The sequence below is a fragment of the Bos mutus genome, chromosome 8, assembly GCF_027580195.1.
Source record: "Bos mutus isolate GX-2022 chromosome 8, NWIPB_WYAK_1.1, whole genome shotgun sequence".
Lineage (NCBI taxonomy): Eukaryota > Metazoa > Chordata > Mammalia > Artiodactyla > Bovidae > Bos > Bos mutus.
This window is the reverse complement of record NC_091624.1, coordinates 33676111-33964468: the sequence shown is the minus strand read 5'-3', so window position 1 is coordinate 33964468 and position 288358 is coordinate 33676111. Positions and strand designations below refer to the sequence as shown.

Sequence of the window (288358 nt, the reverse complement as noted above, 5' to 3'; positions counted from 1 at the left end):
TGTGGGGGAGGCGAGCTCCTCTGAAAAGTGCTCACTTCCTCAGAACCTCCTCACCCCACCCACCCTGCTCAAAAGACAAAGGCAGTTAATTTTCCTGATACGCTGAAACATGTCTTGGGTTGGGCTCCCTCAAAGCACACTCTGAGACAAGGGTTCAAGTGCAAGAAGTAAGGTGATCCCAGGAGGCACAGTAGGGAAGTGGAGAAATGAAGGAAGCCAGGAGAGGACCTGTTAACCAGCAGAGCACCACGACAGACAACAAGAGGTCACCTTTGCTAGGATCTCTGGGGATGCTGTAGAAGCACCTCAGAGTTGGCCCATCCACAGGGTGGAAGCTAGGATGTTGACTTTCCAGCCTCAGATATCCTAGCTGACGACTGCTCTCAGGGTGCCAACTCCCATGAATACTGCACCTGCCCATGCATGGACCTAGCAGCCAGAGATGGCCTCAGGCAGAGCCATGGATGCTCATGCAGGAAGCTGCCAGCACGTGCAGGGAAAGAATAGGAAGTGTTGGAGGGACAAGGATGAGGTACCAATAATGTCTGCCATCAACACAAACCCAGGAACCCACATAAGACCTCACATCATGACCATTTTTACAATTACATCACTGATATATTTTTGACAAAAATAAATCAAATTTTGAATGCTGTGCCTTCAGCAAAACAAAATACAATGAAATAAGTTCAAACAGTACAGAAAAGTATGCAATAAAAACTACAAGCTACTCGCATGTCCATCTCCATATTCCATTCCATGAGGTATCTACTCTCTTTACTGTTTCTGTTTTAAATGGTTGCTTATAATCATCCCTCTAAATCATATCGTTATCCAAGGACAACTGGCACCAGGAAAAAAAAGCCACTTAAAGTGAAGCCATTTAAAACGGAGATCAAAATTTCACAGTAAATGGTGATTAGGAGATTATCTTGGAAACTGAAACTAAAATGATAAAAATAAATGTATTTTATTTAATTAAACTTTTACTATAATGGCAAGTGTGCACTAGTTCTTAGAAAGAATAAAGAATAAATCAAGCATTTAAAGGGTTGGGGAGTAATTTTGCAGAGAAAATTGTACAATAACAGGATAGGACATCGTATTTGATTTTCATGGTTCAATCAGAGAAGAATGGTCATTTTTGCAAGAGCATTTGAAGACTTCATAAATTCCAAGCACTCCTCTCTATTGTGTGATACTCAAATTCGTTTCCTCTGAATGACTGCACCGTTGTCATCCTGCTCAGCCTTCCTCCTCCCAGCTCTTGACATGCTTCACTCCACCAGACCCTCGTCTGTCGTCGGCTTTAAGTGTAATTCGTACAGCTGTTCTATGTCAGTTTCAAGTTTACATAAACTTCTATATCTTATTTAAGGTTTGCAATTGACTGAATTAATTACCGTAATAGGTGCAGATAACTGTAAGTGTCAAGAAGGGAAGATGTCTTAGTAGGAACTAATTTTACCAATGTTTATACAATTTGGGGGCTTCCCTGGTGGCTCAGACAGTAAAGGATCTGCCTGCAATGCTGGAGACCCAGATTCAATCCCTGGCTTGTGAAGATCCCCTGGAGAAGGGCATGACAAGCCACTCCAGTGTTCTTGCCTGGAGAATGCCATGGACAGAGGAGCCTGGTGGGCTACAGTCCATGGGGTCACAAAGAGTCCGACACGACTGAGTGGTTAACACTTCACTTGACACAATTTTTGAATAGATGTATACTTTGACAACTTTTGATTCCCTCTACTGCCTCATAACTACAGAGACCAGCATAATGAATATTCAGATAGCAGGGACCACCATATCTCCATTTCTTAATTTTCCAACTTTGGACAATGTCCACCTACATTCCCACTGTGAAAAATGGGAAATTACTCCCCACAAGAGTTGGGTAATCCCCTCCAAGGCAACTGAAATTGAACTTGATTCAGACCATGTCTCTAGATCTGTTCTGTGATCAGTTTCATGGGGAAACTGAAGTGACCAACTCTGCCAAAAACATATATCCATGCAGCAGAGAAAAACATCTTTTATATAACAACCTATTATAAAAATAGGAGCTAACATCAATGGTAATTTTCAAACCAAAGTATCTATCCTGTAAAGTGAGATCTAAGTCTAAAATCTAAAAGAAGAGTAACCTCAGGGTAAAGAAGAGTAACCTCAGCAGTTTCCAAACCTGGTAACACATCCCAAGCACCTGAGAGCCTGACTCCCCAGCCTCACTAGTGGCCTCTAGGAGCAGAGCTAGGGAACTGGGCTTTTCATCACGGACCCCAGGTTTGTAATCCTTCTGGAGTCACTGCAGCCCAGGGCCTCACAAGGGCACTTCAGCACGACTTCTCTAGAGGCGGCCAGTTACCCTGACTAAGCCAGAGGCACACAAGTGGGAGGAGGAGTGGTGAGAGAGGGGAAAGCCAGTCCTCACCCTGCTACTGCCGGGCAGCTCTCCACATGCTCTCCACATGCACTGTCCTCTTGCATCCTCACAACACTGCCACCAAGCATGAATATTCCCATTTCACAGATAAAAAAGCTGAAGCTCAAAGAGGTCAGGCAAATTATTCAGGTCATTTAGCTTAAAAATGAGAAAGCCAAGATTCAAACCCACATAACTTGATTTTGTAAGACCATTTCTGGAGACAGGGTGGAGAAGAGGGTGTGATGGCATTGAACGGGGTTCCCTCAAATTTCACATAGTAAAGTCCTAACCCTCAGCACCTCAGTTTGTGACTGTCCTTAGAAATAAGAAATTTCAAAAGCTATACCTAAGGTTAAGTGAGGTCATATGGGTGGGCCCCCATCCAGTAGGATCGGTGTCTTCATAAGAAGAGAGGGACACCAGATATGCAGCAGTACAGAGGGAAGAGCTGTGATGGGCACAGGGAGAAGATGGCATCTTCAGGTCAAGAAGAGAGGGCTCAGGAGAAACCAAACCCACAGCACCTTGACCTTGGACTTGCAACTTCCAGCTAAAGGTCTGTTGTTTAAGCCAGCAGGTATGTGGGACTGTGTTATGGTAGAGAAGGAAATGACAACCCACTCCAGTATTCTTGCCTGGAGAATTCCATGGACAGAAGAGTCTGCGAGGCTACAGTCCATGGGGTCACAAAAGTCAGACACGACTGAGTGACTAACAACAACAATCGTGTTATGCTGGTCCTGGCAAACTAACACAGTAAAGCGGAAAATGGAAGGAGGAAGAAGATAAGGGAAGGGAAAATAAAAGGAGAGAACAAGTAAGAAGAAAGCGTTGTTTCCGGGGGCACTTGGGGTTTGAGGGAGGGGCTTGCCTATCATAAATCTGTGGAAGAGCAGCGAACAAAACCTGGAGGAAACCTCTTAACCACTGACAGCAAGGTCCCTAGAATGAGCTCTCTACATATGTCCCCGTCGCTCCTGAGCATCAGCTGGTGCCCAACAAGGGATGCCCTCTGCTGCCCTGCCTCCTGAATTCCACATGACAGGATGCCCCAGACAAAGGCATCAAGAGGAAGTGGTGCTGAATTCTGACTAAACAGTTGGATTCTGTTTTTCAAATGGGTTTTCAAATTCATCATGGAGGGATGATTCAGATCTGTGTGTTTTTCCTAACTTTGCAGCCCTGTGTTTTCCCCACCCTGACTGCTGCTAGTTCTGACTTCAAAGGTCCAGAGAGGTTTAAAGAAGCGAATTGAAGACAAGCAGCTTTGTCTCCATCAAAAGTGGACTCCGCAAAGCAGCCGCAGCCCTCCATAGAGAGCGTGTTGATTGCTGCGTGTTCACAGTTAACAGCATGTCAGCAGGGGAGGCGTCCACCCTGGGGGCGCTGAGGCACCTGCCGAGGTGTGTTCACAGCAGATGTTTCGATCTTGCTTTAATGTCATCTAATCATTAGAGGAAGTAGAGCTTGAAAGAGATTCTGTCCAAGAATGCAAAGGGCTGAGTACCTCACACTAGTAGCTGAGAAAGCAGGGTCTTCAAAGACGTGATAAATTCATGACCACAGGGAAGTGTTGTTAGTGCTAGAAGGGAGGGAGGGTTTGGGGGGTTTTTTGCTGTGCATTAGAGAGTCCAGGAAAATAGAACAGTTTGTTTGTTTTGTCTTATAAAAAATAGGAATTTATTTCTCACAGTTCGAAAACTGGAAGTCCAAGATCAGGGAGTCAGTATGGCCAAATGTGGCAAGATCTACAAAACCTCTTTGGATTTGTAGAAGGCCAACTTCTCACTGTGTCCTCACATGGCGGAAGGAGCCAGGGGGCTCTCTGAGGTCTCTTTTATAAGAGCACTAGAAGAGGGCTCCATCCTCATAACTTAATCACCTCCCAAAGGGCAACCAATTCAATGAGGGGTTAGAATTTCAATATATGAATTGGGGGTGAAGGGGACACAGTCAGATCATAGCACAAGGTGAGCAGGGAAGACTCCTGGGAGATGTTTGAGCTGAGATCTTCAATGAAGTGGGACTTCTGTGGTTGCTGGTTGTAGATACCTAACTCAGAGTCACAGGCACACAGACTCCAAAAGAATTTATTGACTTGTCTTATTTCAGAAAGTCGCAGGTAGCTGGGTTCAGGCCACGGCTGAACTTGAGACAAAGTCCTTAATTGTGTTAGTTTGTGTTTGGCTCTCATTATATTTTCCGCTCTGAGAACCAGGAAAGCAGCCGTGCCCTCCTCATTCCTTGATTTCAGAGAGGGTTGTGTTATCAGGAAAACAGCATGAGTTGCCTGTACCCCACTCACCTTTGGTTTCCCTTAACCATGGCATCTGTGGGAGGCTGTCTGCCTGTGGGGGCCTCTAAAATACACCCCAAGACAAGGACATCAGTGCGCATAGCTGTTTAGGAGGTGAAGCCGCCTGATGCGAAGAGCTGACTCATTTGAAAAGACCCTGATGCTGGGAAAGATTGAGGGCAGGAGGAGAAGGGGATGACAGAGGATGAGATGGTTGGATGGGATCACCAACTCAATGGACATGAGTTTGGGTGAACTCTGGGAATTGGTGATGGACAGGGAGGCCTGGCATACTGCAGTTCATGGGGTCGCAAAGAGTTGGATACAACTGAGCAACTGAACTGAACTGAACTGAACTGTCAGGAGGAAGTGAAGGAGGGGAGGAAATGGGCAGGTTAGCAATGTGGGTGACAGGAGGTCACGCCTGCCAAGAAGATCTGGGAGATGGTGTGGGATGCCTCTGAGATATCCCAGTGGAGAGGAATGTTTATCCAGAAGTCCTACCCATCCCTGGTTGAGGGCTGCTCTTGGGAATAACAGCAGCCCAGGACTTCATCCTGCCCTGTGAGCTGGCCACAGGGCCCCAGAAGCCAGAGGAAGGCAGAGGCCACATGCGCTTGCAGTTGGAAGAGGGTTTCCTATGGGCTTGAGAATCATGAAGGCTGGAGGGACTTAGATGGGACACCACAGTCTCTGCCACAGGTGTTATTTTAAGTGAAGAGAGAGAGGTGTAGCTTTTAAGGAAAACAGGAAAGAAGAGAATTCCTAGGAGAAGCGGTCACAAAGACTGGCAACTTTCACACGTAGGTTGGTCAGGACCTAAGGTTATGGGTCCCAAGGGGTGAAAGGACTGGAAAGGCCATCCTGCATTTTTCTTCCACACTTGAATCCTAGGAATTGCTCCTACCACTGGGGTTTAGCCTCCTAGGGTGTACTTCACAACTGCCGATCAGAAGAAATGCCCAACAAGTCTTCAAGGACACTTAACCAATCAGAATAGATATCCAACAAGTTAGAACTGACTTTCAACCAGTCAGAACCAGCAATGGTCATTAACAACGGGTTGATTCAGGAGAATATTTCTAGACCTAAACACAGGCTTGAGGTCAGTGAGGTCTGAGTGTCAATTCCCTGTCTTCTCCGTCTGCATCCTTTCTCTCCTTTCCATTCTCTCTCTTTCAGCAACCCAATAGCTTCATGTGGCCCAGTGTTCTCAGCTTCAGAATTATCATTCAGGAAATAATCACTTATCAGTCATTTACACTATAGTCTGAATTTAAGACACTAGTGCATGTGAACAGTGTGCTTCATCTTAACCATGGAAAAAAAGCTAGAATCTACATGAAAGACACAGCCACAACAGAGGGATTGCCCCAGAAACGGCCGCATGGTGACAGCCCACAAGGGTAGGCTAAAATCAGGCCAATCTCACTTTAGTGTTTTTAGGCAGATGGTGGCTGGTCTTCCCAGACTTGTCACAGGTATTGGGTCTTGTATCCCTCAAATATCAAAGTCTGATGACCACCTAGGTTACTAACTCAGCTCTTCCTACTGCCCTACCCACACATAGCAGTCCCACTAGAAACCAGCTCTGTGTCTTATTACTCCAATACGTGGTGAGAAGCCTCAGGCCTGTTTTAAAAAGAAAGTCTTGTGCCAAGGACAAGATGATGCCAGCCAGGCTCCAAAGAACACCATGTGCGTGCTCTTGGTTATCTAGGATTACGGCTGGCTGCAGAAAGATAAGGAATAGCTCCTGTCTATTCTTCCACAGCAGCATTGGGCCCCTCCTGACTGTCCTCAGAGCCACAGCTCACCTGAGATTGGGCATCTCGACCATTCCGCAAAGCTAGGCAAGCTTCTCCACCCTGCCTTCCAGCCACTTCTCAACACTCTGTCCTGGATTTTGCTACAGTTTTTTTTCTGAAAGCACAGCTGGAAGAGATCCATTCCCTCCAGCTGACCTGCCCGTGGGTTCCTGCTGCTTATTCAGAAGTTCAAGATTGAATCTGGCTTCAAGGTCATAAAACAACCAGTGTTGTGCATCTTTCCTACAATCTTCTCCCAGGTTCAGAGTTCAGAGAACAAAGCACCCCAACCTCAGTGGGTAAAATAACAACTCTTTAACATGCCCATTGATTCTGTGGATCCGGAAGCAGACAGACACAGAGGGATGTTTTTCCTCTGCTCCACCATGGCCTGGGGCCTCACCTGGGACTTGCAGAGGCCAGCGTGACCCAGCATCAGGAGGCTGGAGTCATTGGAACACCCAGGACTGAGCTGGGAGGACAGGATTGCTCGCCAGTCCACCCCCATGTGGCCACTCTGTGTATGGCAGCTTTTTCCCCTGCCCTGGGAGGCTCAGCTTCATACACAGGTGCTCAGACACCACTGGTGAGTGCTCAGATCCACAGGGCAGGCACTGCAGCTCCTTCTATGGCCTCAGAGCTCCTGTGATGTCACTTACATTGCATTTTGGTGACCACATACAGGGACTGGCCACATGATTCAAAGGGAAGCGACTCAACTATACCACTTGATGGGGAGAAAAGCATGGAGCATGAGAGATGTTATTGGGATTACCTTTGGAAAATACGATCAGCCCCATACTCCAAAGCCATATGACACACTGGCTACTGATCAAGCATGTCCACACTCTCCTACCCCTTGTCCCTTGTCGTCACCTGTCTAAATCTGACCCATCCCCCAAGGCCCACCACAAAGGCTGCCTCCTCCGTGAAGCCAGCACCCCTGCCAAAAGTAAACACTCCCTCCTCTCCACTGCCACCATGGTAACTGTTCTTCTCCGGTGCCTACCCTCTCCTACACTGCATCCTCAGTTCCTGGACCTGCCCTGATTCATACCTCCACCTCCCGCTAGCCCTTTTATGTCAGGGAATTGGGCTGGCCCACTGCAGATTCAAACTCCATACATTTTCCAAGAGTGCACCGTGAGGGGCCAGCATAATGGGAACGACGTGTGCTGGGCGTGTGTCTGTGGACTAAATATGTCTCTGCAAAGTTCAGCAGCCTTTGAACATAGCCCAGAGCGGGCTCAGCCCCCAGCTGGCAAGCTCTGGTGAACAAGCTGGACAAGCTGGACATTGTCACTTATATTATCCAGGCCCACATTCCCGCCCATAATTCCTTTAACAAGATTCTCTGAAATGAGGTTCCCTAACACTAGACAGACATTGCCTCTGGAGCTGCATGGGGCAGGCTGGCACACATAGCTGTTGGCTGTACAAAGTCTCAGGACCTGTTGATCCTCAGGTCAATCTGAGACATCTCATCCATCTGGTCAATGGCATTCATGTGAAAAACTGTGGCTGCTTCATCCTCTTTTCCCCCAGCTTTATTGATGTATAATTGACAAATAAATTGCAAAATATTTAAAGGGTACATCATGATGATTTGATATGCATGGTGAAATGATTCCTCCCATGCAGTTAATTTGCTCCATCTTCTCGATCAATTCCTGCAATTTACACCTATGGGCTAAATCCAGCCCCTTGTCTGCATTAGTAAGTAAAGTCTTGTTGGAACATGGCCATCCCATTCATTGCATTTGTCCATTGCATTTGTCCACTCTTTCCCACCACAGAGACAGAGTGGAATGCTGTGACACAGATCACACGGTCCACAAAGCCAAAAATATTTCCTATCTGGCCCTTTACAGAAAAATTTGCCCAGCCCTGCTCTAGAGGTTCCTGGACGCCCTCACCACCCCCCAGCTGGCATGTCCCACTTTCCACTCCACTCAACCTAAACTACAGCCAGGACTTCAAAGAGCAAGGGGAAGACTCCAGAAAGCCCACAAGAGACAGTCCCACATAATAGATCAAAGGCATAACAGGAAAGAGACTCCTGGGACTATCAGGCGCCCCCCGCCCCCAGCTTCTGCTTTTCCTGCCTCCCTCGTAGAGGTGGGCAAGCTACCTTCCCCCGCTTTAGTAAGCACTGTACTAAAGGAAAACCCAGAAAAACAGCACAAAAGAGGGTTGGAGTACATCAAGAGCTCCGAGTGAACCTGTCTACACCCGGAGGGCCGTGCTGCTGATGAAAGGAAAGTCCAGCTCCAAGTGACAGCTGCCCCCACACTCAGAGCCCACAGTGCCCCTCTGCTGGACAGGGGCACTGTAGCTGACTGTTGGTAAAAGCTAGAGCTTCACAAAAGATTCATGTCCAGCATAGAAGATTCTGGTTCTCTTGGGTCCTTTCTCATCTCAAATCACAATTATCACCATTGTCCCAGGACCCCTCCCCATTCTTCCTCACCACATTGACCCACCCACCAGGTGAGTCTCCACAGAGGGACACTCTATTCTCACCTACCTGCAGAAGACAGATGGAGACCCTCCCCTAAGCCCAGGGAACAGAGGCTCTCCTTCTCAGGAACCAACATAGAGCCTTTTCCTTGAGGAAGGAAGATTCCTGAATTCCAGTCCCTAAGGCTTTCAAAATAATGAGTTCCAAGAGTGAATCTATCCCTTTCCAGCTTTGTAACCTCAAGCAAAGAACGGAAATCTCCTGAGCCTCATCTTTCTTTACTGGATAAGGGATGGTTCAATGATACATATGAGGCTCTTGGTGCACAGGATGAATGAGGACTCTGAACAAGCAGTGGCACGTTTGTAACGGGGGAACTTTTCTTCCCGCACAGCACCTGTTGGGAATATCCCTGTTTTCTCCATTTCATCCCATTTCACCCAATTTGTCCTTATTTTTCCTCCATAGAAATGAGGGGAAATTTTCTTTCTCTTTTTATTCCATTCTCAGTGTGATAAAGAATAGGGGATATACACTTGTAAATTAAATTTCAATGTGGTTAATTATATTGTGTTAAAATTACTATACTATATTGAAATCACACTATATTAAAACTTGGTAGGACAATCCTATACCCTTGCTTCTTTTCTTTCTTACTCCAGACCAAAATTAGTTCCCATATTTGGAGCCAAATTTATTTATGAATAGACATATGTGTACTTGCTTTGCATAACTATTACAATATTAGGATTGAATGTCCAAGACCGGGATTCAAGTCTTTATTTTACCACAAGCATTTTGTATAACCTTCAGAGATTCATTTGACCTCTATGTGCCTCAGTTTACCCATCGGCAACATAAAAGAGTTGGACTAGAGTCTCTTACTTTCTTGTTGTATTATAGGATACAAATGTGAGAAAGGGGTTTGAACAAAAGGATCAGAAGACCCTTCTGATTTGGAGCCAATAAGTCACTGCTGAGTCAAAGCTGACAACCTCCCAGAAATTAGAAACCAGTTTTTTTGGCCAATGATAGAATTTTGTTAATTTTTATTGAAGTATAGCTGATTTACAATGCTGTGTTAGTTTCAGGTATACAGCAAATGGATTTAGTTATACACACATATATACCTATTTTTTCAGATTCTTTTCCCTTTTAGGTGATTACAAAATATTAAGTATAGTTTCCTGTTCTATACAACAGATCCTTGTTAGTTATTTATTTTATATATAGTAGTGTGTATTTCAGGGAAGGTGATGGCACCCCACTCCAATACTCTTGCCTGGAAAATCCCACGGACGGAGGAGCCTGGTGGGCTGCAGTCCATGGGGTCGCTAAGAGTGGGACACGACTGAGTGACTTCACTTTCACTTTTCCCTTTCATGTATTGGAGAAGGAAATGGCAACCCACTCCAGTGTTCTTGCCTGGAGAATCCCAGGGACGGCGGAGCCTGGTGGGCTGCCATCTCTGGGGTCGCACAGAGTCAGACACGACTGAAGCAACTTAGCAGCAGCAGCAGCAGCAGCCCTTGGTTTTCATAAGGAAGTAGCAAAATAAGGGATTATTCTAAATGCATTCTCAAAGTCATCTTAAACCACTGGACAGGATAGGGTTAGTTCTCAGTCCTAGTTAGTAGTTCTAGGCCAAGAATCTAGTCTTTGGTCTGGGACTCTAAGGGCCCTGCTCACTCTTCAGAGAATTGTCATCTCTTGGGAGCATGTGAGGAAGCCATGGGGGAGCTTAGTGGCAGTGGTAAGTGGCCTCAGTAGCCAGGCCAGGAATTCTGCTGCTTTCCCCACTGCATCAGCTCACCCCTCGGCTGTGGATGACAGCCCAGCACCCACTATACCTATGGCTCTACTCACTGCCCTCACCTTTGCCACAGGCTCCCAGCCAGGGAAGCCAAGCCTAACCCCAAGTAAGGCCCTTCTCTCGGGCCTCTCTGGAGCCCTCCTCTCCTCCCATCTGTTTTCCACATTCCTCATCAGTGATATCTGGATTTCATAAATGATCTGGCCACCCTGTGTTTAAAAACATTTCCTAGGAGCTTGAAATTCACTCTATGGTACTATGACATTCAAAGACTCAGCCTACTCTTGCCAGTATTATTTTTATGTCATAGATGCCTTCCTCACATGCACACAACATACACACACACACACACAAAGTCAGAAACATACACACACAAACCCACATTCATATACACACACAAATACATTCTACACACATGCACACACACACACACACACACACACAAACACACATTCTCACACACACGCACTTCGACTCACCATTTGCTGAATAAGTCCTCTTTGTGCTTGCACCACATTGTTCTGTGAATCTGGACTTTAAGACACCATCAGTCAGTGGTGGCCCCCTCTTCTTGTTCCATCTCCTCTGTGATGCTATTGTCTTGCTGGATTGTAAATTATCTGTTTGTATGTCCTTTTTCATCCAAAAAGAAAGCTCTGAAGGAGTAAGGGCTGGCAGGTCCAGGACTGGAGCATCATAGGTCTTTCATAACAAGTTTGCTAAGCCTATACCTCAGGTAGGGATCTGAAGAACAGATACCTGCTCAAGCATTATCTCCACTATTGACATAACTCACCCTGATCCCCTTTCATTAGCACCCACCATGTCATCTGCCCCATTTGGGGTAAATGCAGCCCTACTAACATTTTCTAGAACTCTCCATGTCCTTATTTTGCATATCTGTGTTAAAGAGCAGCTTCTCCGCATTCACTCTCATCCATGTGGTGTACAGATGAGCAAAGATCGCTCTGTACACTACAGGAACTTAAGTCATCCAAGTACAAGTGGACAACATAACCCAGTCCCCAAATGTATACAAAGAATTATTACTCCTTTCTTTTGACGGCAAAAGTCGTTGTCAGCCATCCATAACATACTTAATTAGATAAATTCCCTCAGTGAGATTTTTTTCTTACCTTTCATTCTCTCTTTCCCTCTTTTTCTCTTTTTTCAGCACACTTTGTTCTTTAGAGCAGTTTTGAGTTCACAGCAAAATTGGTTAAAAGGCACAGAGATGTCCCACATTCTCCTGCCTTCCTCAAGCTCCTGCATTATCAACACCCCTAAACAGAGTGGAGTGTTGACAGAGTATGCTCACCACAGTCCGCAGTTTCACTAGGTTTCATCCTTGGTGTTGGACTTTCTATGGGTTTGGATAAATGTCTAATGGCATATATTAGTCATTATAGTATCACACAGAGTGGTTTCATTACCCCACACTCTGCTTACTCATCCCTCCCTCCCCCTAACTACTAGCATCCACTGATTTTTTTATTGTCTCCATAGTTCTGCTCTTTCCAGAACATCATGTAGTTGGAATCATACAATATATACCTTTTTTAGACAGGCTTCTTTCACTTACTAATATGCATTTAAGTTTCCTTCATGTCTCTTCATGGCTTGATATCTCACTTCTTTTTAGTACTAAATAATATTCCATTTCTTGGCTGTACCGCAGATTATTTATGCCTTCACCTGCTGAAGGGCAGGTTGGTTGTTTCCAAGTTTGGGTAATTATAAATAAAGATGCTATAAATATCCACATACAAGTTTTTGTGTAGACATAGATTTTCAGCTCCATTGAATAAATGTCCAGAATCATGATCACAGGATTTTATGGAAAGTATATATTGGTCTTGTAAGAAAACACCAAACTGTATTTCAAAACAGCAGTACCATTTTGCATTCCCACCAACAGTGAATGAAAGCTCCTGTTGCTCCACATCTTCATCAGCATTTGGTTTTATCAGTGCTTTGCATTTTGCCCATTCTAATAGATATCTTTTTGCCAAAAAAGGTCCGTCTAGTCAAGGCTATGGTTTTTCCAGTAGTCATATATGGATGTGAGAGTTGGACTATAAAGAAACCTAAACACTGAAGAATTGATGCTTTTGAACTGTGCTGAAGAAGACAGAGAGTCCCTTGGACAGCAAGGAGATCAAACCAATCAATCGTAAAGGAAATCAATGCTGAATATTCACTGCAAGGACTGATGCTGAAGCTGAAGCTTCAACACTTTGGTGATCTGATGCGAAGAGCCATCTCATTGGAAAAGCCCCTGATGCTGGGAAAGATTGAGAAGAGGAGAAGGAAGCAACAGAGGATGAGATGGCTGGATGGCATTATCGACTCAATGGACATGAGTTGGAGCAAACTCCAGGAGATAGCAAAGCACAGGCAGGCCTGGTGTGCTACAGTCCATGGAGTTGAAAAGAGTCAGACACAACTTAGCAACTGAACAACTATAGGTACATCATGATATCTCACTATTTTTTTAATTTGCATTTCCCTGATGACATATGGGGTTTACCCTGGGGCTCAGATGTTAAAGAATCCATCTGCAATACAGGGTTCAATCCCTGGGTCAGGAAGATTCCCCGGAGATGAGAATGGCTGATGACATATAATGTTGAGCATTCTTTCATATGTTTCTTTACCTACTATATGTATTCTTTGGTGAGGTAACTTTTAAGATGTTTGATCTAGTTTTGATTGGGCTATTTGTTTTCTTATGGCATCCCACTCCAGTACTCTTGCCTGGAAAATCCCATGGGTGGAGGAGCCTGGAAGGCTGCAGTCCATGGGGTCGCTGAGGGTCGGACATGACTGAGCGACTTCACTTTCACTTTTCACTTTCATGCATTGGAGAAGGAAATGGCAACCCACTCCAGTGTTCTTGCCTAGAGAATCCCAGGGATGGGGGAGCCTGGTGGGCTCCCGTCTACGGGGTCGAACAGAGTCGGACACGACTGAAGTGACTTAGCAGTAGCAGTATGTATATTGGATAATAATTTTTTAAATCAGGTATCTACTTCTGCTTTATTGATTATGCCAAAGTCTTTGACTGTGTTGATCACAACAAACTGTGGAAAATTCTGAAAGAGATAGAAATACCAGAGCACTTTACCTGCCACCTGAGAAATCTGTATGCAGGTTAAGAAGTAACAGAACTGGACATGGAAAAACAGACTGTCCAAACTGGGAAAGGAGTATGTCAATGCTGCATATTGTCACCCTACTTATTTAACTTACACACAGAGTACATCATGAGAAATGCTGGACTAGACTGAAGCACAAGCTGGAATCAAGATTGCCAGGAGAATATCAATAACCTCAAATACGCAGATGACACCACCCTTATGGCAGAAAGTGAAGAGTAACTAAAGAGCCACTTGATGAAAGTGAAAGAGGAGAGTGAAAAAGCTGGCTTAAAGCTCAACATGCAGAAAACTAAGATCACGGCATCCATTCCCATCACTCCATGGCAAATAGATGGAGAAACAATGGAAACAGTGGCTGACTTTGTTTTCTTGGGCTCCAAAATCACTGCAGATAGTGACTGCAGCCATGAGATGAAAGGATGCTTGCTCCTTGAAAGAAAAGCTATGACCAACCTAGACAGCATATTAAAAAGCAGCAACATTACTTTGCCAACAAAGGTCCATCTAGTCAAAGCTATGGTTTTTCCAGTAGTCATGTATGGATGTGAGAGTTGGACCATAAAGAAAGCTGAGAGTTGAAGAATTGATGCTTTTGAACTGTGGTGTTGGAGAAAACTCTTGAGAGTCCTTTGGACTGCAAGGAGATCCAACCAGTCAATCGGAAAGGAAATTAGTCTTGAATATTTATTGAAAAAACTGATGCTGAAGCTCCAATACTTTGGCCACCTGATGCAAAGAACTGACTCCTTAGAGAATACCCTGATGTGGGGAAAGATAGAAGGCAGGACGAGAAGGGGATGACAAAGGATGAGATGGTTAGATGGCATCACTAACTCAATAGACACGAGTTTGAGCAAGCTCTGGGAGTTGGTGATGTACAGGGAGGCCTGGTGTGTTGCAGTCCATGGGGTCACAAAGAGTCAAACATGATTGAGTGACTGAACTTCCCAGCACTAGAGACTGCAGGTTGTTCAGAGAATGTGCTCTCAGCAATGAGCACATCCCAGAACTTCTGCTGCCAGTGTCTTTGTCCCCACAGTGAACCACAGCTGCCCCCAGCCTCTGCAGGAGACCCTCCAATACCAGAACATAGGTCTGAACTAAACTCTTATGGGGTCACAGCTTTCTTCCTCTGCATCTTGGTGCTTATGTGTCTTTGTGCATGCCCTCCAGGAGTGAAGTTTTTGTTTCCCTCAATCCTGTGCAATTCCTTCTATCAAACCCTCTGGCCTTCAAAGCCAGATTATCCAGGGGCATCTCCTCCCTTTTCTGCCAGACCTTAGACGGGGAAGTCTGATGGGGGCCTCAGAACATTCATTCTAGTGAGAAAACTTTATCTCCACTCATCCCTTGAGGTTTTTCTTGGTGAGATATCCAACAGATACGCAGCTCACAGGGATGTTGTGATGTCAAATCACTATAAGCACTGGAGTTGCAGGGACTGAGTCCTAGGTTCTCGAGCTGGGTTTGTATCAACTAAATGTCCAGACTTATTCAGACAGGCAGGAATCAAGTGCCTGAACATCCAGAAATGCTTGTCAATTCAATTTCTTTTTAACAGCTGGATTCTCCCTCTAGGACTGAGCAGAATGTCTTTACAGACTAAGGCTCAGTCTTCTTTCTTTTGTACTCACCTGTTGGAAACTACCACTGTGCTTTACACATAATATCCTGGCCAGCACCATAAGCCTTCTTCATGAGCTGACACAGCATTCTGAGTAACTGGAAGTTGGAGCAAAATTTTAATTTCAAATTTTTAGTATCTCTCCCATACAAAGACCTGAACAAGAAAGGTAATAGCAGTGTTATTCATAAAAAACAAAACCTGGGAAAAAACTTCAAAATCCATCAACTGGTGAATGGATTAAAAATGTGGTATGTCCATGCAATGGAATAATATTCTAAAATAAAATGAAATAGACAACAGATACATGATGAGATGAATGGACCTCAAGAACATGTCATTAAGTGAATGAAGTCAGATGCAGGAGACTGGATATGGTATGGTGCCATTTGAAATGTATGGGAAAGGCTAATATACAGAGACAAAGTAGGTTAGTGGTTGTCTCTGATGCAGAACAAGGAAATACGGAGGAACAGGGATTAACATAAATGCAGGGATTAACAGTAAAGATGCATTGTTGTTGTTGCTGCTGCTAAGTCACTTCAGTCGTGTCCGACTCTGTGCGACCCCAGAGACAGCAGCCCACCAGGCTCCCCCGTCCCTGGGATTCTCCAGGCAAGAACACTGGAGTGGGTTGCCATTTCCTTCTCCAATGCATGAAAGTGAAAAATCAAAGTGAAGTCGCTCAGTCGTGTCTGACTCTTAGCGACCCCATGGACTGCAGCCTACCAGGCTCCTCCGCCATGGGATTTTCCAGGCAAGAGTACTGGAGTGGGGTGCCATTGCCTTCTCCAAAAGATGCATAAGAGAACTTATTAGGGAAATGTGATTTATGATGAGTGTACAAATTGGTAAATAGAATCATTGAATTAACACTTGAAATGGATGAACTATATGATATGTAAAATATACTTCAATAAAGTATTTTGTTTTAATTCTAAAATTCTCAAGCTTGCATTTTGAAATCCTTTTTGTATCACTCTGCCTCCCAGCCAAAGTCAGTTAGGCAAACCATGTGGCATTTTCATCCAATTACTGAAGGAAATTTTACACTAAAAATGCAAAACCTTCCAATATGGAGCTCACACTGTGACTCCCACAAGGCCTATGCAGAAAGAAAGAGTACTGGAGCGGGGTGCCGTTGCCTTCTCCATACATCCTCTAAATCAAGCTTAAATTCATGTCCTGTGGGAAGCTCTGCTGGTCCCTCAGGGTTCAGGCTCACAGCTGTTGGAGCACTTTCTGCCATTGCTTTATAGCCAGGGGTGAGGCTGCCGACTCATGCCCCACGAGGCCAAAGTCTGCCTCGCTCACCTTCATGGGCTTCTGTCCACCCGCAGCATCTGGGTGCCCATCATGTGTGCAAGAAGGCTCTCAGACACATACCACCGACTCTACAGTGACAGCGTCTCTTGCCCTCCTGGAAGGGCCCATGATACACCCTGCTGCCTCAGGTACCCAGCCTCCACTCACCTCTAGATTCACAAAAACAAACATTCAGATCTAATATTCTCTCTGCCTCTAAATTGCTTAAGCCCATTTTCACCTACCTCCTCCCTGCCCAGAGGAGGAGACACCCTTCCTCTTCCACGAAGCCATGCCTTCTGTCCCATCCACTTCAGTTTCTTTGTTTCATCAAATATGAATGATGCTTTGACCTCTCCCTCCTTCACTCCTCAACCTCTCAGCAGATTTCCAGTCAACTCGCCCTTGACCTCCCCCTCTCACACACACACCTGACATGTGACATTCAGGGATAACGGAAAGGAGGGCTGGGAAGAGGAAACCAGAGTGGGAGGACCCAGAGCAGGCATTGACCTGAACACCACGTGTTGGAGCACAGATTTCTGCCATCAGCCTTCCCTCCAGGCATTCTCATTCCTCCTCTAAGTTTCCACTAGGAGCGCCACAACCCACAGGCCACTTCTGTCTGTCTTCCCTAGAAGGTTCTGCAAGCATGTAAACATTACCCTTCCCTCCCCATCCTTTCCATCCATCCCTCCTTCCACATCCATCTCATTTAACAGCACCTCATCACCTGCTTGTGGGTCACACATGCCGCTCCGGAGGCCTTGCCTTCATTTAGGCACCGGGGCCTGGTTGCTAAGTCTCCAAATTGATTCTTGAATCCTTTTCTCCTGACGCTAACTTTCTTGGCTCTCCAAGGGCCAACAAGCAACCTTAGAGACCTGACTCCTGAGCTCAGGGACTCCAGCCTCCCCCTCAGGTGACATTTGATCATGTCACCTGCTCCTACACCTTCTCTGGCTTCTCCTCACTCAGAGACTACTGTCCCCAACCTCAGTGTGGCATTAGAGAACTTCCAAAGCCCCCACCCTGAGCTTTCCGGCTCCCCCAACCCTGCATTCCACCAAATGACTTGTCCCTCCTTAACCCCACCATATCTGCCCTGCTCTGTGCTCTATGGTTTTCCCCCACATCTTTCAAGATGCAGCCCCCTTTCTTTGTGCCCATATCAAAATTGAAAATCTGCTCTTCCCTCTCTGCCTGAGTTGTCAGCCTGTATTTGCTTGTCTGTGTCTCTATCCAAACTGTAAGGATCCTTAAAATAGGCACTCCAATTGGCTCCCCTTCACATTGCAGTGCCTCATACAGTGCCCAGCATGCAGTAGGCATCTTAATAGGTTTTAATATTATTCAGTCATGGTAAAGCTGACAGATCAGGAGAGGATTGCCATTGAATAAACAGTTCCTAGGAGAAGAGGGCACACCATGCCTCAGGGGCCACAAGGAAAAGCACGAGAAATGGTCAGGAGACTTCCCTGGTGGCCCAGTGAATTTAAGACTCCACCTGCAAATGCAGGGGATGAGGGATCAACCCTTGGTAGGGGAACTAAGATCCCGCATGCCGGAAGGCAACTAAGCCTGCAAGCCACAGAGCCCACAGGCCACAGCTAGAGAAGCCCATGCTCGCATGCCACAACCAAGAGCCCACATGCAGCAATTGAGACCTGATGCAGCCCCCAAAATAGTTACTTGACAGCAACAACAAAAGAAATGATCTGGAGGCAGAGGGAGTGAGGAGGAAATGTGTAAAAGAGCCTTTATTGTGTTTTTTTGGCAAGGCAGGGTAAACAGGCTGAAAACTGGTTTGTATGAATAGTTTCAGAGCACTCTGGGATATAGGGGCTCTTCCTAATTCCCTGGCATCTGGCCTTTGGATGATAGAGCAAATGGATAGTGGCCATAAGTGTGAAAACTCAGTAAGGGAGGTAGTTGAGGGGTAGACTCTGGATTAATTGCTTTGGAATTGGAAAGGCACTCCTGGGAAGAGGACTTGGGAGCCAATGAGGGATACAGGGCAGCAACACAAGGTGATTCAGCATATCATCTGTTTGTCCAGGACAAGGTGTGTCTGACATATGCATGCAAGGCATAAGTCAAAGCATCAAGTTTATAAGATGGTAGAAACATGGTTGAGTGAATGGATGGATGGATTGATGGTGGATGGATTGGTGGATGGAGGGTTGGGTGAATGGATGGATGGAGGGTTGGGTAGATGGATGCATGGATGCATGTATAGGTGGCTTACATGCTACCAGTTTCAGGTGGTCTGGAGTAATCACTAGGGCTCCAAAATCACTCTTCTTGGGCTCCAAAATCACTGCAGCTGGTGACTGCAGCCATGAAATTAAAAGACATTTGCTCTTGGAAAGTAAAATTATTACCAAACTAGACAGCATGTTAAAAAGCAGAGATATTACTTTGCTGTCAAAGATCCATCTAGTCAAAGCTATGGTTTTTCCAGTAGTCATGTATGGATGTAAGAGTTGGACCATAAAGAAAGCTGATTGCCAAAGAATTGATGCTTTTGAACTGTGGTGTTGGAGAATACTCTTGAGAGTCCCTTGGACAGCAAGGAAATCAAACCAGTCAATCCTAAAGGAAATCAGTCCTGAATACTCATTAGAAAGTCTGATGCTGAAGCTGAAGCTCCAATACTACGGCCACCTGATGCGAAGAACTGACTCCTTAGAAAGACCCTGATGTGGGGAAAGACTGAAGGCAGGAGGAGAAGGGGACAACTGAGGTTGAGATGGTTGGATGGTATCACCAACTTGATGGACATGAGTTTGAACAAGCTCCAGGAGTTGGTGATGGACAGGGAAGCCTGGTGTGTTGCAGTCTATGGGGCTGCAAAGAATAGGACATGACTGAGTGACTGAACTGAACGGAACTGAGAGCAATCACTAAAGCATTTTGGGTTTTTTTGCATATTTCAAACATAGGAGAATTAGGATTTATCTGTAAAACAATTTTCAGAAAAACTTGAGAAATAACAACAGTTTTCTTTCATAGCCTGGCTATGGTGCATTTATGTTACAGATACCATTTATTCATAATTTTTCCCTTCCAATTATGATTAAACATAAAACTCACTGTAGTTCTAAGTCAGGGCAGAGGGTGGAGAGAGGTGTGTATGGAACCTGTATTCACCATCGCAGTAAGTGCAATACAACTGCAATATTCTGGTTTTGAGGAGCTTATTTGTGCTGACAGAGTCACAGACCTGAGTGGGATGTTCAAGGTCAGAGATGAAGACTTAAGGCAACTGAGCCTCAGAACGGTTCAGTGGCTTCAGAAACGACTGCTATAAGACGACACCCCAAGTCCTTGATACTTGATGACCAAGTCCCATTCTGTCTTTCTGCAGCTGCAAAAACAAATGTTTGCCTCCAATTAACAAATTACTGATGATTTCAAACCTAGTGCAAAGATGTTTCAAAAGGAAGCCACAGTCCAGAAACAGCCTGAAATTCAACTCTCAGATGCATCTCAGAAGTATCTCTGGTGGGCAGCCCCCACTTTAATCTGTTCTATGTGATTAAAAGGGGATTTAAATTTTTTTACATTGGCATTATTAATTTCACTAAAAAACAAAAAAACACCCTGCCAGTGTACATAATTGAAGCTAATATAAATCCAAACAAATACAAAAGAAAGAAAGGTTGTATTTATAAGAGAGAAGATGACAAACCATTGCCATTACTGAAATCTCATCTTCAATGGCTTTGGTCCACCCTCAGAATAGTGCTGGAGACCATTTGAGATGCTCAGAGGTGAATGTGAAGCTGAGATCTCCACTGCTCCCAAAAAGAAAGGCACCAGGACTGGTGTAACATGGCCTTCAGCTGAGAGCTTAAAAAAAAAAACCAGGAACTAGAACACATGGCTGCAGTCAGGACTAGAGAGATGGCATTTGGCTAAGCGGGCCAGACAGTTTATTGCTTATTTCTTGGGCTCCAGTTCATTAAGCATTGCTGTTGAAAACCATAGTGGATCCAAGTTCTAAATGAAGTGGACTCTCCTGGCGATGAGAGATGTCACTAACTGCAGACAAAACCTGTTCAGTTTTTTTTTCCCCCACAGGGTGACAGACCACAGGGAACAGATAACGGGCAATTAGCATGCCCAGCGGCTGAATCTGAGGATGCAAAGCAGCCTTGCACAAACAATAAGTCATCGTCAGGGGCCTGAGGGGACTCGTGCTGTCAACATCTCTCTCCAGCCTCCCACACCGGTAGCGCGTGCCCCTTAGCTTTGTTAGTTCACTGCTGTTTTCTCTGTGCTGGGCTAATTGCAGCAGCACCACTGGGCAGTCACTACCACACCCTCCCCCACCAAGGTGATCGTGTGTCTTCTTTCTGCCCTGCCACTGCCCTGCACCAGGACTCCCAGGTATCTCGTCTCCAGATAAGTTTGTTAACTTGCAGGAAAACTTCCAATTAAAAAAAAAAATCCTCCCTCCCTCCCTCATCCCTCAAAATTCCTTGAAGAATTTCTAATTCCAGCCCTAGCACCTACTTAAAACATAGACTCAGGTGACTATGATGCATAAGCCAGTACTGAGAGTCCTGAATATTATCTCTACATATTATGTAGCAACTGCTATACTGGAATGATAATTTTTGTATACTGGGTTAGTTTGAATATGGACTAGGCAATATTATGAAATTACTGGTAATTTTCTTAGGTGTGATAATAGCACTGTGATTGTTAGGAAAATTTAAACACACACTCATAGAGATAGAGAAATCATATATAGCAAAATGTAAATCATTGACTCTAGATGGAGGACATGTGGGTGTTTATTTTACTAGTATTTCAACTTGTCTCAGCTATGAACATTTTTATAAGAAAAAGTTAAAATAAGGAAAAATTCAAATGCATATTACTATTTCAGTATTGACCATCTGGTGATGTGGATGTGTAGAGTGGTCTCTTGTGTTGTTGGAAGAGGGTGTTTGCTATGACCAGTGTGTTCTCTTGGCAAAATTCTGTTAGCCTTTGCCCTGCTTCATTTTGTTTCTCCAAGGCCAAACTTGCCTGTTACTCCAGGTATCGCTTGACTTCCTACTAGCAAGGTAATTCTCAAAATCCTTCAAGCTAGGCTTCAACAGTACATGAATTGAGAACTTCCAGATGCACAAGCTGGGTTTAGAAAAGTCAGAGGAAACAGAATCAAATTGCTAACATCTGTTGGATCATAGAAAAAGCAAAAGAGTTCCAGAAAAACATCTATTTCTGCTTCATTGACTCTGCTAAAGCCTTTGACTGTGTGGATCACAACAAACCATGGAAAATTCTTCGAGATGGGAATACCAGACTACCATACCCATCTCCTGAGAAACCTGTATGCAGGTCAAGAAGCAACAGTTGGAACTGGACATTGAACAACAGACTGGTTCAAAATTGGGAAAGAAGTACATCAAGGCTGTATACTGCCACCCAGCTTATTTAACTTATATGCAGAGTACATCATGTGAAATGCTGGGCTGGATGAAGCACAAGCTGGAATAAAGGTTGCTAAGTGGAGAGTGAAAAAGTTGGCTTAAAGCTCAACATTCAGAAAACAAAGATCATGGCATCCGGTCCCATCACTTCATGGGAAATAGATGGGGAAACAGTGGAAACAGTGTCAGATTTTATTTTGGGGGGCTCCAAAATCACTGCAGATGGTGACTGCAGCCATGAAATTAAAAGACGCTTACTCCTTGGAGAGAAAATTATGACCAAGCTAGATAGCATATTCAAAAGCAGAGACATTACTTTGCCAACAAAGGTTCGTCTAGTCAAGGCTATGGTTTTTCCTGTGGTCATGTATGGATGTGAGAGTTGGACTGTGAAGAAGGCTGAGTGCCGAAGAATTGATGCTTTTGAACTGTGGTGTTGGAGAAGACTCTTGAGAGTCCGTTGGAGTGCAAGGAGATCCAACCAGTCCATTCTGAAGGAGATCAGCCCTGGGATTTCTTTGGAAGGAATGATGCTAAAGCTGAAAGTCCAGTACTTTGGCCACCTCATGTGAAGAGTTGACTCATTGGAAAAGACTCTGATGCTGGGAGGGATTGGGGGCAGGAGGAGAAGGGGACGACAGAGGATGAGATGGCTGGATGGCATCACTGACTTGATGGACATGAGTTAGAGTGAACTCTGGGAGTTGGTGATGGACAGGGAGGCCTGGCATGCTGCGATTCATGGGGTCACAAACAGTCGGACATGACTGAGCGACTGAACTGAACTGAACTGAAGGAGAAATATCAATAACCTCAGATATGCAGATGATACCACTCTAATGGGCTTTCTTCATAGCTCAGTCGGTAAAGAATCTGCCTGCAATGCAGGAGTTCAGTTCAGTCAGACACAACTGAATGACTTTCACTTTCACCACTCTAATGGCAGAAAGCAAAAAGGAACTAAAGAGCCTCTTGATAAAAGTGAAAGAGGAGAGTAAAAAAGCTGGCTTAAAACTCAACATTCAAAAAACTAAGATCATGGCATCCGGTCCCATCACTTCATGGCAATTAGATTGGGGAAAAGTGGAAACTGACAGAATTTATTTTCTTGGGCTCTAAAATCACTGCAGATGGTGACTGCAGCCATGAAATTAAAAGATGCTTGCTCCTTGGAAGAAAAGCTATGACAAACTTTATTAAAAACAGAGACATCACTTTGCTGGCAAAGGTCCATGTAGTCAAAGCTGCGGCTTTTCCACTAGTCATGTATAGACATGAGAATTGGACCATAAAGAAGGCCAAGCGCCAAAGAATTGATGCTTTCAAACTATGGTACTGGAAAAGACTCTTGAAAGTCCCTTGGACAGCAAAGAGATCAAATTAATCAATCCTAAAGGAAATCAATCCTGAATATTCATTGGAAGGACTGATGCTAAAGCTGAAGCTTCAATACTCTATCCACTTGATGAGAAGAGCTGACTCATTGGAAAAGATTCTGACGCTGGGAAAAATTGAGGGCAGAAGGAGAAGGGGACAGCAGAGGATGAGATGGTTGGATGACATCACCAATTCAATGGACATGAGTTTGAGCAAACTCCGAGAGATAGTGAAGGACGGGGAAGCCTGGTGTGCTGCAGTCCATGGGGTTGGAAAGAGTTGAATATTATTTAGCAACTGAAAAACAATATTATTGTTACAAAATACTTTTTATAACTACAATTTATAATAAGAAGAAAAACTTTAAATCTTTATGTAATAAACTTTAAATCTTTATTACATAAAGATTTTCCATGTCAAGATATACTAATCATTAGAAATCTAAGAAAACATGACAAAAAAAATGTGTGCTCCGGAGTGATGGTGGGGGTGAGGCTCTTACTCTGTGATGTCGGGCGTCTTTGCACAGACTTCAGGGAGGACAGTTCAGGAATGTTCCTGAAAAGCAATTACTCAGCTAAGAGTTTAGCCTACACAAGTAAAGAAACAAAGAGGGCTAAGAAGTATGTAGAAGGATGTTCAATGCAGCACAATTTATAAAAGCAAAAACAGCTGGTAATTAACCAAGCACCTTTCGCTTTGGGGCTGACATAGCCACATAATGGGGTAAGACTCAGGCATCACAATTTAGGATACAGATGTAGGTGTGTTAACCTGGCAGGAGATATCCACAGTTGAAAAAGGTAGGTTAGGTACAGACAGACATATACAGACAGGGAGACATTAGTCTTTGTTTCTTCAGTCTCCAGTCTTTGTTTTCATGAAAAATTTTAAATGTTCATTTATTACTTTTGTTTTTAGTGGGGGAAAAGGCCATTTCCATTTGGGAACCAAAAGGACCCATGCCTGGTGACCCACAGTAAATCAATGGGACTCAGCACATCCCATGGGGCCCTACAGTGGCCCGGTCAGCCGTCCTGGGGGAACACGTACATTAGGATCCCTTCCGGGGATGGGAGGTGGTCCCAGCGTCCCAGCCCCTGGCTCCTGGGAAGGAGACGCACAGGCTATCGTTCTTCCCTCCTCCCTCCGGGGCTGCCAGGCTGCCTTTCATAGTATGACTGAAAGTGTGCCACCCCGTCTGTCTCTCCACAAACATGGAAGATTCGGAGCTTGCAGCATTTGGAGGCACACAGCTTGCATATTTTTATAAAGAAAAATAAACACTGTGTATGGTAACAACCGAGTCCTGATGGAGAAAACACGCTGCCATCCAGAAGGGCTTATGCAGCCCAGGGCCTCTGAGTCCAGACAGGTGGGTACAGGCCGGGGGGGCGGGGGGCGCTGGGAGGCTGCCTGCGCTCGTGCCATGGGGAGGACACCCTTATCTGGTCACGTCGCTGTCGTTCCTGAAGAACAAAAGGCACATGTTGTTTACTCTGGTGGCGACAGTCAGTGGCAGCGTCCAGTTCCCTGTGAGCTCCCGGTCACAATTCCCACCATTCAGGTTCGCCCTTCCACCCACCCCCGCATCCTCCCGCTGCTCTGCAGACTGGAAGGCATCCACACGATTTTCCCGCCTAGTCCCTAGGAACACTGAGCAGTGGCTCTCAAAGTGTGGTCCCTGGACCGCAGCATCCACACTGCGGGGATCTTGTCAGAAATTCAAGGGCGTAGGCTCCGCCCGGAGCTGCTGGAGGGGAAATGGACAAAGAGCGGGGTGGGCGGGGGAGCTGGGGCGGGGGGCCGGGGCCGCGGGAACCCGCACCCACTTACAAACTGGCCCGAAGGCGCACCCAATGCGTTCCACTGATGTTGCTTTGGCAGAATTGTGTTGTATGGACACTGCTCCCTTCCAGGAAGACTGGAAAATATCGCTTTTTCTTTGGGCCCATTTAGTTGGGGCACAAGCGCACGCGTGCGCGCACACACACATCCCCAATAAACCAGGGTTCAGTCAGTGAGGAAGAAGAGAAAGAAGGCTGCTGGGAGGTGAGGTGGGGGTGCCTGCCGCAGTTGTTTATGTCTCTTCTTCATCTTCCCTCTCTTGGGCTCCTATAGCTAAAGGATGAAGGAGAAATGTCCATCATCTACACTGGCAGACTGGAGGGTGCTGGAATTGTGCGCTTTCCTGCAGGGTTAATCTAGCTCATCCCTGATCACCTTCCCCGTAAAGGTGGGAGAAGGCAACCCCAGCTCTGCACTCTCTCTTTTCTCATCTTAGGATAACACTCCCTTCCATGCCGTTAGACAGACATCCTCACCTTTCCTCACCAGAGCGCTTTCTACATGGACTACACACTCACAGATCCCCTCTCTGTCCTGAGCAGGAGCTCTGTGTGCCATGCCCACAGAGGCATCTTCGTCCAGCCCACACAGCTCTGTCTGAACCAAGGGCTGCCCTGCCTGGCCACTGCTCACCACTCAGGCCTCCTTCTTCCCTCTCTCCACCTTCTGCGCTGACCATACTGAGCACTTGTAGCTTCTTTGAAACCTTGTGCCTGTCTCTCTTATTCTGTTCTTGCTGCTCAGAATTCTCTTCCCTGGCTTCTGAGTTTGGACTTCAGAGTTCAACCACAGGTCCCAGGTCAGACATAACTTCCTCCAGAAAGACTGGCCCAGGTGAGATGCCCATCTTCTCTGTCCACCCCAGTCTGCTTGGCCATTGTTTATTGGTGCTTTTCCCAGAATCCCATAGACCAAATGATCCAAGACTAAAGCTGTACCAGCAGGTCTGAATACAAACAGCAATGATAGAATGAGCCTCATTCTCATAAGAGGGCATCCTGCTCCTAAGGGTAACTGACCTAACTGTCCTCTTGCACCAGGATCTCCAGATGAACTATTTTTGAGTCTCTTTTGTAAAAGGAAGTCATTGGGCTGTAGTTGTTAAATCAGCAGTGAGCAGAAAAAAGAGAGGAAGAAGCTGAACCAGTCTCTAGATTTTACATTATGGTTGAGAAATTATTACCCACCCCCACCAAAGCTGCCCCATACACTCATCCTGAGAGCAACAGGCAGCTTGACTCCCAAGCCAGGCTCTGAAACCAGGGCCTCATCCCTCCCACTGGTGCCTGCTTCCTTTCCTTCTGCCTGGGGGTCTCAGGCAGAAACGCCCAGAATGATAATCAACTGCCTCCAGGCTCCTAGTTATAAACGAAGAAACTTAGCAGGAGTGAAATAGATGTTAAAAAATTCAGTTCTCACCAGGAGGCCAGCAGACTGCGATAGCCCCCCAGGAAGCTTGTGGACATGCGTCCTAAGTCACTTCAGTTGTGTCCGACTCTTTGTGACCCTATGGACTGTAGCCCACCAGGCTCCTCTGTCCATGGGATTCTCCAGGCAAGAATACTGGAGTGAGTTGCCATGCCCTCCTCCAGGGGATCTTCCTAACCCAGGGATTGAACATGCCTCTCTTACATCTCCTGCATTAGGAGGCGGGTTCTTTGCTACTAGCACCACCTGGGAAGCCCCAACCAGGAAGTTTGCACCTAATGCCAGAGCAGGCTGGGCTGTTTTGGAAGTTCTGGCCCAGAGGGAGGTTGACCTTTCTCTCTCCTCAGTCAGCACATGGACTATGTCAAGCCCTCACACATCTGCAAATAAAACCAGCATTTCCTGCAGAGACGTGGGCAGCTACTCCCAAGGGAACAGAACTATCACAGTCATGTTCCTCCTGCTTTCCCACCCCTACTATGACTGTGTTTCTTGGAGGTGCTGTTCCTCACTTAAAAGCTGTAGCCAGAGTAGCTGGAGGAGACCTTTGTAACATGTGTTCCCTAGTCAACAACAGGGGAAATAAAACAGGATAATGGAAAAAACAACATCAAAGGAAAGGAGAGGCAAGAACTAATATTCGTTTAACCCAGTGGGTGCCCTGCACCGTAATAACTATTCTCATTCATTTTCTTAATACCCACAACAATCTTCAGAGGTTTATGTAGTACCATGTTACAAATGAGATGATTGAAAATCAGAAAGGTTCAGTAATGTGTCCAAGATCACAGAGCAGAGGCAGAAAATCCTAAAATGATCACTTTTTCTTTTCTTTCTCACTTTGAGGTGGCTGGCCTTCTGCTCCTCTGCAATGTGAAGTCCACCTGCTCATCAGAGACCCTTCTTCCCCTGCCACCCAGTTTCCTGCTTCGCAGGAGTCTTTGTGTCTGTTTGATAAACCACAGGGGAGGAAGCTGTTCCAGGCATGGGTCAAGCAGCAAAGGTTTTTGGAATGAAGGGTTGAAAACTCACCTATTTTGAATGATCCCAATTCTGAGAGAAACAAACACAAACCAGAATTCTTTGGCTGCAGTCTGCTGAAATATCTGGACACTTTTCCCAGCATGTGACATCATTTTCCTTCCAGACTTCAGTGTTAAAAATAGCCTGGCAAACCCTTTGAACTATTGTCTCCTTCAAACACAGTATGGATTGTACGTGTGCTTACGACTTGGAAGAAGTGCTCTGTGAGATGAGACATGGTAACAACCTGTTCCAGTGGCACAGGGGACCCATAGACTTGTTGAACTTATACTGAACACACACGCACACACACGCACGCACACCTGCACAGCACACAGGCCACTCTTACGTGGTACAGTCATGTCAAAGTAGCTCCTTAGACTCCTTTAAACAACCCTAGGATATCATCGAATTGACCAAAACCCAGCCGGAAGCCCCATTTTCTCTCTCCCATTCAGGTAGATCAGGAAGAATTTTGAGAAGCTACCATCTTAAAGTTTCTAACTACTTTTCTGCCTGGATGGGCCCAGCAGATTTTGTTCATGGAAGAGTCGCTAGGTGACCTTCCTGGCTCTTTAAAGGTGACAGCATAGGCCTCCTCTGCCCTGGGCCTTAAAAAAGGCCTCTCCTTTTAGGACCACTCTCCATGCAGAGCAGGTGGCTGAAGAGACATGAGGGTGTTTGCTGTAGAGCCGGGACACCTCCTGGGTGCACAGGATGGGGAACTGACCTGAGTCTTTGAGGTTCATGATACTAGAGCAGCTGGGTTGGACTGAAACATTCTGGCCACGGCCAGCTGGTAGGACAGAAGCAAGAGCTTATTAGAAAATAGGCAGCTGACTGACAAGCCCAGCTCAACACCAGGCCTAGCTGGCCGGGCAGCCCTCCTGAACTCGTTGCCCTGAACAAAACTGGCAGAACCTTCAGCAAGTATGTAAGTGGCTTCCCTCAGAAAACCATGGAGGCTGCCAGAGATCTGAGCTAAGGGCTAGGGGGCGGGTAGAGGGAGCAGAGTGGGGAGTGTGGAAACAGGGCTGATCCCTTTAAAGTGCACAAACCCCAGGTGGCAGGGAGACCCCAGAGGGGGCAGTTCTGGACTTTCTATATGGTGGGCAAGCAGGTGATTGCGGCTCACCTTGAATATCACAGGAGGACTCCACACCCATCACACCACAGCTGGGTCTGACCCCAAGCTGGTCAAGCAGGTCATTCAGGTTACACCCCATGCCCCACACTCAGCTCACAGTAAAGATTGGGGTGTCCCCGGCTGGACTTCTTCCCACTCCAAAGACTGGGTGCTTTGCCCACTTCTGGGGAAAGGGGTGTGGACTGCAGAATTGGGCTTCGTTAAGGGTTATCAGGTAACCCTGGGTTACAGGACGCCCAGTCAAATCTGAGCTTCATATAAACAGTGAATAAGTCCTTAGTGTAAGAATGCCTCCAATATCATACTCTACTGCTTATCTGAAATTCAAGTTCAACTGGGCATCCTATCTCTTTGCTAAATCTGGCCCAGCAGTGAGTCCCAGCCTCACTGCAGAAGCTGCTGTGGGCCTCTTTTCACTATATTCTTACCATGAAAGGAACAGAGCCCTCTTCCTGTGAGTTAGAGGAAGGGATTGAACTGAGCAAGGACAAATGTCCCCCACCTTCATGGGTGTCAGGAGGGGAGGAGGATATAAGAGAATTGATGCCTTAGGGAAATAGGTTTGATGACCCAGGAGGCCCATGGAAGCTGTAGACTTGAACTCCTACCATTCTCTGCACCCTGCTAAGCCCTGGTGGGCAACTTAATGATCCCATCTGTTATGTTTTCTTTTTCTCCCAAAACACTTACATCAACAATACTCAGGGCCCCAAGTCCCCTGACCAAGATGTTCAGTCACCTGCTAACTGTCCTCTGTGATGGCTTCACAGCATGTAAATATCCCTGTCTATCCACATCCACGGCAGAGGTGACCAGACCGAGGAGAAGTGGCTGACCCTCCTGTCAGAGCAGAGATGGAGAGACCTGCAGGTAGCCTTCCTGGCTGTACCTCCCCTTGTGTCCTTGGGCCAGACCCAGTGCAACAGCTGGTATTAATACAACTGGTTTTGAGTATCATTGTGCCATGGGGCAGCCGGAAATGGTGCCCAGCAGAAGAGCCTTCCTGAGTCTGTGCAAAGGCAACTGGAGGCCCAACCTGGAGAGGCTAGCCACAAGTGACACTGACCTCCAGGCCAAGACTGGCCCCAGGACCATCCACAGTGCAGGCCACCACCAGCCTGCTCTTCTCCTGAGCCACCCCCACCTATCCACCTCTCCCAAGGGTCCCAGAACAGGAGGAGAAGCCTCAGGTTTGAAGGAGCTTTAAAGAACATCTATCTCATCCCACATCCCTGAAGAGACAGGGAACTCACTCTTTATCGGTCAGCATATTCCACCTTCATTCATCTCCTACACTGAGTCCAAGCCCATCAGTCCTCATACTTTCCCCCAGCACCCACAGAGGCCATCTGGACCCCTGAAATCCTACTGCATGACCTCTGTACCAATTTATTAAGCGGTTCTCAGCTCTAAGGAGGTACAAGCATGAAACCATGTTATTTTACACCAAAGATTTTTTATTGAAGTATAAGTGATAAATAACATTATATTAGTTTTAGGTGTACAACATAACGATTCAATATTTGTATGTAATGAAAGTAATCACCACAATAAGTGTAGTTAACATCTGTCACCATACATAATTTTTTTAAAAATCTGTTCTTGTGATAAGAACTTCAAAGAACTTTAAAACTTTAGAAACTTTCAAATATGAAGGTGAAATTGTTAGTTGCTCAGTCATGTCTGACTCTTTGGGAACCCAAGGACTGTAGCCCGCCAGGCTCCTCTGTCAATGGAAAGCTCCAAGCAAGAATACTGGAATGGATTGCTATTCCTTTCTCCGGGGGATCTTTCTGACCCAGGGATCAAACCTGGGTCTCCTACATTGCAGGCAGATTCTTTATAATTAACTATGGGCTTCCCAGGTGACTCAGTGGCAAAGAATCCACTTGCCAATGCAGGAGAAATGGGTCAACCCCTGATTCTGGAAGATTCCCCTGGAGGAGAAAATAGCAACCCACTCCAGTATTCTTGCCTGGAAAATCCCACAAACAGAGGAGCCTGGAAGCTTTAGTCCATGGGGTCACAGAGTCAGACATGACTTAGCAACTGAGCACAACAACAACAACATAATTAACTATAGTTACCATACTATAAATTATATCCCCAGGACTCACGCTTCTTATAATTGGAAGTTTGTACCTTTGGACCCCTCTACTCATATTGCTTACCCCCCAACCCCACCTCTTACAACTACCAATCTATTCTCTATATTTATAAGCTTGGTTGTTCTTTGTTTTGCTAGAGTCCACATATAGGTGAGACCATACAGTATTTGTCTTTCTCTGTCTGGCTTATTTGTAATAGGAAAGAACAAATCTGACTCCATATTGGATCTGTTCCTTTTCCTGTGTTTACTCATGTTGGCTCTGCACCTTTTGTAAAAGACAGTTGCCTACAGCCTGAAATATACAGGATAGCCTATTCTCAGGGCTCTGATCTTCAAGAGCCCATTCATATAGAGACAAAAAGTTGCAGAACAGAGAATAACATTGGTCTTGTTGGAGGATTACAGGAACAGCATGACCTGACATATGTGCACAAGTGCAAGAACAAGGGTCAAACACCGAGAAGCTTGCAGCAACTAACCACGCTCCCCCGGGGCCCCCTCACCTGGCCTTTAAAAGTGCCTTGCAGAAACCCTTCGGACAGCTTAGGGTTTTTTTGGGTATGAGCCACCCTCACCCTGCACAGCCCTGCAATAAACCTTTCTCTGCTCCAAACTAGGATGTTTTAGTTTGTTTGGCCTCACTGTGCATTGGGAGAAAGAACTTGTGTTTGGTAACAATTTCACTTATCAAAACGGTCAATGATTATTTTTAGTCATACTGTGTCAAATCTCTCATTTCCTTCCCTTGATGACATCTGAGTTCACACATTTAACTTCGGATGTAATCCAAGCCTCATCTTCTCCCTCCTCCAGGGTTGACTTGAGGGAGAGCCTGAGTGCAGGCAGGGAGGAGGTCGTGGCTGAACTCCTCGTCATCCCTGGTCTTGCAGGCCGTGCTCCTCCAGCGTGTAGGGGTGAGGAGCAGGGAAAGGCAAACAAGCGTTTCTTTTAGGTCATTGGGTCCCAGTGTAGCCCTCTTCTTGTTGGTTACCTCTGCCTCTCGGGTTAATAGTTAAGGACAAGATTCGGCCCAGCTGTAAACCTCCCAGTTGGTTGGCACAGCTTTCCAGGCTCACATCCAGAGACTGCTGGTGCCCTCTGGAGTCAGGTGTATCAGGAGGCCTGTGTCTGCGGGCGTCTTCCTCATGACGACACAGTTCCCTGCAGCCCTCTAGTGCCCTCAGCTCGTACCACCAGCATCCAGCCCCTGGCCCTCTCACAGAGGATGCCAGAAAAGCACCTCCATGGCTGCTCCCACAGTTCCCCTCCCTGGGGCGTCAACACCAGGCATCCCTGTCTCGCCTTTTCTATCTGGTTCACTGACTCAGAGCACTTTGTTCACTGGTAAACCCGTATGTATTGAGGCACAATTATGACCACACTTCGTAAAAACAGCCAGAAAATTCAAACTTTCTGATATTAAAAAGTTAAAATGGCCAAGGTCACGCCAATAAAATGCAACACTGTAGTAGCTTCAAAACACAAGGAAGATAAGACTATGTGGCCAAGAGCACTGTAGAGTGTGAAATTCTCTCTCTGCATCTTGAAAATGACTCCACACAAGTATGGATACCAAAACTGGCTGAGCTATTTAAGCACAAAGGAGTCAGGCCACTTCCCAGAGCACTCATCAGTTATAAAAGACAGTGCCGGGCTGCTTCGTGGTTTCATCTGCTACGTTTTTATCTCTTTTCCCCAAAAACTTAACCCAAACTGTTATTCTACACTGAGAATTCATCACATGGAAAGCCTTAAAATTCAACCCATTCCGTACTATTTGACTTTTCTAAATGAGGAAAGTATATTTTCCTCATTTTTGTACTTTCATAATTCTAAGGGGGGATTAAAATAAACTTTCCAAGCTCTCACAAACAAATAAAAAGCAGCACCTTGAAGCTGAAGCCAAACATGAAAATGTTTGGCTCAAACAACAGGAAAGGTGGTTAGTGTTGTTTACCCAAGGAGCTGAGTTGCAGTTTCGTTAGACACAGGCAGAACTCATCACGTGGGAGCTGGACGGCTGGTGGTTTTTGTTTGTGTTCACTCCTCTGGATTAGTTTTCTACTGCTACACATTTAGCAGACAAAAATTATTTCAAATATAGCAGACTGAACAACAGAAACGTGTTATCTCAGTTTCTCTCAGTCCGAAGTCTGGGTCCAGCTGGGTTAGAGGGCTGTCTATCTGGGCTGAATCCAGGAGCCTGCAGGCAAGATGTCAGCAGGGCTGCGGGGCTCTGGGCACCAGCTTGCCTCCAAAGTCACTCAAGTTCTCGGCAGATTTCCTTTCCCTGGAGAACTGGAGATCCGTGTCCTTGTTTTGGGCCTCGGTCACCCCCAGCTTCTGGGATCACCTGCATTCCTTGGCTCACAGCCCACCACTTCCATCACCAGAGTCTTCAGCAACAGTGCTTCAGATCTCTCTGATGGATTTCTGCCTCCTTTCTCTGAGTCTTCTGCCTTCCTCTTCTGCTTTTGAGGGTTCATGCAAGGACACTGACACAGCCAGATAGTCCAGGATAATGTCCCTGTTTTGAAGCTGGTTGGTAACTTTACATGCATCTGCACATCCCTTCAGCAGTACCTAGATGAGTGTTTGAATAACCATGAATGGATATCCTGGACACATCACTAGAGTTCTGCCAACCACACTCTTCTTCCCTTCCCTTTTGCTAACTTGGTTTTAGTTTAATTTTCTTCTTTGCATAGATGGAGATTCAAGCACTTTTAATAAGAATTTCACTTCCTTTCCACTCTTCTGATTTGAGGAGTGCTGGAGTGGCAGCATCTCTACCAAGGCAGGTAAAGCACTTGACTTGCCACCAGATGTGTGGGCAAGGGCCTGGGCCCTGGTGTTCACATCAGGGTGACCTGCGCACGTCATTTTCATCTGCCAAGACAGTCTCTTCAGCTGTGAAATGGGGTAATGATACACTACTTACAGAACAGCTACAACAATTTAACAAGGTAATATACTTGGAAGGGCTCTGTAATTCTACACTGCTGTATATGCAGGTATAGACATGGATGCACACACAAACTCTTGATTCAGTTCAAATACTGCCTCTCTTGTGATGTCTTCCCCAACCTCTGAAGGTAGAGCTCCTGAGGCTGGGCACACTGCCATCCTGGATAAAATCAGGACCCTCTTTCAGAAGGAGAGCAGAGCACGTTGTTGCCCCAGCAGTTTAGTATCGTGCAGATACAGCTGGTATCTCATAATAACCAGTGACACACAAACTTGTTTCAGAGAAAACAAGAAAAATCATACCCCAAAATCTCCAACACATAAGGTAGACATAAGCAGAGCTTCTCTGCCTCAGCCAGAGTTGGCAGTGTAGGGGGAGGGCGGGGGGGGGGGATACTTTCAACCCCCACCCGTTTAGCCTCCCCTCACATTACCTATCAGTAAATGTGGAGCATGAACCACACACACCACACACACATACCCCACGCAACTGCACATACAGATCACACCACACACATACACACACACACATATACCACACAATCACACACCAAATACCACACACTCATACAGATCACACCACACACACACACACACACATATACATACACACACACACATCTCTTAACAGGAGATAAGCTAGAAACTTTCAAATTAGGAAAAAGGTATATAAAAATGGTGGTACCATTTGTTCAAATAACTTGGTTAATGAAATTTTTCATAAAGACAGGTATTTTTCCTCAGAGAGAAGTGGCTGAAGTCATTCTGCAGGAGGAATACTCCTGCATGGCAAGGAGGTTGTCTCTACTGAGGAGCTGGTTGTGGTGATGCACACTTGTGCTTGTCTTTAGGTCTTTTAGACTCGGGTGTAGAGAGTCATTCCCCCACACCCCAGAGCTGACTTCCCGGCCTTGCCCCAGCCCACTACCTACTCTCAGATCCAGAACTTACTCCTGCTTCACTGCGGATTCAGCCAGTATTCACACTGAAATGAAGAGTTCTGAAGGCAGGGGAGATCTTGGGGAGCAAGGAGTCCTCACTCCAGGTGAGGGCTAGGAGAGTGGGTGGGGCCCCGACAGTGAGAAGGGCGGGGCGGGGGCGGGGGAGGGGCGCAGGAGAGACACAGCGGGTGGGGCCCACAGAGGAGAGAACCAGGTGCTCCTGTACCCCCCAGAAGGGGAGAGATAAATCGGGGGCCAGACTCCTGTTTTCTCACTTCCTTCTGATCCCCATTACAAGGCACTGGCACCCTTCTGAACATTTCAGTAGAGATGCTGTGAAATCTCAGCAAGCTGGGGTGCACTCTCACTGGGATTCAAAGAGCCAGAGACAGGACCCCGTGGCTGACCTGTCTGCAGAGGACCAGGGTCAAGTTCCCTCCTAGTGGACAGAAAGGAGGCGGCCTGCCTCACAGATTTCCCAGAGGTGAGCAGGACATGGATGATGGCCTGAAACAAGGCAGGTGGTAAGGAATGGAGGATGGGAGCCCCTGGATCTGACCTTCCTCCTCCTTCCTCTCCTTCTCCGTCTCCTTCTCCCTGCCCCACCACTCTTTTCTCCTTCCTTCCTCAGGCCTACTTAACATCAAATCCAATAGATGTTAATCCAACATTTTTCTTTCCCAGTCCCACTAAGAGGGATTCTAGAGTTTTGGTTCTGTGAGCCAAGTTCAATGTGAGATTAATAGTAACAGTAGTAATATCAGGCCAAAGTACTGCTCAGAACACTTGACATATATGTTCTCCATTAGTCCTCAGAGCAAGGAGGCACATCTGTCTTTGCCAGGTTGGGTACAGCCAGCTGTTCTGTCAACAATGCTGCCTGACAAACCAAAACTCAGTGGACTTCAACCACGAGCACTTTTTCTTGCATTCACAGGTCTGTAGGCGGACTCTCTGGTTCAACTGATGTAGCCTGGGCTCAGCTGGGCATCTGCTCAGGCTGCCCATGAGCTATGCTGGGCTCCATGTGCATCTGCTAGGCTATAGGGACAGTGAGACTGGCTGGGGCCCGTGACTGCAGTGCTTCAGTTCAGTTCAGTTCAGTCACTCAGTCGTGTCTGACTCTGTGACCCTATGAATCACAGCACACCAGGCCTCCCTGTCCATCACCAACTCCCGGAGTTCACTCAAACTTGTCCATCAAGTCGGTGATGCCATACAGCCATCTCATCCTCTGTTGTCCCCTTCTCCTGCCCCCAATCCATCCCAGCACCAGGGTCATTCCAATGAGTCAACTCTTCGCATGAGGTGGCCAAAGTACTGGAGTTTCAGCTTTAGCATCATTCCTTCCAAAGAACACCCAGGACTGATCTCCTTTAGAATGGACTGGTTGGATCTCCTTGCAGTCCAAGGGACTCTCAAGGGTCTTCTCCAACACCACCATTCAAAAGCATCAATTCTTTGGTGTTCAGCTTTCTTCACAGTCCCAACTCTCACATCCATACATGACCACTGGAAAAACCATAGACTTGACTAGTCGGACCTTTGTTGGCAAAGTAATGTCTCTGCTTTTGAATATGCTATCTAGGTTGGTCATGACTTTCCTTCCAAGGAGTAAGCGTCTTTTTAATTTCATGGCTGCAATCACCATCTGCAGTGATTTTGGAGCCCAGAAAAATAAAGTCTGACACTGTTTCCACTGTTTCCCCATCTATTTGCCGTGAAGTGATGGGACCGGATACCGTGATCTTCATTTTCTGAATGTTGACCTTTAAGCCAACTTTTTCCACTCTCTTCTTTCACTTTCATCAAGAGGCTCTTTAGTTCTTCTTCACTTTCTGCCATAAGGGTGGTGTCATCTGCATATTTGAGGTTATTGATATTTCTCCCAGAAATCTTGATTCCAGCTTGTGCTTCTTCCAGCCCAGCATTTCTCATGATGTACTCTGAATAGAAGTTAAATAAGCAGGGTGACAATATACAGCCTTGACGTACTCCTTTTCCTGTTGTTCCATGCTTGCACTTGGACAAATGTCTCCTCTCCTCGGAAGCAATGGAATACAAAGAAACTATAGCACTGAAACATATACATTACCATATGTAAAACAGATGACCAGTGCGAGTTTGATGTATAAAGCAGGGCACCCAAAGCCAATGTTCTGTGACAACCTGGGAGGGGTTCAAGATGCAGGGGACACATGTATACCTATGGCCAATCCATATTGATGTATGGCAAAAACCATCACAATATTGTAAAGTGATTATTCCCCTGTGAAGGACAGAGAAGCCTGGCATGCTGCAGTCCTTGGGGTTTCAAAGAGTCGGACACAACTGAGTGACTGAACAATTATCCTCCAATTAAAATAAATACATAAATTTTAAAAAATAAATAAAAATTAAAAATAACTGTGCGTGCAGGGAAAGTTACAAACAGCAAGTTATAAAAGGGCCAAAACCCAGCTGCCAGCTCTGAGGTGTAGGGAGAAAAAGCAGGGTCCTTCACATGATCCCTGCACACAGCACCACCAAGGACTGGTTAGACCACCTAGGCTCCGCCTCCTGCCCCACCCACCAACTCCCCCACTACCCTCACTCCTTTTAAGGGACCAGCTCACTGTCCAGGAAGCCAGCAAGGAAGCCTGTTACCTGTTTTGGCTCCCTCATATTCCAAGCACATCTTCATGTCTTGAACAGAAACACGTAACTCTGGTGCGACTGTCCCTGTCCACTTCCCGCCTTGGGCTGTGGAACAGGCTGGAGCAGGCTCAGAGGGTGGGCCTGTTTCTGAGGGCTCCTTGCGAGCTTGTCATTCAGGGGCAGCTAGTGGCCTGAGGGAGTTGGTGGTCAGCTACAAACTCAACCCTGAAGACGGGAGTTGTGAGGCAAACCTAAGAAACCCAATTGGTTGTTGAATCCAAAAGTGAAATCAGGGGTTGATACCCTTCCAGTCATTCTTTATCTTTCTAAAATGTAACACTAATCCCATTATTTGTTTGCTTAAGATAATTCTGTAGCTCCCCATTGACTTATGGATACAAACTCTGTAGCATAACTTCCTAGTCCCTCATGACCTGAACACCCCCCACACCTCTCTTCACCTGCCCACCACCAGCCTCTGTGCATCTTGCTCCCTCCACCTGGAATACCTCCCCACCACCCTCATCCCCATTACCAGCTCCTTTCTCCACTTTTCAAGCCCCCACATCCTTTAAGATCCAGCTGGTCTCACATCCCTGTACCTTTCTCAGAGGTCCACTTGGGGATTGGTCATGCCCATGTGCCCCCTCGGTAATCTTGCCCCTGCAAAATTGGCATGGTTGTTTATTGAAGCCAGGCCTATCCTCCATGGGACTCCGAGTTCCTTGTAGATAAGAACCACGTCTTACTCACTCTCACATTCCTTTCACTTGCCACAGTACCATGTACATCAGTATTTAATAAAAGTTTGACAGATCAATGAGTGAATGAATGTTCTCAACTAAGAGCTGCCAAGCTCATAAGCAGATTTTTCTACGTGTCTCAAATCAAAAGGCAGCTGGAATTACTCTTCAAAGAACAGAACCATTAAATCACTGAGGCAATAGGAAAGAACAAACACATTTTTTTGGATAGTCCTACAAACAATAGAAAGTGCAACTTCTAAACAAGGGATAAGAACATTAAACATAAAGCTTTGGGGGAAAAATAATCAGTCCTGAGGTTCTTTTTTCTACAATTCTGCAAAATAATCAAAATCTTAACCAATATTTGGGCCTTTTGACATTATATGCCTTTCAAAGTACAGAATGTACCAGCATAACCATGGACCAATGATCAGACAAGAAGTGTTACTGCAAAGTCCATTACCAAATCCCACTTACCCAGATTTCTCATTTCACATGAGCTATCATCTTGCTCCTCTCCTATCTCACCTCTTAAAAGCCTCGTTATTAGGCATGGGGAGTGCATATTTGGATGGTAGAGTATTTGCAATTATCCTTAAGGTGATTCCCAAAGCTATAAAGTCAGAGCTATAAATGGCAAGATGGGCAACGCAGTTGTCAACAGAATATGAAACAACTCTGAAACTGAGTCAGTCCTGCCCAGCCTAAACTGATGGTGCCAGCAGAGTGTATGTATCAGGGGGATCTTATAAAGGGGGTTCAGGGAGCTGAATCAGAAAATGGGGTGGCCTAAGGCAAGGCTCTTACCCTCTCTTGGACTGAATTCATCTAAAAAAGGAGTGACTCGGTGAGCTCTGAGGGCCTTTTCAGCACTAAGGATTCTACAGAAGGACAGAAAATTTCTGAAATACTAAGTAGAATAAACAAAATAGAGTCAAATGGGCCACCACCCACAGGTTACACGATTTACTAAGCTGTTATTTTGTCCTGGGCTTTGTACTTCACACCGTACAAATCTGGGTTTCTATAACCTCACAAGCTGTAACAATATTTGGTGAATGAATTAAATAGACAGTAAATCCAAGCTAATACAGTACACCTAAGCCCCTGCTGCTGCCGCTAAGTCGCTTCAGTCATGTCCGACTCTGTGCGACCCCATAGACAGCAGCCCACCAGGCTCCCCCCGTCCCTGGGATTCTTCAGGCAAGAACACTGGAGTGGGTTGCCATTTCCTTCTCCAATGCATGAAAGTGAAAAGTGAAAGGGAAGCCGCTCAGTCTTGTCCGACTCTTTGCGACCCCATGGACTGCAGCCCACCAGGCTCCTCTGTCCATGGGATTTTCCAGGCAAGAGTACTGGAGTGGGATGCCATTACCTAAACCCCACAGGTTATTTAAATCCGATTCTACTTACACAACAATGTGAGAGACTCCTCAAGCCCTCCCAGTAAGCCTTGTGAGGCTTATTCAAAAGGAGGCATACGATAGGGGACAGCCCATAATCAGAGATACTCCTGAGAAGTTAAATGTGATGGCCATCCTGCTACAGTTCCCGAGTTAGCAAGGGGCCTGAGATTGGACTTACTAGTGTTCCACTGTACCTGTTCCTTGGGAGTACAAGCAAAATGACGGGCCCAAATAAATACACCATGCTTGAACCATACTGGTCATGAAATGTCCTCCCTGGTGAGATGCTGTGGAATCCGGGATGAAATTTTTAAAATCTCTAATATGGTAGTCCTCAGTAGTCACTTTCCTGCTCAACTTAAGAATCAATTGATGTCCCAACATTTATTAATTGTATGATCTTTAGCAAGTTAGCTTCCCCATCTATGAAATGGGGATAATAGTACCTATCGTAGGGTTCTTGTGAAGATTAAATAGGCGTATACACTGTACACAGGTCAGTGCCTATAACATAGTAGGTGCTCTGCAAATGCTAGCCTTTATTATCATCAAAGTGAAAAGCATTATTTTATTCACTCCAAGTATAGGACAGATGGACATTCTTTGGAGTGGTATTACTAAAAGGTTTTGTAAATTTGATGGGCTTAAAGATGGGCCAAGGACTCAATCATAACCTAATACAAATATAAGGCTGGAGTGTTTGGGTCATCGTATTCTTGTCTTATATTATAAAAGGCTATATTCCTCTAACTAAAATTCAATCTGGAAAGACAGGTGAAAAAACAGCTTATTTCTAAAGCTTATTGATTGGCCCTCAGTTAAAGTGATAAAAAAGAAGAAAGTATCTTCCTGGTAAAAATATAAATTTATTTTTAAATGTACTTTAGGTTGAGTCTATGAGATACAACTAACTTTAGGTAAGTATATTAGACAAAAATCTTTTCCCTCACCATTATAGTTAGAAAAGCAGCCTTAAGAGAAAGCAGAGAAGACAGAGAAAGACTTGTGCAAAACCATTACCGATTTGACTAAACATAAAATAAAAAAGATTCCAGACTCTTCTTCCTTAAAAAAACAAACAAACAAACAAAAAATATATATATGTAATGGTTAGAAACAAAAACTGGATGGACTGCCTTGTTCCTAACTATCCATAAAAATACTGGTTTGGAAAATATAAGAACCATTCCACAGGCTAAAAGAGAAAATGTTTCCATTGAGATTGTTTTCTTGAAGCGCCCCGGAGAGAGCTTCAGGCACACCTGGTCAGGTTTCGCTCTGCCCACCTGCCTGAGGGACCCTGTGGTGTGCGGTGATAACACAGCTGCCTATTTTCCTAGTGTCATCAAACTCCCCACACAAGGCTGATGGGCTAGCTTGCTCACAGAGGTGGCACAGGCCGCTGGTTACCACCTGTGAGAGAAGTGCAGGTGGTTGGCGGAGGCACCCAAGGCGGGTCTGAGTCTCTGCTCTGCTACACACTAAAGTCCAGGTAACTCATATGGCCTCTCTAAGCCCTGTGTTCCTCACATATTAAATGGAAATGCTAATGTCTCTATTAATAGTCTTTTTTGTGAAGCTCAAATGAGATAACTTAGAAAAGAACTTCTTAAATTTTAAAGAGCTGTTAAAATGCTCTTTATCTATGCATCACCTGTGGATGAAAGGCAGGGATCTGCAGTTCTAAGCAGTAACTGGATGGAAATTGCTTTGAGATTATAACTGAGTAATATTACAACTTCATCCCATTATATGTGCTCATTGGTCTAACTGATGTAACTCAACAAAGGGAGCTCTGTTCCCTGGGTCCACCTTGTTATATGAAGCACCATAGAAGAGGTACTCACTTTCAATGTTAATAGTTTACAACATTTGTGTTGTCCACTACTACAGAGAACTTTCAAGATAGTGAAAGGTCAGCTCTTGGGATAATATTCTCTTGGAACAAGCCAGTAACAACAGGCTTCATCACTTGAGGAAATAATCTCTGAGTTTCAAGTAGGCAATGACAAAAATATGACTCCTTTTGTGCCTAGTATACACAAAATAAACATGAGTTTGTCGACATGAGGAGCTTCCCTGGTGACTCGGCTGGTAAAGAATTCACCTGCAATGTGCAAGACCTGGGTTCAGTCCCTGGGTTGGAAAGATACCCTAGAAAAGGGAAAGGCTACTCACTACAGTATTCTGGCCTAAAGAAGCCCATAGACTATACCCATGGGGTCACAAAAAGTTGGACATGACTGAGCGACTTTCATTTTCACTTTCTGTCTGACATGTATGAGTGGATACCTGCTGTTTTGGCCTTTCCGGAGTGTCTTTCCCTTGTAACTTCTCTTAAGACATGTGCTTTGCATGGAGCCACCCCTTCAGGGATGGACACTGAAGATGGCTGGGTTTTCAGGTAGGTTTCAGACATACATACCTGTATAACAGACATAGCCTTTCCAGTAACAGAAAATTCAATTTAAATAGGCCTAAACTCAGAAGGCAATTTATAGGCCCATATAACTGATGCAATTGAGGTTTCCTGTACAGCTTGATGTGGGACTGAAGTGAGAAGAAGATTCAGCTTCTCCATGCCTTTTTCCTTTGATGCTGGGTGTCTTGGGCGCACTCTCCTCTCAGGGCTGCATTGTGGCTGCCAGAAGAATATCCTTCATTACCAAGGCAGGGTCTTCCTTTGCCAAGTCTCAACATGCTGTTTGGACTAGTTTAGATCATGTGCCCACTGCAGATGCTCAGCAGAAAGAAGAGCAGACTGACTCGGCTCAGGTCACGTGCTCCACTCTGGAAGTCGGCAACCTCAGAACACACGGATTTTGAAGGCTGGTTAGAGCAAAGGGGACACTGGGTGTGCCCGCTCCATCCTGTAAGTGATCTGGGTTAGACAGTGGTTTAGTTGTTGTTATTTTTTCATCTTGTGTAGCTCTTCAGGAGGGGGAAATAAAGGTTAGCAAAGATAGTTATGCATTGTACTTTCTTCTATGTGAAATATAAATTATAATCCTTTAATATGATTTTTTTTAGATTCTGAAGTGTATCCTATCCAATCTATGCACTCTGTTTCAAGTGCTCACATTTTGAAAGAAAAAGAAAAGAGATGAAATGTCAAACATTTCTAAGAATTAAAAGGAGGAAAAACAATCATAGATAATACAAAATCTAGGAAAGTATAAATAATTTTTAAAAATGACACTGTAAACAGAGTACATAACTTGACTTTACTATTTTACCATGAGCACTGAACATGAAAATATGGTCTTAATACTTCCTACTTAATTACACCTTCAGCTAAAGAAAATAAGCTTACAGAGAAGTTGACCTATTTTCAAAGGTGTAGACTTCACATTTATTAAACACTAGCTAGCCTACTTTAATTTTCAATGAGCACCTTTACCTTTTATAATTTCTTCACATTTGTCACTTATCATGGTTCTTTATGTGGTTCAAAAGTACATTAAAAGTAATTGGAAGATCAGCACCAGAATTACTCTGAGCAAATTTTTTCCTGATCCTCACCTCATCTTCACTTGGCACTCTTAGTGATGTCTTTGAAACGGATAGTATCATACATTTGATATTACAAAAATAAACCTTTCTAAATACTCAAAGCCAGATCTCTTCAGCTCTTTAAAGCTGTCTGGGTTTACAGCTAGAAAGGTACCACAAATCCATTTCCACTTCATGGGGGTGACCATCTTCTGCACAAATGGACACCCACAGAGACCCTGTCCACACTCACCAGGGTCAACCATGTCCCAGACTCTCAAATAACACTCTGACTGGCCTGCCTGATGCCTCCCATGCCACCAAAACAGGGCCATTCATTTGGATTTAGGCACTGCCTGCTTAGCAAACTCAAACTGGAAAAAAAAAAAAATAGGTTTAATGACAATACCCTCACCAACCAACCAAGCTCTGAAGACTTGATCGGATTTGACAGAGGGTGCCAGCAGGTCCAAGCGCCTGAGTATAGAAAAGAAGATATTTGAGGTGGGGCGGGAAGAATAAGTGGCCATGGACCAAAGTTACTGTTCGGGTCTAGAAAAAGGAGGGCACCACAAAGGCAGACTTCCCACGGCCAGTGTCAGCCCAGTACAGGCAAGAAGTGCTTTATAAATATCATTAATAGTGACGACTGAAATATAACATTTCAAGGACTAAATCTTCAGAACACTAATCATCATAAAGAAAATGAGACTTTCTTCTGAGTTTTCCTTTTTCAATGTGGGAATTTAAATATGCTTTCACCAGAGTAACGTTTACTTAACAATTAATGATAATATTCTGTCATGTAAAGTAGAATTGATGGATATTAGTAGCTCAGTCATGTTTGACTCTTTGCAACCGCATGGACTGTAACCCCCCAGGCTCTTCTGTCCATGGAATTTTCCAGGCAAGAATACTGTAATGGGTTGCCATTTCCTTCTCCAGGGGATCTTCCTGACCCAGGGATCGAACCCGGGTCTTCTAGCATTGCAGGCAGAGGGGTCTTTACTGTCTGAGCCACCAGGGAAGCAATAATTAATGATAACATTCTGTTATGTAAAATAGAATTGATGGGTTAGTGTGCATGCTCAGTCGCTCAGTCATGTCTGACTCTTTGTGATCCCAAGGACTGTAGCATACCACACTCCTCTGTCCATGGAATTCTCCAGGCAAGAATACTGGAGTGGGTTGCCATTTCCTTCTCCAGGGGATGTTCCCAACCCAGGGATCAAACCTGTGTCTCTTGCATTGGCAGGCAGGTTCTTTACCACTAGCGCCACCTGGGAAGCCTTTCAATTAAAATATTGCTTCTACAGGTTTTTCCGTAATGGAGAACTAGTGTTTAACCTTTCACCAAAATAAGAGAAAAGTTCACTAATTTTCAATTAATATTTTATAATTATTAAAATAAATATAGGAGAGCAAAAAGATTTATAAAGATACATTTATCATCTCATTACTGTCATTTATTTCTGGATCATGCACAAAAACAACTCCATTAGTACACTTATTATATTATCCATTTCAGTGCTTATATTCAATATGATTACCTTAATTTGAAATTTAGAAGTATCATATTTACTGTGGTTAATGTACTATCTGAAGCGGAACACCAGCTTACTTATTTGTAATTAGGATTCAGACAAATTTCCATGTTTCTAAACACCACACAAAAACTGGTAGAAGTGGCAGAGACTGATTAAGAACAATACTTAATCCAGAACAAAATCCTGTATTCAAACAACACTATGACTGCAATGAAGAAAAAGCCATTGTGAACCATAGGTTTTTGCCAGATGAATTTTATAAACTCAAGAAAGACAAACCCTTAAGCTTTTAACATTCCTCACTTTAGGGGGAAAGGGAAAGGCAAAGGACAGCATCTCCTTCTTTGGTAAGAACGTGAGGCTAGTTGTCAAGAGACCTGGGCTAAAGCCCCAGCTCTGCCCCAGTGATTTTCTTGATCTCTGCCTATTTTCTTGATTCTACAAATTACCTTACTCTAACTCATTTCTGGTGCTGACTTCCAATTCATAGGTCCTGTGATTCTTAGGAAACCGTGATGCTAACAGAGCATCATATCATATCAGCGGTTCATACAGTGTGACTCCATCTGAGTGTGATTCCATCTGAGAATTTTTAAGAAATGCACATTTGGGGGCCCTGCCCCAGATCTACAGAATCAGTCATCTATGTTTCGAGAAACAAGTTCTCCAGGTGATTCTGATGCACACAATACATACACAATTTGAGAACCAATGGGTTAGATCAAAACTATAGTTATGAAATTCACAGTTCCAAATGTGAAGTAAATCAAGTAAGTCTAAATTCATTTATTCAGTTCAGTTCAGTTCAGTCGCTCAGTCGGGTCCGACTCTTGCTTATTAGACTTGGTTTATCAACCACGCTTCCCTGATAGCTCAGTTGGTAAAGAATCCGCCTGCAATGCAGGAGACCCTGATTTGATTCCTGGGTTGGGAGGATCTGCTGGAAGAGGGATAGGCTACCCACTCCAGTATTCCTGGGCTTCCCTTGTGGCTCAGCTGGTAAAGAATCCGCCTACAATGCGGGAGGCACGGGTTCGATCCCTGGGTTGGGAAGGTCCCCTGGAGAAGGGAAAGGCTACCCACTCCAGTATTCTGGCCTGGAGAATTCCATGGACTGTGTAATCCATGGGGTCGCAAAGAGTCAGACACAACTGAGTGACTTTCACTTTCACTTTATCAGCCACATTCATTATCAGGATTATGGCACTGAAGGCATATCAGTCATTTTACGAAAATCTAAAAAGGTAAAATTCAGGGCATTTTTAGCTACAAATAGCCAATGATTTTTAGTTTACCCCTAATTAGAAAAGTTAGGATTTAAATTATTTCTTACTTTTCCAAAGTTATTTATTGTTAGTCATCTCCTAACTATAAAGAACTTCTCTTCAATCTTATGAATAATTACTTAATAAAAAGCATGTTCAGGCGTGCAACATATACTAAAAGCCATGCCTCATCAATATAAAGTATGATAGCAGCCTATGGTAAGAGGTGTTTATACTGCTAACATAAGAAACACACACTGTGAGTTATTCTGCATATTCTAGTAGCTGCAGTTGCCTTTCATACAAGACTTCTCTGACTTTTAATTTCTAGTTTTGTAAGAGCCGAGAAAAGTTCACACACGTAGTGGCTCTATAATCCACCCTCTGAAAAAATTAGAGTTATATATGTAATTACTTTCTATTACTATATAAAATAATAAAATTAACTTTACAAATCATTAATTATTAAATAAATAATGCTAAAGTATCCTGACATTTCCTAAATCAGGTCACCACACACTAAGAGGGCTAGTTCAACTTCACAATCTATTTAGTCTTTACTTTCTGAGATTAGTAAGAATTAGGCTATTTAGAGATAAGACCTCAATATTATGGCCCCTTGCTATGTTTTTAAACATGGTTCCTCTGGTACCAAGAAGAAGCCATACTGTGGGTGAAATGTCTCAAATAAGACAATGAAAATCGTTGATATGGAAAGTGCAAAAATCTGAAACACTTTTATAATTTCTTTTTCATTATTACAGGTCTCTAAAGAAAGATTTTGAAAAATTCTCCAGAATATGTGAAGATAACATGCCAAAACTGAAGCACCCAAGCCCTGGCAAGTCTGTTCATACATTATCTTTTTGGATTTGTTTTGTTACAACAGAAACTTAGTTCTTAGAGCATTTATCCAATGTCATTGGACTTGTTTTATTTTGCTTCGTAAGTAAGGACAGTCATTCCTGAAGCAGGACAGCTTAAACTTGGGAAGATGTCACTATAAGAAAAGGCTGAAATTCACTGCCTTTTCTAGGACTCAGTTACAGTGTCAGCGTGCCCTAAATGAATTCACGTCAGTACACTTAATAACTGCACAGCTCAGGAGATGCAGCATAAGCTTCATATACATTTAACACTGGCTCATACTCTCACTACATTTTTAAACCTTTTTGATAGTCTGTAACAGCAGACTTTAGGTGCACCCATGAGACACAATTTTAAGAGGAAAGAGCTGTTCAAATATATTTTTTATGATAGGTATGCCTCTACTATATAAACAACGCTATAAGCATTTTTTCCAGAAGTTTTTATCAATGTATTCAGATGTCAGATTATTATAATATTTCCCCAAAGATTCCACAGACCAAATATTCTGAGCTGGTTAAAAAGGATGACGAAATGAATGCAACATTTAATATAGTCTTTATTTGTTTAATTTGGTAAATGTAGAATGTAATGGTTTCAAGGCAAACTCTGGATGATTTCAGTCACAACTCAACAGTTAACATGATTGTGAAGAACAGTCTTATCTTCAATATCTACCCATCCTTACACAGACACATCTACAGGAATCCATGTACATATATATTAGTTTTCCGTAACTCAGGATTCTCAACAACTCTGGAATTTAGACTTTATATTCTCACGCACCTCAAAATTATCCATTTGATGCAGGATATATAACCATAAGATTAAAAACTCATGCAGTGACACTCAGGGTTTTTTTTAAAAAGTAAATCCAATATTTGATACTTCAATGCTATGTAAAGTGCATTGAATATCTAAAATAAAACAAGTGCCAATTTTATCATGAATTAATAACATATTTATTGTCTTGAAACCAAACAGGTCCAAGATACTTTCCGTCTTTCTGAGTCAGCTTTCTATAAAGTCATTTCTCTCAAATTTCCTATGTAACAAAAACCAAGATATTTCATTTCTTCTTCACAATTAATAAGTGATGGCAAAGGGTTCAAGATAGGTATGTTCTTGATTCAGAGTCAGAAAGTACTTCTTCTTGGGCAGAAGGTTCATAGTCTCCTGTGTTTTCAGCCAATTCAATATCTAAGTCATCATTACTTTCTGCACTGTAGTCAACTTCTTCAAGGAATCGAGGTTCATCTTCATCCAAAACATAAGTGGTGGGGCTGTGGCCAAAGCATACAGAACACACAAGACTTAGTTAGGTCACAAGGCTTCAAAATAAGATTATTTGACTATACTGGATTAACTTTGATTTCAGTATAATACAAGTAGTAATTTGGGTTAATTTTTTAAATGTTATCCAAATGAACAAATTAAGACATTTGTAATAGCTGAAAATAATTGCAATGATAATATAGGGTGAATTGTTAACTTTTAATTATCTGACAAGAGTATCAATATATATCCTACAATTAGATAGCTAAAAAAAAAAAAAAATGGACTCTCTCAGTAGGTTACTTCTTTGAAGGATTTCATCAATTTGTAGGCTTAGGAGTTTATTTTGATCACTATAAATCAAGTTAAAGATAATTTCAAGAAGCTTTATAAGAAACTGTGGTATCTAATTGGTTCCTCCAGTAATACCCTGAAACCACTTATTCTAAGTCTACAATCATTTGCCAAAAGAACAGCCCATATACCCATCCTCACAGTCTCCACTGGTCAAGAATAAAAATAAAAACAAGGGAACATTCCATACTCAGATTACTTACTTTCCCTTGGGACACAGAAAAAGATATTTGCTTAAAAGCGCTAAGTGCTTCTAAATATTTCATTAGGTAGGCTGTTTGGGATTAAGGCAACCCTTCCACTAGGTAACATATTCTTTCCTCTTCAAAAAAATCACATATTCTGATTTCTCCCTCTTTGGGAGACTTTACGTGCGCGCATGCACACGCACACACACACACACACACACAATCAAAGAAACATTACAGAAACATCTCAATATCCCCCTTTTGTGACCAAAACGATCTCAATTTCATATAGATGTATGTTTGTTTATAACCTACCTATTTCCAAAAAAGAATTTTGTATTGTTGATGCAATTAAAAGCTATAAAATCAGACAATAAAAAGGGAACAATAATATTTTCAAATGAGCAGAGAAGCTGATGTTATTAGGCACCGAAAATGAAAGAATTCCTGCAATTGAATACTAAATTCAGTTCAAATATCTGAAGTTGAAATGGAAAAGACAAGTTAATGGATTATATGGTTCTAATTTTATGAGAAGGCAAACCTCATCTGATGAGAGTATCATTTTTTCCTAGAATTGTTTTAATATTGCTCATTAAAGGAAAGAGAAAAATATATTGCAAAATCAACTTGATCTTGTATAGTAAACTTCCTCTTAAACGTTCAGAGCTTGCACCATGACACAATAGTACTGATAAGTCAGGCTGAGTGGTTTGGAGGATTATATAAGACTTTACAACACATCTAACGTTCATAAGAACAATTCCATTGTTACACAACTAAAATATCCTCACTCTGTTAGGATTTTAGGGAAAAAAGTTGAATTAATTATTTGCCTTTAAAATGACAATTATTCTTTTACTTTCAAAAACCTATGATTCATTCTATTTTGACCATGGTGCTTCAAATTTTCAGGGTGTTTTTCTCTCTCTGCAATTTTTTTGAAGAGTTTGAGCAGATAGGTGTTAGTGCTTCTCTGGCCCTGGGCTTTTGTTTGCTGAAGATTTTTTATCACAGTTTTTATTTCAGAGCTTGCGATTGGTCTGTTCATATTTTGTCTTCAGTGCTTGTGATCAGTCTGTTCATATATGTCTTCCTGGTTCAGTCTTGGGAGGTTATACTTTTCTAAGAATCTGTTCATTTCTTTCAGGCGTATAGTTGCTTGCAGTAGCCTCTTATAATGCTTTGTATGTCTGTGGTGTCAGTTGTAACTTCTCCTTTTTCATTTCTAATGTTATTGACTTGAGTATTCTCTTTTTTTCCTGATGAATCTGGCTAATGGTTTGTCAAGTTTGTTCATCTTCTCAAAGAACCAGCTTTTAGTTTTATCTTTGCTACTGTTTTATTCATTTCTTTTTCACTTATTTCTGCTGACCTTTAGGATTTATTTCCTTCTACTGTTTTGTGTGTTTTTTGTTCTTTTTCTAGTTGCTTTAGGTGTAAGGATAGGCTGTGTATTTGATGATTTTCTTGTTTCTTGAGGCAGGCTTGTATTACTTTAAACTTCTCGCTTAGTACTGCTTTTGCTGCAACCCATCGGCTTTGGGTTGTGTTTTTGTTGTCATCTGTTTCTAGGTGTTTTTTCATTTCCTCTTTGACTTCTTCAGTGACTTCTTGGTTATTTAGAAGCGTATTGTTTAGCCTCCATGTGTTTGTATTTTTTTTTTTTACAGTTTCCCCCCTGTAATTGATATCTAATTTCATAGCATTGTGTTAAAAAAAAAAAAAGCTTGATATGATTTGAATTTTCTTAAATTTACCAAAGCTTGATTTGTGACCCAAGATGTAATCTCTCCTTAAGAACATTCCATGTGCACTAGAGGAAAAACGTATATTTTGCTGCTTTTGAATGGAATATCCTGTAGATATCAATTAGGTCCATCTGATATGTGTTATTTAAGGCTTATGTTTCCTTATTAATTTTCTGTTTGGATGATCTGTCCATTGGTGTGACTTAAGTGTTGTAGTCCCCCACTATTATTTGTGTTACTGTTGATTTTCCCTTTATAACTGTTAGCATTTGCCTTGTATATTGAGGTGCTCCTTTGTTGGGTGCAGATATGTTTATAATTGTTATATCTTCTTCTTGGATTGATTCCTTGATCAATAATTACTGTTCTTCCTACACAACAGTCTTTATTCTAAAGTCTATTTTATCTGGGATGAGTATTGCTACTCCAGCTTTCTTTGGATATCCATTTGCCTGGAATATTTTTTCTAGCTCCTCACTTTCAGTCTGTATTGTTTCCCTAGGTCTGAAGTGGGTCTCTTGTACATAGTATATATATGGATCTTGCTTTTGTATCCATTCAGCCAGTCTGTGTCTTTTGTTTGGAACATTTAATCCATTTACATTTAAGGTAATCATTGATATTATGATCCTATTACCATTTACTTTATTGTTTTGGGTTTGTTTTTGCAGGTCTTTTTTCTTTCTTTCTTTTTTTTTATTTTATTTTTAAACTTTACATAATTATATTAGTTTTGCCAAATATCAAAATGAATCTGCCACAGGTATACATGTGTTCCCCATCCTGAACCCTCCTCCCTCCTTTTCTCCTGTGTATCCTGCCTAGAGAAGTTCCCTTAGTACTTGTTGTAAAGCTGGTTTGGAAGGTGCTGAATTCTCTCAACTTGTGCTTGTCTGTAAAGCTTTTGATTTCTCTGTCGAATCTGAATGAGATCCTTGCTGGGTAGAATGATCTTGGTTGTAGGTTTAGTGATTTGCTAGGAAGATTTATAAGATTTAGCACAGAGTTATATTCAAAGCTATTACTTATTACACTGAAGATATACAAAGCAAAATCAACCAGGAGAAAAGGTGCATGGGGCAAAGTCCAGAGGAAACCAAGGCCCAGCAAAAGCCACAGCCAAGAGGTAGAGTAGTCATCAAAGCTTTCAGCAATTTCAAAAGAATGGAGGCAAAAGCTGGAGTTCCAGGCTGCCAAGTTTTCTGGAAGAAAGGAGTTACAGAGATGTGACACCCAACGGTTTTTCTCTAGTGGCATTTGACAAATTCTTAAAATACACAGAGCAAGAAGCTGAAAAGCAAAGCAGAAAGCAGCAAAACAAATATAACAGAAAATAACAGAATTTGGGGCAGTCTTGTGAGAAACCCTGGGCCTACAACTGTGACCTCTGGAAGGCAACACTTATAAAGAGGGCAGGGGTGAATGAAGAATTACACGTTTCATATGTTTTACAAACCTACATCAAATCAGCTCAGTTCCTCACCAAATTGGGGCAATCTGCCCTACACTATGGCCTGTCAGAGGAGAGACTGAATCCTCTTCAAATGAATATGTGCTCTTCCTTATTCTAACAGTCTTATTTTGAAGTTTCAAATAGACATCTATGTAAGAAGAATAATTTTATTCTTTTTCTTAAGTTTTTTTTTTCTTTTAAGTCTTTATTACATTTGTTCCAATATTGCTTCTGTTTTATGTTTTGGTTTTTTGGCCATGAGGCATGTGGAATCTTAGCTCCCCAACCAGGTATCAAACCCATACCCCACTGGAAATGCTGCTTAATGGTATGAGGATCTCCTCTGGGAAGATGGCTAAAAAAAAAAAATGGTATTAGACAGAAGTGATTGTACAATATTGTGAACATACTAAATGCCATTAAATTGTTCATTTTAAAATGGTATATTTTATGCTGTGTGAATTTCATCTTAATTAAAAAAAAATCCAAACACTATTTGATTATAAGATAGTAAATAGGCTTCATTTTAAACATGGCTGTATTTTTAATTACAATAAAACACTGTGTAGAGTTTGGTATTTTTCAACTTTACTTTCCCATAATGTTTTAAAACATACTTAAAATCATATGCTTAATATCCTGAAATTTAGTCACCATCACAAATCCTAATGAGAAATATTATTAACTGTTTTAAGTAAGTAAGTGTAAGTGTTAGTCACTCAGTCGTGCCCGACTCTTTGTGACCCCACGAACTGCAGCCCACCAGGCTCCTCTATCCATGAGATTTTCCAGGCAAGGATACTGGAGTGGGTTGCCATTTCCTTCTCCAGGGGATCTTCCTAATCCAGGGATCGAACCCTGGTCTCCTGCACTGCAGGCAGATTCTTTACCAACTGAGCTACAAGGGAAGCCCATTAACTGTTTTACCAGTTCTCAAATCCTTTAAAAAAGGGTTGCTAAAAGTACTGTTTAATAGTCCAGCTAACAGGTAAAAACACTTTTGCTGGGGACTTCCCTGGTGGTCCAAAGATTTAAGACACTACACTCCCAATGCAAGCAGCCCAGGTGCGATCGCTGGTTAGGAAGCTACAGCCTGCATGCTGCAACTAAGCCCACAAATGGCAATGAAGATTCCAAGTGCTGCAACTAAGACCCAGTGCAGCCAAATTTAAAAAATTTTTGCTAAGTTCAAAAACACTACATGGTTGTGTATGGTCGGGCCACTCAAGATGGCTTTGCTCCTGCTCTGTGTACATCCCCGCTCAAGGAGTCCCTGTCTCACCCACAGCCTGTTCACATGACTAACCTTCCCTCTTAATCATAGAGCCTAATCAATAACCTGCCCCACCTCCCATCCTTCCACTCCTAGCTAGTGACTATTCTACTTTTTGGATCAGAATGGCTCCAGTTCAGTTCAGTTGCTCAGTCATGTCTGACTCTTTGTGACCCCATGGACTGAAACATGCCAGGCCTCTCTGTCCATCACCAACTCCCGGAGTTTACTCAAACTCATGTCCATTGAGACAGTGATGCCATCCAACCATCTCATCCTCTGTTGTCCCCTTCTCCTCCCGCCTTCACTCTTTCCCAGCATCAGGGTCTTTTCTAATGAGTCAGTTCTTCGCATCAGGTGGCCAAAGTATTGGAGTTTCAGCTTCAGCATCAGCCCTTCCAATGAATATTCAGGACTGATTTCCTTCAGGATGGACTGGTTTGGTCTCCTTGCAGTCCAAGGGACTCTTAAGAGTCTTCTCCAACACCACAGTTCAAAAGCAGCAATTCAAAAAAAAAAAAAAAACAAAAGCAGCAATTCTTTGGCGCTCAGCCTTCTTCACAGTCCAACTCTCACATCCATACATGACTACTGGAAAAACCATAGCTTTGACTAGACGGACCTTTGTCAGCAAAGTAATGTCTCTGCTTTTCAATATGCTATCTAGGTTGGTCATAACTTTTCTTCCAAGGAGTAAGCGTCTTTTAATCTCATGGCTGCAGTCACCATCTGCAGTGATTTTGGAGCCCCCCAAAATAAAGTCTGACACTGTTTCCCCATCTATTTGCCAAGAAGTGATGGGATGAGATGCCATGATCTTAGTTCTCTGAATGTTGAGCTTTAAAAATGGCTCCACCCACTATTAATAGTTTATCAAAGTGGTGATGAGGAACAGGCCCTTCTGCTGGTTTCTGTAGTAACTGACGAGACAACCTGACGCCAATTCCCTGTTAAACTGGTAGCACCCACCCCTGCCACCATAGCAAAACCTGCTGCCTTGTCCTGCCCACTGTCTGCTCTCCAGGACCTTACATCAGGCATGTTAAGACTCACTATCAAAGAAAACCACTGATCTCTCTAGTTATCTCTGGGTGCTTTATTTGGTCTTACGGCTGGGCAACTACAAGAACTGCAGGCCTGCAGGGTGCAGCCCAACAAGGTTTAAGTTCTTAAGTGACTTTCCCCAACATTCCCAGCTTTGACCTAAAAGAAACACACCCCCTAGGAAAAATATAAGGCAGAAAGAGTGTTATATGAAATGGAATTTTTATTATACAGCAAATACAATTGGGTAAAATTAAAATGATTTGTGTGTGGTAATTTCCAACAAATGCCCTAACAATATAAAATATAATTAAATTATAATTTCTTTTCGTTTCACTGAAAAAAAAAAGTTGTATAACTTATGATAAACATAGTGGATCTCAAAAGCCACTAGGATGACAGAAAAGAATAACTTTTTAAAAAGGATAAATACATAAGAAAAGAAAACTGAAGAGATAATAGCAAAGAAGAGATCAACAAAATGTTGGAAGATGGAAGAAGACGGATGAAAAGAGGAGGCTTGAGTTCTAACTTGCTCCACTTTGCTGAACATCTACAGAAGGGGAGGCCAAGAAAAAAATGCCGATTTGTATCACAAAACACTAGAAAAGTTCAGGAATTGAAGATAATGGTTGTCAGGGGAAACTGAAAACAGAATTGGTTAAAAGGCTTTATAACAGCAATCAGACCTTTAGATCTCCTCGCTTAGGCAATCCCCTAATCCAAACAGAAGGAAGCTGACTTTTCAAAGACGTTTTATCAGAGACGCTATTCACTTAAGAGTCAAAGGCAGAAAGGGGGTAAAGTGAGAAGAGTAAGTAAAAGCCTCCTCTAAATAAGTTCTACCAGGCTCCCACAATGCTGGACTTACGAGCCTGGGCAATGTTTATCAATTTTTAAAAATCATTCTCTGGAGTCTTTTTTTTTTGAGAGTTTCCTTCTCCCTAATCTCCCCTTAATTCATTACAATTAAGAATTTTGTGTTTGTGTGTCATCTTACACTGTTGATTTTTATTTTTAATTAATTTATATTTTAATTGGAGGATAGTTATAATGTTGCAGTGGTTTTTGCCATACATCAACACGAATTGGCCACAGGTATATATGTGTCCCCCACATCCTAATCCCCCTTGTCCACCCTATCCCAGAGCACTGGCTTTGGGTACCCTGCTTCACACATCAAACGTGCACTGGTCATCTATTTTACATATGGTAATATACATGTTTCAGTGCTACTCTCTCAAATGATCCCACCCTCGCCTTCTCCCACTGAGTCCAAAAGTTTGTTTTTTACATCTGTGTCTCCTTTGCCGCCTGCATGTAGAATCATCAGTACCATCTTTCTAAATTTCATATATCTGTGTTAATATACACTAGTTGTTTTTCTCTCTCTGACTTACTTCACTCTGTATAGTAGGCTCTAGGTTCATCCATCTCATTAGAACTGACTCAAATGTGCTCCTTTTTATAGCTGAGTAATATTGCATTGTGTATATGTACCACAACTTCCTTATCGATTCATCTGCTGATGAACATCTAGGTTGTTTCCATGTCCTGGCTACTGTAAATACTGCTGCAATGAACACTGTGACATATGTCTCTTTCAGTTCTGTTTCCTCGCAGTGCATGCCCAGCAGTGGGATTGCTAGGTCGTAGGGCAGTTCTATTACCATTTTTTTAACAGACTCTCCACTGTTCTCCATAGTGGCTGCACCAGTTTGCATTCCTACCAAAAGTGTAAGAGGGTTCCCTTTTCGCCACACCGTCTCCAGCATTTGTTTGTAGACTTTTTGATGACTGCCATTCTGACCTGTGTGAAATGATACCTCATTGTGGTTTTGATTTGCATTTCTCTAATAGTGAGTGCTGTTAAGCATCTTTTCATGTCTTTATTAGTTATGTGTATGTCTTATTTGAAGAAATGTCTGTTTAGTTCTTTGGCCCACTTTTCGATTCAGTTCAGTTCAGTCTCTCAGCTGTGTTCGACTCTTTGTGACCCCATGAATCGCAGCACGCCAGGCCTCCCTGTCCATCACCAACTCCTGGAGTTCACTCAGACTCATATCCACAGAGTCGGTGAGGCCATCCAGCCATCTCATCCTCTGTTGTCCCCTTCTCCTCCTCTCCCCAATCCCTCCCAGCATCAGAGTCTTTTCCAATGAGTCAATTTTTCGCATGAGGTGGCCAAAGTCCTGGAGTTTCAGCTTTAGCATCATTCCTTCCAAAGAAATCCCAGGGCTGATCTCCTTCAGAATGGACTGGTTGCATCTCCTTGCAGTCCAAGGGACTCTCAAGAGTCTTCTCCAACACCACAGTTCAAAAGCAGCAATTCTTCGGTGCTCAGCCTTCTTCACAGTCCAACTCTCACATCCATACTTGACTACTGGAAAAACCATAGCCTTGACTAGACGGACCTTTGTTGGCAAAGTAATGTCTCTGCTTTTGAATATGCTATCTAGGTTGGTCATAACTTTCCTTCAAAGGAGTGTCCTTTAATTTCATGGCTGCAGTCACCATCTGCAGTGATTCTGGAGCCCCAAAAAATAAAGTCTGACACTGTTTCCGCTGTTTCCCCATCTATTTCCCATGAAGTGATGGGACCAGATGCCATGATCTTCGTTTTCCGAATGCTGAGCTTTAAGCCAACTTTTTCACTCTCCTCTTTCACTTTCATCAAGAGGTTTTTTAGTTCCTCTTTACTTTCTGCCATAAGAGTGGTGTCATCTGCATACCTGAGGTTATTGATATTTCTCTTGGAAATCTTGATTCCAGCTTGTGCTTCTTCCAGCTGAGCATTTCTCATGATGTATTCTGCATAGAAGTTAAATAAGCAGGGTGACAATATACAGCCTTGACGTACTCCTTTTCCTATTTGGAACCAGTCTGTGGTTCCATGTCCAGTTCCAACTGTTGCTTCCTGACCTGCATATAGGTTTCTCAAGAGACAGGTCAGGCAGTCTGGTGTTCCCATCTCTTTCAGAATCTTCCACAGTTTACTGTGATCCACACAGTCAAAGGCTTTGGCATAGTCAATAAAGCAGAAATAGATGTTTTTCTGGAACTCTCTTGCTTTTTCCATGATCCAGTGGATGTTGGTAATTTGATCTCTGGCTCCTGTGCCTTTTCTAAAACCAGCTTGAACACCTGGAAGTTCACGGTTCACATACTGTTGAAGCCTGGCTTGGAGAATTTTGAGCATTACTTTACTACCATGTGAGATGAGTGCAACTGTGTGGTAGTTTGAGCATTCTCTGGCATTGCCTTTCTTTGGGATTGGAATGAAAACTGACCTTTTCCAGTCCTGTGGCCACTGCTGAGTTTTCCAAATTTGCTGGCATGATGAGTGCAGCACTTTCACAGCATCATCTTTAAGGATTTGAAACAGCTCAACTGGAATTCCATCACCTCCACTAGCTTTGTTCGAAGTGATGCTTTCTAAGGCCCACTTGACTCCACATTCCAGGATGTCTGGCTCTAGGTGAGTGATCACACCATCATGATTATCCGGGTCGTGAAGCTCTTTTTTGTACAGTTCTTCTGTGTATTCTTGCCACCTCTTCTTAATATCTTCTGCTTCTGTTAAGTCCATACCATTTCTGTCCTTTTTCGAGCTCATCTTTGCATGAAATGTTCCCTTGGTATCTCTAATTTTCTTGAAGAGATCCCTAGTCTTTCCCATTCTGTTGTTTTTCTCTATTTCTTTGCATTGATCGCGGAGGAAGGCTTTCTTATCTCTTCTTGCCATTCTTTGGAACTCTGCATTCAGATGTTTATATCTTTCCTTTTCTCCTTTGCTTTTCACTTCTCTTCTTTTCACAGCTATTTGTAAGGCCTCCCCAGACAGCCATTTTGCTTTTTTGCATTTCTTTTCCATGGGGATGGTCTTGATCCCTGTCTCCTGTACAATTTCATGAACCTCCGTCCATAGTTCATCAGGCACTCAATCAGATCTAGGCCCTTAAATCTATTTCTCACTTCCATTGTATAATCATAAGGGATTTGATTTAGGTCATACCTGAATGGTCTAGTGGTTTTCCCTACTTTCTTCAATTTAAGTTTGAATTTGGCAATAAGGAGTTCATGATCTGAGCCAGTCAGCTCCCAGTCTTGTTTTTGCTGACTGTATAGAGCTTCTCCATCTTTGGCCACAAAGAATATAATCAATCTGATTTTGGTGTTTACCATCTGGTGATGTCCATGTGTAGAGTCTTCTCTTGTGTTGTTGGAAAAGGGTGTTTGCTATGATCAGTGCATTCTCTTGGCAAAACTCTACTAGCCTTTGCCCTGCTTCATTCCGTAATCCAAGGCCAAATTTGCCTGTTACTCCAGGTATTTCCTGACTTCCTACTTTTGCATTCCAGTCCCCTATAATGAAAAGGATATCTTTTTTGGGTGTTAGCTCTAAAAGGTCTTGTAGGTCTTCATAGACCCGTTCAACTTCTTGAACCCGTTCAACAGCTGTTACTCCAGGTGTTTCCTGACTTTCTACTTTTGCATTCCAGTCCCCTATAATGAAAAGGACATCTTTTTTGGGTGTTAGCTCTAAAAGGTCTTGTAGGTCTTCATAGACCTGTTCAGCTTCTTCAGTGTTACTGGTTGGGGCACAGACTTGGATTACTGTGATATTGAATGGTTTGCCTTGGAAACGAACAGAGATCATTCTGTCGTTTTTGAGATTGCATCCAAGTACTGCATTTTGGACTCTTTTGCTGACCATGATGGCTACTCCAGTTCTTCTAAGGCATTCCTGCCCGCAGTAGTAGATATAATGGTCATCTGAGTTAAATTCACCCATTCCAGTCCATTTTAGTTCGCTGATTCCTAGAATGTAAACGTTCACTCTTGCCATTTCTTGTTTGACCACTTCCAATTTGCTTTGATTCACGGACCTAACATTCCAGGTTCCTATGCAATATTGGTCTTTACAGCATTGGACCTTGCTTCTATCACCAGTCACATCCACAACTGGGTACTCTTTTTGCTTTGGCTCCATCTCTTCATTCTTTCTGGAGTTATTTCTCCATTGATCTCCAGTAGCATATTGGGCACCTACCGACCTGTGGAGTTCCTCAGGATAGGATAGTTCAGTATCCTATCATTTTGCCTTTCCATACTGTTCATGGGGTTCTCAAGGCAAGAACACTGAAGTGGTTTGCCATTCCCTTCTCCTGTGGACCACATTCTGTCAGTTTTTGATTAGGTTGTTCATTTTTCTGGTATTGAGCTGAATGAGCTGCTTGTTCATTTGGGAGATTAATTTGTCAGTTGTTTCATTTGTTATTATTTTCTCCCATTCCGAGGGCTGTCTTTTCACCTTGCTTATAGTTTCCTTCATTGTGCAAAAGCTTTTAGATTTAATTAGGTCCCATTTGTTTATTTTTGTTTTTATTTCCATTATTCTAGGAGGTAGGTCATAGAGGATCTCGCTGTGCTTTATGTCAGAGAGTGTTCTGCCTATGTTTTCCTCTAAGGGTTTTATAGTTTCTGTTCTTACAGTTAGGTCTTTAATCCATTGTGTGCTTTTATCTTTCAATTTGTTAATTTAGTGTATCACACTGATTAATTTGAAGATATTAAAGAATCCTTGCATCCCTGGAATTAAGCACACTTGATCACAATGTATGATCTTTTTAATATGGTGTTGGATTCTGCCTGCTAGGATTTTGTTAAGGATTTTTGTGTCTATATTCATCAGTGATATTGGCCTGTAGTTTTCTTTCTTTGTGGCACCTTTATCTAGTTTTGGTAGAAGGGTGATGGTGGTGGCCTTGTAGAATGATTTGGGGAGTTTTCCTTCCTCTGCAATTTTTTCAAAGAGTTTAAGTAGTATAGGTGGTAGCTCTTCTCTAAATTTTTGGTAGAATTCACCTGTGAAGCCATCTGGTCCTGGGCTTTTGTGGGTTGGAAGATTTTTTATTACAGTTTTTATTTCTGTGCTTGTGATTGGTCTGTTCAAATTTTCTATTTATTCCTGGTTCCATTTTGGAAGGTTATACTTTTCTAAGAATTTGTCCATTTCTCCCAAGTTATATATATGGAATTCTACTACATATTAGGTCAGACAGACCTGACAAGATATATAGCACATGCTTTCCAACAGGAAAAAAAAAAAGCATATTCTTCTCAGGCAAAATTATGCAGGGTAAATCATATCTTAGCCCACAAACAAGTCTTAATTAAGTTAAGAAGACCGAAATCATATTAAGCCCAACCACAACAATACAAAACTCAAAATCAATTGGGAATTCCCTGACAGTCCAGTGGTTAGGACTCCGCACTCTCAATGCTGAGGGCCTGGGTTCAATTGCTGGTTTGGGAAATAAGATCCTACAAGTTGTATGGTGTGGCCAGAAAAGAAAAGTAGAAATCAATTAGGAAAACTGGAAAATTCACAAATATGTGGAGATCACACAACATGTTCCTGAACAACCAATGAGTAAAAGAGAAATCAAAAAATATCTTGCGAGAAGTGAAAATGGAAATACAACATACCAAAACTGACGACATGCAGCAAAATCAGTTCTAAGAGGGAAGTTTATAACAATAAAGGTCTACATGAAGAAGAAAGAAATCTCAAATAAACAACCCAATTTTACATCTCGGGGAACTAGAAAAATAAGAATAAATAAGCCTAGAGTTAGCAGAAGGTAGAAAATAACAAAAATCAGACAGACATAAATAAAATAGAGACTAAAAAGATCCATGAAACTTAGAGTTAATTAAAAAAAAAAAAGAATAAACTGTTAAGACTTTCTAAAAAAATGGAGAAATTATAAATAAAAGAGACATCACAAAAGATACATTAAAAAATACAAAGGATAAGAGACTACTATGAACAATTATACACCAACAAATTGGACAAACAAGAACAAATGGAAAAAATTCCTAGAAAGATACAAGCTACCAAGACTGAATCATGAGAAACACATAGAAAATGTGAACAGAGCAATTATGAGTGAGGAGACTGCATGAATACTCAAAAACCTCCCAAGAAAGAAAATCCCAGGATCAGATGGCTTCAGTGAATTCTACCAACCATTTAAAGACTAAATAATAGCAATTATTTTCAAACTTTTCCCAAATTAAAAGAGGAGGGAACAATTCTAAATTCATTTTATAAGGTTAGCATTATCCTAAATACCAAAGTCAGAGAAAGAACTTTAAAAAAAAAAAGAAAACTACAGGTCAATATCCCTGATGAACTTAGAGGAAAAGTCCTCAATAAAATGCATTAGGAAATCAAATTCAATAATACATTAAAAGACTCACACATAAATCTTGATCACCTTGCACCCTGTTCAACATATGCAAATCAATCCATGTGATTTACCACATTAACAAAATGAAGGCTAAAAATCATACAATCATCTCAACAGATGCAGAAAAGCATTTGACAAAATTCATCATCCATTCACTCAACTCTCAATAAACCAGGTAAAGAGAAAATGCACTCTTGCATAATAAAAGCTATATACAACAAGCCCACAGCTAACCATGAAATACTAAAAGTTTTTCTTCTAGGATAAGGAACAAAGCAAGGATGCCCACTCTCACCACAATACTGGCTTAAGCAATTAGAGAAGAAAAGAAATAAAAGTCACTCAAATAAGAAAGGAAAAAGTAAATTTTCTCTATTTTCAATAGACAAGACATCATATAGCATCCGTAAAAATACCACCAGCTGCATTTCTATACACTAAGCAATGAAACATCAGGAACAGAAATCAAGAAAACAATTTCATTTACTATAGCATCAAAAACAAGTTAGGAATAAATTAACCAAGAAAGTGGAAGATCTGTACACTAAAAACCATTAAGACACTGTACTCCTATGTTCAAAGCAGTATTATTCACATAGTCAAAGTATAAAAACTATCTGACCATCGACAGATGAATGGATAAGGAAAATGCAGATAGATACTAATAAAAGCTATGACAAACCAAGGCAGCATATTAAAAAGCAGAGCTAATACTTTTCCGACAAAGGTCTGTGTAATCAAAGCTATGGTTTTACCAGTAGTCACGTATGGATATGAGAGTTGGACCATAAAGAAGGCTGAGCACCGAAGAATTGCTGCTTTTGAACTGTGGTGTTGGAGAAGATTTTTGACAGTCCCTTGGACTAGTCCATCCTAAAGGAAATCCGTCCTGAATTCACTGCAAGGACTGATGCTGAAGCTGAAGCTCCAAAAGTTTGGCTACCTGATGTAAAGAACTGACTCCCTGATGCTGGGAAAGTCTGAAGGCAGGAGAAGGGGACAATAGAGGATGAGACGGTTGGTTGGCATCACTGACTCAATGGACGTGAGTTTGAGCAAGCTCTGGGAGCTGGTGATGGACAGGGAAGCCTGGCATGCTGCAGCCCATTAGGTTGCAAAGACTTGGACATGACTGAGCAACTGAACTGAACTTATACAATGGAATATTATTCAGCCTTTAAGAAAAGGAAATCCTTTCATTTGCTACAACATGGATGAAACTGGAGGGCATTATGCTAAGTGAAATAAGCCAAACAAAGAGAAATACTGCTTGGTGTCATTTACATGTGAAATGTAAAAAAAAAAAAATTTCAAACAATTCATAGAAACAGAGAGTAGCAAAGTGGTTGCCAAAGGGTAGGAGGCAGGAAGAGGAGGCAATGCTGCTGCTGCTGCTAAGTCGATTCAGTCGTGTCTGACTCTGTGCGACCCCATAGACAGCAGCCCACTAGGCTCCTCTGTCCCTGGGATTCTCCAGGCAAGAATACTGGGGTGGGTTGCCATTTCCTTCTCCAGTGCATGAAAGTGAAAAGTGAAAGTGAAGTCGCTCAGTCATGCCCGACTCTTAGTGACCCCATGGACTGCAGCCTACCAGGCTATGCTGCTGCTAAGTCGCTTCAGTCGTGTCCGACTCTGTGTGACCCCATAGACAGCAGCCCACCAGGCTCCCCCATCCCTGGGATTCTCCAGGCAAGAACACTGGAGTGGGTTGCCATTTCCTTCTTCAATGCATGAAAGTGAAAAGTGAAAGTGAAGTTGCTCAGTCATGTCCGACTCTTCAGGACCTCATGGACTGCAGCCTACCAGGCTCCTTCATCCATGGGATTTTTCAGGCAAGAGGTAAATAATACAAACTTTCAGTTATTGAGATAAACAAGGTCTGAGGAAGTAATGAATAACATGGTGACTATACAACAAAGGTCCATCTAGTCAAGGCTATGGTTTTTCCAGTGGTCATGTATGGATGTGAGAATTGGACTGTGAAGAAAGCTGGGCACCGAAGAATTGATGCTTTTGAACTGTGGTGTTGGAGAAGACTCTTGAGAGTCCCTTGGACTGCAAGGAGATCCAACCAGTCCATTCTGAAGGAGATCAGTCCTGGGTGTTCTTTGGAGGGAATGATGCTAAAGCTGAAACTCTAGTACTTTGGCCACCTCATGAGAAGAGTTGACTCATTAGAAAAGACCCTGATGGTGGGAGGCATTGGGAGCAGGAAGAGAAGGGGACGACAGAGGATGAGATGGCTGGATGGCATCACCGACTGGATGGACATGAGTTTGAGTGAACTCCAGGAGTTGGTGATGGACAGGGAGGCCTGGCGTGCTGCAATTCATGGGGTCGCAAAGAGTCGGACACAACTGAGTGCCTGAACTGAACTGATACTAGAGAATGCTGGATTATGTAACTGAAATTTGCTATGAGAGCAGAACTGAAAAATACTTCCCAACACACATACACAAAAGTAAATATGTAATGTGATGTATGGACATGTTAATAACTCAATGGGGGAAATCCTTTCACAGTGTATACATATATACACCAAATCATCACATTGTATACTTTAAATATCTTACAATTTTATTTGTGACTTTTACCTCCATAAAGAGGTAACACCAACAATGAAACATTAGGAACAGAAATCAAAAGTACATAAAATAAATGAAAAGGAAGCTTCTAAACATCAATGAGAACAACTTTATGCATATTTATTTAATAAATAAATATATTTATAATTATTTCCATTATTGTTTACCAAGTGTTTTGAAGTGTAGAGAATGCAGGTAATCACTATCTCAGTTATCACATTATATAAAAATAGAGTTCTAATTAATGTTTTACTACACTTAAAACTGTTAAGTTGATACATACAACAGAGCCTGGCAATAAATTGACAAATCTAATGTCAGTGTCTACCAACAAAAACCATGAAGATTCTATAAAATGGGACTATTTCTAACTATATGTATCAGAGTATAAAATGCTAAACTCTAGTATTGTGATTAAGAAATATGACATCAAATTATGTCTGAGCCTGTATCTGATCAAAATTTACATACATTGAATTTTAGGAGCAAAAGATTACCTACTTAGAAAAATACTTGTCACATGTAGTTAAATTTTCAGAGTGATACTATATTAGCTGTTTCTAGTTGATGTAGTCAGAAGATATTGGAAAGCCATTTGATGTATATAGATTATCAACAAAATAAAATTTCTTTTGAAGTATGAATTTTGGCTCCAAGCGTTCTTAATTTATATATTACCTGATACATGCTTACTTTTGAGTTAAAAGTAAATCATTAAGATTACTAAAATAGCATTTCAAATATAAGGGTAATTTACTAAAATTTTATCCAAATACCAATGTTAAAAGAATCAAGAATATTATCACATTTTGGAACATACATTAGATGTGCAAACTTATTTATATAAATTCTAAAGATGCTTGACTGTCAAAGTCTCTGTGCCTTTCCTCTTACTGAACTATGAATTCTGACAGGATAACCGCATAACAAAAGAATAAAACAAGTGTGTCTTACCTAGTCACTTTGCAGCTCGATTCAATCAAGTCATTCTCAAAGTCAAGCAGGCTGGAAGGCAGATTATACTCCAATGGGGATGTCAGTCTTTTCAAACGCAATAGACCAACACAAAATTTTGCTCCCATCTCTTCCAATTCTCGAGTACCAATCTGTAAACCCTAGAAATAAAGCAATCATAAACATGTAACTAGGACATTTGCTATCCTCTGGCTATATCTCATTAAAATTACATAAAAGGAATTTGAAGCTATATTAATAAAATAAAAGCCTGTTACTTTGTATGAACCTACAACTCATAAGCACAGTGTCTTAACAATGTAAGATTATTTTAAGTCAAAAAGGAAACCATCTTAAAAAAGAATTTCTAAAATGTCTATTCTCATTTACTGTGTGCAAAATATTTTCACCAACACACTGAGAAGGGGGGAAAAAAGCAGATGACTATCTTGAAGGTAAGTTATTCTTGGAGCTCATATGTAAAAGTATATTTTTACAAGACCTTGCTAGTACTTGTAATCTACTACTCAGATGCTGACGTCGAAACAGTGTTACAATCAAGGCTCCAGTCTGTATACTTGAATATTAGTTTATACATACTTTTTCTACATGATAAATAGAAACCAGTGAGTAAAGAACAAACAAAAGAAAGGTGACTGTGTAAAAAAAAAAAAAAGAATCAACAAATCTAAGCCAATGAGGTAAAAATAAAATAAACTCTTATGTTTCATGTCAGTTAAGAATGCCCATTTCAAATCTGATCTAATAAAACAAAAATAAAGTTTTACCACAACACTTTTTAATAGTTTCCCAATAAATAATATAAGGTTCAGCAAAAGTTAAACATTACCACATAAAGGATAAAAATTGACTACTGTAAATTGACTACTATTTATCATTTACTTTTCAGATAAAAATGAAACTCTAAAGTAAATAAAATCCTTACACCAACAAAGGCTGCAGCCATCTAAAACCATACAGCAACTGAAGAGGTAAATTATAAAAACTGTTATTTACTCTATGAAGCACATGCCTTTAAAATAATGACTGACTGACTGTTTAAATAGTCTGGCCACCTCCAAATACTCTAGGAAATGTAACTTAATTAACTTTATTAGAAAATGCATTTGCCTTCTTAATCTAAGAGGTTTAGAAAGGCTATGCCTATTCCTGAGTTAGCTCATCAAAAATAAAGAATATTTGAAACCTAAAATTCAGTAATATAAGAACATTCTTGAGAGTGAAAAGATTTGTTTCTTAAAATATTATTAGACTCACACAACTTATTAGCTAATATTAACAAGTTTGAAAAGTATACATTATGTGGTGGGAGGGGAGGGTAGGGGTATATGGGAATTCTGTATTTTGCACTCTATTTTTCTGTGAATCTAAAGTTGCTCTTTAAAAAGTTGGCTAGTTAAAAAAATTTTTAAAGAAGTATATGTTATGATAAAAGGACTGAATTTTAGATGTAAAAAACTTATTTTTTGTAGTAAGACATACTTCTCTAAGAGTTTTATTAAATCAACGTAACTCTACCAGTGTAAATCACATGAAGTATATCAATATAAATCATATAAAAGAGAAATGACTATTCATTGTGTGCCCAGTCACTCAGTCATATCAGACTCTTTGCAACCCCATGGACTGTAGCCCACCAGCCTCCTCTGTCCATGCGATTTTTTTTCACGCAAGAATACTGGAGTGTTGCCATTTCCTTCTCTAGGGGAGCTTCCCAACCTAGGAATCAAACTCATGTCTCCTGTGTCTCCTGCATTGGCAGGCAGATTCTTACCACTGAGCCACCTGGGAAGTCAACTATTTACTATGTATCCATTTTATTTTTAAAAGTTAAAATTAATAATTTTTACAAAACTTGTCTAACATTTTGTTTCAAAATACATTTTAGATATTTTATGTGGTTTTTTCAATGACCAAATACATTTATCAAAGCAAAAACAGAACGTTTAAATAACCCAATGAAAGTCTATAAGTAGAATACAAATCTAATATGAAAATACTGCTGTTATTATGCCATAGATGATTTCAAGGGGCATTTAAGTTTCAGCCTCCCTGACATCCTCTCTCCCTACCCCCAGAAACTAGTTTCATAGACACTGATGCTTTTAGTTTCCTTTTCCAATCTGACTGCATAAAGTATCTCTTTGAGAAAAAATAATTTACAGTCTGTTTCCCTAAATCACAAAGTACAAGATTTTTTTTTCCTATGGTCATTTACAAAAGTGACTGTCAAGCTTTCCCATCCCACACACATACCATCCACTAAAGCAATAACCACGAGGCACAATTTGCGGGCTGCGGTACCCAAGCTCCTCTCTCACCACAACCATGACTTTGGGAGTCTAGAAGTCACCACTTTACAGTATTTGGAGAGATTTGAAAAGATAGCACATTCTGAAAGAATAGTATTCTGAGGTCAACTTAAAGTCACTAGGGAAAAGTCACTCTCCACAAAGTACTAGAATTTCACCAAGTTCTACCCATCCAGAGCCCCAAAGTTTGAACATCAGTTGTAAAATTTATACCTTTTTTTTTTTCTAGTTTGTTATAGAATGGAAAAGTCACAAAGCTCTCCACTTAAAGATTCTGGCACCAACCATAATATGTTTACATTTTTAATACTAAGCACCTGGAAGATTTTTAAACTCCTTCTAAACATAAAGCTATAATTGCTTTTATGTGAGATGCGTGAAAATCACCATGAGATTCACTTTCCTCTTGTACCACATCAAAAAAAACAAGACGCAACTAAACAGAATAACAGTTGTTTTACCTAAGGTCTATTTATTTCCTATGACATGCTCAAACTTTAAAAAATTCAAAGTCACCTAACATTTGTTGTGTGTGTTAGTCACTCAGTCATGTCCGACTCTGTGTGACCCCATAGACTGCAGTCCTCCAGGCTCCTCTGTCCTTGGAATTCTCTAGGCACGAATACTGGAGTAGGTTGCCATTCCCTTCTCCAGGGGATCTTCCCAACCCAGGGACCAAACCTGAGTCTCCTGCACTACAGGTGTATCTTTACCCTCTGAGCCACCAAGGAAGTTACTCTTAAATTTACTCTTAAATTTCAAAAGTAAAGTCTGAACTCTCTTCCATTAAAAGCCTATGGCAGCACAGAAGAGTTTTAGTAAAGAAAAAAAAAAAAATAGTGAAGGGATATGCATTGAAAGGGCTTCTCTGGTGGCTCAGATGATAAAGAATCTAATCTGCCTGCAATGCAGGAGACCCAGGTTCGATCCCTGGATCGGGAAGATCCCCTGGAGAAGAGAATGGCAACCCTCTCTAGTATTATTGCCTGGAGAATTTCATGGACAGAGGAGCCTGGCTGGCTACAGTCCATGGGGTAGCAAAGAGTCGAACACAACTGAGCGACTAACAAACACTTCATGCATTTATAAGTCACACATGCACAAAATCTAAATATAAAAAAAAACTTTATAAATAAATGTGTCTATTTCTAGTGTAATGTGTCTATTTCTAAATGTATAAAAATATACTTACATTCAATAAATTTAAATGATAGAACTTTTTATTATCGTACTACCTTCAGAGTTCATTATAAATCATAATCACTAATCACTATTTAAATGTGTACTACAGTGTACTTTCTTAAAAATTATGACTATAAACAGACTCAACTAAAACTTCATAAGGACCCAAAGCAAGCTATTAGTTCAGAGAATTTAAGAACAAGAGAGAGACTGTTCTTAACACTGCATATGATTCAATTCCATTATTGTGAATTACATATAACTCAGTATAACAAACATATCATTTAATATACATTTGAAAACTACTAGAGTATATATGAAAGGACAGTCTTGAAATATTTCTATGGCTAGAGATCCTGAGATATTTTACCTTATATTTTCCCTGGTCACAGCCGCACAAAGTACTCTCCATGGTATAGCTTCTTTGCACTCCTATCTCTCTCCAAACTACAACACGAGCTGTAGATTCTTTAGATTTTTCCACTACGAAGCTACAGCTGCTCATGCAAAATGCTGGGGCAATATGGCTTAGAATCTTAGGCAAAGTCTGCAAAGATAAAAATGATAAAATATTTCAAAAGCTTTCTTTTTTGTCATTTTTTTTAATTTCTAAAAAAAAATTTTTATGAAAACATAGTCATTACAGCAGTCCATGTGGATCTTCTTCCTATATCCCCTGCTAACCAAAACATCAAAATAATCCTTTTACTAAGTCAGATTTTTCTGCTTTCCCAAACAGTAGTCAGAAAATAGAATAAAAAGTAATATTCATAGTAATAACCAATAAGTGAAATAAAACTATATAAGAAAACCATGTTTTAAAACATTAAGAAAAACATATTTAAAATGAATATGTCATGAAGATGTTTTTCCACTTTAGTCATGAAGATGTTTTGACTAAGAGATTTAACACTGTAAATGTTAATCATCTCTAAATTAATCAATAAACCTAAGATAATCACAATCTAAATGCCCACATTTTTTAAACTTGAAATTATTCTCAAATTCACCTGAAAATAAAATATAGAATTCCCTGGAGAATTCTGAATCAAAGGCTATGACTAGAGAAATAAGCCAACAGATAAATACATATCTAACAGAAGTTAAATGGTGATACTGGTATAGGAATATCACATCTTTAGAAAGAGAGTTCAGAATTAAAGTCAAAGGTATTTGTTAAAGTTAGTACTATTATTAGTTAGGAAGATTGATCATTCACAAAATGCTGACACAGCTGCTCAGCCACTGAGAAAAACTAGCTAAAGTCACTTTCTATCAAATTAAACTTTAATAAGATTGAGAACTTAAATTTTAAATTAGTAAGTTAAATTTTTAAATGAAACTAAAAGCTCTAAAGTAAATATGGAACTCTACTTTAAAAATCTTAGAATGAGAAAATCTAAGCCGCAGAAGAAGAAACCACTTTTTAAAAAATCAACAAATACGACAGAAGTTTTAAACTACTGCACTTCATTAAAAAAAATGTAATATAATACACACGAAGAGTATTTTCAAAACAATAATTAGGTGACTTATACAAAGCAAAGACAGAATATGAAAAAGGCTATTTTTTAAAACTAGAGCTCATAATTGGATCAAACAAAGGATCAAAAATAGGGATCAAACATAAGAAAAGATACTTGATCTCATATATTTATAATTACTGATACACAAACTAAAACCATCAGATATTTTTTCACCTGGCAAAGGTGACAATAAGATGTTTAGAGAGACAGCACTATCATTCATCGGGGAGTACTGATTTGTACAATCTTTATGAAAGACAATTTGGCAATACTAACGAAGTGGCCACCAACAAGGTACAATAATAACAAAAATACACAATGAAAATCTTGTGTAATTGTCAAAAAGAGACAGAGACAGATATAAAGATGAAAAGATGGCCATCAAATATTATGTGAAAAAAAACTGCTGTGGAGTGTGAAAAAAAATACTAAAACATCAAATGCTATGTTTACATACCCCTATGAATGAATGTGCTTACAGGCAAGTCTCACAATACACATTGTAAAAGTGATTGATTAGTGATTGAGAGAAGATAACTTTTACTTACTACTTTATATTTGTGGCGTGTTTCTATTTTTAATATGACTCTACTCATTTATTTTGGAAAGGAGACAAAGAGAGAGGATACCAAAAAGAAAAAGTGCTTTGAAGTTCTGCTAAGGGTAGTGGTATGTTACTGAAATCTGTTTTGGAAAATAATCTGGGGTGCTGATTTAGGCATAAGTATGGTAGGAGAGACACTGGGACAGAAGGAAAAGCAGACAAGATGCAAAGTAAAGATCTCACTTCAATCCTAGGCATACCTCAAAACACACCCATACATGGGAAACAAGGTGTATAACAGATGGCTTTACAAAATCAGCAGAGGAAAGGGGTACTGTTTAATAAATGGTGCTGACGCAACTGGTTACACATGGGTAAACAAAAATTATATCCCTCCATCTCATACAAAAATACATTCCAGATAGAATAAAAATCTAAGTGTGAAAAGCACTTGTAGAGGACAAGTGTTCAGTTTTTCACTGCTGAGTATATTAGCATGGGTTTGTCATAAACAGCCTTTATTATGTTGAGATATGTTCTCTCTATGCCAGCTTTGATGAGAATCTTTAACATGAATGGATGAATTTTGTCAAATGCTTTTTTCTGCATCTATTGAGATGATCATGTGATTTTTATCCTTCCTTTTGTTAATGTGGTATATTACAATGATTGATTTGTGGATTCAGAACCCTTCTTACAATCTTAGAATAAATCCCACTTGATCATGATGTATGATTCTTTTCATATATTCTTGGATTCCATTTGCTAATATTTTCTTTGAGGATTTTTGCATCTACATTAATCAGAGATACTGGCCTATAATCTTTTCTGCAGTGTCTTTGGATTTCAGTATCAGGGCAATGTTGGTTGGCCTCATAGGATGAATTTAGGTATTCTCTCCTCTTCAGTTTTTTGAAATAGTTTGAGAAAGGTATGTATTACCTCTTCTATGTATGTCTGGTAGAATTCCCTTATGAAGTCATCAAGCCCTGGACTTCTGTTTGCTAGGTGTTTTTTGATTACTGATTCAATTTTACTACTGGTGATCAGTCTGTTCAGGTTATTTATTTCTTCCTGATTCAGTTCTGGAAGACTGTATATTTCTAGGAATTTATCCATTTCTCTAGGTCTTCCAATTTTGTTGGCATAAAACTGTTCATAGTTTTCTCTTTGATTTTTTGGTATGTCTATGATATTGGTTGACATTTCTCCTCTTTGTTTATTGGGACTTCTTAATGAGCCTGGCTATTTTTTTGTTTTTTTTGTTTTTTTTTTAAAAAAAAAAAAAATCAACTCTTGGCTTCACTGACATTTTCTATTTGAAGATGTGGCAGGGTCTCAATTTTATTTCTGCTCATTTTATTTCCTTTCTTTTGCTGACTTTGACCTTTCTTCTTTTTTAATTATTGTGGATAGCCGGTAAGGATGTTTATTTGGGATTTTTCTTGTAAAGGATCAAGATCAAACTACAAAAATCTGTTGCTTTTCTATACACTAAAAAACTATCATATAGTTCAGGAATCCAAAGCTAATTACATTCTAGATCTTATAAAAAAAATCTAGAAATAAACTGAAAGACCTATATTCTTGACAATCAGAACACTGACAAAGGCAACTGAAAATGATACAAAAAAACAGAAAGACATCCCTGTTCATGAATTGGAAGAAGTAATATTGCTAAACTATCCATACTACTCAAAGCAATCTACAGATTTAATGCAATCATTATCAAAATACCCAGAATACATAGGGTATTTTTCACAGAAGTGCAACAAATAATCCTAAAATTTATATGGAACCTCAAAAGACCATAAAAGCAATCTGGAGGGGAAAAAAAAGCTGAGGGTATCACTGACTTCCTGACTTCAGACTATACTACAAAACTACAGTAATCAAAACAGGATAGTACTGGCACAGAAAAACAATCACACAGATCAGCAGAACAGAATAGGGAGCCCAGAAATAAACCACTAACATATGGCCAATTAATCTATGATAAAAGAAGCAAAAACATACAATAGGGAAAAGACAGTGTCTTCTATAACTGGTGCTGGAAAAACTGGTTAGCTACATGTAAAAGAGTGAAATTAAAACATTTCCTCCCATCATATGTAAAAATAAACTAAAAATGAATCAAAGACCTAAATTTAAGACTGCTTTACAATGATACTCGCAAAGATCGGCTGATTCTGACAGGCACGTTGCTCTCTATTTAGTTTACCAGGCTGATTAACCTCCTAGAAGTGCTAATTCCAGTTTTCTAAAAACAGGAAAAAGGAAAATTTTAAGAAAAATCCAGCTTCCTTATTTCTCTTATTTGAGATATTACTAGTTTATCTGCTGAGTACAAAGATAATAGGATGATCATTGTCAAGAATTTAGTCTCTTCCTTCTCTATCCCTTTTTGAACATGGCCACTGGAACGATCACATGACTTTTCTAGTTATCTTTGAAAAAAAGTTGGTCAACAAGAGGAAGAGACTGCAAATCAAAGTGCCTAAATTTTCACCACTGTTGGAAAAAATGACTCAAAGCACCTGCCCTATTATTAGTGACTTAGGAGAAGGCAATGGCAACCCACTCCAGTACTCCTGCCTGAGATGGAGGAGCCTGGTAGGCTGCAGTCCATGGGGTCGCTACGAGTCAGACACGACTGAGCAACTTCACTTTCACTTTTCACTTTCATGCATTGGAGAAGGAAATGGCAACCCACTCCAGTGTTCTTGCCTGGAGAATCCCAGGGACAGGGGAGCCTGGTGGGCTACCGTCTATGGGGTCACACAGAGTCGGACACGACTGAAGGGACTTAGCACCAGCAGCAGCAGTTGAGAGTATTAGGAGTTTTTTGACTTACTGTTAACAAATAACTTTAAACTTTAATTTAGCAAAGAGGAGGTGAAGTTATTTTGTAGCCTTTTAATTTTGTTTAGTGCACTATAAGCTTACTACTACTACTGTCCCCTCATGGAGAGGAGCTAAGTTATCTTGCTGAAATGTGAACAATAAAAGTATAAAATAAACAGTACAGAAGTTAAATACAGGAGATAGCATGAGGCAAAAGCAGTAGAACTCTGCACACAGAAATACATGCCACAATCTTGTGTAATTATGAAAGGCAAATACAGATTTGGTACCATGACTATAGTTTTACTCCAGCTTTTTGCCTCTAATAAATAAATAGATTCTGTTATTGATTTGTGTATCAGTTTTCTATTGTTTAGACCTTTTAAGTTAGAATCCTGGAGAAGGGAAAGGCTACCCACTCCAGTATTCTGGCCTGGAGAATTCCACAGACTGGATAGTCCATGGGGTTGCCAAGAGTCGGACACGACTGAGTGACTTTCCCTTCCCTTCACAATAAAACTCACAGCAGAAAACATAGGCAGAACACTTTCACATAAGTAGTAGCAATATTTTTTTTTAAATCTGTCTCTTCAGGTAAAGAAAACAAAAGCAAAGATAAATAACTAGGACCTAATTAAATTTAAAAGTTTTTACATAGTAAAGGAAATGACTGACCAAATGAAAAGACAACCTATGCAATGGGAGAAAATATCTGCAAACGACTGAGGGGGCTAATATCCAAATACATAAATAGTTCATACAATTAAATATAGAAAAATAAACAACCCAATTAAAAAGTGGGCAGAAAAACTGAATGGACAGAAAATGGGTATTTTTCCAGTGAAGACATACAGATTGCCAATAGGCATATTGAAAAGATGCTCAACATCACTAATTTGTAGAGATATGCAAATCAAACCACATGAGCTATCACTTCATCTGGGTTATAATGGCCATCATCAAAAGTTCTACAAATAATAAATGATGGAGAGGGTATGGAGAAAAAGGAACCCTTCTACACTGTTGATGGGAATGTAAACTGATTGAGCTGCTACAGAGAGCAGTAAAAAAACAAAAATAAAGCTATCATATGATCCAGCAATCCTATTCCTAGGCATATACCCAGAAAACATGAAAACTACTTCAAAATGACACATACATCCCAATGTTTATAGCTGCACAATGTATAATAGCCAAGACATGGAAGTAACCTAAGTGTGCATCAACAGATGAATGGATAAAGAAGATGTGGTACATATATACAATGGAAAATTATTCAGTCATAAATAATGAAATTTTGCCATTTGCAACAACATGGATGGACCTGGAGAATATTATGTTTAGTGAAATAAGTCAGACAGAGAAAGACAAACTATCATTTATTATGTATATTATCATTATATGTGGAACCCCCAAAATATATGTATTTATATGTATATTATCATTTATATGTGGAACCAAAAAAAATAAAACAAATGACTGTATATAACAAAACAGAAACAGACTCATAGATATAAAGAAGCTAATTGTTACCAGTTGCGAGACAGATGGGGGTAGTGGCAAGATTAGGAAAATGGATTAAGAGATACATACTATTATGTATATAATAAACAAATAAACAGTACAAGGATATACTGTACAGCACAGAGAATACAGTCAACATTTTATAATAACTTAAAATGGAACATAATCTATAAAAATACTAAATAACCACATAATGCATCCAAAACTAATACTGTTAATCAAGTATACTTTAATTAAAAAACATGAAAAGCTAAACTTTTAAAAGAAACATTTCAATTAAAAAATCTGAAACAGAATAACAAAATGGCAACATTTACTGACTCTAAGTAATTTCTATATGTTTTGTGTTCTGTAGTTTCATGCATGTTTGAAATTCAAAACTTCCTGCCTATTATTATAAATTATAATAATTTATAATAATTACCCTGTATCCCACATCTTCCACAACATCACATGACGCTGCATTATCGTTTGTATGCCACACCGTCTCTTTGATGCTGCACCCATACATAAATACATTCTTTTTTCGGGAGTGACCATGATAATCACAATAAACCTTGAAAAGACAATATATTTTTAAAATGAAAATCCTTCAAATTCATGCACTGCCAAGTAAAGCTAGTTAGTATGAAGCCAATAACAGGTCTGTGTTCCTTGGTCATTTTATTGTAAATAAGCCACCATTTAGTAAGTAGAATTCCTAAAAGTAATAGTACATATCTACCTTTGGAAAGGATTTATGATTAATACTAGAATGGCTAAATCCTTTGCAGGCATGTCCTGCATCAAGCCATCAGTTACACTCTTTCTTTTGTATCTACCATCATTTAAAAAATAATAAATACAATTTTAGGTCAAATGTACAGCTGCATTCATCATTGCCCCAAGGGTTGTTAAAATACTTACCTAACATAAGAGAACATGAAAATGCTCTCATGAAAAACACTTTTTTTTAAAGGGGGGGGGGAGGGTATGCTTTGTAAGAGCACCATTTTAAAAATGGAAAACGGTCAGACTTGCATGTCAATTTTGCCACTCTGCAAAATATTCCATCTTTACCAAAGAAAGATTAAGGCTTAACATGATGGAAACATTCAAAACAAAAGTTGCTGAAAACAGAAGAAATACACAGGCACAGGGTCTCCTACCATGCCTATACTACCTTTCCCACGTGAAACTTAAGACCTACCAGCTTTAGAACTGGCTAAAGAGTTCAGAGAAGGCAATGGCAACCCACTCCAGTGTTCTTGCCTGGAGAATCCCAGGGACAGGGGAGCCTGGTGGGCTGCTGTCTATGGGGTTGCACAGAGTTGGACACCAACTGAAGCGACTTAGCAGCAGCAGCAGCAAAAAGTTCAAAAATAAGCTTCTAGTGCTTTGAGAACTTGGAAGATACATACTTTTACCCTCGTGTTGTTTAAACACTACAGTCAAATACCTACAACTTACAACCAGGAGTGACCAATGTTCATAAACAATAAAGAAAAATAAAAGGCTCGTGAGAATTATAAAAATCAAACCTAATGAAATAAGAATATGGATACACTGTATTAGATGCCACAATTAATATACAAGTGACTGATGACAAAGACACTTTAAAGAAACTGCTTTTGAAACTAACATACAGCTTTTATAACCAGACAATTATTTACAAAATACTAAGCTACCGATCAGCAAAATCACCTCTTTGATTATACAAACAAACACTGCCACTTACCAGTGGTAAACGCTTCACAGCAGCCAGGTACTGTAGCAGACCCTTGGCATGATAAATTGTAGGGTGTAAGTCTGGATTTGGACTTTGCCATTGTCTATTCAAATCCTCTCCACTTAAGGAACAGCGGTGACTGTATACATGTAAATACAACAATAGATAAACACTGGTATCAATAAATTCTTATATGCACTCGATTTATTTTATGATTCTATTCCACTAAGTATTTCAAACAGGTGTAAGTGCTGGGCTTACCAAAATGCATGTTATAATCATTAAGTAAACATCTATTTAGCATTTGCTATGTGCCAGATTGTGGGTTACATGCATTTAAACTGTAGTAAGCTTGCAGGTCAAAATTTTCAAGCTATAGGAAAAATTCTTCATTCTGGGGTTTTGTTCCATACACTATAAAATGTATTCATGGCCATATTTTCCATTCTGACTACATTTCTAATGCTAAAGTTCTGTACTTTGATTGTATTAATTATTATCAAATGTGCTATCTGGACCTTCCTTCTAAAAAAGATAAGTATATAAAAAGTACACATTCTTAGAAAAATTCAAATACATTTTCACTTAATTGTAGGTTTTAAGTATTAAACTCACTGAGCAAAAATTTAAGCAAAGAGAAGGTGCTAACAGAAATATAAACAGAATTCTAACTGGTCAATATGTTTCTGAATTAAAACGACATAAAAGCTCATTTTAGTTCCATAATCATACTATCTAGAAAAATTATTCTATTTTTAAAATTCAAACATTTCCTAAAACATGATAAATATTCATGGTACTTTTACTGAAATAAATAAAGTATAGTACCCTCAACTTTGGAGATGCTCATGATAGCTAGACAAAATCCCACTTTTCAGAAGCAGTAAAGAGACCTTGGTCTAATTAACACGATAAATGAACTGTACTAAACTATGATCCACATCCACTTAAAAAGTAATCTTCCAGTATTTCCACTTTAAAGAATTCCTCCTCATGTCAGGAAGAAGTTAGCACATGGAGCTAATTCCATATTAGTGGAAAGAGATCCCAGAAAATTCTAAATCTTAGAACAACCAAGATCATGCCACTGATAAATAAGAAAGGAAACTACAACAGAATGATGTGTTAAAAAAATCTTTCTCATATCCTAATTCTGTGATTTTCCTAAAATGATTCAAGCAAAACATACATTTTATGAAATTATATTCTCATGAATAGATACAGAATTTCTCAAAACATATTACTACTACTATACAGTTTAATTTTCATTTAAAAATTTATCACAGATTAATTCTTCACTAAATTTTTTTGTTGTTCTAGAAAAATCATGACATTTGCTTTCCATATTAACCTGGATGCTATTATTTCAATAAGTTTACACAGGACAGCCACAAAAATCTAGAATTTCTCTATAACTATTGCTTAACTTACTTTCCATTGATGACACCATCTGGATTTAGCATAGGGACAATTTTAAAAATATAGGATTCTCGTAAACTCTGAGCAGTAGGGTTATTACTCATGAGATACTCCAATGTTCCTTTCATTACCCAGCTTGCATTAGTTTCTCCAGGATGTACTCGAGCAGATAAGAAAACATACGGACGATTTCCTAAAGTGTACATAAAATCTCAAATTAAAATGAACAGCTACTAAAGTATGTATAATGGTTGACTTTGGCGCTTTAGAAATATTTCTACTCAACTGTGAATACTGATATAAAATCAAATTAGAACTCACTATGCACCTACTATTTATAAGTACTGCACTAGGCCCTCTAGAGAAAACAGATATAAAACCCATGTAAGCCACATCTTATATGAAAATAACATATTAAATAGTATTTAAGTCACTTATTTATTTCCTAATGATTAATCTAAATATAAAATTAGTTCTTTAATATTACCTTGATTTCATAAAGAATAAGTAGCTGGTGAAATATAGATAAAATATAAATTTTTCATAAAGTCATGGGGAAATTAAGGAAAATATAATCTTATTTCTGTTTTATAGTCACTATGATAAGCACAGAACAATAGGTATATCTGCTCAGGGATTTACAAAGAAACTAAACATTTAGATATACAAGTCTACAAAATAACACTCAGTTCACCTGCTCACATTTTCATGAATAGCAAGTGCCTACTCTTTCTTGAAAACACCTTCTTATCAAAATTAGAACAGTTCTCTTATATACGTATATATATCTTTTTTTTTTTTTACCACAGCTGTACATTTGAGACAACTTAAAAAATATAAATGACGGGGAAAAACAAGTAGCTATTCATTCAGTATTAGCATCAAAACACTTGGGGGGTTTCTGATAGTTTTATTTATAAATAAAATTAACTGTAAATTCTTAAACGGATGGTATAACTTGTTATATTATACTTTGAGTATGACTTCTAAGAATAAGAACTACAGTATATCAATATCAAAAGAGACCTTAGAGGTCACCTCAGGCAGCTCCCTCATATTCAAGATGAGGAAACAGAGGCCTAGAAGTGGGCCCAGGGCTAAGCAATAACAAGACCCAGACTAGCACCCAAGGCTTCTGATGCCTATTCCCAGTACTACTGACCTTACAAAATACTTATGAAGCAAAGAAAAATAAGTAATAATGATTGGTACTGCGAGTGAAGAAGACAAACTTACTGAATTGACAGATATGTTCATAATAATTAGACTCTGGCATTGCTGTTATAGTCACCAAGGGACAGCTGTTTCCAGACAGGGTTTCACATAACACATCTTTTCGAAAATAGATTTGCTGAGGATTGTGTGCTGACTCCAATTTTTGAAGATGCATCTTAATAAAAATTTAAAAGCAAAGTATACAATCATTTAAAACCTCCCTATGATAAATAGGAATAAATGCATCCAGATCTCAAACAGAACTAAATGTGAATCAGATCAGGTTCCTAATCCCTTCTCCAAAACCCTCAAGGGCCCAGACGCACTTGAACATCAGTATTTGGGGAACTCGAGAAAGGGGACAGATACGGTTTGGATAATGTTAATAGTGCAAAGTGCAATATAACCAGTGGAGCTGGCGGCAGCAGCCTGTAATCAGCACGTTATTATTTCTGCAGCAAAACCTATGAAGAGTCACTCTAAGTGGAATCAATATTCTAAATAAGCTCACATCAGGCCAGGCTTTGCTGACAAACGGGTTATGAAAATACTTTTGGTTTCAAAGCCTTCCGAATTTTGAAATTTTGTGACTGTAGATCTGTTAACAGCAACCTAAAATATGGAGAATGAAAATCATGTAGCACACATTTTTAAAAAAATTTTCCTGATTTCAAGATTAATATAGGCTCATTGTAAAATGCCTGGAAAATATAAAAAGTACAGGAAAAAATTTAGAACACCTGCAATTGTACCACCTAGAGTACTACTAACAATACCCAATGTATATAAAAGAAACTGTAATTACATGGAAGACTTATTATAATTTGATTTTACCACTTGATAATTTATACATAAACATAAATATATTAATAATTATAAATACTATATCATATCATTAAATATGTTCAATATATGTTTTTTGAAAACACAAGCTTTTTATACACCAAATATAAACTGTTCACTCCCTTATGTTAAAGATATTTAGCTGGTTTCCAACTTTTGCCTATGTTCATTCACATAATCATGATTTACTGGGTGATCACTATTTCTTGGCTGGAAACTGTGCCAGACACTAAGGATACAATAATGAATAAATGGACTCTGCCCCCGAAAATACAGAGTGCTATGAGGGCTTATAAAAAGGGAGAGGAAGCTTGAAGGGTCTGGGCAGTAAGGAAAGGTCTTCCAGAAAAAATTACATTTAAAGTGAGATCCAAAGGATGAGTGAAATGGATATAAAGTGTGCTGTAGGCAGAAGGAAAGTATACAGGAGGACCATGAAATAATAATTTTTTAAAAAGGACATAGCTAGAACAGAAAGAAACAAATCGAGAATTTAACACAGAAGGAAGGGCTTGGTAGACCAGTCCTTCCCAAAGCACAATATTTGCACTACTGGTAATTAAGACAACTAAATGGTATGTGGATAACCTTCAAATTTTTTAAATAGGTATTTTTACTGTGAATTAAAAAAAAGTTTGGCACATTAAACCAGTTATTTCACAGATATTAACTCAGAATGAGGATAATCTTTAATATTAAAAGATAAATATTAAGTAAATAACAGTTCATACAGTACAAAGAAATGGCAAAAACTGTGCAAAATAGAGAAATGACTAAATGCGCCATGGTAAGAATTGTAGATTTCATACACATGGCAAGAGAAATCACTAAGGAGTTTTAAGCAGGGGATCTATATGACTAGACATGCCACCAAAGAGTCTTCCTGCCACAGTGTGGTAAAACACTGATGAAGAAGAAAGGGGGTGTAAGTGAAATTTAGGACAAAAGTTACAAAGAGGCTGACCCAAGTCCAAGTGAGAAACAATGGTAATGCCTGGAAAAGATCACGGTAGTGGGACAGGAAGAAAGCAGGGATACTTAAAATGTATTAAAAAGGTAATGTCAGTAAAGAACAGAAACAAAAGACTACGTAAATAACAACACTTTATGTTTCTGATGCTATGTTATTCAGCACAATAAAATAGCTGTTTATACCTTTACTGCAGATTGTAACTTTATTAAAATAAAGTGAACTCATTTAATGCTCTCAGCCTTGATATTTCTTCGGCTTTGTGGACTGTGTTTTCCTCTCATTTTTCTCCTCTCTAATAACTTGGAAGCTTGTTTCTAATCACAATGTTCCAATTTCTTTCAATTGATCATATGAAGCTTCATGATCCTTGACTATTAGGACAGACATTCTGTTCTGAGTATAAATCTGTCACAGTAATTACTTGAACTGTTTGTTTTAAAATGCAAATAATAAAAAAATCTTAAAAGAACCCACAAAACAACTCTTACACCCCATACTCTAAGCAATCTGGATCTAGGACTCCATATGAAATCATTAGAAGAAATGAATTCACTACAGAGAAACTTAAATTGCATCCACATTGTCTACTGTTATATTTTCTATGAGATTCAATGCTTCTCACTAAACAAGTTGAAAATTCACCTAGTTAAAATTTTTAAATTTGGATTTGTAGATTTCTACTCAAAGATAGAAAGCAAAAACCATGTCATTTCTGTAGTATTTCTATTAAATAAACATAAAGACTACATTCCCATTTTACTTTAATGAATTCAACAAATACTGTATTATTTTCTAAAATTGTCAACCTTGGACCTTTTTATTACCTTATTGATTTATTAAAATAATATTTCTTTTATTACCTAACACATATACATACAATACAATAACGGTTGTAATATAACGTAATGAGTTCTCACCTGCAAAGTTGAATATGTATATGGATAATGATAAGCAAAATAGCACACATCATCTTTATGTGGAAAATTGACAGTAAATGTAATTGTATAGTAGGATTTTCCCTTTTGCCCACCTGCAGCAATTGAACTTCTTGAGAAGTGATTTCTGCAATAGAAAAGCATAAAATGTTATTCATCCACACAAAAATTCTGATTTTTTTCTTATTTTATTAAACAGAACTTTTTGGGGGGAGAAAAACCATGGTTTGTAAAAAGTTTAATTTAAATATTCTTAAAATTAGACTTGGTACTAATAAGGAGAAGGCAATGGCACCCCACTTCAGTACTCTTGCCTGGAAAATCCCATGGACGGAGGAGCCTGGAAGGCTGCAGTCCATGAGGTCGCTGAGAGTCGGATACCACTGAGCGACTTCACTTTGACTTTTCACTTTCATGCATCGGAGAAGGAAATGGCAACCCACTCCAGTGTTCTTGCCTGGAGAATCCCAGGGACGGGGAAGCCTGGTGGGCTGCTGTCTATGGGGTCGCACAGAGTCGGACACGACTGAAGTGACTTAGCAGCAACTAATAAAGCAGTTAACTGCTATCAGCCAACATCATGACTTTCCATTTCTGGATGTGCTAATTAAACAGCTCCTATTTTATGCATCAATAGAAGTTTTAGACCCCCCCATTTTTTGACAGGTTTATACATTACTGGATCCAGGCAGTGATGAGCAATGGCTGCTACAGCCACTGGATGAAAGGCTGACAGATCAGACAGCAATATCTCAGTTCACTGATCAGTTTTAAGATTACAAAAAAAAGAAATAACCAGAAATGATATGTTTCCTGATGTGATACAACAGGAATTTCCTGCACCCTCTGTGAAGTATTCTTGTCAGAAATGAAACCTGAAGTTGACCAAGCTTCTAAATCTAACTATGAGTTTAGAAAACTGGTGAGAGGGAAGAATTTAGAATTTATTAACACCACAGGGATGCAATCAGCAAAATCCAAAATATGGGAAATCCAGCATGACAAATGATTTAGTTTCTTCAATAAACAAAGGATAAAGTTAGAAAGAGAGAAAAAGGAAGCCTATAAAGTAAGAGACTTGAGAGACGTATGAAGAAAAATCAAATGCAATGTGTGGTCCTTTGGTTGGTCTGATTTAAACAAACCAACTATAAAGTTAGATTTATGAGACAAGTAAGTCTGAACACTGACTGGATATTTTATCACATTTAGGAATTTTCTTCACTGTGCTAACGGTATTGTGGATAGATTGCCTTAAATATGTATCTCTAATGAAAAAGACTTTTGAAGTATTTATGGATAAAATATATTGGAAAATGCCTTTAAAGATTCAGGGTGGAGGTAGGGGTGAAAGCATAGCTAAAATAAAACCATGTGTTGATAATTATTGAAACTTAGAGATGAATACATGGGGCCTCATCATCCTATTATTCACTTTCGTAAATGTTGGAGATTTCAATGATAAAAAGAATTTTAAACTATATTATTTTCCAGACTTTAAATATCCCTGAGATATGATGACTTAATTTCTACCAACTTAATTTTCAAAATTCCAAATCACCTTGCATTATTTAAGCCATGAACTGAAGAAAAGCCATGGCCTAGAGATTATTTACTCATGTACACAGACATTCAAGGCAGATCACATCCTTAGAACTACCCTGGGATCAGGCTTTCTAATGTAATCTTATGAGAATAAAGCTTGTAATTAATGAAAATAAAAGAACATTGACCTAAAAAGCGGTATAGTTTTCATTAACTTAGCCATTATATCAGAGAAGGAAATGGCAACCCACTCCAGGATTCTTGCCTAGAGAATCCCATGAACAGAGGAGCCTGGTGGGCTGCTGTCCCTGGGGTCACACAGAGTCAGACACGACTGAAGCGACTTAGCATGCATGCATTCATTGGAGAAGGAAATGGCAATCCACTCTAGTATTCTTGCCTGGAGAATCCCAGGGATGGAGGAGCCTAGTGGGCTGCCATCTATGGGGTCGCACAGAGTCGGACATGACTGAAGTGACTTAGCAGTAGCAGCAGCAGCAGCAGCAGCCACTATATCTTGAATAGATACTCAATGACAAGGTGCTAAGAGTTGAGGAAATGCAAAATAAGGTCCAGAAGTAGATCTTGCCAACTCTTTTCCCCCAAAAGTTTAATATCTATTTGGGGGGGGGGCGGTGTTCATGCCACCACATTACAGCTATGGATTTTATAGGTTATATTTTCTCATATACTTATGGAAGGTAGTTTTATTCTCATTTTACAGATGAGACAAACAAGCAGCAGAGGACAATGCAAAAATAGCAGTTTTTAATACCCTTATGTAGATTTCAGGCTTGAGGAAAGCAACTGGAGTAGTGTGTGTTACATACAAAGTGGTTAATAAATATCTGTTGAATTAGCCTGAATTCCAATTCCAGATTTAGCAGTAGCCAAAAGAAAAAAATAAAAAATAAAGAAACAAAAATCCTTGCCATCACCTCTTACATAGAAAAGAAAAACAACCCCAGATGCTATGACCATTCACTTAACAATGTAAAAAGAAAGTATTCATTGATGATTTTTTATTGTGTAGAAGACAAGCATGAAGGAAATAATACTTTTTGAAAATCACTGTTTCACCCTTTAACATTTTAAATCAATCTTCTAAAATCTAACCAAGCACTTCCCAGACAATCACTGCTCCACTTCAACTTAAAAGGAAGATATAAATGAGGGTATATTTTTATGTTAGCCTAACATGAAAAGAAATATGAAAGTTATTCAGGTGAAAAAATTACATATAACATTATACTTCTGTTCCTCATTTATTCCCTATTTATTTTGCTTAAAAAAAATGGGGGAAACTCTACTGAAATTAATTCCAAGGAGCATTTCTTTCTTAGAAAGTAATAGCAGTTAAGATCTAGGTTTTCCAAAGCCCTATCTAAATCATTAAAAACATCAATACAGTATACTAACGCATATATATAGAATTTAGAAAGATGGTAAAAACAGCTTAATTTTAGAAGGCTTCATCTACCTGATAAAACTATAAGAAAAGGCATACTAGCACTAGTTAAGCACAATATAAAATATTAAAAAGTCAAAATCCACTAAACAGAAATCTCAGGATTAAGATTAATAAGAGCAAAGAAACAGGGATGTTAAGTGCATTCAATAGCAGACAGAAATTATCTTGAAATGTATTACAGGCAGAAACAGTAAAAATGGAAAGCAAAGCGTATGATAATCCTAGATTACTTAGTCATGAAGTTGAGGAATAATCCAATTTTGCCACTAAAGCAATAAATGATTTCTAGCACTTACTTCTAACTTGATAAACAGATCACCTGTTTGAAGTCAAAGTTGAACTGGCTAAACTGAAGCAACCTAACTATAGAATACATCTCCAACTAAAACACTGGAAGTTAAAATGAGGTAAACATTTGTGTGAAGAAAAAAAATTATACTTAATATCATCAGAACAACAAGAAACCACTGTAAATTATTTCCTAGAGTTTCTAATTTTAGTCTTCCTCAATGAGGTTCCCAAAGTTTTACAGCTATAAAAGAGCTGAGAACATATCTAAATGGGAGAAACAAGACTGGACATATGTCTGTCTACAAAACACATTTTACTGCCACTAAATATACCCCCTAAAATGAATCTCAAATTATAAAAAAAGAAAACCTTTTCTGTTAGAAGTAATACTAAAGCATATCATAATTCAGAGAACACATTATCTCTTTTATCCCTAAACCGAAATAGGATGAACTAATATTTCCTTCTATAAACTGTTGTCCCGTTATTGTCAGAATACTTACTTATAGTAACAAATGTCAGTCCCCACACGAATCCACCATGGTCTAGCATTTAACGCTTCCTGAACCGAATACATGAGTGGTTGCATACCTTTGATAGAAAGAAAAAAGAGAGAAAACTCTTTTCAGAATTTTTGAGTTAAAAATTAATCCTGTCATTTTAGAAAGCACTAAACATTCATGAAAGTTAATGAATATACATTTTGGTATTTCAACATGTATTTTTTAAAAATCTGAGATGTGTGTGTGTGTGTGTATGCACACACTCAAGAATGGTTGACTCTTTGTGACCCCGTGGACTGTAGCCCACCAGGCTCCTCTGTCCATGGAATTTTCCAGGCAAGAATACTGGAGTGGGTTGCCATTTCCTATTCCATGGGATGTTCCCAACCCAGGGATCAAACCTGTATCTCCAGTGTCTCCTGCATTGGAAGGCAGATTCTCTATCACTGAGCCACCTGGGAAGCCTGAGATCTTTCTCGAAGATCTAAGAACTGGTGCTTTTGAACTGTGGTATTGGAGAAGACTCTTGAGAGTCCCTTGGACTGCAAGGAGATCAAATCAGTCCATCCTGAAGGAAATCAGTCCTGAATAGTCATTGGAAGGACTGATGCTAAAGCTGAAACTCCAATACTTTGGCCACCTGATGCGAAGAACCAACTCATTAGAAAAGACCCTGATGCTGGGAAAGATTAAAGACAGGAGGAGAAGGGGACAACAGAGGATGAGATAGTTGGATGGCATCATGAACTCAATGGACATGAGTTTGAGCATGCTCCGGGAGATAGTGATGGACAGGGAAGCCTGGAGTGCTGTGGTCCATGGGGTCACAAAGAGTTAGACATGACTGAGCAACTGAACTGAACTGAAATCAATGAATGATATGTTTTATTTCCAATTTAACTAAAATGAGGTTACCACTTCAATAAGTGAAAAGTCATTTAACATTCTGCTATTACCTTTTCTATATTAGATCTATCTAATTATATATATACAAATTACACAAAAAAATTACATATACATAATATATATTATATAAAAATTATACATATATTCCTCATAGCAAGTGAAAAAAAGAATAAAGTTAAGTATTATCTCCCCTCCAACTCTCCACAGATTCCCATCTACAGCAAGGTAAGGAAAACAATGCCACTGAACCGGCATGATTGTTTTCTTCCTCAACAATAGGTGTTTAAAACCATGCAGAAGGAGGGAAGGGAGAAGGAGGAGGGACAGTTAGCAAAAGCAGGATTAAATATATAGTATATTTTCTTAGGTAGTTTTAGAAATATACTTTCACATACACTTTAAAATCATTTAAAAGGTTTCCAGGTTTCTAACTGGAATTAATGAAATTTATATGCTAATTTTGGAAAGGTTCACAATTTTTATTGAAATCTGGCTCAACTTTTTCTTAAATTATAACCTAAAGATACAATCACCTTTTTCATTTTCTTGCTACAGAATCATTATCTTAAACTTACTTCTGAGTATTTTTATTAGTTTTCAATAGTTTCTTGGGTTCTCTAAGCACATAAATCATATCACTTGCAATTTTAAAAATTTTATCTCCTCTTTTAGTATTTATAATAGTTACTTTATTTTCTACTTTTATTATATTTCAAGAAATGAAACAATCTCAAAAACTATTCTGAATACAGTGGTAAGAACTAAAGCTATCTTGCTTATAATTTAAATAAAAATATCTTGCCATAAGATGCAATATTTGCTGATTGTTTTTCTTAATGTCAACTTTATCTTATTTAAATAATGAGCTAATATTGAATAATTTCTATGTGCCAGATACTGCTCTAAGTATTTTTATACCTTTTAAGTCATTAAATCCTCACAACAGCCCTCTATAGTAGGTGCTTATTTCTTCCTACAACTGGAGCAGTTTCCCCCATACGTCTTATTACACTTAAGTGTTTTTAATTGTTTCATTAAATGACTTTTCAGCATCCACAAACAGAACCACATGGCTTTTCTCCTTAAGTCTGTTGATATAATTAATTGTGTAAATATGTTTACTATTGTGAATTATCCTTGCACTCCAAGAAAAAGTTTTTCTCTTATATGCTATATGATGAAATCAGCTAGATTTCACTTAGAATTTTTGCATCTAAAACTTGGTCTTTTAAAAAAAAAATTACCTTTACTAAGTATTGATATAATATTACACTAGCTCCAGAAAAACATATTTAAAAGGTATCCACCATTTACTAGAATGAGAAAAATCTATTTTTAGAAGTAAATACAAATCAGTTGGAATATCATCCTGATATGGTGACTACTAAATACATTTTTAATTTATTTTCAACAGCTGTAGTCTGTTCAGTATCTCTACTTTTTTCAGTTTCAGTATTTCTAGTTTATCCTATTTGTTCTACTTCTATCTCATTTTCAGCATTTTTAAAAAATTCTCTTACTTTCTTTTGGATTTATTTTTGTTGTTCTAATATCTTGAGTATTTTAATACTTTTAATTAATACTCAAAATATCTGGAGTATTTTTTCAGTACTTGAGTAGTAACTTATTTTCAGGTTTTTTATTTTAAATAATGCAGTTATGAAAGGCATTCCGTTTTCCTCCAAATAGCAGTTTAGCTATGTCCCATAAGTCTATAAAGAGTTCTCCTTTGCTGTACTTTCTAGATCAGAGCCATCCAACTGAGCCTTCTGCCAGAATGGAAATGTTCCATACCCGCACTGTCCAGTGTGGTGGCCACTAGCCATGTGTGGCTACTGAGCACAGCAAATAAGCCTACTGCCTCTTAAGAACTGAATTTTAAATTCTTAAAACAACTGTCTTTTAATCACGCTGTATTTCTTGCAGCTTTTGCTCTAGCAGCTATGTGAGTGCCATGTGGTTATGAGTTTTGTACTGTATAAAGGTCAGTGTTCTGTACGGCAAATGAAACCACCAACAAAATGAAATGGCACCCTGACAAATGGGAGAAAATATCTGCAAATCCTAAATCCGATGAAGGGTTAACACCCAAAATATATGAAGAACTCCTACAACTCGATAGCAAAAAACACACAAACAACTGAAAAGTGGACAAAGGATCTGAATGGACATTTTTTCAAAGATATACATATGGCCAACAGGTAAATGTAAAGGTACTCAACATCACTAATCATCAGGAAAATGCAAATTAAAACCACAATGAGATTTCACCTCACACCTGCTTGAATGGCTGTTATCAAAAGGACAAAGAAGTGTTGGTGAGAATGTAGAGAAAAGAGAACCCTTCTGAATCACTGGTGGGAATGTAAATTGGTACACTCACTGTGGAAAACAGTATGGCAGTTCCTCAAAAAATGAAAAAATAGCACTAGCATTTGATCCAGCATTTCCACTTCTGGGTATTTATTCTTAAAAAACTAATTCAAAAAGACATACGCAACTCCCTATCATGTTTAATACATCATTACCTACAACAGCCAACACATGGAAGGAACTTAAATATCCACTGATGAATGAACGGATAAAGAAGTTCAGTTCAGTCACTCAGTCATGTCTGACTCTGTGACCCCCATGGACTACAGCATGCCAGGCTTTCCTGTCCATCAACAACTCCTGGAGCTTGCTCAAACTCATGTCCATTGAGTTGGTGATGCCATCCAACCATCTCATCCTCTGTTGTCCCCTTCTCCTCCTGCCTTCAGTATTTCCCAGCATCAGGGTCTTTTCTAATGAGCCAGTTCTTTGCATCAGGTAGCCAAAGTATTGGAGTTTCAGCTTTAGCATCAGTCCTTCCAATGACTCTTCAGGACTGATTTCCTTCAGGATGGACTGGTTTGATCTCCTTGCAGTCCAAGGGACTCTCAAGAGTCTTCTCCAACACCACAGTTCAAAAGCAACAATTCTTTGGCACCCACCTTTCTTTACAGTCCAACCCTCACATACATACATGACTAATGGAAAAACCATAGCTTTGACTGCTACTGCTAAGTCACTTCAGTCGTGTCTGACTCTGTGCGACCCCATAGACGGCAGCCCACCAGGCTCCCCCATCCCTGGGATTCTCCAGGCAAGAACATGCAGTGGGTTGCCATTTCCTTCTCCGATGCATGAAAGTGAAAAGTGAAGGTTAAGTCGCTCAGTCGTGTCCGACTCTTAGCGACCCCATGGACTGCAGCCTACCAGGCTCCTCCGTCCATGGGATTTTCCAGGCAAGAATACTGGAGTGGGGTGCCATTGCTTTCTCCATAGCTTTGACTAGATGGACCTATGTCAGCAAAGTAATACCTCTGCTTTTTAACATGCTGTCTAGAAGATGTGGTATGTATATAATGCATGACCCTGTGTGCACACACGTGTGAGCACAATGGAGTATTATTTAGCCATAAAAAAGGAAATTTTGCTATTTGTAACAACATGGATAGACCTTGAGGACACTATGTTAATAACTGAAATAGGTAAAAAATAAAGGCAAATACTGTATGATCTTGCCTATGTGTGGAGTCTTTAAAAAAAAAACTCATAGAGGACACAATAGAGGCTTCCATAGGCAGGGGGTAGAGGGGTTTGCGAAAGTGGTCACAAAGTATGAATTTCCAGTTACAAATAAGTAAGTCATGGTGATATAATGTTAACTAGACTTACTGTGGTGATCCTTTTACAATATCTACACACTGAATCGTTATGTTACACACCTAAAACACATTCTACATGCCAATTATATCTCAATGGAAAATGAAGGTTTGCAGTTATAATAGCATCTTCAAGGACTGCAACTTGTAAACACACAATATCTCATGCTTTTGACCCTGAATTATTCTTTGTCAGACATCAATATTACCACATTTCCTTTATTTGTATTTACCTATTAAACCTCTGCCCAATCATTCATTTCAGCTTTATTATTACTATACAAATATTAATTAAAAGATTAGAAAAGATTGAGGGCATGAAGAGAAGGGGAAGACAGAGGATGAGATGGTTGTATAGCATCACTGACTCAATGGACATGAGTCTGAGCAAACTCCAAGAGATAGTGAAGGACAGGGAAGCCTGGTGTGCTGCAGTCCATGGGGTCGCAAAAAGCAGGACATGACTTACCAACTGAACAATAACAACAATATACACATACACATATTCTCCCCATCTGGCAAATTGTATAATTTTCATTATCTGATTTTTGAGGCCATTTTGACTTATAGTTAATAATGACAGATATATGTTTAATTTCATTCCTTCTCCCCTTCCATTTTGTTTTCTTTCTACTATTCATTAAATGTTTTTTTCCTTCTTTACACCTTCTTATTTTACTTACTTGGTTACATTTTCCACATTTTCTTTTCTTCTTCTGTCATTTGGAAGCTTTCTATTGTGCTTTTCCAACTCCATTTCTCATCCTCACAATTATGATTAACTTTGTGTGTAGACATTTCTCTAGTACTATATTATATTAAATAAATGAGCAATCCAACCAGGACAAGTTAGCTTTCACTCCTCTCATATTACTCCTTTTAGAACATTTTCCCTTAACACAATTTATAAATTCTAAGTCTTCTATCTTGATATCTTTTTCATTTATTTTTCTCAGCGAGGGTTCAGGGTAGTATATTTTCTGAATTCTACATACACAAACATGCAGTTTGTTGGCAGTGACAAACAAATGACGGATTTTACAAAAGACATTTGGCTCTCCTCTAGCTTCCACAGATGAGCGTCCAATACTAACCTGTTTCCACACAGAGAACAACATAGTGATTAGGAGCTCACAGTCTATAGCCAGACTATCTAGGTCTGAACTCCAACTCCACTACGTGCCACATGCACGATCCTGGCAGGTTACTAAACCACTCACGCCTCCTTTTTCTCTTCTGTGGATAACAATCTTACTGGATTGTTTGTTGTGTGAATGAAGAGTATCACATGTGTCAGCACTTAAAGAAGCCCTGGCACATGATACATTTTTCAATAAATGTTAGCTGTTATTACTATTATTTAAGTACTGCAGCCAGTTCTATACCTGAAACTTAAATATTTCACTGGTATGTATAAAAGATTCCTGTCTTCCTTATTTCTTTCTAGGAGTCAGTGAGTCATTTCAACTCGAAACTTTAACCTCTTCCAAGCACACAAAATTCTTAATAAATGGTTAATTATAGTAAGGCAGAACAAGGTTCAGGCTGAGGTCAAAGGGCATAACAGATTTATCTGAAGTGTTCTAATTTTATACAAGACAATGTATTCTGTTATTACTTTTAAAATGATGGTTAATTCTGGTCACAGTGAAGGGAGCTATATTTGGAAATTCTGATTATAATGAAGATCATCTGAACAAAACAGGGTCCCCCAGAAAGAAATCAATCAAATGAGGTAACTCAAACTGAATAAACCACAATCTATTAATACTCAAGTTGATACAGAAAGGCCATATTTGAGTAACTTATTTAACCATGAGCCAAAGGATAAACTTTAATGTGTGTAACATAAATATGCTAAGAACTGTCAAGCCTGTCACTTGAATACAATCAAAATATTAAATTGCCAGAGTGAAACCAGCATCTAATGGCACTGGCCTCTAATAATATCCATGTAAACGCTGAAGTTTTATTAAGCACATGCTCAGTAACAAGGGCAGATACAAAGAAAGACAAGATGTTTTAGGCCCTAATCATTAAATGTATTGTGAATCACAGACAAAATTTTCAAGTTAAAGCTAGCACTGTAATTTAACACATGAGGGGGAGCTAGGTTAATCTGAAGGTACCTACCATAAGCTGCATATGTTATTAATAACTTTACAGAGAAAAAAATACATGCTTCTAATATGGCAAGTATTATAACAGAAAGTCATACTAAAAATAGGAAGATGAGATCCTTGGTCTGGAGGGTAATGGTGGCCACATGAATCTCAATCACTCCACACATCCTCACAAAAACAAGTAAAGAAAATCAACAAGCAGTGCAAATAAAAGCACACATGCCCAGGCCTGCAGCATTACTAGACGACAGAATGTAAGAGACTTGCTCATAGGTAGAAAGATGGGCAGATATACCAGGGAAGTGGAAACAAAGTAGACTGCAGGCCAAAAAATACTAAGTAAGACAAGGAATTTTATAAAGCCACAATTCATAGTGAAAAGTAATATAGCAAGACACAGTGTCTACACACCAGAAAAGAACAACCTATTATATAAAGCAGAAACTACAGGAAACGTAGAAGAAAGAGACACACTACTGACAGATTCCAACACTCCACTCTCATTACAAGACAGAACAACCGAACAAAAGAATATTTATAAAGCTCTAAGTAACATAATTCATAAGGCAAATTTTATGTAGATATGTTGAACACTATATCCTGATAGTAGAGAATGCACCTTCTTCTAAGAATATGTGGAATATTCACAAAAATTGCTCATATATTAGGTCAAAAGGAAATGCCAGTAAGTTCCATATAAGAGAAACATTACAAACAAAACCCTCTGATCACCATATAAAATAGAGCTACAAATTAAAATCAAAATGAAAATAAACAAAGAGGGCGGATAACCATGGAGAGACAAGGGAGACAGGTTGACTTTGGTGTCAGACCTTGAACAGAATGAGAAGGGCATCTGCCCAAAAATGCAAAGGAGAGACTGTTAAGTACACTGGAATTGATCAAATAAGTAAATATATTAAGAACAGTATAAGCCAAAATTCTCCATTTTGGAAAAGGAAACCGAAAATATGGAAAGAAAACTAGAATAAAATCTGTGCAACTGAAGGTATCAGTGTGACCTCATGGAGATACTATGTGTACACATATGTGTGTATGTGTATAACATACACACAGAAATAAACATATACATGTTATACATTACTACTGATGAAAATTTCTACATACACACTCGTATATACAAATATATATTCCCTAGCTCCCTTCATGAACAGGTCCAATAATAATGTACACACTATGCACACACAAAAATAAACATATACCTACTATAAATTACTACCAATGAAAATTTCTACATAAATGCTTGTATATACAAATATATGTTCCTCAGCTCCGTCCATGGACAGGTCCAGTAACAATGTACACACGATGCACACAGATCTTATTTTTAAAATATTATTCTCCACTAAAATAAATCAGGGCTTTTTGAAGAAATGACTGCTTTGGATGAGATGGCTGGATGGCATCACGGACTCAATGGACATGAGTTTGAGTAAACTCCGGGAGTTGGTGATGGACAGGGAGACCTGGCATGCTGCGATTCATGGAGTCGCAAAGAGTCGGACACGACTGAGCGACTGAACTGAACTGACTGAGGCTGGGGCATGGAAAGGCAAGATAAGCCTTGGGCATCTTATGCCAAAACACAAGAACACCCATAAAGAATGACAGGGACATGTCAACAGAACACACAACCCAGCATGAAGGGATCACAACGGCCAAATCCTGGGCAGCTGAAACACCAAAATACTGATAGCAGCAAACTACAGCCCACTGATTAAACAGGAAACAACTCTATACTGATATCAACATGTAGAATACTTACTGATTACAAACAGAAAAAAAGTGACTTTACAGTGGAAAAGTCTGGCAGACAACAACTTAATCAGGTGATTAAATTATTACTATCAGCAATAAAACAAAATCCTGTGCCACCAACACACAACATCACTACTGTGATGCCCCCACCACAGATGTCTGACTTAAGTCATGAGGAACAGGGGACATCTCCAAACTGAGAACCACTCTACAAAGTAAGTGCTTTCATTTTCCAAAGTGCCAAGGTCATGAACATTAAAGACTGCAAACTGTTCCTGACGAAAATAGTCTAAAGAGACTTGACAACTAAATACACTACGTGGTTTGAGCTGAATTTTTGTGCTATTAAGGTCACTGATGAGAAAACAGGTGAAAACTTAAATGAGGGTCTAAAGATTAGATGGGGTTCAAATATCAATGATAATTTCCTGATGTTGACAGCTTTTCCATAGTTATATAGAACACTGAAAGTGTTCTAGAATGATGGGGCATCATTTTTGAAGTCCAACATGTAGATAAAGGATACAACCTTTCAGTAAGTTTGAAACTATTTCAAAATAAAATATTTAGAAAATGATGATCTTTGAACTAGAGCCTTCTTGACATATGTTCGAGAGGGTCATTTTAAGTTCCTAATAGGATCTTCATAGTTCATTCACCTGTTACCTCATTTATTTAACAAATACTTACTGAACATCTACTAAATGCCTTACTATAAATACAAAGCCCAGCAACAGAGGTACTGTCCCTGATCTCGTGAAACATACAATTTGGGTGGGGGGCGGGGGGTATGCAGTGAGGAAAGGTATTAACCAGCCACATACAAAAACAATGTAGAATTGTGAAGAGTGCCCTAAAGGAGAAAATGACAAGCAATATTTATTAAAGGGACTGACTAATCCTGTATGGGGAGTCAGAGAACAGAAAGTCAAGAGAAAGCTCAGCTCAACTTCCAAGTATGGAATTAACTAACATGAGCAAGGTGGGAATGCTAGAGTTGACTCCAAAATTCTTTTTTGCTGCCTGGTTCCATATATGTTCAATTTATATAAGGGAGTGGTTAAAAATCTTCATATACTTTGGAGATACTGGGGAGGAAGGTCAGGGAGAGAAAGAGGGAGCCTGTGAGTACAGCTCTCTAAATTACTAAAACACAAGACTGCCATCTAGTGGTAATTTGAGCAAACCCTTTTTGAGTAAGGTCAGCGGAAGGGAGAGTGACGGATTACAATGGCTGTCAGTGTATACCATGATATAAATTCATAAACAAACAAACAAAAAATTCATAAACACAAATTCACAAATAAGATCACCCATTGCAATAAAACTAAAACTAAGAAAACTAAATATTTAATATAATCATCTAAAAATTCTCCAAGAAAAAGGCAACTTATGAAACGAAACCAATTCTGCCCTTTTTTGAGGGACACTGACAAAGAGCAAGACCTCCCTCCACTGGGCATACCTGCTATAAGAACCCAACATTTAAATACTACCCCAAGCAGCATGTCTCAACAAAAAACAAAAAGAAACTTACAATTTCCTAATTAACATTACTTCCTGACTTCAATCATGCATGGCAATCAACTAAATTCTTCCAGCTGAAGACGTTTCCACTGCAAATATTTTCAGCCATCATTACCATCCCTGAAGTGAATTCAATATGAATCTCATGACAATTAATTACATATCTAATTATCATTTCTTAAAATTTTGAATTCTAATTTACTAAATGTTGGTCTACTCCTTCTTCTAACTCTATAGATAACCACGCAAACCAAGATTTGCTGTATGTTGCATTAATCTAACAAATCTAGTATTAGGGTTCATTTAAAAATTACATCTACCAAACAGCTCCTTCTATAGCTCCTCGTTAAGTACTTACAAGTATAGCAAAATAAAAGAAGACTGGCAACAGTTAACATCCTGTCAGAATCTGGAAGGAATCTCTACTTATCTTAAGGCAGATGGAGCAGGACTGAGAGAAATCCAGTTCAGAATATGCCTCACAATCTATTTTCAAATACATATTTTGGTTTTCCACAGCTAAAAGAAGTGTTATACTACACTGTGAAGGCTCTTAAAGAATAACACATGAAGAATATAATGAATAAAAATAGAAAACATAAAAAATATCAATTATAAGAACCTTAAATAGGTCAAAATTACATATTAAAAGGCAGGAGTCAAACAACAAAATGCAACCTCCATTCACAAAAATAATGAGCAAAGACGCATCAAATTCAAACCAATATAATTTTAAATATAATTCTAGGCCATAGATAAGGAATAGAATAAACGTGACTGTTTTGCACTATTAATGTGCCTGTGTGTGTTCAGTCGCATCCCATTCTTTGCAACCCCACAGACTGCAGTCCACCAGGCTCCTCTGTTCACGGAATTCTCTAGGCAAAAACACTTGAGTAGGTTGCCATTTCCTTTTTCGGGGTATCTATCCCACCCAGGGATCAAACCCATGTCTCCTGAGTTTGCTGCACTGGCAGGTAGATTCTTTACCACTAGCACCACCAACGGGTATACACAAAACACAAAAAGAACATAGAAAAGTTATAAATGTCTATGTGCCAAATGATAAAGCATTAAAATAGAAAACAAATATTTTTTTAAGTTGACAGAAAAGGGGCTTCTCTAGTGGCTCTGTGGTAAACGAATTCATCTGCAGTGCAGGAGATGTGGGTTCGATCCTTGAATCAAGAGGATCCCCTGGAGAAGGAAATGGCAACCCACTCCAGTATTCTTGCCTGGGAAATTCCATAGACAGAGGAGTATAGTGGGCTACAATCCATGGCGTCATAAGAGTCAGACATGACTTAGCAACTAAACTACCACACTGACAGAAGCATAGTAGAGGTGAAAGACTGTTTAGTTTTCTTAAGCAAACAGACAATATAAAAAATAAAAAGGATATATAAAACTGAATAAACAGGTTTATAACAATAAATTTAACAATTTATCTTAAAATTATGTTGCCAACAGAGAATACATATTTTCCAAGAACCCGTGAACACTAACACTGATCAGATGTTAAGCCATAAAATTACTCCAAATCATAAATTTCACATCAACAAACAAAACTGATTAAAACTTGAATGCAATGACAAAAATCATAACCAAAATAATTTAACCAACTAAAAATGTAACAAACCCTTTTCTAAGCAATTATTGGGCCAAAAAGGATATCAAAATCACACCCAGTTAGAAACCACCTAGAAAATAACAAGGAGGTATTAGTATCAAAATCTGGAGGGGAGAGGGTATGGAATTAAGTTGTAATCAAAACCAAATTGAAAACCTAAATGCTTGCAGGAGAGTTCCCAACATGGCAGAACTGGAAGACCCTGAGCTCACACATGTCTTCTCAGGAGCACACCAAAATCACAACTATTTGCAGAACCACTGAGGAAAAAGACCAAAACCTACCAGAAAAGATCTTCTACAACTAAAGATATAAAGAAACAGCACGACAAGATACGTAAGAGGGGCAAAGTCATGGTATAGTTAAGATCCATGCCCCTCAGTGAACAATTCACAAACAGGAGACTACAACTGCGGAGGTTCTCCCCAAGGAGAAAGGGGTCTGAGCCCCATATCAGGCTCCTTAGCCCAGTGATCCTGCACCAGGAAACAAGCTTCAAGAATGCCTGGCTTTGACGGCTAGTAGGGCTTCAGGAAGATTGGAGGGCTGTGGAAAACAGACTGTACTCTTAACGGATGTACACAATATCTCACATGTTCCAAGATCCAGGGAAAAAGCAGTCCTCTGAAAAGATCCTGGGTCAGACCCAACTGCTGATCTTGGGAAGTCTCCCAGAGATACAAGAGGCAACTGGAGTTCATTCTAAGGACACGTACATTGGGGGCAGCAATTTTGGGGTGCTCATTCTACCAGGAAGACACTGGTGCTGGCAAGTATCATTGTGGAATTCTCCCTCTAGCTTATTAGCCCCAGGACGCAACAGTCTACAGACATCAGTTCTGGGACACCTGACCCCACCCACCAATAGGCAGGCTGCCTTAAGCACCCCTGAACCAAAAAAGCTGCCCTAGACATGTCTATGGCGACCAGAGACAGCCCCGCACATCAGCTCCAACACCTGGCTTCAGCCACCATTGAGTGAGAACCAGCCCCAGGATCTCCTGGACCCCAACTCTGTCCACTAGTGAGCCAGCACGAGCCCTAGGACCCCTGGGGTTCCACAGCCAGCTATTTCAGGATCCAGCCCTACCAATCAGTGGCTAGCAACCTCTGCACAAGGCAGGGCCTGGCAACCAATGAGACCAGGGGCCAGCTACACCTACCATACCACCCACAGTGGTCAGCCCACCACAACAGAAGGACTCAAAAAGCCCACACAGGAGGCACCTCTAGAGCACATAGCTCTAGTGACCAGAGGGAAATTTGTTGCCGGGACACACAAAATGTCTCCTACAAAAGGGTACTTTTCCAAGGTCAGGAAACATAACCAACATACCAGATACATAAAAACAGAAACTTAGGCAAATGAGGTAACAGAGGAACATGTTTCAGATGAAGGAATAGGATAAAATCCCAGAACTAAGTGACATAAATATATGCAATCTACCCAAAAGAGAGTTCAAGGTAATGATCATAACAATATGAAAGAACTCAGGAGGAGAAGAGATGCACAGAATAAGAAATTACAAAAGTTTTTAACAAAGAGCTTGAAAATATAAATAACAACCAAACAAAAATGAAGAATACAATAAATAAAAATTACAATATAAGGAATCAACAGCAGACTAAATGATACAGAAGAGTAAATCAGCAAACTGGAAGACAGAGTAGTGGAAATCACTGAAGCTGAACAGAAAAGAAGAATAAAAAGAAATAAGGACCATTTGAGACCTCTGGGGCAACATCAAGCACAGACATTACAGGGATATAAAAAGGAAAAGACAGAAAGGGGCAAATAACATATTTGAAGAAATAATAGCTGAAAACCACCCTAATAGGGGAAGGGTATAGATATTCCGGTCCAGAAGCCACAAAAAGTCCCAAAAAGAATCAACCCAAGGAGGACCACACAAGGAGCAAGGAAAAAGCAACAAGTTACATAAAAGGGAACTCCCATAAGGCTGTCAGCTGACTTTTCAGCAAAAACCCTGCAGACTAGAAGAGAGTGGCATGAAACATTTAAAATGAAGAAAGAGAAAAACCTACAATCAAGAATACTCTATCTGGCAAGGCTCTCATTCAGATTTGATAGAGAGATCAAAAGTTTTACAGACAAGAAATAGCTAAAAGAGTTCAGCACCAACAACCAGTTTTATAAGGAATGTTAAAAGGACTTCTCTAAGTGAAAAAGAAAAAGCCAAAACTAGAAATATGAAAACTACTAGAAAAACTCATCAGTAAAGGCAAACATAAAGTAAAGGTAGTAACACAGACATGTACAGAGCAAGTAGAAAGGTTAAAAACAAAAGCAGTAAAATCAACCTATATCCACAATAAGCAGTAAAGGAATATACAAAAAAACAGATGCAAAATATGATATAAAAATGGTAACAGTGAGAAGAAAAGAGTACAAATACAGGGTTGTTAAAATGCATTTTAAATTAAGATATAACCAATCTAAATAATCATGTATATAAATATAAATTGCTACATATAAGCCTCATGGTAATAACAAAACAAAATCTATAATAGATACACACACAAAAGAGAAAGGAATCCAAACATAATACTACAGATAGTCATTAAATCACAGGAGAAGAAAATAAAAAACAAAAAAGACCAACAAAAACAACCCTCAAACAGTTAACAAAATGGCAATAAGTACATACATATCAATAATTACTTTAACTATAATCAGAACAAATGCTCCAATCAAAAGACAGACCCATTATATGGCAACAATATATGTCGCCTACAAGAGACTCACTTCATATCCAAAGACACACACAGACTGAAAGTGAGGGAATGGAAAAAGGTATTCCACGCAAATAGAAATCAAAATAAAGGCAGTGTAGCAATACTTGTATGAGACAAAATAGATTTTAAACAAAGACAGTGCCAAAAAAGACAAAGAAGAACATTACATAATGATCAAGGGATCAATCCTAGAAGAAAATATAACAATTACAAACACATATGCACACAACTTAGGAGCAGCTAAACACACAGGGTAAATATTAACAGATATCAATGGAAAGATCATCCAGACAGAAAATAAGTAAGGAAACACTGGGCTTAAATTACACATTAAACCAGATGAACATAATAGATATATATAAACACTCCATCCAAAAGCAGCAGATAACACATTCTTTTCAAGTGCAGCTGGAACATTCTCTAGGATAGATCTCATGCTAGGCCACAAAGCAGGCCTTAGTAAATTTAAGAAAACTGAAAGCATATCAACCTTTTTTCATGACCACAATGCTATGAGACTACCAAAAAAAAAAAAAAAAAACAAAAAGCACAAAGAAATGGAAACTAAACAATATACTCCTAAATAACCAATGATTCGCTAAAGATACAAACAAACAAAGAAAAACAAAGACAAATGAAAAGAAAAACAAAATAGATCCGATGTCTAACTGATACAGCAAAAGCAGTTCTAAGAATTTTAAATTAATATATTTACCTCAGGAACAAGAAAAATATCTCAAACAATCTAACTTTAAACTTAAAGAAAAATAACCCAACCTTACATCTAAAGGAAAAAGAACAAACAAAACCCAAAGTTAGTAGAAGAAAAGAAATTACAAAATCAAAAAAGAAGAAAATAGAGGCTAAAAATATAGAAAAGATCAATGAAACTAAAAGCCAGTTCTTTGAAATGATAAAATTGATTAACCATTATGCAGACTCATCAAGAAAAAAAAGAAGGCCCAAATGAATAAGTGAGGGAAAAAAAGGGGGAGAAGTTACAGCCAATTCCACAGAAATAAAAAAGATGATTACTATGAACAGTTGTATGCCAATAAAATAGACAAGCTGGAAGAAATGGACAAACTTCCACAAACGGACAAACTCCTAGAAATGTACAATTTCCCATGACTGAACCAGGAAGAAATAGAAGACATAAATAAGCAAGACCCATGATGAAACTGAATCAATAATTTTAAAACTCCAAACAAGCAAGAGTCCTGGACCACACGACTTCACCAGTGAATTCTGCCAAACATGTAAAGAAGAGTTAAGATCTACCCTTCTCAAACTATTCCAAAAATTGCTGAGGAAGGACTACAACTGAACTCATTTATGAAGATAACATCCCTCTGACATGAAAAATAAGACAAAGAGATCACACAAAAAGAAAATTACAAGCTATTATCACTGACGAACATAGATGCAAAAATCCTCAACAAAATATTAGCAAACTAAATCCAACCATATGTTAAAATGATCATACACCATAATCCACCGGGATTTAGCCCAGGGATTTAGCACAAGGATGGTTCAATATCCACAAATCAATCAGTGTGATACATCATAACAACAAACTGAAGAATAAAAACCATATGATTATCTCAGTAGGTGCAGAAGAAGCTTTTCATCAAATTCAACATCCATTTATGATAAAATCTTCCCAGAAGGGGGTATAGATGGAACATACCTCAACATAATAAAGGCCATATATTATTAGCCTACACCTAACACCATATTCTATGACAAAAAGCTGAAAGCATTTTCTCTGAGGTAAGGAACAAAACAAGGACACCCGCTCTCCTCACTTTTTATTCAACACAGTATCAGAAATCCTAGGCACAACTGTCAAATAACAAAAATAAAAGGAATTTGAAATGGAAAAGAGGAAGTAAAACTCATTGTTTGTAGATGACATGACACTATACGTAGAAAATCTTAAAGATGCCACTAAAAATACTACTAGAGTTCTTCAATGAATTCAGGAAAGTTGCAGGATGCAAAATTAATATAGCACATCAATAGGTTATACATTATATGGTCATTCCTATAAATGCAAAGAGTGAAAGAAAATAATTCTGATTTTTTAAAAATCAGTAAAAATAAAAATTCTTTAGAAAGAATATGTATCTCAAAACAAGAGCGAACATACATAAGAGAAATACTAGTAGCATTTAAAGTCAAAATAAAACATGCCCAAAGTCTTCCTTTAAACAATCTCAATGATCTAGCCAAAAGCAATGAAACAATTACATAATTAGGGATAAGAATAAATTCTAAGGAACTACCCAAAAAATTCAAAGCATCATCTGAGAAACACTGAGAGCTAATAAGAAAGTTAGGTAAGGAGTTTGATTTTCAAGGAAACATAAAATTCCTCAGCTTCCTGTCTGAGCTACCAGGGAAGCCCAAGAAAATGAGAGTGGGTAGCCTATCTCTTTCTCCAAGGGATCTTCCCAACCCAAGAATTGAACCAGAGTCTCATTGTAGGCAGGGTCTTTACCAGCTGAGCTACCAGGGAAGCCCATCAGCTTCCTTAATTCTAAATAAAGACAAACTTGAAAATACTCTTTCAGAACAGGGGGGAAAAATACATAAAATACTTAAGAATAAAGGTAAAAAGAAGGGTATAAAACTTACAAGAAGAAAACTAAAAAATTTAGGTGAGGGAATAAAAACTTGAGAAAACAAATATATACACCATGTTCTTAAGTGGCAAGATTTAATATAAGAAATCCAGTTTCTTCCACATTATTGTATAAGTTTATGCAATGGAAATTTGGGGCTGTCTGATAAAATTATTCAGAATAATACTGAGAAAAAATTATTCAGGAAAAATAAAGTTAGAAAAAACTGTTAAATCATTTTTGAAAAAGACTACAGAATGTTAAACTACTTTATGAAGTCAAAATAACTTAAAAATCAAAGTGATATGAGAGCAACAAGGATGGTGCACGAGACTGAAAAATCAGAACAACTAAAATCTAGTGATGCTAGAGCAGCAGAAGTTCCCAAACAAATGCTAGAGTATGATGAGGGCCAGAAGTTGATGAGAGTCGTGTCACTGCTTCCACTTTTTCCCTTCTATTTTCCAGGAAGTGATGGGACCAATCGCCATGATCTTAGCTTTTTAATGTTGAGTTTCAAGCCAGCTTTTCACTCTGCTCTTTCACCCTCATCAAGAGGCTCCTTAGTTCCTCTTCACTTTTCACCATTAGAGTGGTATCGTATTTGTTATTTTTCCCAGCAATCTTGATTGCAGCTTGTGATTCATCCAGCTTGACATTTTACATGATGTACTCTGCATGGAAGTTAATGAAAATATACAGCCTTGATGTAATCCTTTCCCAATTTAGAACCAATCCGTTGTTCCATGTCCAGTTCTAACTGTTGCTTCTTGACCCATATACAGGTTTCTCAGGAGACAGGTAAAGTGGTCTGGTACTCCCATCTTTGTAAGAATTTTCCAGTTTGTTGTGATCCACGAAGTCAAAAGCTTTAGCATAGTCAGTGAAGCAGAAGTAGGTATTTTTCTGGAACTCCCTTGTTTTCTCCACAATCCCAACAAATGTTGGCAATTTGACCTCTGGTTCCTCTGCCTCCTTGAAACCCAGCTTGTACCTTTGGTAGTTCTCGCTTCACACACTGCTGTGGCCTAGCTTGAAGGAATTTGAGCATAACCTTGCTAGCACGTGAAATGAGTGCAATTGTGCGGTAGTTTAAACATTCTCTGGCATTGCCCTTCTTTGGGACTGGAAAGAAAACTGACCTTTTCCAGTCCTGTGGCCACTGCTGAGTTTTCCAAATCTGCTGACATATTGAGTGCAGCACTTTCACACCATCATCTTCTGGATTTGAAATAGCTCAACTGGAATTCCATCACCTCCACTAGCTTTGTTCATAGTAATGCTTCCTAAGGCCAACATGACTTCACACTCTAGGATGTCTGGCTCTATATGAGTGACCACACCATCATGGTTTTCCAAGTCATTATGACCTTTCCTTTACAGTTCTCTGTATTCTTGCCACTGATTCTTAAATCTCTTCTGCTTCTGTTAGGTCCTTTTAACTCTTCTGTCCCTTATCCTGCCCATCCTTGCATTAAGTGTTTCCTTGATATCTCAAATTTTCTTGAAGAGACCTCTAGCCATTCCCATTCTACTGTTTTTCTCTATTTCACTGCACTGTTCATTTAAGAAGGCTTTCTTATCTTTTCTTGATATTCTCTGAATTCTGCGTTCAGTTGGGCATATCTTTCCCTTTCTCCTTTGCCTTTTGCTTCTTCTCTTTTCCCAGCTACAAGGCCTCCTTAGACAACCACTTTGCCTTCTTGAATTTTGGGGAGTGGGGGATGGTTTTGGTCACTGCCTTCTGTACAGTGTTATGAACTCCATTCCTAGTTATTCAGGCACTCTGTCTATCAGATCTAATCCCTTGAATCTGTTTGCCACCTCCACTGTGTAACTATAAGGGATTCTAGTGGTTTTCCCTACTTTCTTCAATTTAAAGCTGGATTTTGCAATGAGGAGCTCACGATCTGAGCCACAGTCAGCTCCAGGTCTTGTTTTTGCTGACCATATAGAGCTTCTCCATTTTTGGCTGCAAAGAATACAATCAATCTGATTTTGGTACTGGCATTTCATGGCATGGGGAAATGTTATTACCACATATTGTGTAATTTAAAAACATAACATATAATGACTTTTCATATTTTGAACTCAAATGTATAAAAGGGTAAAATTTAATTTTAAAATTATGTGAATAGTAAGATTAAGGATGGATAACAAAATGCTAAACAGTGGATTTTATCTTCTATTTCCTTCTTAGAGAATCTTCTCTAAAGTTTATTTACTTTACCAAATTCCCTTATTTGGAATAGTAAATCCCATATGATCCATGGTTTCATAATCCAAAAAACAAAAACAAACAAACAAAAAAACAAAAACACTTACAGCTGGAAGACAGATAAATAAATTCCACTTCTGTGAATATGTAAGTAAATTACTATACGCACAGATATTTAGTATAATACAATAATGTTCATCTCAGTAGAAGTTAAAGTATAAAATAATTAGATACAACCTAAGGTGCAATAGGGTCACTAAACTTTGTAATCATTTTATAAGTCAAATCATATGCTGTACAGTTTAAACTTATACAGTTCTGTAGGTCAATTAATCTCAATAAAACTAGAATCAAAATAAAAATGGCTTAAAAGTCTAACAAAGGAACAGTTGGATAAATGTTACAGAACTTAGACAAGATATCCATTAAACTATGCTTCAGAGGGATATTTGTTTAATGACCAGAAAAATAATGATGATATAATCTTTAGTTAAGATGCAGGTTATGAAACTGTGTGTGTTATGAGCATTTTTTTAAAAAACACATAACTATATATATGGAAAGATCACATAATGCATTATAAAAAAAAGCTGGAAAGAAACAACAAACATTAAAATAAATTTCTTTGGATGATGTATTGTTGATGGTTTTAATTTTCTTCTTACCAGCGTTCTGTTTTCCAGATTTTATACAAAGTGAGTTTGGAATGTATAATATATTAATAGTAATACGAACAAGAATACCCAAAGGGCCCAGGGTGAAAAGGAGGGGAAACTTAAAAATTAAAGCAGCCATCTGTCTCAATGTTTTGACTTGGTTTTAGTTACAGAATTTTATTCATTTTAAATTTAAAATGACACTAAAGGAAGAAATTATCACACAGAAATACAGTTTTTTAAATAGAGAAATATTACTCCAAAATATGTGCTTTTAATTATAAAAATTAAAGTATTTTAATAAAGCTTAGTGTATTATTTTATAAAAGTCAATAAATAAATAGTAAAGGTACCATCTACCTATAGCACTAGTATCTGAATATTCTCTATCATTTCTGGAATAAATATGCCTTTATATTTTACTCATAATTGTCCTTCACTCCTGTAAAATATTATGTTAGCATTATATTGAATATTTATAAGTTAAATAGGGAAAACATAAGATCCTTTACTTATTTTGGTATTATTTTGAATGATTTTTCAATTAAAGTAATTTTTAAAGTTATATGAAAGTTTAAGGTCAACAAATGTTTCTAAAAAATAGGACATTCAATGATTAGCAGTCATACCCAAAAGTCAAAAAATAAAACAAGATTTTATCAAGAATATTCATATCACTATTCATGTAAGTCAATATAACCACTGAATCCTCAGTCAAAATATATTTTTATAAGAATACATCATTTTAAATTAGATTACTTAAAACATTTTTAAAACTTTAAAAATGTTTATAACTAAATCAGATATTATAAGCCTTATCTTCCCATAATTATTACATTAAATAGTGAATCTGATTAAAGCTTTATCCTATGTATGTGAAATAATTATCTGGAGTATACAATTTTCTGTTTTCCATATAAATAATGACAATTGGGAAGAATCAAATCTTGACAGCTTCAATTTTCAGAAATGTCCCCTTATATAGAGTATCATCATATTCATGCTTTTAACATTTTAGAACAATTATCTGAAACAGATAATATAGCATGTCCTACCTTAGCTGTTGCTGCTGCTAAGTCACTTCAGTCACGTCCAACTCTGTGTGACCCCATAGATGGCAGCCCACCAGGCTTCCCTGTCCCTGGGATTCTCCAGGCAAGAACACTGGAGTGGGTTGCCATTTCCTTCTCCAATGCATGAAAGTGAAAAGTGAAAGTGAGGTCGCTCAGTCATGTCTGACTCTTAGCGACCCCATGGACTGCAGCCCACGAGGCTCCTCCGTCCATGGGATTTTCCAGGCAAGAGTACTGGAGTGGGGTGCCATTGCCTTCTCTGACCTTAGCTGTTAAAGCTCTTCAATCTTTATACACCAGAAAAAAATTTTTCTTAACACAAAATTATCATCAAATAAAAAACTTGATGTCTTAATTTTCAATTACTGATATTAAGTTTATACAATTAAATAATCTTCCACTTAAATAATACCTGACTATAAAAACCTGATGCCTTGGCAAATAACCCCAAGTTTGACATCTATTAAAGTACTAATAAGTACAAAGCCTTAAATGAGGCTATAAATATATCTTTTTTGCTGGTACAACCCTAGGGTTTTTAAAAACTGCCTCATGAGAAAAACACTAGAGAAAAACAGTGAAACAAAAAGCTGGTTCTTTAAAATATCAACAAAACTGACCAAGAAAAATAAAGACAAGACACAAGTTACTATTGTCAGGAATTAAATACAGGATATCACTAGAGACCCTGAAGCTATTAAAAAGACAGTAAGAAAATACTATGAACAACTTTACATACACATTTGAAAATTTATAAGAAACTGATCAATTCCTATAAAGAACAAACTACTATAACTCACTCAAGGTGAAACAGATAATCTGAATAGTCCTAAAAACTACTAAAGAAGAAATTTAATCTCTAATTTAAAAGAGTACCAAATAAGAAGTCTCCTGGCCCAGATGATTTCTCTGGAGAATTCTACCAAGCATTTAAGAATTAACACCAAATATGCACAAGCTCTTTCAGAAAATAAGAGGAGGGAGTATTACTCAACTAGTTTTAGAAGTAATTGTAATTGTTACCATGATATGCCAAAATCAGATATGATATAAAAAAACATATATATATATATGTGTGTGTGTATATATATATATATCTCTCTCAATATACCTCTTGAATAGAAATTTAAAAATTCTTAATAAAACAGCAATTATATATGATGACTATAATTCACATATTTAACTCATTCACAGATAAAAAAGGCTGGTTCAGTATTCGAAAATGAATTAATATAACATGCCATCTTAACAGGCTAAAGAAGAAAAATCACATGATCATATCATTTGATGAAAAAAAGCATGTGTCAAAATTTAATACCCATTTATAACAAAAACTCTCAGTAAACTAGTAATAAAGGAAACTTCTTCAATTAGATTTTAAAATTTACAGAAAACTACAACTGAATGGTGAACTATAAAGGAGTAGCACAGGCTTGGTGGTACTGAAAGAATTCTCTATCCTAGTTGTGGTGACAATAAGAAGAATCTACAAATGTAATAAAAAGGCACAGAATTATGCACCCACACTGTGCCAACGTCAAACCCTGGTTTTGACATTCTAGTACAGCTACGTAGGATGTAACCATTAGAGGAAATCTGGTGAACAGAACTTCTCTGCAACTTCTACAACTTTTAACTTTTTATGACTCTATTCAAAATAAAAAAGTTAAAAAAGAGATTGTTTTATGTAATTCTCTTCTGGATGAACAGACTTCATTAAAAACTTTATTTTAAGTAGCACATGTAATAAATCTTTAGTTGTACTCAATTTGGATGAAATGTTGTCTTACCATAATTAAACTGACTGTTGGACTTTTCACAGTTAATGATGTTGAACCTATAAGCAATACTTGGTCGCATTCCACTGACTTCAAAGTAAAACCACTGATGATAATGATTGCTATTTATGTCTGAGTTCAGAATAAGGTCATATTCATTTCTGAAAACAGAAAATAAACAAATTTGATGAAAATTAGGAAAATATCTATACACAAACAAAACGAGAAGAATTTTAATGACTTACTTTCTAATTTGAATTACTTTACGCAGATTCCCAGATTCAAATTTGGAGTTAAACTTCAACACATCTGCTTCTTCTGGAATGGTATAGCTAAATAAAAATTTTAAGTAAGAATAAAAAATACATAGCATTTAAACAAGTGAGCAAAAACGAAACTACACTATAGATTAAAAATGCACCATTATTGCTCGCTCACCCTCCTCATTATTTTTAAGCCAAAGAACAAAATCAACACAAGCAAACTACAAACTCTGGCTAATATTTACAGAACAAAATATTATAATTACAAGTAGAGATTTTCCCCACAATTATATAGTGAATATTAATCACAAAAATTTTGTCTCATTAGATGCCATTTCTAAATATTAGTAATCTTATGGAAAAGACCAGTTATTTTTTAAAGTGCATATGACTTGTATTGAGTACCAATAATTCTAGAAACTATGCAGTTCTCAGGTAAAACTATTTTTTTAATTTAGAGAGCTTCATTATCTATTGTCTAATATAATTAGTACCCAAAAGGTGGAAGTATTATTTTCATTTTACATATTCCTTACTTTAGCAAGTACTTATTGAGCTCCTACTAGGTGCCAGATACTGTTTTAGTTATCTATTTCCCTGACTGAATACAAATTCTTGCTCTTCTCGAGCTTACATTCTAATGGGGGAAAATGAAGACTCCCAGAAGACCAATGCTTTTGTCCAAAGGCACTTCAGTTAGAAATAGCACTGGCATGTGACACTTCCCTGGGTCTGGAAGATCTTCTGGAGGAGGAAATGGCAACTCACTCCAGTATTCTTATCTGGAGAATTCCATGGACAGAAGGTCCTGGCGGGCTACAGTCCATAGGGTCACACAGAGTCAGACATGACTGAGCAACTAAACAACAAGAATATTCTACACTTAAGAGTTCTTGAGGTTCTGTGTTACCACATTGTCTGGTCTAACACAGAATTGCTAAGTCACTTCAGTCGTGTCCGACTCTGTGCAACCCCATAGATGGCAGCCCAACAGGCTCCCCCGTCCCTGGGATTCTCCAGGCAAGAATACTGGAGTGGGTTGCCATTTCCTTCTCCAATGCATGAAGGTGAAAAGTGAAAGTGAATTCACTCAGTCCTGTCTGACTCTGAGCAACCCCAAGGACTGCAGCCTACCGGGCTCCTCCATCCATGGGATTTTCCAGGCAAGAGTACTGGAGTGGGGTGCCATCACCTTCTCCAAACACAGAATTAGAAACATTGAAATAACTAAGAAATTATGAATAGATTTGTTTTTTATTTTTGTGAATGTTATTTCAAATTCAGTCATTAGCTCTGACATAACATTACCCTCTCTTAACAAAAATCTTTTAAAATGTTTTATTTCCTCCAAATAAGACTAATGAAATATAAAATCTCTCCAAAATATTAGAATGTTAAAGGAGAGAGAGCAAAAACCCATTCATGGGCTGATTAAAGTTCTCATTACTGAAGACAATGCAATGGCACCTAATGAATTATATATAAGTAAATAAATGAAAATGAAAAATGATGAATATGACTACACTTAAATCATTTGTATCCAGTAATGAGAAGCTTAATCATGCATGGATATGAGAGTTGGACCATAATGAAGGCTGAATGCCGTAGAACTGATGCTTTTGAACTGTGGTGTTGGAGAAGACTCTTTAGAGTCCCTTGGACTACAAGGAGATCCAATCAGTCCATCCTAAAGGAAATCAGTCCTGAGTATTCATTGGAAGGTATTCATTGAAGTATTCATTGAAGCTAAAGCTTCAATACTTTGGCCACCTCATGTGAAGAGCTGACTCATTAGAAAATACCCTGATGCTGGGAAACAGTGAAGGCAGGAGGAGAAGGGGACGACAGAGGATGAGACGGCTGGATGGCATCACTGACTCAATGGACATGAGTTTGAACAAGCTCTGGGAGATGGTGAAGGACAGGGAAGCCTGGCGTGAGGCAGTCCACTGGGTTGCAAAGAATCAGACGTGACTGACTGAACAACAACAACAAAATCATTAAACGCAATGGCACCAGTGATAACCCTAAATTGGAAATTACACTAAAACATTCTTGTGGTTTAGTCGCCACGTCATGTCCGACTCTTAAAATCCCATGAACTGTATGTAGCCCACCAGGCTCCTCTGTCCATGGGAATTTCCAGGCAAAAATACTGGAGTGGCTTGCCGTTTCCTTCTCCAGGGGATCTTCCAGACTCAGGAATCGAAACCCAGGCTCCTGTGCTGCCGACAGTCTCCTGCACTGCAGGTAGATTCTTTACCCATTGAGCCACCAGGGATCACAAACAAATGGCTTCAAAAGTCAGGCAAGTAACATGAAACGATTGAAGCAGACTGTAAACAGTAAGAGACGAAAGTGAGAAGTGGGGACTGTGGAAAATCAGCAAGCATATTTTCCTTCTAAAGGGGATGGTAATTTGTTGTCCTAAGGAAACGAAGGCTCAGTATTACAGGACAAAACTGCAGCATTCATATGAAATCTCCATTATCTTAAGTGGAGGTAGTTTCAGCTTTTAAAAACAAAGCATCAGATGTGATGTTTCCCTTATTAAACCTATTAAAAGCCCACATAAGAAAAACTAAATTTGTAGCATACTCAATTTAACCAAATAAACATGATTTACATTACCATTACATCTCTGGTAAAACATAAAAACAGAGTGAGGCTTAACTAGGTGGAAGTTAACTATATTTCTTTGTGTTTTAAAAGAACACCGAAATTTTAAGATAAGAATAAAACCAACAAAACTAAAACATAAAAATGAGACTTACTTTGGGTTATCTAAGTCATATACCACTCGATCTATGATATCACTCTGATGTATTAGCCTCTCAATATCTTGGGCAATTTTTGTTCTGAAATCATAAAGAAGTTTGACCAAAATTCATTATTATATGCTAAGGCAAGAAGTTTGACCAAAATTCATTATTATATGCTAAGGCACAATTTTCCTCCAAGTAAATTTTGAATAAAAAAATATAAAATGAAAAAAATTTCTTAAAATAAAAATTATCATCCCTCTACATATTATGTGTACAAAATAAATCAGTACATAAAATTTAGACAAAAATCAGTATTTTAAAAGTCTTAAGTTCTAGAAAAATAACCAGTACAAGGCCAACAGCTTTATTTAAAAAACCTTGAATGACTATATGCTTTTCTATATAGAAAATTCTTAATCTAGCATTATATAATTAGGCATATTTACTTTTAGTTTTTTATTTTACAAAACTAACTCATCACTGACACAGCAGTCTATCAAGAAAAAACTGAGCATCAAAGGATTATGATATAAATCCTTGATTTAGAGTCAGTGTCCTAACTTTCAAATAGCAAATTCTTTCTACAAAAGCAAAACTTTTAAAAAGCTAAAATTATAGTAATAAACAAATCAAAAATTTATATCACCCAGATCTTCAACAATGAAAGACATGGCACTTACATATACTCAGATATGCCACACCAAAAAATACAAGTATTCAAGTATGGTGAATGACTAAAAACATCCATTTGTCAAAACCATTTATTAAATATTAAATTTATGAAATACCTACCATAAATGTATAAAAAATTAATACTTACAAAAGTTTGCAGTTTTTCTTAAGAAAAATGGTATTAAAAGGCTGATATAACATCTCAGTTCTACAGCAACATTCTGCATTGTAAAACAAGATAAAAAAGCTCGATACCCACAGGGCCAGCACGTGATGTACCTGAGGAGGCCTGCTGGGGGATGCTGTGGAAAACGGGGGAACACAGGATCTGTCTAAACACAACCAAATGCTGCCAGGTAGGAAGAGACGTTAAGGGTGCAATACCAAATTTACAAGAAACAATGGAAACTTGGATCACTACGTGGAGTCTCTCACATGTTAAAGGCTGGGGATCTATTAAAAAATAAAAACAGGGAGAACAAGATGGCAGAGGAGTAGGTGGACATGGAGGACATCTCTCTCCACAGATACATCAGGAATACACCTTCAGACACAGAAGGGCATACAGAACACCAGCTGAGAGCAGACAGGAGTACCTGACCAGAGGAAACAAATATATAGACCCACACAAAACTCGGTAGGACGAAGGAACTAGGGAGAAAAACAGGAGTGTTAGTAGGACTGGAACCCCCCCTTGGAGGGTGGGGGAACTGAAGCAGGGGTCCGATCCCCACATCTGGGCAACAGAGTCAGAGGAGAAACATTTAAGGCTGAGAGTGAAACAGCTGATCTGTGGCAGCCTAAATGGAATGCAGTCCTTGCTGCAGCCATACATACTCCAGACAGGGACATAGATCCCCTGGAAGGTACAGCGGCTGGGAGCTGGAGTTCAGGGATTGTGGAGCAATCCCAGGGCAAGGGGCTGCTGTTGACTGCTGAGAGACAGATTGAGGGTATGTAAGGGAGGAGATTGTGGTGGGAAATGCCTGTGGAGGAAAGCCGGGCAGCCATGGAAGCAAGGCAATACTGCTGAGTCACGCGTAGGGGGTGGAGCCATCACCATTGACTCTCTCTCCATAGGTGCCACCATCAGCAGCTGAACAATAGAGAGGCTGGCCCATCAAACGCCTGACACACTGAACTACAGAGTCGGACCCCACCCCAGGGTGCCCCTTTAAGTGCCTGATGTACTGATCTACAGAGTAGAATCCCAGCCAAGGGGGCCCTGAATGGGCAGAGCTACAGAGAAAGACTGGCCAAAGAGGCCTTCTGATCAGCTACTGCTACTGCTAAGTCACTTCAGTTGTGTCCGACTCTGTGCGATCCCATAGACGGCAGCCCACCAGGCTCCCCCATCCCTGGGATTCTCCAGGCAAGAACACTGGAGTGGGTTGCCATTTCCTTCTCCAATGCATGAAAGTGAAAAGTGAAAGTGAAGTCGCTCAGTCGTGTCCGACTCTTAGCGACCCCATGGACTACAGCCTACCAGGCTCCTCCATCCATGGGATTTTCCAGGCAAGAGTACTGGAGTAGAGTGCCATTGCCTTCTCCGATCAGCTACAAGAGGCTGGAAAAAAGACTGATAGGGCCATAACTCCTATGGCGGAGGCAGTCCATGTTCCTGCACACTTGGCGCCACCAGGGTCCCCACAAGCCAAGCAGCTGCATCACCTTCATGCTCAACTCTCACTGGGGCAGAGCTGACACAGGCAAAAAAAGTCTTGCATCTAAGTGTGCAGGGTTGCTTCAGTAGTGTCCGACTCTTTGCAACCTTGTAGACTGTGGCCTGCCAGGCTTCTCTGTCAGGCCTCCAGGCAAGAATACTGGAGTGTATTGGCCAATACTGGTTGCCATACCCTTCTAGAGCACTGTATTTCCTGCTGCCCTAGCCGCCAACTCCCCTGAGTACCCGGTGCTGTTGGAACCCCTGTGACCCAAGCAGCTGCACCATCTCCACAAGTGGCCCTCACAGGGGCAAACTCAAGTCCTCCAGGGCAGCCTCGGGAGCAAACTCCAGTGAACAACCCACAAGTAGAAGTGGAAATGAAATCACGATTGAAACCCAGGGGCAGTGTGACTAAGGAAGAAGACCCAAAACTTCCCACCAGCTGTACAAACTACAGATTAAATCCACACAATCAACTAGGTAGACTCTGTGTCTATGTATATATAAAAGGTTACTGAGAGCTCCCACAAAAGAAAATGCACTAGTTCTGATAGCTGTGGACATTTAAAGAAGACAGAGGAGTAGGACCAGATTAGACTCTGAGCTGCCCCCAAAGCAGGTCCAGAGATCAGCAGTGTTGGAGGGCATCCTAGGGAGGTGAGGTGGACTGTGACTCCCAGTGAGGGAAAGGACTCTGACAGCAGTGACTCAAGAAAAACAATTATTATTCTTATGTTTTGACTTGTTCTGTAGATTCTTTTGGTTTTTTCTTTTTTTCCCACTATGCTATAGTTGTCAATTTTATTGGCCCTATGAAATCTAATTAAGCTTTTGAGCTTTTTCTTTCTCAGCCACATTTTTTATTGTTGTTATAAACCCCTGCCTCTACATTGGGCTTTAGCAGTTCTGGGAAGTTTCCCTTTTTTTTTTTTTTCCTTTTCTCTTTTTTTAATTTTTCAAGCCTATTATTACTTTTTCTACACTTAATCCTTTGTTTGCTTTTTCTACTGTTCTTTTGCCCTTACATTTAATCTTTAATGTATACAAATCTCCTTTATCTACCTCTATTTAACTTTGCATATGTATTCTTTCTTTTTTTTCTTTCCTCTCAACATATGTTAGTTTTATTTTCATTGCTTTCTTCCCCACTTGGCACTTTGCTTTAGTTTTGTTTTCCAGTTTTTGCTTTAGTTAGCTTTGTCCTGGTAGACGTAATTTTTGGTTTTCTTTGTTCACTGGGTCAATCTATTGCACTTTATTTTTGTTGGACTGTTTTGACTTTGTTCGTGGGTGTATATGTATATGTGTATAATCCATTATTTTAATTATTATTTGCCTGATTTTGTAACTGACATTTGTCTGGGGTTCATTTTGGTTCCTCATTTTTTGACATAATCTCACTTAATGCCATAACAAAACACTTGTAGAATCTTCGTTCCTGACCAGAGATAAAGCCCTGACCCTTTGGAGTGGCAGCACTAACTCTAAGATCCTAGATTACCAGAGAACTAACCATAGTGAGTATCATATAGAACTCACACAAAGGAAACCACTTGAATACAAGACCCAGCATCACCCAACCACCAGTAGGACCCTGTGCAGGACACCTCATCTAGACAACAAATAAAACAAAAATACAAACCCAGTCATCAGCTGACAGGATTACCACCTTACTCAGCCTTGCCCATCAGAGGAAAAACAAACAAGCAAACAAAAACTCAGCACAAATCTCACCCTATACAAAGCCTACACAAACCACTGGACCAACCTTAGCGGGGCAGAAACCAAAAGGAAGAAAGAATTCAACTCTGAAGCCTGGGAAAAGGAGACCTCAAACACAGTAAGTTAAAAAAATAATAATGAAAAGGCAGAAAAATACTACACAAAGAAGGAACAAACTAGAAACACAGAAGTCCAAATAAATGAAGAGGAAATAGGCAAAGTACCTGAAAAAGAATTCAGAATGATACTAAAGATGATCAAAAACCTTGAAAACAAAGTGGAGAAAATATAAGAATCAATTAACAAAGACACAGAAGAATTAAAGAATAAACATACAGAGACAAACAATACAATTACTGAAATTAAAAACACTCTAGAAGCAATCAATAGTAGGCTATTTGAAGCAGAAGAACGAATCAGTGAGCTGGAAGATAAAATGGTGGAAATAACTTCCAAGAGCAAAACAAAGTAAAAAGAATGAAAAAAACTCAGGATAGTCTCAGAGACCTCTGGGACAATAACAAATGCAACAATATTTGAATTATAGGGGTCGCAGAAGAAGAAGAGAAAAACAAAAAGGTATGAGAAAATTTTTGAAGAGATTATAGTCGAAAATTTCCCCAACATGGAAAAGGAAATAATCAATCAATTCCAAGAGGCATAAAGAGTCCCATACAGGATAAACCCAAGGAGAAACACGCCAAGACACATGCTAATCAAACTAACAAAGACTAAACACAAAGAAAGAATATTCAAAGCAGCAAGGGAGAAGAACAAGTACCATACAAAGGAAACCCCATATGCTTAACAGCTGATCTTTCAGCAGAAGGGAATGGCAGGATATATTTAAACTGTTGAAAGGGAAAAATCTATAACCAAGATTACTGTACCTGGCAAAGATTTCATTCAAAATCGATGGAGAAATAAAAAGCTTTTCTGACAAGCAAAAGTTAAGATAATGCAGTATGACCAAACTGGCTTTACAACAAATGTTAAAGGGACTTATATAGTCAAGAAATACAAGAAAAGAAAAAAGATCGACAAAATCAACCCCAAACAATTAAGAAAATGACAAAAGGAACATATATATCGATAATTACTTTAAATATAAATGGATTAAATGCTCCAACCAAAAGACACTGACTGAGTGAATGGATATAAAAACAAGACCCATTTATATGCTGTCTACAAGAAACCCACTTCAGACCTAAAGATACATACAGATGGAAAGTGGGAGGATGGAAAAATATATTCCATGCAAATGGGAAGCAAAAGAAAGCTGGAATAGCAATCTTCATATTAGACAAAATAGACCTTAAAATAAAGACGATTACAAGAGATAAGGAAGGACACTACATAATGATCAAGGGATCAATTCAAGAGAAAGACATAAAACTTGTAATTATCTATGCACCCAACATAGGAACACGTAAGTACATAAGAAAAACACTAAGACATAAAAGGAGAAATTGACAGTAACACAATAATAGTAGGAGACTTTAAAACCTCCCTCACACCAATGGACAGGTGATCAAAACAGAAAATAAATAAGGAAACATAAGTCTTAAATGATACATTAGATGAGATGGATCTCATTGATATTTACAGGACATTCCATCCAAATGCAGACAAATACACCTTCTTCTCAAGTGCACGTGGAACATTCTCCAGGACAGACCACATCTTGGGTCACAAATCAAACCTCAGTAAATTTAAGAAAATTGAAATAGCATCAAGCATCTTCTCTAACCACAATGCTATGAGACTAGATATCACTTATAAGAAAAAAACTGTAAGAAACACAAACACATGGAGATTAAATAACACATTTCTAAATAACCAACAAATAACAATACTGAAGAAATCAAAAGGGAAATACAAAAATTTCTAGAAACAAATGACAGTAAAAATACAACAATTCAAAACCTATGGGATGCAACAAAAGCATTTCTAAGAGGGGAGTTTATAGCAATACAATCCTACCTCAAGAAACGAGAAAAATATCGAACGGACAACCTAACTTTACACCTAAAACAACTGGGAAAAGAACCAAAAAACAAAACAAAATTAGTAGAAGGAAAGAAAGCACAAAAATCCGAGCAGAAATAAATGAAAAAGAAATGAAAGAAACAAGAGTAAAGATTAAAAAACTAAAAGCTGGGTCTTTGAGAAGATAAAGTTGACAAACCTTTAGCCAGACACATTAAGAACAAAAGCAAGAAGAATCAAATCAACAAAATTAGAAATGAAAAAGGAGAGGTTACAACAGACAAGGCAGAAATACAAATGATTATAAGAGACTATTATGAACAACTATATGGCAATAAAATGGATAACCTGGAAGAAATGGACAGATTCTTAGAAAAGTTCAGTCTTCCAAGACTGAACCAGTAAGCAATAGAAATTATGAAAACCCAATTTCAAGCATTGAAATTGAAGCTGTGATCAAAAGTCTCCCAAAAAACAAAAGCCCAGGACCAGATGGCTTCACAGCAGAATTCTATCAAACATTTAAAGAAGAGTTAATGCCCATCCTTCCAACTCTTTCAAAAAATTGCAGAAGAAGGAACACTTTCAAACTCATTCTACAAGGCCATCATCACCCTGATACCAAAGCCAGACAAAGACAACACAAAAAAAGAAAACTACAGGCCAATATCACTAGAACATAGATGCAAAAATCCTCAACAAAATTTTAACAAACAGAATTCAGCAACACATCAAAAAGCTCACACACCATGATCAAGTTGGGTTTATTCCAGGAATGCAAGGTTTCTTCAATATATGCAAATCAATCAATATGATACACCATATTAACAAATTGAAAGATAAAAAGCATATGATAATCTCAACAGATGCAGAAAAGCTTTTGACAAAATTCAGCACCCATTTATGATTAAAACTCTTCAAAAAACTGGACATAGAAGGAATCTACCTCAACACAGTAAAGGCCATATATGATAAACCTACAGCAAACCTTATTCTCAATGGTGAAAAACTGAAAGCATTCCCCCTAAGATCAGGAACAAGACAAGAGTGTTCACTTTCACCACTATTATTCAACCTAGTTCTGGAAGTCCTAGCTACAGCAATCAGAGAAGAAAAAGAAATAAAAGGAAAATAGATTGAAAAAGAAGTAAAGCCCTCACTGCTTGCAGATGACATGATACTGTACATAGAAAACCCTATAGATAGCATCAGAAAATTACTAGAGCTAATCAGTGAATTTAGCAAAGTTGCAGAACAAAATCAATACACAGAAATCACTTGCATTTCTATACACCAACAATGAAAAAGCAGAAAGAGAAATTAAGGAATCAATCCCATTCACCATTGCAACAAAAAAATTAAATACCTAAGAATAAACTTACCTAGGGAGACAAAAGAACTATACACAGAAAATTATAAGGCACTGATGAAAGAAATCAAAGATGACATAAACAGATGGAGAAATACTTCATGTTCCTGGGTAGGAACAATCAATATTGTGAAAATGACTATACTACCAAATGCAATCTACAGAATCGGTGCAATCCCTATAAAATTACCAATGGCATTTTTCACAGAACTAGAACAAAAAATTTCACAATTCATATGGAAACACAAAAGACCCTAAATAGCCAATGCGGTCTTGAGAAAGAAGAATGGAGCTGGAGGAATCAACCTTCCTGACTTCAGATTATACTACAAAGCTATAATCATCAAGACAGTATGGTACTGGCACAAAAACAGAAATACAGACCAATGGAACAAGAAAGAAAGCCCAGAAATAAATCCATGCACCTATGGGCATTTTATTTTTGACAAAGGAGACAAGAATATACAATGGGGAAAAGACAGCCGCCGCTGCTGCTGGTGCTCATAGACGGCAGCCCACTAGGCTCCTCTGTCCCTGGGATTCTCCAGGCAAGAATACTGGAGTGGGTTGCCATTTCCTTCTCCAATGCATGAAAGTGAAAAGTGAAAGTGAAGTCACTCAGTCGTGCCCGACTCTTAGCGACCCCATGGACTGCAGCCTACCAGGCTCCTCCATCCATGGAATTTTCCAGGCAAGAGTACTGGAGTGGGTTGCCATTGCCTTCTCCGTCCTATCACCATACACAAAGATAAACTCAAAATGGATTAAAGACCTAAATGTAAGACTAGAAACTATAAAACTCTCAGAGGAAAACATAGGAAGAACACTTGATGACATAAATTAAAGCAAGATCCTCTATGACTTATCTCCTAGAGTAATGAAAATAAAATCAAAAGTAAACAAGTGGGACCTGATTAAACTTAACAGATTTTGCACATCAAACTGTAGCAAGGTGAAAAAGACAACCCTCAGAATGGGAGAAAATAATAGCAAATGAAACAACAGACAAAGGATCAATATCCAAAATATAAAAGCAGCTAATACAACTCAATGCCAGAAAAACAAAGAACCCAATCAAAAAGTGGGAAAAAGACCTAAACAGATATTTCTTAAAAAAAGACATACAGATGGCTAACAAACACATGAAAAAATGCTCAACATCACTCAGTATTAAAGAAATGCAAATCAAAACCACAATAAGACATCACCTCACACTGGTCAGAATGGCCATCATCAAAAAGTCTACAAACAATAAATGCTGGAGAGGGTGTGGAGAAAAGGGAAAGCTCCTGCACTGTTGGTGGGAATGTAAATTGATATAGTCACTATGGAAGATGGTATGAAGATTCCTTAAAAAACGAGGAATAAAACGACCATATGACCCAGAAATCCCACTCCTAGGCATATACCCTGAGGAAACCAAAATTGAAAAAGACACATGTATCCCAATGTTCATTGCAGCACTATTTACATAGCCAGAAGACAGAAGCAACCTAGATGTTCATCAACAGATGAATGGATAAAGAAGTTGTGGTACATATACACAGTGGAATATTACTCAGCCACAGAAAGGAATACATTTGAGTCAGTTCTGATGAGGTGGATGAACCTAGAACCTATTAGACAGAGTGAAGTGAGTCAGAAAGAGAAAGATAAATATCATATTCTAACGCACATATAAGAAATCTAGAGAAATGGTACTGAAGAATTTATTTACAGGGCAGCAATGGAGAAACAGACATAGAGAGCAGACTTATGGACATGGGGAGAGGGTGAGATGTATGGAAAGAGTAACATGGAAACTTACATTACCACATGTAAAATAGATAGCCAACGGGAATTTGCTGTATGGCTCAGGAAATTCAAACAGGGCTCTGTATCAACCTAGAGTGGTGGGATGGGAAGGGAGATGGGAGGGAGGTTCAAAAGGGTGTATACATACACCCATATGTATACCTATGGGTGATTCATATGGAGATTTGACAGAAAACAACAAAATTCTGTAAAGCAATTATCCTTCATTAAAAAAATTAATTAAAAAAAAAGACAATCTTGGCTCAACAAGAAAAAATAAATGAAAACAAAACAAAACTCTCTGCAAGTGAAACCAAAATCATTAGCAAGCTGAATATGGCCTAGAGGTCACTGGTTTTCAACTTCTGAAACTGTATTTTAGGGGATATAACTCCCCATTTATATGTGCGACCCCATAGACGGCAGCCCACCAGGCTCCCCCGTCCCTGGGATTCTCCAGGCAAGAACACTGGAGTGGGTTGCCATTTCCTTCTCCAATGCATGAAAGTGAAAAGTGAAAGTGAAGCCGCTCAGTCATGTCCGACTCTTAGCGACCCCATGGACTGCAGCCTACCAGGCTCCTCCGTCCATGGGATTTTCAGGGCAAGAGTACTGGAGTGGGGTGCCATTGCCTTCTCCCTCCTTTACCTCAATCACCTATTAAAATATATTGCTCTCCAGTCAAAACAAGTGTTTTCCAGGTACCCCTGGGGACTATAACCTCAAACTTACTAACATTCATCATCAAAGAATAGCTCAGAAGAAAATAATTTGAGCAAGGCAATCTGATAAATGTGCAGTCCACTCAGTATAGTTAATACTCAAGAGTTCACATGATATATGGCCAAAACCAAAATTGTAGTTTTGTTAGGTTTCAGCCAATACAGAGCAATACTTACGAAAAACAATTTAACACACTCACTGCCATATTTACTTTACCATAAGGATATCATAGGATATTGTTGTTCATTACTTAAGTGTTCTCTAAGGGTCCACAGAAGATACTCTTCATAAGTATGGTATAACCTCATATATATGATCACTACATATGAATAAATAACAAGACAGGCTCATGACCTAGACCAGGATGACTCTTGGCTCAGTCATTTACTAGCAGTGTAACCTTGGATAGTTACTCAAGAATCCTAAGCTTCAGCATACTCTTCCATTAAATAAGAGAAATAATCGCTATTTCCTCATAGAGCTGCTACACTGTTAAATGACATACTTTAATAAGCTTATAAACACTGCATAACAAAGTGTTTTTTACTTACTTCGGTATCTGGCCCATTAAAAAAAAATCAATATAAAAGTTATCTGCTACTGACACTATAATTATACTTCTCTACTGTCATCTCCATTTCAGAAATACTTGAACCATTCTAAACATGGTAAGACTAAATCCAAGGTTCTGCTTTCGTATTCTGCTTTTGCCACAATTCCTTCACCTACTTTTAATTTTAAATTTCTGAATACTACTACTACTACTACTTACTACTAAGTCGCTTCAGTCGTGTCCGACTCTGTGCGACCCCATAGACGGCAGCCCACCAGGCTCCCCCATCCCTGGGATTCTTCAGGCAAGAATACTGGAGTGGGTTGCCATTTCCTTCTCCAATGCATGAAAGTGAAAAGTAGGAGGAAGTCGCTCAGTCATGTCCGACTCTTAGCGACCCCATGGACTGTGGCCCACCAGGGTCCTGCGTCCATGGGATTTTCCAGGCAAGAGTGCTGGAGTGGGTGCCATTGCCTTCTCCGAAAGTAGTAATTAACTGAATGAATGAGGGATGTGGGGTGTGTTGAAAGGAAGAATCTTCGTTTTAGACTTTTATGTAGTATTTGATTTTTGTACCATGTCATCAAATACTACATAAAAGTCTAAAATGAAGATTCTTCCTTTCAACACACCCACATCCCTCATTCATTCAGTTAATTACTACTTTCCTTCCACAGCACCTTGATTATTTTATTTCATAATACATCTTATACCTCTTTCCATTAGTACACTGTTTTTTTGTGTGTTTGTTTTTTAATCACTGCAAAGTATTCACAGAATGGATATACCATAACTTATTTGACTGGTCTCTGATTGATGTGTTTTGGGACATTACCCACCACAAATTCCATATAATAGTTGACAAACATTTGTAGGCAGAGTATATAAAATAAAGAGGGAAAAAAGTAACAATCTTCAAATGTCTGAGTACTGTTTCCTTACGTAATTCATAAGCATTTTAAGTACATATTTTATATTAGTTATGCTGCTGCTGCTGCTGCTGAGTCGCATCAGTCATATCCGACTCTGTGCAACCCCATAGACGGCAGCCCACCAGGCACCCCCATCCCTGGGATTCTCTAGGCAAGAACACTTGAGTGGGTTGCCATTTCCTTCTCCAATGCATGAAAGTGAAAAGTGAAAGGGAAGTCGTTCAGTCGTGTCTGACTCGTAGCGACCCCATGGACTGTAGCCTACCAGGCTCCTCCGTCCATGGGATTTTCCGGGCAAGAGTACTGGAGTGGGTTGCCATTGCCTTCTCCTATATTCAGTTCAGTTCAGTTCAGTCCAGTCGCTCAGTCGTGTCCGACTCTTTGTGACCCCATGAATCGAAGCACACCAGGCCTCCCTGTCCATCACCAACTCCTGGAGTTCACTCAGACTCAAGTCCATCGAGTCAGTGATGCCATTCAGCCATCTCATCCTCTGGCGTCCCCTTCTCCTCCTGCCCCCAATCCCTCCCAGCATCAGAGTCTTTTCCAATGAGTCAGCTCTTCTCATGAGGTGGCCAAAGTACTGGAGTTTTAGCTTCAGCATCATTCCCTCCAAAGAAATCCCAGGGCTGATCTCCTTCAGAATGAACTGGTTGGATCTCCTTGCACTCCAACGGACTCTCAAGAGTCTTCTCCAACACCACAGTTCAAAAGCATCAATACTTCGGCACTCAGCCTTCTTCACAGTCCAACTCTCACATCCATACATGACCACAGGAAAAACCATAGCCTTGACTAGATGGACCTTTGTTGGCAAAGTAATGTCTCTGCTTTTCAATATGCTATCTAGGTTGGTCATAACTTTCCTTCCAAGGAGTAAGCGTCTTTTAATTTCATGGCTGCAGTCACCATCTGCAGTGATTTTCTAAAGCAATTAACACTATTGGGTAAGTCCTACACATCTAAATATACAGAATCATAATGTTTTGTATGATTGAAAGAGTTATAGAGTTATATTCCTGCCTCATATCAAACATCTGACACCCACAGAAATTTTTACAAATGATATGAAAATGAAAAATTTGACAAATATGATAAAATGTGTCCTCTGCAACACTCACTGTCACACAAAATATATAAGGATGCAGCAAGAGACTAGCAGTCAAAAGTTTTAGATTACATTGTAATTTCTGATGATTCTGCTGCAACAAATCAGGCAAAAGTTATTTTTATCAAGGTCTCAAAAATCAGTGGAGTAAGAAATCTTTGAAACTTGCAGGAGACACACATCACTTAATCCTCCAAGGCTAAGTTATATTTATCTCATTGAAAATCTTCTGGAGTGACTGCAGGTAAACAGGCTATAAATTATTGGGTTTTCTATGTTTTCATTTCCTGGAGCTCCATCTCCTTTGCACTTTAACTTGTACCAACACACCCACCTTTAAGACACACATCCCAATTCCCAGGGACCTTTTGCTCTTTTATCAGGCTGTTTAGTATCAAAATTATACTATAAAGCTTTGGTTTGAATAACATACAAATTCTGTGGTACGGCAATAAAAAAAGACAACTACTTCAGGAAAAAGTCTGCAGGTGGCCTAATGTAGTCAAGATGTTGAACTCTAATCTGTAGATTACGTACGTAGAGCAATTTGCAAGGTCTGTGTTTCAGGAATGAGGTGAAAAGTATTAATCATAAATAAGAAGAGAGAGGGGAGAGCTGAGAAGAGCAATAGTAATTCAAGTCTGTATCAACTCTTCCTCCACCAGGAAAGGCACAGTCCTGGGGAGACAGCAAATAGAGTGTGGGTGTATGGGTGGAATAACACTCTCTGAAAGACCCAGTCAGGCAATGACAAAGGCCAACACCAGGAAGAGCTGCTCAGAAAGAATAGAGGTCACCAGGGCTGAAGGTTTAGCTCCCCATCTGCAGACATTTGAGGACCCACAGAATAGGTATAATAGCTATTTGTGGTCATCATATAGATAACCCATTTGCAATACAATTGCACTTCATTAGAGTGAGTTTCTTCACTTATCAATATCAAGAATGAATCAACTGAAAAAATGATCTAATGTTAATTAGAGGCTCTGCTTGGCAGGAATTTCTCTCTTTTATTAGCACAAATGTGTAAAACACCTAAATAAGAGTGTGAGTAAAGCTTTTGAAACATAAATTCCATGAGGGAAAATAAGAAGGCTCCTTGGTAGTTAAAATTAAGGCTGAGAATCAGACTAACAAAATAGTTACAGCCCATTTCCACAATCTTCCCTTCCTTCTAATCTTACCTCAGACATTACAGGCTAATAAGGAAAATTAGAACTTTCAGACTGAGGCAATTTAATGAGGAAATTTGCTCTCAGGGTTTAAAGAACACAAAGTTCAGGAAGTGTCTTCTGTAGTCAAGAGGACATCTTTGACTTTTGAAAGATAGATAGAATCTAAGAGGTGATGCTGAAAAGGAGGAAAAACCTAGTTGCTGACTGATTCTGACTTTTGCCTGACATGTCAGTTCAAGTCCTTCAAAAAGCAAATGCCAGACACAAGTACTCTTGCCTGGAAAATCCCATGGATGGAGGAGCCTCGTGGGCTGCAGTCCATGGGGTCGCGAAGAGTCAGACATGACTGAGCGACTGCACTTTCACTTTTCACTTTCATGCATTGGAAAAGGAAATGGCAACCCACTCCAGTGTTCTTGCCTGGAGAATCCCAGGGACGGGGGAGCCTGGTGGGCTGCTGTCTATGGGGTCGCTAAGAGTCGGACATGACTGAAGCGACTTAGCAGCAGCAGCAGCAGCAGACACAAATACAATCTCTTGCAGCCAACTATGCAACACACCTATTAGGGGAAACACATGTGAAAAGCAGAGGAAAGGGAGCAGCAGCAGGTGAGAAGGGCCTTTGGGTCTGTCCAAAAAGCAGATGTGATCCCTAGGAAGAAAGAGAATATTGAGTAGGAGAGCCTCACACTGCAATGTAGCTCTGCAAAAGTCTCAACCACGCCAACAGGACACCACAGAGCAAAGACTGCCAATGAGTAGATCCCTGAACTGGTCAGGAATGGCTCTGCTCTAGAAACCCCATCAATGTCAGACAATAACTGAAGCAATGCAGAGAGGACATGGCCTCAGCAATAACGCTGAAGGAGATTCCAAAATACAGTGGCTAAAGGCTGTGGGCAACTCCATGGCAGGTTCTCTCAAGAAGGGAGCGATGAGAAACTCATTGCTGTGGCTGCCACAGCCCACCCTTGTGCTGCAAGGATCCACTTCTACACTCATGTTGGAAAGTAGCTGCTCCACAGTTCCTGTGGGCCTCTCCTAAGGAGACACTTAGAAGAAAAATATGAGCAGGACAAACATGGTCCCCATTACTGTAATTATTCTCAGGGCTGCAACTCATCTCCATCCTCCAGTATCTATCAAAATTCCCCTCCCTCTCACCTATCCCTTCTGCAGGTCTTGGTAGCTGGTGTGATTAAGTGACCCAAACACTCTTTAGGTCTCTGAAAGTGTTAGTTGCTCAGTCATGTCCATCTCTTTGCAATCCCATAGACTGTAACCCACTAGGCTCCTCTGTCCACGGGATTCTCCAAGCCAGAATACTGGAGTGGGTTGCCATTCCCTTCTCCAGGGGATCTTCCCAACCCAGGGATCGAACCTGGGTCTTCCACACTGCAGGCAGATTCTTTACCATCTGAGCCACCAGGGAAATCCTTACGCGTCTGAGCCTCTAGCAATCATATCGTCATCATCCCAGGGTAGTTGTGACATGTCTATTCATGTCAGAATTAGTGGATCACTCGAGTGCCACCCATAGTCAACCTGCTGCCACTGTGCAGAAGCAATTTTACCTCTTTTAGCTCATCTGGGTCCTGCCTGGTGGGCCGTGACACAAGAGTCTAAAGTAAACCATTGCAACCACAGTTTGCAGTGAAACTGTACCCTTGCTATGTCCTCTGTGGAAAGACTGAACCCACTACACGACTGGGACGACTAACCATGCAGAGCTCAGAGGTGCAGAGATACACACAGCTACACGAAGTACCCCAGTGGAACACTGGGAGCTACAGTAAGTAGAACTACCTGTTTCCACCTCCTGCTTCCCAGACCATGCAGCCTGGGGATAGAAAATCAAGTGGAAATTTCTAATTTAGTGCCTATACTGCATCCTGAAAGATGGCAGCCCATCCTTGCAGAGTATTTCCTCTGAGTTGGAGCTTCATCTGTGGCTTCTCAAGACTGTTTCAGCACCCCAAGAGGCCAACTGCCTCTGGATGGTACAGTTTGTGATACAACCAGTGGACACCAAGGCACAGCACCCCCTCCCCACCAATACACACACACACACACACACACACACACATTTCCCAACAAACTCAGTCCCTTGTTCTAATGCTGCATTGTATGTGATTCCATACCTGTGGATCAAGGACTCAATTGGTAACATTAAACATATACTAAGTTGACAAGTAAAAATGATTAATTATACGCTAAATTTAAAAATTAATAAAATAGTTTTTGCCCCAGAAGCTCACAGTCTCAGAATCAAATACCCACAGCAATGTCCTACTTCATCAATCCATACCATATTCTTAACAAGAACATATAAATGCTCTCTAGGTATTGATAAGCCATCATCACAAACCCTTAATCATAATCACTGAAAATACTCAAGTGGTAACAAAAATATATTTTTATGCCCAATATTCATTAGTTGGCAACAGTTAATACTAACCATAATTTCCATTGGGTTGGTCACAAAGTTCATGAGCGTTCTTCAAAAAACCAAAACGAAAAATCCAAACGAACTTTGTGGCCAACCCAATAAAATTAATTGGTAATATTTAACAAGTTCAGTTCTATGAATCTTAAATTATTATACTGTACATTTTTAATCCAAATTTTACAACAAAATGATGATGTGTATGTTGCTATTTTTAGATTCTGTATCTAAATGAAGTTCAATAATAATCAAATTACTAAATTAATATATATCACTAATACAATATTTATTCAAAGATTACTAAATAATCTTTTATATTTTCAGATTCATTCTAAATAGAAACTTTCTAAACTGTCCAATGGCCAGGTTTATTATGCTGGCTTCATTTGAATAAGTAATGAACTTAGAAAATAAACCTACATGGACAATTTCAGAACAATGCAATATGTCCAAAAGCAGGATAAAAAATGACACTAACTTTATTTTTTTTTTCTTGATAGTCAAGAAGATTTATTAATATAGGATGCTTCTGAGGGATATAAGCAGGCAGGCAAGGAGCTCTGCCAATACAAACTTTAATTCAGAGTAATTTTCTTCCTAAAACCCAAAGCAGTTGTTTGTTTTTTTCCCATATGCCCCATATGTTGACAATGGTCTTGTTTAAGAAGAAAAGGAAATCTGCAACTCACCTTTGTACACCATAAGGCCTTTCCAAAATAGGCTCTTTGAATGGAGGAGGAATGTGACCAAAATAATCAGGATAAGCCACTTCTGAATATTCTGGGACAGACTTTGTACTTTTTACAATCTCAATATAAAGATCAGAGTCATGGAGTGTTGGTACATCAGGGACTTCAACTGATGCTTGTTCCACTGATGAAGTAGACTCCGTGTCTTCATCATCTTCAGTTTCGACTCCGGTACAGCAGAGCTTGCCTAGCTGAACCGTTCTTCCCTCAAACAGAACATTTCCACAAGCAGCCACATGTGAACATGCTTTAGTGCACGTAAGGACAGTGACAGGGAGACCATAGTCCTTCATTCCTGCAGTAAAACCTGGGGCTGTTTGAGATGGAAAATTCTGCAACGTAATTCGGTCCAAGGCCTTCACTATATCATTGTTTAAGCCGTGGCCTGATGAAATAGTTCTGTTTTGATCATCGAGCTGCTGTTGGAATGTTCTGTCATTATCTTTAATGTCTTCTTTTGCCAGGTCCACAGAGGCAGGTTTCTCATTACCTTCATCTCCTTTAGGAGACACAGTCGTCTTCATTACCATTCCTTTTCTTAAACTGCCTGAATTCCCAGATGCTTCCTCTCCTGCTGTGGGAACAACAATAGGACCACGAACTTTTCCCTCAAATACAAAAGGCTTTGGTTCTTTGGAGATTAAATCATAGCCCTTTGAAAATAAAAAAAAATGTTTAAGCTTTTATGTGTAAATGTTAACACATATTAAAACACATATAAAACTAAGATCATATTTTATATGCTGATTCAGAAACCTAACAAGTGAAAATTTTAAAGACGGATACAACAGGTACATTTTAAATTTGCTAACAGAAGATAAAATGTTTAACCAGCACAAAATTCATTACACTTATTTTACTATTATAAAAACAGTTCCTGTAAATAACAAATGTGGGAAGTTTTAGGAAAGCATAAAGACATTAATATCATCCAAAATCTATGAAAGGAAATACAACAGCTAAATTGTTATTCATTGATTCAACAGATATTTAGAGTGTTTGTTTTGTGCCAAGCACTGTTTCAGGCACTTAAGATGCATCAGTTTAAAAGAAAAAAAAAAAAAAAACAAAACTCTTCCCCTTTGTAGCTTACATTTTTCTAGAGAAGAAGGGGAGAGGACTGTCAAAACAAAAATTAATAAACATTATAAAAATATATTTTATGGAATGTTAGAAAGGGGTAAAGGAGGAAAGGGGTAATAGGAATCAGGAGGGCTGGAGGGGGAGAGGTAGGTGGCAGTATCAATGCCATTGGTTAGGGAGGCCTCACTGAGCAGATACAAGCAAAGACAGTGAGGTTGCTGGTACCCAGGCCCCTGAGTGGGAGAAGGCCTGGTATGGTCAGAGAACAGCAAGGAGGTTAAGATGGCCAGAACTGAAGGACCAAGATGAAGTCCAAGAGGTGAAGAGGGCCAGATACTACAGGGCCCTGCAAGCTATTTTAAGAATTTTGGTTTTTACCCTGAAAGAGACTGGGAGCCACTGGAAGGTTTTGAGGAGAAGAGTGCCATGACGTGACTTATTTGGGGAGGGAGGAGCAGACAAAAACCAAAAACGGTAGTACAGTCTTTCTTAACCACAGCATTTAAATATTTGGGGCTAAATAATTTTTTTGTTTAATTTGGTTCTGTCTTTCTGGGGAGGAGCAGGGCACCGGAGTGGGGTGGGTATAGATGTAGGAAGATCAATTAAGAGTCTTCTGCAGGGACTTCCCTGATGGTCCAGTGGTTAAGAATCACCCTTCCAATGCAGGGGACATGGGTTTTATCCTTGGCTGGGTAACTAAGATCCCACAGGCCAAGGGGCAACTAAGCCTGCACACTGCAACTGCTAAGCCCGTGAGCCGCAACCAGACACAAGCCCACGCCACAGTGAAGATCCTGTGTGCCTCAACTGAGACCCAACACTGCCAAATAAAAAAAAGTAAACAAAAATTGTTTTTAAGAAAGAATCTTCTGCAGTTACCTATAGAAGCTGGTAAGAAGTGGTTGTATTTTAAATGCACTGTGAGCCAGAGACAGGATATCCTAAAATTGATCAGATACAGGGCAGAAGGTACAAATAGAGGTCATAGATGGTGCCAAGTGTTTGCCTGAACAACTGAAAAGCATCAGGAGTTAGCTCTGATATGTTAAGTGTGAGCTATTCACATACAGACAAGGACATAAAGCAGGCAAATGGATGTATGCTTCAAACTCAGAAGAAAGCTGTATACAGAAGATGTAAACTTGAGAGTCATTTACATACAGATACTACTCTAAGCCATGAGACTGGAAATTATCAGTGGAAAGAAACAGAGAAGAGGACAAAGACTGTACCTTGGGATACTACAATCTTAAAGAGGTTGAAGAAATGAAAACAAAACAACAGGATATGGAGAAGGAAAAACTGGGCTGGAAAGATAAAAAACCAGGAAAGAAAAGTGTCCTGGAAGACAAGTTAAAAAAGTATACTACTGACAGATCAAGTAGTCTTCTCTCTTTCTACACTTTTAGACATGATTTTGATCCATATAACACTTTATCAAAGAAAATACCTCAATTGAGCTAACCTTTATTCTATTGTTTGGCATTAAATCCTTTACATATTAGGGAAGGATTTAAGCCATTTACAAAATTTTGCTATTATAAAGAACTCTGCAATGAACATCCGTTTGCATAAAATTTTTTGTTTAGGATCATTTCCTAAGCACTGAAATAAAATTACAGGGTCAGATACTAATCAATTTTAATGTTTAACACAAGTTGTCCAAATGCTTTCCAAAAATACTTATATTAATACTATTCCCAGTAACTTTATATGAAAATATCTAATTCAACTTCTCTATTCTTTGACAACATTAGATACTACAGTTTTTAAAAGCTTTTTCTAAAGTGGTACATAAGAAATATCATCTTACTACCATTTTAATTTCTCTGACTGCTGGAAAAGCAAACAATTTTCCATACATCTGTTAATCAGTTTAATTATTCACAGGTAATATATTTGTTGCTAGAATATAGGGTTTTTCTTGTTTTATAGTATAAATTCTCACACTTATTTACACACACACACACACACACACATACACAAATACACGTCCCTTAATCCATTTTTACAATTTTTCTGGATTTGCAATTCATCCTTTAATTGTGTTTAACTTCTACACACACATTATGTAGTCAAAATTAAGAATCTTATCCTCTGTGATTCACTCTTTGAATGTCCACTGTATAAAAAAAAAAAAAACTGAATCAAACATAATTCACTTTCAATCTCTGTACTCTTATCTAATCCCAGGAGACAAGGAGGTACAAAGGAAGTAACGCCTAAGTCTCTCTGCATTAAAGGGTTGAAGAGAAGACATCTGCATTAAAAAATATCTGTTGTAGGAAACCTGGTGGGCTAGGTAGCTACCCAACAGAAACATACACAATTGTTGGATAAGATATTAAGCTATATTGGAAGTTCCCTGGTGGTCTAGTAGTTGGGATTCAGCACTTGCACTGCCATGTCCTGGATTCAATCTCTGGTCAGGCAACCAAGATAACCACAAGCCATATGGCATGGCCAAAAAAAAAAAAACAGAGATACTAAAAGATACTATGTATAACAACAAGTAAATAAGAAAACAAGGAAAAAAACAGGACCCCAAAGTTTATCCCAAACTGAAGCAGGTTTTCACTTGGAAAACAATTTGCAAAAACAGGTGACCTGGGGTTTAAGTTTTTCCTATCTCAAAAAATATAAAGAACAGGACAGTAACCCAGAGCTTGCATAAGGTACAGAGTCCAACAGAAGACCCTTCCTCCCATGAAGATGGAACCCCAGAAAACTAAATCTTCGATATAGACGCCCTAGAAATACCCCACCACAAACCAAATAACAGCAAGAAAAGACAACAGTCTCAAACCTTTGCACTAAGAGGTTGAAGCACTACTCACAAAATGATACCAAAGGTCTGCCATCAAATCACATGAATCTGTAACCTGATTCACATTACCTGGGTGGTACAAAAACCCTCAGTGAGGAATTTAATCTATTACAGTGCCTGTCAAAACCAATAACAACAAAAATTTCTGGAATTTCCACAAACAAAATTACAAAGAAAATGAGCAAAAAGAAATGATGCTTTTGAACTGTGGTGTTGGAGAAGACTCTTGAGAATCCATTGGACTGCAAGGAGATCCAACCAGTCAATCCTAAAGGAAATCAGTCCTGAATGTTCATTGGAAGGACGGATGCTCAAGTTGAAGTTCCAATACTTTCGCCACTTGATGCGAAGAGCCGACTCATTGGAAAAGACCCTGATGCTGGGAAAGACTGAAGGCAGGAGAAGGGAACAACAGAGGACAAGATAGTTGGGTGGTATCTCCAACTCAGTGGCCATGAGTTTGAGCAAACTCTAGGACATGGTGAAGGACAGGGAAGCCTTGGCGTGCTGCAGTCCATAGGGTCACAAAGAGTCAGAGTGATTGAGTGACTGAATGGCAATGAAATTTGCTTTTGAATTTCCCTGGTGGCTCAACAGCAAAGAATTTCCCTGTAATGCAGGAGACACAGGTTTGGTGCATGGGTCAGGAGATACCCTGGAGAAGGGAACGGCTGTCCACTCCAGTATTCTTGCCTGGGAAATCCCATGGACAGAGTCTGGTGGGCTACATACAGTCCAAGGGGTCATAAAAGAGTTGGACATGATGAAGTGACTAAACAACAACAAAGTTTTCTTTTATAATAAAGAGAAAGAAGAAATACCCTAGTTAACTTCAGAGTTCAGTAAAAACACATTTACCATTTTATCAAGATTAACTAGAATTTCTGCATATATATCACATTTACACTTTAAATGAATACAAGTTCTGTACATAAATTATAACTCAAGAAAGTTTAATAAAACAAAAATAACAAGACTTCAAAGTTTTCAAACAAAGGTGAAAAAAGATAAATGAGGAAAAAAATAATCCAAATGAAAGCAAGAAAAGATACAGAGATGAAACAAACTAAAATACAAAATAAGATCTCTTAATTCAAATATATGAATAATTATAAGTAATCTACATGCTCCAGTTAAATACCAAAGACTCAGGGTTTAGATTCAAAATCCGAGTATTAATCAGATCAGATCAGTTGCTCAGTCATGTCCGACTCTTTGGGACCCCATGAATCACAGCACGCCAGGCCTCCCTGTCCATCACCATCTCCCGGTGTTCACTGAGACTCACGTCCATCGAGTCAGTGATGCCATCCAGCCATCTCATCCTCTGTGGTCCCCTTCTCCTCTTGCCCTCAATCCCTCCCAGCATCAGAGTCTTTTCCAATGAGTCAACTCTTCGCATGAGGTGGCCAAACTACTGGAGTTTCAGCTTTAGCATCATTCCTTCCAAAGAAATCTTCAGAATGTTCTGGTTGGATCTCCTTCCAGTCCAAGGGACTCTCAAGAGTCTTCTCCAACATCACAGTTCAAAAGCATCAATTCTTCGGCACTCAGCCTTCTTCACAGTCCAACTCTCACATCCATACATGACTACTGGAAAAACCATAGCCTTGACTAGACGAACCTTTGTTGGCAAAGTAATGTCTCTGCTTTTGAATATGCTATCTAGCTTGGTCATAACTTTCCTTCCAAGGAGTAAGAGTCTTTTAATTTCATGGCTGCAGTCACCAGCTGTAGTGATTTTGGAGCCCATAAAAATAAAGTCTGACACTGTTTCCACTGTTTCCCTATCTATTTCCCATGAAGTGATGGGACCACATGCCATGATCTTCGTTTTCTGAATGTTGAGCTTTAAGCCAACTTTTTCACTCTCTACTTTCACTTTCATCAAGAGGCTTTTTAGTTCCTCTTCACTTTCTGCCATAAGGGTGGTGTCATCTGCAAATCTGAGGTTATTGATATTTCTCCCAGCAATCTTGATTCCAGCTTGTGTTTCTTCCAGTCCAGCATTTCTCATGATGTACTCTGCATATAAGTTAAATAAGCAGGGTGACAATATACAGCTTTGATGAAATCCTTTTCCTATTTGGAACCAGTCTGTTGTTCCATGTCCAGTTCTAACTGTTGCTTCCTGACCTGCATACTAATTTCTCAAGAGGCAGATCAGGTGGTCTGGTATTCCCATCTCTTTCAGAATTTTCCACAGTTTATTGTGATCCACACTGTCAAAGGCTTTGGCATAGTCAATAAAGCAGAAATAGATGGTTTTCTGGAACTCTGTTGCTTTTTTGATGATCCAGCGGATGTTGGCAATTTGATCTCTGGTTCCTCTGCCTTTTCTAAAACCAGCTGGAACATCTGGAAGTTCACAGTTCACGTATTGCTGAAGCCTGGCTTGGAGAATTTTGAGCATTACTTTACTAGCGTGTGAGATGAGTGCAACTGTGCGGTAGTTTGAGCATTCTTTGGCATTGCCTTTCTTTGGGATTAGAATGAAAACTGACCTTTTCCAGTCCTGTGGCCACTGCTGAGTTTTCCAAATTTGCTGGCATATTGAGTGCAGCACTTTCACAGCATCATCTTTCAGATTTGGAATAGCTCAACTGGAATTCTATCACCTCCACTAGTTTTGTTCGTAGTGATGCTTTCTAAGGCCCACTTGACTTCACATTCCAGGATGTCTGGCTCTAGGTCAGTGATCACACCATCGTGATTATCTGGGTCATGAAGATCTTATTGTACAGTTCTTCTGTGTATTCTTGCCATCTCTTCTTAATATCTTCTGCTTCTGTTAGGTCCATATCATTTCTGTCCTTTATCAAGCCCATCTTTGCATGAAATCTTCCTTTGGTATCTCTGAATTTCTTGAAGAGTCCCTAGTCTTTCCCATTCTGTTGTTTTCCTCTATTTCTTTGCATTGATCGCTGAAGAAGGCTTTCTTATCTCTTCTTGCTATTCTTTGGAACTCTGCATTCAGATGCTTATAGCTTTCCTTTTCTCCTTTGCTTTTCACTTCTCTTCTTTTCACAGCTATCTGTAAGGCCTCCCCAGACAGCCATTTTGCTTTTTTGCATTTCTTTTCCATGTGGATGGTCTTGATCCCTGTCTCCTATACAATGTCACGAACCTCCGTCCATAGTTCATCAGGCACTCTATCTATCAGATCTAGTCCCTTAAATCTATTTCTCACTTCCACTGTATAATCATAAGGGATATGATTTAGGTCATACCTGAATGGTCTAGTGGTTTTCCCTACTTTCTTCTATTTAAGTCTGAATTTGGCAATAAGGAGTTCATGGTCTGAGCCACAGTCAGCTCCTGGTCTTGTTTTTGCTGACTGTATAGAGCTTCTCCATCTTTGGCTGCAAAGAATATAATCAATCTGATTTCGGTGTTGACCATCTGGTGATGTCCATGTATAGAGTCTTCTCTTATGCTGTTGGAAGAGGGTGTTTGTTATGACCAGTGCATTTTCTTGGCAAAACTCTATTAGTCTTTGCCCTGCTTCATTCCATATTCCAAGGCCAAATTTGCCTGTTACTCCAGGTGTTTCTTGACTTCCTACTTTCACATTCCAGTCCCCTATAATGAAAAGGACATCTTTTTTGGGTGTTAGTTCTAAAAGGTCTTGTAGGTCTTCATAGAACTGTTCAACTTCAGCTTCTTCAGCGTTACTGGTTGGGGCATAGACTTGGATTACTGTGATACTGAATGGTTTGTTTGGAAACGAACAGAGATCATTCTGTCGTTTTTGAGATTGCATCTAAGTACTGCATTTCGGACTCTTTTGTTGACCATGATGGCCACTCCATTTCTTCTGAGAGATTCCTCCCCGCAGTAGTAGATATAATGGTCATCTGAGTTAAATTCACCCACTCGAGTCCATTTCAGTTTGCTGATTCCTAGAATGTCGACATTCAGTCTTGCCATCTCCTGTTTGACCACTTCCAATTTGCCTTGATTCATGGACCTGACATTCCAGGTTCCTATGCAATATTGCTCTTTACAGCATTGGACCTTGCCTCTATCACCAGTCACATCCACAGCTGGGTATTGTTTTTGCTTTGGCTCCATCCCTTCATTCTTTCTGGAGTTAGTTCTCCACTGATCTCCAGTAGCATATTGGGCACCTACTGACCTGGGGAGTTTCTCTATCAGTATCCTATCATTTTGCCTTTCCATACTGTCATGGGGTTCTCAAGGCAAGAATACTGAAGTGGTGTGCCATTCCCTTCTCCAGTGGACCACATTCTGTCAGATCTCTCCACCGAGTATTAATACATGCTGTTTAACAGATAAACAGCTAAGGATACCAAAAAGTTGTGAAAAGATTTTAAAAGATACTAGGCAAGTAACCAAAATTTATGTAACTATATCAATAATTAAAAAAAAAAACTTTTGTCTTCAAGTCTTAGAGATAAAAACTAACTTCACTAAAAGGTTCAACTCGAAAGGAAAAGAAATCAATTTACACTTATACACTTATTATAAGTAATAAGCTCCCAAAAATATGCAACAAAAACTGACAGACATGCAAAAAGACAGAAACAAATTCACAATCATAGTGAGAAATCTTTAACACACTTTTCTTAATAATTGATAACACGGAATAAAAGTTTATAAGGACAGAAAAGAACTTCTAAATACAATTAAAAATCTTGTTCTTGTATAGGCAAATATACAGTTAGGCCTAATGGGAGCAGAATGTTTTTCAAAGACATGAGAAGTAGTAACAAAAGCTGACCTCATTCAAACTCATAAGATAAATCTCAAAAATTTCAAAAGATTATAATCATAAAGAGATGTACTCTCACTGTACTACAATATGCTAGAATTCAATAAAAAGATGAAAAAAATTGCAGATTAAGGAGGCAACTCAAACATTACCAATGCATCAGAGGAATAAAACCATAATGGACAAAAAGTTTCAAAACAAAGATAAAGACAACAATAAATAGCAAAATCTGTTTGATGCAACTAAAACAGTCATTAGAGAAAAATTTATACCCTAAAATGTAAATATTAGAAGAGAGGACTGAAAATTACTAGATGTCTACCTTAAGTTGATAATAAAAAGAGAGAGAGAGAGAATGAAATCAGGAAAAATAAAGACATGGCACATTAAGCATATCATTTAGAAATACAGGGATTAACTTCAAAAACATATGGAAAGTTGATTGTAGGAAACAGTAGATAACTAGGAGGAAACATTTTTTTCCAATTAAACTATGCAAAACTACTTGCTCTTTAAACTCTGTTCATGCATAACTTTAATAAAAATTTAAAATCAAATTTAAAAGAGGGGGAAAAAATAACAAAAGTCCATATGGTAAATGTTATTAAACTAATACAGATGTATGAAAGAAAAGCTGTCAAAATGCAGGATTCCGGTACTTCTAATATTCTGCCATCAAGAAACAAAAGGAAACAAAACTATACTTGTAACACCAAATGAATAATTATAGCTTTAAAAGCATGCGCAAGGTCCCCTTGAAAAAGTCTGTTAATTATGCTGTCAATTCTGTTGACTTTAAATGCACTCATTTTACCTTCATCAGGCCACTGAATACTAGCTTTAATACATCTGGAAACAAACTGAGTGGTGTTAAGCATACAAACAAACACATCAGGTAATTTTAAGTTTCAGAGGTTGATGTTGAAAGTGACATGCAAATCCAAGTGGAAAAAGTCATAATCAGTATTAATTCATTTCTGTTTAATAACTCATGACCTGCTAGTATTTGATACAATGATAGCTGAAAAGATTCTTCTAAACACTTTCTATTTCAGTTCAGTTCAGTTCAGTCGCTCAGTAGCGTCCAACTCTAGCGTCCGACTCTTTGGGACCCCATGAACCACTGCACGCCAGGCCTCCCTGTTCATCACCAACTCCTGTAGTCCACCCAAACCTATGTCCATTGTGTCAGTGATGTCATCCAACCATCTCATCCTCCGTTGTACCCTTCTCCTACTGCCCTCAATCTTTCCCAGCATCAGGGTCTTTTCCAGTGAGTCAGCTCTTTGCATCAGGTGGCCAAAGTATTGGAGTTTCAACTTCAGCATCGGTCCTTCCAATGAACACCCAGGACTGATCTCCTTTAGGATGGTCTGGTTGGATCTCCTTGCAGTCCAAGGGACTCTCAAGGGATTTCTCCTACAACAGTTCAAAAGCATCAATTTTTCAGCCCTCAGCTTTCTTTATAGTCCAACTCTCACGTCCATATGTGACTACTGGAAAAACCATAGCTTTGACTAGATGGACCTTTGCTGGCAAAATAAGGTCTCTGCTTTTTAATATGCTGTCTAATTTGGTCATAACTTCATTCCAAGGAGTAAGCATCTTTTAATTTCATGGCTGCAAGCACCATCTGTAGTGATTTTGGAGCCCAGAAAAATAAAGTCTGACACTGTTTCCCATCCATTTGCCATGAAGTGATGGGACTGGATGCCATGATCTTAGTTTTCTGAATGTTGAGCTTTAAGCCAACTTTTTCACTCTCCTCTTTCACTTTCATCAAGAGGCTTTTGAGTTCCTCTTCACTTTCTGCCATAAGGGTGGTGTCATCTGCATATCTGAGGATATTGACATTTCTCCCGGCAATCTTGATTCCAGCTTGTGCTTCTTCCAGTCCAGCGTTTCTCATGATGTACTCTGCATATAAGTTAAATAAGCAGGGTGAAAATATACAGCCTTGACGTACTCCTTTTCCTATTTGGAACCAGTCTGTTGTTCCATGTCCAGTTCTAACTGTTGCTTTCTGACCTGCATACAGATTTCTCAAGAGGCAGGTCAGGTGGTCTGGTATTCCCATCTCCTTCAGAATTTTCCACAGTTTATTGTGATCCACACAGTCAAAGGTTTTGGAATAGTCAATAAAACAGAAATAGATATTTTTCTGGAACTCTCTTGCTTTTTCGATAGTCCAGCGGATGTTGGCAATTTGATCTCTGGTTCCTCTGCCTTTTCCAAAACCAGCTTGAACATGGAAGTTCATGGTTCACGTATTGCTGAAGCCTGGCTTGGAGAATTTTGAGCATTACTTTTCTAGTGTGTGAGATGAGTGCAATTGTGCAGTAGTTTGAGCATTCTTTAGCATTGCCTTTCTTTGGGATTGGAATGAAAACTGACTTTTTCCCGTCCTGTAGCCACTGCTGAGTTTTCCAAATTTGCTGGCATATTGAGTGCAGCACTTTCACAGCATCATCTTGTAGCATTTGAAATAGCTCAACTGCAATTCCATCACCTCCACTAGCTTTGTTCATAGTGATGCTTCCTAAGGCCCACTTGACTTCACATTCCAGGATGTCTGGCTCTAAATGAGTGTGAGTGATGATACCATCGTGATTATCTGGGTCGTGAAGATCTTTTTTGTACAGTTCTGTGTATTCTTGCCACCTCTTCTTAATATCTTCTGCTTCTGTTAGGTCCATGCCATTTCTGTCCTTTATTGAGCCCATCTTTGCATGAAATATTCCCTAGGTATCCCTAATTTTCTTGAAGAGATCTCTAGTCTTTCCAACTGAGCTGTCATTGGTTCCTATTTAGAACCAACCAATGATAGCTCAGTTGGTAGAGAATCTGCTTGCAGTGCAGAAGACCCCAGGTTGATTCCTGGGTTAGGCAGATCCACTGGAGAAGGGATAGGCTACCACTCCAGTATTATTGGGTTTCGCTTGTGGCTCAGCTGGTAAAGAATCCACCTGCAATGCAGGAGACCTGGGTTTGATCCCTGGGTTGGGAAGATCCTCTGGAGAAGGCAAGGCTATCTACTCCAGTATTCTGGCCTGGAGAATTCCACGGACTGTATAGTCCATGGGGTCACAAACAGTTGGACACAACTGAGTGACTTTTACTTTCACTTTCCACACTTGGTAAAAAAAACCTACTTTTCTCTATTCCCACATCAAAACTCCTGCCATTTTTATGCACAGTATATAATTCTTATATGTATATAAGACAGAGATGAAAATAGATCATTTCTTCACAGAATAATCAATTCCTACCCCAAATCCCCTCCACAATATTTTTCTGCTTCGAATTGGCAGTGTTTGTTATCACTGGATTTTTTAGTGGGCACAAAAGTGTTAAAAGAACAGCTGGATACTTCCTGTAGGTTGCACGAAAGAAAATTACCCTGCATTCTTTCTCAAATGCCTCTTCCTGCCTTCTTCTTTTTCTTTTTGACAAATATCCTCTCCTTCACTTCTGTCCTCTTTCCTGACTTCCTCTGTCCTATCCCTGATTTCAACATACCCTCCAACATCCGCCAAATCTATGGGGAATACCAAGACAGCAGGGGAGGGAGAGAGGAAGCAACTTGCTGCCTCTTCCATAGCATCCAAAGCTCATTGTTTCCCAGAGAAAAACCTGAATAATTAGAAATGTGAAATGTAAACATTAGCTAGCAAGTACTTCTCTATTTTTATCTCTCAATAGCTTTACATTTAAGTCTTTTTCTTTAAGCAACTGGAAATCAACTGTGAAACTTGAGGGAAGTGGTTTACATAAGTAAATCTAAGAATATATGCTTCAAACCCTTCATTTTACAGTTTAAGATCCTGGGCAGTTTCAGGAATCCACAAATGAGCAGCACAATGAGTGCTAAAACTTAGATCTACTACTTGCCATCAATTCAATCAGCTTTATCATTTAACAGCTGTGCAGTCCAGGTTGTCTATTATATTCTAGTAAATAAATGAGGACTTGTTCAGTCACCAGGTTGTGTCTGACTCTTTGTGACCCCACAGACTGCAACACACCAGGCTCCCCTGTTCTTGATTATCTCCCAGAGTTCACTCAAACTCATGTCCATTGAGTTGGTGATGCTATCTAACCACCTCACCCTCTGCAGCCCCCTTCTTTTGCCTTCAATCTTTCCCAGCATCAGGGTCTTTTCCAAAGAGTCGGGTCTTTGCATCAGGTGGCCAAAGTACTGGAGCTTCAGCTTCAGCGTCAGTTCTTCCTGATGAATATTCAGGGATGACTCCCTTTAGGATTGACTGGTTTGATCTCCTTGCTGTGCAAGGGATTCTCAAGAGTCTTCTCTAGCACCACAGTTCAAAAGCATCAATTTTTTGGTGTTCAGCCTGCATTATGATCCAAATCTCTCATCCATACATGACTACTGGAAAAACCATAGACAGACTTTTGTCAGCAAAGTGATATCTCTGCTTTAATACACTGACTAGGTTTGTCATAGCTTTCCTTCCAAGAAGCAAGCCTCTTCTAATTTGATGGCTGCAGTCACCATCCACAACAATTTTGGAGCCCACGAAAAAAAAATCTGTCACTGTTTCCACTTTTCCCTCTTCTTGCCATGATAGGACCGGATGCTATGATCTTCGTTTTTTTAACACTGAGTTTTAAGCCAGCTTTTTCACTCTCATCTTTCACCTGTATCGAGAGGCTCTTCCTCTTTACTATCTGCCATTAGAATGGTATCATCTGCATATCTGAGTTTATTGATATTTCTCCTGGCAATGAAGTCTTTAAGTTGCTTCATAAGGAGAGTGACTTCTTGTCAACATTTCAGAAACAACTTCCAGCTGTCCTTTTTCCCTGACGTTCCATGATTATATGGTGACTATTAGCACAGTTCACAGACTAGCACAGACTATATTTTTAATTATTTTCTCTCATCTCCCTTTCAGAAATGCCATTCTAACGATTTTTAAAAGTTAATAAAATCTATGTCAATTATTTTGATTAAAAAAAAAGATTAAAAAATTTAAAAGCTAGTCCAAAATTTAAATGGCCTAGTTCTCTCATTTTACAGATAGCAGTTTCTCATTTTGCAGCTCAGAATGTTGAAACAATTCTCCAAAGTCAGTCAGAAAAGCAATGCCACTTTCATCTTTTAGAAATGAAATGCAGAAGGAAAAGAGTGATTATGGGTCTAAGAGAAAAGAACTCTTTCTTAAAATGAGTTAAGATGCTGAATTATCTATATTTATACCTGAAAATCATCAACAAGCTCAGGGAAAAGGTGTTCATACATTTTAAGTTCTTCTATTGTTCGTCCTGGTTCTTGCTGGGGTTTTAGTTTGTTAATATCCGTTTCAATATCATCATTCTGAAATAATAAAAATGGGATGTCATTAATTAAGAAAAGTACATTTCAGATTTAAAGTTTCCAAATTATTAATTACATGCACACATAGAATAATCACTACAGAAAGGCTGCATAAATTTCATTGTAAAATAAAACTTGCTTGTATTTTTTGGTTGTTGTATTATTGTTGTCTTGGTTGTTTTGTTTTCTTTTAATCAAAGATTATTCTAACATAACACAGTATTTGGGCTCCTCAAAATAGAAAAACTAACATCAAGATCAATACTAAAGTATGCTCCCTGCCCCCAATCTCACTAACTGCCATCATTTTGCTCAGATTAAAGGGCAGTAAAACTTCAGAAAACTAAACTGAAAAACCTAAGTATATGATGGTGGCAGCGATAATCAAAATAACTTTCATCAAGCAATGAAAATATGTGAGGCAATATGCTAAGGATTTTACCTTATGATCTAATTTAATCTGTGTAAGAATACTGTAAAGTAGTATCATCATCTCCATTTAACTAAAGGAGACTGAAGTACAGAGAGGTTAAGTGGCTTGCAAACAGGATCAGAATGTAAAATCATTTCAAAGAATACACTGTTAGCCAACATAATTCATTGCCTCAAGAGAGAGCAATGGGTATCACACACTCTTATATTCCATGGTCAATAAAGTTCCCTTAGAAAAGATTCAGTATCATCATTCACTCTGTTGTTCATGGAAAAAACACTGAGGAGTGAAACAACAGCTGGAAAATGATTTCCATGTCTCTTTGGGCGAAAAAAATAAAGGCTAAATGTAAAGAAATATGACCTCATAGGAATAAGATATGTACCCAGGATCAATCTGATCTGTACCTGTAAAAGGAGATAGTATACATCATGATGGAAAGATAAATGGCAGTTACCTACTATAAAAGCTAGCTTCTAGGACCCTTAACAACTCTGGCCTAACACAAATACAAATCCATTATTACCCGTGTTGATGGTTAAAGAAAGACAATAGAGCAAACTACTTATTTTTCAGATTTAAATTCATTCTACTGTTAATCCTTAAAATACTTTATATACATGTATCTGATTATATTTATATACTGTCATACTAACAAGTAATTTAAAAAAAAAAAAAAAAAAATATACTATGTATTTCCTATATCTCATAATAAGGAGTTTAGCTATTATTTCTTTAAGCAATAAAATTTTCCCATTGCCATAAATAATAAAGACTAGTTTCATTTAAAAAGTATCAGTATTAATTATTGTGTCATATACATAAAATATATGATTTTATATAACCTTAAATTATGCTTTGAAGAACCATACATACATAAAGAAAATATGTAATTTTCTTTATTAGCATCTATTAAAGTAGATAATACTATCAAAATAATTAAAAAAAAACTTAAATATATTCCTTTCTCTAAAAACACTAGCAGTCAATATTCAGTATTAATTTATGATGATATAGCTTTACAAGGTGGCCATCTGTGGTGGATTCATTTCGATATTTGGCAAAAACTAATACAATATTGTAAAGTTTAAAAATAAAATAAAATTAAAAAAAAAAAAAATTTTAATTTACCTGTAAAACAGGCACAGTGAGGAAAGAAAACTACTTTCAGAAGTCAATAGCAAAATATTTGTGCTTTGGTTTGAGGAAAAACAAAGATAAAGAGCTCCTGACACATTCAGGAAAAATAAACCTCTTACTTCTTAAAGTTCTTCTAAAATTAAAGAGGGAAAAAAAGAATACATTGAAGTTTATAAACTGACGAGTTCTGGCAATCTGAAGACAAGTCTTCTAGAACCTCCAAATTTCTATAAATTTTCCAAACTCTGAAAAATCTAGGGCAAAGAGAATGGAACCACTAGAGGCTGAACATCTGTGTTCAAGTGTGATTGCAGTCTCTACAACGGATAACCTTTCTGTGTCTTTGGTTTCCAACTATCAGCCCTGTAAAGCAGAGATAATAATACCATATACCTTACAGGATTTAATGACTACTATAGGCATACCCGGACACAGGCTCAGTTCCAGACCACCACAATAAAACAAATGTCAAAATAAAGCAAGTTGGGTGAATTTTTGGTTTTCCAATACATATAAAAATTATGTTCACACGACACTGTGGTCCATTAAGTGTTCAATAAATAATATCTAAAAAAAAAAACAATTAATATCCTAATTTAAAAACATTTATTGCTAAATAATTACAATAAAAATCACTGGTCACAGATCACCATATCTATATATTAATAATGAAAAAGTTTGAAACACTGTAAAACTACAAAAAATGTGACACAGAGACATTAACTGAGCAAATGCTGTTGGAAAAATGGCCAATAGACTTGTTCCACATAAGGTTGCCACAAACCTTCTTCAATTTGTTAAGAACACAGTATCTGCAAAGCACAATAAAGCAAAGTGTAATAAAACAAGGTATGTCTATGTATGTAAGGCACATGCACTAGCACAGGACTATGTGTTCAATAAATTCATCTACTACTTTTTCTTATTACATAATTGCTTGTTAAGGTAAAATGGGGTAAATGTGAGCAATCTCAAATACCCTAGTGAGTAATACTGTCAATAACTTTTTTATAGATGTGAATGCCAAAAAATAAATCTGTGGAAATATTCTAAATTAAAGGAGAGTAAGAGACAAGACAGCTGCGCTTTGCTGGAGCAGCCATGAAGAGATACCCCACGACCAAGGTAAGAGAAACCCAAGTAAGATAGTAGGTGTTGCAAGAGGGCATCAGAGGGCAAACACACTGAAACCATACTCACAGAAAACTAGTCAATCTAATCACACTAGGACCACAGCCTTGTCTAACTCAATGAAACTAAGCCATGCCCTGTGTGGCAACCCAAGATGGGCGGGTCATGGTGGAGAGGTCTGACAGAATGTGGTCCACTGGAGAAGGGAATGGCAAACCACTTCAGTATTCTTGCCTTGAAACCCCAATGAACAGTATGAAAAGCCAAAATGATAGGATAGTGAAAGAGGAACTCCCCAGGTCGGTAGGTGCCCAATATTCTACTGGAGATCAGTGGAAAAATAACTCCAGAAAGAATGAAGGGATGGAGCCAACGCAAAAACAATGCACATTTGTGGATGTGACTGGTGATAGAAGAAAGGTCCAATGCTGTAAAGAGCAATATTGCATAGGAACTTGGAATGTTAAATCCATGAATCAAGGCAAATTGAAAGTGGTCAAACAGGAGATGGCAAGAGTGAACATCAACATTCTAGGAATCAGCGAACTAAAATGGACTGGAATGGGTGAATTTAACTCAGATGACCATTATATCTACTACTGCGGGCAGGAATTCCTTAGAAGAAATGGAGTAGCCATCATAGTCAACAAGAGAGTCCAAAATGCCGTACCTGGATGCAATCTCAAAAACGACAGAATGATCTCTGTTTGTTTCCAAGGCAAACCATTCAATATCACAGTAATCCAAGTCTATGCCCCAACCAGTAACACTGAAGAAGCTGAAGTTGAACGGTTCTATGAAGACCTACAAGACCTTTTAGAACTAACTCTCAAAAAAGATGTCTTTTTCATTATAGGGGACTGGAATGCAAAAGTAGGACGTCAAGAAACACCTGGAATAACAGGCAAATTTGGCCTTGGAATACAGAATGAAGCAGGACAAAGGCTAATAGAGTTTTGCCAAGAGAACACACTGGTCATACCAAACACCCTCTTCCAACAACACAAGAGAAGACTCTACACATGGACATCACCAGATGGTCAATACCGAAATCAGATTGATTATATTCTTTGCAGCCAAAGATGGAGAAGCTCTATACAGTCAGCAAAAACAAGACCGGGAGCTGACTGTGGCTCAGATCATAAACTCCTTATTGCCAAATTCAGACTTAAATTGAAGAAAGTGGGGAAAACCACTAGACCATACAGGTATGACCTAAATCAAATCCCTTATGATTATACAGTGGAAGTCAGAAATAGATTTAAGGGACTAGATCTGATAGAGTGCATTATGAACTACGGACGGGGGTTCATGACATTCTACAGGAGACAGCGATCAAGACCATCCCCATGGAAAAGAAATGCAAAAAAAGCAAAATAGCTGTCTGGGGAGGCCTTACAAACAGCTGTGAAAAGAAGAGAAGCCTAAAAGCAAAGGAGAAAAGGAAAGATATAAGCATCTGAATGCAAAGTTCCAAAGAATGGCAAGAAGAGATAAGAAAGCCTTCCTCCACGATCAATGCAAAGATAGAGGAAAACAACAGAATGGGAAACACTAGAGATCTCTTCAAGAAAATTAGAGATACCAAGGGCACATTTCATGCAAAGATGGGCTTGATAAAGGACAGAAATGGTATGGACCTAACAGAAGCAGAAGATATTAAGAAGAGGTGGCAAGAATACACAAAAGAACTGTACAAAAAAACTTCACAACCAAGATAATCACAATGGTGTGATCACTGACCTAGAGCCAGACATCCAGGAATGTGAAGTCAAGTAGGCCTTAGGAAGCATCACTATGAACAAAGCTAGTGGAGGTGACGGAATTCCAGTTGAGCTGTTTCAAATCCTGAAAGATGATGCTATGAAAGTGCTGCACTCAGTATGCCAGCAAATTTGGAAAACTCAGCAGTGGCCACAAGACTGGAAAAGGTCAGTTTTCATTCCAATCCCAAAGAAAGGCAATGCCAAAGAATGCTCAAACTACCGCACAATTGCACTCATCTCACATGCTAGTAAAGTAATGCTCAAAATTCTCCAAGCCAGGCTTCAGCAATACATGAACTGTGAACTTCCAGATGTCCAAGCTGGTTTTAGAAAAGGCAGAGGAACCAGAGATCAAATTGCCAACATCCACTGGATCATCAAAAAAGCAAGAGAGTTCCAGAAAAACATCTATTTCTGCTTCATTGACTATGTCAAAGCCTTTGACTGTGTGGATCACAATAAACTGTGGAAAATTCTGAAAGAGATGGGAATACCAGACCACCTGACCTGCGTCTTGAGAAACCTATATGCAGGTCAGGAAACAACTGTTAGAACTGGACATGGAACAACAGACTGGTTCCAAATAGGAAAAGGAGAATGTCAAGGCTGTATATTGTCACCCTGCTTATTTAACTTATATGCAGAGTACATCATGAGAAACACTGGGCTGGAAGAAGCACACGCTGGAATCAAGATTGCCAGGAGAAATATCAATAACCTCATATATGCAGATGACACCACCCTATGGCAGAAAGTGAAGAGGAACAAAAACGCCTCTTGATGAAAGTGAAAGAGGAGAGTGGCAAAGTTGGCTTAAAGCTCTACATTCAGAAAACAAAGATCATGGCATCCGGTCCCATCACTTCATGGGAAATAGATGGGGAAACAGTGGAAACAGTGTCAGACTTTATTTTTGGGGGCTTCAAAATCACTGCAGATGGTGACTGCAGCCATGAAATTAAAAGACACTACTCCTTGGAAGGAAAGTTATGACCAACCTAGACAGCATATTCAAAAGCAGAGACATGACTTTGCCAACAAAGGTTCGTCTAGTCATGCGGGGAGCTGCCCGTGAGAACCGACACAGCTCTGGGAGCTGCCTCAGTCCTTGAGGGTTTGCTTGCAAACATAGCTCTCTGTCCCGCCACCCCAGAGATTAGGCGCTTATTTACTGCAGGCACCTGGAGTTCTGTGCAAACTTCTCACGCACAGAGAAATGTTATCTGGTGTAAGGAATAATAACAGGGAGCCATTCCCATGCTCTCAAGATTTCTTGTGACTGTTTGTAAGATGTATAGGCTAACCAAGAAAAAATGTCAACTGTTTTGTCTCTCTCACGCTTTTCTGTATAAATATGAGATGTTGAATAAAGTTGGTGTCAGACTGCGTCCCTTCGTGGTGACGTGTCTGAACCTCTCGACCCCATCTTTGTAGTCTCTTGCTTTAGTTTCTTTCTTAGCCCCGCCGTGCACGTTCTCGGGACCTGATCGACTTTGCCGGCTGGCTCCGGCAGGTTTAAAGAGACGGGGTCTCGCTATGTTGCCCAGGCTGGAGTACAGTGGCTATTCACAGGCGCGATCCCACTACTGATCAGCACGGGAGTTTTGACCTGCTCCGTTTCCGACCTGGGCCGGTTCACCCCTCCTTAGGCAACCTGGTGGTCCCCTGCTCCCGGGAGGTCACCATATTGATGCCGAACTTAGTGCGGACACCCGATCTGCATAGCGCACTGCAGCCCAGAACTCCTGAGCTCAAGCGATCCTCCAGCCTCAGCCTCCCGAGTAGCTGGGACTACAGGCGCGCGCCACCGCGCCTGGCATAGTCAAGGCTATGGTTTTTCCAGTAGTCATGTATGGATGTGAGAGTTGGACTGTGAAGAAAGCTAAGCACCAAAGAATTGATGCTTTTGAACTGTGGTGTTGGAGAAGACTCTTGAGAGTCCCTTGGACTGCAAGGAGATCCAACCAGTCCATTCTGAAGGAGATCAGTCCTGGGTGTTCTTTGGAAGGAATGATGCTAAAGCTGAAACTCCAGTAGTTTGGCCACCTCATGCGAAGAGTTGACTCATTGGAAAAGACTCTGATGCTGGGAGGGACTGGGGGCAGGAGGAGAAGGGGACGACAGAGGATGAGATGGCTGGATGGCATCACTGACTCGATGGACGTGAGTTTGAGTGAACTCCGGTAGTTGGTGATGGACAGGGAGCCCTGGCGTGCTGCAATTCATGGGGGTCGCAAAGAGTCGGACATGACTAAGCGACTGAACTGAACTTAACTGAATAACTATATACACAGCATTTACATTTTACTTACAACTATTTATATAGAATTTACATATTATTAGGTATTATAGGTAATTTAGAGATGGCAAAGTATATGGGAGGATGTGCATAGGTTACATGCAATTACTTCATCACTTTATATTAAGAAATTGAGCATCTGTGGGTTTTGGTATCCAAGGTGGGTTCAGGGACCAATTCACCCCAGGACACTCACATAGAGAGATGACTGTATCACTGTCATTAGGAAATACACACTAATATATTTAGGGATAAACAACCATGATATAAGGTATGTAACTTACCCTCAAATGATTAAAAAAAAATTTTTAAATATGTATTCATGCATATACACTGACAACCTCCAAACAGAAAAATTAGTATCACTGTTATAAATTCCTATTGAGTTCTACTTCCCTACCAATTTCCATTTTACATCTGTAGATCACAACATCTGTATATATCTTTAATAAGGACCCTGAGCCAGAAAGAATAAATTATACTCAAAATACTCTGTTTTTAATAGACATGGAAACATACATAAAAGAAATGTTTCCAACAACATACAAAACTTTAAATTATAAACTTAGTGTTAATCTATGAAATTTTACTATGTCTAAACACTCATATCCCAATAAATCCAAACAGTTGATTTTAATATACCTCCTGCTATCTAAGGAACACTTTGTATACAGAATGTAAACTCTGCTGACCTGCCCTGACTCAGAGTCTACCAGTTCATTCACCGTATCAAATCCAGAACCACCAACATACAGTTACCCCAGATTTTTTGCCTTGAACACCAGAGCCTGTAGCTTCCCTGGTAGCTCAGACGGTAAAGAGTACCTGCAGTGCAGAAGAACCAGGTTTGATCCCTGGGTCAGGAAGATCCCCTGGAGAAGGAAATGGCAACCCACTCCAGTATTCTTGCCTAGGAAATCCCACGGATGGAGGAGCCTGGCAGGCTATAGTCCATGGGGTCACAAAGAGTCGGACACAACTGAGCAACTTCACTTTCTTTCCAGAGCCTGTGCTGTTTTTCTTCTCTGTAGCTTCTTGATGCCAGGATGCATACCATCATGTTTTCTAAACTGGCTACCTTTACAGTTTTGCCAAAGCTTGCCTTGGTTATCACATAAAACTGGTTCTACATCTGCTGTTAAGATAGAAATCTCCTTCCAGGATCTTAGACTCTATCCCCAAAGACAGTCAAATACTCAGTGTAAACCAATTTCAATGTAGCATTTCAAGACAAAAAGGCCCAAGGAGACGAGAGTCAAATAAACTCTCTCTGCCCCCAGAAGGTACTAAAAGCTAAATAGTTGAAAAATGAAGGAATTAAACAGATGTTTTTCTACAGATACTAAAATGGCCCCCTCTACCACTACCCCCTCTACCAATAAAGCAAAATAAGTTGTGACTCAAACTTAGATTTCCTTAGACTTTAAAATCTAAGTCAGAAACTTTAGATAAAATCTCTCTGGTCAGAAAAGAGTGAAAATATCTTATTTTAAGGACCTTTTCAGACAATGTATTTAAAGCAACATTATTTTCATTTCAATAGCTTAGCATCCACAGTTATTCATGATAAAAAAAGATGTGGATAAAACAAATTAATCTACTGTTTCCTGATAGCTCAGTTGGGAAAGAATCCACCTGCAATGGATGGAGACCCCAGTTCGATCCCTGGGTCAGGAAGATCTGCTGGAGAAGGGATAGGCTACCCACTCTAGTGTTCTTGGCCTTCCTTTGTGGCTCAGCTGGTAAAGAATATGCCTGCAATGCAGGAGCCCTCGGTTCAATCCCTGGGTTGGGAAATCCCCTGGAGAAGGGAAAGGCTACCCACTCCAGTATTCTGGCCCAGAGAATTCGGGCAAAGACTCAGACATGACTGAGTGACTTTCACTTTGAATAGATATATATATCTACCCAATCTTTTTTCTACAAATGTATACATTCATAAAATTGACTGAAAACAAGAATTTATACCAACCTTAAAATTTTGATCTAGGTCATCTTCATTTTCAGTTTCATTTTCAGCTTCTAAATCAATATCATCGTTGTCATCACTTTCATCTACTACGTCATCCACTGTGATACAAAATGTGCTATAAGTAGGTCAGAGGTAAGCATTCTATAACATGCACATCCAAAAGTAGAATGTTATATAATATATATAGCACCAGTATCTCAATTACTAAAGGAAAAGTAAATTACATTTTCTTATTAAAAAATGTCTCTAATGTTGTCCCAGGTGTTGAAAAACCTATGAGATGAAGTGAAAATACTTCAAAATTTGAAAAAGCACTCTAAAAATGTATGGGCTTTTTTACTAATGTTGGCAAGTTCTAAAAAATTAATGTCTTACATTGCAACAGCCTGAATGAAACATCTTGTTTCCTATTTATGATACATTTCAATAACTACTTTCATCCACTTACAATTCACTTCCCATTTATTTCCCTCAATGACTGCCATGTGCCATGCACTGTGTTGTGTGCTGGGAATTTTTAAAAAGATGTGTAAATGCAGTCTCTGCCCTCAGGGCACTTATGAAGTTAAATAGAGAAAGACTAAAAATAATTATAACATAAAAGATATATGCTAATGAAGGCATAAACTTAAAAATGCCATGGGAAAACAGGGACGGGAAGTAAATACAAACTGCTTAGGACCAAGATTATTAGTAACCACTTCACAAAACAAGTAGTAAGCAGTATCTTAGAGGAAAATATAGCAACTTTCTGGGTGAACTTAAGAGTGTGTGAGTGTGGCTTTTAAGAAGAAGAAATGATAACCTGAAAATAATTTTAATGATATCTTTGGAAAATAATAAGTTAATCATGACTTAACTTGCATGCTTGAGAAAGTACTAGGAAAAGCACAGAAGAATGAGGAAGTGAAGGGTATGAGAGGCCAAGTAGTTTAGATTTTCACCCAATAGAAGACAAGTACCAGGGATTTTTAAGAGGACAGTGGTTTAAGACTTTTGAAAAGATCACTCTGACAGGCATGAGCATCAGAACACAGATGTGGAAGGCGACCAATGAACAGAGGAAAAGACAATAACTACGTGGACCAATACAGTAGTAATGAGGACGAAAAACGAACACACATTAGAGAAAGCCCAGGAAATAGAACGCAAAAACCATGAGGGCATGGATGTGGGGGACACAAGGAAAGAAGCATAGAGGAGAGCTCTGAGAGGACTCATGTAAGCAATGAGTGCATTGAGACAAAGTAGAGAATATTTTTAAAGAATATGTTCCCACCTTTGCTTTTATTTTTTATTCTATTGAGGAATAACTGACAAATATAACTGTATATTAAAAGTGCAAGATATAATGATATATGGTAAAATGGTAAATCATGGTAAAATGACTGTCAGGATGAAGATAATACCTCCTTCATTTCACATGGCTAGCACTGTTAACACCTTGTATGTGTGTGTACACGTACATGTGGTGAGAATGCTTAAGATGTACTCTCAGAAACTTTCAAATACACAATGCCACATTAACTAGAATGGGAAAGACTAGAGAACTCTTCAAGAAAATTAGACATACCAAGGGAACATTTCATGCAAAGATGGGCTTGATAAAGGACAGAAGTGGTATGGACCTAACAGAAGTAGAAGATATTAAGAAGAGGTGGCAAGAATACACAGAAGAACTGTACAAAAAGATCTTTATGACCCAGATAATCACAATGGTGTGATCGCTTACCAAGAGCCAAACATCCTGGAATGTGAAGTCAAGTGGGCCTTAGGAAGCATCACTATGAACAAAGCTAGTGGAGGTGACGGAATTCCAGTTGAGCTGTTTCAAATCCTAAAAGATGATGCTGTGAAAGTGCTGCACTCAATATGCCAGCAAATTTGGAAAACTCAGCAGTGGCCACAAGACTGGAAAAGGTCAGTTTTCATTCCAATCCCAAAGAAAGGCAATGCCAAAGAATGCTCAAACTACCACACAATTGTACTCATATCACGCTCTAGCAAAGTAATGCTCAAAATTCCCCAAGCCAGGCTTCAACAATACGTGAACTGTGAACTTCCAGATGTTCAAGCTGGTTTTAGAAAAGGCAGAGGAACCAGAGATCAAATTGCCAACATCCGCTGGATCATCAAAAAAGCAACAGAGTTCCAAAAAAACCATCTATTTCTGCTTTATTGACTATGTCAAAGCCTTTGACTGTGTGGATCACAATAAACTGTGGAAAATTCTGAAAGAGATGGGAATACCAGACCACCTGACCTGCCTCTTCAGAAACCTGTATGCAGGTCAGGAAGCAACAGTTAGAACTGGACATGGAACAACGGACTGGTCCCAAAAAGGAAAAAGAGTACGTCAAGGCTGTATATTGTCACCCTGCTTATTTAACTTATATGCAGAGTACATCATGAGAAACGCTAGCCTGGAAGAAGCACAAGCTGGAATCAAGATTGCCGGGAGAAATATCAATAACCTCAGATATGCAGATGACACCACCCTTATGGCAGAAAGTGAAGAGGAACTCAAAAGCCTCTTGATGAAAGTGAAAGAGGAGAGTGAAAAAGTTGGCTTAAAGCTCAACATTCAGAAAACTAAGATCATGGCATCCAGTCCCATCACTTCATGGCAAGTAGATGGGGAAACAGTGACAGACTTTATTTTTCTGGGCTCCAAAATCACTGCAGATGGTGATTGCAGTCATGAAATTAAAAGATGCTTATTGCTTGGAAGGAAAGTTATGACCAACCTAGATAGCATATTCAAAAGCAGAGACATTACTTTGCCAACAAAGGTCTGTCTAGTCAAGGCTATGGTTTTTCCAGAAGTCATATACGGATGTGAGAGTTGGACTATACAGAAAGCTGAGCACAGAAGAACTGATGCTTTTGAACTGTGGTGTTGGAGAAGACTCTGGAGAGTCCCTTGGACTGCAAGGAGATCCAACCAGACCATCCTAAAGGAGATCAGTCCTGAGTGTTCATTGGAAGGACTCAGGTTAAAGCTGAAACTCCAATACTTTGGCCACCTCATGTGAACAGTTGACTCATTGGAAAAGACTCTGATGCTGGGAAAGATTGAGAGCAGGAGGAGAAGGGGACGACAAAGGATGAGATGGTTAGATGGCATCACCAACTCAATGGAGATGAGTTTGAGTAAACTCCAGGGGTTGATGATGGAAACGGAGGCCTGGCGTGCTGCAGTCCATGGTGTCGCGAAGAGTCGGACACAACTGAGCAACTGAACTGAACTGAACTGAACCACGCTATATGTTAGACCCTCAGAACTCACTAAAAATGTACACCCTTGGATCTTATCACCCATTTACCATTCTCCCAGCCCCTGGAATCCAACATTCTATTCTGTTTCTTTGAAACTGGTTTTTTTTGTCTTAATTCAAAGATTCCATGTATAAGTGATACCACACAGTATCTGTCTTTCTGTGTCTTGCACATTTCACTTAGCATAAATGCCCTCCAGATTCATCCATGCTGTCACAAATGATATTTATTCTTTTTATTGGCTGAATCATCTATACAAATCACTTTTCTTTTATCCATGGAAAGACATTAAGGTTATTTACAAATGTTGACTAGTGTAAATAATGCTGAAATGAACATGAGTATGCTTTTATCTCTTTAAGATAATGTACCATGTTACATTCCTATCAACAGAGTGCAAGGGCTCTGTTTTCTCCAAATCCTTGCTATTTGCTGTCTCTTGTCTCTTTGATAATAGCCATTCTAAGAGGTGTGAGGGGGTATCTCTTGTGCTTCCCTGATGATTACTGGTATACAGCACCTTTTCATTATCTTCTGGCCATTGGTACATCGTTCTTTGGGGAAAAAGTCTATTCAAGTCTTTTGCCCATTTTTAATTGCACTATCTCCCTTTGTACTATTCAGCTGTATGAGTTCTGTGTATTTTTTATATTAATCTTTCATTAGATATATAGTTTCTAAATATCTTCTCCTATTCTATAGGCTGCCTTTTCAATAAATTCTCCTTTGCTGTGCAGAATCTTTTTAGTTTGATACAGTCCCACTTGTTTATTTTAGCTTCTGTTGCCTATGGTTTTGTTATCTTAACCAAGAAATCACTGCTAAGACCAACTACATCAAGGATCTTTTCCCCTAAGTTTTCTTCTAGGAGTTTTATAGTTTCAGGTCTTATATATACAGTTTATCCATTTCGAGTCAATTTTTGTGGCTGGTGTAAAATAGGGGTCCAGCTTCATTCTTTTGCATGTGGATACCTAGTTTTCCCAACATAATTTATTAAAGAGACTGTCCTTTCCCCACTGTGTGTTGCTAGCACCCTCATCAAAACTTAGTTGACCGTATTATGCTTGGGCTTATGACCGGGCTCTCTATTCTGTTCCAGCTCTTACGCCTGCTTTATTTGAGTACTTTACTATTTTGATTACCAATAGCTTACACTCAATCCAAAAAAAATCAACCCTGAATATTCACTGGAAGGACCGACGCTGAAGTTGAAGCTTCAGTTGGACATGACTGAGAGATTGAACAACACAGCTTGAAATCAGGAAGTGTGATGCCTCCAACTTTGTCCTCCTTTCTCAAGACTGCTTTGGCTATTTGGGTCTTTTATGGCTTCATATAAATTTTAAGATAGTATTTATATTTCTGTGAAAAATGCCACTGAAATTTTGATAGGGATTATATTGATTATGAAGATAACTTTGGTCAGCATGAACATTTTTATATTAATTCTTCCAAGTCAAGAACACAGGATATCTTTCAATTTGTGTGTGTGTCTACTTCAACGACTTTCAACAACATTTTATTAATCAGCACACAGGTCTTCAATTCCTTGGTAAAACTTATTTTTAAGTGCTTTATTGTCTTGATGCTACTGTAAATGGGGTTGCTTTCTTAATTTCTCTTTCAGATAGTTCATTATTAGTGTATAGGAATACAATGATGACTTGTATATTGATTTTGTATCCTATACCTTTACTGAATTCATCTATTAGTTCTAACAGTTTTTTGGTAGAGATGTTACAGTTTTCTACTTATAAGATCATGTCACTGCAAACAGAGATGATTTCATTTCTTCCTTTATGAATTAAATGTCTTTTCTTTCTTTTTTCCTAACCTAATGGCTATAGCTAGAATATCTGGTACTTTGCTAAATAAAATGGTCAGAGTGGGCATTCAGCTTTTGTTATTTTCCTTTAGTCTTTATATCTCTTTCATTTCTGAAGGAAATTTGACAGGTGAAGTATTTTTTATTGACAGTTATTTTCTTCAAGCAATTTGAATATATCATCCTACTCTCTCCTGGCATGCAAAGCTTCTGCTTGAAAAATTTGCTAATAGGCTTACCAGGATTACCTTGTAGCTAGGTACCTTGTTACCTGGTGGTGCTAGCAGTAAAGAACCCACCTGCCAATGCAGGAGACGTAAGAGTGGGTTCAAGCCTTACGTCAGAAAGACCCTGTGGAGGAGGGCACAGCAACTCATTCTAGTATTCTTGCCTGGAAAATCCCTTAGAGAAGCCTGGAAGCCTACAGTCCATGTCGCACAGAGTCTAAAGCAACTTGGCACACATGTACCTTGTTACCTAGAAGGTATCTCTAATTTTTTCTCTAACTGCTTTGAAAATCCTCCCTCTGCCTTTGATCTTTAAGAGCTTAATGGTAATGTCTTGGTGAAGATCTCTTAGGGGTGAATCTATTTGGGAATGTTTGAGCTTATGCACCTAGATAGCCATACCTTCACCAGATTTGGTAAGTTTGCAGCTATTATATTTTAGAGTAAGTTTTCTCTCCCTTTCTCTCTCTTCTTCTTCTTCTGAGACTCCCATTACATAGATGTTGTTTCATTTAATGGTGTTCCATTATTCACATAGGCCTTCTTCACTCTTTTTCTTTCTAATTTCTTTTTTTCCTTTGCCTGTATAATATCATGAGATTTGTCTACAAGTTCACAGATTCTTTCCTCTGCTTGACTAAGCCTGATACTGAAGTTCTCTACTGCATTATTCAGTGTATTCTTCAGGTCCAGAATTTGTTTTGTTCTTTTTATGATTTCTTTCTCTTCACTGAAATTCTCATTTTGTTCATGTATAGTTTTCCTAAGTTCACTGAACGGTTTATCTGTCTTCTCTTGAATTATCTGAGCTTCCTTAATCATTTTGAATTCTTTTTCAGATAACTCCCAGATCTCCATTTCTTTAAGTTCAGTTACTGATGGTGCTAGTGGTAAAGAAGCCACCTGCCAATATAAGGGACATAAGAGATACACAGTGGTCAGGCTCACTGGGATTCTTCTGCTCTCCATGGAAAAAACTCTACTGAGGAGAACCTTCCTGATGCCAAACTGCCCTAGACTGGGAGATCGAGTGATAGAAATAAAATGCTCCCTGTACTTTTCTGTGTGGCCATTCTTGGGTTTTGTGCTCTACGGGGTTTCTGATGCTTGTTCATTCTAATCCAGAGCTACCTATTTACATCATATTCTCATTTGCTACTTATTGTTTTTGCTGTATTTGCAGGGAAGATGAGCACTGGAACCTTCTACCCCTCCATTTTGCTGATGTAACCTTCTTTAGACTCTTTTTTACTTCTATTTCCAATGTGACTTATTACCGTGAAGATTATAAACTCCTTTCCACTCTCCAAGTATCTGTTCTCTCTTTCAATTTAGTACCTGAACCTCTGAGTTTTAGCTAGAGGTTATAGATTCCAGCCCCCTTCACAGTAGTTACAGTCATGATTAAATTTTGGCCAACAGTATGTGAGGCAAAGTTGTCAATACAAACTCCAGGTCACATTCTTTAAAAAGGAAACTGCCCTCCATCTTCTTTCATTACCATTTTCCACATGCACATAAGGAAAACACCATAGGAGATGATGAAAACAGAATCTTTTTCCTTTGATGACATGGTGGACAGATACCTAATGTCCAGGATCACCTGACAAGCCCATCTTCTGAATGGATATGTGAAAGGAAAAAAAAATCTATTTCATGGCAATATAGCAAATGGGCTCTGGAGACAGAATACCCAATTCAAATCCTGACTCCTCCATTTACTAACTACATGACCTTGAACAAGTTACATAAGTTATTTTTGTCTAAGACTAACACTTACACTTTCACTATCCTCATCTATAAAATGGAGATACCCATGCATAGTGTTGTTGGGAGAGTTAAAGGAGTTAATACACGTAATGTGCCAGGCAAAGAGTATATGTTATAAAAATGTCCGTTATTACTACTGTTGCTCAAGTGACGAGGGTACTATACTAGGTCACTGGGTAACAGCAGCTCAGTCTATCCCAACTAATACAGTTACCAAATTGCTCTAAATTCTTTTGGAAATAAGACTGAAAAAACTATTTATATTGCATATAGTAACTGAGTCTATTTATGTCAGTGTATTAACAGCAGTTAGTTCTAGATAAACAGAGGAAATGATATTTGGAAAAAGAATTGTTAGGAAGAAAGAAGGAACTGAATTCAGAAAAGCCTACTGCAAACAAGAAAGACAAGCCTTGGATAGGAAGAAGGGAAAATGCAGTTCAGCATCAGAGAGAAAATATGTTTTTAATTTTTAATCAAACCTGTCAAATATCTTCCTTTATAGGTATTTTCCTTTGGTTTCATACTCCAGATGTGAAATGCCATATAGCTTAGAGTATCTAAGACCTTCTTTTCTATTCCAATGATCTACTTTTATACCATCAACACTAAAAATCAATTATTACATTAATAACTTAATCTCACAACTAAAAGCAGGGAATATAAATCATCCTTGTTAATTTTCAAAATGTTCTTGGCTCATTTATAGTAAAGACAAAGATACAGGGGAAAAAAAACTAAAATGGCTATCAATAGGAAACCAGTTAGATAAATTATACAATATCTGTATAATATAATAATTTAAAAGTATGAGTCAGCACTTTCCATAAGGTTTTGGAATATATATTCCAATAGGATTTATTTTGTTGGTCCTATTGCTCTTAAAAATGTGATCTTTCCCTTTGTGTTTTCTAATGGTTATTGTGTGCCTATGTCTATCAAATTCATACACAAGTAAACATACACATGCACCCAAAGGAAAGCTAGTGAATTTTATTCACTTATCTTGTAAATAGTACTTCACTGAACTTTTATTTGGTCTAAGATACACTTTATAATTGATTTGCTTCAATTTTCTACATAAACAGCAACATCCTCCACAGACACTGATATAACTTTATCTCACTCTTTTAATGATTAGTATCTTTCCTTTCCCTGTCTTACTGATCTCACTAGAGCTTTCAAAACAATGTTAACGAATAAAGGTCGAGAGAGGCTTCCTCTAACACTTCATAACTATTTGTGATGTTGGTTACTGATCTGAGTTAGATAATACACAGCCAGCTTGGAAAATATTCCTTGATTCATTAAGAAATTTAATCTGGAACTAATAATAATTTTTATCAACCCCTTTCATGGTATTTATTAAGATAATCACTGTTTTTCTTTCTTTGATATATTGATAAATTTTCATTAAAGTCTTAATATTACAATAAACTTACTTTCAAAAATAATCCTTATGTTGTCAAAGTGTCTTAAATCTGAAAATGCTGCTCAATTCAATTTGCTAATATTTTAGATTTTTATATTATCTTCATTAGTGACAATGATCTGTAAATTGTTTCAGGTTTTGATTTCAGCATCATACTAGTTTCTAAGCTTCTCTTTATTTCCCATGCTCTGGAAAATCAAGTATAGGAAAATTTCTTGAAAGTTGAGAGAAATAACCTACTGTTTGATGTCTTCACTGAAGACAACTTGATTGCATACTCTTGATTGCAGGTTTTCTACTATGTAAGTCAATTTTTAGTGAAAGTCGCTCAGTAGTGTCCAGCTCTTTGCAACCCCATGGACTACACAGTCAATGGAATTCTCCAGGCCAGAATACTGGAGTGGGTAGCCTTTCCCTTCTCCAGGGGATCTTCCCAACCCAGAAATCGAACCCAGGTCTCCCACATTGCAGGCGGATTCTTTACCAGCTGAGCCACAAGGGAAGCCCAAGAACACTGGAGTGGGTAGCCTATACCTTCTCCAGAGGGTCTTCCTGACCCAGGAATCAAACCAGGGTCTCCTGAATTGCAGGCAGATTCTCTACCAACTGAGCTATCAGGGAAGCCCAAGTCAATTTTAGTGATTTATATTTCCATAAAATATTGTCCATTTCAAATATATTTTCAAATGTATTAACAGGAGGTATCTTTAGCATCCACTTACATTGACTGGCTCTCCTCTATATAACTTACCAAGAACTTAAGACATTAAAATCACTCACTAATTCTGTGTTTCTATCAATTTATCCTTATTATTTAAATAATTATAGCTTCATCTACCTTTGTTTTAGTATTTGGCACATGTTATTATCTACTTTGCATAAAATCATCTTTACTATCTTGTTCTAAACATATTGTTTTGTATGTACATATTGTAGGGTAGTAATGTCTTCCTCACCTGTTTTGAGCTGGGAATAACAGATATACAGTTGCCAATCTGTTTAAGAGTTCAGTCTTACTATTTCAAGAGTTTCCAGATCTATCAGCTACTTAGATTTTGTTTTTAACCCAATCAGAGAGTCTCTTTTTTTACTGGGAGTATTTTATTCATTTAGATATCTTATTACTGAAACTGATTTGCTTGTTCTTGCTTTGCATTCAGCATTCTCAGGATTTTGTACATCTTTGAAGTTTTCCTGCTTTTCTATAGCAGCACTTCAAGAATGTTTTCCAAGAAAAACATATACATAATTTTATATAGAATTTCAAAGGGTTCTTAGTCTCTCAACTAGGAACTTAGTCCAGAACTGGACTTAGTCTAGAGACTAAGAACCATGGATTCCTATGGTTCAGTAGATTCTAGTCTATAGATCTCTGTTCTAGATGTTACTTTTACATTTTAAAACACATATTTGGGCCACTATTTCTATAATTACCATTTTATAAATATAGCAATATTATAATATTGATAAATATATGAATATGTATTATTAAAAGACCCAGTTTGTGACAGCCATATATTATCTTTCATCAAAAATTAGTTAATTAAAAAAAATTAGTTAATATATTTCAAAATAACAGTAGAACTATTTAGCAATACATAATTTAACAATTTTTAATGTTAAATACAATTACTCTACTACCATGTCTCTGCACACCTGATTTCTTAATTCATCACTAGCCTGGCTGGAGTAATATTTCATGTAATTACTTCAGGTCTCTGCACACCTGATTTCTTAATTCATCACTAGCCTGGCTGGAGTAATATTTCATGTAATTACTTCAGGAAGGGGACCTGGGCAATATGCTCCTGTATCCTTGAAAGGGGACCTGGGCAATATGCTTCTGTACCCTTGCATATCTAAGAATATGTTACTTTTACATACGAGTGGCAACTAATAAGGGTTCAGAAATCTTAAGAACTCTTTTCCTTCAAATCTCCAAGGAGGCTGCTTCACTATCTTTTGGCATTAAATGTTCAAGAGAATAAGTCTTGTGGCCAGTTCAATTCATTCACTAACAAATGTTAAATGCACATTCATTGTGTCTCATGCAATCTAATGGATGCTGAGGATAAAATGAAGGAAAAAAACAGTTTTATCTTCATGGAATTTACAGTCTAACTGAGAAAGATAAAAAATAATGAAAACTGATAAATGTAATGAAGCCTGATATGTGAGAAAGTGATGAAGAGGAGAAAAATTGTGTTATCCATATGTCTATGCAAGTGTCATTAGAATCTTTCTGTCACATCTTCTTCCTGAAGGCTTGTTAGTTGATATAAGTAATCATCTCTAGTTCAGTGATACATCAATCTGGCCCTCAATCCAAAGCCAGAGAAACTGCATTTCATAGAAGAGTGAATTAGAGCTGACACTCTTTAATCTATTCTTTTCTCCACCGTGTTTGTTGCACATCCTGTTTATTCCATGAGAATGCTCCTTTTATCTAGTTTTCAGATTCAGTACAGTTTTTTTCCCCTCTATTTATAAAGTCTGTTGGTAATTTTAAATGGAATAAGAATGGAATGGAATTAGATCACTACTTTCACTTAGCTATCTTTAATCAAGTCCCAGACTTAGTCTTAGACATACCTTTTAAACGAAGTTTGTAAATAATCCATTTTGACAGTGTGTGTAGACTAAACTATTTTAATAACTACTTTAGAAATGAAATCATAAGACTATACTCTGCGATATATCAATGATAAGAAACTAATTAAATTTACTTTAAAATTATCTTAAATCACTTACTTCAAAGAATTGCTCTCAATTATAAATAAAAGATCTTTTATTTTTTTTAAAGTGATCAACTAATGAGGAAATACTGTAGAAATCTTAATAGCCTAGATTACTTTCTCTTTTTAATTCGCTAGCTCTTATCAAAAAAATTCTGCTTTTTTGTCCTCACATTAAGATATGTAAACTCTTACTTCCTTTGCTATGTACACAGCATTGTACCAAAATGACAAAGATTCAATTTACGATAATTTTGTATTTTCTATCAGGTAAAGAAAGCTGAGTGCAGAACAACTGATGCTTTTGAACTGTGATGTTGGAGAAGACTCTTGAGAGTCCCTTGGACTGCAAGGAGATTCAACCAGTCCATCCTAAAGGAAATCAGTCCTGGGTATACTTTGGAAGGACTGATGTTGAAGCTGAAACTCCAATACTTTGGCCACCTGATGTGAAGAGCTGACTCATTTGAAAAGAGCCTGATGTTGAGAAAGATTGAATGCAGGAGGAGAAGGGGACGACAGAGGATGAGATGGTTAGATGGCATCACCAACTCAATGGACATGAGTTTGGGTAAACTCCGGGAGTTGGTGATGGACAGGGAGGCCTGGCGTGCTGCGGTTCACGGGGTTGCAGAGTCGGACACAACTGAGCAACTGAACTGAACTGAACTGAAGTAATGGTGCAAGTTTTGTTGAACATAAAACTGTAACTGGTTTAGTGATTAGGCATTTTAACTTTTAAAAATGAAGTTCATTAAAAAGCTACAAATGTAAGCTCAAATATAATTACCTAAACATTTATAAGAATGTTTATACATTCTTATATTTTGAAAATTTATATAAGCTATCAAATATTGTTTCTACATGGTGCTGACAGTTCTTCACAATTCACATTTACACATATGTAGCATATCCCACATTCTTTCCCTTAATTACTCAACTGTAATTTCTTATATTTGAAGAAATATTTATTAACTAAAAAGTAATCTGAAAGCATATCATGTTCATTAAAGCCTTCTTTTGCTAGGGAGATGAACAAAAGCAAAAATAGATAAAGTCACACAATTCCAGCAACCACCAGAAGCCAGCAAGAACCATGTGGTCCTACCTTCAGGAGGTAAACTGTAGAGCTGGGCCACAGGTCCAGTCACAGGAATAACAGGTAACTGGAAATGGAAAGAACTTTTAATCGTTGGGAGTGGCAGGCGATTTTTAGGAAAGCATTTCCTCATTATCAGACTGGAGGTGTTGACAAGAGGATCAAGGGTCCTTACTGCCAAACATTCCTGTTTTATAAGAAAAGACAAAAAAAAGATAATGTGCCTTTGGTGAATAAGTGAAACAAGTTTATACTACTTCAGAAAATAATGTGTTAATAATTTTCAAAAGGCACATATCACAAAACCTAATATTTTTAACATAATTATAAAGTAGCTTTGACTAATCTGAAATATCTCTTTGTAAGAACCTCATATGGCAAATTTGGCAGCAATTTTCCTCACACATCCTAACTTAGCAGAAATCAGTACCATGTTTGGTTCCAGAACTCACCAAAGCACTAATACCTATGAGTGACTTAGGGAGCATTTCAGCAAGCCTAGGGCATAAAATAAAAATTTAATGGAAAAGAAAAAAAGAAGAAAAACTCATAAAGAAAGATGTAAGAAATAAAAAGGAATGTGCATTTAGTGAGCCTTTCTCAGAATTCTATAAGTTATCATGCAATAGCACCTCTAATAAATTAGCTGTTCGACTTAGAAAAGAATAGCCTGAATATCACAGTTTTAAGTTTTAAGAATTTAATTTACTATCCTGTTATCTAATCTTAAGAAGGGCTCTTGAATAGGACATTTGAAAGTATTTCATTTAACACTGTTATTATTGACAATTGACACTTAAATGGCTTTAAATGGCACTTTGATAACCTGTGCGATTTTCAACAGAAATCTTCACATCTGACCTGTCAATAGCTGAGAAACTAAGACTCAGAAGTGTGAAATGGCATAAACCATCACCCAATCTCTCCTCATATACTGTCTATTTTAGGAACAGTAAAAATAAGTGCATATGATTGATCTACAATAGAAAAAGCTGAGTTAACATAAAATGTGTATTCACATATCTTAACTACTCCCACAAAAAGATTAGTCGTCGTGTGTAAGACCAAGAGGGCACAATCAAGATGTTGGCTGGAATTTTCAAGAAGACAGATTTCATTCTAATAACTAGAGTCTTGTAAAAATAAAAGGGTTACTTTGCAACATCCCCACTCCCCATCATCGAGAGCCTTCTACAGATGCTAGAATACCGTTGAGAGGGTTTATGTGTACGATGGCTGGCAGAACCAGAATCCCTAACTCCAAGTTTCACTTTTGTACCTTCATTATTTGAAAATATTCTCTCCAGAACAAAGACACAGAGAACACTCACAAATAACATACCTCCCTTACCGGTCATAAAGGATTAATGAATATTTATGAAAGGAACATACAAAACTGAGTATAGATAACAGCACACCTTAGAAAATGTGGCTATATGGAATCCATTCCTGCCCAGGGAAGAGATTTATACATCTTCCTTCTACCTATGAGGGGAAAAAAAATCTCATCTTGCAGAGATAGACACTAAGTACTTTCTCGAACTTAGTCTAAGGTCACATGTGAGAAATGATTGTGCCTTTTGGTTTTCAAATTTTTTAAATATATTTATCATATTGTACTTTTAGAAACAGTAAGTTTTCTTAAGAACCAAATCCTATCATTAATAGATAATCATAATAACAGGAAGGAAATTAAAAACTTACTTGCGAAGTGTTATAAAGAATTTTCATCCCATTGGCATCAATAAATGCTTTTCTTCCCAACTTGATGTTTGTAACACTTTTTAAACTCTGTAAAATTCCTTTTCGAATGAGCATGTTTCTATGCCGATTATCATGGCGGTGCCAATCTACATAAATTGTTAAAAGGACTTGGACATATCCTCTGTCTACAGCTCTCCTGGCATTAGTTTCTTTAACAAAAGAAAATTGAAAAAGAATATTTTTAAAATAATAAAAGACATCGGTAAAGTCAAATTGAAAACATAACCATAATATTGTAATGAATTCTTATAATTCCTTTTTTCCAAGAAAAACTTTGGCAACCACATATTTCAATATTTTTAGCTAACAAAATAAATATGACAAGTTCCAGATAACAAAGTATAATTTTCTAGAAATCTGCCTATCTATTGTTTTGAGGTAAATAAATATCAAAATATCTTTAATACAATTAAGGTTGTATCTTTCCAAATGTTAATACTAATGAAACTTTCATATATTTTAAAACCTATTAATATACTAACTTTGATTACACCAAAAGGAATATATAAGCCTTTAACTTACTAGTTGTGACTCTGATTTTCTTAAAAGCCACTATCATTATTGCAACTTCCATTACAATATTTGTGTGAAATTAACTTTGTATGTTAGAACACTCTATTTATTTTGTGTCTAGAAGAGCTAGTTTGCTAAGGTGTGGCTATCAGGCAAAGCAAAGTAGCTCTTCCAAACATACAATAGAGGTACTAAAGACCTTTCACATAAGAAAGCACCCCTCCTACCCCATGAGTTTCTCTCAGTTCTCTAATATCAGAACATAATGTCTAAGACGGCATTAAGAAGTTTGTTGATCTCAGTGTCTTTACCTATGTTTTAGGTGTGTATTAGCACATTTAAAACTAGTACTGCAGGCAACTAAAAGCAGCACAGCCTTACTGCTGCATTATCTTAATGTTCATGCCATGAGCCTGGCATTTTGTAGGTAAATATAGATGAGGAAGAGACTGGTATTTCTAACCAAACAACCTCAGGTGAGTTGGTATTGCACATTCTCTTGCACTCTTATCATTGGAGCACCCAAGTGGTGCTGGGTGGCGATCTATAAAAAGTTCAAATAGTTTTAACTAATAATAGTTTCATGTCTTTTAAACAAATATATATATATATATAATTTTTGTTTACACTAGTTGGAATATATAAGCCTTTAGCTTACTAGCTTTTTAGTATCACCAACAATACTTAAAAGATATTACTATCATAATGTCTTAAAAGAATGATTCTCTTAAAAAACATTACACTTACTGAAACTCCTATCACAAACTGTGTTTCCAGTGGAATTCCCAAAAGCCTAAATGGTATTTATGAGAAATATTTAAGTTCTTCATTGAAGATTAAATAAGAAACCTGTCCATAACACACAGTGAGTGACCCTTAGTACACAGCTATCTGCAATCCAGAGTCATTCTACTTGTCAGTTACGTTTTTACCAGATATGTTTGCCTACCATCCTCCTCTGAAGGAGAAAAAGGGAGGGAGTAAAAGAAAGATTATTATTTAAAACTGAAGATATCAGCATTTCAATCATTTTAGGTTACTGATTTCTATAAATCCTTGAAACTCGTTTTAGTTTTTCCTGACTTAGAATTAGTGACTTTGTCATTAGTGATTCTACAAATTAGTAATAAGCTTTAATAAAAATTTAGCTTAATGGCTATTTTAATCTACTCTAAATCAAAAATATACACCTATATTAATTTAAAAATTAATGTTTAAACGCCTTGAACAACAAAGGCAGGGTGGACACATCAAAGCAAGGCTACAGATATTTCTGAAATTAATCCAAGTATCCTAATCTTGGTCTACAGTTTATCACATCATATATGAAAACAAAGCTATACAGCTAATCTAATTGAATACTACACATTTAAAGGACAAAACTGTCAACTGAATATAGCAGCTATAATACTAATACCTAAGGTTATTTTTTAATTTAACAAATCATTATCAAATATCAGATTTTCAATCAATTAATCATTTGTTACTATTCTTCTCATAATTCAAACTTAAGGGCAAGTTGGTCTCACCCTTGATAGACAGTTTTGGGGAAAAATAACATCAAAAGCCATCAACATAGATCTTTAGGATTGAATGTTATCATGGTTAAATACAATGTTAATTTAATCAACCAGTGAGAATGGGAGTGCTAAGAAAATTAATATTTAAAATATAGATACTGGGTATCACGGAGAGACAGATCCACATAATGTAGATGGTTACTCTCCAAAAGCAACATATGACACATTTCCTCCAACACTTCAATTTCAAAGATTAAAAAAACAATGTTTTAGTTTCTAAATGCATTCAATAAACTCTAAATTTACATTAAGCCACTTTTAATGTTACAAATCTGAATTTATGGTAGAAATAAAATTTCTAATAAGGAGGTTCTAATTGAAAATCATACATTTTATAGAGATAGTAGTTGTCAAAGATATTCTTCATAGTAAATGTTCTCAAGGCCATGTTATGGTCACTTTTTCAAAATGATACTATAGTATATTTACATGTTACTTTCCCCTATTAACAAGGCTTTATGTTTATATAAGTAATTTAGAGAAAGGAAGTTAATATACTTGAAGAAATTATATAAATATACTGATAAACAAGTTAGAGCTCAATAAACATAAATGATATTAGTTATACATCAATCAACTGCTCTAAAAGATAAAATCAACTTTGACGTTAAATTATTACGAACAAGCTTTATAACTGTTAACTAAATCTACATTTCCAGTTTCTTTAAAATAGCAGAATACTCAGAAAAACAGTATCTAGTATTTCTAGTATTTAAAAACTTACTTGATTTTAGCAATGCAGCAAGAGTGTCTAAAGCAACCCTGTCAACATGAGAAAACACAAACAACAACAAAACTAGTAAAATTAATCTACAATAGTAAAGTCACACAATCTTTTCAGATAAGTAATCAGTATCTACTCCAAATGTCATTCCTGGGATACTCAGTTACATATGGTGCCTCTCTGTATGCCTCACTTCCTTCAGGTTAAAATTGATTATGAGGAAATATCAACAAAGAAGCACCAGAAAATGTTTAAGAAAAGAAAAAGAAGAAAATTAACAATGTTTAAGTCTTCATATCAGAGGTTAGATGAATGGAATCATTGTACCTGTATCTCACTGGGCCAGAGTTCACAAAGGAATACTATTCTGACTGGGCCAGAGTTCACAATGGAATACTATTAACAATCAGACTCGGAGTCACAAAAAAATTAAAACAAAAACAAGTTTTAACAGAGGCTGTAACTACAAAATTCTATAGGTATTCATAGCTATCTGACTTCAAAGTATGTTAGTTCTATCAAGCAATAATCCTAACATTTACTGTGGTAACAAATGTAAAATATTTTGGAACAAGGAGATTAGAGAGAGGATGTATGAGCCCTTAACATTTTTCAGCCATATAGCACCAAAGAGAACAATGATTTAATTCATATCTCAAAAATTCTTACTGCCTATTAGAGCACTTAGATTTTCTCTGAACATAAATATGCAGTTACACACAGTGAAATCAATGCCATTCAGCACCTTTAAAAATACATATAACATCACTGTGGAAAACCTGTAATTCAAGTGCTATTTTAGAAATGAGTTACTGAAGAAATGGCACTTACTTTCAGCAACTTTAAAAATATAAGACTACATACCACAGTACCTCTTAGTAAGATTTCAATAAGGATAATTAATTTGCATATAAATATGTATACTGTCAAATTTAAGCATTTCACTCATCATTAAGGATTTGTTGAATGCCTACTAGATACCCACAGTAGCAGGTTCTTCATGGTTACAAAATTAGAAAATAAAATTAACTCTTACATAGATTATTTTACAATCTCGATAATGTAATAAAATGTACACATCTATGGAAAAGTAAAAAATTAAAACCAAAAATATCTACTCAAGAAAACAAAACTGAAAACAAGGGAATAAAATTAATAAAGCTGCACACCCATTAGTGGTACACATAGCATGATCAGATGACAACTTTTAAAATGACTTAGAAGATTTAGGACAGATATAGTTTTAAGATGGATACTGGTTCACAGTAAAACCTGAAACAATAATCTAGGACTAGGCACAAAAGTGCTCATTTATGATAAATGCTCATTATTGTTACCCTTTAGAGCAAGCCGTTAACAATTACACTTTGGTTTACTGACACAAATAAAGCAACCATATAAAACTTTATTTATGATAACATTTGGAAAATAAAAGCAAAAGTATATGCCCTAAAAAATATAAATTCATGTGACTAAATTCCTCAAAACAATGTGCAGTTTTGGTAATGGCATGTTAAAAGTAAATGAAAAGTATAAAATTAAAACAATTTTCCGAGCACTGATTCATCAGTAAGAAACTTTGCATAACCTTGTAATTAATTACACAGTAATATGCACTTAAGACTGTAAACTATCAGAATAAGGATGACTTTTAAATTGGTCAAAATTAAATACAGAACTAAATGGGCCTTCTAAGTTAAATGGCAATTTAGGGGAAAAAAATGGAAAGGAAGACTTCATTCAGTAAGACCTGACAAGTGCCAAAAATTGTCCTACATGTCTTGTACATGTTTTTTAGTTGTACGTGCTTTATAGTTTAACTTTTTTTTTAAATCCTAGTCTCTAGAATTGGCACATTTTATGAATAAAGACACTAAAGATTTCAGAATATAATATGCCTAGGGTCACATAAAAACTAAGTGAGATGAAAATGACTAAAATGGTTGCTGAGAAAGAAAATTATGAAATCAGAAGTGTCAGTCTCCTCTACAAAGATATGTTGAAGTCCTAACCCCTAGCACCGCAGAATGTGGCCTCATCTGGAAACAAGATCTTTGCAGATATAATTAAGATGAAGTCATGCTAGAATAGACTGCTCTTAATTCATCAAGGCTGATGCTCTAGTAAAAAGAGCGAAGACTATTCGAAGACAGACACACAAGGAGAGAACACCATATGAAGACAGAGTCAGATGCTGAAATGTTGCAGCTACAAGCCAAGGAAACACTAAAGACTCCCAGCAAACCATCGAAAGCTAGGGACAAAGAGGGGTTCTCCCCTACAGGCAACAAAGGGAACACTGGCCCTGTTGACAAGTTGATTCTGAACTTCAGCCTCCAGAGACAATAAATTTCTAATATTAGAAAAAATACTAAAGAAAAATCTCATAATAGTTGTGTAGGATAGATTTTCCTAAACAAGACAAAATCCAGAAGCCAACACTCTTCTAGAGCCACCCTCTCCTCCCCACATCCCACCTTCTAGGTCATCACAGAGCATCAGCCTGGGCTCTTGCATCATATAATAACTTCCCACTTGCTATCTATTTTACACATAATGGTGTATATATGTCAGTGCAATGCTGCTTGTTCAATTCATCCCACCCTCTCCTTCCCCTGCTGTGTCCACAAGTTCTCCACATCTCTGTCTCCATTCCTTCCCCACAAATATGTCCATCAGTACCATTTTTCTAGATTCCATATACATGGATTAATACGCAATATTCATTTTTCTCTGACTTCCTTCACTTTTTACTTAACAGGCTCTAGGTTCATCCAGCTCACTACTCAAATCTGTCCCTTTTTATGGCTGAATAATATTGCACTGTATGTATGTACTCCATCTTCTTTATGCATTCATGTCTTAATGTATATCTAGGTTGCTTCCATGTCCTGCTACTGTAAATAGTGCTGCAATGAATATTGGGGTACATGTGTCTCTTAGAATCTGGTTTTCTCAGGGTATATGCCTAGTAGTAGGGTTTCTGGGTCATATGGTATTAATAGATTAATTCCTAGTTTTTTTAAGAGTCTCCATACTCTTCTCCATTATGGCTGTTATCAGTTTACATTCCCACCAACAGCTCAGGAGTGTTCCCTTTTCCCCACACCCCCTCCAGCGATTTACTATTTGTAGATTCTTTGATGATGGTCATTCTGACTGGTGTGAGGTGATACGTCATTACAGTTTTGATTTGCATTTCTCTAATTTAAAAGTTTAAAAATCTTAAGAGCACTTTCAGAAACATCTTTCTCCCTGCTAGCAGTTACGTACAACACATGTGAACCAAAGAAAAGTGCTCTGACATTTTCTAAGCCTTATGCTATATGTTTTTTTCTTGATGCTTATTCTTCACACTGGCAAAACTGGGATATACACCTAATTCCTTCTTCCCATCATGCCTGTTCCATAGCTCCACTAGATTAAAAGAAATTATGAAGTTTGGTGTAAAGTCATCTAGATAGTCTCACCAAGATGTTATTTTAAAGATATTTTTAAAAACTTCAGCACAGAGGAATTTCTGAAATTCTATGTCACTTATAAGTCTGTGTGAATTTATAATATAGTCACCAAAAAGTTACAGAAAAATATTTATTGAAATGCACATTTTTTAATTAGAATTTCTCAGCACCAATATTTTATACTTCCTCATATATTTTTCCAATCTTCCTAAGTCCTACACAGAGTAACACAGCTAACAATGGCTTTAAAAACAGTTTATGGCTTATTCATTTAAGAGCAGTGAAGAAGGAAAAGCTTAAGCCCCAGGTACTCATAAAGTTATTTAAGTTGGGAGGTCAATCCTTGCAATTACCTCCAAACCTATGTGTGCTAATTTGCTCAGTCATGTGTGACTCTTTGCAACCCTATGGACTGTAGCCTGACAGGCTCCTCTGTCCATGGGGATTCTCCAGGCAAGAATACTGGAGTGGGTTGCCATGCCTTCTTCCAGGGGATCTTCCCAACTCAGAGATCAAACCTACATCTCCTGCACTGGCAGGCAGACTCCTTACCGTTAGCACAACAAGGGATGCCCCTCCAAACCTATAGGGAAACTCAAAATGACAGAGTTACAATAAATTCAGAGTTGCTTCCTGTAAATTAACAATGTTTAAATCCAAAACCTAAAATTGGAAAGGAAAGGAAGTCTGAAAGGGAAGCATCACTCTTCAAACATAAATAATAATCCTCAATCTTCTTCAACTAAATGAAGGGTACTATTTAAGGACAGGAAGAACTGTGACACATAAATGCTCTAGATGTTGAGATTGTTTAATTATGGGGGGAGACCCTATGATTATTCAAAATAATAAAGGAATCATGATACAGATGTCTAATCAATGAATGTTTATCCTTTTTAAAGTAAAGTTAAAAACAGGTGTTCTTTTTAAAACACAGAGAAAAGAATGAAGGGATAATTTAGATAATGACATTCCTTTCTCACAAGTTTAGACCCACTGATTTCTACACGGTTTTAGAAATATATCATGTTGTATATTATAAAGATACTTGTAAAATGTTCTTATCTCCTAGGAACATTTTATATTAGATTTGGTAATGGGTTATAATAGGTTAATTTAGATCTTAAGTAGATCATAGTCATTAGATAAAAATTAATTATGAAGTACTTTAAACATCAAAAAGAGGAAAGGCATAAAAATTTTAAAGATAAAGAATATATTTTTGATAGTAACTAGGATTCATTCATCCACATTACACTGCTTACCTAAACTAATTACACTGCATTAATATAGGCACTGTGCTAATTACAGGAATTACCTAAACCCTCAAAACAATCTTATGATGTAGGCGCCAATACTACTATTTTACAATAGAAAACTGGGACATAAAAAGTTAGGTAACTGGGGCCTCCCTGGTGGCTCAGTGGTGAAGAATCTGCCTGCCACGGCAGGAGACATTGGTTCAATCCCTGGTCTGGGAAGATCTCACATGCTGCAGAACTAACCCCATGTGCCACAACAATTAAGCCTGTGCTCTACAGCCCTGGAGCTGCAACTCCTGTGCCCACATGTCACTACTACTGAAACCCATGTGCACCAGAGCCCGTGTTCTGCAACAGGAGAAGCCACCGCAGTGAGAAGCCCACACACCACAAATAGAGAGTAGTTTGTGCAGCAATGAAGATACAGCACAGCTATAAATACTTTTTTTTTTTTAAGTTAGGTAACTTCATATCATGAAGCCAGTGAGTGACAAAGCTAACATGTAAATCCAGTTTCTGCCTGCTTCCAGAATCCATTCACTACACCTATTCTGGAAGTTGGTCTTACTAATTGTGATATAATCATTTTCTTTTATCTTGTCACATTTCATCAGATGCTCTAAGACTGTATAATCCTTATATAAGTAAATATGCCACCATCCCACCGAATAATAAATAATTAAATGTGCAAGTAAGCATCCATTTTCAAGAAGGGAACAAGCTAAATATTTGACCTTTATTAAGAAAGGGTGAAAAGACTGGGTATGTTCTGAACCTAATTCATTGTAAAATTTAGCCTATGAATAGTTGATGCAGACAAGTTTTCCCTTATAAAAGATTCACAACTAACAGAAGTAAAAAGAATGAGAAAATTAGAAAACTCATTATTTCGCACATTTTTAAGAAATAATGGATCTAAGCAATGTCATGAAATATTGCTAAGTGATTAGGTGAAAGAAGATGGACCACTTCAACTCGACAATTTTAAGTAATGCAAAACAGAGACCCAGCACCACCTATGAAATATTCTGATAATTAAAAAAAAAAAATCTAATCAAGCCTCAAGCTCCATCAGTCTACAAAAAAATTTGAAAGTATACCTACAAGTTAAAAGACCCCAGGATATAGTTATCTTAATCTTGCAACATTCTGTAAAATGTCACCCAGGTCCTTCACCAAGTAAATCAGAAACAAAAAAACAGAGGGACAGGGAATAGTTACTGACTGCAAAAGATTACAAGACTTATCAATCAAACAGAATGTAGAAGAGCTCTTATTTCAATCCTGATTTGAACAAGACAACTGTAAAAAAAAAAAAAAAAAAAAAAGACATTTCTTAGATATTCAGAAGATATTACATGATCTTAAAGAATTATTAATATTGTTGAACAAAGAAATGATACTTTGGTAACACTAAAAGAAAAAACTATCTGATAGCAATAATACTTAAGAATTAACAGAATAAATCTCATGGCTGATATTTGCTTTAAAATACTGGTAGGAGGGAGACTTCCTATATTTTTCCTGAGACTTCCTGAGGACTTCCCTGGTGGCTCAGACAGTAAAAGCGTCTGTCTACAATGTAGTAGACCCGGGTTTGATGCCTGGGTTGGGAAGATCCCCTGGAGAAGGAAATGGCAACCCACTCCAGGACTATTGCCTGGAAAATCCCATGGACAGAGGAGCCTAGTAGGCTACAGTCCATGGGGTCGCAAAGAGTCGGACATGACTGAGCGACTTCACTTCACTTCAGGAGGGAGACAAAGAAGGGAAAGGTGAAATTTAAATTGAAGAATGTTGACACTTGTTGAAATTGACTGATGGGTATATCAGGGTTCATTATTCTATTTGTGTGTAGATTTGGAAATTTCCTAAATATAATGAGGAATAATAAACTGTGGAAAACTCTTCAAGAGATGGGAATACCAGACCGCCTGACCTGACTCTTGAGAAATCTGTACGCAGATCAGGAAGCAACAGTTAGAACTGGACATGGGGAGAAGGAAATGACAATCCACTCCAGTGTTCTTGCCTGGAGAATCCCAGGGACAGGGGAGCCTTGTGGGCTGCCATCTATGGGGTCGCATAGAGTCGGACATGACTGAAGCCACTTAGCAGCAGCAGCAAAGGTCATGGAAGCCTGGGTGCTGCAGTCCATGGGGTCGCAAAGAGTAGGACACAACTGAGTTCAGCAACAGCAAATTGGAACTATATTGTAGAGCACCTTAAAAAGAAGGAAGACATTTATCCTTTTTGTTCTGTTGCTGTTGATGAGCAGGATTAAGAGGGACAAATCAAGAACAAAGAAGTAATGGAAAATTCTGTGAGTTTCAGTATCTTGCCAGTCCCATACATCTATGCTAGAGACAAATATCAACACACAACTGAAAATGTTTAGGACTTAACAGTTTATAAAGTGCTTTAATGTTCATGAAATAAACATGAAACAAATTAAACAAATCTTTACAAAAAAAAATAAAAGAACTGGACATGGAACAACAGACTGGTTCCAAATAGGAAAAGGAGTACGTCAAGCCTGTATATTGTCACCCTGATTATTTAACTTCTATGCAGAGTACATCATGAGAAATGCTGGACTGGAAGAAACACAAGCTGGAATCAAGACTGCAGGAGAACTCGAAATAACCTCAGATATGCAGATGACACCACCCTTATGGCAGAAAGTGAAGAGGAACTCAAAAGCCTCTTGATGAAAGTGAAAGAGGAGAGTGAAAAAGTTGGCTTAAAGCTCAACATTCAGAAAACGAAGATCATGGCATCTGGTCCCATCACTTCATGGCAAATAGATGGGGAAACAGTGGAAACAGTGTCAGACTTTTTTTTTTTGGGCTCCAAAATTACTGCAGATGGTGACTGCAGCCAAGAAATTAAAAGATGCTTACTCCTTGGAAGAAAAGTTATGACCAACCTAGATAGCATATTGAAAAGCAGAGACATTACTTTGTCAACAAAGGTTTGTCTAGTCAAGGCTATGGTTTTTCCTGTGGTCATGTATGGATGTGAGAGTTGGACTGTGAAGAAAGCTGAGCGCCGAAGAATTGATGCTTTTGAACTGTGGTGTTGGAGAAGACTCTTGAGAGTCCCTTGGACTGCAAGGAGATCCAAACAGTCCATTCGAAAGGAGATCAGCCCTGGGTGTTCTTTGGAAGGAATGATGCTAAAGCTGAAAGTCCAGTACTTTGGCCACCTCATGCGAAGAGTTGACTCATTGGAAAAGACTCTGATGCTGGGAGGGATCAGGGGCAGGAGGAGAAGGGGACGACAGAGGATGAGATGGCTGGATGGCATTACTGACTCGATGGATGTGAGTTTGAGTGAACTCCGGGAGTTGGTGATGGACAGGGAGGCCTGGCATGCTGCGATTCACGGGGTCACAAAGAGTCAGACATGACTGAGCGACTGAACTGAACTGAACTGAATGTGTGTACTTTGTTTTAAACAAACCAATTGTAAAAGGGCATTTTGAGATAACTAGAGAAGAGTAGACACACAGAATTTTTGATTGTGTTAAGCAATCAATAAATTTGTTGAGTACAATTATAGTATTATGGTTATGTTCAGGTCCTTATTTAGCTGAGTTACATAAAGAAGTATTTAGGGGAAAATGAGAAAATACTTGGTACTTGCTTACAGAAACTCATATATATGTAAATAACATCCTGGATTTGCTTAGAAATACTTTAGGAAACATAAATAAAAGTATGGAGGGGGAACAAATGAAACAAAAATGGCAGAATGTTAATAATTGTGGAATATAATAAGTAATTAATATAAATAATTCAAGATAATTAGTTTAACACAATGTAAATGCTATATTTGTTTGAAAAATTCCAAAATAATTTTTTTAAAAGAATGATGATTAATATGGCTCAAGAAAGCACTAAATATAATGAAATAACTGAAAATGCTTTAAAGTCTGAGGTTGAAAGACACACAAACGAATGTATCTATCTATATATATATATTTGTGGGTGTATGTATATATATGTACATATATACACACAAACATAAATATACATATATGTAATATATATTTTGAGACATACATACATATATACATATCTCAAATAAGAAAAAGAATGACATTATTTGACAAAAAAAATATATAAATTTAAAATATATCCAGATAATTGTTAGAATGAAGGAAATGGTCATTAAAAGATTATAAAATTGGGTAGGGAATATAGTAGGCATTCAATAAATGTTTCTGAATGAGTGATACTCTGTAAAGGTCTTTTTTCCTATTATAGTATCTAGGAATATTCAAAGTCTAAATTTCTATAACAGTATAAATTCAGTTTTCTAATTCTGATATATTTCTGAAGATAAAACTTTATACTAAAGAAAATCTTTATCATAATTAAATCACTATTTAAGAACTAAGAAAGGACCCTAGATACAATTGAACTCAATCATCTCACTGTACAGATTAAGATGATAAGGCCCAAAATAACAAAGGGTATACTTTTATTTACACTTAAAATATTTACTCACTTCATAAGATTGGAATTCTTCTTACTAAATGGTCCGATGATTTTAAACATCAGTTCCACAACTCCATTTTTCCCTAAAGATACAGAATTCACAGCTGGGAAGCGGAAAAAAAGATGTAAAGTGATTTAAAAACCTCAGTGGATAGAAATGTTTATACATGTGGCACACGGCCGAAAAACATATACAAACTGTTTAGTAAATGTGAACTCTAAGTCTCTCATAAAGTCCACCTTAGTTGATACTTCAAAGGCATGCCAATGGGAAGATGAAGTGGGAAAAGAAGTAAATAAATTATGAAAGTTCCTAGAAGTTGTGAATTCTTTCAAATATAGGGAACTGCCCAAAAGCAACAACAAATCAGATCTGCAGGTCAGATTTTAGATGCAAGTCAGATCTAAGAGCACTACAGGAAAGATGGCTGTGGCCTAGGTGAAAAGTAATGAGGACCTTAATTAAAGCGACTGCAGTAGGCAAAAACAGGTCACAACTTTAGACAGAACATGCAAACAATTACCTAACCAGAAAACTGGGCCTAACATTTTCAGTCTTGGAAGAAATATTATTTAAAAATTATAGATACACCATTTGCTAGCCTCCTGGTGCTTAATGAAATAAAATGCCCTAAAAATGTAGTTCCTAAAGTTTTGTATGACAATTTTAATTTCCTCTGTATCTGCTTATCGCTCCATTATCACTTCTAATTCTAATCTGTTTTGTCTTTCTTTTTCCTTAATTAGGGAATTCAGTGGTTCATCTATTTTTAATCCAATTGTTTCATTCTTTAATGAATTTTTTTAAATTTTATAATGTATTTTTTTCTATTTCATTCTCTACTTTCCTTATGTTTATTGCTCTGTTCCTAATTTCTTTATAAATAGAATTCATTAATTTCCTTATGCTCTTTTTAATTATATAAGTGTGAATTATTTAAGTGTTCAAAACTATTTTTCTGTGAGCACACCTTTAGATATACTTTCAAAGTATAGATACTGATAACAGATAAATACACACACATACATACAAACCTACCACTGAGATTATCATTACTTTGCAATGATGTTCTTATAATAAAATGTACTCTACAATCTCAATGTCAAGCGTCTTGTTAACATTCCAATCTCATATCCATAGTCAGGAAATAGAAAATCCACACTTCGGGGGTTGGGACCTAATATTATATTAGTGAGAGACAGAGAGTGAGAGAGAGAAAGAGTATATGTGGATGTGTGTGTGTGTGTGTCTGTGTGTGTGTTGTGAGACACTTCATCTGGGAGGGTGGGTGTGGGCATGGGTGTATGTGTGTGTTTATGTTGGGAGACACTTTATCTGAGGCTACCTCTCCATGTGAATGTGTATGTGTGTGTGTTGTGAGACACTTCATCTGAGAGAGTTGGTGTGGGCGTGGGTGTGTGTGTGTATTTATGTTGGGAGACACTTCATCTGAGGCAATCTCTCTGATCACTGCTCTCTACAGCTTCCTCAGAGGCTCCTGTCCTATTATTTTTGGTTCTGCTACTTCCCTATAGATTGCTAAAGATAATTAGCTCCAGGTGTCTATGCCACTGCTTTCCTTCCTTCTCAGTTTTCCTCTCATCTGTAATAATCCAAATAGGCGCAGCAGTTTTTCCAGTTGTCAATACTCGGTTATTCTTCAACATCTTTTCCACAGGCTGCCTACTCATCAGCCTCACTACATACCTTTACAAATGGGGGAATTAAGGAGAATTCTTAAGACTTTGTCAACTCACCTTCTTACATACATCACCTTTGAGGGAGTGGTTAGAATTACAAAGAGCCATATTAAATATTCTCGTTCCTTGTCCACAACTTTTAGAGATTTATGGAGTTAAAGTACTTTAAAATTTTCATTTTGTGTTAATGTGACAACATCGAGCTAACTAAAAGCTGCTCTGAAATACTTACAGTTGGCAGAATATACTCGTAAAAGCTGAAGACAAGGCAAAACCAAGCGATGATTCTGCAAATTCTGTTTGACCAAATTCAGAGTTATATTTAGAGCTCCATTAATTCTAGCTTTCACTCCAAATTTTTTGTCTGTTTAAAAATAAATGAACAAACATAATTTATTCCTATGTAACTTCTGAATAAAATTAAAATGTCATAATACTATGAATGCATATTATCAACTACTAATATAAAGTTGACCTGAAATAACTAAAGCTGTAATCATTTTCTTATATATTTTAATACTTCTTACCCTTTTAAAACATGGCTTGAAAGAAAGAGTAAGGGGCAGGCAGGATGACAGGGCAGGGCAACAGAGGCTGGAGTGGCCCAACACAAACTATTACTGAAAGGAATAACTTAACTGATTTACCCTACACAGGAAAGTCTCTCCAGCTTAACACAGTCAAAGGAATGCCATCACATGGTTAAAGAAATTGGAAAGAATCTAAATATACATTACCAACATTATTTACTTAATATTAACTGTACTGTTTTCAGACTTAGAATATGCATACATGCATACTAAGTCACTTTAGTAGTGACTCTTTGCAACCCTATGGACTGTAACCCACCAGACTCCCTGCCAATGGGATTCTCCAGGCATTAGAATACTGGACTGGGTTGCCATGCCCTCCTCCAAGGGATCTTCCTGACCCAGGGATTGAATTTGAGTATTCTATGGCTCCTGCATTGCAGGCAGATTTGTTATTGCTGAGCCACTGCGGAAGCCCAAAAGAATATAATGAAAAAATGAACAGCTTATTAGAAAATAATCTAAAAAATATTATCAAATAAATTTCTAGAGGGAGCTAATTCTTAACAAAGAAAAGGAAGAAAAGAAAGTTCTTGATTTTTATTATTAGGAAGAGATTAAAATAGTAAAAAAAAAATCTGGACAACAAGAATTTGAGAATGTTAGGATTTTTAACAAAGAAAGTAAGCAAGACTAGCAAGCAAAGTTATTTCATCAACAGAAAATGTAAATCAAAAAACCTAATATTCTTAAGGGAAAATTATTCTCAGCCCATAAGGGAAAAGAAAAAAAATAAAAATCACCCAAGAAATTCAAATATAATTCAATAATATAAAAATGTAAAACTAGGACAACAGCAAAAATAAAGGAAACAGCAAAAATTTAGAAGTATAGAGGAAAATATTAAAAGAGCTACAACTTACAAGGGACATTAAAGAAATAAAAATATAAATTAAACAATATCTTAATTTAAGCACAAGAAAGATAATGAAAGCTTTATGCTTTAGTGAAAAGCACAGGAAAGATAACCTGGTTTTAAATACAGGAGGAAGCATGATATAACAATATTCACCAATACAAAAAGGTTTTCTCATTTTATTTTTCGTTTTCAACAAAAATTTCAGAAAGCAGCCCTTAAATCTCAAATACCAGAGTTTAAAAGTATAAGAAAGAGCTAACATGTTTCTTAAATAAACTGAATATATGTTTAAGTCTTAAGGTCCGTAAGATACCTGAAAAATTAAAGTCATCTCAGGGATACCTTAAGACAATGATTATTAACAGTATTATTTAAATATTCATACAATACAAAAAGATATGCATGAAATACACATAAGTATACAAACTGCATACACATTTTCAGACACTTTTTAGAAAAAGCACTTTAGCCAAATACTTTAAAGTTTAAAAACACAAGGCAATGGCAGAACTGTTAAAAAATCACTACTCAAGAGTTTAGAGAGTCATTTTAATCTCTGTGCAGACAGACAACTCTACACTGAGCTTAGGTTCTAGTCAAAGAATGCTTTTCTCTTTTAACATAATCTAAATCAGCTTCCTCCTTTGTTTTATAGCCTATGTTTTCTCAATTTGTAGTTTCCAATATTTTGTATGTCTTACTATTGTAATAAATCAGTCTTACAATTTTTTATATCTCTTTTGATCTTAACTAGCTTGTCAGCTTTTTAAGCACTGAGACATGACTATCACTATTGGTTGGTCATAGTGATGACCAACCAAACTCATGTCCATCACTGACTCAATGGACATGAGTTTGAGCAAACTCAGGGAGGTAGTGAAGGACAGGGAAGCCTCACGCTGCAATTCATGGGGTCACAAAGAGTCGGACATGACTTAACGACTGACCAACAATGAAAAGAAAACATGTCTTATACCCATGCTCCTCAAAGCATTCCCACGCACACTCCCTCCTTCTAGCCTCAACAATATCCATGTTATGTGTATCCTTTATAACATATACATGCCAGAAACACACACACACCAAGACACATTTCTGATTCTGAGACACTTTTGTCTTCCTTTTTCCATCACATGCAATAGAAATATGTGGGAATTTAGGATCCTCAATTCGTGCAGGTCACTAGTTGACTATAAAAAGCATTCCTAACTAAGGCTAAGAATAAGCAGTAACATTTTAGATTTTAAAGTTTACCAGTTTCAAGGCACACAGAACCAAAGTAAAAAAAGTAGTTCCACCTGATAGTCATGCAAGTGAAATCCTTACCTTTTGGTCCAATCTTTGCAAGAATGGAATGAATCTGAACCATTAACTCCTCATTCAGGGGCGATTCTTTGCTGGCATTCATAAGTAACTGTAATAATATTTGTGAACCACCTTTGGAGACCAAGAAACTCGCTCTTCGACCTCCACCTAAAAAGTTTTTTGAAAGAAATCTGTTCAAACCACAAATTCTTCCATAATATATTAGATATCACACCTTGTTACCATTCAAGTAAAAGTGATGACTTTAGAAAGCAAACAAATAAGATCAAAATATTTATATTAATTAAAAAGTAGCACAGACAGTAAATAAACACTGATGCAAAACTCATGTTCAAGGCTGTAAACCACATGGGTTTGAGGGACACTGGAAGATATCAAATACAAAGCAACAACAAAGAGTATGACATTTTGGCTTCCAAATTCCAATACTCAGAATAGCCTCTGTATGAGAATCAGAAAATTCCAAATACTTGTATATTTTTGATCATTATTTACAAATAGAAATAGACCAAAGGAAACAAAAACTTACCTGCTGACACCAGCTCAACAAGAATGCTCAAGATATTAAGTGTAGTTTGAAGATCTTTTGTGTTCTGAAATAAAGTTTATTTGCTTTATTAAAACATTATAAATCTGTGATTCCCAAACTTCTCTCTGTTGGGAACTACCTACATTTACAGATGACCTCTTTGGTTTCTCTAAGAATAAATGTATTTAGGTTTTCACTATTCTCATATACCACTTCAGTCTCTTTTTACTGCTCTTAAAAATTCTTACAAATCATCTGAGCTATTAATATCAACAGGAATTAATTTGTTATTTGGACATATCAACTTCTACCAAGTAGATAATACAAATAAATGTATCAAAATATAAAAGGCATGACAATGTATATATGGTGACTAATCAGTCACTGAACTCCCCTCTCAAAAAGTAACTGCATTATCAATTTTTTGTGTATCCAGCAAGATAATGTACACACATAAAAGAAATCCAAGTAAATATACATTTATATATAGATTTCTCCAAATGATATAATTCTACTGATATATTCCATTAGATGGCAATGTCATTGGTTAGGTAACCACCTATCAATTTGACATTTAAATATTTAAAATCTTTTGCTATTAAAAAATTATAACCAAAACCAAGTACATACATTTCCAGGGAAGCAAGTACAACTGTACATGGGAAATTCCTGGAATTTCTGGGTCAATGATATGGACATTTATTTTGATAGGTATTATTAACTTGCTCTTAGTGGAGCAATTTACACTCCTACCAGTAAAGTTGAAGAGTAATTATTAATATTTTCCAAAGTCTGGACAAACAATCTAATACGAAAAAATGTTTAAATACTGTACTATGGTTATATTTCTCTTACTAAAAGCAATGTTTGGATAAAGAAAAATAGACAAAAGAATTGTGGCCTATTCAAGAAACTGCCTGATCTCAGAATAGAAGGATTTTACAGTGTTTATTTAGACAAATTTCAGAATTGCAATGTATCAGTGACTAGAATGGGACTCTTGTTCTAACTCCTTCCAAAAAGGAACAAATATTGTCTCTGCTTCACCATTTAAGGGCAGAAACTAATGGGTCCAAAAAATCAAATCCAGAACAGAAAGAGGACCGCACATTAAGCAGAGACCCTTCTCTTAGCACTGAGGGTATTATTAACGACCACTGACTCACTGGTGATGAAGTTGGAAGAATGAGAGACAAACATTTGTTAAAGAAAAGAACGGATTGTTACAGAAGCAATATTGCTATGTTTATCTTCTTCCTGGGTACACAGCCAAACCACATTTTCCAGCTCTTTTGTAATTAGTTTTGGGACACGTGATTGAGTTCAAGCCACTGAAACCCGAATGGAAGTTACACTGTTATCTCTAGGCCTTATCCAGATAGGTCTCCCATTTGTAATTCACCACCTCCCATCTCTGCTGACTTCAATAAATTGAGACAGGAGCATACAGAAAAAGTATGGGTAGCAATATACATATCAGACAAAAAACTTTTAAAACAAAGGGTAAAACAAAAGATAAAGAAGGGAATTACGTAATAATAAAAGGACCAAAACAAAAAGAGGATATTAAATTCATTAACATATATGCACTCAATATACAGCACCTACAAATATAAAGCAAATACTAACAGACACAAAAGAAGAAACTGACAATAATACTTAAGACTAGGGGACTTTAACACGCTACTTTAACACAATAAGGTATTGAGAGAGTCGACTCCAATAAAGAGTCAGTTCCTAGGTAGGTTGATAAGAAGTTGGGGGGGGTCCCAGGAAAAAGAGGTCTGGAATTCTCAAGGAGGAGGAAAGGACTTTTTTCCTCTACATGCCTTAGTCTTAGTCACATAAACTTTTTCTTTCTTTCTTTAAGCCCAGGACTGATGATTACACAACAAACAACTCAGTTCAAACTCTGTACTAAGGATTATATAACAACAAGGTATCCTGCGTGAGGACAATTTCCCCTTCTTGAAAGTGAAAGTGAAGTCCTGTCCAACTCTGTGACCCCGTGGAGTGTAGCCTACCAGGCTCCTCTGTCCATGGGATTATCCAAGCAAGAATACTGGAATGGATTGCCATTTCTTTCTCCAGGGGATCTTCCCGACCCAGGGATTGAACCCAGGTCTCCCACATTATAGGCAGATGTTTTACTATCTGAGCTACCAGGGAAGTTTTCCTTCTTGAAAACCTGTCTAATCCTGTTCTTAGAATGTATATCATGGGAGTGGGTCTGGTAGGATCTTTCTATTGTTAACTTCTAATCCTGTTATTCTAAAATGTAAATTGTGGGAGTGGATCTGGTAAAATTTTTACAACCTTGAGACATTCTTTGAATTACTGTAATAGCTAAATTAAAAAGTATATAATGCCCTCACTAAAGACTAGCCAGGGGGGCACTCTCCATCCCCCTTCTGATGTCTATGTTAGAAGCTTTCTCTGTCACTTTTCATACTTTAATAAAACCCTGCTACACAAAAGCTCTTGAGTGATCAAGCCTGATCCCTGGTCCTGAAGCCAAAACTTCTTCAGAGATCAAAAATCCGATACCGTTCACCATAAACTATCAGTATCCTTATTGTATATATTTTCATGTGCCTTTTAATTTTTTGAGACTTGCTGTGTGGCCTAATATGTGATCTGTTCTGGAGAAGTTTCCATGTGCACTTGAAAAGATTATGTATTCTGCTGTTTTAGCATGTAATGTCCTGTTCACTTCAGTCACTCAGTCGTGTCCAAATCTTTAAACCCCATGGACTGCAGCACGCCAGTCCTCCCTGTCCATTACCAAATCCCAGAGTTTACTCAAACTCATGTCCATTGAGTCGGTGATGCCATCCAACCATCTCTTCCTCTGTCATCCCCTTCTCCTCCTACCTTCAATCTTTCCCATCATCAGAGTCTTTTACAATGAGTCAGCTCTTCGCATCAGGTGGCCAAAGTACTGGAGTTTCAATTTTAACATCAGTCCTCCCAGTGAATATTCAGGACTGATTTCCTTTAGGATTGACTGGTTGGATCTCCTTGCATCTAAGGGACTCTCAACAGTCTTCTCCAACACCACTGTTCAAAGGTATCAATTCTTCTGCACTCAACTTTCTTTAGAGTCCAATTTTCACATCCATACATGACTACTGGAAAAACCATAGCCTTGAATAGATGATCCTTTGTTGGCTAAGTAAAGTCTCTGCTTTTTACTGACTAGGCCAAAGCCGTTGACTGCGTGGATCACAATAAACTGTGGAAAATTCTGAAAGAGATGGGAATCCCAGACCACCTGATGTGCCTCATGAGAAACCTATATGCAGGTCACAAGACAACAGTTAGAACTGGACGTGGAACAACAGGTTGGTTCCAAATACGAAAAGGAGTACGTCAGGCTGCATATTGTCACCCTGCTTATTTAACTTATATACAGAGTACATCATGAGAAATGCTGGGCTGGAAGAAGCACAAGCTGGAATCAAGATTGCCGGGAAAAATATCAATAACCTCAGATATGCAGATGACACTTTCTTACGGCAAAAACTGAAGAGGAACTAAAGAGCCTCTTGATGAAAGTGAAAGAGGAGAGTGAAAAAGTTGGCTTAAAGCTCAACATTCAGGAAACTAAGATCATGGCATCAAGTCCCATCACTTCATGGCAAATAGATGAGGAAACAGTGGCTGACTTTATTTTGGGGGGCTCAAAAATCACTGCAGATGGTGACTGCAGCCCTGAAATTAAGAAACGCTTACTCCTTAGAAGGAAAGTTATTACCAACCTAGATAGCATATTAAAAACCAAGTACATTATCAACAAAGGTCTGTCTAGTCAATGCTGTGGTTTTCCAGTGGTCACGTATGGACGTGAGAGTTGGACTATACAGAAAGTTGAGCACAAAAGAATTCATGCTTTTGAACTGTGGTGTTGGAGAAGACTCTTGAGAGTCCCTTGGACTGCAAGGAGATCCAACCAGAACATCCTAAAGGAGATCAGTCCTGAGTGTTCATTGGAAGGACTGAGGTTAAAGCTGAAACTCCAATACTTTAGCCACCTGATGTGAAGAGCTAACTCATCTGAAAAGACCCTGATGTCGGGAAAGACTGAAGGCAGGAGGGGAAGGGGACAACAGAGGATGAGATCATTGGATGGCATCACTGACTCAAAGGACATAAGTTCGGGTGAACTCCAAGAGTTGTGATGGACAGGGAGGCCTGGCATGCTGCAGTTCATAGGGTCTCAAAGAGTCAGACATGACTGAGCAACTGTACTGAACTGAATACACGGTCCTTTGTTGGCTAAGTAAAGTCTCTGCTTTATAATATGCTGTCTAAGTTGGTCATAACTTTCCTTCCAAGGAGTTTAGTTCAGTTCACTTGCTTAGTCATGTCCGACTCTTTGTGACCCCATGAATTGTAGCACACCAGACCTCCCTGTCCATCAACAACTCCCAGAGTTCACTCAGACTCACGTCCGTCGAGTCAGTGATGCCATCCAGCCATTTCATCCTCTGTCGTCCCCTTCTCCTCTTGCCCTCAATCCCTCCCAGTATCAGAGTCTTTTCCAATGAGTCAACTCTTTGCATGAGGTGGCCAAGGTACTGGACTTTCAGCTTTAGCATCATTCATTCCAAAGAAATCTCAGGGCCGATCTCCTTCAGAATGGATGGGTTGGATCTCCTTGCAGTCCAAGGGACTCTCAAGAGTCTTCTCCAACACCACAGTTCAAAAGCATCAATTCTTCAGTGCTCAGCCTTCTTCACAGTCCAACTCTCACATTCATACATGACCACTGGAAAAACCACAGCCTTGACTAGATGAACCTTTGTTGGCAAGGTAATATCTGCTTTTCAATATGCTATCTAGGTTGGTCATAACTTTTCTTCCAAGGAGTAAGTGTCTTTTAATTTCATGGCTGCATCACCATCTGCAGTGATTTTGGAGCCCCCCAAAAATAAAGTCTGACACTGTTTCCACTGTTTCCCCATTGATTTGCCATGAAGTGATGGGACCACATGCCATGATCTTCATTTTCTGAATGCTGAGCTTTAAGCCAACTTTTTCACTCTCCACTTTCACTTTCATCAAGAGGCTCTTTAGTTCCTCTTCACTTTCTGCCATAAGGGTGGTGTCACCTGCATATCTGAGGTTATTGATATTCCTCCCAGCAATCTTGACTCCAGCTTGTCCTTCTTCCAGCCCAGGGTTTCTCATGATGTACTCTGCATATAAGTTAAATAAGCAGGATGACAATATACAGCCTTGACGTACTCCTTTTCCTATTTGGAACCAGTCTGTTGTTCCATGTCCAGTTCTAACTGTTGCTTCCTGACCTGCATATAGGTTTCTCAAGAGGCAGCTCAGGTGGTCTGGGACTCCCATCTCTTTCAGAATTTTCCACAGTTTATTGTGATCCACACAGTCAAAGGCTTTGGCATAGTCAATAAAGCAGAAATAGATGTTTTTCTGGAACTCTCTTGCTTTTTCGATGATCCAGCAGATGTTGGCAATTTGATCTCTGGTTCCTCTGCCCTTCTAAAACCAGCTTGAACATCTGGAAGTTCACGATTCACGTATTGCTGAAGCCTGGCTTGGAGAATTTTGAGCATTACTTTACTAGTGTCTGAGATGAGTGCAATTGTGCGGTAGTTTGAGCATTCTCTGGCATTGCCTTAGTAAGCATCTTTTAATTTCATGATTGCAGTCACCATCTGCAGTGATTTTGGAGCCCCAAAAAATAAAGTCTGTCACTGTTTCCACTGTTTCTCCATCTATTTGCCATGAAGTGATGGGACTGGATGCCATGATCTTAGTTTTCTGAATACTGACTTTTAGGCCAACTTTTTCACTCTCCTCTTTCACTTTCATCAAGAGGCTCTTTAGTTCTTCTTCACTTTCTGCCATAAGGGTGGTGTCATATGCATACCTGAGGTTATTGATATTTCTCCCAGCAATCTTGATTCCAGCTTGTGCTTTATTCAGTCCAGCATTTCCCATGATATACTCTGCATATAAGTTAAGTAAGCAGGGTGAAAATATAGAGCCTTGACGTACTCTTTCCCTATTTGGAACAAGTATGTTGGTCCATGTCCAGTTCTAACTGTTGTTTCCTGACCTGCATACAGATTTCTCAAGAGGCAGGTCAGGTGGTCTGGCATTCCCATCTCTTGAAGAATTTTCCACAGTTTGTGGTGATCCACACAGTCAAAGGCTTTGGTATAGTCAATAAAGCAGAAGTAGATGTTTTTCTGGAACTCCCTTGCTTTTTTGATAATCTGATGGATGATGGCAATTTGATCTCTGTTCCTCTGCCTTTTCTAAAACCAGCTTGAACATCTGGAAGTTCACGGTTCATGTACTGTTGAGGCCTGGCTTGGAGAATTTTGAGCATTACTTTACTAGCGTGAGATGAGTGCAATTGTGTGGTAGTTAGAGCATTCTTTGGCACTGCCTTTCTTTGGGATTGGAATGAAAATTGACCTTTTCCTGTCTTGTAGCCACTGCTGAGTTTTCCAAATTTGCTGGCATATTGAGTGCGGCACTTTCACAGCATCATCTTTTAGGATTTGAAATAGCTCAACTAGAATTCCATCACTTCCACTAGCTTTGTTCGTAATGATGCTTCCTGAGGCCCACTTGATTTTGCATTCCTAAGTGAGTGATCATACCATCGTGATTATCTGGGTCATGAAGATCTTTTTTGTACAGTTCTTCTGTGTATTCTTGCCACCTCTTCTTAATATCTTCTGCTTCTGTTAGGTCCATACCATTTTTGTCCTTTATTGAGCCCATCTTTGCATGAAATATTCCCTTTGTATCTCTAATTTTCTTGAAGAGATCTCTAGTCTTTCCTATTCTATTGTTTTCCTCTATTTCTTTGCATTGATCACTGAGGAAAGCTTTTTTATCTCTCCTTGCTCTTCTTTGGAACTCTGCAAATGGGTATATCTTTCCTTTTCTCCTTTGCTTTTCGCTTCTCTTCTTTTCTCAGCTATTTGTATGGCCTCCTCAGACAGCCATTTTGCTTTTTTGCATTTCTTTTTCTTGAGGTTGGTCTTGATCCCTGTCTCCTGTACAATGTCATGAATCTCCATCCATAGTTCATCAGGCACTCTGTGTATCAGATCTAATCCCCTGAATCTATTTCTCACTTCCACTGTATAATTGTAAGGGATTTGAATTAGGGCATACCTAAAGGGTCTAGTCAGTGGGTGTTAAAGTCTCCTACTGTTAAGCATTATTGTCTACTTCTTTCGTGCCCGTTAGTATTTGCTTTATATTTTTAGGTGCTTATATTGAATGTGTATATGTTAATGAATTTAATATCCTCTTTTTGTATTCATCCTATTATTATTATATAACGTCCTTCTTTGTCTTTTGTTTTACACTTTTTTTAAAAAGGGTTTTTTGGTCTGATATATGTATTATTACCCATGCTTTTTTCTGTTTGTTCATGTCTCAATTTATTGAGGTCAACAGAGACGGGAGGTGGTGAATTACAAATGGGAGATATAAGGATAATTATTATGGTTTCCCAAGTGACACCAGCGGCAAAGAACCCACTGCCAATGCAGGAGACATAAGAGACAGAGCTTCAATCCCTGGGTTGGGAAGATCCCCTAGAGGAGAAAACGGCAACCCACCCCAGTATTCTTGTGTGGCGAACCCCATGGACAAAGTAACCTGGAGAGGTATGGTCAATGGGGTTGCAAAGAGTCAGACATGACTGAAGCGACTTCGCACACACACACATGCAAGGACAATTATTATATAAATGCGAATCAAAACACCGGGGTTCGACCGCACACCTGTCAGAATGGCTACCATCAAAAGAACACAAAAAACAATTTTCCAAAGTATGTGGAAGAAAAAACCTTTGTACACTGCTGGTAGGAATGTATGTTGGTGCAGCCAGTGTGGAAAATAGTATGAATGTTTCTCGAAACTAAAAACAGAACAAGTGTATGATTCAGCAATTGACTTCTAAGTATGTATCCAAAAAAATAAAAGCAACAAAAACATTTATTTGAAGAGATTTATGAACCCCAATGTTCATAGCAGTACTATTTATAATAGCCAAACTATGGAAGCAACCCAAGTATCCACCAACAGCCAAACAATATTACTCAGCCATAAAAAAAATAATGAAATTCTACCATTTGCAGTAATGTGGATGAACCTAGAGAATTTTATGCTTAGTGAAATAAATCAGAGAGAAAAACAAATAGTATATGCTATCACTTATATGTGGACTCTAAAAAATAATACAAACAAATGGATAAAGCAAAACTGAAACAGTCTCACAGATACAGAAAACAAACTAGTGGTTACCGATGGGGAAAATGGCATGTTAGGGGTATGGAATTAAGACTCACAAACTATTATGTAAAAAATACAGGCAACAAGAATATATCGTACAGCACAGGGAATTTATAGTCATTATCTTATAATAATTTTAATGGAGTATAAATTGCAAAAATATTGAATCACTATGCTGTACATCTAAAACTATAAAAAATATAATATTGTAAATTAATTACACTTTAACAACAACAACAAAAAAAAACAGGAATTCCCTGGTGGTCCAGTGGTTAGGACTCTGTGCTTTCACTGCCAAGGGCACAGGTTCAATCCCTAGTCAGGGAAATAAGACCCTGTGGGCCACATGGTGTGGTGCATCCACAACACAGACACAGCACACACACACTTTGGCCACCTGATGTGAAGAGCTGACGCACTGGAAGACACTGATGCTGGGAAAGACGGGTCAGGAGAAGGGGCGACAGAGGATGAGACGGTTGGTGGCATCATCGATTCAATGGACATGAGTTTGAGTGAACGCTGGGAGACAGTGAAGGACAGGGAAGCCTGGTGTGCTGCAGTCCATGGGGTCTCAGAGTCGGACATGACTGAGCAACTGAACAACAACAACACATGAACTCACTCCTTGATCTTTCCCCCCCAAGTTCTAATGAGATATAATTTGACATATAACATTGTTTAAGTCTAAGGTATACAATGTACTTAATCCTTATTCTTAACATTGCACTGAATAAAATATAAAACTGTGATTCTGAGCATGTCCTGCTGATCCACCACAAACTTTTATACTAGCACAGAAATGTAATTAATATCAACAGTTATGCAACCAATGTATGAAGTACAGTTAATCATGAATATATAGCAACTAACATAATAAGTGAGAATTTCCAGTTTCAATCTTTTAAGCTAAAGGTTTATTTCCAATTAGTGTTTTATTTTTAATGTTAAGATTTAAAATAGGGTTATCATTATAACCATAGGGAAATAAAGTTAGAGATTTACCTAATATATATCAGAATGCTTATATCCCCATTGTGAATAATCTAAAAAATAAAACAAACTCCCATTCACTGGCTCTTCCACTAGGATAAAAATTCTGTACTTCAATTTTTTTCCCTCAGTACTAGTTGGTATTAACAGCTACATAATTAAAGCATATCAGTGACCAACCTCTAATGTTGACAGCAGAACCTCCATTCCTGTAGAACCTTTGGCTGTCATTTCTCTCCTTGTTTTTTCTGAAAAGTAGGAGGAAAAAAAAGCTTTCTTCTAAAACATGAAAGAAAAAAAAAAACTGCATAAAGATTTATCATATAGTTAACATATAATAAGATTCAGTTCAGTTCAGTTCAGTCACTCAGTCGTGTCCGACTCTTTGCGAACCCATGAATTGCAGCACACCAGGCCTCCCTGTCCATCACCAACTCCCGGAGTTCACTCAAATTCACGTCCATCGAGTCGGTGATGCCATCCAGCCATCTCATCCTCTGGCGTCCCCTTCTCCTCCTGCCCCCAATCCCTCCCAACATCAGAGTCTTTTCCAATGAGTCAACTCTTCGCATGAGGTGGCCAAAGGACTGGAGTTTCAGCTTTAGCATCATTCCTTCCAAAGAACACTCAGGACTGATCTTTAGAAAGAACTGGTTAGATAATATATAAAACATATAATCAGTGTCCCCACTGGCCCAGTAAACACTCTAAATTGGTTCTTAAATGTTCCTTCCACTGATGTTGCTAGCTCTACTCTGTGTGCACTTCTGGATTTCAGTTTACAAGACCTTCCCTGCATTTCATCACAGCTTCTGTCATGGACTAAGTGAATCCTTGTCAATACATCTAAAATCTTAAGATCATTATAATAAGACAGGTACCAGAACCAGAGGTGAAGTAGGAACAATAAAGGCAAGCCTCTTTATTATCTTTATGACAAAAACCAGAAAACATTTAATCAAAATTCATGAAAACAGAAGCCTACCACCATTTTGAAGTGGTTTCATTAATACTATTTTTAAATTCTGACTTCAATTAAAAAAAAAAAAACACTATAAATCAATTGTACCTCAATAAAAAAGTTTTTTTTTTTTTAATTTGAAGCACATAGAAATAAGACTAAGGAAGAACAATTCATGACTCAGATGATCCCTTTCATCACAATCAATAGAAAAAAATCACTATAAATTATTTCTATTGTTTAAAGACTTCTAAATTTCTCCACAATTCTTTTCCTTTAATTAAAACAGGGGGAAAGGGAGCTTAGAGGCCAATATTTAGGAAAAGAGATAAACTTTAAATGTATTTATATATATTTTAAATAAATTTTAAAGGTTACACTCTATGTAGAGTTAAAATAACACTGATTATACTCCTCATGTGTACAATATATCCTTGTAGCCTAGCTTACATCAAATACTTTGTACCTCTCATTCCCCACCATTATACTGCACCTCCCTCCCCACTAATAATCACTAGTTTGTTCTCTGTATCTGTGCATTTGCTTCTTTGTTATATTCCCATTTGTTACACTTTTCAGGTTCCACATTTAAGTGATATCATACAGTACTTGTCTTTCTCTGCCGGACTTCTTTCTCTTAGAATAATGCCACCAAGTCCACCCGTGTTGTGCAAATGGCAAATATTGTTCTTTTTATGGCTGAGTAGTATTTTATTTTCAACGTGTGTGTGTGTGTGTGTGTGTGTGTGTGTGTATCATATCTTCTCATCCATTCATCTGTTGATAGTTAAGTTACTTCCATATATTGGCAACTGTAAATAATGCTGATATGAATACTGGGGTGTAAATATATATCTTCAAAAATTAGTATTTGGGGGTTTTTTGGAATATACTCAGGAGTGGAATTTCTGGATCAAATGGTAGTCCTATTGTTAGTTTTTTGAGAAACCTCCACACTGTTTTTCACAGTGGTTGTACCAATTTACATTCCTACCAACAGTGTACAAGGGTTTTTTGTACCACTTCCTCACCAACATTTGTTATTTATGTTCCTTTTATTGACAGCCATTCTGACAGGTGTGAGGTGATATCCCATCGGGTTTTTATTTGCATTTCCCTGATGGTTGGTGACATTGTACATTTCTAAAAATGTGCCTATATTTCCTAGATTGTCCATTTTATTGCTATATAGTTGTTCACAGTAGTCTCTTGTGATCATTTGTATTTCTGTGGTATCAGCTATAATGTCTTTTTCATTTCTGATTTTATCATTTTGAGCATGATAAAATGCTCTTTTTTTATGTATCTGGCTATAGGCTTATCAATTTTATCTTTTCAAAAAACCAGCTCTTAGTTTCACTGACTTTTCTATTTTTTTTGGTCTCTATATCATTTATTTCTGCTCTGATCTTTATGATTTCTTTATTTCTACTAACTCTGGGGGTTTTTTGTTCTTTTTTCCCCCCTACTTCCCTTAGGTGTAAGGCTAGGTTGTTTATTTGAGATTTTTGCTTCCTGAGGTCAGCTTGTATCACCATAAACTTGCCTGTGAGAACTGCTTTTACTGCATCCTATGGATTTCAGATTATTATTTTCATTTTACTTGTTTCCAGGTATTTTATGATTTTCTTTGATTTCTTGAATGATCCATTTCTTGTTTAGTAACACTTGTTTAGCTTCCACAAATTTGCGCTTTGCAGTTTTTTTCCTTATAGTTGCTTTCCAGGCTCATGGTTTTGTGGTTAGAAAAGCACTTGATATGACTTCAATTTTCTTAAATTTCCCCAGGCTTATTTTGTGGCCTAGCATGCTATCTATCCTGGAGAATGTTTCATATGCACTTGAAAAGAATGTGTACTTTGCTGCTTTCAGAGGGAATGTTTTATTTATATATATATAGTTTATTTGGTTTAATGTGTCATTTAAGGCCAGTGTTCCCTTGCTAACTTTCTGTCTGGATGATACGTCCATTGATGTAAGTGGGGTGGGGTGTTAAAGCCCCCTACTTCTATTGTATTACTGTCCAGTTCTCCCTTTGTGCCTATTCTCCCTTTACACCTTTAATATTTGCTACACGTATATAGGTGCTCCTACATTAGGTGCATATTTATTTACAATTGAATTGACCCCTTGATCATCATGTTAAGTCCTTTTCTGTCTTTAAAGTCTACTTTGTCTGATTTTTTTTTGTTTATTTGTCTGATTTATTTTATTTTGTCTGATACAAATATTGCTACCCCAGCTTTCTTTTGATTTCCATTTGCATGTAACACTTTTTCCTGCAGAAGAAATGTTTAAAGCTAGCAGAGGCTTAATTCATGAGGCTTAATGAAAGAAGTTGCCTCTGTAACATAAAAGTTCAAAGTAAAGCAGCAAGTGCTGATGTAGCAGCTGCAGTGAGTTGGCTACATGAAACAACTGACTTTCAACATAAACAAAATATACTTATATAGGAGGAAGAAGCTATCCAGGGCTTTTCATACCTAGGGAGGAAAAGTCAATGCCTGACTTTAAAGCTTCTCTTATTAGAAACTAATGCCATCTTGTGACTTGAAGATGAAACCAATGTTCATTTACAATTCCAAAAACCCTAGGGCCCTTAAGAATTAAGCTCAATCTACTCTGCCTGTACTCTATCAATGGAACAATGATGCCTGAATGAGAGTACATGGTCTCCAGCAAGGTTTACTGACTATTTTAAAACCCACTGTTGAGACTTACTACTCAAAAAAAAAAAGATTTTTTTCAAAATGGGACTGCTCATTGACAATGCACCTTCTCACTCCAGAGGTCTGATGAAGATATACAAGATTAGTGTTGTTTTCATGCCTGCTAACACAACATCCACTCTACAATCCATGGATCAAGGAATAATTTTGCCTTTCAAGTCTTCCTATTTAAGAAATACATTTCATAAGGCTGTAGCTGTCATAGGTAGTGATTCCTCTAATGGATCTAGGCAAAGTTAATTAAAAACCTTCTAGAAAGAGTTCACCATTCTAGATGCCATTAAGAACATCTGTGATTCATTAGAAGAGGTCAAAACATCAGCATACACAGAAGTTTGGAAGAAGTTGATTTCAACCTTCATGGATGACTTTGAGGAGTTCAAGACTTCAGAGGAGGAAGTAACTGCAGATGTGGTAGAAATAGCAAGAGAACTAGAATTAAAAGTGGATCCTGAAGATGTGATCTGCAGAACTGCTGCATTCTCATGATAAAATGTTAACAGATGAGGAGCTATTCTTAGAGATAAGCAAAGAAAGTGGTTTCTTAAGATGGAATCTATTCCTGGTGAAGACTGAAGTGGCAACAAAGGATTTAGAATACTAGGAAAACTTAGTTGATAAAGCAGCAGATTGAGATAAAATCCAATTTTAAAAGAAGTTCTGCTGTGGGTAAAATGCTATCAAACAGCACTGCATGCAACAGTGAAAAAATGTGAAAGAGTGTGTGTAGCTGATTTCACTGTCTTATTTTAAGAAACTGCTACAACCATACCAGCCTTCAACAACTACTACCTTGATCAATCAGCAGCCTATTATAAATATAGAGGCAAGACACTCTAAGAGCAAAAAGGTTATGACTCACTGAGGGCTTACATTTTTCAGCAATAAAGTATTTCTAATTAAAGTATGTACATTTTTTACACATATGTTATTGCACACTTCACAGACTAAAGCACAGTGTAAACACAACTTTTATATGCACTAGGAAACAAAAACTCCACTTGACTCACCCTACTGCGATGTTTGCTTTATTGCAGTAGCACGAAATCAAACATGCAGCATCTCCAAGGACTCTCTGTACTTACACACATGAGCCATATCATATATCATAAATAATTAATTACTTTTAATAGTTGTATAATGCAGTTATACAGTCCCACAGTTTGGCTATATCAAAATTAATTCAACCATTTTCTCATTGTTGGATATTTCAGGTGATTTCTTGAACTCTGATTTTATATACACACTGAAACATCTCCAAATAGTCTTTTTATAATATGACTTTTATTTCACTCAGGTTTCTGAGAGTGAAGTGTTAAATAAAACAGCAAGTGCACTTTAAATTGCCAGATTCTTTTCTCCAAAGCTTATAATAATCATTACACCACCGACAGTGTATGAGAATACCCTATTTTCCATGCCTTCAACAGTACTGGATATTGTCATTCTCTAATTTCTGCCAAAGTAACTAATGAGAAATAACTTCATTGTTTTCATTAGTAATTCCTGACTTCTAATATATGTTTATCGGCTATTTGTATTTCTTCTTCTTTGAGCCATAAATTCCTAATCATTCTCTCTAAAATGGATAGATGACAGGACAATCTTTCACTACTAATTTATACTGTGTCAACTATAAACAGAGTCATTGGATTACATAACCTCAGGGGGCAGTATTCAAGGGCTGGCTCCCCCACTGGTGGATGGCAGGGTGAGGAAACGGACAGTGTATGGTAGTCGTATGACTAGGTGAATTTTTAGTGATGGTGTTGGAGTAGGGGCTTCTAGAATGTGATGGGAAGAATCTACAGTCATAAGAGCAGTTAAACATAGTATCTATAGGTTTAAAAAAATTGTCTTCTCTTGGTTTTTGCTGAAGTGCTTTGTTTTGTTTTAAGGAGTTATTTGATATGAGAAGACAGTGAATATACTAGGTATATCTATCTTTGCACTAATACAGTGACTATCCTTACACATTTACCTTAGTTGATAAGCACAATATTTACAAAGGCTAGAATCCAGTATAGCAACTTTCTGAATTAAAAGATTTTGCTAGAAACAAATGCAAAGATCTCTCCTAGGTTTGGGGATGGTCAAATATTCCTTAAATGGGCTACATAGGAATAAGTTACCAAAATAAAATAAGGGCCTATAGCCACGAAGATAGGTTAATAAATACCAGCTTCCTGAACACAGTAAATGCTTGCTGAACATCTTACTTCAATTACCTTACACCTCTAGAATAATGCAATAATAAAAAACCAGTAAACTAAAATAACTGTGAATTGTCTGGATCTTAATTTTAACAGAATGCTTTCAATGTGTCACTGTCAAATATTAAGGCAGCTGTTGATTTACCCTTATTTAGAAAAAGAAAAATCAAGGTCTCTTTTTCCTTTTTAAATCAAGCACAGATTTTGGAATCCTAAATTTCTTAAATTTAAAAAAATTTAAGAAAATCTTAAAAATCTTACATTTTTTTTAGCTCCTATTGAGACAATTACATGGGTTTTTATTGGACCTGTACAAATAATGTTATACTGATATATTTACTCATATTATAATTAGACTTGATTTACTAATGTTTTATTTGGGATTTTTCAAATTAATGTTCCTTAGTGAAAAGTTAATACTTTTCTTCTCTTATACTCTGTCAAGGTTTGATACCCTATGGTTCAGTGGTGGAAAATCCACCTGCCAAGCAGGAGATGTAGGTTCAATCCCTGGAGAAGGAAAGAGCAACCCACTCCAATATTCTTGCCTGGGAAATCCCATGGAGAGAGGAGACTGGCGGACTACAGTCCATGGGGTTGCAAAGAGTCAGACACAACTTAACAACAACAACAGTAGTACTAGCTTTATAAATTGGATAAATTATGCTTAATTACAGATATCATTTATTGAACACTTTTAACATCATTTTTATATACTTCTCATATAAATTTCATGCTAATTACATGGTATTTCTTATCTCTATTTCAGAGTCAGTGCAACTAAGTCTCACAGGTTCAAAACTTCCCTAAGGTCACCCAATCACTGAAAGACAGTGCTTGCATTTCAAAGCAGGGACAATACTAATAACTAATATAATACCTGACATCTTTTTGTCAACATTCTACAAGCAGTACTGGAATTAGGTGCTGCCTGAAAAATGGGGAAAGGAGGGCAATCATATATGAGTGAAATCATAATCATTTTTAGAAATAATGCTTTGAAAAACAATTCCGTCCATAGTTATTCAGTTTTCAATTCCTTGAATCTATATAGAAAGTTTGAATTTTACATAAAATCATATATTTCTCATTTTTAGCATCTACTTTTAAGCAATTAAGAAAGCATTTCAAAAACAAGAGATGAAAGCTTACCTTGACTCTGAGCCAGATGAAGAATTTTTGATGTAACATATCTGGCAGTATCTGATTCTGTAGATTCAGTATTGATCTTCTCCAGCTGAGCCAGGAGTCCCACAATTCTAGAGTTATTGGTGAGGCTAAAAAGAATATTACTTTAAATTAGGGCACATTCTACATCAATTGTAAATTCAATACTATGAAGATCCGTTGTTAAAAACAAATCAAAATTCTACACTTCTAAAAACATTAAGCATTTACACGTCACATATCCTTAATCTGTTTTAGAGCTTAATATTGCAAACATCCAGTTGATTTAAGTGAGAAACATTCTATTTCAAAAAACCACAAAGGTGCATTCAATCCTGCCAGCAATCTTCCATCACATCCTGAAAGTTCACCTTTTCAGTTCCCCACCTCCACCAAGCAGGCTTTTTACACATTCTATGCTCTCCTCAGACTCTAACCATCCCTTCTACCCAACTCCATTTTTCAGCTAGCACCCTGCTTCACAACTATTATAAAGTCAAAGAAGAGAACGCTTATCTTCACACAACCAGCACCTTAAACCTCTCTGATTCTCTTCCCACATTCTTTCTTCCTTATTCTCATTCATTATACATTTGTACCATTTGACAGTACCATTCTAGATACTGTCAACAGAGAACAAAACAAACAAAAATTACTGCCCCTCAGAGTGAACATTCTAATGAGACAAAGAAAATACATAAATAACTATATAAATAGTATTAAGGTGGTGGGAAGCACTATGGAGAAAAGCAGGTTGTGGGGATAAAAGGGGCAAGGAGGCAGATGGCTGCAATTTTGGAGAGCATAGTCAGGAAAAACCTCGAGAGGGCACCATTCAGGGAAAGGCCTGAAAGGAGTAAGATAATGAGCAGTGCAGATACCCACTGAAAGAGCTGTAACAATCATCAAATCACCAAGGCAGGACCATGCCTGCTGTGTTCAATTAAGAACAGCAGCAGACTTAGAGTTGGGGGTGATGCAGAAGACAGCACCATCATTCAGAGCCTTGCAGGCCACTGTACAGATGTTGACTTTTTTCAAGTAAATGAGATGGGAAGTTTTTGAGAAGAGTGATGTGCTCTGACTTGCTTTTAAAAGGTTTTCTTTTGCTGGTATGTTGAGACACAAAGAACAATTCCTCCACTTGTATGCCTAACCCCGGCCCTTCTTGCATTTCTAGTGTATTTGCTCCTTCCAGTTGATCCTCCTCTGATTCATCATTTAGCTCTCCCGTGCAATCGCATCATACCCATTGGCACACAACACAATCTAGGAGCTCCCACTAATTAGCACCCCACTTCTCAGCTATTCCTTGAAGATGTCTGTACTTGCCCTCCCACATACTGCTCACTTTTTCAAAGTTTAGTTTCTAACACTGTGAGGTCTCCCCAAAACCTCCTGCAGTCACAGCTTTTCTTTTCATACTCACCACTGTCCAAGTCAGCTCCTCTGTCTACACTTTCCTCTTTGGGCTTTAATGGCTCCACACACACCTGAGTTTCATCCTATGGCCACTTCTTCTAGATCTCCTCTCATGGCTACTCCTCCCACAAATCTCTAGATGTTGAAGACCCCCCAGAGTTCTATACTCAGCCCTCTTCTCCTCACTCTCCCTACTCTACTGCCCCAAGCAATCTCATGCAACCCCACAGCTGCAAAATCAATACACTGCCCAGCTCCTACATTTAATTCCAGCCTCAACTTACTCCTCTTTGATTGTAACTTTCCCAAACTCACATAAACCATCAGTTGCTCAAGACAAAAATCCAGATTCCCTTTCCCACACTCAACTCATTATCAGCTCTATCTCTAAACATCTCAAATCCATCCACTTCTCTCCATATATAATCATTATTTGGAAAACCAAGATCTACTATCATGACCTTGACAGCTTCCCCTACTTAAAAAATTTCATGAAAAAATCAGTGGTGATATTAATAAATATAATTTTTAGAAACTGTGTAATAAAGTGTGTCAATATTCAGATATCCGCATAATTTACATGCAGAGTACATCATGCAAAATGCCAGGCTAGATGAATTACAAGTTTGAATGAAGACTACTGGGAGAAATATCAACAACCTCAGATGTGCAGATGATACCATTCTAATGGCAGAAAGTGAAGAGGAACTGAAGAGTATCCTGATGAGAGTAAAAGAGGAGAGTGAAAAAGCTGGCTTGAAACTCAACATTCAAAAAACTAAGATCATGGCATCCAGTTCCATTACTTCATGGCAAATAGAAGGGGAAAAAGTAGAAGTGGTGACAGATTTTACTGGGTTCCAAAATCACTGCAGATGGTGACTGCAGCCATGAAATTAAAAGATGCCTGCTCCGTGGAAGGAAAGCTTTGACAAAACTAGATAGTGTATTAAATAGCAAAGACATCACTTTGCCAACAAAGGTCCATATAGTCAAAGCTTCTCATGTACTGACGTGAAAGCTGGACCATTAAGAAGGCTGTGCACTGAAGAATTGATGCCTTCAAATTATGCTGCTGGAGAAGGCTCTTGAGAGTCCCTTGGACTGCAAGGAGATCAAAGCAATTAATCCTAAAGGAAATCAACCCTGAACAGTCATTGGAAAGACTGATGCTGAAGCTAAAGCTCCAACACTCTGGCCACCTGATATGAAGAGCCAACTCACTGGAAAAGACCCTGATGCTGGGAAAGACAACGGCAAAAGGAGAAGAGGGCAGCAGAGGATGTCCATTGACCAATGACTCAATGTACATTTGTTTGAGCAAACTCCGGAAGACAGTGAAGGACAGGGAAGCCTGGCATGCTGCAGTCCATGGGGTCACAGAGTCGGACATGACTGAGCACAACAACATATATAATATGTATACTAATATATGACACACTGAACTCAGAAGCAGACAAGAGAATCCAGCTGTCTTCTGTTAAGACAGACATTAAAGAAATGAGCAAACATTTAATAAAACATTCCACTTTCTGGATTTCCCTGGCAGTCCAGTAGTTAAAGACACCAGGATTCCAAGCCTGGGACATGGATTCAATCCCTAGTAGGGAAACTAAGATTCCACATGCTGTGTAGCATGACCAAAAAATTAAAATTAAAAAAATTGGGAAAAAAAGGATTGTAAATGCCACCTTCTATTTTGACAACTTATTTTAGTAAAAATATTATTACATACAATAATAATAATGTTATATTATTATAATCTAAAAAATAGATTACTATTTTTAATGAAATAATTTCTCAATTTTAATTTATCATATGGTAGTATTACTATATTACATATAATTATATTGATATATCATAATATAAATGGCAATATCGATGTTATGCTGGACTGGAAGAAACACAAGCTGGAATCAAGATTGCCGGGAGAAATATCAATAACCTCAGATATGCAGATGACCACCACCCTTATGGCAGAAAGTGAAGAGGAACTCAAAAGCCTCTTGATGAAAGTGAAAGAGGAGAATGAAAAAGTTGGCTTAAAGCTCAACTTTCAGAAAACGAAGATCATGGCATCCGGTCCCATCACTTCATGGGAAATAGATGGGGAAACAGTGGAAACAGTGTCAGATTTTATTTTTCTGGGCTCCAAAATCACTACAGCTGGTGACTGCAGCCATGAAATTAAAAGACGCTTACTCCTTGGAAGGAAAGTTATGACCAACCTAGATAGCATATTCAAAAGCAGAGACATTACTCTGCCAACAAAGGTTCGTCTAGTCAAGGCTATGGTTTTTCCTGTGGTCATGTATGGATGTGAGAGTTGGACTATAAAGAAAGCTGAGCACTGAAGAATTGATGCTTTTGAACTGTGGTGTTGGAGAAGACTCTTGAGAGTCCCTTGGACTGCAAGGAGATCCAACCAGTCCATTCTGAAGGAGATCAGCCCTGGGATTTCTTTGGAAGGAATGATGCTAAAGCTGAAACTCCAGTACTGTGGCCACCTAATGTGAAGAGTTGACTCATTGGAAAAGACTCTGATGCTAGGAGGGATTGGGGGCAAGAGGAGAAGGGGACGACAGAGGATGAGATGGCTGGATGGCATCACTGACTTGATGGACGTGAGTCTCGGTGAACTCCAGGGGTTGGTGATGGACAGGGTGGCCTGTCATGCTGCGATTCATGGGGTCGCAAAGAGTCAGACACGACTGAGCGACTGATCTGATCTGATCTGATCTGATGGTAAATATCAATACATCAAGTAACCTACATCAACAAAAGCTTTTTGGAGTCTCCATTAATTTAAGACCACAAGGGGATTCTTAGCCAAAGTTTGAGAACTCTTGTTCTAAACTTCTCCTGTACATTTTGTGCTCTGATCTAGAATCAACCCTTTCTCCAAAAAGCCCCGGGTTTTTTTGGTAAGAAATGGTATTAAGACACCAGAGTCTGAACACTAGAGAGGAAATACATCTTTAAAAACAATTCTGTAACTTAGATGTAAGGGAAATTTGCATTATGGAAATCGGAATTCTGAAATTTATTAATTAGGGGTTTTTTTGTTTGTTTTCTCCAATAATATTTCTCTTTAAGGTTATCTGTTAGCATTTTTCAGTAGGTAGAACGTTTACTATTAAAAATATCCAAAAACATATGAAACACACTGATCATAACACATCTTCTGTTCCATTCCAAAGTGAGAGTTTTTTTTTTCAGTAACTCTTAAATTTTTAAATTAAATTACACTGCTACCAAAATAAAACAGCTTGCAATTAAGTGATTCTAAGAATCATACTCTTACAAATTATAGATGTATGCATGAATTTTTTGAAGGAAGGCAAACAAATGGAAATTAAGAACAACGTAATAAGCAAGCTGATGTTCCTATTTTTTACTTTTCTCACTGACAGAATAAAAACTGAACAAAATATTCCAAGCCACCTCCAGCTCAGATCTAAAAATCTAAGACTGTTGACACTAATGTTGAGAGAACTGTAGGGTGAACACTAGAGGGCAGTTCTACCTACTGCACGATTTTTTGTTTTGGTTTAATAGGACTCTGTCAGACCCCATGGACTGTAGCCCACCAGGCTCTTCTGTCCACAGGATTTCCCAGGCAAGAGTACTGGATTGAGTTGCCATTTCCTTCTCCAGGGAATCTTCCTGACCCAGGGATTGAACCTGCACTCCTCTTGGCAGGTGATTCTTTACCACTGAGTCAATGATTTTTATATCACTGATGAACATAGATGCAAAAATCCTAAACAAAATTCTAGCAATCAGAATCCAACAACACATTAAAAAGATCATACACCATGACCAAGTGGGCTTTATCCCAGGGATGCCCTTGCATCCTTCAATATCCGCAAATCAATCAATGTAATACACCACATTAACAAATTGAAAAACAAAAACCATATGATTATCTCAATAGATGCAGAGAAAGCCTTTGACAAAATCCAACACCCATTTATGATAAAAACTCTCCAGAAAGCAGGAATAGAAGGAACATACCTCAACATAATAAAAAAAAAAAAAAATGATTTTTAGAGTTTGGCAAATCCAAGCGTAAAGGAGAAAAAACAAACAAAAAAGCTATACAGCTATTCAATGAACAATTTAAACTATAATTTTTCAGCAAAGCAGAAAACTGTTAAATAAAAAGACTCAGATAAGAATTTATCTTCCCTCCCTTGCCCTATTTTGAGGTGAATCAAAATGAGACCAAAACCAACCTCGGGAGGTTACATTTATAACTGATAACGTTAATTACTTGAATAGTTAGAACATTAGGGAATTGAAAACATGACCGATGTGGAGTATATCAAGTCAAGTTAACTTTCCAATGTATATTTTAAAGACACTATCACAAATATTTGTTTCACTGTAGTAGTCTCCTACTGCTTTTGATTCTCTGAGTTTACACACAGTCTTACAGCTATTTCCTTAAAAATATAAATTTTTTATATGTTACAAAAATCTCAATGGTATATACATCCTGCAACAAATAATTTCCCAAGCAAGTGCAAGAGCTAAAGAAACTATCTTCACATTGCAAATAAATTTTATTTACCTCTCATAATAAAATGTAAATTGCATACAGGTAACAAACACGTCTTCGTAAATAAGCTATAAACATCTGACAGCAAAAAATTCATTAAAATATACCAAAGTTTTAAACTTAATCAGTAGTCTTAGTAAATAAGACTTAATTTCAAACAATATGGTATCATTTCCAAAATATGCACATTATCGTTCAGAAATGGTTGTTCCTCATTTCTAACTCTTTAATTTTTATTTATTTTTACTACTTTTGCTTTAATCACGTTTTTATTGTTTCCAAATACTGAACACAAAAGTTTATTTTTCTTTTTTCGTTGAGCAAAGGACAATGAAAAATGGAAATTTCACTATCATTCCTTTGTAGAAATAGTTAAATAGTTAAGTATGTAAGTTTAGAAAACAATATTCTTCTAACTGGAAGAGAACAATAACTATTTATCTAACTACTTCTTATATAATAATTAAACGCAGTAAGGCACAGGCACTAAGCTGAACATCCTGATCAACAGAACGAAACTGAGTATAACAGATCTACACTTACACAAATAACTGACTTTTGATACAGGTACAAAGGAAACTCAGTGGAGAAAGGATAGTCTTTCTAAAAACGGTGCTGAACAATCAAATATCCAAATGCCAAAAAAAATGTTCTATCCACACCTCACACCATATAAAAATTAACCCAAATAGGAGCACAGACCTAAATGCAAAATCTAAAACAATAAAAAACTGGAAGAAACATAAAAGAAAATATTGATAATATGGGTTCTGCAAATATTTCTTAGATATAACTCTAAAAGCATAACCCATAAAAGAACAAATAAACAAATGAAAATCATCTAAATTTAAAACTTCTGATCTTAGAAGATACTACATTAGGAACTTCCCTGGTGGTCCAGCAGTTAATAATCCACCTTGCAATACAGGAGACTCAGGATTGAACCCTGGACCAGGAATTAAGAACCCACATGCCTTGGAGCAACTGAGCCCTGCGTCACAACTAGAGAGTCACGTGACACAATGTGACACAAAGAAAGATCCTGCATGATGCAACCAAGACCTGACGCAGCCAATAAATAAATAAATATTAAAGACAGAGAAATTGAGAGAGAGAGACGACAGCACACAGAATGGGAGAAAATATGAAGGAAAAAAAAGAAGTGCAACTGAAAGAAAATGCTTACAATTCAAGTATCTGATAAACAACTTGAATCCATAATATTAAAAAAAAAAAACCTAAAACTCAATTATTAAAACACTAAAATTTCAAAAAATAGAAGATTTGGAAAGAGACATCACCAAATAAGAGATGCTAAAAGATAATGCACCAAACAACTCATGAATTGATGTTCAACATCATCAGCCATTCAGTTCAGTTCAGTTCAGTTGCTCAGTCGTGTCCGACTCTTTGCAACCCCATGAATCGCAGCACGCCAGGCCTCCCTGTCCATCACCAACTCCCGGAGTTCACTCAGACTCAGGTCCATCGAGACAGTGATGCCATCCAGCCACCTCATCCTCTGTCGTCCCCTTCTCCTCCTGCCCTCAATCCCTCCCAGCATCAGAGTCTTTTCCAATGAGTCAACTCTTCGCATGAGGTGGCCAAAGTACTGGAGTTTCAGCTTTAGCATCATTCCTTCCAAAGAAATCCCAGGGCCTGATCTCCTTCAGAATGGACTGGTTGGATCTCCTTGCAATCCAAGGGACTCTCAAGAGTCTTCTCCAGCACCACAGTTAAAAAGCATCAATTCTCCGGCGCTCAGCTTTCCTCACAGTCCAACCCTCGCATCCATACATGACCACTGGAAAAACATAGCCTTGACTAGACGGACCTTTGTTGGCAAAGTAATGTCTCTGCTTTTGAATATGCTATCTAGATTGGTCATAACTTTTCTTCCAAGGAGTAAGCGTCTTTTAATTTCATGGCTGCCATCACCATCTGCAGTGATTTTGGAGCCCAAAAAAATTAAGTCTGACACTGTTTCCCCATCTATTTCCCATGAAGTGATGGGACCAGATGCCATGATCTTCGTTTTCTGAATGTTGAGTTTTAAGCCAACTTTTTCACTCTCTTCTTTCACCTTCATCAAGAGGCTTTTTTTAGTTCCTCTTCACTTTCTGCCATAAGGGTGCCATCAGCCATTAGGGAAATGCAAATTAAAATCACAATGAGATATCAGTATACCCCTACTAGAATGGCTACAATTTTAAAAGAATGATCGTAAGAATTTAAAAAGAATGACCATGACAAGTGTTGGTAAGAATACAGAAGAACTAGACTTTTCATACACTGTGGGAGAGACTATAAGATGGTATTAATGTCTTTGTAAAACAGATCATTGTTAAGTTTCCTAAAAAGAAACACAGACCTACCATATGCTTCAGCCATTCCATTTATAGGTAGTTACTGAGCATGATAAATATGTTCGTTATTTTCACTGAGATAATGATTTAACCATTATACATAAGCCAAAGTTATCAAACTATATTTATCTTGTTATAAGATGATTATATCTCAATAAAGCTGTTTAAAAATTCGTAGGTGACCTTAACACGTACTGTTGGTGTAGTGGATAATGCAGGAACTAAACAAGAGTGATTGGAGAGTGTGAAATGAGATGCAGATTGCATTTATAGGCTATTTAAAACTTTTTGGCTTTTGAGGAAATCAGATAAATTGTGTATTAACAGAACTGTACTGTCCTGTGCTTGAGCTACCAGGGAAGCCCAGTAACAGAACAGTGCAGTCTAAATATGGGAAAGCCCAGACTGGTTTAAATGATATGGAATTGAGGAATTAAAGATTCAGTAGAGAAAAATACTAATGATTAAAAGACCAAGAAAAGAGACACATCCTTTGTAGCAAAAAGTAACAGGAAGGTAAGCAAAGGATACAATCAAATAAAGGGGAACAAGCAAATTTTGTGCAAGAAATATGAGGACAATAAATTGTATTATCTCTAAGATTAGGTCAACTTCTGAGAATATGTACATATATATCTGACAATTTCAAATGTTTGAAAAGTATAAAACAGTCATTCCAAAATTTAGAACCAGAGTAGTTAAGATTGCTGGGCTCAGTTCAGGCTGTTTATCAATAATCATTTTAGTAATACCTTCTAAGTTAATTCATCCTCCAATATCATTCAGCCACTCAGTAAAGGTCTATCCAGGAGAAAGACTTTGTTAGGTATGTGTGATGAAAAAATACAAAGTGAAGTAAAAACATTTCAGGTATTTGCAAGACTGGAATGATGAACAATGGATCCTACACTGGGTAAGACAGGGGCTTCCCTGATAGCTCAGTTGGCAAAGAATCCACCTGCAATGCAGGAGATCTTGGTTTGAGCCCTGGGTTGGGAAGATCCCCTGGAGAAGGGAACGGCTACCAACTTGAGTAAGAAGGCCTGGAGAATTCCATGGACTGTATAGTCCTTAGAGTTGCAAAGAATTGGACGTGACTGAGCGACTTTCACTTCACAAGAGAGGGCGTGATGATGAGTCAGTAGATCAGAGCTCTGAATAAGGCAGAACTCTTGCAGTACAGACACTTGAACAAGAAAGCTAGAAAGATAAAACTCCATGGATCTCAAAATTTAACACTTCACTATATACTGGTTAAACCACTATACTGCATTTGTTCAGGTGTTCTCATCAGGTTATAAGCCTCATGTAGAAAGAGAATAGGGCTCATTTTACATCTTTAGAAACGTGCTCAACACTTTTTCTGCAAAGCACTGCATTAAGCATTATGTTTCTTTTCTACTCTCCCAGATTCAGCACTGAGTTAGGTACATAAACATGTTTAATAGATACTTCATAGTTGAGAAAAAAATCTAAAGGGGGCAAAAAAAAAAAACTAAAAAGAGCATCCATAGAAGCCTTTAAAGATAAAAAATATATAATAAATTTTCTATGGAAACTGACGTGCTTTGATCAAGTCTTACGTAAGGAAAAAAATTCAGTAGCCATAAAATATACAAAATGTTATGTTCTAGTAAAATTCTATTTATGTACACTGAAACTTGAATTTCATATGATCACATTTTTATTTTTATTCCCAACCATTTAGAAATGTAAAAACCACTCAGGCCATACGAAAACAAGCAGTAGGTCAGATTCGGCCCATGTGTCAAGTTTGCTGACTCCTGCTTTAAATGAAAAGTTAAACAGTAATAAACATTAACAAAATAACATAAATATATGATGCTGCATTTAAACAAATATATTTTAAAGTAAAAAGTTTCATACAATCACTTAACGTATTATGTCTATAATTTACACATACTGGTATTTAAAATTACAATACCTTTTCTCTGGTATCACTTTTAACTTGCTCATCTTGAATTACTTCATTTCACCATTGCAGATAATCTAAAAAGAAAAAAATACTGATATTAAACACACAATTTTGTTTTCTATATATTAGATGTCATAAAAGTCATACAACTGATCGTTTTTATTATGGGCAACACAAGATAAGATTGGAAACCAAAGGAGAATGTTTGAGTTTTACATGCTTCTGGCAGGTCACTTCAAAGTACAAAGTGTGCCTATTAAACCACTTAAAATCAGTCAGTAAAAGGTCATCAAAAATCCAAGTGCTACAAAAGTGTAAAAACATAATTTATACTATAGAGCCAAGATTTCTTTTGAGACAATTCAAATTATCCTTCCTGTTCTAATATACACCTTAAAATAGTCAAACCAATCCTATGATTAGTGTATTGTCCACCATTCACACAGCAGTCAAGTACGGTAAATATGTATGATTATTTCTGTATGAAAACATTTTAATTAACAACAAATTGTTTAGACAGAGCAAAATCTTCTCAAAAATCTCTCATCTCATTTAATATATTTACGCATATTTTTCTTCAACCAACAGAGGTTTCATCTTTGGAATGTACATATTATATATTTTAAAACCTTACATCTTTTTTAATATAAGGGATCTAAAATAGGAGTCAGTTACACAGATGTTGCAAGGCTGGCAAGCTATAGAGGAAGCCTAGGGAGGCTCAAGATAAACAACTGCAAAAGCAGTTACCACCCTGGGTTAGGAGGGCAAGAAGGAAAAGAGATTTAAAAGAAAAGAGATTTAAAACCCTAAATCTCTATTCATAATTTTTATAATTTTTCAGATTTATTTTACAGCTAGTCACCCAAAAAAAAACCTCAGATATCTTTTAATTTTACATATCGATGCGTATTACGAAGCAGAATTTTGTGGCATTTTTAAACAAGAAGTTTAAAAACTATTGTCAATTCAACAAGTTACATCCTTATGCAATGTTTAGTAATGCTATATTTAAAGGAAAACAAACATGCCCAAAAAAAGAGATTTCAAATTGCTTAATAGATTTAGAAGATATAGATATTCTCAGTGTTTTACTACAGTAACAAAGAACTTCTCGTTTAACTAAACATAACTTTTTTTCCTTTTTTTTAAACTCAATTATAATAGAGGAAACATATTTAGGACTATCTACAAAAATTACATAGGCTGTTTTTAAAGTAGATAAGAAATTTTTAAGTGCTAACTACTTCTTCTTTTAACTGACTTTTTTAATGCCTACAAAGTCAAAAGTAACTTTTTCTGATTTCCAAATTAATTAAGAATCATTATACATCCAAAGGTAGGGGGAATCTTACATGTTTTCAAAAGCACCATTGTTGCCATAAACAGAATTAAGCTACTTGGTTAAGTAGTATGACTTTCTCTAAAACTACATCAACAGCAAGCCCATCTCAGAAGGTGAAGGGCCTTGTCTCGCCTGTCTGGGATGCCCAGGGTAAAGGGAGCAATAATGCTGGCACAGGCAAGCATACTGAAGCAGGATGAGGACCTCACAGGGTTCCGGACACCAGCCATCACCTCCAGCTCTGCTCAGAGGGATGCTGTGAGAGACAGACTGTTAAAGAGGTTGCAGAACATGAAGCCAAACTACACGTCTAAGCTTACTGAGAGAACGTTCAGTTGATGGCACTGGATGGGCTCCCCTGAGGACGCGGAAGGATGTTGTTTGGGGATTAAACTCTGTTTACCGATCCTCTGAATTCTGATGCTCCCTGAATATTGAAGCTGCAGAACCAAACATCATTTGTGGGACAAGGAGGACCTGGGCAATAAAGTTGAAGACTACATGAAGAATTATAACAGATGACAGGAGGAGAAGGCTGCAGGCCCACAGACTGTGTTGTAAGTTTGTCTCCAACTTAAATCAAAAGGAAGCCCTCCTCCCGAGTCCTCAAGCTTCCTCTTTGTCCCTCTGGGTCATCCAAGTCTGTGATCATGTTATCCTGAGCAAGAACCTCTTCACAACTGCTCACTGTAGATGGAGCCTTCTACATATATAGAGTAAAAAAAAAAAAAAGTGTCTGAAGTTCCAAAGAGTTGCCTCCTTAACCTTAACAGATTTCCTTTTCTGAAACTGTACAAAATACACTGCTGCTGAGATTCCTGAGAAGTCGTAATGAACTCAGAATTGAGGCTAGAGCTTGCTTCTCACCCTTTTCCCAAACAAAATTAGTTCCCTGCACAAATGACACTAACGACATGCTTAGCACAGCTCATAGACTACCGATAAGAAATCCATTACAGACTGTGATCAGATGTAAACTCTCAGCCCTTTCCTAGATGTCTTGAAGCTTCCGAGAATGCACAGTCATTCACTATAAATCTCTACTGAAAAGGGTATTATATTTAATATAAGTCTATCTGGAACAGATTTGTAATTTGTACATTTAATGCTTCAATCACTTTTTTCTATTCTCAGTTAGTTTGTATTTTCATTGTATAGGGATGTTAAGAAGGATGTTAAGTCAAGCAACTATGAAGAGAAACACAAAAAGGGATATGAAAGAAGGGGGGGAAAGTGCACTTCACTAAGCAAATATGCCCTTTACAGCCACTTTTTCTTGCTGAATCCTGAGGCCAGAGTGCTTCAGAGAAAAGGAAAAGCCTTCTTTTTGCTGTGAAAGTTTGTGTTTATTACAGTACGGTGTAATAGAAAGAGCAGGAACCTAGAAGCAGAAATGTTGCATCTCATGAAGTCTGTGGCTTTGCCAACCAAGTGTGACAAAGCAAGACGCTGAGACCTTATGCAAGAGAGGCTGTGAAGTCCAAGATCAAGGTGCAGGCAGTTACGGTGTCTGGTGAGAACTGGGTATGTGGTTCACAGACCCCCATCTTCTCACTGTACTGTGGCATGGGGGAAGGGCCAGGGGAGATCTCTTGGGTGTCTCTTCCTCCATGAGAAGATGGGGGGTCCCATGTTCCCTCTGTTTCTCCCAATGGTTACATGACATTTCATGCTAATTCTAGCATAGCGTCAAAGCCAGGAATCTGACATTCATACAACATGTGTTTCTAGTTCTACGTCATTTTATTACATGTGTAATTTATATAAACTACCACATTTTGCTATATTTTTACAATATTAGAAAGCATGGATTTCTATTACTTGAATAACTTCAAAAAGATAATGAAAATCACTGTAATCTCAAAATTCGTTCATTTAACATTAATGGCTACACAGCTTCAACTGTGTATGGCCAAAGAAAGTACTTCCAAGGAGATCATTTAATATAACTGATCACGCCTTCTTCTTATAAATACTTTATTATATAGCTGTAGTTTGTTTTCTGCCTACTCACTGCCATTCTTTCTTAAATTTCCTTTACTAGAATGCCCTAGGGCTCAGTCCTTGGCCTTTTCAACTCCACTCTCTTCGCTGGTGATCTCATCCAGTCTCATGACTACTCAACATCTCCACCTGGCTCTCTAATAACATCACAAACTTAACACATCCAAAACTAATCTCCTGACTTTGCTTTCCCTTCCCAATGTGCTCTAACCTCAGCTTTCCTCAAATGTATTTAAGAGACAATTCTCTCTCTGCAATTGCTCAGTCCAAAACGTTAGTGTCCTTCTTTACTCCTGTTTTATACCCCACATCCAACCCCTCAGGAATTCCTGACAATTCTACTCTCAAAACATATCCAGACTCCACTCACTTCTCCACACCCATCAATACTACCATGTGGGCCACTGCCCCTGTTTGTCCCTCTTCTATGTGTGGCACCTACAGTCTATCTTCAACACAACATCCTGACTGATCCTTTTAAAAGCCTGGAGAAAAGAGGGGGGAAAAAATGCAGATAAATCTTGCATCGCTCTGCTCAGAGCCCAATGGGTGCTGCCCAAATATTTAAATGACTTTACGGGCCCTGAAGGAATGCCCCAGCCCTGCTCTCTGTAACTTGCCTACAACTCCTCTTCCGCACACTGCTCTGGACGCACTGGCTGGGCCTCCATGCTTTCCACCAGCACACCAGGCTCACTCTCACCTTACTGCCTTTGCCCAAGCTGTTTCCTTTGCCTGAAATGTTCCGCCAGATATCCCAATGACTAACCAGCTCCCAAATTTCCTTTGCTCAAGAATCACCTTTTCAAAAAACACAATCACCTTTTCTTTTCTTTTTTTTTTATTTTTTTAATTTTATTTTTAAACTTTACATAATTGTATTAGTTTTGCCAAATATCAAAATGAATCCGCCACAGGTATACATGTGTTCCCCATCCTGAACCCTCCTCCCTCCTCCCTCCCCATACCATCCCTCTGGGTTGTCCCAGTGCACTAGCCCCAAGCATCCAGTATCGTGCATCGAACCTGGACTGGCAACTCGTTTCTTACATGATATTTTACATGTTTCAATGTCATTCTCCCAAATCTTCCCACCCTCTCCCTCTCCCACAGAGTCCATAAGATTGTTCTATACATCAGTGTCTCTTCAATCACCTTTTCAATAAAGCTTATCCCAACCATCCTATTTAATACTGTAAAACAGCTCCAGACATCACCCCTTACCTCAATCTAGTTTTCTCTTTTCTCAGAGCACTTCCAGCCTTCTACGACAGGATGATTCAAAAGTAATAGAACACTTTGAAAACTGTACTCAATAACTGATTACATATATATGAACAGGTGTCAAAACAAATTCTTACAGGAAGTTTATTTCCATATACTTACAAATCTCCAACATATGCCCCCATCACATCACATACATCAATCCCATAATCTAATTCATCCCAGAGCCTCAACAGCTTATCACTACTGGTGGCTACAAAAGCAACCAAAATAGGTTCCTTTATTTCCTCAAGGTTTTGAGGAAAAGAGGCAGAAAACCAAGGTTCTTGATATAATCACATAAGTCATGTAGTTTAATACCTAATATCTTGGTGCAACTCTTTTTAATCACCTTGTAAACTAGGCAATTTAACTATGTGTACTATTGATATATATTATTTATTTCTCTCCACTGAACTAAACTTCCATAATAGCAGAAATCTTTGTTTTGCTCACTGTCCCCCAAGTACCTCGTACAGTGCCAGCACATTGCAGGTGGTAAATAAATTTCTGAATGAACAAATAAATGCTTTAAGGACATGAGACAACTTTACTACACAAATGAGCAAGTCTTCATTTTAAAAAACTCAATAATATGGTGGATATGGTACAGTGGCACACAGTATATACACTAACTGCTCTCTAGCATGCCTTCCTGCACTACAGGAATGTAGTACAGGAAAGCCAAAAAAACCCACAGCGTTTCCACTGCAGTTAGGTTCCAGATGTTTTTATACCCGCCAAACTCAATTTTACTTTTATGAAATTTGTTAGACTGAAAGTCACACAAATGCCACCTGATCCCACGGTGAAGAACCAACTTAGACATGCTTTGTTCTACAACAGGGTATACGGAGATGCTAAAGCCTTGTCCAGGGTTTCTCAAAGTGGGGTCCACAAGTTGTTGCTAGAATTGTTTGAGAGTTCAAAATGGAACACAAGGGGTTCTTTTTTCCTTCTCTTTTACTTTTGTGCACCAAGTAGTGGCCCCTAATTAATGGTTTTATTATGTATCATCTGTGTGTGCTAGTACACAGGACCATGTATATTTGGTTCCGAGTTGGCTGTGATAACTGGAGATTGCATGGCACACGGAGAAGGTAATGGGCTAATGAATATCAGCCCCTTCCTCAAATTACCTCCCCTAAATCCCCCTTATGCACTGCCAACTGCCTTACAGGAGCAAAAGTTCTACAACGGTAATGAAAAACTGGAGGGAAATTTTAATATTAATGAAAAAAACTGTATACCCAGATGTACCCATTCCTAACATTTTGATATTGCGATGAACATTCCAAACTGTGAACTGAATAAGTGGTAAGGGACTTACATTGTGAAATGTTTGGACTTTTCATGACTTTCTCATTTAGTTGTTTAGTATGTCCTTATGTTTTAGACATTAACATTTGTAATTTACAAATATGCCTGATAATCCAATGTGGCAAGTTTTGAGGCTGAGGTATGAAAGGAGGGTCAGTCGACAATTCTGGTAAGATTAGCAATGAAGAATTGTATCCTCCAAGTCATTTCACTAAATTAGTGCAACAAGTTGCTACTGCTGCTAAGTCGCTTCAGTCATGTCTGACTCTGTGCGACCCCATAGATGGCAGCCCACCAGGCTCCCCCGTCCCTGGGATTCTCCAGGCAAGAACACTGGAGTGGGTTGCCATGTCCTTCTCCAATGCATGAAAGTGAAAAGTGAAAGTGAAGTCACTCAGTCATGTCCGACTCTTAGTGACCCCATGGACTGCAGCCCACCAGGCTCCTCCGTCCACGGGATTCTCCAGGCAAGAATACTGGAGTGGGGTGCCATTGCCTTCTCCCACCAAGAGACACACATAAAAAAACACATCCTTGTATTGAAAACTACTTATCAATAGATTTATACAATGAAATATAGTATTCCATTCTGTGCGGGAAATATTTCAAGTGAAGTAATGACTCTAGCAATATTCAAAACATACAGCTGCAAATTATAGTAGTTTGACACATTAAAGGTACTAATGGGATCTCCAAACAAACACAATAAAGCTTTGGCTTAAAAAAAGTTACATACAATGAAAAGGCTAAGGTAGCAAGTGATACAGCAGCAGAGTTTCACTGATTAGCAAAAGGAAAGTCACCCCAATTGCTGAGAACCCAGTATGTCCAGAATGTAAAGTCATGCCAAATGAAATAGTTTACATGAGATGTAGTAAGAGAAAATTTTAAAGTTCTACAGTATAATAACAGTAAGTCAATGTATTGACATGTCATGTGATATTAAAGACCCACGTGATAAATAGAAAACAAGTTTTCCTGTCCAGACTGAATGATGAAATCAAGAAAACATTTTTTGTGTGTGTGGGACTTCCCTGGTGGTCCAGTGGTTAAAACTGTCTTTCAACACAGGAGACTAAAGTTCAATCCCTGGTCGGGGAACTAAGATCACATATGCCATGGGGCAACTAAGCCTCTGTGCTCTGGAGCCCACCTGCCACAGTTAGAGAGAAGCCTGTGAGGCACAACAGAGAGCCCACATGGCACAAAGACCCGATGCAGCCAAATTAATAAACAATTTTTTTTTTTTTTGGCCACAGAATGCTGCCCAAAGCCAGAAAAAGACAGGATAGCTGATGTTTTACCTTCCTGTCTAGAAACATAAGGTCCACCTTGGAAGAACTTTGTTGGCGTCTGTGCTGAAAATGTTCCAATAGCTGGCTCCATGTGAGGATGTGCTACTGTTGTTTAACAACCCCAGTCTCTCCAAAAAACACCTGACTTTTTAACACAGCATTTTCTTCACAGAGAAGAGTTAGTAAATCAAAAGCTCTGGTGGATGAAATGAAAACGTTCTCTTAAGACATCCAGGAGCTTAGCGGATGAAGAGTTCTCGAGCGTGTGTCAGAGCTGAGTGGTGTACTGCAGGGGTACTTTCACAAACACAGTAGGCCAGATTCTGCTGAGCACTCCGGATGAAGAATGGCTACTGCCACTAGCCAACTTAGCAAACATTTGTTACCATATGAAACAAATCAACCACTACTCTCTGCAAGACCTAGAGAAAGCATTTTGACTTCCAAGTAATAAGATTTTTGGGCTTCCCTGGTGCTCAGTCAGTAAAGAATCCACCTGCAACGTAGGAGACCTGGGTTCGATCCCTGGGTTGTTAAGAGCCCCTGAAGGAGGGTATGGCAGCCCACTCCTGTATTCTTGCCTGGAGAGTCCCCGTGGACAAAGGAGCCTGGCAGGCTACAGTCCATGGGGTCACACAGGGTCGGACACAACTGGGCAACTAAGCACACGATTTAAGATTCTTGGGGAAAAAATTCAAATGACAAAAGGATATCAAAAGATGCTCTTATTGCTGCTTTGGACTTGAGAGTGAAAAGGGGTATCAACAAATTTCAAATCTTGCTGACCTAGAGGAAAAAAATTAGAAAATAAAACTGAACAGTATTTTCTCTTTCTTTTCAAATAAATATAAGACTAAATGAGAGGCCCTTTCTCTGAATCATCTGCTTATTCTGAGAACTTGACTGAGGGGGAAGAATTTTTGTGCACTGCAGTATGACTATAAACTCAAGATGAGACTTACCTGCTCTGTCCCTAAAAAGTGCTAAATTTCTATCAAAGAGTAGTGTCTTGCAAATCATACAAGGGTAATGAACATTTTGCTGCTGGTTTTCAATTTCTTATGTGTATATGGAATTTTCTATTTAACAAGCATCAAGACCAAGGAGGAAATCATCTCATGTTGGTTGAAAATGAAATGTGAATAGTTATTTCAAGTTCAACAAAAGAAAATAAAAACAAGTTTCATATGAAAGAGATAAACCACTATTTTTAGTTTTTAAAACTAGTAACTTTATTGTATAAAACTTTTTCATAAAATACGAAGTAATCAATATACATATATATATATATAATCATTTTTAACTCCTGGACCTTTATTTGGTCCAGGAGTTCATAATGAGGTTCAACTCCTATATCTGAACCTCATTATGCCAGTCAGGGCAAAACAAGTTTTTCAAATTCTGATATAAATTGTTAACAGGCTACATTTTTAATATTACTTTGGCTTATGGTTTTTACTAGCTTTGCTATTTGCACTGTCAATTTTAATGCTTGTGATGAAAACTAGTTAAAATCAATTTACACTGGTACTGGCAAAAAGACAAAGAGACCAATGGAACAAAACTGAAAGTCTAGAAATAAACATATACATCTATGGCCGACTGATTATTGACAAGGGTGCCAAGTCCACTCTATGATGGAAAAAAAAAAAAAAAAAAGTCTCTTCTATTGCTGGGACAAATGGATTTTCACAGGCAAAAGTATGAAGTGGAATTCCTACTCACACCAGAAACAAAAATGAATCAACAGTCATCACAATGAAACAACAACATGAATATAAGCAGCTAAAACTCTTAGAAGAAAACATAACAGTGAATCTGTATGACACAGAATTTGGCAACAGATTCTCAGTTACAGCAACAGAAGCACAAGAAACAAAAGAAAAAGAAAGATAAATTGAACTTCAAATTTTAAAACTTCTGTCTCAAAGGACATTATCAAGAAAGTTAAAAGATAACATAAAGAATGAGAGAAAATATCTGCAAATTATATATCTGATAAGGGTTTAATATCCAGAATATATACAGAACACCTACAACTCAACAACAACAAAAAAAAACAGTCCACTGAGCAACTGAACTGAACTGAACTGAAATGATCTGAATGAACATTTTCCCAAAGAAGATATTTGTTGTTGTTGTTCAGTCACTCAGTCATGCCCAACTCTTTGCAAACCCCTGGACTGCAGCGCACCAGGCCTCCCTGTCCTTCACCAACTCCCAGAGTTTACTCAAACTCATGTCCACTGAGTAGGTGCTGCCATCCAACCATCTCATCCCCTGTCATCCCTTCTCCTCCTGCCTTCAATCTTTCCCAGCATCAGGGTCTTTTCCAGTGAGTCAGTTCTTCGCATCAGGAGGCCAAATTATTGGAGTTTCAGCTCCAGCATCAGTCCTCCCAAATGAATATTCAGGACTGATTTCCTTTAGAATTGACTAATTTGATCTCCTTGCAGTCCAAGGGACTCTCAAGAGTCTTATCCAACACCACAGTTCGAAAGCATCAATTCTTCGGTGCTCAGCCTTCTTTATGGTCCAACTCTCACATCCGTACATGACTACTAGAAAAACTACAGCTTTGACTATATGGACCTTTGTCAGCAAAGTGATGTCTCTGCTTTTTAGGTTTGTCTAAAAATACAAAATACAGTATTCCACTGTATTGTATGTATATATGCACCATAACTTCCTAATCCATTCAACTGTTAGTGCAACGCATAGGTTGCTCCACGTCATGGCTACTGTGAATAATGTGACTGTAACTCCCATTGGCCATTTCTGTCAATGCTCTAATGTTTCTAGAGTCAAGCTGACACCTATGATCAGCTTATACTGAGCATTTCATTTGATCTGGAATCTGGTTTCTCCTTTGACTTATGCTCTGTGTTTGTGTGCTCAGTTGCTCAGTCATGTCTGACTCTTTGCAACCAAGTGGACTATAGTCCATGAGGCTCCTCTGTCCATGGGATTTCCCAGGCAAGGACACAAATTTCACGGCTGCAGTCACTGTCTGCATTGATTTTGGAGCCCAAGAAAATAAAGTCTGTCACTACTTTTATTTTTTCCCTATCTATTTGCCATGAAGTGATAGGACCAGATGCCATGATCTCAGATTTTTGAATGCTGAGTTTTAAGCCAGCTTTTTCACTTTCCTCTTTCACCTTCATCAAGAGGCTCTTTAGTTCCTCTTCACTTTCTGCCATTAGTTATTGCTGCTGCTGCTACTGCTGCTAAGTTGCTTCAGTCGTGTCCGACTCTGTGCAACCCCATAGACGGCAGCCCATCAGGCTTCCCCGTCCCTGGGATTCTCCAGGCAATAACACTGGAGTGGGTTGCCATTTCCTTCTCCAAAGCACGAAAGTAAAAAGTGAAAGTGAAGTCGCTCAGTCGTGTCTGACCTGTAGCGACCCCATGGACTGCAGCCCACCAGGCTCCTCCATCCATGGGATCCTCCAGGCAAGAGTTATTAGGGAAATGCAAATCAAAATCACAGTATTACTTCACACACACTATAGGATGGCTATAATAAAGAAAAAAACAGTAAATAAGTATTCTCAAGAATGTGGATAAGTTGAAACCCTCCTAAATCACTCATGCGAATGGAGCAACCACTATGAAAAACATTTGGGCAGGTCCTCAAAAAGCTAAATATAGAATTATCATATGACCCATCAATTCTACTCCTAGGTATATATCCACAAGAATTGAAAACAGAGAATCAGATAATCATATATCAATGTATATGGCAGCATTGTTCACAACACCCAAAGGTAGAAACCCAAGTATCTACCAAAAGATAAATGGACAAATAAAACATGGTATATATATACACACTGGAATGGTATTTAGCCATTAAAAGGCATAAAGGTCTAACACACGCTGCAATATGAATGAACCTCAAAAACATTATGCTAAGTGAAACAAGTCAGAAACAATATTGCAAGCTTCATTTATATAAAATATCTGTACATGCAAATTCACAGATATATAAAGTATATTAGGTTACCAGGGGCTGGGGGCAAAAGTGAACAGAGTTACTGCTTAATAGTTACAGATCATGGGGTCACGAAGAGTCAGACACGACTGAGCAACTGAACTGACCTGATCTGTAACAGAGTGATGACAAATTTTGGAAATAGATAGTAGTGACTGTTGTATAATATCATGAAAGTAATTAATGCTACTGAATTTTAAGCTTAAAAATAGTTAACATGGTAAATTTTATGTTAAACCACAATATCTGACCACATAAAAAGACTTTTTAAATGAGCTTACAATATTTTTTAAACTGCCAAGCCTAGTTTAAATAAATTAAATCCTATTTCAGCTAAAGCCAGCAATTTAACAGAAATTATTATCTTTACCATATGAGTTTTTAAAAATCACAGAAAGGAAACAGATTAACTTCAGAATGGTAAGCTAAGTTTAACTACCTGTTTATTTTTCAAGTAAGGTTGGTTAAAGTCTTTTTTATTTGTTTTAAATAAAGAAAAATAAAACTCTTATACAAGCCATATACCACAAGCCAGACTTTAGTAATATATTATAGAGCAAAAATGTGTAAAACTCCTAGGCCTGCTTTGAATAAAGTAAAAAGAAAAAATACCGTGGGAAATTTAGAAAAAGAAGTCTCTTTTCCTATCTGTATTACTAACTCATGTAAGAGTTTATATCATTTGGAGGGATGGAGATTTATACAAAAGAATAGACTAGACAGCCAAAATAAATAGATGCATTAAAAATATCATTCTCTATCAAAAAAGCATTAACAATCATTCCTGGAGTACTGTATCATAAGGCCTAAAATTTGAAGGGCTGCTCTGACTGCTTTGAGCCTCACAGGGCCCCAAATGCCTAAGGAAAGTTCTCCCAGTCTTGCCATAGTCAATGGGAAAGGCTCCTCACCCAGCTAGGTCCACTATCAGTTAAACCAGCTGCATGCCTCTCAGTCCTCAAGCTAAAACTAGTTTCAGTTCCCTGCTAGCCCTCAGAATTATTCACACAAACTAATCACATCCTCGCCCAGGAGTGGAGAGTAGTGGTTCACTCCACTCCCAAGCACCATTCCCCTAGGTTGAGAGTATATATGACTAAAAACCTGCTGTCAGTCTCACCTCATCAGGGTCAGGTAGTAGCTATCTTGCCCAGTTTAGGACAGGTGATCCCTCCTTCACCAATGAAGTGAAGGGAGGTGAACAGGAGATAGTCAGACAATTACTGTATCTAAACTTTCTTTTTACACTAATATCACAGCTATAACCTGAGACCCGAAAATTAGTTCATGGATCCTCCAGGGTATAAAAATTGGGAAAGGCTAGTCCAGACTCTTGTAGGCAGTGCTGGTCCAGGCCAGAATAGGTCCAGTGTGGTTCTAGAGCTTGTTAAGTACTAGCAGACGATTCCTGACTACCATGGCCTCCTAACGACAAGATTTTTCCGATTTTAAGACAGCAATAAAGATCTAGAGGCAATTTCACAATTAGGCCAGAGGCCTCTTACTCAAAAAGACAATACTTTCCTGAGTTTCTCAGTTGTGTGCAGAACTCAGGTTTTGGAGGTTTGCTCCTTGAGTCTCTTTCTTTAAATGTCTAAACAATTCTGTAAAGCACTTAATACCTGTGGCAAGTTATTGAGTTATTGCCCCTCCTCTCCAAAGTCACCCTTTTTGCCTGTACTGTGAAAACAGATTAATGCACTTAAAATACTAATTTCTTTGCCACCTGGCAAGATATTAAGCTTTGTCAAGAGAGCACTGGGAAGACTCTGCAGGGGTAAAGGATTCTGTTCCTGGTTCCGGCATGCCCACTTGGCTGCAGTAGGCTTGGCTTCTCCAAGACCCACTCCAACAAATACGGCTTCTCCAGCACCAGTCTCCTGCAGCAAGTGCAGATTCTCCAATAGGAGGTTATGCAATTTTGCAGCAGAATGCCTCTGACAAGTCATCTCCCCAGGAACAGCTTTCCCTGGCACCCAAGAAGGCACATACCCAGCAAATTCTTCTAGTGCCACAACTTAGCTGCTTGAACAACATCTAGACTTCAGTGAGCCATAGGGTTGGTAACTGCTCTTTGTAGTAACTGCTCTTTGTGTCAGCTAGTCCTGTATTGTCTGTTATCTTGACTTCTTACTGATAAATCCCTCACTGTTCCTATCCCTGTTATAGTCAATACTTCTTTTTTTAACTTTTTATTGGAATATAGTTGATTTTCAATGTTGTGTTAGTTTCTGCTGTACAAGAAAGTAAATCAGTTATACATATACCCCCTTTTTTCAGATTCTTTTCCCATATAGGTCATTACAGAGTGTTGAGTAGAGGTCTCTGTGCTATACAGTAGGTCCTTATTAATTATCCATTTTATATATGTGCATGCATACTAAGATGCTTCAGTCATGTCTGACTCTTTGCTACCCTATGGACAATAGCTCACCAGGCTCCTCTGTCCACGGGATGCTCCAGGCAAGAACACTGGAGTGGGTTGCCATGCCCTCCTCCAGGGGATCATCTCAACCCAGGGACCGAACTGGCATCTCTTACATCTCCTTTATTGGCAAGTGGGTTCTTTATCACTAGCATCACCTGGGAGGCCCATTTTATATGTAATAGTGCATATACGTCAATCTCAATCTCCCAATTAATCCCTCCTCCTCTTTCCCCCCTGGTAACCATAAGTTTGTCTTCTACATCTGTGACTCTATTTCTGTTTTATAATTAAGTTCACTTGTACCCTTTTTTAGATTCCACATATAAGCAGTATCATACGATATTTGTCTTGTCTAATTTACTTAGCATGATAATCTCTGGGCTCATCCATGTAGCTCCAAGTGGTATTTCATTCTTTGTTACAGCTGAGTAGTATTCCACTGTATATATGTATATATGTACCACATCTCATTTATCCAGCTCTCTGTTGATGGACATTTAGGTTGCTTCCATGTCCTGGCTATTGCAAACAGAGTTGCACAGAACACTAGGACATATATATCATTTCGGAAGATGGTTTTCTATGGATAGATGCCCAGGAGTGATCATATGATAGTTCTATCTTTACTTTTTTAAGGAACCTCCATACTGTTCTCCATAGTGGTTGTACCAATGTAAGAAGGTTTCCTTTTCTCCACACCCACTCCAGCATTTATTGTCTGTAGATTTTTTGATGATGGCCATTCTGACTAGTGTGAGGTAATACTTCAACGTAGTTTTGATTTGCAGTTCTCTGATAATTAGTGATGTTGAGCATCTTTTCATGTGCTTTTTGGCCATCTGTTATGTCTTCTTCAGAGAAATGTCTATTTAGATCTTCTGCCCACTTTTTGATTTGAGTTGCTTGTCTTTTGGACACAGAGCTGCATGAGCTATTTGCATATTTCGGAGATTAATCCCTTGTCAGTCACTTCATTTGCAACTAACTTTTCCCATTCTGTGGGCTGTCTTTTCATTTTGTTTATGGTTTCCTTTGCTGCGCAGATGCTCTTATATTTAATTAGGTCCTGTTTATTTTTGTTTTTATTTTTCATTATTCTAGGAAGGATCAGTTTAGTTCAGTCACTCAGTCGTGTCTGACTCTTTGCAACCCTGTGAACTGCAGAACGCCAGGCCTGCCTGTCCATCACCAACTCCCAGAGTCCACCAAAACCCATATCCATTGAGTCGGTGATGCCATTCAACCATCTCATTCTCTGTCGTCCCCTTCTCCTCCTGCCTTCGATCTTTCCCAGCATCAGGGTCTGTCTTTTCAAATGAGTCAGCTCTTTGCATCAAGTGGCCAAAGTATTGGAGTTTCAGCTTCAAAATCACTCCTTCCAATGAACACCCAGGACTGATCTCCTTTAGGATGCACTGGTTGGATCTCCTTGCAGTCCAAGGGACTCTCAAGAGTCTTCTCCAACACCACAGTTCAAAAGCATCAACTCTTCAGTGCTCAGCTTTCTTTACAGTCCAATTCTCACATCCATATGAAACTGGAAAAACCATAGCCTTGACTAGATGGACCTTTGTTGACAAAGTAAGGTCTCTGCTTTTTAATATGTTGTCTAGGTTGGTCATAACTTTCCTTCCAAGGAGTAAGCATCTTTTAATTTCATGGCTGCAATCACAATCTGCAGTGATTTCTGGAGCCCAAAAAAATAAAGTCAGTAACTGTTTCCTCTGTTTCCCCATCCACCAGATGCCATGATCTTAGTTTTCTGAATGTTGAGCTTTAAGCCAACTTTTTCATTCTCCTCTTTCACTTTCATCAAGAGACTCTTTAGTTCTTCTTTACTTTCTGCCATAAGGGTGGTGTCATCTGCATATCTGAGGTTATCGATATTTCTCCCAGCAAACTTGGTTCCAGCTTGTGCTTCCTCCAGCCCAGAGTTTCTCATGATATACTCTGCATATAAGTTAAATAAGCAGGGTGACAATATAGAGCCTTGATGAACTCCTTTTCCTATTTGGAACCAGCCTGTTGTTCCATGTCCAGTTCTAACTCTTGCTCCTTGACCTGCATACAGATTTCTCAGGAGGCAGGTCAGGTGGTCTGGTATTCCCATCTCTTGAAGAATTTTCCACAGTTTGTTGTGACACACACAGTCAAAAGCTTTGGCATAGTCAATAAAGCAGATGTTTTTCTGGAACTCTCTTGCTTTTTCGATGATCCAGTAGATGTTGGCAATTTGATCTCTCATTGCTCTGCTTTTTCTAAATCCAGCTTGAACATCTGGAAGTTCACGGTTCACATATTGCTGAAGCTCGGCTTGGAGAATTTTGAGCATTACTTTACTAGCATGTGAGATGAGTGCAGTTGTGCAGTAGTTTGAGCATTCTTTGGCATTGCCTTTCTTTGGGATTGGAATGAAAACTGTGGCCACTGCTGAGTTTTCCAAATTTGCTGGCATATTGAGTGCACCACTTTGACAGCATCATCTTCCAGGATTTGAAATAACTCAACTGGAATTCCATCACCTCCACTAGCTTTGTTCGTAGTGATGCTTCCTAAGGCCCACCTGACTTCACATTCCAGGATGTCTGGCTCTAGGTGAGTGATCACACCATCGTTATTATCTGGGTCATGAAGATCTTTTTTGTACATTTCTTCTGTGTATTCTTGCCATGTCTTCTTAATATCTTCTGCTTCTGTTAGGGTCACCTGTTCTAAAAGATACAAAATACCTACTATCTAACTCTGATTAGATCAAAAAGGATATTCCTTCAATGAGTGTTCTGCCTGTTTTCCTCTGTCCTGCCTATGTTTTCCTCTAGGAGTTTTACAATGTCTGGCCTTACATTTAGGTCTTTGATCCGTTTCAACTTTATTTTTGTGCATGGTGTTAGAGCTGTCCAGTTTTCCCAGCACCAGGTCTCAGCCTTTTGGCTAAGATCAAGTGGTCTATAATTCTTTACTCTTTCCCTATTAAGTTACTACATGCCTTTTATCTCTTGACTGGACCCAGAAGGATACATACCAACAATTTTTTAAGCTATTTAGTATGCCACGGTAAATAAATCATGTCTGCTTAAGTCATAACAAGTGGATTCTGTTCTCTACAATTGAGTCTTCACTGTTTCTCTTTTGATAAAGAATTTTTTGCTAAGAGATAGGGGCTCATACAATACTCATGACATCATTATTTTAATTGGGAAGTGATACTAATTATACATAGACAGGGTTAAGAATGGCTACTGAAGATTATATTTCTAAGTCTGCCAATTATATACTTCAATCGTAATATTAGAGTACTATCTTTCCTGTAAGGCCTAACTACTATTTTAAAAACTTAGTCTACAGTGAGATACCACTTCACACCTACTAGAATGTCAATAATAAAGAACACAGATAATGACGAGTGTTAACAAGGATGTGGAGAAACTAGAACCCTCATACACTGCAGATGAGAATGTAAAACAGTAACAGCTGCTTTGAAAACAATCTAGCAGTTCCTCAAAAAGCCAAACATAAAGTGGCCATCAAGACTCAGTTATTCCATCTTTGGGTACATACCAAAAAATGAAACTACATCCATACAAAAACCTGTACACAAATGTTCATGGCAGCATTATTCACTAAAAAAAAAAGGAAAGGAAACAACCCAATGCCCTGATGGATAAATAAAACGTGGTATATCTGCAGAATGTAACATTATTCAGTGACAAAAAGAAACAAAGTACTTCTATGTGCTACCTGGATGAATCTTGAAAATATTTATGTTAAGTGGAAGAAGCCAGTCAAGAAAGATCACATAATTACATAATTCAATTTGTATGAAATATTTAGGAAAGGTAAATCTTTAGAGACAGAAAGTAGATTAGTGGTTACCAAGAACTATGAGAAATGGAGAGAGGTATGTAGGAAATGACTAAAACGGTGTGGGAGCTTTTTTGGGGAGTAATGAAAATGTTCTAAAATTGATGGTGGTAATGGTTGCACAACTCTGTGAATGTTTTAAAATCTACTGAATTGCGTACTTTAACTGGTAAAATTGTATGGTAAGTGAGTTATATCTCAACAAAACATATTAATAAAATAACAATTAATAATTAATAAAATTAATTATAATAAAAATAATTAATAAAAACTTAATCCCTGCAGGTACTTACATAATTCAACCATTCCTAAATTAGGGTTAGGGATTTACACTCTCTATACCTCAGTGCCTGCTTCCCATGATGGAATACGATATCCTTTACACTAAAGCAAAACTATAGACCCAGCTGGCTCTAGGACAGATGTATTCTGAGTATACCCTAAAGAAGTCTGGGGGAGAGGTGGGAAGCCTCACAATGCTGTCACATAAAAATCCACAGTATATACCTCCCTAAACTGGGGCAAGTGTCTGCACAAGTTGATTTTTATATATTTACACGTGGCTTACACTAAAATTAAATGTGGGAATCTGGCCTCAGCAGAAAATCATACAAGCAAGATAAACTTGCTCAAGATAGCCCACATAGAAAGAAAAGCAAATAAGTTTGCATTATGATAGCTCAATAAATGCACACAAAGGTTTCAGATCAGATCAGTCCCTCAGTCGTGTCCGACTTTTTGCGACCCCATGAATCGCAGCACGCCAGGCCTCCCTGTCCATTGCCACCTCCCGGGGTTCACTCAGACTCACGTCCATAGAGTCAGTGATGCCATCCAGCCAACTCATCCTCTGTCATCCCCTTCTCCTCTTGCCCCCAATCCCTCCCAGCATCAGGGTCTTTTCCAATGAGTCAACTCTTCGCATGAGGTGGCCAAAGTACTGGAGTTTCAGCTTTAGCATCATTCCTTCCAAAGAAATCCCAGGGCTGATCTCCTTCAGAATGGACTGGTTGGATCTCCTTGCAGTCTTAGATCTTCTGAATTTTTGAGATTTTCCTGATCTTTTGTTCTGAGCTAGAACTAGTTCCAGAGCCTAAAGAATCTAAAACCTGAAGCCCTCAGTTGCCACTGGCTTAAGCCTGGAATCAAGCCAAGTCAGCAAACCAAGTGCACATCAGCCAAGTCAATAAGCATGTGCACACACACTTGAGAAGTTCATACACGTACACTGTCCTCATTTTCATTCCACAAACACGCCACAAAAGAAATTCTGACACACAGCAACGTAAGCCTGTACATTCTAATTATATAAATACTTCAATACACATGGTTTTAAATTTATTTCAAGTCAAACTGCTAAAAAAAGAAAAATGCCAAGAACCATATACTGTTCACACTTCAAAGCCCCATATAAATCTTTTAAAAAACAATCTGAGGAAATATGATCCCTTTGACTTCCCTGGTTTAAACAACTTGGTCCAGTTCCCATTCAACCAGAACAACTTCATTATTTTACTCTCCTGTTTACCAAAGGGTCTCCCCACAAGATATCATTAGACAAAAAGTTTCCACTATTTAAAACATTTTAGAATTAAAAAAAAAAAAGAACCACTGCTCTAATTAACAGTGATAACCTTTGCTGTTAAATACCAGATAGTTGTTCTTGTTGAAAAGGTTGTGGGCAACAGGAAAGGACTACAGTTAAAGAAGATCTGGGTAGCTGGTTCTATAGGGAATGCAAAAACAAGTATGCTGCAAATGCATTATCTTTTTTCAGCACTGTTTCATCATCTCAAAGGAAGAAATCACTTTCAAGAACTTAAGTGAACTACTACTGTTCTCCCACACCAGTTATGTCAATGTGATGGAAAACTGCAAATCATGATTATTTAATAAGATCACCAAAAATATGATTATACCCCTTTCCCTTATTAAAGGAAAAAGAAACTTTAAAGGAAGAAGGTAAATACTATCTGCTGTTTAAAGGATAGAAAAGTAATATGCTCAGCATTAGAAAGATAGAGATTACTATCATTTAAATTAAATGACAAACATATACACTGGACATGGCCTGTGTATGTTCAGTTCAGTCGCTCAGTTGTGTCTTGACTCTCTGCAACCTCATGGACTACAGCACACCAAGCTTCCTTGTCCATCAGCAACTCCCTGAGCTTGCTCAAACTCATGTCCATCTGTGTATGTTAACCTACTCTAAATAACAATATTAAGGTATACATTTTCATTTGGTTACCTTAAACATATGACATTTGATGATTACCTTGTGGATAACAGTAAACCTATAAAAAGGTTACACCTTTTACCTTTCTTCATTATGCATCCTCTTAAAAAACACAAGATTTTGGATGTTTCACACACTACTCCACAAAAGATGCTCTGACACTTACAAAGGTCTAATTTGTTCTGCTATATGATGTTTTAATTATAACACAAATAATAGGGTGTTATTGTTGGAGGAACAGAACCCCATTACACTTCAATTAAATAGTTTACTTAATATTTAAAATAACTCTTCCCTCAATACTGATTCCAACTGATTAGTTTTAGACTTAAACAAGTGCCAAAATTCCTAAGTCCATATAGGTGATGAATGAGATTAAAATTCTTACCTTGAAACACACATTTTCCTTGCCTCTAACCTATGACTCTAACCCATTAAAATGGTTTAAGTTTTGTTTGTTTCTTCTTGTTTGGTTGGTTAAGGAAAGTACCACAGCCCTAAGTCATCTCCCATTAACATCAAAATAGGAATCAAAATACACAGGACAGGAAGGACTCAAAAAGCTATAAGGCATCAGAAACAAACAGTAAAATGACAGAAGTTCCTCCTTATGAACAATTACTTTAAATGTAAATGAATTAAACTCTCCATTCAAAAGGCAGAAATTAGTAAAAATGGATTCTAAAAACATGATCCAGGAATCTCCCTGGAGGTCCTATGAAGACTCTGCACTCCCACTGCAGGTGGCACAGGTATGATCGCTGGTCAGGGAACTAAGATCCTACGTGACATGTGGTGCAACCAAAAAATTTAAAAAATAAATAAATAAAAATTAAAATTAAAACATGATCCAACTATATGTCCTCTACAAGAGATTTACTTTAGCTACAAAGGAAAAAATAGGTGGAAAGTAAAAGGATGGAAAAACATATGCCACGCAAACAGTAACTAAATCAATCAATTCAGTCGCTCAGTCATGTCAGACTCTTTGCGACCCCATGAACCGCAGCACACCAGGCCTCCCTGTCCATCACCAACTCCCGGAGTTTACTCAAACTCATCTCCATTGAGTCCGTGATGCCATCCAACCATCTCATCCTCTGTCGTCCCCTTCTCCTCCTGCCCTCAATCTTTCCCAGCATCAGGGTCTTTTCAAATGAGTCAGCTCTTTGCATCAGGTGGCCAAAGTATTGGAGTTTCAGCTTCAACATCAGTCCTTCCAATGAACACCCAGGACTGATCTCCTTGCAGTCCAAGGGACTCTCAAGAGTCTTCTCCAACACCACAGTTCAAAGCATCAGTTCTTCAGCGCTCAGCTTTCTTTATAGTCCAAGTCTCACATCCATACATGACCACTGGAAAAACCATAGCCTTGACTAGACAGATCTTTGTTGACAAAGTAATGTCTCTGCTTTTTAATATGTTGTCTAGGTTGGTCATAACTTCCCTTCCAAGGAGTAAGCGTCTTTTAATTTCATGGCTGCAATCACCATCTGCAGTGATTTTGGAGCCCAGAAAAATAAAGTCAGCCACTATTTCCACTGTTTCCCCATCCATTTGCCATGAAGTGATGACCACATGCCATGATCTTCATTTTCTGAATGTTGAGTTTTAAGCCAACTTTGTCACTCTCCTCTTTCACTTTCATCAAGAGGCTCTTTAGTTCTTCTTCACTTTCTGGCATAAGGGTGGTGTTATCTGCATACCTGAGGTTATTGATATTCCTCCCGGCAATCTTGATTCCAGCTTCTGCTTCTTCCAGCCCAGCGTTTCTCATGATGTACTCTGCATATAAGTTAAATAAGCAGAGTGACAATATAGAGCCTTGATGAACTCCTTTTCCTATTTGGAACCAGTCTGTTGTTCCATGTCCAGTTCTAACTGTTGCTTCCTGACCTGCCTACAGATTTCTCAAGAGTCAGCTCAGGTGGTCTGGTATTCCCATCTCTTGAAGAATTTTCCATAGTTTATTGTGATCCACACAGTCAAAGGCTTTGGCATAGTCAATAAAGCAGAAGTAGATGTTTTTCTGGAACTCTCTTGCTTTTTCCGTGATCCAGCGGATGTTGGCTATTTGGTCTCTGGTTCCTCTGCCTTTTCTAAAACCAGCTTGAACATCTGGAAGTTCACGGTTCACATATTGCTGAAGCCTGGCTTGGAGAATTTTAAGCATCACTTTACTAGCGTGTGAGATGAGTGCAATTGTGCAGTAGTTTGAGCATTGTTTGGCATTGCCTTTTTTTGGGATTGGAATGAAAACTAGTAACTAAAAGGGAGGCTCTACTAATACGAATAGTAACTGAAAGGATGGCTCTACTAATATGAAACAAACTAGACTTTAAATCAAAAAAGGTTACAAGAGACAAAGAAGAACACTATATATTAAGAAAAGGAACAAAAGAGCAAGAAGATATAACAATTATAAACACTCTTGCACCTAATAACAGACCACCAAAACAAATGAAGCAAAAACTCACAGAATTATCTATAATAGTTTGCAGTTTCAATACCCTACTCTCAATAATGGATAGAACAACCAGACAGAAGATAAGAAAACAGAGGACTTGAAAAACACAATAAACATAGACAACTAGACATAACAGACATATATACAACATTCTACCTAACAACAGATAAATTCTTCTCAAGTGCAAACAAAACATTCTCCAAATACACCATGTGCTGCTAAGTCGCTTCAGTCGTGTCCGACTCTGTGCGACCCCATAGACAGCAGCCCACCAGGCTCCCCTGTCCCTGGGATTCTCCAGGCAAGAACACTGGAGTGGGTTGCCATTTCCTTCTCCAATGCATGAAAGTGAAAAGTGAAAGTGAAGTTGCTCAGTCGTGTCCGACTCTCAGCGACCCCATGGACTGTGGCCCACCAGGCTCCTCCGTCCATGGGATTTTGCAGGCAAGAGTGCTGGAGTGGGTGCCATTGCCTTCTCCGAATACACCATATATCAGGCCACAAATTAAGTCTCAATAGATTTTAAAAGACAGATAATTGTACAAAGTATTTCTTCCAACTACAACAGAATGAGTTTAGAAATCAGTAAGAGAAGAAAAACTAGAAAATTCACAAATTTGTGGAAATTAAACAACACATTCTTTTTTTTAATATTTACTCATTTATTTGGCTGTGTCAGGTCTTAGTTGCAGCAGGTGTGGTATGCAGGCTCAGCAGTTTTGGCACACAGGCATGTGAGATCTTAGTTCCCCCACCAGGGATAGAACCCACATCCCCTGCACTGGAAGGCGGATTCCCAACCACTAGACCACCAGGGAAGTCCCAAGAATACACTCTTAAACAACCAAAGGGTCAAAGTAGAAATCACAAGGGAAACTAGAAATATTTAAGAAACAAATGAAAACAAAAAACACAACATATCAAAATTTATTAGATACAGCGAAGAAGTGCTAAGGGGGAAATTTATAAAATTATAAAAAATAAGAAAGACTTCAGATCAACAACTTAAGTTTATAATTTAAGGAACTAGAAAAAGCAGAAATCCAAAACCAGCAGAAAAAAAGAAAAGAATAAACATGAGGGCACAGATAAATGAAATAGTGAACAGAGGAAAATCAACGAAAACAAAAGTTGATCTTCAAAAGATTAACGAAATTCACAAAACTTTAGCAAGATTAATTAAGAAAAAAGGAGCCAGTTACTAATCACAAAGTGGAAACATTACTGATCCTACAGAAATAAAAAGGATTTAATGAGAGTACTATGACCAACTGTGCACCAATAAAGTGGATAACCTAGGTAAAATCAACAAATTTCTAGAAACCAACTGAGTCACAAAGAAAGAGAAAATTTGAATAGGCACATAAATATTAAGGAGATTGAATTAGTAATCAAAAACCTCCCAACAAAGAAAAGCCCCTGATGGCTTCACTAGTGAACTGTACCAAACATTTAAAGCACATCAATGCTTCTCAAATCCTTCCCAAAAAGCTGAAGTGGAGGGTATACTTTCTAACTCATTCTATGAGGCTAGTATCACCCTGATAACACAGCCACAAAAAGACATTACAACAAAACTACAGACCAATATTCCTATTGAACACTGATTCAAAAATCCCCAACACCAGCAAACTGAATTAAGTAGCAAAAATGCAAATCAAAGTCATAATGACATATCATCTCACACCCATTAGGATAGCTACTATGCAAAAAAGCAAAAAATCCACCCACAGAAAGTAAGTGTTGATAAGGATGTAAACAAATTTGAACCTCTGTACAATGTTGGTGTTGCTGTGAATGTAAAATGATGCAGCTGCTATGGAAACAGCATGGTCAGTCCTCAAAAAAATTTAAAATTTAAAATTACCGTATGAGCCAACAATTCCACTTCTGAGTATGTACCTAAAAGAACTAAAAGCAGAGTCTCAAAGAAATATTTGCACACCCAAATACACAGCAGCAGCATTTTTCACAATAGACAAAAGGTAGAAGCAACCCAAGGATCCACTGATGAACAAATAAACAAAATATGGTATATACATATAGTAGAATGTTAGTCAGTGCTGAAAACAAAGGAGATTCTGACAGTTTAGCTGAATTTTGAAGACACAATGCTAAAAGAAATAAGCCAATCACAAAAGAGAAAATACAGTATGATTCCACTCATATAAGGTACACAGAGTAGTAAATTCATAGAGAGAAAAAGCAGAATGCTGGCTGCCAGGGGAAGGTGGGAGGGGAGGAAATGGGCAGTTTATAACTTAATGGATCCAATTAAGTTTTGCATGATGAAAAGTTCTAGAAATGGATGGTGGTAATAGACGTACAACAGTGTGAATGTACTTAATGCCACAGAACTGTATACTTAATATGGTAAAAGTGCTAAACTTTATATGTACTTTACCATAGTTTTTAAAAATACATTTTTAAATCAAAATATGGACCAAACATATGAATGAGTCAATAATGTTAAAAATTGGAAAAAATAAATTTCAAATGTAAACACAAAATTAAAACTGATGAGATGAAATTAACAGATGAAAGAGATATTCTCAAGGCAAAGAAAAAAAATCCCAGAAGTCTAGAGTTGTAGCAAGCTTCAAAGATCTTGTGAAATTCAAATCTTTTCACTCTGTAAATTAGGAGAGAAGCTCTTCAGGGAGGTTAGCTATCTTACATTCACCATCGGTCAGTTCTGCCTACATGCAACAAGAAGCTGTTAATTAATAAATCCCTAGAGTTTTTGGCAAAATAGTATTCAAACTCTATCATATGTAGGTAGTGTTCCTATTATTATTATTCTACCATAAATATTTCATTGACATTATTATTATTCCCAATGTAATCTATACCCTTATAATCATAACTGTAAATCATTCTCCCCATAGAGAAGATGAGAGGCAAAGACAGCAAGTACCTCTCATCTCCTTAGGACTGTTCATCCTCAGCATGAATTAAATGAGAAATGAAAGGAGATTAAGAAAGAAGCTAAGTGGTCTCTTTTTTCCCGCTTATGAACTAGATGTCAAGCCAGCTTTCCATACTGTGCCCTCACTATATTTGTCTAATAAGTAAAACCAAAAAAAAATTAGATTTGAATATTTATGTGGAAATGTAGTACCAAATCTTTGTTTTTAGACAATGTAATTTCAGAACACTAATAATATAGTCCCTTTGTATCAGCGCTTGACTAAAATGCTAAGAAACCTTTCAACTTTCTGTGAATAACCTTTCAGTTCAGTTCAGTTCAGTTGCTCAGTTATGTCTGACTCTTTGCGACCCCATGAATTGCAGCACACCAGGCCTCCTGTCCATCACCCACTCCCGGAGTTCACCCAAACTCATGTGCATTGAGTTGATGATGCCATCCAGCCATTTCATCTTCTGTCGTCCCCTTCTCCTCTTGCCCCCAGTCCTTCCCAGCATCAGGGTCTTTTCCAATGAGTCAACTCTTCACGTGAGATGGCCAAAGTATTGGAGTTTCAGCCTCAGCATCAGTCCTTCCAATGAACACCCAGGACTGATCTCCTTTAGGATGGACTGGTTGGATCTCCTTGCAGTCCAGGGGACTCTCAGGAGTCTTCTCCAACACCACAGTTCAAAAGCATCAATTCTTCAGCCCTCAGCTTTCTTTATAGTCCAACTCTCACATCCATACATGATTACTAGAAAAACCATAGTTTTGACTAGTTGGACCTTTGTTGGCTAAGTAATGTCTCTGCTTTTGAATATGCTATCTAGGTTGGTCATAACTTCCCTCCCAAGGAGTAAGCATCTTTTAATTTCATGGCTGCAGTCACCATCTGCAGTGATTTTGGAGCCCAGAAAAATAAAGTCAGCCACTGTTTCCACTGTTTCCCCATCTATTTGCCATGAAGTGATGGGACTGGATGCCACGATCTTAAGTTTTCTGAATGTTGAGCTTTAAGCCAACTTTTTCACTCTCCTCTTTCACTTTCATCAAGAGGCTCTTTAGTTCTTCTTCACTTTCTGCCATAAGGGTGGTGTCATCTGCATATCTGAGGTTATTGAGAGCTTAAGCTAGCATTTTTCATTATACCATCTTTACTTAAAAGAATGTCTTAGGTATTTTGGCAGAGGTTTGCTCAGAAATGAAGGAAGTCTTCTTGTCACTTTAGGAAACAAATGGCAACCTTATTTTTGCCAATGATAAAATTTGAACTTTCAAGCAAAAATCAGATTTCTGGAAAACTCATATCCATCACCATGTCACAACAGGGACGGTTTCCCAATAACTTATTTCTGTTGGAATGGGTGATATTAACAAATGTGATATTTTAATAGCTTATAATGAAAAGTAACTTACTGAACCAATATTGACAAGTGACCAAGGCATGATGTTATACAGTCAGACATAGGCATACGATCCACTCTATGTTCAAACCAATGGATTTTAACATAACATTATTAAAAAGTCCACTGATATGATTTCAGATTCCAGACTGCAAATGTCAGGGAGGAGGAAAACTTTCCTTTACTCTCCTAGGTTCTTCTGGCTGGTCTAAAAATTAAACTGGCATGAGACAGATTAACAAGAGAAAATCAAATTTAATGTCATATGTATGGGAATTCCATACATAAGATGGGCCAGACACCCTACATACACGAGAGATTCAAAGATAGAAAGGTAAAATGTGGTGTAAATGTCACTTTGAACTACAGGATGGGACAGGGGCCTGGGGCGTAGAAGAACAGGAGGATCATTCACAGGACAATAAGCAGCAGAGCAGATGTTTCACAATGCAGCCACTAGGATAAAATTTATCTCTGGTAATAACTTTTTTTCTGAGAAAAATCCCCAATTTAAATTCTTCTAGGTGGTTAAAAAGGGGCAGTAGTTTCTCTCAAACCCACAGGGTCTCATCTGCTCAAAATAATCAATCATGCAAAAGTGGCAAATTTCAAGAAGGTTCATTTCAAACTCCTACATAATTTACTAAAAACTGTTATATGCTGAGTCTTGATGTAGTTAGCAACCAAATATAGGGCTTTCCACGTGGCTCAGTGGTAAAAAATCCACCGGACAATGCAGGAGACACAGGAGTCGCTGGTTCCGCCGGTTCAGTCCCTGGGTCAGGAAGATCCCCTGCAAGAAGAAATGGCAACCCAGTCTTGCCTAGGCAATCCCATGGACTGAGCAGCCTGGAGGGCTACAGTTTGGGGGTTGCAAAGAGCTGGACACAACTGAGTGACTGAGCGCGTGCATTCGCGCACACACACACACACCAATAAAATATATCCATAATTCCTTGGAGGCTATCAAAATATCCCTCCCTTTTTCAACCATTAACTGTGTGAGGCTGGATTTCTCTCTGTATATATACTTCAACCCAAACAACATACTGCAATAGACTGAATGTAAAAGCAAATATGAGAATCCTGCTATTTCTATTAAACCAGACATTAGAGATTTACAAAAATCTAAAATGCCAGTCTTCTCACTCCTTCGTTCTTAAAAAACAGTAATCTTTTACTAAAAGAAAAAAGAGTTTATATTAACATGTAATGGGTTTATACTGCTCATTTTAAGTGAATTAATAAAAAGTTGTATCTCTGCTTTAATTTATAACATAATACAGACAGCTATAACCCACAAAAGCTCTCTGTGTGCTCAATAATTTTTTAAGAATATAAAAGAGTCCTGAGACAAAACATTTGAAAACACCTGATTTAAAGAACAAAGTATTAATATCAGATCCCTGCAAAACAAAAAGAACAAGAAGTACTTTTTCTTTATTTTTTTTTTTAGTTTTCCTAAAAGACATTACATGAAAACTGAAAAGGGACACAATGGCAAATCAAAATTATTTGATTCCTTCTATGTAACATCAATAAGAATTTTAAAAAAGAAAAGAATGCTTAGATCAAAGTGATTTTGTATATCCTGGAAACATAATGCAATATCTTGATTAGATAAACACATAAATATATCCATTTGATAAATAATATTTTTGATAGCTGCAAATGACAGCCAAAGAAACGAGCAGTCACAAACTCAAAAACAGATGATTAAAATAGCAGCCGCCACCACCGTGAGGGAGACAATCCAAGGTCCTGTCAGAAGGGACAAACGGGTACTTCAGCCACTCTCCAGCAGCATCTCAGGACACCCAGCTCAGGGTCTAGCTGTTCTATTTTAAACTAAATTACATGCTTCCAAGACAGGACAGTAACACTAAGCTCTCAGCCCCAAAAGAGCAAATGGGTCTTAGTGGGATTAACCTGAAGTAACAGGACTCAATCAGCCCAAAGCCCCTTTTCAGCTACAACATCCCCTGTGCTGAGGAAACACAGAAGCAATAATAATATTTATTGAGCATTTTCTATGTGCCAGGCACTGTGGGCTAAGCACTTAACATTCAAGACCATCTTAAGAGTTTACACCATAATTATCCCCATTTTTGGAGTTGAGAAAACTGAAACACAAAGAAGATAAATAACTTGCCCAAAGCAAAGCCAGGATTTAAATCCAGCCTGTCTGACTCTGAGGCCCAGCCCTTTAGCCACTACACTACAGTACACACAGGCAAGTAACCAACAATAATACATAAAGTTGAAAGTCAATGTCCACTGTAGACCATTTCTGTTGTTCATACTGCCTAAGAGAAGCTTCCAATTTGCAGAGAGTCCTCTGACAGGTTCATCCATTACTCTACAGCTGCTGTTCAACTTCCAAGTACCAGAGGACCTCAGGCAAGAAGAGTAGATTTTGGAAGGTAAAACTGGAGGACATTTTTCTTTAGCCCAAAATATAGAATACAGAATAGAATAGAATAGAAGTTAGATCATTTCACAAGTCTTGGACCTCTTTGCCTTCTGCAATTGAAGATAAAAACCATTATTATTTAAGAATCTAACTAGACTATTCCAAAGAGAATAATGCCTCAATTCAAATCAACTGATAGAGCTTTATAAAAACTGCTTTTACAAAAGTTCAAATTACACTACATCTAAATGTTTTGCAATGCAGCTAATTACAAGGGTAGCTCTAGGTCTACGCCTTTCATTTCAGTGTTCAGAGTGAGAATGAAGTTCCAAATATGTGTTGAAGCAACTTAAGGCAGAGTTTTGAGGTCATTAAAAATGAACCTGGGGGGGGAGGGGGCAAAAAAAAAAAAATGAACCTAGAACTTCACTGTAGAAATTAAATCAAGCAAAGTGGAATAAGTCATGTTACAAACCAGCCCTAAGGATAAGGAATAAGGAGTGAATAAACACTAACTATCTCACATTAATTACAGAAGAAAATACTCAGATATTTCAGAGTTTTTGTTCAGTGTTAACATTTGGCACACGTTTTAAAATATGTACCATACAAAGTGCCTTAAATAAACTATTATTTTTTTGGCCTACCGAACTGAAAACATTCCACAATATAATTACAAAAATAACTTTCCGGTTTTCTCAGGGATTAAAAAAAAAAAGAATTTCTAAAACAAATTCAGAGGATAACAAAGAAAGAGATAACTCGATTTACATAAAGATTCCAAGAAAGACATAAATGGTAAGTGAAAATGAGTGATCCAGCAGACTGTTAAAAGTCCTTTCTACCCACAAACTGTACGAACTGCATCACAGACACTGCTACAAACGTACATCATAAACACTGTTACAATTTTGAGTACCTGAAAGTAAGAAGAAAAAACAAACCCACGCAGAATTAACATTGCCACAGAAAATTTCTACTGAGTCTTAAAACATATTAAGTCATCAGCAGTGCTAGACCTGCAGGCACTTGAGAAAGCTATCTTAAAAAAGAGAAACAAGCTTTATGTTATCAACATTCACAACGATGTGTAAAACTCTATTCCAAGATGGATAAATGCCCAGGAAAGGAAACCGATGGACTCAAACCTGCACTGGTACATTAAGAGACTTAAAGGCGCAGGAGGGTAACTACCGTGGAGCCCCGAGCAAGCCTTTGCGTGGGGTTGCAGGTGCCCCTGCACACTCGCATGAAAAACCCGCAACTCAGGAAGCAAGGCTGGAGGGAAACTCTGCACTGTCATCTAGGGCGATCTCCTTCATGTCCAAATCAAACACACAAGGCGACAAGTTGTAAGCAGAGAACACACTTCGGGTCAAGTCAACCATAGAAAGGAAGCAAGCTCGGCCATCGCCGTCGTCACACCACCACCCACCTTGAAGCCGGGTGCACTTAGGGGCTGAGAGCTGGGTAGGTGCGGAGGCAAGGCGCGCGCCCGGCCCCTGCCCACCGCCCCTCCGCACAGCTCAGCTCCGCGCTGCACCGCGGTCACCGCCGAGAGAAAGGAAGAGCAGGGCAGGGGGCCGCCTCTGCTCGGAGACCTAACCGGGTACCCTCCGCGAGGGCTGGAGAGGGGACGACCGAGTGACCATGGGTGGGGGCGGGGTGGGGCGTTTTCCAGAAATCGGCCAAAGCCCCCACCCATCAGGGATTCCCTTCAAGACCTGGTCCACCCCAGAAAGACACGGGTTACACAACCTGTCAGGTAAGGGACCCAGAGGTAGCAGGGCGCAAACCGAGGAGGGCCGGGGGTCGCTCCTTCCTTGCTTCTCCCGCCCCCAAGACACAGCGGCCGGGGAGAGCGAAGTGGTGGCTGCCTGGAGGATTAGCCGCGGCCGAGAGGCTGCCGGCCAGGACGCGCGGACGGCGGCGGCGGCGGGCGCTCACCGGCTCTGGATGGGGCGCTGGCAGGAGCTAGGCAGAGCCGCAGCACCCGGCTCGGCGTCGGCAGCGCGAGCTGCTGCTCTCCCGACACACCGCGGATACCTCGCCGCCCGCCGCCGGGTGTTTTCATACAAACCCCGGTGGCAGGCTAGGAGGAGGAGGAGGTGGAGGAGGTGGAGGAGGAGGAGGAGGTGGTGGCGGCGGCGGCGGCGGCGGCGGAACCTGCCCGCATCCCAGGCAACGTCAGCGCGGCGCCCCGCCCACCGCACTCCTCAGCCCGCCGGCTCGCGCGCGCCGGGCGGGAGGGAGGGCGGGGCGCGCGTGCGCGCGGGCAGGGTAAGCGCGCTCCGCGGAGAGGGCGGGGTGAGCGCGGGCGGGAGCAGCGACGGGGAGCGCGTTGGGGACCGCGCGTGAGAACGGAGGGAGCGCGCGCAGGGGGGAGGACTAAGGGAGCGCGCGCAGGGGGAGGGCGGGGAGCGCGCGCAGGGGGAGGGCGGGGAGCGCGCGCCGTTGTTTGGGGGCGGGGGAGACCCGGGCGGGATTTTGGAGCGGGTGCTGTTCGGGACGCCGGCTGTTGTACCCTGCAGCTGCTGCCCTACCCAGCCAAATGGGTCTCCGGGCGGCTCCCCACGTCCCGAAAGTCACCTTCCTGTACGCTCCCAATTAGAGCCTCCGCTTTTTTCCAAAACTAAGCTGGAGCCCAACCCCACCCTCTTAAGAGGCTTCTGCGGCGCGGGACCAGCGGTTCTTAACTCGGACTCATGTGAGGTCGCATTGGACCCTGAGGACCGCAGTAAAATTTAGCCTTTTCCTGACTTTAAAGAGAGCTCAAGATTAGACGAAAAAGGAAGCAGCTATCACACCCGAGCTCCCAGAAACAATGAAATTTCACCTTGTGGCAGTGCCTCCATAAATCAGGTATCTAGCGCTGCAACAAGCAAAATAGCGTGCTGATTTATTTTTTGCTTTTTTTGTAAACGTGCATACATAAGTCTCAAAAATGGTAATGCTAAATTAGCCGCTGAAGGCAGAGAGGAATGTTTTATCTGAGCCAAAGTAATGTGTCAGACAGATTAAAATACTGATACATTCTCTTCTGTTTTGACTGTATGTAGGTATATATAATACTTAATACTTAACTATAATATATTCCTAATAAATACTGACATTTCCTTTTTTTCACGAGCATGGATCATCTTTGCTGCTGTTTGTAGTAGCTGGTAAGGAATGTAAAGTTGTTACAACTAGATAGGGAAATAAATTGAGAGCTCTAAGGTTTTGTTTTGTTTTCCTATCATCCTGTTTAAAAGAAAGTAAGCAGGTGTGAAGGCCATTCAAAAGGTAATCCAAGGTACATCCTGCAGTTTGCCCTTGGCAAGTACAAGAGACTAACATTTTAACTAAATCCTTTAGTTTCCTTGACTGTGAACACCAAAGGTAGGTTACAGTACTTTAAATAATTTTAAAACAATTACCACACCAAACCACCCATCCTGAAAACCATTAGCCGAAAACACCTAATTATCTAAATATTTAACACTTCACAAAAATTAAATATATGTGATATACACAAAACTTTATTCAAAGAACATCTTCCTCAATGAATTAACCTGCAATGTAAAAGGTATGGGCTTCTCTGTTGGCATTAGTGATAAAGAACGCACCTGCCAATGCAGGAGACATAAGACACATGGGTTTGATCAATGAATGGGGAAGATCCCCTGTAGGAGGGCATGGCAACCCACTCCAGTATTCTCAACTGGAGCATCCTATGGACAGAGAAGCCTGGCAGGCTACAGTCCATGGGGTCACAAAGAGTCAGACATGCCTAAAGCGACTTAGCATGCCCACTTAGCATGCACATACCTAAAAAGGTATAGATATAAATGTGAAAGTGTGTTTTGTGGAATTAGCATTCAACTTTAACAAAATATCATTCGTATGGTTTAATGGCCAGGAGACAGACCCAGTATATTAACCCACACAAGTAAGTAAAAAGCAGAACCAATCCCTGTTGGTACCTCAGCTTTCTCAACACACCCTATTATGATATAAAAAAAACTTGATGTTTGTAATTGTGATGTAGACCAGAGACTGACCATAAATCATATTCATTTAATGATACTATTCAAATCAGTCTAGCTCATGCTTTGTTGTTGCTGTTTAGTTGCTAAGTTATATGCAACTCTTTTGAGACCCCATGGATGGTATACCACCAGACACCTCTGTTCATGGGATTTTCCAGGCAAGAACACTGGAGTCAGTTACCATTTCCTTCTCCAGAGGATTTTCCCGACTCAGGGATCCAACCCGTGTCTTCTGCATTGGCAGGTGGATTCTTTACCACAGAGCCACCAGGGAAGACCAGCCTCTGTGTTGTAGGTATTCAATAAATGTTTGATTATTTTAACTTTGGACTAGACTGGGAGAGAAAGGTGAGCATGGAGCCCAACTATTTCAATCTCCTCTTTTGTTAATTTCCTTACCTCCCTAACTTTATTAGAGAAATATACAAAGTGCAATAAACTTTATAATGAAACTGGATAGCCATAAGGTTTAGAATAATGGTACTTCTCTCAAAAGTATAGTCATTTCCATCTGAAACCATAAATGTTAGATTCACAAGCTCAATTATGAAGTTTCCGAAACATATCCAGTCTTCTGGAGTTGCAACCTCAATCTCAGGGGTCCCCAACACACAGGTCTCAAACAGGTACCAGTCTGAGGCCTGTTAGGAACCGGGCCACACAGCAGGAAGTGAGGGTCAGGCAAGTCAGTGGAACTCCATCTACTGCTCCCAGTGCTCCCCATTTCTGGCATTACCACCTGAACCTCTTACCTTCCCACTCCTCCTCACCCCATTTGAGGGAAAATTGTCTTCCACAAGACCAATCCCTGGTGCCGAAAAGGTTGGGAACTGTTTCTTTTTAGGATTGTAATAACTATTCAATATCATTCAACAGTCATCAATTTATTGAGCACCTCCTATGTGCCAGATGCAATCCTCCTGAAATATTCTGTGGAGTTAAACGAATGATAACGCTCAACAAAATAACCAAAAGGTATTCTGTATCAAATTAAAAGCTTTGATCTGCCTCTTGAGAAATTTGTATACAGGTCAGGAAGCAACAGTTAGAACTGGACATGGAACAACAGACTGGTTCCAAATAGGAAAAGGAGTTCGTCAAGGCTGTATATTGTCACCCTGTTTATGTAACTTATATGCAGAGTACACCATGAGAAACGCTGGACTGGAAGAAACACAAGCTGGAATCAAGATTGCTGGGAGAAATCTCAATAACCTCAGATATGCAGACACCACCCTTATGGCAGAAAGTGAAGAGGAACTCAAAAGCCTCTTGATGAAAGTGAAAGTGGAGAGTGAAAAAGTTGGCTTAAAGCTCAACTTTCAGAAAACTAAGATCATGGCATCTGGTCCCACCACTTCATGGGAAATAGATGGGGAAACAGTGGAAACAGTGTCAGACTTTATTTTTCTGGGCTCCAAAATCACTACAGATGGTGACTGCAGCCATGAAATTAAAAGACACTTACTCCTTGGAAGGAAAGTTATGACCAACCTAGATAGCATATTGAAAAGCAGAGACATTACTTTGCCAACAAAGGTCCGTCTAGTCAAGGCTATGGTTTTTCCTGTGGTCATGTATAGATGTGAGAGTTGGACTATGAAGAAGGCTGAGCACCGAAGAATTGATGCTTTTGAACTGTGGTGTTGGAGAAGACTCTTGAGAGTCCCTTGGACTGCAAGGAGATCCAACCAGTCCATTCTGAAGGAGATCAGCCCTGGGATTTCTTTGGAAGGAATGATGCTAAAGCTGAAACTCCAGTACTTTGGCCACCTCATGCAAAGAGTTGACTCATTGGAAAAGACTCTGATGCTGGGAGGGATTGAGGGCAAGAGGAGAAGGGGATGACAGAGGATGAGATGGCTGGATGGCATCACTGACTCGATGGACGTGAGTCTGAGTGAACTCCGGGAGTTGATGATGGACAGGAAGGCCTGGTGTCCTGCGATTCATGGGGTCGCAAAGAGTCGGACACGACTGAGCGACTGATCTGATCTGATCTACACATGGACATCACCAGATGGTCAAAACCAAAATCAGATTGATTATATTCTTTGCAGCCAAAGATGGAGAAGCTCTATACAGTCAACAAAAACAAGACCAGGAGCTGACTGTGGCTCAGATCATGAGCTCCTTATTGCCAAATTCAGACTTAAATAGAAGAAAACAGAGAAAACCACTAGACCATTCAGGTATGACCTAAATCAAATCCCTTACAATTATACAGTGGAAGTGAGAAATAGATTCAAGGAATTAGATCTAATAGACAGAGTGCCTGAAGAACTATGGACGGAGGTTTGTGACATTGTACAGGAGGCAGGGATCAAGACCATCCCCAAGAAAAAGAAATGCAAAATGTCAAAATGGTTGTCTGAGGAGGCCTTACAAAGAGCTGTGAAAAGAAGAGAAGTGAAAAGCAAAGGAGAAAAGAAAAGATATACCCATTTGAATGCAGAGTTCCAAAGAATAGCAAGGAGATATAAGAAAGCCTTCCTCAGGAATCAATGCAAAGAAATAGAGAGAAAAATAGAATGGGAAAGATTAGGGCTCTCTTCAAGAAAATTAGAGATATCAAGAGAACATTTCATGCAAAGATGAGAACAATAAAGGATAAAAGTGATATGGACCTAACAGAAGCAGAAGATATTAGGAAGAGGTGGCAAGAATACACGAAAAAACTATACAAAAAAGATCTTCACAACCCAAATAATCATGATGGTATGATCACTCACCTAGAGCTAGACATCCTGGAATGCAAAGTCAAGTGGGCCAAAGGAAGCATCATTACAACAAAGCTAGTGAAGGTGATGGAATTCCAGTTGAGCTATTTCAAATCCTGAAAGATGATGCTGTGAAAGTGCTGCACTCAATATGCCAGCAAATTTGGAAAACTCATTAGTGCCCACAGGACTGGAAAAGGTCAGTTTTCATGCCAATCCCTATAAAGGCAATGCCAAAGAATGCTCAAACTATCACACAGTTGCACTCATGTCACATGCTAGTAAAGTAATGCTCAGAATTCTCCAAGCCGGGCTTCAGCAATACATGAACCATGAACTTTCAGATGTTCAAGCTGGTTTTAGAAAAGGCAGAGGAACCAGAGATCAAATTGCCAACATCCGCAGGATCATCGAAAAAGCAAGAGAGTTCCAGAAAAATATCTGCTTTATTGACTATGCCAAAGCTTTTGACTGTGTGTGTCACAACAAACTGTGGAAAATTCTGAAAGAGATGGGAATACCACACCACCTGACCTGCCTCTTGAGAAATCTGTATGCAGGTCAGGAAGCAACAGTTAGAACTGGACATGGAATAACAGACTGGTTCCAAATAGGGAAAAGAGTACGTGAAGGCTGTATATTGTCACCTTGCTTATTTAAATTACATGCAGAGTACATCATAAGAAATGCTGAGCTGGATGAAGCACAAGCTGGAATCAAGATTGCTGGGAGAAATATCAATAACTTCAGATATGCAGATGACACCACCCTTATGGCAGAAAGTGAAGAGGAACTAAAGAGCCTGTTGATAAAAGTAAAAGAAGAGAATGAAAAAGTTGGCTTAAATCTCAACATTCAGAAAACTAAGATCATGGCATCTGGTCCCATCACTTCATGGCAAATAGATGGGGAAACAGTGGAAACAATGACAGACTATTTGGGGGGGCTCCAAAATCACTGCAGATGGTGATTGCAGCCATGAAATTAAAAGACGCTTGCTCCTTGGAAGAAAAGTTATGACCAACCTAGACAGCATATTAAAAAGCAGAGACATTACTTAGCCAACAAAGGTCTGACTAGTCAAGGCTATGGTTTTCCCAGTAGTCATGTATGGATGTGAGAGTTGGACTATGAAGAAAGCTGAGCACCAAACAACTGATGCTTTTGAACTGTGGTGTTGGAGAAGACACTTGAGAGTCCCTTGGACTGCAAGGAGATCCAACCAGTCCATCCTAAAGAAAATAAGTCCTGGGTGTTCATTTGAAGGACTGATGTTGAAGTTGAAACTCCAGTACTTTGGCCACCTGATGCGAAGAACTGACTCATTTGAAAAGACCCTGATGCTGGGAAAGATTGAAGGCAGGAGGAAAAGGGGCCGACAGAGGATGAGATGGTTGGATGGCATCACAGACTCAATGGACATGAGTTTGAGTAAACTCCGGGAGTTGCTGATGGACAGGGAAGCCTGGCGTGCTGCAGTCCATGGGGTCACAAAGAGTCAGACACGACTGAGCAACTGAACTGAACTGAAAAGGTGTCCCACAGAAAACCCTGGAGCAGAAGTGCAGCAAGAATAACCTGAGATGAACCTAAACAAACATGACAAGGCTGAGAGGCAACCCCAGCATTTCACAGAATGGAACAGATCTGGGGGCAAAACCCTTTACAGTGGAAATGGTTTCCTATAGTCATGTGGTAGACTATGAATGACATATGATTCAAAGTCAGAAAAGTTGACTTTAGAGATCTGTATTGGTAAGCCACTACACCTTCACTTTCTTCATGGGTGTAACAGAACTTAAATATTCCTGCCAAAGTTCACGTGTGGAAATTTGACATACCCTTGTATCCACTTAACAGAAATTTATCCTAAGGAAATAATCAGGGAAGTGGCAGAGATTTACATAAAAGAATGTTTATCCCAGAGTGGTATTATTAACCATCTAAAGTGTTGAAGAGAAGGCACCTGGTTGATTTTACAGCCATGCAGTGGATCACCAGGAACAGACATAGAGAATAGACTTATGGACATGGGGAGAGGGGAGGAGAGTGTGAGATTTATGGTAAGAGTAACATGGAAACTTACATTACCCTATGTAAAATAGATAGCCAAGCAGAATTTGCTCTATGGCTCAGGAAACTCAAACAGAGGCTCTGTATCAACCTAGAGGGGTGGGATGGGGAGGGAGATGGGAGGGAGTTTAAAAAGGGAGGGGATATATGTATATCTCTTGCTGATTCATGTTGAGGTATGACAGAAAACAGCAAAATTCTGTAAAGCAATTATCCTTCAGTAAAAAATAAATTAATTTAAAAAAATGATGTGGTAGAGAAGGCAGTTTTAACCTGGGGCCCTATAGGTATAATTCATTAACAGTCAAGCATTTACCTTGAGGCTAAGATCATGGCATCCAGTCCCATCACTTCATGGCAAATAGATGAGGAAACAGTGACTGACTTTATTTTTCTGGGCTCCAAAATCACTGCAGATGGTGATTGCAGCCATGAAATTAAAAGGCACTTACTCCTTGGAAGGAAAGTTATGACCCACCTAGACAGCGTATTAAAAAGCAGAGACAGTACTTTGTCAGCAAAGGTCCGTCTAGTCAAGGCTATGGTTTTTCCAGTGGTCATGTATGGATGTGAGAGTTGGACTATAAAGAAAGCTGAGGGCTGAAGAATTGATGCTTCTGAACTGTGGTGTTGGAGAAGACTCTTAAGAGTCCCTTGGACTGCAAGGAGATCCAACAAGTCCATCCTAAAAGAGATCAGTCCTGGATGTTCATTGGAAGGACTGATGTTGAAGCTGAAACTCCAATACTTTGGTCACCTGCTGTGAAGAACTGACTCATTTGAAAAGACCCTGATGCTGGGAAATATTGAGGGCAGGAGGACAAGGGGACAACAGAGGATGAGATGGTTGGATGACATCACCGACACAATGGGCATGGATTTGGGTGGACTCTGGGAGTTGGTGGTGGACAAAGAGGCCTGGTGTGCTGTGGTTCATGGGGTCACAAACAGTTGGACACAACTGAGCGACTGAACTGAACTGAATAGAGTGAGCAGTGAAGTGCTCTCTTAACCTTTCACTTATGCAGGGTCCTGTGTCACTGAGTTGCTCAGACTTAAAGAATTTTCTAGGCATTTAAGGGGAATCCAAGTTGGGATCAGGAGGCATTTTTGCATAGCATGTCTATAAATTCCTGTACAGGTCTCACTTGAAAAGGGCCTGAATCTCCAAGTCTCCAGAAAGATCCTGTGATTTCTCATTCTAAATAAATCCTCATATTTATATATAATTTTGTAATTTAATTTTATATAACATTTTATAATTTTTTTCTTTGAGAGGGCTTCCTGCAGTGTGAGAAAGAGGGAACTTCCCATGATTTTCAGGTCAGTTTCTCAATCCTACCATCTAGACAAGTGCTTTGATTTGTTTCGTTCTTAGTAACCAAAATAATAATTTTTTAGCAGAAATCACAAATACTGAATGTATTCTGTTTTCTACTTAATAAAACTGTTTAGCATTTCCAAAAGACTAATAATTAACCAATTTTAAATGTTACAGAAATAGTTTTCATACCAGCTAATCGTTAATTAGATTGAAATTTAAAAAATGGAGTCAAAATTAAATTCATTTTCTCATATTTAAGAAATTCTTCAATGTCCAGCATATCATTAAAAGAGAAAATCAAGTCATTGAACTGTATGGATTGTATGGTGCAAGTTGTATTTTTTTTAAAAATCAATACTATAATAATTATTATGCATTTATAATTTCATAAATAGGGTGCTATAAGGGAAAATACCCTTCTACTTACTAGAATTGCTTGGGGCCAGATTGGAGCAGATCACTTTGTATATTTTGCATTGTTTCGATGTTTTAAAAGTAAGCATGCAACCTAAGAAAAAATAAAGTTGAAAACAAAAAAATAAAAGAGTCCCCAAATCATATAAACTTCAAATCCCATAAATCCTAAATCTTCCTCTATTCATTAACTGATACATATTACTTGGGTATTTGTATAGCTGCTTTTTCTGGGGCTTAGGGAACATAGCTTTCATTAGATTCTTCAGTAGGTCCAATTATAAAAGGATTAAGATCACAGTTCAAGAGGAATACACTTAATGACACAAAATCACATTCATGATACATTTATATTAGTTAGCAGGTTATGTGCAAATGATTCCATTATTATAAAAACATATGTCTTTATAGGTATAAAAACAAGAATGGAACATTAAAGTTTTAACAACAGTTATCACTTGATAGTTGAATTACAGATCATTTCAAATTTATTCTTTTTGTTTCTCAATGGTTGTTAAACTTGCTACAATAAAAATATGATATTTTAGCCAAGTGGTTACAGAACTTAAATTATCAAAACTAATTTTGAAAGTTATTGAGTAGATTAAAAGTTATGGTACATATAAAGGCATGTTGTAAATCAAAAGACACAAAAGTTAATTATTGTTTTTCTGGCTCTAAAGCAGCCACAGAACAGACACCAATAGACTGTATTAGCCTGAGACCAAGACAAGCGGTAGGAAGTCTCATCCAGAAGACAGTCTCAATTCTCTCTTCTGTCACAATCAACTTTGTGAACAACATCTTTTTTTCTATTTTTTAAGTATCTATTTATTTATTTGGCTGGCATGTGGGATCTAGTTCCCAGACCAGGGATCAAACCCAGGCCCCCTGCACTGGAAGTCTGGAATCTTAGCCACTGGACCAGTAGGGAAGTTCCTAAACCTTTTAAAACAACAGTTAATGCAAATAGAAAAGATTCGGATTTTTTTAATTACAAGGAAAAGTCATGCAGAATTATCTTTGGCTTAAAAATAAGAAAGGATTTTTTATGAATTACTGAAGAAAAGTATTTCTTATTTTTAGACATATGAAATTTGGGGATACCTTTATAGTCTTAGAGCTAAACTAGACTTCAATTCCTCTCATCACAATGAAATGGAAATTTCAGGACAATAATCACTCAAATTAATAAAAGGGTTTATTTGTTCTATATCTGTATCAGTTCCCAGATTCAAGATCCAGATCTTGGAGAGAGCACAGCAGTGAGTCACTGAGATGATGGAGAAGTCCCTGTGGTACTCTGCTGGCAGAACTTGCTGGAAACCTGTCCTTTGGAACTTATTGGAACTCTGTCATCTGGGAAAAGCTCTTCATGGGAAGGTATCTCACCAGAGACAGTCCACTATGAAACTGCCTGAAGGGGCGCCAGCTGCTGGTCACTGGATGCTGTGTGTTGGAGAAGCCACCCAATGGGACTTAATGTTGTTCTTTGCTGTTTGCAATCAGAAGTGGTGTTAGCCGAGTCAGTCTTAGTAAGCGGAAGTCATGTTACTGAGCCCACGCATAGCCTCCATTCAAACCACCGCAGCCACTTTGTTCAGGGGCCCACTGAGCAAACACTGCGGTGTCTGGGGAAAGTATCTGACATCTCAGAGACCATAATTTTGTCCATCTGATAATAAACCTTCTCTGCAGCAGAAAGCCTTTAAGTGGCCTTTCAAAATGTGGAACACAAATGTCTTCGTGGTCTGTGCCCATTCAGAGAAGGCCATCCACATAATCTCCTTTCCGAGTTTCTTCATCACCAATCTCTCAATCCCATTTCTTGAAAGAGTGAAAGCAAAAGTGTTGGTCACTCAGTCGTGTCTGACTCTTTGTGATGCCGTGGACTGTAGCTCACCAGGCACCTCTGTCCATGAGATTTCCCAGGCAAGAACACTGGAGTGGGTTGTCATGCCCTTCTCCAGGGGATCTTACCAACCCAGGGATCAAACCCATGTCTCCTGCACTGCAGGCAGATTCTTTACCATCTGAGCCAACAGGGAAGCCCACAAGTCCCTAACTCACCAGCCCAACAATTGGCAACTGCCCAAGAAGCTTTGTAGATCCATACTTCAGACCATCTCTCAGTCCAGACATGGACAACCAAATCTATTACTCAAAATTCTGCACATTAGAGGGATTTTTCTTCTCTGTTGTCCTTCAGGGTCACCCCTGCTGTGGGCTGTAATGCTATAGCTGTTCACTTTCATATGGTGCCAGCATATTGTACAGATGCATCTGTAAACCGTTTTGATTTTTTTTAATCTTCAGAAAACTAGTCATATATACAATGTCCCTAAAATATCTGGATATTACATGTACTGCTTTTGGTCTTCCTCCAATAGGTGGGAATCTTGGATCTGCCAAAGAACTCTAGACCTGTGAGTCCTCCCTGAGAAACTGAGATTTAACAAGTTTTAATTCTGACACACTGGTAAAAATACTTTCACAACTTGCTTTTGCATTGTTTAAGATGCAAAGTGACAGGCTTATACTTTGACTGTTTATAAAGAAATGCATGTCTAAAAAGTAAGAAAACAATTCATGGATAAGAGGGATTTTTAACCAAAGTATTAGTGGATACTGCTCAATGAGACATGAATATATTTACAGAAAAAGACTCAGTGATTCTGCCTTGCATTGCTTATGGACAACGGTCATGGTATGCTAGTATGTTATTCCTAAAACAAATGATAAGTTGCTAATCGGCTAGAGTCAGCCATCTCAGACTCCATTTGGGAATTTTCCCAAGAATTTTGCATAACACAGGACAGCACAGAAGGAATGCTTTATTTCTCCGGGAATTAATTTCTCTTGATCCCTGTGGTAGACAAGACAGTGCTCCCTCCCCCAAAGGTATCATAATCCCCAGAACCTATGTATTACCTTACATGGCAAAAAGACTTTTCAGACTTTATTAAATCAAGGACCTTGAGACAGAAAGATCACTCTGAATTGTCTGGACTATTCTGAATTATCTGGGCCCAGTCTAACCATACAAGACCTTAAAAGCAGAGAGTCTTTCCTGGCTATGATCAGAGGAAGATGTGATTACAGAAGACAGATCAGACAGGTGTGACATTGCTGGCTTTGAAGTGGAAAATAGAGGCCGTGAGCCAAGAAGTGTGGTGGCCTCCGGAAGCTGAAACAGGCAAGGAAAGGGAACCTCCCCAGAGTCTCTAGAAAGGAGTGCTCCACTGTCAAAATTTTAATTTTAACCCAGTAGGTCCTGTGATGGACTTCTAATCTACAGAACTATCATATAATAAATGTGTGTTATCCTAGCCACGTGGATGTGCTAACTTGTTACAGCAGCAACAGAAAACTAATACCACCTTCATGTTGATTACACATAATGAGAACTACTGTATCCACACTGACTTCTTAAACACACACAAACTTCTCAATTCTGAATGTGATGATACTGGAATTTTTTTTTTTTTAAACTTCCTAGTCAGAAAATGTAGATATATTTCTTACTTCTGAACTGGAGAAAGTCTCATTATTATGTATTTATCATCATACCAGCCCGCCCTCACCCCCAAACTCAGGATGATACACTCTCTAAGAGAAGGTACTCTTACAATAACCTGCATGTTGTTGTTTTAGTTGCTAACTCGTGTCTGACTCTTCTACAACCCCATGGACTGTAGCCTGCCAGGCTCCTCTGTCCATGGGATTTCCCAGGCAAGAATACTGGAATGGGATACCACTTTCTTCTCCAGGGGATCTTCCCAACCCAGGGATCAAAAAATATCTCCTGCATTAACATGGGATTCTTTACCACTGAGCCACAAGGGCTTGATTCATGTTTGCATAAGCTTAGAATATCTCTGAAAACAAACAAGCAACTGATAACAGTATTTGCCTCTGGGGAGAACTGGTAGATGGTGCAGAGAAACTTAAGTTAATTGAATACCATATTATGCTTTAAAAAGCAAAGACATCACTTTGCTGAAAAAGGTCCATAGAGTTAAAGCTATGGTTTTTCCAGTAGTCATATATGGATGTGAGAGTTGGACTATGAAGAAAGCTGAGCACCAAACAACTGATGCTTTTGAACTGTGGTGTTAGAGAAGACTCTTGAGAGTCCCTTGGACTGCAAGGAGATCCAACCAGTCCATCCTCAAGGAAATCAGTCCTGAATGTTCATTGGGAGAACTGATGCTGAAGCTGAAACTCCAATACTTTTACCACCTGATGTGAAGAACTGACTCATTTGAAAAGACCCTGATGCTGGGAAAGATTGAAGGCAGGAAGAGAAGGGGACGACAGAGGATAAGATGGTTGGACATCATCACCAACTTTATGGACATGAGTTTGAGCAGGCTCCGGGAGTTGGTGATGGACAGGGAAGCCTGGCATGCTGCAATCCATCGGGTCACAAAGAGTCGGACACAACTGAGCAATTGAACTGAACTGAACTGATATTATGCTTTTAGATTATACAGTATGTAGTACCTACTAAAATAACTACTTGATTTTTTTAAATTTGAACCTTTTACATTACCTTTTATTTAGAATTTTATATAGAGAAAAGGCTTTCATGTAGTGATCAACCTGTATCCATAGATTAACATATACAGGAACTGTGATAAGAACCAGTCAAATGTCATTACACTGCAAGCTCAAAGTTTAAAAACTCCTCTTAAAAAAGTCATATGTATGTGGGTGAACATGTGTGTTTGTATAAATTATTAGAATATATATCAGAAGTAATAGTGACTGTCTTTGGGTGGTAGATAAAGTGATTTTCATTATCTTCTTTTTGCTTTCCTAAAAAAATTTTCTTCAGTTTGCTTTTCCTAAAATAACTTAAAGGACATAAGGTCACTTTTTAATTAGAAGAGGAGCCAAAGACAGAAACTTACAATGACTTAAGTTCAGCTCACCTGACTGACTACATTTTCCACTTTCCTTGTAGCAAAGAGAAAGTTGCCCCATGCAAGAGAGGGCTGTTGGAGAGAACAGCCGCCTGACCCTGATCAAAATCTCCGAAGGGCATTTCTTCACAACGAGTCTGGTCTTCAACATGAGAAGTCAAGAAATTTGAATTTTCAGTTGGTGCATCACAACCTTATCAGTTAGTAGGAAGCTAATTAAGATTAACTAATCAGACTTTCGGAGAAGGCAATGGCACCCCACTCCAGTACTCTTGCCTGGAAAATCCCATTGATGAAGGAGCCTGGTAGGCTGTAGTCCATTGGGTCACTGAGAGTCGGACACGACTGAGCGACTTCACTTTCACTTTTCACTTTCATGCAATGGAGAAGGAAATGGCAACCCACTCCAGTGTTCTTGCTTGGAGAATCCCAGGGACAGGGGAGCCTGATGGGCTGCCGTCTATGGGGTCGCACAGAGTCGGACACGACTGAATCAACTTAGCAGGAGCAATCAGACTTTATTTGGGGGGGGCTCCAAAATCACTGCAGATGGTGACTGCAGCCATGAAATTAAAAGACGCTTACTCCTTGGAAGAAAAGTTATGACCAACCTAGATAGCATATTGAAAAGCAGAGACATTACTTTGCCAACAAAGGTTCGTCTAGTCAAGGCTATGGTTTTTCCAGTAGTCATGTATGGATGTGAGAGTTGGACTGTGAAGAAGGCTGAGCACCAAAGAATTGATGCTTTTGAACTGTGGTGTTGGAGAAGACTCTTGAGAGTCCCTTGGACTGCAAGGAGATCCAACCAGTCCATTCTGAAGGAGATCAGCCCTGGGTGTTCTTTGGAAGGAATGAGGCTGAAGCTGAAATTCCAGTACTTTGGCAACCTCATGCGAAGAGTTGACTCACTGGAAAAGACTCTGATTCTGGGAGGGATTGGGGGCAGGAGAAGAAGGGGACGACAGAAGATGAGATGGCTGGATGGCATCACCGACTCGATGGACGTGAGTTTGAGTGAACTCCGGGAGTTGGTGATGGACAGGGAGGCCTGGCATGCTACAATTCATGGAGTCCAAAGAGCCGGACACGACTGAGCGACTGAACTGAACTGAACTGAACTGAATCTCACAAGTGGGCTTCCCAAGTGGCACTAGTAGTAAAGAACCTAAACCCACCTGCCAGTGCAGGAGACATGAGAGATGTGGGTTTGATCCCTGGGTCAGGAGGATCCCCTTGAGGAAGGCACAGCAACCCACTCCAGTATTCATGCCTGGAGAATCCGCATGGACAGAGGAGCCTAGCGGGCTACAGTCCATGGGGTCTCACAGAGTCAGACATGACTGAATCAACAGCATACATGCAAACTCACAAGTAGCTGGATTATATCCAGAAAAATAAATTAGCTTTAATAAGGGATGTGCTTTTCTGGCGCACAGAGTACTCTGGCCTACTATTTTCAAAGGCTTTTTTTTTTTTAATGGTAGTATGCTTTCTCCAAGCAACTGTTTTGTTTTGGATTGTGTATGTATGACCAGTATGTAAAACAGAGAAAGTGAAACTGCTCTGGTTGAAGTTGAAAGACCTGCTCAGCCTGGCATGATCTTCACCTCTTTTCCCCAGATGTCCTCCAGGATGGTTCCTTAGAATCCCCAAGACTTGAAGGAACTCCTTCTGACACCAATCTATCTACTAGGACCAAATAAATAAGCAGAAGGTTGCTTAGTGAGCATGGACATGAAGCAAAGAGACTTAGAGCAATATTCCATCCGAGTTCTGGGAAATGTCTGGTGAGCTGTCCCAGTTCCACACAATACATGCCTCACTGAGAGATGCAAATTTATGTTTTCCTGACAGGCTCTCTTTGCCTTCAAGAGAGCTAGACAGTGGTGGATGGGTAGACCAACTCTATGAACACTAAACAAAACTAGCAAACAAAAATCCATGTTCTATAGGAACTGCCAATGTCTGTGGTATTAACCACTTTCACCGGGGCTGATTTTAAGGCCAATGGAATTTACTTGAATACTTAACAATTGGTTCTGTAAAAGCTATCCTGCCAACTTCAGCAGAACACTGCTATACATGGGCTCCGTGCAAAACACAATCTGCCGTTTCTTCCCCGTTTGTTCACTCATTTGGGTTACAATGCAGTTCAGGAGACCAGAGCTTTCTTTGGTAATGTTCCTGTCTGGATAATATATGCTGACCAGCTTTATAAAATTTAGAGGTTTCTTGAATCTCTGATAGTCACACATTTACAAACCATCTGTGGATGGTTTCTGCCAAAGGTAAATCTATTTGTCATGTGTTCATTTTTCCTACTTTTATTCAGAGGACAACCAAATTCTAAAAGTTTCACTATTTATTGACAGCAGTGATTCTGACAAAATGTCTGACAAATCCTGACAAATCTCTCTGGTCTGATGATGATTTAATACTGTATAGCCTTTTCTTCCCTATGAATCATCCTGCTGTTTCTTCCTGGAAATGAGATGGACAATTTTTCATCAATGTCGTATTCATACAGCCACAGAAACAAATAACTTGTTGAACCAGAACAAATAACTGAGTTAGTCCCTTTTTCTGTTTATTATCCTTACGTCCTGATTTCACACTGTGGACCTGCAGTTCTGCTGTCCAGGATAAGATAGCTCCTGGTTTAATTTTTTGCAAAATCATATAAGTTTACTATCTTGTGCAGAAGCATAAGCACTGTGAAATATTTCTATTCACTTCCTAGGAAGTGTCACCTAGTGTCAACTGAAAAAAAAATGCAGAACCTAAAAGTTGAGAGTTATGTTTTATTCAGCAAACATTCTGAGGACTGAAGTCCAAGGATTCTCAGATGACTCTGAGTGACTGCTCAAAAAGGGCTAGCCGTGGGGAGGGTGGTGAGCCAGGATATGTAGGGGTTTTTACAACAAAAATCAGGTAGTGGGAAAATCAAAAGATTACTATTAAGTAAAGAAAACTAAACATACCAAGTTAAGGAATTTAGTGCTTTTCTATGTATGGGAAGATGCAAGAGTCTGGACTTACTGACATCATTCCTTTCATGTGCACCCCAACTGTCTAGTCCATATAGTCAAAGGTCTCTGTGTGTGTGTACATTATGACCAACCTAGATAGCATATTCAAAAGCAGAGACATTACTTTGCCAACAAAGGTCCGTCTAGTCAAGGCTATGGTTTTTCCTGTGGTCATGTATGGATGTGAGAGTTGGACTGTGAAGAAGGCTGAGCACCGAAGAATTGATGCTTTTGAACTGTGGTGTTGGAGAAGACTCTTGAGAGTCCCTTGGACTGCAAGGAGATCCAACCAGTCCATTCTGAAGGAGATCAGCCCTGGGATTTCTTTGGAAGGAATGATGCTAAAGCTGAAACTCCAGTACTTTGGCCACCTCATGCGAAGAGTTGACTCATTGGAAAAGACTCTGATGCTGGGAGGGATTGGGGGCAGGAGAAGAAGGGGACGACAGAGGATGAGATGGTTGGATGGCATCACTAACTCGATGGATGTGAGTCTGAGTGAACTCCGGGAGTTGGTGATGGACAGGGAGGCCTGGCGTGCTGCGATTCATGGGGTCGCAAAGAATCGGACACGACTGAGCGATTGATCTGATCTGATCTGATCTGATATATATATAAAATCTGTCTAGTCAAAGCTATGGTTTTTCCAGTAGTCATGTATGGATGTAAGAGTTGGACCATAAAGAAGGTTGAGCGCCAAAGAATTGATGCTTTTAAACTGTGGTACTGGAGAAAACTCATAAGAGTCCCTTGGACAGCAAGGAGATGAAACCAGTCATCCCTAAGGGAAATCAACCCTGAATATTCATTGGAAGGACTGATGCTGAAGCTCCAATACTTTGGCCACTCGATATGAAGAGTCAACACTTTAGAAAAGACCCTGATGCTGGGAAAGACTGGGGGCAGGAGAAGAAGAGGATGACAGAGGATGAGATGGTTGGATGGCATCACTGACTCAATGGACATGAGTTGGAGCAAATTCTGGGAGATAGTGAAGGACAGGGAAGCCTGGTGTGCTGTGGTCCATGGAGTTGTAAAGAGTTGGATACAACTTGGTGACCGAACAATGACAACCAACTATCTGGGGCCAGTATTCTATTTTTCTCCACGCTGAGTCCCCTTGGAGTGCACAGTTGGGAGTGGCTGCAGAGGCTGAGGGCTTGGCAGTGGGCAGCCCATTTGTTTCCATTCTGAGTTCCCTCAGGGCTGACCATCTGGGCAGCTGTAATGTGATGACTTGATGGCTGCAAAATCCTTCGAGCAATATTTCTCATTCACACTAGCCTGAGTGGCTGATGTGAAATAAAGAAAACTTAAAATAAATGCCTACCCCAAATATTTCCAGCTGCAGGTTCATCAAGTTTCCTGAAATTCTCAACCTGGGAGTCACTTCTCTGAGGTAAATTCTAATTCTCCAAAGGAACTTAGAATTATGAAATAGTTAACTTATGAGGGAGATACATTTAGAGATACATTTGTAAGCATTTACAAATATCACTTTTAGCTATTTGTGAATTTAATGAAGACAGGCCACAAAAGACAGATTACCAGGAAGGAATGGGAGAAAGGTTCAGAACTTGGAAGAATGCCAAGTGTGAACTCTGGGCAGAGCTAAAGCACAGTGAGCTCTGAAATGAAATGCAAGTCTACAGTAACAGGAGGTGAATTGCTCAAAAACAAACTGTAATTCTGTGACTTTTATTTGCTTGCTGGCTTTGATTCTAGCACATATATGATTCTGGAAAACAAAATGCAGTGCTCTCTTTTCTGGTTGAAGTACATTCAGGTCCTTTGGCACTGCAGTTGAAATTGAAAAGTAGATGAGAACTCTGAGATGTATCAGCCCTGCCCTCTATGAATTAGCAGTAATCATGAGTGTTAGTCAACAGAGTGTGCCTGGAAGGCCACCAGCGTGTAATGGGATCAGGTATCATTAATAATTATAGGAAAATGAAAGGAGACAGTAGCTAAAGGAGGAATTTGAGCTGAGGCAGGCAGCCTGAAGCAGCTGGAAAGCCAAGTTATTATATGTGCAAAATCGAACCTTCCGGTCAGTCTTCAGGAGACTCACTTATTGCCAAGAAGGGTTTAATTCAATTAGCAAAGAGCTGTGGGGAAAAGGCTTGTGCAACCTTGAACTGGCTGGATATCTTTAGCTCTAAAGGAAGGTTATTTTGGGAGGATCATCATAATTCGCTTGCTTCAGCACCTGAACCCATCCAGGATGTGCTCCCTGAAACTCAAAGAAATGCTCTCACATCCAGTATTTCAGCATTTATTTATTTTTTTAATTTTATTTTATTTTTAAACTTTACAATATTTTATTGGTTTTGCCAAATATCGAAATGAATCCGCCACAGGTATACCTGTGTTCTCCATCCTGAACCCTCCTCCCTCCTCCCTCCCCATACCATCCCTCTGGGTCGTCCCAGTGCACCAGCCCTAAGCATCCAGTATTGTGCATCAAACCTGGACTGGAGACTCGTTCCATATATGATATTATATGTATTTCAATGCCATTCTCCCAAATCATCCCACCCTCTCCCTCTCCCACAGAGTCCAAAAGACTGTTCTATACATCAGTGTCTCTTTTGCTGTCTCGTATACAGGGTTATTGTTACCATCTTTCTAAATTCCATATATATGCGTTAGTATACTGTATTGGTGTTTTTCTTTCTGGCTTACTTCACTCTGTATAATAGGCTCCAGTTTCATCCACCTCATTAGAACTGATTCAAATGTATTCTTTTTAATGACTGAGTAATACTCCATTGTGTATATGTACCACAGCTTTCTTATCCATTCATCTGTTGATGGACATCTAGGTTGCTTCCATGTCCTGGCTATTATAAACAGTGCTGCGATGAACATTGGGGTACACGTGTCTCTTTTAATTCTGGTTTCCTCGGTGTGTATGCCCAGCAGTGGGATTGCTGGATCATAAGGCAGTTCTATTTCCAGTTTTTTAAGGAATCTCCACACTGTTCTCCATAGTGGCTATACTAGTTTGCATTCCCACCAACAGTGTAAGAGGGTTCCCTTTCCTCCACACCCTCTCCAGCATTTATTGCTTGTAGACTTTTGGATCGCAGCCATTCTGACTGGCGTGAAATGGTACCTCATAGTGGTTTTGATTTGCGTTTCTCTGATAATGAGTGATGCATTTAACTTTCCGTGAATTATACTACTGCTCCCTATTCCCGTCTTTCCTTGCCCTATCTGGCCTCACTAGCATGCAGAAGGATTGAGCCCCTTTGCCTTTAGGGCAGCTGGAGCCCCGGAGTTTGCCACTTCTAGATGAAAACCTTCTAATCCATTTTGGTGTGCAGTATATATACTAACTTCTACAGAAAACACTAGAAAACATTAAGATCCCTTTCAGAGAGAACATTCTGTGGATCTGTAAAAGCGGGTTTGCATTTCCCAGAGGGAGAGTCTCCAAAACCCTCAGGACATATGGATGAGAGGCCATGGAAAAGACCAGGTGAGGGTTTTCTTTGGGGACTCTCAGATATTTATAGCAAAGGTAGAGAATTTGCAGTAGTTTTAACAAGAGTTGGCCTTCAGAGGTGAGTCCGCTAGATGGCATTTCTGGGGCCTCTGAGGAGCTCTGGTTTTTCATGTCTCAGCACAAAAAGAATTCAGCAAGAAGCAAAGTGATAGAGAAGAAGTTATTTATTAGAATAGGACACTTGTGAGGCTTACAAGTGGATGGATGAGGGGATGCCACAAGCTGAAAACTTAGTGAGGTAGTTTTATAATCAAAGGAAAAGTGGGGAGGGGGAAAAGACAACCTTCTTCCTCATTCTTGAATAGACATCAGCCTTCCATTATCAGCTCCTCCTTCAGATTGGGGACAGAAGTTTTTTTTTGTCCCTCCAGGGTCAAGCCGGGACTGTCATGGCATGATGGAAAAATTATTTCAGGTCTCAGTACAATGAGGATCTTTCAATTTGAAGTATCACCTTTCCATAACTTAGTGTTTTTATGTGTGCGGAGAGCATGTCCTAAGGAATCATTAACTTACTGAGCTGATTTGGGTAGGAGTGGGTCTCATGTCACCATTGCTTTATTGTTTGGGGGCATGTCTCATGCTTCTGCTGTGTGGTTTTGTTGCTAAGCAAGCCTGCTTGGTTTTGTGATTAGGCAAACCTGCTTTCTTGAGTGATTATTAACTTACAGGGGTCTTCCATACTTTTTTCTTGGCTTACAATCTTCTAGTTTAATTACCTACTTTGTTTAACAGAATTACCTGCTTCTGTTTAATTACCTACTTTGCCCCTTTACTGTGTCTCTATCAGAAATACATTAATATTCCGTACCTGTAGAATAGTAACAATGATAATTAAAAGATAGTCCTGCATACAGAGCTGGTATAAAGGGTATGCTCAGTAAAAAATGAATAAATGTATGCCCTTTACTGAGAGATCACAAGGAACTAGGATTATACCTGTAATCCCAAAGTTTCCTTGGTTAGTCTCAAAATTGCAAGATATGTGTATCTGTTGCCTGCACTAGACTCTGAGGGTCCCTTGAGCAAGTCCAATTTGTCTCCTAGCACTTAATAAAGTTATTTGGATATAGTGTATGCTTAATACAAATATGCTGAGGTTAATTTAGAGATATCAGTTCAGTTCAGTTGCTCAGTTGTGTCCAACTCTTTGCAACCACATGAACGAACTGCAGCACGCCAGGCCTCCCTGTCCATCACCAACTCCCGGAGTCCATCCAAACCCATGCCCATTGTGTTGGTGATGCCATCCAACCATCTCATCCTCTGTTGTCCCCTTCTCCTCCAGCCCTCAGTCTTTCCCAGCATCAGGGTCTTTTCCAATGAGTCAGTTCTTTGCATTAGGTGGCCAAAGTATTGGAGTTTCAGCTTCAACATCAGTCCTTCCAATGAACACCCAGGACTGATCTCCTTTAGGATGGACTGGTTGGATCTCCTTGCAGTTCAAGGGACTCTCAAGAGTCTTCTCCAACACCACAGTTCAAAATTGTGCTCAGCTTTCTTTATAGGGCAGCTTAAAGCAATTCCTGCTTTCAAAAAATTTACATTGCATGAAGAAAACAAGGCTAATCAGCTTTAATAATTATACACATTACATTTATTAGCAACAATAATTATGGTTATTAATATGGAATGGTTAATCTAAGAACGGTTCTTAATATAAAACTAGAGAAACAATTCAGTTTTTCCTTCACTGTATATGCTTTTAATTTTCCTATCATCGTTCTCCCCTGTAGCCTAAAATTGACGTTTTTTCCTATTTGATGGGAGACTTCTACTTTCCTTTTCGAAACCACAATCTTCTGCCTGCTCTCTTCATGGCTTGCTCTGTCAAGCCTTCAGGTCTCAGTTGGGTTTCGCTTTGGTATCTCCTGGGCTGAGACTGACTTAAGGACTTAGGAAGGGATTCCTGGAAGCACTAGAGAGGGAGTAGAGAAGAATGAGACAAGGAGGGAAATCCAATAAGGGACCCACTATTGGCTGGCTTCCCTTTTATGGGCTACTGCGACTCCCTCTCTCTAGGAGCCCTCTGCTCCACTATATAGAATGTGCTTCAGAATTGTTCTCTAAAAAGGCTGGAGTCTGAGGCCTTTATCTACTAACTTCTCTACCCTTTTGGTTAAGGGGTGCCCCTGGTGAATACTTTCAGTTTGCCCTGTACCTGGCAGAGCAGGCTTCCAAAGAATTTCTGCCAAAAAAGCCCTGAGGCAGAAGTAGAGGTGGGATGCTGTCTGTGCACAGGGGAACTGACCCCTTCAGGTACGGCTCACATCAGACACAGGTGAACCCGGCATGAGGCTTTGCTAAATAGGCTTCCCTTAAGGCATATTGCATAACAGTATTGATCAGCTTTAATTTCATTGTCAGGGTATATCATTTTTTATCTCTGTTCATCAACATCTAGTGTTTTGGGGGCTTCTTTTTTCTGGAAAATGTACTGCAATTTTTCTCTAGGAAAGTTTTGATGTTCCAACTGAGGCAGGAGGTAGATGACTCCTCCCACCCCTCAGGGTAGATAATCCAAGACAAAAATAGCAGGACTGTCAAGACAGGATGCTGGACTCTGCCCAGATAGAAGATAAGAGACTACTTATCACTCATTCTCAAAATTAGGAGACCTCCCTGACTACATAGACACAGAAAGCCTTCTTGGAAGTCAAAAGGGGAGTGACGCTAACTGATGACAACTACCCATAGGCCTCTTCAGTGGAATCCATCTTGGCAAAGAGATGCGTGCGCACACATGGGAGGATCCTGAGATAAACCAAGCATTGTCTCTGAACCAGGCAAATACAAATGACTGACCAGAGGAAACCCAGAAAACCCAGAAGAAATGCTCCAAATAAGTGATGTGAACTGCCACAAAGGCACTGCTCTCTGAGCCTGCCTGTGTGTCAGTCCACATGTACTCTACTCTTCTTCCTAATAAATACTTCACTTGTTTCACTGCTTTCTGTCTTTGTGGGAATTCTATTTCTGCAAAGTTCAGGAACTGGGGCTGTGTCACTGACCACTGGTCTAGTGGCTAGGATTCAGTGCTCTCACCGTAACAACCTAACTTCAATCTCCGGTCGGGAATTGAAGCCCCACTTCAAGCCACTGCAGGCTGAGGCCAACCAAGATCACAACTAGGTTTGGTTGTTAAAATCCTTCCATATTCTGGTCTCTCCTTTACCCCTTCAGAAGTTCCACCAGAGCTATCCAAGAGGATGTCTTTGGGGTTTAAGTCCTCAGAAAGTCTTCCAAAATTCTCAACTTTTATGTCGTACCATTTTTCTTCAGTTGACACAACAAAGCCATAGATCAAGAGAAGGGTGGATTTTATTAATTGCAGTAAGAAAGGAGAACACCAGGGATCTTTCCCAAAGCAGCGTCTCCCCAAACAGTAAAACTGGGGAAGCTAAGGGTACATGCTGGGACATACAGGAGATTTTGCAATGAAGAAAAGGTAGTTGGGTAGTAGGGTAAATTACACTACCAAAGAAAATTATATGTGAAAATAGCACACATCTAAGGTGAGCTGTATTCATTCAGCTCCTGGCAGGAAATTAGGTCCACATGTTTTAACAAGGAAGGCTTTAATGAAGGGATTATTTAAGAATCCCTTTATGAAAGGACCATGCAAGAAAAGGTGAGGGATCTAGAGCTTGCAACAGTGGAAATCTGCTACCATGCCTAGGGTTAAAGGGATAAGCAGAGGAAGAACTGTCATTAGAGCTTAGGGAGAGCAAGGGTAGAGAGAAAGGGCTGTCATGTAAGAGCTAGAGCACAAAGGAAGTTTCAGTTCAGTTCAGTTCAGTTCAGTCGCTCAGTGGTGTCTGATTCTTTGCGACCCCATGAACCACAGCACTCCAGGCCTCCCTGTTCATCACCAACTCCCAAAGTCCATCCAAACCCATGTCCATTGAGTCGGTGATGCCATCCAACCATCTCATCCTCTGTCATCCCCTTCTCCTTCTGTCCTCAGTCTTTCCCAGCATCAGGGACTTTCCAAATGAGTCAGGTCTTCGCATCAGGTGGCCAAAGTGTTGGAGTTTCAGCTTCAACATCAGTCCTTCCAATGAACACCCAGGACTGATCTCCTTTAGGATGGACTGGTTGGATCTCCTTGCAGTCCAAGGGACTTTCAAGAGTCTGCTCCAACAGCACAGTTCAAAAGCATCAATTCTTCTGCGCTCAGCTTTCTTTATAGTCCAACTCTCCCATCGATACATGAGCACTGGAAAAATCATAGCCTTGACTAGACGGACCTTTGTTGACAAAGTAATGTCTCTGCTTTTTAATACGCTGCCTAGTTTGGTCATAACTTTCCTTCCAAGGAGTAAGCATATTTTAATTTCATGGCTGCAATCACCATCTGCAGTGATTTTGGAGCCCAGAAAAATAAAGCCAGCCACTGTTTCCACTGTTTCCCCATCTATTTGCCATGAAGTGATGGGACCAGATGCCATGATCTTCTTTTTCTGAAAGTTGAGCTTTAAACCAACTTTTTCATTCTCCTCTTTCACTTTCATCAAGAGGGTCTTTAGTTCTTTTTCACTTTCTGCCATAAGGGTGGTGTCATCTGCATATCTGAGGTTATTGATATTTCTCACGGCAATCTTGATTCCAGCTTGTGCTTCTTCCAGCCCAGCGTTTCTCATGATGTACTCTGTATGTAAGTTAAATAAGCAAGGTGACAATATACAGCCTTGATGTACTCCTTTCGTTACCACTGTCAAAACCACAGTGCCCCCAGGAAGGGAGAACATAGTGGAATTAATACTCTGACCTCTACCTCCTCCCCAGAAACCTGAAGAAACCTAACCAGAAGTCAGTCTGTAAAGGAGCCTGGGTGATACCATCCCCAGAGGCAGCCTCTAGAAATATAGAGAAAGGTAAAATAATGAATCTTGTGTGGCAGAATGGAGAACAACTATTATAAATACAAGAGAAGATTCTTTCCAGAGAATAAGGATTAATAGACCACAGAAAAGAAGAAGGATACAAAATAAGAGAGAGATCTTCAAATCAAGTGTCAGTGCTATTGCACTTTCCTCTCATGCTTTTTTTTTTTTTTCTCCTTTTAATAGGTATATCTCTCTTCATTTTTCCCCCTTGAAGTTTATGATTGCCTTCATCCTTCTAATGTTGTCTTTATATACGAGTATTTTTTATTGAAGTATCATTGACATACAATATCACTTTCAGGTGTGCATCCTAGTGATTTGATATTTATATACATTTTTAAAATGGTCACAACAGTGTCCAGTGAACATTTGTCACCATACAAACTTATGACAGAGTTGTTGACTGTATTCCTTGTGCTGTACATTACATCTCTGTGATTTAATTTTTTTTATAACTCGAAGTTTGTCCCTCTCAATCCCCTTCACCCATTTCAGTTGCCCTCACAACACCCTTCCATTGGAACCACCATTTTGTTCTCTATGAGTCTGTTTTGTTTGTTTTGGTTTTTGGATTCCATGTGTATGAAAATTCACCTGATAATTGTCTTTCTCTGTCTGACTTATTTCACTTAGCGTAACAACCTCTAGGTCCATCCATGTTGCTGCAAGTTTTCTTTCTTTCTTTTTGGCTGAATGATACAATACTAACTATATATACTAATATCTTCTTTATCCTTTCATCTATCAGCAGACACTTAGGTTTCTATATCTTAGGTATTGTAAGTAACGTTGCAAAGGATATATGCATACAGTTGCATGTATCTTTTCAAGTTAGTGTTTTCATCATCTTTGAATAAATTTCCAGAAGTGAAAATGCTGTATCATATCTTAGTACTATTTTTAATTTTTTGAGGAAACTGAATACTATATTCTATAGTGGCTGCACCAGTTTACATTCCCAGTATGCAAGGATTCCCTTTTCTCCACATCCTCACCAAAACTTGTCATTATTTTTGATTTTTTGATAGTAGCCATTCTGACAGGTATGAGGTGATATCTCGTTATGGTTTTACTTTGCACTTCCCTGATGACCGGTGGTGCTGTGCCTATTGACCATCTGTGTATCTTCTTTTGAAAATGATCTGTTCAGATCCTCTGCCCATTTTTTAATTAGGTTGTTTTCTTTTTTATATTAAATTGTATAAATTCTTTATATATTTTGAATATAAACCTCTCATCAAATATGTGATTTGCATATGGCAACCCACTCCAGTACTCTTGCCTGGAAAATCCCATGGACAGAGGAGCCTAGTAGGCTACAGTCTATGGGGTCACAAAGAGTCAGACACGACTGAGCGACTTCACTTCCACTTCACTATCCCATTCAGTATGTTGCCTTTTCATTTTTGTTTTGCTTTCCTTATCTGTGCAAAAGATATTCAGTGTCACGTAGTCCTGTCTAAAAAAGATCTTCACGACCAAGATGATCACGATGGTGTGATCACTCACCTAGAGCCAGACATTCTGGAATGTGAAGTCAAGTGGGCTTTAGAAAGCATCACTACGAACAAAGCTAGTGGAGGTGATGGAATTCCAGTTGAGTTATTTCAAATCCTAAAAGATGATGCTATGAAAGTGCTGCACTCAATATCCCAGCAAATTTGGAAAACTCAGCAGTGGCCACAGGACTGGAAAAGGTCAGTTTTCATTCCAATCCCAAAGAAAGGCAATGCCAAAGAATGCTCAAACTACCACACAATTGCACTCATCTCACATACTAGTAAAATAATGCTCAAAACTCTCCAAGTCAGGCTTCAGCAATAAAAGTTCATGAACCATGAACTTCCAGATGTTCAAGCTGGTTCTAGAAAAGGCAGAGGAACCAGAGATCAAATTGCCAACATCTGCTGGATCATGGAAAAAGCAAGAGAGTTCCAGAAAAGCATCTTATTTCTGCTTTATTAACTATGCCAAAGCCTTTGACTGTGTGGATCACAATAAACTATGGAAAATTCTGAAAGAGATGGGAATACCAGACCACCTGACCTGCCTCTTGAGAAACCTGTATGCAGGTCAGGAAGCAACAGTTAGAACTGGACATGGAACAACAGACTGGTTCCAAATAGGAAAAGGAGTTCGTCAAGGCTGTATATTGTCACCCTGCTTACTTAACTTCTATGCAGAGTACATCATGAGAAACACTGGGCTAGAAGAAGCACAAGCTGGAATCAAGATTGCCGGGAGAAATCTCAATAACCTCAGATTTGCAGGTGACACCACCCTTACGGCAGAAAGTGAAGACGAACTGAAAAGCCTCTTGATGAAAGTGAAAGAGAAGAGTGAAAAAGTTGGCTTAAAGCTCAACATTCAGAAAACGAAGATCATGGCATCCGGTCCCATCATTTCATGGCAAATAGATGGGGAAACAGTGGAAACACTGGCTGACTTTATTTTTCTGGGCTCCAAAATCACTGCAGATTGTGATGGCGCCATGAAATTAAAAGACGCTTACTCCTTGGAAAGAAAGCTATGATCAACCTAGATAGCATATTAAAAAGCAGAGACATTATTTTGTCCACAAAGGTCTGTCTAGTCAAGGCTGTGGTTTTTCCAGTGGTCATGTATGGATGCGAGAGTTGGACTGTGAAGAAAGTTGAGCGCCAAAGAATTGACGCTTTTGAACTGTGGTGCTGGAGAAGACTCCTGAGAGTCCCTTGGACTGCAAGGAGACCCAACCAGTCCATTCTAAAGGAGATCAGTCCTGGGTGTTCATTGGAAGGACTGATGTTGAAGCTGAGACTCCAATGCTTTGGCCACCTCATGCAAAGAGTTGACTCATTAGAAAAAGGTGCTGGGAAGGATTGGGGGCAGGAGGAGAAGGGGACGACAGAGGATGAGATGGTTGGATGGCATCACCGACTCGATGGATATGAGTTTAAGTGAATTCCGGGAGTTGGTGATGGACAGGAGGGCCTGGTGTGCTGCAATTCATGGGGTCGCAAAGAGTCAGACACGACTGAGCGACTGAACTGAACCGAACTGAGTCCTGTCTAGTTTTGCTTTTGTTGCTCTTGCCTGAGGAGAGGTCAAAAAAATATTGGTAAAACCAGTATCAAAGCTTACTGCCTACGTTTTTTTCCTAGGAGTTTTATGGTTTCAGGTCCCTCATTCAAGTCTTTAATCCATTTTTAAATTTATTTTTCTATATGTTGTAAGATAGTGGTCCAATCTGATGTATTTTTTCGGGGTCAAGCCCCGGTTGGATCCAGGGATTCCCTCAGGATGACCGCATTGGCGATTAGAATAGCAAAGCAGAGATTTATTAGATGCTCAATAATGACTGGTTTACGCGGGAAATCAATAAAGTTCGTGACACCAAACTTGCTCTGACCACGGAGGCCGCAGGCGCCCTCTCAAATAGCGGAAGGTGCCCCACCTTAGGCGCTTTCTCCAGTGGGTCTTAGAAGCCCAGGCAAATAAGTGGTCGCAGAGGACCCCCGCGCTCCAAATTATTTTGGCATGAAGGAAGAACAGAAGAGAAAAGGAGGAAAAGGAAACAAGAAAGAATGACATGGGGAAACCAAGCTTCGGTAAGCAAGGCCCGTAGCTTTATTTTCAACAGGGCCTTTTATACCCTAAGTTGCACATAGAGGATAATAGGGGGTGTGAAATCATGCAAAGTCAGCAGTTTTGATCCTTATCGAAACCAGGGTTTCTTTTTTGCAAACTTATCGTATACAAATGGTTTAGGTGATTACATCATCTTTTGGCCAGAAGGCCTGTTAACATTTTATGACTCTGATAAAGGTTTGTCAACTATAAGACTTATTTTCTCTAAGAGTAATTATTTTAAAGTTTGGCACCATCCTCCGAAGGTGTTAGATAAAGTTGCATTCCTATAGGGCAAAGGTGCAATGGGTTTACAACAAAGGAAAGAATTTATTACCTTAAGGGTCTAAAGTTGTTAACACCAAGGTCACTACTTATTGTTTCTATATACCAACTATATTAATTAATACACTTCTAAGGATACAATACAGGGGATGTGGAAACTTGGCAGCAAGTATTGGCTCTACAATGAAATCTTCTACTAGTTCTTTTCTGACAATTTTTAACTCTCCGAGAGGCTCTATACTATTTGAATATCTTAAGCTTCCTGTGCCTCTCACGGCTGGGAGACTGTAAACAATCGTATGCCTAGCTGTAGGAGTCCGGGTAAACCTGTCAGGCAAGTTGGAGAGCCATCTGAGGGGTTTGTGAACTAAAACACTCTTGTCACGCCCAGGAACTTTATTAACTGGAGCTGTAAGTTAACTCTTTTTCAGAGAGGGAGATGGTGGTGGGGGACAGCCCCTGTAAAGTCAGAGGTGTAGGTGAGAGCACAAAGCAGTAAAGCAGGCAGACTCTGGTTTAGGGGTAGACGCTCAGGCGTCTACCTGAGGGGCTGTCCCTCTGGTTTCAGGTCCCTCATTCAAGTCTTTAATCCATTTTTAAATTTAAATGGAGTGCGCCAGAGGGGCACCCCTTGAGTTCTGGCTCGCCTTGCCCACGAGAACTCTCCCACATAACCTTGTTACGGGTGGGGACTCCTGTGCTGGCTCCCGGCAGTATTTATCTAGTTTTCCCAGCATCAATTACAGAATACATTGTCTTTTCTCCATTGTATAGTTTTACCTTCTTTGTCATAGATAATTGGCCATATAACCATGGCTTTATTTATGAGCTCTATGTTCTGTTCCATTCGTGCCAGTATCATACTGTTTTGATTACTATCATCTTGTAGTGTACTTTGCAAATCAGGGTGCATGATACCTCCAGCTTTGTTGTTCTTTCTCAGTTGTTTTTGTTATTTGAGGTTTTTTGTGATTCTGTACAAATTTTAAGATTCTTTGTTATAGGTCTTGAAAAAATGTCATTGGTATTTTGTTAAGGATTGCATTGAATCTGTGGATTGCTTTGGGTATTATAGACATTTTAACAATATTAATTCTTCAAATGCATGAGCACAATACATCTTACCATTTGTGTCCTCTTCTATGTTTTCATCACTCTTATAATTTTACAGATTTTTCACCTCTTTGATTAAATTTATTATAGGTGTTTTATTCTTTTTGATGCAGTTATAAATGGGGTTGAAGTGAAGTGAAGTCGCTCAGTCGTGTCCGACTCTTTGCGACCCCATGGACTGTAGCCTACAAGGCTCCTCTGTCCATGGAATTTTCCAGGCAAGAGTACTGGAGTGGGTCGCTGCCGGGGTCCAGCCCCGGTGGATCCAGGGAATTCGAAGCGGGGACGGCATCGGCGAGGATCAGGAAACAACTGCTTAATTAAACTTTAATTAAGGATATAAAGAGTAATAGAATAAGGATAGCTCAGTGGGAAAATTCAGTGAAGAAAAGAGGCTGAAATAAGGATAGCTCAGTGGAGAAATTCAGTGGAGAAAAGAGGCTGAATAATTCAGCCAGAAGGTGAGAGCAAGAACGACATGGGGAGACCCAAGTTTCAGTGAACAAGGCCCGCACTTTATTTTCCAAAGTAGTTTTTATACCTTAAGTTGTGCATCGAGGATAATGGGGGAAGGGGTAGAGTCATGCAGCAAGCCAGGCTTTCTTCCTGCAAACTTATCATATGCAAAAGCTTAGGTGATTTGCATCATCTTCTGGCCCGGAGGCCTGTTAACATTTTAAGACCCTTTCTTCAGAAAACTTATTTTTCTCTAAAGGTGATTGGTCAGGAGCCACCCTCCAAAAGCATTAGATAAAGTTGCATTCCTACAGAGCAAAGGTGTGGTGGGCTATAACAAGAAAAAGAATTAACTCAAGAGTCCCAGGTTACAAACATTAAAGCTACTACTTACACCAATTATATTAATCAATACACTGCCAGGGACACAGCAGGTAAGGGACATGGAAACTTAGCAGCAAACATTGGCCCAACAAGTGAAAATCCCTTCACCAATACAATTTCTAATCAATCTTTTAACTGCTCAAAGGAATCTGTATTTAGACAGTTTAGAACATCTCATGCCTCTCACAGTTGGGAGGCTCTGAGCAATCACATGTGGCCGGAAAAACCTATTCAGGCAGGCTAGAGGACTTCCAAAGGTGTTTGTAGGTTGAAATACTGTCACACCCAGGAATTATTAACTGGAGCTGTAACCTAACTCTTTTTTCAGAGAGAGGTAGTGGGGGACAGCCCCCCGTAAAGTCAGAGGTGTAGGTGAAAGCACAAAGCAGAAAGTAGGCAGACTCTGGTTTGGGGGGTAGATGCTTGAGAATTTCCAGGGGAACTCCTGAGGCTCGATCCCGCCTTTGCGTATGTCAAGCCTCCTTCCTCATGACCTTTGCCACGGGCGGACCTCGCTCCCAGCAGGTCACCATTTCCTTCTCCAGGGGATCTTCCCAAGCCAGGGATCGAACCTGGGTCACCCTCATTGCAGGTAGACGCTTTACCGTCTGATTACTTTTTAAACTTCTCTTTCTGAGAGTTCATTATTAATGTGTAGAAATACAACCAATTTCAGTGTATTAGTTTTGTATCCTATAACCTTATTGAATTCATTTTTTACTTACAGTAGTTTTATGGTGGAATCTTTAAGTTTTTCTGTATATAGTATCCTGTGTGTCGTCTACAAAGAGTGATGTTTTACTTCTTTTTGAGTGCCCTTTACTTCTTTTTTCCCCTAATTGCTGTGGCTAGGACTTCTAACATTATGTTGAATAAAAGTGGTGAGAGTGGCATCCTTGCTTTGTTCCTGATCTTAAAAGAAAAGCTTTTGACTTTTTTATCATTGAGTATGCTGTTAGCTGTGAGTTTGTCATATATGACTTTAATTATGCCAAAATGCACTCCCTCTCTACTCACTCTGTTGAGAGTTTTTGTCATAAATGGATGTTCAGTTTTGTCAAATGCTTTTTTCTGCATCTGCTGAGTAATCAGATGATTTTTATTTTTTGTTTTGTTAGTGTTGTATATCATGTTGACTGATTTGCAGATGTTGAACCATCCTTGCATCCTTGGAGTCAACTCCATTTGATCATGGTGTATGATCCCTTTAATATGTTTTTGAATTCAGTTTGACAATATTTTGTTGAGGATTTCTGTATCTATGTTCATCAAGGATATTGGCCTGTAATTGTCTTTTTTTGTAATGTCTTTGTCTGGTTTTAGTTTCAGGGTATCACTGACCTCATAAAATGAATTTGGGAGCATTTCTTCCTCTTCAGTTTTTCAGAATAATCTGATAAAGATAGGTTATATTATCTCTTCTTTAAATGTTTGGTAGCACTCACCCTGAAGCAGGCTTGTCCTGCATTTTTGTTTGTTTGGGGAGTTTTTAATTGCTGATTCATTACTAGTAGTTGGTATATTCAGATTTTCTATTTATTCATGATTCAGTTTTGAAATATTGTGTGTTTATAGGAGTTTATTCATTTCTTCTACATTGTTCAATTTTTTGGGTACAATTGGTCAGAGTAGTCTCTTATGATCCCTTGTATTTCTGTGGTATCAGCTGTAGGTTGTCCTCTTTCATTTTTGATATAACAGTTGGGCCTCTGTCCTTTTTTGGTGAGTCTGGCTAAAAGGTTGCCACTTTTATTTATATTTCCAAAGAACCAACTCTTTGATTCATTGATCTTTCTATTATTTTCTTAGTCTCTATTTTATTTATTTGCAAAATCTGGTCTTTATGAGTTCTTTCCTTCTATAAACTTTGGGATTTGTTTGTACTTTTTCTAGTTCCTCTAGATACAAAATTACATTGTTTATTTGAAAATTTTATTATTTTTTGAGATAGGCTTTGATCTCCATGAACTCTCCTCTTAGAGTTGTTTTGCTGTGTCCCATAGATTTTGGACCATTTTCTTTCTGTTTTTATTTGTCTCTAGGTATTTTTCTATTTCCTTATTGACCAACTGATTGTTTAATGGCATGTTGTTTAGCCTCCGTGTGTGTTTTTTCCAGTTTTATTCTTGTAATGACTTCTAGATTCATACTGTTGTAGTTGAGAAAGATGCTTGATATGATTTCAGTCTTCTTAAATTTATGGAAAATTGTTTTATGGATTACATGCATTCAATCCTGGAGGATTTCCCATGTGCACTTGAAAAGAATACGTATTCTGCATTTTTTTAATGTAATGTTCTGTGCATGTATGTTAAGTCTGTCTAATCTAATGTGTTAAAGCCAATGTTTCGTTATTGATTTTCTGTCTGGATGATCTATCCATTGATGCAAGTGGAGGTATTAATGTCCCATACTAATATTGTATTACTCTAATTTTCTCCCTTCATGTCTGTTAATATCTCCTTTATATATTTAAGTGCTCTTCTGTTGGTTCATAAATATTTACAAATGTTAAGTCTTCTTGTGGGGTTGAACCCTTTCAGTTCAGTTCAGTCGCTCAGTCGTGTCCGACTCTTTGCGATCCCATGAACCGCAGCATGCCGGGCCTCCCTGTCCATCACCAACTCCCGGAGTCCACCCAAACCCATGTCCATCGAGTCGGTGATGCCATCCAACCATCTCATCCTCTGTCGTCCCCTTCTCCTCCAGCCCTCAGTCTTTCCCAGCATCAGGGTCTTTTCCAATGAGTCAGCTCTTCGTGTGAGGTGGCCAAAGTATTGAGTTTCAGCTTCAACATCAGTCCTTCCAATGAACATCCAGGACTGATCTCTTTTAGGATGGACTTGTTGGATCTCCTTGCAGTCCAAGGGACTCTCAAGAGTCTTCTCCAACACCACAGTTCAAAAGCATCTATTCTTCGGCGCTCAGCTTTCTTTATAGTCCAACTCTCACATCCATACATGACTACTGGAAAAACCATAGCTTTGACTAGATGGACCTTTGTTGGCAAAGTAATGTCTCTGCTTTTTAACATACTGTCTAGGTTGGTCATAACTTTCCTTCCAAGGAGTAAGTGTCTTTTAATTTCATGGCTGCAGTCACCATCTGCAGTGATTTTGGAGCCCCCAAAATAAAGGCTGTCACTGTTTCCCCATCTATTTGCCATGAAGTGATGGGACTGGATACCATGATCTTTGTTTTCTGAATGTTGAGGTTTAAACCAACTTTTTCAGTCTCCTCTTTCACTTTCATCAAGAGGCTCTTTAGTTCTTCTTCACTTTCTGCCATAAGGATGGTGTCATCTGCGTATCTGAGGTTATTGATATTTCTACCAGCAATCTTGATTCCAGCCTGTGCTTCCTCCATCCCAGCGTTTCTCATGATGTACTCTGCATGTAAGTTAAATAAGCAGGGTGACCCCTTTATCATTATATAATGCTCTTCTTTGGCTTTTGTTTCAGTCTTTACTTTAAAGTCTATTTATTCTAAGTATTGCTACCCGGCTTTATTTTGTTTTCTGTTTTCATGGAATATCTTTTTCTATCCCTTCACTTTTAGCTTGAGTGTGTCTTTGAATTTAGTATCAGTAGGCAACATACGGATAGGTCCTATTTTTTAATTATTCATTCAGCCACCCCATGGCTTTTGATTAGAGAATTTAGTCCTCATACTTAGAGTAACTAAAGTAACTATTGATAGATATGTACTTATTGCCATTTTGTTCATCATTTTCTGGTTGTTCTCATAATCTGTCTCTTCTTCTTCTCTTGGTCTTTTCTTTGAAGAGAAGTTTTCAGCCATTATTTTTTCAAATAAGTTTCCTGCCACTTTCTTTCTTCTCCTCTGAGACTCCTGTAATATAAATGTAAATATGCTTGATGTTGTTCCAGAGATCCCTTTTACCATCTTTATTTTTTTTTAATTCTCTTTTCTTTTTGCTGTCTTGATTGGATGATTTCCACTACCTTGTCTTCCAGATTGCTGATCCATTCTTCTGTATCACCTAATATGTTTTTGGATCCCTTTAGTGAACTTTTCATTTCAGTTTTTGTATTCTTTAATTCTGGTTGGTTCTTTATTATATTTTATAACTCTGTTGAAGTTCTCACCATATTAATTCATTCTTCTTCTAAGTTCAGTGAACATTTTTATGACCATTACTTTGAATTCTTTCTCAGGTAGATTACTTATCTCCTTATCAGGGTCCTTTTTAAGGTTTTGTTTTGTTCTTTCATTTAGAACATATTTCTCTGTTTTCTCATTTTGCTTACCTCTCTGTGTTTGTTTCTATACATCAGGAAAAACTGCTGCCTGTCTGTCTTGAAGGAGTGAACTTGTGTATTGATAATCCTTCTCATTCAATTCTGACCTAGCTCTTGGTTGTCTCTCAAATCTTTGTTGTTGTCTATACTACCTGATTTATTCCTAATATAACCCTGCTGTTGAGGGTGAGCTGTCAGTGTTCCTAGGAGAGGAATATCATTTTGCACCTAGTCTCAGGCTGATTGGATGACAAGCCCTTAGGCAGCTCTTAAAGTGTGCAGATATGTACAGCCCTGTGGAACTGCAATTGTAATCCTGATGGTCTCCAAACCAAGAGATCTGGAGGTGCCCCTGGGCAAGAGTTGCAAAAATCAGGGCTCCTGACAAATGTATATGCTCCTTCCTAGGGAGTCTTGTCAAGCTGTAGTGATGCCAAGTGAGTTCACAAGGATAGTGTCTCCCTGCTTATATTCCTTGGGAGTACCTCCCTAGCCTGTAAGTATGTGAGACCTAAACCTTCTCCCTCAGGGTGAAGCTCCAGTGTCACTATGAACTCATGGATTTTAAATACGTTTGCACTATTTTATACCTTGTCATCCTTATTAGTACTCAAATTTCTCCATTGTTGGCCAATGAAAGTATATTTAAGTTGGTTCTAAATCCCTTTGATTCAACCCCAGTATCAATGGTAGTTTTTCTATTGTCTGATATTAAAAGATATTCTAGCCTTATCTTGTACTTCTCCTGTCCCTAACCTGGAAGCAGCCATTTCTCCAAGGAATCCTGGTGTTCTTTGGTACTCAGTGAAAATATCTAAAAACAATAACCCCCTGAATAGCAATGAGGACCTGTGGTGGTCAAATCATGATCGCAAACTAGCACTTTTCAGTAGATCATTGTCTCCATGTCTTTTAAGTAATGATAAGAAATTGTAATAAATGCAAAAACAGGCACAAATGTCTCCCCTTCCTCTATGCAACATGTCTCTGACCTTAACACTCCTCCCACTGAAATGTGGATCTATTTCTCTAACTCTAGAATCTGGGTTTGGCCATGATACTAGCCTTGGCTAATGGGCAACAGCAGAAGTGACAAAAACACAGACTTGAAAAGCATAGGTGCAAAGGGGGCTTGCTCGGGTATTGCTGGGAACAAGCCTGTGTTATCTTCCTTAAGGGAAAAAGACCACATGGAGAGAAGCACCCACCATCACACATGTCCCAGTTGAGACCCCAGACATGTGAATAAGGCTGTCAAACACAATCCCTCCCCAAACTAGCTTCCCAAACCAGAAGAACTATCCAGCTAACCCACAGAATCATGAGAAATAAAAACACTGTTGTTTTAATCCATTAAGTTTTAGAATGGTTTTGTTAAGCAGTAGAAATCAACTGATACAAAAATATGCATTTTAAAGCTAACGTATATCATCTGTTCTCATTAATACTGAAGCTAAAATCTAATTTTACAGCTTTTACTTAAGCCTTGATCCTTCACTGAAACTTCTTTTTCCTACTCCAAAAATTCTTTTATAAACAAAATGAACATGATTAATTATTTCCTTTATCCAAAACCACATATCTAAAGGCCTTAGAACAATAGTACAGTTATCCTTCACAATCAATGGGGAATTGGTTCCAGGAGCTTCCATGGTGTCAAAACCCACACATACTTATGTTCATTATATAAAATAGTATAGTGCAATGAATACAGTGGGTCCTCCATAACTGCAGGTTTTGTATCTGCAGATTCAACTAATTGCAGTTGAATCCACAAATGCAAAACCTATAGATACTAATGGCGTGCTGCAGTCCATGGGGTCACAAAGAGTCAGACATGACTGAACAACTGAACTGAACTGATAGATACTAAGGGCCACCAGTACTAATGCTACCTCTGTCACAGATTGGGTTTCTGGAAGCAGATACTGAGATGGAATTCAGAATACGACATGAGAAAGGAAGGGGGAAGAAACAGAACTGGGAAGCAGCCAGATCAATGTGATGTGATGTGATGAAGGCCCTCCAAACCTTGGCTAATGCACAGGAGGTATGAGATGGATAATGCTTATTCCAGAGGTCTCACATTGGACTGAAACGACAAGACGTTTATATTCCTGTCCTGCTTAGTCACCAGATGTGGACTGCACCAGGAAAGGCATGACCAGGCAGGGTGGCTCTGAACCTAAAGGAATTGATACCCTAAGGCTCCGCTGACCACACTGCCTTCCCTCAAAGGGGATCTGAGCAGCACTTATTTATGTCTGCCACAACCTCCAACAGTGTGACTGAAACTGAAAACAGCTTAGGATTATGTTTGTAGTTCTTTTCATCCCTGGGGTGTTTAAGCAATCAATTAACACCCATTAATCGATTAATCTAGGTATGAGCAATTGATTTATATTTTAAAGACATTTGGAATAATGTCTTGTCTGAAGTTAATGCTAACAGCTGGATTTCTTTTTAAGTTTATTTATATTTTAATTTTTACATTTAATTTTATGTTATGTTTTATGTTATGTTATGTGAGACATTTATACAGTTCCAGAATTAAACATATAAACAAAATATATTTGAAGAAATCTAACTTCTTTCTCTATCCTCACCTACCTTATAGGTAACATATTTTTAAATACAATGATTTGTCCTGCCATTACATTGTTACTTTTAAAACACTTCACTAAACAATTTTAGATAAATCATTTCATTGGGAAATTAGAGTAATTTTGTTCATTATACTTGCCTAGAACATCAGTTTATAGAATTCTTTGATGCATGATTGCATTGTATAAAGGGATTTCAGAAGAGAATGTACCATTGGCTTTTTATGAACCTGTTCTTAAGTGAGGTGTGCTTCTAAAAGACACACATTCTCCTCTCCAGAAAACTAAAAAGATTTAGGCAATTTGTACTTTTCGGTCCAAGTCATCCCATAAGTGTATGTATGCCAGTATATCAGAGTTGAGCTCTCTGAAAAATGAAGTACATAGGCTAACAAATCTTTCCAAGTGTTATTTGGCTCAGGCCCTTCTATTCTCTCTTGGTTCCACTCCAACAGCTAAATTAAATGAATAAGAAGTTGTAATTCACTTCCACAACACAGCACATACGATTTGGAAGGTGGCTGCTAGGTTCTATGGAGATATGACAACAGGCAAAGAAAGCCCAATGCCTGACTTCAGAAGGTAGGAAGCCAGTGGATTTTTAGCAAGCAATCCAAACAACCTCTCAGAATTTCTGTGCATTGAAAAGAGTCCTGTTTCACATGATTTATTTTCTAGGAAGCTTCATCAAAGGTAAGCCTTTGAACCGGAGTTTAGGAATATCTTTAAATGCTACTATTTTTTTATTTTTCTTCAGAATGATTGTAGAAAAACCACCTTCTGACCTTAGGATCATACCCATGGTTCTGTAAAACCATACTCAGAGGTCTTTACCTGACAGAGTATTTCGGTGCAGGGTGGCAGCAATAAGGTATTACAGCGGCTCACTCCAATACAGAACGTGCCCTTTGTGAACAGAGCCTAGGGAAAAACAAGCTAAACATGCTGTCAAAAAGACCTACATAACATTTTCACATAGCAGCAGCTATTTTCTCTCTGAGCTTTTAGCCCAGAATCTCCAGAGAATGTTCTCTAAAACAAAGCTGGTTCAAACAGTTTCACAAAGGATGTACTTTAAAAATGAACTCTCTAAATAATTTTTTACTTCATGTGTTATTTCCCAAACCTCGTAATTAGAAAAGAAACCAAAGAAAAGGCAACATGAGTTTATCTTATTTTCTGTGTTTTCAGTCCTTCAGAAAGTTAAGAGCACAAAGGTCTGACATTGAAAATTTTAGGGTCTGTAAATAAGAAAGTACTGTTTTTGTGTTTTTAAAGAAGAGGTCAATGAGTATATACTATTGAAATTATCAAGCCAGATTGCATGATTTATAAACATTCACTTTCTAGCTGCTACAGAGGTAACAAAAACAGTTGATAATACTAATGCTGCTATTGTATCCATATGACTAAATACCTTTTGAATTTAATGAATACTAACTTTGTACTAGACCAGGAATCAGCAGACTATGTCCTATAGGCTAACTCCAGCTCACTGTCTGAATTTAGAATCTTAAAAAAATTCTATCCTCATTACTATTTCAGTTTCTTCATAATCTGTTCATTTCTCTTTCTTTCTTGGCAGTTTAAAGAACTTAGATTTCTGGCTAGCTTACTTTGATGTGTGGGAGTAGACGTGCAAGGGGTCTGGAGTGATCCTGCCTAAGAATGGTTTTACATTTTGAAATGATAGAGGGGAGGGAATCAAAGGAAGAGAGAGTAATATTTTGTGGTACATGAAAGTTTTATACAAAATTTAAATTTTGGCCTCCATAGACAAGTTATCATTAGTCACTTAGTCGCATCCGACTCTTTGGAACTCCATGAAATAAAACTCACCAGACTTCTCTGTGAAGTTTAACTGAAACTTTATCACACCCATTCATTTACATATTGCCTAAGTCTGCTTATATGTTGAATTATTGCAACAGAGACTCTACAGGTCTCAAAGCTTAAGATTGCTCTCTGGACCTTTACAGAAAACTAGGGAAGAATAGGTGTGAGAATACATTGATGATGTGCCATAGAAGACAAGATCCCTTGCCTCGGGGATGCCAATATACTATCTCATTTAAATCTCACAGCAATTTTAGAGGAGAAGGTACAATATTATTATCAACTCCATGAAATTATGAGACATGCTGTTATTATGTCCACAGGGCAACCAAAGTGGAACTTGTCACATCCTAAAAGATGCTGAGGGAAGTGGGATCTTCAGCTCACTCCAGAGCCCTCGCACAGATGCTGCTCATGAGATAGGCTGCCTAGGAAGCTAAGCTCTTTAAGTTGAAAAACAAAGCAAATCTTACTATGAAGAGAATGAAATAGCAATGAAGATATTATTTTATCAACAGGCTTTATTTTTGGACAGTTTTAGATTTACAGAAAAAAATGGAGTATATAGTACAGAAAGTGCTAATACATTACCCTCCACCTCTGCATACATTGCTTCTATTTGTGACACTTTATATTAGGGTAGTACATATGTGACAATTAAGAAGCCAATAATGATGTGTTATTATTAACTTAAGTCCATACTCTATTCAGATTTCTTTAGTTTGCCCCTAATGTCCTTTTCTGTTCTAGGATCTCATCTAAGACACTGCATCTAATCATTAGGCCTCCTTAAGCCCCTCCTGGCTATGACAGCTTCTCAGACTTTCCTTGTTTTTGAAGATCTTGACGTTTTCAGGAACACTGGTAAAGTGTTTTGTACACTGTCCCTCAATTTGAATCTGCCTGCTGTTTCTATCATGATAATGAGAGTTCTGGGTTCTGGGAGGAAGACCTCAGAGGTGAAGTGACATTTTCATCACATCGTATCAACAGTGTAGATGATCAGCATGAGTTGTAACCACTGATGTTGACCTTGTCACCTAGCTGCAGCAGTATTTGTCAGGTTTCTCCAGCATACAGTGACCTTCTTTCCCCCCTTTTCCATGGTGTAATATTTGGAAGGAAGCCACTGTCACAGCCCACACTTAAGGGATGCATCATTACATTCTCCTCCTTTAGGGTGGAGTATCTACACAAATTATTTGGAATTCTTCATGGGAGACTTGTCCCTGCTTATTAATTTACTCAATCATTTATTTATATCAATAAGGACTCTATGGATAGTGATTTTATACTTTGGGTCACAATTCAATATCACTTTATTTTCCTGTTCAAATTTTCCCAGGTCTGGCCACTGAGAACCCTTCTAGTTGGCTCCCATAGATATGAAATACTCCCAAAAATATGTTGAAATACTCCCATAGATATGTTGAAATACTCCCATAGATATGTCACATTGAAATACTCCCATAGATATTGTTGTTGTTTGAGAACTGGTGCTACAAGGCTTGCATGTATCCTATTCCCGTCTTAGAATCCACCATTGATCCAAAGAGCCCCAGTTCTTTCTAATGGTTCATGGGATTGGAAACCAAAGTGTGGGCAAGGGACATACTTGTTGCAATTAGGTGTCATTCGTTTAGGCCTTCTCAACTGACAGAGATAAGAAATATGTGTGTGTAAAGTAATCTGTATGTGGTAGGCTGAAAATGATCCCCCTCCCTCAAAAAAAAAATAAAGATATCTACCTTAAGTCTCTGAAACCTGTGAATGTACATTATTTGGGAAAATGAAATTTGTAGATATGATTAAATTTCTTGCAATGTGGAGATAGTCCTGGATTGTCTGGTGGGCCCTAAATGCCATCGCATATATACTTATGTGGAGAAGACAATGGCACCCCACTCCAGTACTCTTGCCTGGACAATCCCATGGACGGAGGAGCCTGGTGGGCTGCAGACCATGGGGTCGCTAAGAATGGGACACGGCTGAGCGACTTCACTTTCACTTTTCACATTCATGCATTGGAGAAGGAAATGGCAACCCACTCCAGTGTTCTTGCCTGGAGAATCCCAGGGACAGGGGAGCCTGGTGGACTGCCGTCTATGGGGTTGCACAGAGTCGGACACGACTGAAGTGACTTAGCAGCAGCAGCAACAGCATATACTTATGAAAGAGACACAAAGGGGAGAGACATACAAAGAGGAGGAGGTGATGTGATCATGGAGGTGAGATTGGGGTGATGCAGCCACAAGCCAAGGAAAGCGTGAAGCCACCAGAAGCTGGAAGAAGCGGGAAGAGACTCTCCCCTAGAGCCTCCAGAAAGATGGCAGGCCTGCTGACATGTTGATTTTAGACTTCGGCCCCCAGAATTTTGCTTGCTTTAAGCAACCCAGTTGTGGTAATTGTTACACATGTGTGCCTGCTACATGCATGCCAAGTCACTTCCGTCTTGTCTGACTCTTTGAGACCTTATGAACTGTAGCCCACCAGGCTCCTCTGTCCATGCAGTTCTCTAGGAAAGAATACTGGAGTGAGGTGCCACTCACTTCTCTGGGGCATCTTCCTGATGCAGGGAACCAACCCATGTCTCTTACATCTCCTACATTGCCAGACGATTTCTTTACCACTAACACCAATTGGGAAGCTGAAATGTTACACAGCCACAGCAAACTGTGGAGATGGAAATGGCAACCCACTCCAGTATTCTTGCCTGGACAACCCCATGGACAGAGGAGCCTGACATGCTACAGTCCATGAGGTCGCAAAGAGTCAGACATGACTTAACAACTGCACAACAACAGCAACACAGCAAACTAAAACACCTGTGTATACACATAGGGGTACATTTCTGTCATCTGTATCCAAGGTAACATGAGTTAACTTATTAAGTTAAACCTGAGTTCTTCCTGATGCCTCCATCTCTAATCCATTACATGGGTCATTCTAAACTCCTACCCTTCAGTTCAGTTCAGTCGCTGAGTCGTGTTTGATTCTTTGTGACCCAATGAACTGCAGCCTCCCTGCAGGCTCCCTGTTCATTACCAACTCCTGGAGTCCACCCAAACCCATGTCCACTGAGTTGGTGATGCCATCCAACCATCTCATCCTCTGTCATCCCCTTCTCCTCCTGCCCTCAATCTTGCCCAGCATCAGGGTCTTCTCCAATGAGTCAGCTCTTCGCATCAGGTGGCCAAAGTATTGGAGTTTCAGCTTCAACATCAGTCCTTCCAATGAACACCCAGGACTGATCTCCTTTAGGATGGACTGGTTGGATCTCCTTGCAGTCCAAGGGACTCTCAACAGTCTTCTCCAATGCCACAGTTCAAAAGCATCAATTCTTCGGTGCTCAGCTTTCTTCACAGTCCAACTCTCACATCCATACATGACCACTGGAAAAACCATAGCCTTGACTAGACGGACATTTGTTGACAAAGTAATGTCTCTGCTTTTGAATATGCTGTCTATATTGGTCATAACTTTCCTTCCAAGGAGTAAGTGTCTTTTAATTTCATGGCTGCAATCACATTCTGTAGTGATTTTGGAGCCCAGAAAAATAAAGTCTGACACTGTTTCCACTGTTTCTCCATCTATTTGCCATGAAGTGATGGGACCACATGCCATGATCTTCGTTTTCTGAAAGTTGAGCTTTAAGCCAACTTTTTCACTCTCCACTTTCACTTTCATCAAGAGGCTTTTCAGTTTGTCTTCACTTTCTGCCATAAGGGTGGTGTCATCTGCATATCTGAGGTTATTGATATTTCTCCTGGCAATCTTGATTCCAGCTTGTGCTTCTTCCAGCCCAGCATTTCTCATGATGTACTCTGCATATAAGTTAAATAAGCAGGGTGACAATATACAGCCTTGACATACTCCTTTTCCTATTTGGAACCAGTCTGTTGTTCCATGTCCAGTTCTAACTGTTGCTTCCTGACCTGCATATAGGCTTCTCAAGAGGCAGGTCAGGTGGTCTGGTATTCCCATCTCTTTCAGAATTTTCCAGTTTATTGTGATCCACACAGTCAAAGGTTTTGGCATAGTCAATAAAGCAGAAATAGATGTTTTTCTGGAACTCTCTTGCTTTTTCCATGATCCAGTGGATGTTGGCAATTTGATCTCTGGTTCCTCTGCCTTTTCTAGAACCAGCTTGAACATCTGGAAGTTCACGGTTCATGTATTGCTGAAGCCTGGCTTGGAGAATTTTAAGCATCACTTTACTAGTGTGTGCGATGAGTGCAATTGTGTGGTAGTTTGAGCATTCTTTGGCATTGCCTTTGTTTGAGATTGGCATGAAAACTGACCTTTTCCAGTCCTGGCCACTGCTGAGTTTTCCAAATTTGCTGATTCATAAATTCCCACTTCATTGGTAAGAAACTTGGCTCCCACATCTGTCATCAATTTATTAAACTGTTCAAGTCCAATATATATGTAGAGCAGTCTCACAATGCCATCTCTCCCAAAGGAAACAATTTTATCAGCCAGAATACAATACCACATGCAGTTCCTTTTGCCCTCTATTTTACGGACTCCATTCACTTTCAAAGTTATTTGTCAGCAACTTCCGGCCCCCAATTCCTTCAGTGAGATTGTTTCATATATTGTAATACAGAGTCTCTTGAACCTGCATTAGAGTCTGCATTTTTTCATAGTGTATAATCTGACCACCCAAATTTTAAAAAAAATTGCATACATTGCATTTCACTTTTTGTGTTATAAGGTTCTGTAGGTTTTGACAAATACATGATATCACATTTGCATCACTACAGTATCATGAAAAGAGTTTCATTGCTCTAAAAGTCCCCTTTGCTCCACCTATTTCTCCCTGGAAACCACTGATCTCTTTATTGTTATCTCTATAGTTTTGCCTTTCCCAGAATGTCATATAGTTGGAATCCTACAGTACATAGTCCTTTCAGACTGGCTTCTTCTCCCTTAGCAATATGCATTTAAGATTCCTCTATGTCTTGTAGTGCTTAAGTGATTAATTTCTTTTTGATGCTAAATAATGTGTGCACATAGGTCTTCAATACAAATGGGTAAATACCTACTAGTGATTGTGGGATCATATAGTAAGATCATATTTAGCTTGAGGAGGTCATTTTTATGGATATTCTTATTCTAGAAAAGAAAAGTATTTTGTTGATAACCTTACTCTTTTAACTGAGAGAATCCAGGTCCTGTGTTTTAGTATCTCAATGTCTTCTCTATGCCTTTTTATTCTCCATGTCATTTTATTGCATTAGCAATAAAATCTTGCCCATTTGGAAGACCCAATTTGAAATAAGAAAAATCCTGACAGATATTTTTTAAATAGCTTTATTACTTGGGCTTCCCTGGTAGCTCAACTGGTAAAGAATCTGCTTGCGATACAGGACACCCCGGTTCGATTCCTGGGTTAGGAAGATCCCATGGAGAAGGGATAGGCTACCCACTCCAGTATTCTTGGGCTCCCCTGGTGGCTCAGATGGTAAAGAATCTGTCTGTAATACAGGAGACCTGGGTTTGATCCCTGGGTTGGGAAGATCCCCTGGAGGAGGTCATGGCAACCCACTCCAGTATTCTTGCCTGGAGAATCCCCATGGACAGAGGAGCCTGGTGGGCTACAGTCCATGGGGTCACAAAAAGTCAGACACAACTCAGTGACTAGGCTCATTACTTTCATATATGTAGAGTTATGAAATGAATGGCCAAGATTGCACTGACTAATACAGTTCTCATTGATTAATAAAGGAATTACTTTCCAGTAACAGATAAGAATTTTCAAACATTATACAATATGTATAATTTGGAAACTACATGAAAGCAATATTCTTACTAATATATGCCTAACATTCATTGTATTAGGATAATAAATTTGCCTTTTCTCTCCAACCACTAATGGGTTAACAGTTTATGACCTATAGTCTGCTCCCATTATTTTCTTTATGCATAATTAATGCCATGTATTTCCTAATTTCCTTGAAGTGGGGATTATAATCTTTTCAATCCTGATTCTTAGTCCAATCTGATGTATATTGGCTACTCAATAAATGTTCATTAGGAGAATGGATGAAATTAATAAGGAAACTGTTGAAGAATTTGTGACACTCAGCACCTTTTACATTTTACTTCTCCTCAGTATTTATTGTCTATTATGAACTCAGGGATGCATAGTTAAACACAACCTGGACAGCATACCTACCCAACTACAAGGAAGCCATTGCGCCCGTGGTAACTGACTACCTGACCATCAGAGCCCTAGACTGATGGGATTCCACAAAGACCACGCCAGCCAGCAAGACTCTAGGACAACAGAGGAATTTTCCAGAAGCTAGAGAAATGTGAGATTAGTGGAAAGAGAGGATATGGAAGATCCTTAAAGGCCTTGCCATCGGAACAAAGGAAAACCATGAGAGAGGAGGAAAGTAAGGCCAGACCTCCGATGGAGATCAGCTTTCATCTCAGCTGAGGCTGGCCACAGTGGAGGGCTCAGCCATCTGAGAGGAGACTGGTTGGCAGTCTGCAGCAGAGTCAGCAACTGACCTTGACAGGGTACATAAGAGAAAGGGAGAGACAAACACTGTCAGGATTTCTCAAGTTTTAATGTGCATAGAAATCACCAGGGAATCTTGTGAAACTGCTGATTCTAATTCAGAAACTGTTGATAAGATCTTCATTCTTGCATTCAGAAGATCGCAGTTGGGAAAAAGAGTCTGCATTTCCAGCAAAATAATGTCCACAGACTACACCTTGACTAGCTGTGTAGGACTGAATTTCAGTGGAAATTCATAAGAAATCTCTACATCTGAGTTTACCTGGAAGTATCCAGATTAGATTTTCTGATATTAGGCAGAAAGAGGAGCTTGAGATAGAATTTCAGTTCAGTTTTAGAGGGAAAAATTCCATTGCTATATCCGCCTGATTTTATGACTTGAGAAATGCAGGCTTACTTTTACACTTCAGTGTCCAATTCAAATACACCGTCCTCCCTAAAGTCTTTCCACCCATGTCCCTGCTTGGAATTAACTACTCTTGAAAACTCATCTCTCATGTGTTAGGGACTGACTCAAAATTTATGTTGAAATCTAATTACCAATGTGGTAGTATTTTTTTTTTTTAAGTTTTTTCTTTAATTGAATTTGTTACAGTATTGCTTCTGTTTTAGGTTTTTGACCCCAAGGCATGTGGGACCTTAGCTTCCTGACCAGGGGTCGAACCCACACCCTCTGTGTTGGAAGGCGAAGTCTTAACCCCTGGACCACCAGGGAAGTTCCCTAATGTGGTAGTATTTGGAGGTAATTAAGTTATGAGGGTGAGACCCACTTGAGTGGGATTGGTATCCTTACAAGAAGAGGCCAGAGAAGCAGCTTGCCCCTTTTTAGCCACTTGAAAACCCAATAAGAAGTCAGCCATCTGCAGCCCAGAAGAGGATCCTCTCCAGAGCTTGACCATGCTAGCACCCTTATCTGGGGCTTACAATCCCCAGAACTATGAGAAACACATTTCTTTTGTTGAAACATCATCCAGTTGACTGTATTTTGTTATGGCAGCCCAAGCCAAGACATCATGTTTCCTTTAAATCTTATTTTAGTGTATATCCCACATATATCATATATCACAGTGTTGAGGAGGAAGAATTTTCCTCTACGCTTCTAGGTTCTTCTGGCTGGTCTGAGAATTAATCTGACATGAGACAGATTAATAGGAGGAAAACAACTGTTTAATAACATGTATTCAGGGAAGAGAGAGACCCAGAGAAACACGCCTAATTTATACTACACTTGTATCTACAGTGAAAGCACCCTTCCGGGAAACAAAATCCTGTATCTACTTTCTTTTAGAGAGTTAGGGGGAAGGTCAAAGGTTCTCTTGGATGTTGACTGTTTTCAGTATGAAATAATTTGCACACCAAAAAAACATTTCAGAGTGGCAAATTTTGTTCCCTTACAGCATATATTAAGTATGATAGCAGACACGTAGCTATCTCCTCTCTTTTTCCCCAAAGTGTTTAACAGAAAAGTAGTTGTGATTCCTTCTTGATTTGAAAATATTGGTTTAAAATAGAGTAGTGATAAAATGAGAATAGTCTCAAAAATTTAAGTACTATGTCATGATATTAAGCATTAATCCATAAACCATTTGAAAAGACAAAAAAGAAAGCATTGACAGTTGGCTGGGAATTTCTTTAAGGAACAAACAAAAATGTTCTCACATTTTGGGGGGTAAGGATGACTCAGCCAAAACAAGTCAGAGTTCTTTAGATAAGTAAGTATTTAATCTTTAAGGTGGTTAAAAGACTGTCTTCAGTAAACTAAAATTATCTTATAAAGACTATAAAACTAATAATAGTGATCACATGCAAACTTTAAAATATAATCAAAGTTAGTTTTTACTTTACAGAAAGCTTCCAAGTTTCAGTTTTCTTTTAGTAATCAAAAAGTTAGGTACAGTAGAATTGTTTCATACATTAAAGTTAAGTTCTAATGCAAAAGACTAAAATTGAGGTTAATCCAAATTCCTCTTTTAAATCCTTTAAAACATCAGTAATGTATGTATTTGTCATCAATTTTCTTTTTTTGTC

The 288358-nt window shown here is 38.9% G+C and overlaps 1 protein-coding gene and 1 pseudogene across 5 annotated transcripts; one reads left to right on the top strand and one right to left on the bottom strand.

The window, feature by feature from the left end:
* Positions 1-47683: 47683 nt before the first annotated feature.
* On the bottom strand, positions 47684-240493 carry AGTPBP1 (ATP/GTP binding carboxypeptidase 1). 5 transcript variants are annotated; one of them, XM_070375389.1, is made up of 26 exons: positions 240276-240493; positions 209395-209459; positions 199083-199207; positions 192208-192275; positions 182737-182800; positions 182208-182354; positions 179665-179796; positions 177742-177835; positions 168504-168541; positions 165627-165835; positions 163932-164109; positions 151553-151650; positions 142695-142811; positions 128766-129478; positions 111937-112020; positions 109145-109231; positions 108912-109060; positions 86137-86224; positions 82309-82453; positions 79597-79750; positions 78373-78553; positions 76951-77080; positions 75658-75789; positions 69166-69342; positions 65281-65441; positions 47684-48427 (listed from the first exon to the last, which is right to left on the bottom strand). In XM_070375389.1, the coding sequence occupies exons 2-26, from the start codon at positions 209424-209426 to the stop codon at positions 48253-48255; spliced, it is 3678 nt and encodes a 1225-aa protein (XP_070231490.1). In that variant the 5' UTR covers positions 209427-209459; positions 240276-240493; the 3' UTR covers positions 47684-48252. The 5 variants fall into 5 exon arrangements, with proteins under 5 accessions (XP_070231490.1, XP_070231491.1, XP_070231492.1 ...); XM_070375390.1 differs by lacking the exon at positions 240276-240493 and adding an exon at positions 240087-240226; XM_070375391.1 differs by lacking the exon at positions 111937-112020.
* On the top strand, positions 210634-211252 carry LOC138988965 (NEDD8-conjugating enzyme UBE2F pseudogene; annotated as a pseudogene).
* Positions 240494-288358: the final 47865 nt, after the last annotated feature.

Coding starts and splice junctions, on each gene's coding strand:
- AGTPBP1 (XM_070375389.1), bottom strand. CDS start 209,426: ATGAGCAAGTTAAAAGTGATACCAGAGAAAAG. Junction 164,110..165,626: donor TTCTTTATAACACTTCGCAA/GTAAGTTTTTAA, acceptor CTTATAAAACAG/GAATGTTTGGCAGTAAGGAC. Junction 129,479..142,694: donor AGCTTGTTGATGATTTTCAG/GTATAAATATAG, acceptor TTATTTTCAAAG/GGCTATGATTTAATCTCCAA.